Here is a 288358-nt window from a genome sequence, read left to right on the forward strand (position 1 = left end):
AATTCACTGACTCCATAAATTTCAAAGGAAAGATATAGCTATGACCGAGAAAGTACATCTCATGCACTTTATATCTTTTGAACTAATTGGGATGTGACTAATTTTTAAATAGTTTAAAAGTGAAATGCATATGAGCAACACAGCCATCTTTTTATTTAAGAGCCAGTGAAGTCTGGGGACAAGGCTTAACCACCTTTCGATGCATTTCTGTGAAACAACATGTGCAGCCTTGCTACATGAAGTCATTTGCAACCATCCAGCCTTGTGCTACACTTGGCTTTGTTCAGCAGGTGGAGCAAGCTTCATCTGGAAGTTGCTGCTTCAAGATCTGTTCACAGTAAACACTGGCAGAATACAGGAATGGAGCAACTAGCTGCTGCTGCCAGGAAATTCCAGGCCACAGTTTATTGTGCACAACTTAGGGAATCCTGGAGTTAAAATGTAACAACTGGTTACCTGAACAAAATCAGCATATTCAAGACAAAGGGATTTCTTGATTTATTCATGATTCACCCAGAGAGATGTGAATCTGTGGAATTCTCTGCCACAGAAGGCAGTGGAGGCCAATTCACTGGATATATTCAAGAGAGAGTTGGATTTAGCTCTTAGGGCTAACAGAATCAAGAGATATGGGTAGAAAGCAGGAATGGGGTACTGATTTTGGATGATCAGCCATGATCGTATTGTATGGTGGTGCTGGCTCGAAGGGCGAATGGCAAACCCCTGCACTTATTTCCTGTTTCTATGATTTGATTTCCATCTTTGCTAGATTCATCTATTTTTTTTAGTGACTTGAAGTATCTTATTCGATTTGTTCATCTTAAAAGTGTACATCGTAGTTTACAAGTATTGCTAGGTATAATTAAAACATGTTATAGTTTTAAATACATTTTATGGGGTGGGGGGGGGGGGGGGGAGCATGGGAATGTGTTCAATTGTGTCCTAGGGTGATACAAACTGGATGCAGGGAATGATTGGAATTGGTCCCTGAGTTTTGAGAGAGTAATTGGGTGAGCTATTGTTATCTGTGGTGCCTTCCCAGGAAGCTCTTGTCATTAGAGAATTCAATATGGAATCCCAACTTTGTTCACAAGAAGTCCTTACAGAAATGATGGGTAATGAAAATGGGTAATTGTAGAGATTTTAAATAGGCTTAGGATATTTTAACATTATTTTGAAGAGTATTATCTGTTAATTATTTACAACTGAGGAATTAGAGTAAGCAAAATTTGTAAGCAAAGATTTAAAAATATTTTTTCATATATTGGAAGGATTACGTAATGGGGAAGTGGAGGTTTCTGGTCCAATCCCAAATGTTCCTTGCACAAGATTCCCAAAGAGTTGTGATATAGCTTGACTGGTAGGAACACAATAAGAACAGAGAACAGACATTTCTTATAAGAGTGACAGGAAGTTTGTGGAAAACTCCAAATGTGGCAGAACAGACTACATGGTGTCTTCTTGGGCAAATAATGGTGGGGCAGTGAAAAACATTCTGTATCTCTTCGCTTCACATGAATGTTGGTTCATCTTTTACTGATGGAAATCAAGACAAGGTAACCTTGTGTTGTGCAAGTCTAGTTCTTGCAACATCAGGAAGGATTCCTGTAACAAGAGTGAGTTTACTGATCAGCATCTATAAAGACAAGAGGTGCAGTTTTAGGCAGCAAAACAGGACTGCTGAAATAATGTGACCCAATATCAGATCACATGACTTCCACACATCTTCGGGGGAAAGGACATGATCTCAAAATATGCATGTTTCTGGTCCCTTTTTCCATGCAAAAAACGTTTTTCAGTTTCTCAGCCAATGCATCAATTGAACAGGCAGGTGCTGACCTGGACAGCAGCGCATTATGTGTTATTTGCTCTGTACATGTTATTGCAAGTCACAGAATAGTGCTTACTGTTTTTAAAATTCATGCTCTCTGAAGTAACTTAAATGGGAGCCCTGAACCTTTGTGCGTTTGTGCTGGATCACATAAAACCTGATTTGTGGTAGAATAGAGATCAAATATAAACAAGGCTGAAGATTACTGCAGTGGAGTCACACTAAAAGTTTCACAGCCAACTGAGACTGGCAGGATGGCTGCAGTTTGAAACATTTCCTTAAATTGGCCATATGGTTCCTTTTTCTCTTTGTCAAATTTCCCTCTGGATTTTAAACATTTCTTTCATGGCACCCTGTGTGAAGAGCACTGGCATCTTATCATATTTCCAAGTGTCTATCAATGTATACTCCTGCAATAAATGCCAGAACACATTGTCTGTACCTCAAGAAACATCACAGCTAAGTTTAATCCCTTGGTCCATTAATACACACAAACTGATGGGATCAAAATACACTAAACTTCCCGTTCCTGCCCCATTCCCAACCTATGGATTTTAACTCTGGTTGCCGTACCAGTGCCATCCTGGTGGATTTACATAGCAAACAGGAATGAAAACTAGAAGTGTCTTGCTGATCCTGTACACCAGGGGATTCTAAGCTTTTCAGCATGGGGGCCACATTATATATTTGGCACATTTTTGCGGGCCGGAGGAAAAAATAAAGAAATGTCAGTTTTATAAATTTAATGAACTCAAAAAAGAACTTTAGTAAAACAGATGGTAGAAATTCAAAATAAAACTTGTAGCCATCAATCAAGGTTAACCAACAATATCATAAAGTTTTATGCAACCACATTAATGGGAAGGATGGAACTGCTTTTTTGATTTCAAAATGTCATTAAATTGAGGATCCAAATTTGAAGAGCCAATTATGAGGATGGACAAAAACAAACACTCAATTTAATAGCCCACGGCAAACTGACGTGAATTATTACTTTTCTTGCCTTCCTCGTGCCGAATAAAAGAGGGTATTAGTCACGTACAACTAACAGTAACTGGTCGGTACACAAAATTGCTGGAGGAACTCAGCGGGTGCAGCAGCATCTATGGAGCGAAGGAAATAGGCGACGTTTCGGGCCGAAACCCTTCTTCAGACTGATGGGGGGTGGGGAAAGAAAGAAGGAAAAAGGGAGGAGGAGGAGCCCGAGGGCGGGCGGATGGGAGGGTGGGAGGAGACAGCTAGAGGGTGAAGGAAGGGGAGGGGACAGCACAGGCTAGCCAAATTGGGGGAATTCAATGTTGATGCCATAAGGGCGCAAGGACCCCAGACGGAATATGAGGTGCTGTTCCTCCAATTTCCGCTGTTGCTCACTCTGGCAATGGAGGAGACCCAGGACAGAGAGGTCGGATTGGGAATGGGAGGGGGAGTTGAAGTGCTGAGCCACCGGGAGGTCATGTAGGTTAAGGCGGACTGAGCGGAGGTGTTCGGCGAAACGGTCGCCCAACCTACGCTTGGTCTCACCGATGTAAATTAGCTGACATCTAGAGCAGCGGATGCAGTAGATGAGGTTGGAGGAGATACAGGTGAACCTTTGTCGCACCTGGAACAACTGCTTGGGACCTTGAATGGAGTCGAGGGGGGAGGTGAAGGGACAGGTGTTGCATTTCTTGCGGTTGCAACGGAAAGTGCCCGGGGAGGGGGTGGTGCGGGAGGGAAGGGAAGAGTTGACGAGGGAGTTGCGGAGGGAGCGGTCTTTGCGGAAGGCAGACATGGGGGGAGATGGGAAGATGTGGCGAGTGGTGGGGTCACGTTGGAGGTGGCGGAAATGGCGGAGGATTATGTGTTGTGACTGGTCAGTAGCTGCACACAAACCCTCAACTTGACAGCCTCTGGCAAACTGACGTGTAAGTTCCTGCACTACCACAGAACCCACCACACAGAACGCGTTAAGAGCTTGCTGCGGGCCAGATAAAATATCGTGGCCCGTGGGCTATAGTTTGGAAACCCTTGCTGTACACCTTGGATTTTCAATGCACATAACCAGCACTCAGTTTTGGCACAATACATATGACAGACCACAAAGTTATTTTCAGCCAAACCCAGGAAGATAATCTATAACCTGAAAAAAGTTAAACTCGGTTGTTTTGCAATAACTGAACGAAACTGAAGGATTTGATTTGCGCTGCACAGTGATTTTGCATTTTTTTCCTCTTCTGCAATATTTGTCTGTGGAAAATGAATTTAAACAAATATAATAGAGGTCTTATCATTGAGTCATAGATATAACCCATCGACTCAACACCAACCATTCATTTACATTAATTGTTTTTTTTATTCTGCCCACATGCTCATCAACTTCCCCCAGATTTTATCACATCTACACACTAGGGGAAATTTACAGCAGCCAATTAACTTACCAACTTACATATCCTTGGGATGTGGGAGGAAACTGATGCACCAAGGGAATACCCACGTGGTCACAGTGAAAATGTGCAAACTACATACTGCTAGCAATCAAGATCAGAATCAAACCTGGGTCTCTAGCGCCGCAAGGCAGCAGCTCAACTAGCGGCACCACTGTATCTTAAATATAGCACATATTAGGCCGACTAAGTTATTTGCAATGGCTAGGGTAAACTGCATATCAAAATTCACAGACTCTCTTGGTTTATAAAATCAAATTCACCTGGAATTTAGGTTGATTCTATTTCTTGGTTCAAGAAAGTAAATTATCCAAGCTGTACTTAAAAATGAGCTCCATGAAATTGACACCAAATAATGGAGCAAAACAGCCTGAATTTTACCTGTGCTGACAGCAAAGCTGTTGCCAACAGTTCACTGCACCACCACAAATGTGTGACACTGATGTTGGGATTAAGCCCTTTCCTGCTTCCTTGTTAAAATAATGAACTGCCAGAAGTCTGTACTCATACTGTAGTCTATTTATAAACAGATAACAAGCCCACAAATAATATGGTTAAATATTTATTAGTGATCGAATGACCTGACATTGAATATTGTAAAGTAACCTTTGACAAATTACCAACAGCTATTGTTTTACTGAGGATAATTATTCTGTGGATATAATTGAGAATAGTGGACCAAAACAAGAATTTAAGGATGTAATTTGTGGGTTTTATTTAAAGGGAAGTTGAATTGAAGAAAGCAGTTATACTGGTACTTTTGAGGTTTCCAGTTTGCAGCAACACTTAAGTGATCATTTAACATTTATAAAATCCTGATCCAGGATGAATGGTTTGAGATCCCCGAGGGATGTCACCTTACATTACTTGACCTCAATACACATGAAACCTCACGTGTCTCAACTTTGCTGTTGAAATAAAGCCACATGGATTACTTTGGTATTGAAAATGGGGTTGGGGATGGGTGGTGGGGGGAGGGGGGGGGGGAGATAGGGGTTGGGGTTTGGGGGAATAGAAGAGGCTGGTTCAAGAACAAAACTCCTTCATGATCCAAACAACTGAAGTGCCAAAATGTAAAAGTGCCTTAAGGGTAGCCACAGTGGAAATCTATGGGTCTCAGAACAACTGCAGCAGTCGTATAAACATATTTATATAAAAAGAGCTCTATACAGCTCAATTTTCATTATGATCTGGGCAGCTTCCTACTTGAATGGATGGTCACTCAAACTTTAGCTATGTACTGCATATATTTTTGGAATCCAGCTCTTCAAATGAATCCTTGTAATAATGCATGTACTGTTGTGCCTTTGTATACCTGTGGATTTTCATATACCTCCTGGCGATAAACCCATTGCAAGTTATTTGTGCTCAATAGACTATCCTATAAAAAGATTTTTTTAAATATATAAAAATCTGTGAAGATGAAAAAAAGGTTAAGAAGCGATAAAAGAGTTTGTGATTTAAGATACTTATCAAATCTTTATATTCCTTGACCAGCTTTCCCTTCCACAGTACTTTTTTTCTGATGCTCGTGTGCCTGTATGTGTGCATGAGTGTGATTGAGCCATGTCTTCCAGCTGCCCCATGTGTTAGTTAAAAGGTGATGAAAGTGTATTCCCATTGCTCAGATGACTTCCAATTGAAGGATTCTAGCAACACAAGAGCCGTGACTGTGGTGTGCGCCTTAAAGTTGAAAAATTACAAGTGACGTCTTGTGGATCCTGCCTCAAATGATTCATTGGAGACCATATAAAAAGACACACTTAGATATATATACTGCATTCACAACCTCAGGACCGCAGTCAATAAAGTACTTTTGGAAAAGTAATGTAACTACATTAAAAGGTAAGAAAGCTTTCCAAAGGGAGCAGTGCATTTACAATAACATCTCTGAAAATATTTTCCCATCTTCCCCTTTCTGATAAACTTGCTTTACATCCACTGTTTCCAGCTGAGACCTCATTCTTCTCCCAACAAATCAACTTTGCTATCCGCACTTGTTGGGCGCATCAGTGGCACACTCAGTTTTCCTTATCTTCTCAGTGAGAAATGGGTTTGCTGCTAAAAGCCACAAGCCGCACGTGTGTGGCTAAGAATGTTAATTTTTGCACACATCTGTGGCTATGAATCCAGATTATAATTCATTAGAAAAGAAAAGAAAATTCAATTTATTGTCATTGCACTTTTCAGTGCAACGAAATGGTTTAGCCTGCAGTCATAACATAGAATAAATAACAAACACTCAACACAGTTTAAAGTCCCAAAGTCATTGTCCCTTCCCTCCTTGCTCTCCCTCTCCAATCCAATCTTGCAATCCAAGCCTCCAAAGTCGGGTCGGAAGTTGGGTCGCACCGCAACCACAGCCCCGAAGTCGGCCAGCCTCGCGTTGGTAAGTCCTGGCTCTGCCTCTGGAGCCTCGAGGTCGGTCGCAGTTGGAGGCCGCCAGCTCCGCGATAGGCCTCAGTGCAGACGGACATGGAGACGGGGGATATGGCAATAAAGGTCGCATCCCCCCCGAAGGAAGAGTAAAAAAACATGTTACACCCACCCCCTCACACACACAACTAAATAAACCGAAATAAACTGTAAAAACGGGACAAAAGAAAACAAAAAACAGAAAAGACAAACGGACTGCAGGCGAGCCGCAGCTGCAAGGCAGCGCCGCCACTTCCACATTAGCCAACATGTATATACTTACACACAATGATCCATGATAGAAATATTTCAGCAGATACTGTATTTGTTTCAATATTTAAACAGATCTTTCCTGCTGTAGAGACATTACCAGGTGATTAAAAAAAAAATTAAAAGCAACTTTTGCTGTAGAAATTCAACGACTTCTGGAATAAAGCAAAGCTACCTTTTAAAGATTTTCATATTAAGTTCTTGTTATATCAAAATCATTGAATTTCTGCCCACAATTGGTTGATAAATTCCATGGCTAGTTACCAATTTTAGATTTAATTCCCTGCATACAAGTAATGGTAGGTTAATCATCAGTACATTTCAAATGGCCATGAATATGCAAATCCAGTATGCAGAGGAGTTTTGTAACACATGCATACGTATATGGTCATAAAGCATTGGCAGAAGCCAGGGTCTTTGCATCACAGTGATATATCAAAGTATTTTGGTCAGTATCAATTACTTTTCAACCATTATAGCTAAGTGGTACAAGGCCACATAGACAGTAGTTTAGTTTGCTCTTGTTTTTTCCTTCATTTTGCACAAACCTGACTGACAACAGTTAAAGAATATATTGCCCATTAGATAGAGTATAGAATTAATCTAATATGCAATCCAATTCTGGTAACCTTCATCCAAAGACTTGAGACAAATTATGAAGAACAGTGGGAAGAGTTGCAGCACTGCTGGAGTGGAAGTTCATAACCATGAAGATATTAATTATATCATCAATATAACCAAAGTAAAACTATATGAGTTTAACGCACAATAAGCAAAAGGAGCAGTTTATTTCCTTGAATGAAACAGTCCATAATAAAATAAATTACTGCTGAAAGACGTTACAAATAAAGCATTAATGAAGAATGTAAGAAAGATAAAACCAATTCATTCTAGGTGTTGATTGCAGAGGGAACACTGGCCAGATTCACAATTTTAAAAGCATCTTAATGAACTACAGTGAGGCTATATTAGATGCTGGAACAACTGAAAGACCTGTTCATCAGATTCCCTGGAGGTGCCTAATCTGTGTCAAACACAGCCAAATTACGATTGCAAATATTAGCTTTAACATTGAATGAGATTGACCAGTTGATGTTTTTGATAGCAGCTAGTGAGAAGAATGTTGTGCAATGTATTAATGAGAATAAACTGCCCTTGTGAGAATAGTAGTTTATTATGTGTAGGTTAAGAGAGAGAAGAGGGAAATGGGCTAACATCATGTTTAAAATACAATAGTGATACTATTTTATATGGTCATCTTAGATTTAGTATGTATGTCATTGGAACTTGCTGACCTGCTTGCAGAGCTGTCTGGCTTGAAAGACAGGAGTGTTACCACTGAACCAATTAATATCACTACTGAAGACTAACACTACACCAAGCTCTGGTAGTCACTAATGTAGTCACCAATTATCCTACTAACCTGCACGTCTTTGGAGTGTGGGAGAAAACTGGAGCACCTGGAGAAATCCCACGCAGTCACAGGGAGAATGTATAAACTACATACAGGCAGCATCCATAGTCAGGATCGAACTCGGGTCTCTAGTCCTGTAAGGCAGCAACTCTACTGCTGCGACACTATGCCGCCCAACTTGTAGACCGGCGCCACAAATATTGTCCCAGATGTGACCCAGAACGTTGCTAATTATTGAAGATACAGAATGAAATTTCAACTGCGTTTACTATGTTAACTGACAATGAATACTCCAGTGGTGAGGTGAAAATCAAGTAGCAACAGTAACATGCACATGATTCAGATTAGCTTCTGTGTATAGGATGAAGTACGTTAGCAAACAATTTAAAATGATTGCTATTATTTAAGTTTCTGAATAAAAGGCAAAATGAACCGTGATATATGGATATCTGGAAATTTGTGCCGACTACAAACTGATAAACAGTATCTACCCATGGTAAGAGATGAACATGAATCAAGAGTCGAGTGCGTAATTATCCCATACAACAGGAACAAAACAATGACATTCGTACTTGCTGCAGCTTTACAGGTCCATCAACGCAATGACTAAATATATAACAAATAATAATACTGAATGAAAAGGATGCTAGCACAAGTATGATATAGTCATCGATTCATGTTAGACAAAAGCAGAGATGAAAGCTATTTTCTTCTAACATAATAAAAGCAATAAGCAAATTTTGCACATTATGCGAGTTTAATAATTTGCACCTGATTAGACAAGTACTGAAAAATTCTAGAAGAAAAGCAAAATAACTGATTTGGAGGCTTATCTTATATAATGTGATAACAATATTTAATTTTATGTGGCTATTGTTTCCTGATTTGCACAATTTAAACCAGTTATGCAAAACATTTAATTAAGGTTGCTAGATTTTGCTGCAATATTACTGTACAGTATTTAGATCAGTTTAGATACAGTATTTTCTGTGCTATGCACCAGTTATGGTGGCACATGATGCCATATAGGGTTAGGGATAGGGTTAGCTGCTGCTATACACTTTATTTTCTTTGAAAAAAGTTAGAAACCCATTTCCTATTAAATTATATAAACCAAATTATTTAGTTAAAACACAATGTACTAAATTTTAATGAGTCATGATTCAATTAAAGCACCTAGACAATATAGTATATTCTTGGCAAAGTCTCAATATCTATACATTTCAACAATCAAGGTTTCATGCCCAATTTAGAAATAATATTTTCCAGTTAAACTAACCATTGATGCTGAATAGTTTACTGTGTGAAGCTATTGAAGTATAAGATAACATACCTTCTATTTTAAATGAAATGTTCATTGTGTTGAAATTGTTCATGCTATTGCTATTCCTACAAACCTGGTCAGTTAAGAGAAAAACCCACGCTTTAAAACAAAAGATAATTATTTCTTGTAAATCTGAATTCACCTTCTCTAAATGTTAATTCTACGTCTTAATTTCATAAGAACACCACAAGTTAAATGTGCAGTTATCCATGGCAGAACTGCTTAATTTTCAATTGCATATGATCGTTCCAAACAGTAAAGAGAAGCTGCCTCAATCCGCTCAGTTACTCCAGCATGTTGTGTCTACCTTCGATTTAAACCAGCATCTGCAGTTCTTTCTTACACAATGAACAACAGATGTCTGAATTTGTAGAGGAGGTGCACATCATACTTATGGTATAATTTATGTTGCAGAAACTGCTGAGTTCCCATCTAGCATTGTGGAGCATATTCTTGAGTTTAGCAGATCCAGGATAAGCAAATGAAGGGTTTAAAAACATATAGAACATTATTAATTGAATGAAGATACTTCTCCAGAATTGGGCAATCACACATGTTCAGACAAAGACCAAGTAACATATTTTGGCTCCGTAGAGGTAGCTGGTCAAACAAAATCAGGGAACTCCTATGTCTTTTGATCATTTACAGGACTGACTTAAATTAAAATCTTCACCAATTGGAAATATTACATAGAATTAACAGCAAATAAGTTTAGCCCAATAGTTTTGCTTCAGTTCTCATTCCACTTCACTCATCACTGAGTACATAATCCTTTTCCCTTTTCTCCTCAAGTACATATCAAGCTTCAACTCAAATTCACACATATAATTTGCCTTAATCATGACTGTCATGTAGCCCTCAGCAGAATGTCTATCATGAACTAATGCAGTTCAGGTGAAGATTTATGATCAAAACAAGAACATGTAACGTCTAAGTTCACATCACTTCATGGGACAATTAAATAATATTCAGTTACAATACAGCATTGTTTCTGTGATCACTGGGTAAGGATAGTTATCCCAAGGTCATCAGGCGATTAACTTGCATGATGTCAGACTATCTGCAATAGCAGATTTTATCATTAATAGAGCTTGCATATTCGACACTTTATTCAGTTACATTACTGCAAAGCACTACCTTTGAAAGTTATTGCCCCATAAAATGAAAAAAACTGTGAAATAAGCCTTTCACATCCTGTCAAACAATATAATACGATTTGGATGGTCAGAATGTACACACATGAAATCACGTTGAAGGTAACATAACATGGAATCATAAGTTAGATTGAACCACAGGTTGCAGTTAGAGTAAGAATGGAATTTGTTGTATCTATAGTGAATGCTCATGTGAAAATTATGGTGTGAATTTTGTGTGTGCAGTGTTGTGTGTACCATATTTTGAAGTGCAGAGATTTTCCATGTAAAATGGTGGACGAATTCTAATGGAGCCAATGTTCTTTGTTGTACTGTTTTGTAAATAGATTCTGATTCATATGTGGGTATACGTGCACAGGAGTGTTGAACATAAGATGTTGTGTACTTTTGAAATATTTTCATGCAAATAAAATTGACTGCTTACAGAAACTAGTATTCCCATTATCACACCAATCTTGCAATCCCAGTTTAGCCCATTCTTTAACAATTGCAGATTGACTTTTTCTGTGTTAAGACATGAATTTTCAATAGATCGTTGTTACAATAAAGACTTAAAATCCCTTGATGTTTTCTCTAGCTTCTTTTAATGTAAACAATGTTGATCAATAACCTGAAATATATGTGTAGGAAGGAACTGCAGATGCTGGTTTAAACCGAAGATAGACACAAAAAGCTGGACAGGCAGCATCTCTGGAGAGAAGGAATGGATGACGTTTCGGGTCGAGACCCTTCCTCAGACTAATCTTGGAACAAACAAGGAAATGAAATATATGTAAATGTTTTATCATGTTTTAAAGAGAATTTTACTGTCCTTCTATTGGCCAGGTGAACGTTTGTGCTTAGATTTATTCAAAGCATGGTTTCATTTTAAGTAGAAACTTTTGTAGCAGGTCTTAACTGCCAGAAAAAAAAGACATTAACAGTACAATAATTACTGAAGCAGTTGGTTTTATATTCCAGAGTTCCTTATTTAATGAAATATAGACCTTCCTCTGGTATCCTACCCAATTGGTCACTCTACATAGAACCGAAACAATCAGGGCAATTTTTCAACTCTGCATGCCTGGAGCGTCATAGCAATGTAAATGGAATCTCCTGTCAAAACCTATATCTAGTAAAGCTGTCAGAAGTCTTCTCCCACTATACTCAAAAGGAAAAAAAAAGAACTTCATTTCACCTAGGTACATGTGACACTCATTGAATCCTAGTGCTCATTAAGCTTTAAGCACCAAAGTTTTGAGCCTCATAGCTCTTAAATTAATAGACAAAGACAATAAGAGTAGGCCATTCGGCTCTTCGAGCCAGCAGCGAAAGCTGATCATCCCTAATCAGTAACCTGCCTTCTCCCCATATCCCCTGACTCCGCTATCTTTAAGAGCCCTATCTAGCTCTCTCTTGAAAGTATCCAGAGAACTGACCTCCAACGCCCTCTGAGGCAGAGAATTCCACAGACTCACAACTCTCTGTGCGAAGTGTTTCCTCATCTCGAAATGGCTTACCCCTTATTCTTAAACTGTGTCCCCTGGTTCTGTGCGCCCCCAACATTGCGAACATGTTTCCTGTCTCTAGCATGTCCAAACCCTTAATAATCCTATGTTTCAATAAGATGTCCTCTCATCCTTCTAAATTCCAGAGTATACAAGCTCAGCCACTCCATTCTCTCAGCATATGACAGTCCCGCCATCCCGGGAATTATCCTTGTAAACCTACGCTGCACTCCCTCAATAGCAAGAATGTCCTTCCTCAAATTAGGTGACCAAACCTGCACACATTACTCCAGGTGTGGTCTCACTAGGGCCCTATACAACCGCAGAAAGACCTCTTTGCTCCTATACTCAACTCCTCGTATGAAGGCCAACATGCCATTTGCTTTTTTCACTGCCTGCTGTACCTGCATGCTTACTTTCATTGACTGATGAACAAGGATCCCAAGGTCCCGTAGTACTCGCCCTTTTCCCAACTTGACACAATTTAGATAATAAACTGCCTTCCTGCTTTTGCTACCAAAGTGGATAACCTCACATGTATCCACATTAAACTGTATCTGCCCACTCACCCAACATGATGTCCAAGTCACCCTGCATTCTCACAGCATCCTCCTCACAGTTCACACTGCCACCCAGCTTTATGTCATCTGCAAATTTGCTAATGTTATTTTGAATCCCTTCATCTAAATCATTGATGTATATTGTAAATAGCTGCGGTCCCAGCACCGAGCCTTGCGGTACCCCACTAGTCACTGCCTGCCATTCTGAAAGGGACCCGCTAATCCCTCCTCTTTGTTTCCTGTCTGCCAATTTTCTATCCATGTCAGCACTCTACCCCCAATGCCATGTGCCCTAATTTTTCCCTCTAATCTCCTACATGGGGCCTTATCAAATGCTCTCTGAAAGTCCAGGTACACTACATCCACTGGCTCTCCCTTGTCCATTTTCCTAGTTACATCGTCAAAAAATTCCAGAAGATTAGTCAAGCATTATTTCCCCTTCGTAAATACATGCTGACTCGGACTGACCCTGTTGCTGCTATCCAAATGTGCCACTATTTCATCTTTTATAATTGACTCCAGCATCTTCCCCACCACTGATGTCAGGCTAACTGGTCTATAATTCCCTGTTTTCTCTCTCCCGCCTTTCTTAAAAAGTAGGATAACATTAGCTACCCTCCAATCCACAGGAACTGATCCTGAATCTATAGAACATTGGAAAATTATCACCAATGCATCCACAATTTCTGGAGCCACTTCCTTAAGTACCCTGGGATGCAGACCATCAGGCCCTGGGGATTTATCAGCCTTCAGTCCCATCAGTCTACCCAACACCATTTCCTGCCTAATGTGAATTTCCTTCAGTTCCTCCGTCACCCAAGATCATCTGGCCACAAGTACATCAGGTAGATTGCTTGTGTCATCCTTAGCGAAGACGGATCCAAAGTACATGTTCAACTCATCTGCCATTTCCTTGTTCCCCATAATAAATTCACCTGATTCAATCTTCAAGAGTCCAACTTTGGTCTTAACTATTTTTTCCCTCTTCACATATCTAATTCTTCCATAGGGAAGAAGGTATAGGAGTCCAAAAAATGTAACACACACCTATTCAATATATATATATATACATATTCACCTTTTTGGACCCTTGAAGACTGAAAAAGGTGAATATGTATATATATATAACTATTTTTTTCCTCTTCACATACCTAAATAAGCTTTTTACTATCCTGCTTTATATTCTTGACTGGCTTACCTTCGTACCTCATCTTTTCTCCCCGTATTGTTGTCGGTTATCTTCTGTTGCTCTTTAAACATTACCCAATCCTCTTGCTTCCCGCTCATCTTTGCCACGTTGTACTTCTTCTCTTTTAATTTTATACTGTCCCTGACTTCTCTTGTCAGCCACCGTCGCCCCTTACTCCCCTTGGAATCTTTCTTCCTCTTTGTAATGAACTGATCCTGCACCTTCTGTATTATTCCCAGAAATACCTGCCATTGTTGTTCCACTGTCATCCCTGCTAGGGTATCTTTCCAGTCAACTTTGGCCACCTCCTCCCTCATGGCTCCATAGTCCCCTTTATTCAACTGTAAAACTGACACCTCCGATTTACCCTTCTCCCTCTCCAATTGTAGATTAAACCTGACCATATTATGGTCACTGCCTCCTAATGGCTCATTAACCTCAAGTTCCTTTATCAAATCCGGTTCATTACATAACACGAAATCCAGTATTGCCTTCTCCCTGGTAGGCTCCAATACAAGCTGCTCTAAGAATCCATCACAGAGACACTCCACAAACTCCCTTTCTTGGGGTCCAGTACCAACCTGATTTTTCCAGTCTACCTGCATGTTTAAATCTCCCAGAACAACCTTTACTACATGCCAATTTTAACTCTTGATTCAAATTGCACCTTATATCCAGGCTACTGTTTGGGGGGTTGTAGATAAGTCCCATTAGGGTATTTTTACCCTTACAATTCCTTAGTTCTATCCATACTGACTCCACATCTCCTGTCTCAATGTCACTCCTTGCAAGGGACTGAATTTCATTCCTCGCCAACAGAGCTACCCCACCCCCTTTGCCCACCTGTCTGTCTTTTCGATAGGAGGTATACCCTTGGATATTCATGCATTTAAAAAGGTCCTTGCACATATGTAAGATTCACAACGAAACAGTAATGTGGACTGAAGCAAATTTGAAAGATGCAATTAGAAGCACAGTAGACTATGCTGATATAGGGTCTGAAGGTGGGTTAGTGCCCGAACTGTCTGTTGCCTGTCCATTTGCTCCACAGATGTTGCCTGACCCACTGAGTTCTTCCAGCACTTTGTGTTTTGCTCAAGATTCGAGAATCTGCAGTTCCATGTCTCTATGCTTTATATATATATATATATATACGACCAAGTGCAGACCCGTTGGGTCTGTTTCCCCAACGCGCGTTTGTGTGGGGGGGAGGGGGGGGGGGCTGCGGCATCACACTTTACACTAACCACCCCCCAAACACACAGGCGGGGGGAGAGAGGAAGGGAGAGACGGGGTGGGGAGAGGGAAGGGTGAGAAGAGCGGAGGGAGGGGAGAGGGGGAGGAGGAAACGGGAGAGATTTGGGAGGGAGAGGAGAGCGGGGTATGGGGTGAGAGAGGGGGTTGGGGAAGGGGAGGAGAGTGGGGAGTGGGAGGAGTGGAGAGGGGAGTGGTGCAAGAGAGAGGGGAAGGGGAGAGAGGTGTGGGGGAGGGGGAAGTGTGGATGGAGGGAGAAGAGTGGGGAGGGGGAAGGGGGGTGGGGGGTGAGAGGAAAGGGGGTGGGGGAGGGGGAGGGAGGAGAGGGGTGAGGAGAGGGAGATGGAGAGGGGGAGGAGAGAGGGATGGGGAGGGGAGAGAGGTGTGGGGGAAGGGGGAGGAGGGAGATGGGGTAGGGGAGGGAGGGGGAAGAGTGTGGAGGGAGGGGGAGAGGGGTGGGGGGAGAGAGGGGAAATAGTGGGGGAGAGTGGAAGGTGGAGGAGTAGGGACAGTCCATCTGTTCCCCATTCCCTATCACCCCCAATCCTCTTTCTCTATTCCCACACACGTGATGACGCGCTTCGACACAGGCTGCGGGGGTGGGGGGGAGGGGCTGGGGCTGGGGCTGCTGCGAAGGCATATGTAAATGGATCCATTCCGATTGGACATCTGTGAGCATTGGGCATTGTGAAATCACACAATTGAACGTTCACCAACATTCTATGGGTGAGAGCTGTTTTTTTTTTTAACATTTTGAAATTTTGGTGGGGGGGGGGGGGGGGGGGGGGAGGGTTTTATTTAAAATGTGTACATAAACACGACAAAATTTAATCAGGAGTGGATACTTGGAATGAAAAGGGAAATCTCTACCGAAATGGAAAAAATCTCGGCGTTTCTCCGTGTGATGTTGGCGTAGCAACGAATCAAAGGCTGGCACCCACAAGTCAGGCAGAAACACACACACACAGTTTTTATATATTACTAGACCAAGTGCAGACCCGCTGGGTCTGTTTTCCCAACACGCGTTTGCGGGGGGGGGGGGGGGGGGGGGGCTGCGGCATCACACTCACACTAACCACCCCTCAAACACACAGATGGGAGGGGGGACGGGGTGGGGAGAGGGGAGGGTGAGAAGAGCGGAGGGAGGGGAAAGGGGGAGGAGGAAACGGGAGAGATTTGGGAGGGAGAGGAGAGTGGGGAGTGGGAGGAGAGCGGGGACGGCAGATAGAGGGGGAGAGAGGTAGCGGGGAGTGGTGCAAGAGAGAGGAGAAGGGGGTGGGGGGTGAGATGGGGGTGAAGAGGGTGGGGGAGGGGGTGGGAGGGGAGGAGGGAGAGGGGGAAGGGGAGGAGGGAGAGGGGGAAGGGGAGGAGAGTGGAGTGGGGAGAGGGAGAGGGGGAAGAGTGTGGAGGGAGGGGGAGAGTGGTAGGGCGCGGGGGAAGATTGGGATGGGGAGAGGGGGAATAGTGGTGAGGGAGGGGGGAGGATAAGAGTGCAAAAGAGGGGCAGAGGGGAGGGGAGTGGTGGAAGAGGCAGAGATGGGTAGGGGGGAGAGGTGGGGTATGGCTTGGGAGGGGAGGAGGGAGAGGGGGGAAAGGGAGGAGGAGAGAGGGGTGCGGAGGGGGTGAGAGAGGGTGGGGGGAAAGAGGGTGGGGAAGAGGAGAGAGGGAGGGAGAATGGGGAAGAGTGTGGAGGGAGGGGAGAGAGGGGAAGAGAGGGAAGGGAGGGGGGGAGAGAGAGGGGTGGGGGAGGGAGATGGGGAGGGGTGGGGGGAGATAAGTGGAAGAATGGGAAGGGAGGGGGAGAGGTGTAGGGGGGAGTGGTGGAAGTGGGAGAGAGGGAGGGGGAGAGAGGTAGGGGGTGGTGGAAGAGGGACAGAGGGGTAGGGGAAGGGGTGGGGGAGAGAGGGGAGCGAGGGGGAAGAGAGGGAGAGAGAGAGGAGAGGGAGAGGGGTGGGGTAAGGGGGAGAGAAGGGGAAGAGTGGGGAGGGAGGGGGAGAGGGGTTTGTGGAAGAGGGACAGGGATAGGGGGCGGGGGAGAGAGGGATGGGGTGGGAGCAGGAGGGGGAGGAGAGGCAGAGGGGTGAGGAGAGGGAGATGAAGAGGGAGGAGGAAAGAGGGGTGGGGGAGAGAGTTGTGGGGGACGGATGGGAGGAATGAGATGAGGTGGGGGAGAGAGGGGGACGAGTGTGAAGGGAGGAGGAAGAGTGGGGAGGGAGAAGGGGGTGGGGGAGAGAGGGATGGGGGTGAGAGGAGGAGGGGAGAGGGGTGAGGAGGGAGATGGGGAGGAGAGAGGGGTGGAGAGGTGTGGGGGAGGGGGGAGGGAGATGGGGTAGGGGAGAGTGTGGAGGGAGGGAGAAGGGGGTGAGGGAAAGAGGGATGGGGGTGGGAGCAGGAGGGGGAGGAGAGGGGGAGGAGAGAGGGGTGGGGGATGGTAGGAGAGAAGGATGGGGAGGGGGAGAGAGGTGCAGGGGAGGAGGGAGATGGGGTAGGGGAGGGAGGGGGAAGAGTATAGGGGAGAGGGGTGGGGGGGGGAGAGGGGAAAGAGTGGGGAGGGAGAGTGGGAGGGGGAGAGGAGTGGAAGTGGGGAGAGGGAGTGGTGGAAGAGGGTCAGAGGGGTAGGGGGAAGGGGTGGGGTAAGGGAGAGAGAAGTGGAAGAGTGGGGAGGGAGGGGTAGGGGGAGTGGTGGAAGAGGGACAGAGTGGTAGGGGTAACGGGGCGGGGGAAAGAGGGAAGGGGTGGGGTAGAGAGGGAAGGGGATGGGGGAGAGAGGGATGGGTGGGAGGAGGAGAGGGAGAGGGGTGAGGAGAGGGAAACATAGAAATTAGGTGCAGGAGTAGGCCATTCGGCCCTTCGAGCCTGCACCGCCATTCAATATGATCATGGCTGATCATCCAACTCAGTATCCTGTACCTGCCTTCTCTCCATACCCCCTGATCCCTTTAGCCACAAGGGCCACATCTAACTCCCTCTTAAATATAGCCAATGAACTGGCCTCAACTACCTTCTGTGGCAGAGAATTCCAGAGATTCACCACTCTCGGTGTGAAAAATGTTTTTCTCATCTCGGTCCTAAAAGATTTCCCCCTTATCCTTAAACTATGACCCCTTGTTCTGGACTTCCCCAACATCGGGAACAATCTTCCTGCATCTAGCCTGTCCAACCCCTTAAGAATTTTGTAAGTTTCTATAAGATCCCCCCTCAATCTTCTAAATTCTAGCGAGTACAAGCCGAGTCTATCCAGTCTTTTTTCATATGAAAGTCCTGACATCCCAGGAATCAGTCTGGTTAACCTTCTCTGTACTCCCTCTATGGCAAGAATGTCTTTGGCAAGGGAGATGGAGGGGGGAGGAGAGAGGGATGTGGGAGGGGGAGAGAGGTGTGGGGGAGGAGGGAGATGGGGGAGGGGGAGAAGAGTGTGGAGGGAGGGGGAAGAGTGGGGAGGGAGAAGGGGGGTGGGGGAGAGAGGTATGGGGGTGGGAGGAGGAAGGGAGGAGAGGGGTGAGGAGGGGGAGATGGAGAGGAGAGAGGGGTGGGGGAGGTGAGGAGGGATGGGGGAGAGTGGTGTGGGGGTTGGGAGGGGAGGAGGGAGATGGGGTAGGGGAAGGAGGGGGAAGATTGTGGAGGTAGGGGGAGAGAGGGGAAAGAGTGGGGAGGGAGAGAAGTGGAAGAGTGGGGAGGGGGAGAGGAGTAGGGGGGGTGGTGGAAGAGGGACAGAGTGGTAGGGGAAGGGGTGGGGGGAGGGAGAGAGGGGCGGGGGATGGAGAGGGAGAGTGGTGGGGTAAGGGGGAGAGTAGTGGAAGTGGGGAGGGAGGGGCAGGGGGAGTGGTGGAAGAGGGACAGAGGGTAGGGGGAAGGAGGCGGGGGGAGAGGGAAGGGGGTGGGGTAGAGAGGGAAGGGGTGTGGGGGAGGGAGGGATGGGAGTAGGAGGGGGAGGAGAGGGAGATGAGGAGAGAGGGGAGGGGGAGGGGGAGAGGGGTGTGGGGGAGAGGTGAGGGAGGCGAGGAGGGAGATGGGGTAGGGGGTAGAGGGGGAAGAGTGGGGAGGGGGAGGGTGACGGAAGGGGGGTGGGGGTGAGAGGGAAGGGGGTGGGAAGAGGAGGGGGAGGAGAGGGAGAGGGGTGAGGAGAGAGAGAGATGGAGAGGGGGAGGAGAGAGGGATGGGGGAGGGGGAGGAGAGAGGTGTGGGGGAGGCGAGGAGGGAGATGGGGTAGGTGGTAGAGGGGGAAGAGTGTGGATGGATGGGGAAGAGTGGGGAGGGGAGAATGGTGGGGGAGGGAAGGGGGGTGGGGAGAGAGGGAGGCGGAGAGAGGGATGGGAGGAGGTGAGGGGTGTGGAGAGGGAGATGGAGGGGTAGGAGAGAGGGATGAGGAGAGGGATGGGGGAGAGAGGTGGGGGGGGGGAGGAATGGGGTAAGAGTGTGGAGGGAGGGGAGAGGGGTGGGGGAGAGAGGGGAAATAGTGGGGAGGGAGAGTAGAAGGGGTTGGGACAGTCCATCTGTTCCCCATTCCCTTATCACCCCCTATCCTTTTTCTCTATTCCCACGCACATGATGCGCTTCGACACAGGCTGCGGCTGGGGCTGCTGCAAAGGCATATGTCCGACTGGACATCTGTGAGCATTGGGCATTGTGACATCACACAATGGAACGTTCACCAACATTCTATGGGCGAGAGCTGTTTTTTTTTTAATTGGGGGGGGGGGGGGGGGGTGAATGATTTTATTAAAAATGTGTACATAATCACGACGAAATTTAATCAGTAGTGGATACTTGGAATGAAAAGTGAAATCTCTACCGAAATGGAAAAAATCTCGGCGTTTCTGCGTCTGGTGTTGGCGTAGCAAAGAATCAAAGGCTGGCAACCACAAGTCAGGCAGAAACACACACACACACAGTTTTAATATATTACTAGACCAAGTGCAGACCCGTTGGGTCTGTTTCCCCAACGGCGTTTGCGGGGGGCGTGGGGGGTTGAGAAGAGGGGAGAGGAGGAGGAAACGGGATAGATTTGGGAGGGAAAGGAGAGCGGGGTAGGGGATGAGAGATGGGGAGAGAGATTTCGGGGAGGGGGATGGGGCAGATGGGGAGGAGGGAGAGGGGTGGGGGAGAGAGGGGAAAGAGTGGGGAGGGAGAGTGGAGGGGAAGGGGGAAGAGAAGTGGAAGAGTGGGGAGGGAGGGAGCGGCAGGGGGAGTGATGTACGTGCCTTCTCTCCATAACCCCTGATCCCTTTAGCCAACGCAGCCGTTCCCTACCCGTAGCCCCCACTGGGGGTGGGGGGGGGGGTTTGGGGGGGAATACCACACACTAACCACCCCCACACACAGAGTTGGAAAAGTGTATAAACACCGTTCCCTACCTGTAGCCCCCAGCGGAGACGTGGTCGTCGAAGTCGGGTTCCGGCCGTCTTAAAATAGCGTATCTTGAAGTCGTCGAAGTCGGGTCCGTCTCGGCAATGCGGGGGGGGGGGGGGGGGGGGGGGTGGCGGGGCGGCATCACACACACGAAGCATCCCCACACACAGAGCCTTAAAAGTGTAATGCCCCAACGCAGCCGTTGCCTACCCGCAGCCCCCACGGGAGACGTGGTCCTCGAAGTAGAGCCGTTCACGAAAGGCCGTTTTTAAATGGCGTCGCGTGAGGTTGTGCTGCGGGCGCCAGCAGCCGTTATGGTTGCTGGCCAGCAGGAGGCGACAAAATGAGTGAGGGGGGGGGGGGGAGGAGAAGGATTTAATGAAAAAAATGGACATAAACATAACGAAATGTAATGAGGAGTGGATAGCTGGAAGGGAAAGTGAAATGTCTACCGAAATGGCTGCTTGTATGGGTGAGAAGCCAGTTTTTTTTTTGAAAAACGGGGGGGGGGGGGGGAGGAGGCATTACACTTTTGCGTTGGGGCATTACACTTTTAAGTGGTGAAAGTTCTGACATAACAGGAATCAGTCTGGTGAACCTTCTCTGTAATCCCTCTCTATGGCAACGATGTCTTTGAGCATTGGGCATTGTGACATCACACGATGGAACGTTCACCAGGGGCTGGGGCTGGTGAAGCTTCTGTGGGTGTGAAGCCAGTTTAGTTTTGAAATATTGGGGGGGGGGTTAGGATTTGATTAAAAACGTGTACTTAAACACGTCAAAATGTAATGAGGAACGGATACTTAGAAAGAAAAGTGAAATCTCTACCAAAATGGAAAAGATGTCGGCGATTCAGCGTTCCCCCTTATCCTTAAACTTTGACCCCTTGTTCTGGTCTTCCCCAACATCCGGAACAATCTTCCTGCATCTAGCCTGTCCAACCCCTTAAGAATTTTAAACATTTCTATAAGATACCCCCTCAATCTTCTAAAATCTAGTGAGTACAAGGCGAGTCTATCCAGTCTTTCTTCATATGAAAGGTCTGACATTCCAGGAATCAGTCTGGTGAACCTTCTCTGTACTCCCTCTCTATGGCAACGATGTATTTGAGCATTGGGCATTGTGACATCACACGATGGAACGTTCACCATGGGCTGGGGCTCCTGCATAGGCATATGTAAATGAATCCATTCCGATTGGACATCTGTGAGCATTGGGCATTGTGGCATCACACGATGGAACGTTCAGCAGGGGCTGGTGCTGAAGCTGAATCTATGAGTGAGAAGCCAGTTAAGTTTTGAAATATTTGGGGGGGGGGGGGGGGGGAAGGATTTGATTAAAAACGTGTACTTAAACACGACGGAATGTAATGAGGAGCGGATACATTGAAAGAAAAGTGAAATCTCTACCGAAATGGAAAAGATGTAGGCGATTCTGCGTCCGGTTTCGGAGTTGCAGGGAATCAATGGAAGAAATGTGGCCGGAAGCCAGGCCGGAAGCCGTACATGTAAATGGATCCATTCCGATTGGAATTCTGCGAGCCTCGGGCATGGCGATTGGACGTCCGCGAGCATCGGGTATTGTGACATCGCACGGCGGGAACGAATCGAAAGGCAGGCAGGCAGCCGGACGGATGTCGGACGGATGGGGCGAGAGTTTTATAGAATAATAGATATATATTATATTATATACATATATATGTATATATATCTATATACATATATATATATATACACACACACATTATTCAATCGGCATCTGTGAAAAAATTCTGTATCATGGTGAATACACAAACTGAAGGTAAAATCCACACGTATTATCTAATGTGCAACTATCATTCATTTTCTGGGAAGGATATTCTGGACAGGTTCCTTTAATCATATAGAATCAAGCATTAAATGCATGTTACGGGATAAATGAAGCTAATAGTGTCAAAAGTAATGATATTGCCCTTGAACACAGATCTTCAGTTTGACAGGATGCCAGTGTTTCATTGGACTTGGAGGAATTGGCATGTCACTGAAAGTAGAAAAATCGTGCCAATGAACTTTAGTTAACACTACAAGGTAATATTATGAAAGGAATGAAAAAGACAATGCCGGAAACTCGAGTAGGACAGGCAGTTCGATGAAGTATCTTAGACAGGATGAGCTGTTTCACTTTCCTCAGGTGCTGCCCCATCTTGAAAGGTGGGGATGTTCCACATTCTATAAGCTTTTTTCCTAGTTCCTACTGTTTTGACTCCAGCACATAAGATGTCCCAAGCACCACTGCGACATCTGCAATGTCTACAATTGCCAATTCTTGGCAACTGTCTTCAAAGAAGTTATGCACTTAACATTGGGCAAACAAGATCTGTATGGATTTCTTGAGAGCTGAGCTTAATCACAAAGAAGTTGATCATAAATCAGTCTGAACAAGGGTTCTGAGCCGAAACACCATCTGTCCATTTCCCTCTACAGATGCTGCCTGTCGCACTGAGTTCTTCCAGCAGTTTGTTTTTTACTAAAGATTTCAGCATTTGCAGTCTTGTGTGTCTCCAAGCAAAGTAACAGGTTACCTGACTAGGGATGTTGCAACAAAACTTTGTTCTGACCTCACAGGACCTCCAGACATGCACTCTTCAGGCAGGACTGCAAGGGTGAGCCCCACCCCATCCTGAGGTTGGAATTAATGAATGTACGATTGTGCGCAAGTTCATTCTACTCAGGACAGACTGAGGCCTAAATATTTCTGTTTCATATGAATCAATTTCACATTGGAAAGCACTGGGCTGATAGTTAGAATTCGAAATAATTGAAGAACTTGCTGAGAAAACCACACATTTCCTGACCCCAGCTGGTAGTTTAAATCTCAGCGCCCCACCTTCTCTCTTGCCCCTCTTTCAAGATGTCAGGCTTTATTTCTTGGTGATTGGAAGACAATCTAGGCACCAAGAAATGCCCGTTTACGTATTGCAGTAACTTTGTCATCACTGCATCAAATGAAAGTCAAAACTTTATTTACTAAATGGGCAGTAAATTATCAAAATAAGCATAGGGAAAAAAACATTTAGAAAAATTAAAATGTTTAATTTAACTTCACGACCAAAGTAACATTTAAATATAAAAGGACATAACCACTCAGAATTAAAACCCGAGAATATCAGAGTATTAATTATACTCCAATTACTAAAGTACAGGTACATATTGACAAGAATCAAAACATAGCATTAGACAAGGTGAAATATCAATTGGAATGGATATATAAACTGTCCTTATCTTCATGGATCAGTAATCGATGAAAAATAAATAAATGGGCATATACTTTGGCTTAAGACACCAGAAACCATATTTCCCTTCTAGAAAATACACTCATGGATGAGAAGCAATAATTCCTACCTAAGTTTGTCTTTCCTATTTATGATGAACTTTCCATTAAAAAAAAATTAGAACTTGGATTGCACATCCATGTGGCCAGCACATAAATTTACTGAACCAGAATGTGATAGCAGAATGCAGCACTAATCTTAAAGGTGTAAGAATATCCTCAACACATATTTTAATAAATGACTTGCTTCATTACAACAGAACAAAATCTTACCAATGTGACGGATTCACTGGGTCATTTAAATGTAGCAGCCACAAAGACGATATTGGCCAATGGAATAATTTACAGAGTAAAACATCAGCCTGTATCATATTGCAACAAAGAGTTAAAATAAAAATCTGGGAGATTGCTGTATGAACAGTGCGCTAGACTTTCCAAATTAAAGTTGTTTTCAAGTGGGACATTTTCTGATCACCTGCAGATTTTATATAGGATTAACTTGGTATTTCTACAATAACACATATACAGATTAAAAAGATTGTTGTCTAGAAATGTCACCTCTGCTCTATTTTAATGAAACAGCATGTTCTCCTCTGCTTCCAAGTTACTGGATGATTTCCAGAAGCACAGTCGAAAATGCCACCATACATCATGAAACTGCCAATTGCCCAGATTATTTTTACAAGCTAAATTCTCCTAGTTTGAAAATCAGTTACCCAACAATAAAAATTCTACAATATAACAATCCTGCATGCCCAACAGATCAGTGCATCATAGACTGCGGCTTTCCTGAATGTGCAACTGTGAAATACTGGTGCAGAGAAGTACAATGGCTCAGAGAGAATAGTGAAACAAAAGTGAACATTTAAAAACAAAAGGCCACATCTTTAATGTCTGAAAAGAAATATTTAACACACTGTATCAGCAGCTGTATTTTCTGTCAATCTTTTAAATCCACATTTTAAAGGCGACTTTCATTCTACTCTTCAGCTTGCAGCAATCCATGTTACACGATGCTTTTAATCATTTCAGAACTCTTTAAAAAGTCAGATTAGTTGCGAGTGAAGTCCAAAATAAAAAAAAGGCATTGAACTTGACCAAAAAACATAAGTGGCAGTATGCTGGGTGGGAGGAAAGAGCAACATGGAATGTGATTTAAAAAAATTAAAATCTTACATTTGATATTTCCATCGCATAGCTCAGCCAAGTCAGATAAGGAGGATTTTCTTGGCGGTTAATGAAAGATGATGGTGTTGGGAAGGAAAATGATGTTGTTTTATAGTATAGTTAAATAAGACTATTTAAATTAGACTATGGACTTAATGTCTTGAAGGTGAAATTTTGTTCATTGAACTTTCAAGGCAGTTTACTGAATTCAGGGCTTACTGAAGAGATCTATAAAAAGTATAAATGAGATGAATACAGTTCACTAATCTAAATACTGTGCATTAATTTAAACCACTTTTAGTATATCCTAGCAATGGTGTGTTAGCATATCAATATTTTGAACTCGGATTGCCAGAATTACAATTACAATTTGCCAAGCGAGAATATTTGAGTCATATTATTCAAAAGCAGCAGTTCTCTGTGTCCCTCTGTGTCATCTTAGAAATTATTGACTGGTTGCAAAGCAGCATTGGCAGAGATCTGGGAACAACCTACTTTCCTGTAGCCTTGGGCAGATGTAAAAAGATAAAACAAAATATAAGAAATGCATTAAAATGTTATTTATATGCACCTAAAATGCAGCAGATCATGAATACATTTCCAATCAAGATTAGAAGGTGAAGAAATTAATTTATGAATATAAGGGAGACAGCATTTGGGGACAAAGCACTAGTATAGAGGCATCATGCCACCAGACACTCTCTGTGAAAATACTACATTTTAACAGCAATTTCCCTTCTGCTTACAATAATTTAAAAATAGATGTGAAGCTGTTTTATTTTGATGTATGTAATAAGGCCAAAGCAATCCAAGGCATTGCAGATCTGAATAGAATCAATTTACTAGGATAGGCAGTACCTTCAAAAATAAAGCAATTTAAAATATCATATACTTTCCACTGAGGAAAAAGCAGTTATGTATGACTGGTAGTTTAGATGATTATATATAGAAAGTGCCTGTCTCAATATCAGCTTCAGTGCACACAATAAAAGAGGACTAGATTGGGATTTTGCCACAACAGGGGAGGCAACCATTAACATTTTTACTGGCCAAAGGGAATTTAATATTTGATATAGATAGGCAATTTTTGTGCAAGAGATGTAGGAATTGATGTATATTTCAGACCACTCCATTTATACAACACAACTCCTGTGTGCAAATGTGTCATAAATGGACAAGGGAAGCAATGTTAAAACTGGGTCAAAGGTAGGAATGTGAAACAATTAAACAGTACCATGTGGTGACATTACAAAATCCACAAGTTCTGCATTGATTGTTCACAACAAAGCATATACGAAACGTGATGGAAAGTCTATTGTTTTCTGTGTTTGAGGTAGTTGTATAACAAGGTGCATCCAACTACATCAGCAAGATTCAGTTTTACAGATATGTGAATGCCCAATCTGCATGCAGCAGTAAGTAAATTAAATACACACAGCATAAAACAGAAAGCCAAGAGAAATTAAAAAGGTAATTATACCGCAGGTTGTATTATAATTATTATAAAACAAACATCACTTATACAAAACAACTTGAAAAACTACAAATTCTGAATTATTTTTTACAGGATTTCTTTTTTTGGGGGAGGGGATTGCAGGTGGAAAAAGGGAGATCAGGAACTGCTCAAAGCATTCTTTATAAAGGTTCACAGCTGAACAGCCAAATGTTACACATAGTGCATTATTTAACCTTGAAAAAGCAGTATGGAAATGACAGCAATGCTCAGTGTGAGCAAATTGACCATTGCCTGTTTTACAAATAGCCATGTTATAAAAATCATGAAATGTTGATCAAAATAGGAAAGGGAGTCCGTTTCCAGTAAATTCATTTAGAAGAAACTTCTTGCTAAATGTCATACTTATTCTATGAACAACCACACACTTAATGGGCTCTTTACCAGCATGCTTGACAAGTCACAAACTCCAACATCAGTCATACTTGAGGCTAATCATCTATGAGGAAAAAAGCAACGCAATCTGGGGGAAATTACACTTTTGTCCAAAATTAAAGGGACCTTTGTGGATGCATTCAGAGTGATATCAACTCCATGCCAACATCATAGCAATACAGCACAATCATTTAGTGAGGGTGCACCAAATTTTGCACCAAGCCCTGCAGACTCATCACTCACTTTATACTGCTAATTATAGTTAAGACCAGGAATAAATTTATTGCCATGCAAATATGTTTTATTTTACATGTATAATTGTAAAACCCAGGACTACTTACTGTACATAGACTAAAAGTTTAATTCAGTCTTCACAACAGCTATTTTTAGATAATCTGACCTGTTTCAAACAAGCCACCAACCATAGGACCAATTCTGAGACAAAACATAGCCATTTTCATCCAGATATTTTGATATTTTTTACCATATAACACAAATGCTGCCTTAATAAAGGGAAGGAGCTTAGCTTATTACAGAAGGCAAAAAAGCAAGGATCACTTGTTTCCAGTTCAATGTTTAAAAAAAAACTGCTGACAAAAATGATTGCATGACATTTCATGATTTTAACAACATCGATTTTGTAAAATAGTTCCTAGGAACTAAAACCTGTCAATCTTGTGAAATCAGAAATGCACCCTGTCTATTTTTGTTTAATACAATGCCAATGCTTCTCCCTACCACACAATATCTCATTAAGATTCAAGAAAATCGTCACATCAAAAGTGAAACTTTTTGACTACTAAATTTGAAAAATTGTTGGCAGAATTTGAGTTCTGGTGTTAAACATGTGCGAAACAGGGATCAGAGCATTAGTCACATGTACTCAATATCCAGATTCATTGAAGCTGACAGAACTAAATGCTGATGGGAAGTGTAAATGGTGACTGTTATGGCAATTTAGTGTCTGCAACCAAAGACAAGTTTCTACCCTATGTGTCTGATTCATTAGATTGAACTCCTGCAATACATTTAAATAAGACATTATTCTACACAACAAATTTTAGAAAAAACATACACAGCTGAACCTAGCAAACAGCATAGCTGTGCCGCATTCAGGTATTGTGTCCTGGTGGCACCCAGGAGCTGAGAGCTTTTGTCACGACTGCATCTGTTACTTGGAAAACTCAAAGTGGTGGCATATCAATACAAGAGTGGTAGCTTCATATTATGTTTACATTGCTGTTTCTACAGTGTGAATGATGTTTGAAAACATGAAACTCTCAGTTGCTTGTTACTGCAGGCTGGAACATAGAATTGAATTGTGCTTGGTATTCTTTGATCAACCTCCTGCTCACGTGTGTGTTAAGGCACCGCACACAGTGGGCTCGGACAATGCCAGATTGCCCAGCAGAGATCACCCATCCATGGGCATCCAGGTTGGGATTGAAACGGACCTGGTAGGGAAAAAAAATACTTGTCACAATTGTGTAAACTACTAAATATTAGGTTTAAATATGAAATCAAGTAAATTGGGAAGGCAAAGGACCTATTAAGAGAAAATATAACATAGCAAAACCAAATAAATGGCGAATAAATAAAATTGCTCCAGATAGTACAAATAAAAACACAGAGTTAAAATTGGCATGTAGTAAAAGTAATGCTGTGGTTGTTATGGGAGATTTCAACATGCAGGTAGACTGGGAAAATCAGGTTGGACCCCAAGAAAGGGACTTTGTAGAGTGCCTTTGTGATGGATTATTTGAACAGCTTGTATTGGAGCCTACCAGGGAGAAGCCAATTCTGGATTTAGTGTTATGTAATGAACCATGGCTGACAAGGGACGTCAGGGACAGTATAAAAATTAAAGCGAAGAAGTACAATGTATCAAAGATGAAAGGGAAGCAAGAGGATTGGGTAATGTTTAAAGAACAACAGAAGATAACCAAAAAGACAATACAGGGAGAAAAGATGAGGTACGAAAGTAAGCTAGCCAAGAATATAAAGCAGGATAGTAAAAGCTTCTTTAGGTATGTGAAGAGGAAAAAATTAGTTATGACCAAAGTTGGACCCTTGAAGACTGAAAAAGGCAAATTTATTATGGGGAACAAGGAAATGGCAGATGAGTTGAACAGGTACTTTGGATCTGTCTTCACTAAAGATGGCACAAACAATCTTCCTGATATAGTAGTGGCCAGAGGATCTGGGGTGACAGAGGAACTAAAGGAAATCCATATTAGGCAGGAAATGGTGTTGGATAGACTGATGGGACTGAAGGCTGATAAATCCCCAGGGCCTGATGGTCTGCATCCCAGGGTGCTTAAGGAAGTAGCTCTGGAAATTGTAGATACATTGGTGATAATTTTCCAATGTTCTATAGACTCAGGATCAGTTCCTGTGGATTGGAGGGTAGCTAATGTTATCCCACTTTTAAAGAAAGGCGGGAGAGAGAAAACAGGGAATTATAGACCTGACATCGGTGGTGGGGAAGTTGCTGGAGTCAATTATAAAAGATGAGATAGCTGAACATTTGGACAGTAGTAACAGGATCGGTCCGAATCAGCATGGATTTACGAAGGGGAAATAATGCTTGACTAATCTTCTGGATTTTTTGAAGATGTAACTAGGAAAATGGACAAGGGAGAGCCAGTGGATGTAGTGTACCTGGACTTTCAGAAAGCATTTGATAAGGTCCCACATAGGAGATTAGTGAGCAAAATTAGGGCACATGGTATTGGGGGTAGAGTGCTGACATGGATAGAGAAGTGGTTGGCAGACAGGAAACAAAGAGTAGGGATTAACGGGTCCCTTTCAGAATGGCAGGCAGTGACAAATGGGGTACCACAAGGCTCGGTGCTGGGACAGCAGCTATTTACAATATACATCAATGATTTGGATGAGGGGATTCAAAGTAACATTAGCAAATTTGCAGATGACACAATGCTGGGTGGCAGTGTGAACTTTGAGGAGGATGCTATGAGAATGCAGGGTGACTTGGACAGGTTGGGGGAGTGGGCAGATGCATGGCAGATGAAGTTTAATGCAGATAAATGTGAGGTTATCCACTTTGGTAGCAAAAACAGGAAGGCAGATTACTATCTAAATGGCGTCAAGTTGGGTAAAGGGGAAGTACAACGGGATCTGGGGGTCCTTGTACATCAGTCTATGAAAGTAAGCATGCAGGTACAGCAGGCAGTGAAAAAAGCGAATGGCATGTTGGCCTTTATAACAAGAGGAATCGAATATAGGAGCAAAGAGGTCCTTCTGCAGTTGTACAGAGCCCTAGTGAGAGCACACCTGGAGTATTGTGTGCAGTTTTGGTCCCCTAATTTGAGGAAGGACATTCTTGCTATTGAGGGAGTGCAGCGTAGGTTTACAAGGTTAATTCCCGGGATGGCGGGACTGTCATATGCTGAGAGAATGGAGCAGCTGGGCTTGTACACTCTGGGGTTTAGAAGGATGAGAGGGAATCTCATTGAAACATAAGATTGTTAAGTGCTTGGACACGCTAGAGGCAGGAAACATGTTCCCGATGTTGGGGGAGTCCAGAACCAGGGGCCACAGTCTAAGAATAAGGAGTAAGCCATTTAGGACGGAGACGAGGAAACGCTTTTTCTCACAGAGAGTGGTGAATCTGTGGAACTCACTGCCTCAGAGGGCGGTGGAGGCAGGTTCTCTGGATGCTTTCAAGAGAGAGCTAGATAGGGCTCTTAAAAATAGCAGAGTCAGGGGATATGGGGAGAAGGCAGGAACGGGGTACTGAATGGGGACGATCAGCCATGATCACATTGAATGGCGGTGCTGGCTCGAAGGGCCGAATGGCCTACTCCTGCATCAATTGTATATTGTCTCTTGTCTATTGAGTAAAACAAGTAAAAACAAAAAGGTTTATGTAAAATTCTAAGAGCTTACAAGCTACATGTTGGAAACCTGAAATAACAAAAAAAATGCTCAAAATACTTTGCATGTCAGGCAATATATGTGGAGAGAGAAACATAGATTTCAGGTCAATACTTAATCAGAAAAGCCCAGATAATACAAAAATGTAGGTGTGAACTTAAAAAGCAAAATAGAAATCTAAAATAGATGATAAACATGCATAACTAAAATCAAGAAATCATACGCAATTTTACAAGAAAAAGGTAAGTGGAGACCGTTTCTAACTAAATTGATTTAATCCACCCTGTTAAATATTTACTTGATCATTATTGATAGCTATTCTTTGTTGTATACGAGTAAAACGACATGGTTAACAACACTTAGAAGGTCCTTCTTTAAATCCAGGAATCTGATGGACATGTCTGAAGTGTAACGTTCGAAAATATAATTAGTCTTTGGATAATGTTTTGTAACTTCAACCGTGCAAAAGAGGGCTGCAAATAGCAAGTGTGTTCATTTAGTGTCAGATCATCAATACCCGGATGATAACATTCCAACGCTGCTATTACAGACTCAGACACTAGATTGTAAAAGTAAACTATTTTCTTTATACACCCCATTTGTTCTTGTCCATCTTAATGTAAAGTCAACAGTGATGACGAGGAAACACGGAGACGAGGAAACACTTTATCTCACAGAGAGTGGTGCGTCTGTGGAATTCTCTGCCTCAAAGGGCAGTGGAGGCAGGTTCTCTGGATGCTTTCAAGAGAGAGCTAGATAGGGCTCTTAAAAATAGCGGAGTCAGGGGGTATGGGGAGAAGGCAGGAACGGCGTACTGATTGGGGATGATCAGCCATGATCACATTGAATGGCGGTGCTGGCTCGAACGGCCGAATGGCCTACTCCTGCACCTATTGTCTATTGATTCAATATTGCACCAGCATACTAACTGTGAGCAGAATTGCCAATCCCTTTGAGTCCAGTTTCTGTGCTGTTCTATGTTCTATAATATGGAAAAAAGTGAGGAGCAATGCCTAGGCTTGTGAAATTTAGCTGAGCATCAACTTTAAAATACATTTTACAGTTTATATTAAAACATTTTGAATTTTTGTAGATTATTTTTGAAAAGCCATATGGAAACATTGAAATACTGATGTTCAACTTACCTTATGTACAGATTCCAGTGGCATTCTGTCAGGATATGTTTTTCCTTTGTCTATTGTCTGCATTCTCTTAAAAGGTCCTCTGGAAAATAAGTTCTTGAAACTTTTCTATAAAATATTTAAAAATATTTTGCAGGAGAGCAGATTTTTGCACTCAAAATACAGGATGAGTTTGGAACATACTTTGTTGCATTTACATTTGATACAGACACACTAGATAGTGAATTTGATAATTAAGTTTTCAATAATTGCATAAATAAAAGAAAACCAAAAGGGGTGGGAGAGGGGCTTTTGAATCACAGTTGCATTAAATTGATTTTTTTTAAATGCAAGAAGGTACATCTGGTTAAAGAAGCTACAACTTCTTCCCAGGAAATTGATTGACTAGGTAAAACAAGAGGTTGCCTGCTGCAAATGTAACTGTTCTTTAAAATTAATCTTGAATTAGTTTTCCAGATCAAGGGAAACTTGACAACTAAACGGAGGAAAGGATTGCTAAGTGCAATAGTGAAGAGCCTTCCTATTTAACCTTTATATTCAGTGTGCTTCCTTAATCGATGTACCCTCACACCCGTACACCTAGATGTGGGCCATCATAGACGTGACCTTCAATTCTTGTGATCTCCTTGACAAATCCTCAGATGTCACTAAATTGAGCTCATGCTCGGGCCTTTGATCTGGTTTCCAGCCACAGCTCTTGCCAATGTGGACCCCAATGACCCCCTGCAATGTGCACAAATTGGGCCGTCGTATTTCCTCTTGCCTCCAATATTACTCTCCCATACATTCTTCTTCATTCATTACCAATGTCATCCTACTTCCCTTCTATACACCCCATCACTGTGATCTTGGCTTATCATCCATAATCAGTACCCTGTTCCTGCCTTCTCCCCATATCCCTGGACTCCTCTATACTTAAGAGCTCTATCAACTCTCTCTTGAAAGCATTCAGAGAATCGGCCTCCAGTGCCTTCTGAGGCAGAGAATTCCACAGATTCACAACCCTCTGTGTGAAAAGGTTTTTTCTCATCTCCGTTCAAAATGGCTTACCCCTTATTCTTAAACTGTGGTCCCTGGTTCTGGACTCCCCCAACATCAGGAACATATTTATTGCCTTTAGCATGCCCAACCCCTTAATAATTTTATATGTTTCAATAAGATTCCCACTCATCCTTCTAAATTCCAGAATATACAAGCCCAGCCGCCCCATTCTATCAACATATGACAGTCCTGCCATCCTCGTGAACCTACGCAGCACTCCCTCAATAGCACGAATGTCCTTCCTCAAATTTGGAGACCAAAACTGCACACAATACTCCAGGTGTGGTCTCACTAGGGCCCTGTCCAACTGCAGAAGGACCTCTTTGCTCCTATACTCAACTCTTCTTGTTATGAAGGCCAACATGCCATTTGCTTTCTTCACTGCCTGCTTTACCTGCATGCTTACTTTCAGTGATGAACAAGGACTCCCAGATCGCGTTGTACTTCCCCTTTTCCCAACTTGACACGATTCAGATAATAATCTGCCTTCCTGTTTTGCCACCAGTGGATAACCTCACATTTATCTACATTAAACTGCATTTGCCATGCAACTGCCCACTTGCCCAACCTGTCCAAGTCACCCTGCATCCTCATAGCCTCCTCCTCACAGTTCACACTGCCACCCAGCTTTGTGTCATCTGCAAATTTGCTAGTTACTTTTAATCCCTTCATCTAAATCATTAATGTATATTGCAAATAGCTGCGGTTCCAGCACCGATCCTTGCGGTACCCCACTAGTTACTGCCTGCCATTCAGAAAGGGATCCGTTAATTCCTACTCTTTGTTTCCTGTCTGCCAACCAATTTTCTATCCATGTCAGTACCCTACCCCCAATACCATGTGCCCTAATTTTGCCCAGTAATCTCCTTTGTGGGACCTAATCAAATGCTTTTGAAAGTCCAGGTATACTACATCCACTGTCTTTCTCTTATTCATTTTCCTAGTCACATCCTCAAAAAATTCCAGAAGATTAGTCAAGCATGCTTTCCCCATCGTAAATCCATGCTGACTCGGACCAATCCTGTTGCAGCTATCCAAATGTGCTGCCATTTAATCATTTATGACTCAAGCATCTTCCCCACCACCGATATCAGGCTAACTGGTCTATAATTCCCTGTTTTCTCTCTCCCGCCTTTCTTAAAAAGTGGGATAACATAGCTACCTTCCAATCCACAGAAACTGATCCTGAATCTATAGAACATTGGAAAATTATCACCAATGCGTCCATGATTTCGAGACCACTTCCTTAAGTACCCTGGGATGCAGACCATCAGGCCCTGGGGATTTATCAGCTTTCAGTCCCATCAGTCTACCCAACACCATTTCCTGCCTAATGGGAATTTCCTTCAGTTCCTCTGTCACCCTAGATCCTCTGGCCACTAGTACCTCAGGGAGGTTGTTTGTGTCTTCCTTAGTGAAGATGGATCCAAAGTACATGTTCAACTCATCTGCCATTTCCTTGTTCCCCATAATAAATTCACCTGATTCAATCTTCAAGAGTCCAACTTTGGTCTTAACTATTTTTTCCCTCTTCACATATCTAATTCTTCCATAGGGAAGAAGGTATAGGAGTCCAAAAAATGTAACACACACCTATTCAATATATATATATATATACATATATATATATATATACATATATATATGTGCATGCATACATATATATACACATGTATATATAAATATGTATATAAATATTAATATATATATATATATATATATATATATGAAGCATAATTTTATTGGCCCATTGCATCAGTCTACTGTTACCCGAGTTTCTATAGTTCTTTTTCTCCTTCATACCCTTTGTATATCAGGTTGTGGAGTACACTGAATTTCTGTCAGCAATTCACTGGTAAAAAATGCATTTGCTGCACCCAACTGGCCTTTTGTGATCTATTTTGCTGGACCAATGTAGGTTCACAATGCTTATCTGTTCATTATCTGTTGAAATTCCACTTCGGATGGCTAGGTTGCAAACACTTACATTATATCACATCAAATCTGCATAACAGCTGCAAGGTTAATGATCCAAAACACAGTTCCCAAAATTCCTCGTTCATTTTTGGTCATTCAGCCAGTTATCAAAGGGTAGTTCAATAGCTCTGGGCATATTCTACATCAATGTTGCAAAATAGACAATCAGTGCAGTTTTCTTTTGGAAGGATGATCAACGACTGCGTAACCTAAAAATCTGTATGGTAGACAGCTATACGTTTAACCATATCTAACCATTAAACATGAAATGCCTGGCAACATTTAGCTGAATGAAAACCACAGTTTGTGTAAGTTTGCTTCTGAATTAAGTAAGCCTCAAAATGGTCCTTACATTTACTATTACAATTCATCATCTGTAAAAGAAACAGAATGTATTATTTTGGTCATCCTTGTGATACACTTCAGGTAACAGTAAGGACATTTCCAAGAATGTACAACGTCACTAAAAAGCCAGATATCAAAAGGCACTATCAATGGCTAATCTGACAGGCACTCTGTTGATTAAATGTCTCATACTTCATTAACTTAAAAATTAATCTCTCTCGCTCTGCCCAGGGCATGCCATCTGTTCTGTTCTATTCACTCCACAAACTTCCTGTTGACTGCAATACAGTGCAGAACAAATGTTTTTATTTTACAACTCAAAGCCTATATTATCCTCAGGCTACAAGCAATCCCATTCTGAATTTGTTTTCCTTTTACCTTTTGTTTTAAAGTAAAATATGCAATGTTTATTTTTTGCATACATATTTACAAATAGTACATTTGGGAAAGTTTAGCCTCTCAAAAATAATCTGTACCAACAATATTACACAAAATCATTTTTTTTGTTTGCAAGAAAAAGCAGCAGAACAGCCGCTAATTATAGCATCAATACACATCATGATAAAATATATCAGGATAGATTTCACATGTTTGGATAGTGTAGCCACCATCCTGTGCCCACCCTGAGCACTAATTCCCTGAGAATTAGTCTGCTTAATGATTGCTCACATTCCTGAATACAATCTTCACTGGTCATTGGGACTGACAATTGAAACTATGACACTGACAGAAAAGTGCATTACACACAAGCACTTCCTGCTATTTACCATTAGCCTCCCCAGGTTATGTCTTTTCACTCTACAACCAACCAAATTATTATTACAGGATCGAGGAACACCTTGATGCCTCCGTACTAATTTGATACCATCTGCTGAGTACTTCTCAGCTTTTATTGAAAGGGCATGTTAAATCAGCCTCCGTGGTTAATTTCTTTGAAATCAACAGATTAAAATCATATAATGTTCTTGTTTATTAATTCTGCTGCAATCTACATATCATTTAATTATGCTTTCTGTCCAGTCTCACCCCTGCATTCTGTAAGAGGTCCTATCATTAAATTATCACAATTTCTAACTGAATAAGGCATCACAAGAGACTTTCTTGTTTGCCTACAATCCCATCTACATGGAAAAATAAGAACCATTACAACATAGGAGCTGATACAGCCCATTGAGTTCATGTAGTTTCATGTGCAGTAATTTATACTGGCCCATGCCTCATACTTATCCCAAAGTCTTTCCTGACTTTGCCTCGAGAAAGAGAAAGAACCAGATCATTTCAACTCTCTACACATTTCATTTACATCCTCACTTTGCCTTTTACTCTTTGCTTGAAATGTGTGCTCTTTGGTCCTTGAACAATTTGCTAATTTTAATAGCTAATTATTAAATCTAAACCTGTTGTGATCTTATATAGCTCCCTTAAATCTCCTCTTTACAGTCAAAATCCCTCATCTCTGGAAATATTCTGGATACATTTCTTTTGCAACCTCTCTAGAAATTGACATACTACTTTGTGTTTCAAAAAGTCTCAACATATACTCCCTGCTTTAATATTCTGTGCCTTTAATGACTATAATTGTTTTCTAAGCATGTCCTACCAATTTCAAAGATATATCCATATACATCAAGGCCCCATTGGATTCTACATGAGCTACAGAACCATGCCATTTGGTTTTATTGTTCATACCAAAATATGTCACTTAACTTATTTACAGTAGACCACTTGGTCAATTTATGGCCTCTTTCAATCAATTTTTACCTTGTCATTGGTCACCATACCTCCACATTTTGTATTGCCTGCAAATTTTGAGAAAATACTCATTGCCCAAATCATTAACACGTCCTTCAGGAACAATTTTGTCTCTCATCTTTTCATATACAAAACAAAAATTTGCTATCCGATGTTCTGTTGTTTTCAAGCCAATCTCTTTATTAATCCATGCTGCCAATGGACTTCAATTTTAGGAACCAACCTTTAATGCAACACTTTATCAAATGACTTTTGAAAATTCACACATTAACTATAGCATTTTCTTCTGTAATTTTACTAAAATTAAAAAGATCCATTTAACCTTTAACAAATTATTGGTGGTTCACCTTCTGAAGTGCCTATTTATTTCCATGATTATCGCTTCTAAAAGCTTTTCCGTAACCAAGGTTTAACTCTTTAGGTTGTCAACAATTTTATTACACCTATTTTTGAATAAGGATGCCAAATTGACTATTTTCCAATCCTCTGGTACTTAAACTGTATTAAGGCAAGGCAAGGCAAGGCAACTTTATTTATATAGCACATTTCATACACGAGGCAGACTCAAAGTGCTTCACATAAAAACATGTCATACAATAAATGAAATAATAAAATGAAATAAAATAGAAGAACTAAAAGAAAAGAAAAACAAAATTAAAAATGCATTATAAAAAGTGCAAAAGTTAAAAGTGCAATGTAGTTAAGATTTAGCTGAAAGCTAAAGTAAACATAAAAGTTTTCAGTCTTATTTTAAAAGTGGTCAAAGTTGAGGCAAGTCTTAAATCTTCAGGAAGTTTATTCCAGCTATTTGTTGCATAGTAACTATAAGCAATTAATTAAGCAATTATTTATTAAGCAAAATAAAGGCAGGTTGTTCCGCAAATCTGTAATTACCAGCCACACTTCCCACAGCATCTTAAGATGCATCCCATCCTGACCAGGTGATCCATTTACTTTAGGTACAGACAACTCGACCAATACTATTGGAGAATATCGATCTCACCCTTTACTTCTTTAACTTCCACTTTTTCTGATAGATTGGGAGCATCCTCATAAGTTCATGTCATAAGTCAATCCCGTTCTCCTGCCTTCTCCCCATTACCCTTGACATGCTTACTAATCAATAATCTGTCAAACTCTGCCTTAAAAATACCAAATTACGTGCTCTCCACAACATCCGTGGCAATTAATTCCACAATTCATCATCCTTTGACTAAAGAAATTTCTCATCTTTCTAAAGGTACGCCTTTTATTAAGCTATAGAAGCATTCGTGGAAAGATCCTCTCCACATCCACTCTATCCAGGCCTTTCACTAATCGGTAAGTTTCAATGAAGTTCCCCCTCAATCTTCTAAACTCCAGCGAGAATAGGCCCAGTGCCGTAAAACACTCATCATACGTTAACCCAATCATTCCCGGGATCTTTCTTGTAAACCTCCTCTGAACCCTCTCCAACACCAGCACATCCTTCCTCAGATATGGGACCCAAAACTGGTCACAATACCCCAAATGCGGACTGATCAGTGCCTTATAAAACCTCAGGATTACATCCCTATTTTTATGTTCCAGTCTTCTCGAAATAAAGCATAACATTGCATTTGCCTTCTTTATTACCAATTCAACTTGCAAATTAACTTTTTGGAAATTCTGAAGTCCCTTTGCACATCTGATTTCTGAATCCTCTCCCCATTAACAAAGAATGCTTATTCCTACTATCAAAATGCATGACCCCACACTTTGGTATGCTGTAATCTATCTGCACTTCTTTGCCCACTCTCCTAACCTGTCCAAGTCCTTCTGCAGTCCCTGCTTTCTCTACACTACATGCCCCTCCACCTATCTTTGTATCATCCACAAACATTCACAAAGCCTTCAATTAGTTCATCCAAATCAATGTGAAGAGTAGCAGCCCCCGCACCAACCCCTGCAGAACATGGCTTGTCACTGGCAGCCAACAAGAAAAAAACACATTTGTTCCCACTCTTTGCCTTCTGCCATTCAACCAGCCTTCTACCCATGCTAGTATCTTCCCTCTAATAGCACAGGTTCTCATCTTATTTGCAGCCTCACCTGTGGCATCCTATCAAAGGCCTTCCGAAAATCCAAGTAAATAACACCCACTGACTCTCCTTTGTCTATCCTGCTATTTACTTCCTCAAATAATTATAACACATTCATCAGGAAGATCTCCCCTTCACACAATACTCTTCCATGACCAGGTATACTTTTTAGGTGTCTTTACGTTTTTTCCACTTACGTCCTCTACCTTTATGGACAGATTACCTGCTTGGTTTCTAATTGGTCATGCTTGTCCATTCCAATACTGATTGAAATATTCAATTATCATATTCTCTCATTTACTATTTCATACACTTCAGCTCATATTCATCATTCACTCTATTCTTTGCTTCTTCATATTTTCTCTTGCTTTTGATAATTGGGAAGGTGTTACTTTAGCTGCACTAACTCAAGGGCTAGAAATTGGGATGCACATAGAAACATGTAGCATTGTGCGGGGCCAGTTGATGAAGATATCAGGCTACCATATTCTGCCGCATGGTGAGAGGGTGTAAGCTGCCGCAGAGATCCTTCACCTATGCAAAATCAACTCTACAGCTGTGTTGAGAAACATATTTGGAATCGATGCAGTTGTGTGCGTGTGTGTGTGCAAGTGTGGGGGAAGGGGCGGGGTTGAGGGCAATAACCTATGGAGAAGGTTACAGTGGCAGGAAGGCAGTAGGTAGGTTATGAAATGGAAAGTATGAGAGATGATCATATGGTCCAAGGATATGTGGTTAGCGAGTGGTCAGAAACTCAACCACGCTCTATAGCTATTACATGTTTGACCTCTTCCAACTATCACATTGCATAATATTAAGTTGAACACAAATAGATAGTGCTCAAATTATTTTGCTCACCAGGTCGGTGTCATCAAACACCACGTAATATTTCTTCACTGTCTCACTATATGTCTTTGGTTCAGCAATAGGGCTGGAATTTAACTCTTCTTTCTCTTTTCCTGAAGATCTTTTTTGAATCTTGGCCTCCTTCTCTTTTTGATTTGAACAGGCAGCTGAATAGTTGCTTGTAGTACAGCGATCAACGAGGTCAGCTTTATAAATAGGCTGCACCAAAATAATGATTATTAAGCAAGAGTACAACAAAAAAAAGCTCAAGATTTCTTTGAAGTATGTCTTAACATTTCATTTCAAAGTCTATCATTGAGTGAAGGAATGAAGGATTTTTTTTCTATTGCTCGCTGCTTGAAATGATTTGAAGTCTTAATCTAGTTCCTAGTTGGTTTTCACTGAAAGCACTTCATCTATCAGCAAAGACTACACGTAGGAAAAATTTGGGTAATACAACATTAGTTTGGGTAATACAACATTTAAAAAAATTATTATCCTTACTTATTGGACAACACGTGTATCGGAAACCTACTTCTGCACTATATTGACAGACAAGGTCTAGACTCAAAATAAACATCAATTTCCCAGAGTAATAAAAAATGCATAATCCCAAAATATGATTGAATTAGAATTTAGAACTATAAAAAATGTTATTTAATTTTTTCTTACTTTTAGTACTTCTTGGTTGAGCTAACATGTGCAAAATGTAACTTTCACACTGGTCCTTGTAAAATACTCAGTCTACTTTGTTTTCATACATGTAGAATTCATTCATAGTTGGAAATGCATTGTCCCTCATGAAATTTAAAGTTCAGACATTTGAAATTAATTGTTACAGTGAGCACTATTAATTAAGACCAATTAACTTGCTTTTAATGTACCAGAAGAAATTGATAGATTGTTTTATTGGTGCTTGCTGATTCACTAGTCTGCACAGGGCTCCCAATCTGAAACATATTTGTTCATTTCCTTGCAGTTTCTGCCTGACCTATTGATTTCCTCCAGCAGTCTGTTTATAACTGGAACTTGTTTTGCTTTCCTAATGATTCTAACATTCTCCTGTTATGTTGACAAAGGTTCTTGTAATATAAAACCAAAGTTACCAAGCTTACCACACTAGCGCACCAAGGTGAAATATTGTTACAGTCTCTGATTAAATAAAATACTTGATAATTTGTAATTTACCATGCTGCCATTTTAATTAATATTACTTGTATAGAGCTTATAGCTCCAAATACTTGGCACCATTAAACCATATTAACTGAACTAGACTCTTCATGGTTGTTTTTCATGTCTCTTGAATACTCACAAATCGACGCTCATTAGGTCGCTTGATGTTCATGGTATTGTTCATACAGTCTGGAAGGATGACAGCGATTACTTCTCCTGTATTGTCTCCAGACACACAGGTATTTAGCCAATCTGAACCAGAAATACTCTACAGGCAGAATACAAGGAAATGTTTTTTAGAAAACAGACAAATGTAACGAAAGTGTGTGTGCGTGTGTGTGTGTGGTGTGGTGTCTGTTTGTCTGTCTGTCTGTGTGTGTGTGTGTGTCTGTCTGTCTGTCTCTGTGCGTGCATGCACACACGCACAAGATTAAGCCACTTGGCTTTCATGCCTGTCCCAGTTCCTTTGTGCCAGATCCCCATATTCCTCAATCTCCTCACCTTTAAATTAACTAGCCTCCACACCTCTTTGGGGGTAGAACATTCCAGGGATTTGTTGGCTTTTGTGAGGAGAATTTTTAAATGACAGGGCCCTTACCTTGAAACCATGTCCTCACATTCAAGAATCTCTGACAAGTGAAAACATCTTGACATCTACCTTGTCAAGCCCCTTACGATCTTGTATGTTTCAATAGGATCATTCCTCATTCTTTTAAATTCCAAAGAATTTGGATCCAACCTATTTAGCCTTTCTTGATCAGGCAGTATACTAATCCCAGAAATTAGACTATTGAGTCTCCTTTGGACTCCCTCCAAAGCTACTATATCCTCCCTTAGTTTAGGGGAGATGTGCGCCATAGTCCGGTTAAAGCCTCACCACACTTGTACAACTGTAACAAAACTTCCCCATTTTTAAACTCCAATCCCTTGCAACAAACGCAAGTAGCCACTTTGGTTCTCATTCAAACTCCCTGCTGACTTTTTGGATTCACACATTCGTAGTCTCTTTACATTTATATAATAATGTGCCTTTTGATTCCCTTTTCTAAAGTGCATGACCTCACACTTATCCCACATTAAACTCCATTTGCCAACATTTTGCCCACTTAATCTATCTATATTCCATTGTAGTGACAATATCACAACATGGCCCTTCCACCCATTTTCATGTCATCAGCACACTTGGCTACCTTACATTCTTGTCCCTTCTCCAGGTCATAAGTGATAGGAGCAGAATTAGGCCATTTGGCCCGTCAAGTCTACTCCACCATTCAATCATGGCTGATCTATCTCTCCCTCCGAACCCCATTCTCCTGCCTTCTTCCCATAACTCCAGACACCCATACTATTCAAGAATCTATCTATCTCTGCCATAAAAATATCCTTTGACTTGGCCTCCACAGCCTCCCGTGGCAAAAAATTCCAGATTCACCACCCTCTGTCTAAAGAAATTCCTTCTCATCTCCAACCCAAAGGAATGTCCTTTAATTTTGAGGCTATTACCTCTAGTCCTAGACTCACCCACTCGTCAATACATCCTCTCCACATCCACTCAATCCAAGCCTTTACTATTGGGTAATAACTAGTCATTACCTCCTCGGCAACTTGAGCCTCGGTGGCGGTGGGGCCTCGCGGCCGATGAGCGTGAGGGAGGAGGGTAAGACAATGGGGACCCGGCATGAGGGGATTGGCGTGAACAACAAAGGGGACCTCCGTGGGGAGTCCTCCGTGAAGAACAATGGGGACCCGGCGTGGGGGGACCGTTGTGAGGGACGGTTGGAGAACAAACGGGGGACCCAATGTGGGGGGGGCACTCTAGTTTAAAACCCCCTGTCCAGAGGATGTCTGTGTTTGTTTGTTTGTTCCAGTGAAGGTGCTGTGCACATGGCAGCCAGCCAACAGTCGCTTGTCTTTTTCTTTTTGTTTTCACTTTTAATTTCAAGTTTTTGTGTACCTTGTGTGTTGTGACTGCCGGCAGACCAATTTCCCTCCAGGGATGAATAAAGTTTTATTGTTTTGTATCGTATTATGTAACTAGTAAATACAGTGCCCTCCATAATGTTTGGAACAAAGACACATAATTTATTTATTTGCCGTTGTACTCCACAATTTGAGATTTGTAATAGAAAAAAATCACTTGTGGTTAAAGTGCACATTGTCAGGTTTTAATAAAGGCCATTTTTATACATTTAGGATTCACAATGTAGAAATTACAGCTGTGTTTATACAAAGTTCCCCCATTTCAGGGCACCATAATGTTTGGGACATGGCTTCACAGGTGTTTATAATTGTTCAGGTGTGTTTAAATGCCTCCTAAATGCAGGCATAAGAGAGCTGTCTGCACCTTAGTCTTTCCTCCAGTCTTTCCATCACCTTTGGAATCTTTTATTGTTGTTTATCAACGAGGATCAAAGTTGTGCCAATTAAAGTCAAAGAAGTCATTATGAGACTGAGAAACAAGAATAAAACTGTCAGAGACATCAGCCAAACCTTAGGCTTACCAACTATTTGGAACATCATTAAGATGAAAGAGAGCACTGGTGAGCTTACTAATCGCAAAGGGACTGGCAGGCCAAGGAAGACCTCCATAGCTGATGACAGAAGAATTCTCGCTATAATAAAGAAAAATCCCCAAACACCTGTCCGCACATCAGAAATACTCTTCAGGAGGCAGGTGTGGATTCGTCAATGACCACTGCCCGCAGAAGACTTCATGAACAGAAATACAGAGGCTACACTGCAAGATGCAAACCACTGATTCACTGCAAAAATAAGATGGACAGGTTACAGTTTTCCAAGAAGTACTTAAAAGAGCAACCACAGTTCTGGAAAAAGGTCTTGTGGACAGATGAGACAAAGATTAACTTATATCAGAGTGATGGCAAGAGCAAAGTATGGAAGAGAGAAGGAACTGACCAAGATCCAAAGCATACCACCTCATCTGTGAAACATGGTGGTGGGGGTGTTATGGCCTGGGCATGTATGGCATGTACTGCTGAAGGTACTGGCTCACTTATCTTCATTGATGATACAACTGCTGATGGTAGTAGCACAATGAATTCTGAAGTGTATACACACATCCTATCTGCTCAAATTCAAACAAATGCCTCAAAACACATTGGCCGGCGGTTCATTCTACAGCAAGACAATGATCCCAAACATACTGCTAAAGCAACAGAGAGTTTTTCAAATCTAAAAAATGGTCAATTCTTGAGTGGCCGTCAATCACCTGATCTGAACACAATTGGGCATGCCTTTTATATGCTGAAGAGAAAACTGAAGGGGACAAGCCCCCAAAACAAGCATAAGCTAAAGATGGCTGCAATGCAGGGCTGGCAGAGCTTCCCAGAGAAGACACCCAGCAACTGGTGAATCACAGACTTCAAGCGGTAATTGCATGCAACAGATATGTAACAAAATACTTTTTTTTTAAATTACTTTTTTTTAAATTAGAAGTACGGTAAATTACAATACTACACAACACATATATCTTAATACATTTTTTGTACCGCTTCATTTTTTGAGCTTTAAGAAAAAGATAGAAGTAAAGAAAGTAAAGAAAGTGCGCAAGAGTCGTGAAGGTGCAAGAGAGTGTTGAGAAAAGAAAGCCCCTTAGAAAAGAAGTTAGAGAAGGAAGTAAAGAAAGAAAGACCCTAGAAAAGAAGGAAAAATAAAGGAGAAACAATCGCTCTATTATAACATTAAACTCCGCAGAAAGGGGACTACCAACCAAGTCTGTTTTTGTTATTTTGTTGTTTTGTTTTGTTTTTTTACACCCCGTTACCAGATCCTGGTACCTTTTATTTATTTTTATTTTTTTATTAAAAAAAAAAATTACTATTGCACCTATGTAACAAAATACTAAACATGACTATTTTCATTTACATGACATTGCTGTGTCCCAAACATTATGGTGCCCTGAAATGGGGAGACTATGTATAAACACTACTGTAATTTCTACATGGTGAAACCAAAATGTATAAAAATAACCTTTATTAAAACCTGACAATGTGCACTTTAACCACCTGTGATTTTATCTATTACAAATCTCAAATTGTGGAGTCCAGAGACAAATAAGTAAATAAAGGGTCTTTATGGAGGGCACTGTTTTTGGGGACCACAAACAGACCCTACTGCTTGTATATTTATTGAAATAAAAGAAACACGTATGATTTATGAAAAACACTATGTGTAATAAAAGCTGCTCATGCCAACATTTGATAATCAAGGACATTCACTGTTGCCATAATATTAAAATAAAGATTTGTTCCGTTTGAAAAGTGCAAATTATATATCCAAATCTTCTGGGATGTATAAGGATCGGGATATGATATCTCCTGGAGCCCAAAAGGTCCTCTGGGTAAGTTATATCTGAACAACTCCTCTTGTCATCTCAGATGAAGGATAGTAGTAAAATACATAAAAGTAAAGGGATAAGATTTTAAAGTTGTGAGGGCATTTTTGATTGAAAAAGCCTACAAGCATCTCACAGCAATTGGACATAGAAACAGTAGATGGCCGAGTGAAATTGCCATGTTGCATCAGTGACTGTACTTCATAAATTAAGTCTTTCCTACAAAAGTTCTTCAAACTAAAATTACAGTGTAAACCGCTTAAACCACTACAAAAATACTTTCTTACATTGCTAGCCAAATAAATTCTCCCTCTTGGGAGAAGAAAATATATTTCTGTAGCAAAGCAATCAATGAACTTTTCTAAACATCAAAGGAGAAACAAACCTACCCACACAGTTCCTGTTCTTGGAGCAGCAAAATAAGGCTTATATCCAAGAAAACCAGCATCCAAAAAGTGAATTCCACTGAGGCCAAACCTGCAAGAAAACATATGCCATAAATCTAACGTCGACACTTCCTTAACTATATTAAATTATAAGTCACAGGAGCAGAATTAGGCTATTCGGCCCATCGAGTCTGCTCCGCCATTCAATCATGGTTAATCTATCTTTCCCTCTCAACTCCATTCTCCCTTGCGTTCTCCCCGTAATCGTTAACACCCTTAAGGGCCTGTCCCACTTGCGTGCGATTGCATGCATTTGGCGCGACCAAACGGAAGCGGAGTTCACGCGAAGTTCGCGCGTGATGTCATTTGCATCATACTACCAATCAGCTGGGCATGAGGCGGGCTGACAGAATTTGGGCGTCGCACGCCGTTGGGGGTGACATCATCAGTGCAAACATCCTCTTTGACAAACATTCTCTCTGCATCAGAGGTAGACAAAAATGCTGGAGAAACTCAGCGGGTGCGGCAGCATCTATGGAGCCAAGGAAATAGGCAACGTTTCGGGCCAAAACCCTTCTTCAGACTGATGCACGGGGGACGGGAAGAAGAAAGGAAGAGGAGGAGCCAGATGGCTGAGGGAGAGCTGAGAAGGGGAGGAGACAGCAAGGGCTACCGGAAATTGGAGAAGTCAATGTTCAGGCCACCGGGATGCAGACTGCCCAAGCGGAATATGAGGTGCTGCTCCTCCAGTTTCCGGTGGTGCTCACTCTGGCAATGGAGGAGGCCCAGGACAGAAAGGTCGGATTCGGAATGGGAGGGGGAATTGATGTGCTGAGCAACTGGGAGATCAGGTTGGTTAATGCGGACCGAGCGGAGGTGTTCGGCGAAACGATCGCCAAGCCTACGCTTGGTCTCACCGATGTAGATCAGCTGACATCTAGAGCAGTGGATGCAGTAGATGAGGTTGGAGGAGATGCAGGTAAACCTCTGTCGCACCTGGAACGACTGCTTGGGTCCTTGAATGGAGTCGCGGGGGGAGGTAAAGCGACACATGCAGCATCTCTTGCGGTTGCAAGGGAAAGTGCCCGGGGAGGGGGTGGTACGGGTGGGAAGGGAAGAATTGACCAGGGGGATATAATAAATTGGCCCACAATTATCAAGATTCGAGCATTCAGTTTAACTTCATCTATCTTCTACCTGGGTCTGACCAGAATTTCTATTTCCGTAACAAGATAATACAACACTAAGGAATCTCACTGCTTTCTTTTTGTTCACAAAGTAACTAAATAAGTAACTAATATAAATGACTACTTGATTTTATTGCTAGGTCTGAAACAGTACAACAGCAGTGAAAAGATCCAACAGCGTGACCATCATTAGATTAACAAAATCATTTATACTTACAAACAGGGCAGTTAATTTGGTGTGATAAATCTTCCAAATTTCTGCATTCACTAAATGCAGTATAATTTGTTGTATGGCTTTGAAAATGGAAATCAAGGCCAGAAATCAGATCATCTACTCATCACACCATTGTAGGTTCTGTAAATCTGCTCTACCGAATACTAGCTCACACATGCTACACGCCATTCGGATATATAATCCAGACCGGGTTTTACCATACAGTCACCATGTATTACTAATAATTCCAGACACTAGCGGTTAGTCGCGTTGTAGTCATAGTGGTGACAACTTGTAGTGTAGCTTTATTATATGCTAATGAACTTGTTGGATTGCCACTTGGAGTATTTGTTAATAGCTCTACACGGTGTCAGAGTTTTCGGACCCATTCTGTTCCTACTTTATTGTTTTTTTTTCATTTTCATTCCCCAGTATATTTTTTCCCCTTCCCACTTTATTATGGCTCAATGGTTTAAGAAGCTCAACCCCCTCGTTTTCGATGCCGACCTCAGTGAGCGGCGGTGGATTTTTGAAAAGGATTTCAATGTCTACATTCGAGCTGCCCAATGCGGAGCGCCTCCAGACCGGATAGCTGCGGTACTTCTCAACGTCGCGGGGTCTGAAGCTATTCAACGAGCTGAGCTGTTCCACTATGCACCGGCTGTGATGGGTGACAACAATGAGGAGATCACCCCTCAAGAGTCTATAAACGACCCAGTCTGTTTAATGAACAAGTTCAGACACCTGTGTGAACTTTGCACCAACATAGTTATGGAACACAACAAATTCTATCAAGGAAACCAGCTCCCTGGCAAGCCTGTCGAGGCTTACATCAGTACAATAAAACACATTGCAAACCGGTGTCGTTTTGGAGACCTGTGCGACAAGCTTGTCCGTGATAGACTGGTGAGTGGCATCTTGAATCATGAAGTGAAAAGTGAACTACTACGGGATGCTGATCTAACTCTCATCGGAGCAGAGAATGTCTGCCGCATTGCTGAAGCTACTGACTCTCATACCCGCCTCGCAGGGCCGGGTCTGCACTCATCGTACCATGTGAGTGTTGCCAACCCGTTCTACCATGCCCAACGCCTGCCACACGAGAGACAGCCCAGCGGGGTATTTGTTCAATCTAATAACTGTGGTGGTTCACACTCTGCTATCCACGAGCAATGCCCAGCCTACGGGAAATTTTGCCACTACTGTAAACGAAGAGACCACTTTATTCGGTGCTGTCATGCCCGCAGAAATCGTACAGAACCCCGACAGCAGGTAAATCTGCTCCAGCAAAATGGTTCCCACGGTTTGACCGATCCAACTCAAGCTATGCCGTCTCCTTGTGGGAATTTGACGGAACCTGACATGTCCAGCCTAAACATACATTCTCTAACCGAGATTTCATGTAAACTACGAAATCCCGGTCACATTTCGAATCAATAACACTACCGCTGTGGCAAAGTTCGATACTGGGGCTCACTGTAATGTTATGTCTCTGGTCGAGTTTTCCAGGGTCAGAAACGCAGAAACTGTTGTAAACACAAAAGCCTCGTTAATTCCCTTTGGAGGGGGAGAGGTTCACCCAGTTGGCAGGGCTGACGTGCAGTGCCACCTAGCGACACATGTGCACAAGCTGAACTTTTTCATTGTCCCAGGAAATGTAGCAACCCTACTCGGTATTGATGCCTGTCAGGATCTGGGATTGGTAAGCTTCGTAGAAGAAGTACACCAACTTTCTCCAGCCCAAGATACCACTGAACAGATTCTCTCTCAGTACAAAGAACTCTTCGATAACAATCTTGGCAAACTACCCTTCTTGGCAAAATCCCCTTAGACCACAAATCGTCTGAACTAACCACTTTTGGCACACCTTTTGGCCGCTACAGGTTTCTGCGGATGCCCTTTGGCATCAACTCCGCCAGTGAAGTCTTCCAGCGCACGATGGAACAGCTGTTTGCAGGACACCCCTGTGCCATTATTTTCGATGACATTCTCGTTGCTGGCCACGACATGTCAGCACACTATGCCAATTTAAAGAAAGTACTGGATCGTGCCAAGGTCAACAACCTCAAGCTCAACCCCCTAAAATGCAGATTTTGTGTCAGGAAAGTGAAGTATGTGGGACATGTTTTCACTAGTGATGGACTCAAACCAGATCCTTCCAAGACCATTGCCATCAACTAACTGCCGGTTCCCACAGACGTAACCAGCTTACAAAGGTTCCTAGGCATGATGAATTACCCTGATAAGTTCATTCCGAACTTCAGCGAGCTGTCAGCACTACTGCGGCAGCTAACGCACAAGGACGCATCCTGGTCCTGGTACACACAACACAAGAGAGCATTCGATACCCTATACAGCAGTTGTCCTGTGCCCCGACTTTGGTTTACTTTGATGTAAAATTGCCTGCAACGTTAACCTGTGATGCCTCCCAGTACGGATTGGGTGCTGCCTGTCTTCAGAGCACCAGTGTAGGTGACAACAGACCCGTGGCATATGCCTCGCGCACGATGTCTGAAACTGAGCAACGCTATGCTCAAACCGAAAAGGAACTACATTATTTTACCTGTGTCTTACCTTCCCACAGAATGCCTAGACGCCTTGGTTGCCCAGACAGCAGCCGACGACACCCTAGTCCCTGTCCTAGATCATCCGGCATGGCTGGCCGGATAAACAGCATGTGGTACCTGCTGTCGTTTGCCTGTACTTCCCGGTCCGTGATGAGCTTGTGCTCCAGGATGGTGTGATTATCAAGGGACACAAGGCGGTCATTCCAACTGCATTACAAGACAAATATTTAAACTCTGACCACAGGGGACATCCTGGCATCGAGGCAATCATCCTTCGAGCCAAGAGCATTTTTTTAATGGCCCGGAATGGCAGAGTTTATATGGGAACAGCCGCTTCTCCCTCACCCAGTCCTTGCCCTACCATGGTCCACGCTGGCAACAAACATTTTTGAATGGCGTGGTAAACAGTACCTGGTTCTGGTCGACTCGTACTCGGGGGCTGGTTTGAGATCGATCTGCTTCCCAGCCCCACTTCAGCAGTGGTGTTTCAAAAACGGGCGCGACACTTTTCAAGTTACGGGGCGCCCGCAAAACTCCTGTCTGACAACGGACGCCAGTTCACCAGCCAATGTTTCAAGAATTTTGCCCAACGATGGGACTTTCGTCACATTACCAGATGTCCCGAATTTCCTCAATCGAACGGGCTGGCCAAGCGGGCAGTCTGGAGTGCCAAACAGGTTATGGAAAGATCTCATTTGGCACAATCTGACGTTTACCCGGACTTACTCAACTTAAGACACATTGCCCGTGACCCACTGCTAGGGTCTCCTGCCCAACGCTTCATGTCAAGGCAGGCCCCTTACCACGCTGCCCGTACCCAATCAACTACTACAACCACAGGTTCTCAAGCCATCGGTAATTCGAGCACAACTCAGCATAAGCGCGAGATCCAGAAACACTCGAACGACAAAACAAGCAGGCCACTCGAGCTGCTGGCAAGTGGTCAAGTTGTACGACTTCAAACTGACAAGGGTCATGGACGCCTTGGTTTAATCCGCAGCGCTGCATCAGAACCATGTTCGTACAAGGTCGATTCAAATGGAGGGACTTACCGGAGAAACCGTCAACACCTTCTACCAGTGAAGGAACCGCAACCCATGATCCCCTTTCCAGATGTTCCCGGACCGTGTCACTGCACGACCAATATTCTCTCCTCCCCGGGCCAGCGGCCATTTGCGGAGTCTGCGCCCGGCATGTATCCTGCCTTCTCGTCACCACGGTCGGTGTCCAGTCTCACCTCACCTGTCTCTCGGATCTCCGGTGCTCCAACAGCCCCCGGTCTCACAGTTCTCGCCGGTAAAGGATGGAGATGTGAGCTTGTAACGTATGCGTGAGGGTAGCGATTCCAGACACCAGCGGTTAGTCGGGATGTTGTCACAGTGGTGACAACTTGTAGTGTAACTTTATTATATGCTAATAAACTTGCTGGAATGCTACTTGGAGTATTTGTTAATACCTCTACAGGTTCTGCAACTTTTCAGTGCATCTACTATGAGCATAACCTCCGATTAGTGAAATGATGATTAAGGACCTTGTACACTAGCACTTTTATACAGATTATAGAAGACCAGCAATTGTTCACAAATTCTTATATTCACACTGTTAAATCCAGATGTTCCATCTAAATGGCAGAATTACAGACTTTATTTTTATGTCAACATGAGTAAATTTGGATGAAAGCCATAATACTCTTACATCAATGCACATTATTTTAAACATGGCAATGCCAAAATGTGAAGACTATATTCCTTTTATTTATATATTAGAGCCTCAATTAGGAAGAATAGTATTGTGAAGGCATAAAAAGATATATTGGAATGCAGATCAATTTTAAGTCACAAAGAGACAATTACTACTGGTCCCCGTTACCCAGACGTTCTTGTGTGCAATTTTGGATTTGTTAAGATTAAAAAGTGGAATTGCATTAATATCAAATTATAATATTACATGATTACAAATTATGATCTGCATTTCTTCAGCAAGTCATGTGGTCATTCTGCACCAAAAATGGGTGTATTAAGATAGCGAAAAAACAAATAAAACTACAAATGCTGAAGGAACTTTGACCTGAAATATTAATTCTATTTTGCTTGCGACAGTTGCTACCTGACTGAGTATTTCTGTCATTTTATGAGTTTACACTGAGGAAGCCAACCTCACTCTAAAATTTAAAACTATAATTAACTAGCAATATATACGAGGACATTAATATACACTTTAATTACATGAAACAATTTGTCACCCAAGTTAAAACTTACGCTGCATAACAATTTTCTTGTGCCACCATAACTCCACACCAGGGCAACAACCAAGCTACTTCAGTGTTTAAGTTTCGCTTGATATCATTGACAGGTTGGTATGTTCTCCTGAGATCCCAAAACTTGATCTTCCTGTCAGGGCTAGCTGTCACTAGAAAATTGCTATTAGTAGACAATTTGAGAGAAAGCAAATGAAAATTAAACAGCATTAATAAAAACTTAAAATGCAATTTATGTTACACATTGGTGATAGTTAAATGGCACTTCTGATCACTCTTATTATAAAATAAAAAATACCAGACTGTTCAATTTGTCTTCCCCTTATTTTCATACAAGATTAACTTTCAAATATACTGGTAATTCACTATGAATTAACAAGATTATCACTTCTGTACTAACATATATACACGAGTATTCATCTTTTCACATATAATGCCAAATTTGCTGTCATAAATTGCTAGTTTATTTCTCTTATAACTGATTGCATTCAATTCTATTTTGATACAGAAGAAAAACATACCTTTAGATTCCACTTTATAATGTAATTTTTAAACATTCCTCTTAAATAACCCCTTTTCAGTTACGACAGAATAATTTATAAAGATTCAGTAATATCACATACATTCTTTTTGCTTAGATTGCTGTTTTTATCTACTATATTATAAAATACCACTGCAATGTAGTCTTGGAAAAAGTTCTTAAAAATTTTAATGATCTGCATTATAAAAACAGAAACGGCAGATTTTATTGATCACAATATAGAGTCTGAGCTCCACATTGACACATTTAGATCATTTAAGGCTCTTTATCACTATGTAATTCTGGTGACAAACACCATACTCAATTCTGCTGTAAATTTTGAAATTAAATTATTAAACCTTTGGTTTATCTGATTTTTTTTTTTTTTTAATGCATTTTTGGATAAATGCCAGTGCTGAGAAAATAGGAGAGGTACCAATTCCTTGGAGCACAAGCGTGGATATAAATACTCAACTGCTGTAAATGTAACCAGCAGCTCTATCACTTCCATGTCAAGTTTGATTGCCAGTTTTCCACCCCAGGCTTATTAATTAATGAAAAGTTTCTGCATATTCTCAGTGACATAATTTCCATTCTCTGGCTTGAACAGTGTTTCTTAATCATTGCTGCAGGCAAGGTGTGTTCCAAGTAGGAACTATTTGAAAGTAGTAATGAAAATACCTGGCCTTTTTTAGGGTTTAACTATCGACACGTAAAGTAATAATGTCTGCTGATTAACAAATTTGCACAAATACATACGGAAATGTATTGTTTATTTAACCTGACCGTTATAATTTAACATCATGTTGCATTTTTCTTGACTAAATTGGGTAATTCACAATTATTCTAATAGATAAGAAGAAAGATAAAATGCGATGGAACTTTATTTATCCCAGGAGGGAAATTGATCTGCCAACAGTGATAAAACACAAGATAGATGAAACATGAAATTAAAGTGGTGAATGGAAAGGATTGGGTATGTGTAAAATTTTTTGGGGGGGGGGGGGGGGGTGAGGGAAGTCTACTGCACAACAGAATGGGGAGGAGTTGTACAGTTTGATAGCCACAGGGAAAAAGGATCTCCTGTAGCATTCTGTACTGCATCTTGGTGGAATCAGTCTGTTGCTGAAGGAATTCCTCAGGTTGACCAGTGTGTCATGGAGAGGGTGAGCTGTATTGTCCAAGATGCTCCCGCAGTTTGAGGAGCATCCTCCCCTCCAAGATCACCATCCATGAATCAAACTCTGCCCCCAGGATGGAGCCAGCCTTCCTGATGAGCTTATTATTTTCGATTGATTATTTTTGAGAGAACACTGATTGACCATGGAAACCGTGAATGCTTCAATATTGAATGACATTCGGGGTTTGCTATGGAAACTGCAATTTATTGTGAGCACAAGGCAAATCGGGCAAAAGAGCATGTAATAATAAATACTCCATAAGTTGAAGGCTTCAATAAATTACATCTTTTGAAACTGATTATTTATAGCTAGTTGAGAATCAGCTGGCCCCACATATCTATGAGGAGAAAGCTGTTTCTGTTGTGAAAATAAAATATTCAAAACAGAGTTTTCTACTTCAAATACAGACTACTTAACTGTGTATTTAATATTAGCGAAGGTGGTTTTGCCTGAATTTTGAGCTGGAGTTTCCAGTTGCTAACCACTTCCCCTTCCCATACCAACCTGTCTGTCCCCAACCTACTCCACTGCTGGAATAAAGTCACACGGAAACTATAACCTGGAAGAACAGCACCTCATATTCTGCCTGGATAACCTACAACCTAATAGCATGAAAGTTAAACTCTCAAATTTAAGGTAAACCCCAGCCCCCCTTGTTTTTTCAGCTCTCCTCTTTTCCCCATGAGTACCCGTTTTTCCCACTCCTATGTCCATCAGCTGGTTCTTATCTCCTCCTCCATCTGCTCACCACCCACCCTTTCCTACTCCAGTCCCCCATTTTTTTTACGCACTCCTCCTCGCCCATTCCCTTCTATCTCTGATTCTATATTATAGCTCTGATCCCTCCCTCTGGTTTTACATTTCACTCCCCACCTTGCTATATTAGATTCCATTATTTGCACCCTCTGTTTTCACCTCCAGCCTTGGTTTCTATCTCCGCCCCCCCCTCTCAAATGTGACACATCCGCCTATCCATTTCTCCACCTGGATCCAACTATAACTTGCCAGCTCTTGCCCCACTCATTCTCCTCACCCCTCTTTACCAGCTATCTCCCATCTGCTCTACAAATCTGAAGAAGGGTCCCAACCCAAAACATAGTCTGTCCATTTCCCTCCACAGATGCTGCCTGATCTGCTGTTTTTTAAAAGTCTCTTTAATGTCTTTTACATAAACAAGTAGCATTTTTGGAGCACCATTAATTTGTCATTATGGTATAGCAGGTCAGCTGATAAAAGACTTGACATAGGCATAGTTTTTAAAGATATTTCAAAGAAGAAAATGAAACAATATCTAGGGAGGGAATGTTGATAGAATAACTCAGTGGGTCAGGCAGCATCCCTGGAGAAAATAGGTGATGTTTCGTGTCGAGACTCTTCTTCAGACGAATGTGTACTTCTAGAATCTAAATATGATCATGGTTGATCTATCTAGCCTCAACTCCTCTTCTGGAAGATGTTGGCATTATTGAGAGCACTGGGAAAAACGGCTATTCTAAAATAGATGTAGTTAAAATTTATGGTTTCAGCATGAGAGGAAAGATAGGGGTCTAAATGGTCCATGTTACACAGTTGGGAAAACAATTAATAACATTGGGACTGAAAAGGTTCGTGAGTATGCTGGTGTCACACATTACCCTGTTTAGTATGCGCAGTTCATCTGAGAGACAGATAGGTACATGTTCAAGAGAACAAAAAATGGATACTTTCATGATACTGAGCTGAAACAATCTTTGGCCCACTAATTATTTTATATTAAATCTGGCTTCGGTTACCATAACAACAAATTTAGAACTGAAGTTGGCAGGAGAAAGGTAGAACAGAGTTCTATCAATGCAACTGTGAAAGCTAAATCTAGCAGCATGGTACACAGCATCAAAGGAAAGCAGAAAATACTGAAGGGGAAGGAGAATAGTGTTCTTAATGATGGGAAATAAAGTATCTTGCTGCAGTCTCTAAAATTTAGAGTCTAAATCGTCTTACTCGTGGCTGGGCAATTATACAAGACACTGGTTGGTTTGTGTAGCTGTGGATGTATAGTTTATTGACATCAAGTAAATTAAACCAGTTCCATTTTTTTCTTCAAGTTTAGTATTAAATTGAGCCCCAATTCAGAGCCCCAAAGCAGATGGTTTTCAATCTGTAAAAGTAAGACAGTGTAAACTGCAGCTGTGTTGGTGAGAAATGTACATAATGAATGATGAGGAAAAAGGATTCAATCTGCTATTTGTTTTTGGTGAAGACTTTGCAGGATTTGGCTCGGTGTATGACAGATTCTACAAATGCTAATTATTCATGCCTCACAGCATAAGGCGAGAAAATGTGACAAAATTATTTAACTCTCTAAATATTGCTTCTTTTCACAGACCACCTGGAAATTGCATATTGCTATCAAAACATTGCCAATAATCGTGGTGAGTACTTCCAGCATTTTCTAGTTTTGTTTCAGGCATCCAGCATCTGCAATATTATATTTTGTCAATTAATTTGATTGATTGGCTTATGCAACTCATTTAAAAAACTTATACTTGAATAACACAAAAACTGAACTTTGTTTTCAGTTTTTATCATGTCTGCCAGTTGTGTGAAAAATTGAATTTCTACTAAGTTTCTGAATCTGCCACATGTTTTCCTCACATGTAGAGTTAAGCTCTTTCTCCTCTGGCCCTATAATATGTCTTCAATCCTCGTTATTCTCAAATGTATTTCAAGAGTAAAGATACTTTCCCACATTTTTCTCGGTTTAATTTCCTACCTGTTCGCTTTACTCCAAGCAATGGCTTTGACAGCATGGTCATGTGCCAGAAAGGAATGGAAAGGATAGATTTTCAAACTTCCATCGCCTTGCTGAACTCGCAACAGTAATGATTTTGTATTCAAATTCCAGAGAGCAACCGTACCTAATTTGAGAAAATGATTATTAAAAGAAAAAAAAAGTTTCTTTAAATTCACTACAGTTGAACTTCATTGCATAATCATCACTTTTGGTGCATTCTTCCTATAATCCACATAGCTACAATGTTGTCAAGCACCACTAAAGAATTGACTGGAATCACATTACCACATGAAGGGTTTGAGATGACAAAGACGTGATATCTTGGCTATGCAGCAACAAATTAAATTATTTCAGGCTCACTTCGCTGTGTAACAGTTGGTAAACCTGAACATAATTTTATGGTGGTTGTATACAAGTAGGAGTGGAATTTATGAAATTAGCATCCTTTCATGTATCAATAGAGGTTATGATAAGAAAGAAGAATCAAATATGGAAATTAAAAAAAATAAAAACTGCCCTCCTGTGACAAGCTGCTACAAGGTGCAGTGCTACTTAAGAATTTTATTTGAACATGAAGTTATTAATTACATTTTTCCTCTGGCTTAGCTTGCAATCAAGATCTCTGCAATTTTAAATTCTCCTTTTATATTAATATGCAATATACCTAACATTTAGTAAAATTGACTTCACCAAGGCGTTCGACCTCGTCAACAGAGATAGCCTATTTAAGGCTCTGCCAAAGATCGGCTGCCCACCAAAACTGCAGAGCATGATAAAATCCTTCCAAATCAACACGAAGGGGACAGTGCAGTTCAATGGCAGCTTCTCGGAGCCCTTCGACATCTGCAGTGGTGTCAAACAAGGCTGTGTCCTCGCTCCCACTTTTCTTCGCTCTGCTCCTGAAACATGCCTTCGGCACTGCAACAGAGGGGATCTACCTGCGTACTAGATCAGATGGCAGACTGTTCAAGCTCACCCACCTCAGAGCAAAGACAAAAGTACATGAAGCTCTCATCAGACATGTTGTTTGCCGATGAAGCAGCAGTTGTGTCCCACACCCAGCAAGAACTATAGTGATTGATGGACCGTTTCTATCGGGCTTGCAAGGATTTCGGGCTGACCATCAGCCTTCTTCTTCTTGCGTATGGCGTGCACAGCCTAAAGTTGTAGGACAGCTTGTTCTATTTGATCTTATTTGATTGTGCACGCCGGGTTGATTGCATTCGTCGAAACAGGGCGGACCACGTGAAGGTTGCAATCTTCCACCCCACCATCAGCCTGAAGAAGATGAACGTCCTGGGGCAGGGTACAGAGGCACTGCCTGTCATCACCATCGACGACTGATGCCGTCCATCAGTTCACGTACATCGGCTCCTCCATCAACGACAACCTCTCCTTGGACACAGAGATTGATAAGAGGATCGGGAAGGCAGCTACAACTCTTGCTCGCCTCACAACTCGAGCGTGGACCAACCTAAAGCTGACGGTGAAGACAAAGATAGCAGTCTGCAATGCCTGTGTCAACAGCCGCTGCTGTACGGCAGTGAGACATGGACTACATATGCCAGACAGGAGAGAAGTCTCAACACCTTCCACCTTCGAAGCATCTGCCATATTCTGGTCATATCCTGGCAAGACAGAGTGTCCAACGCCGAGATCCTGTCTCATGCTGGCCTTCCCAGTATGTACTCACTACTCAGGCAGTGCAGACTGCTAGCATTGCGTTTGCTTTCTTTATTAGCGATTCGACTTGCAGATTAACTTTTTGTGAATCTTGCACCAGCACTCCCAAGTCCCTTTGCACCTCTGATTTCAGGATTCTCTCCCCATTTAGAAAATAGCCTCCGCTTTTATTCCTACTACCAAAATTCATAACCCTACATGTTGCTACACTATATTCCATCTGCCACTCTCCCAACCTGTCCAAGTCCATCTGCAGAGTCCCAGCTTTCTCTACACTACCTATCCCTCCACCTATTTTCGTATCATCCGCAAACTTGGCCACAAAGTCTACAATCCCCTCATCCCAATCATTAATATACAACATGACCCCTACAGAATTCCGCTAGTCACTGTCAGCCAACATTTATTGCCACTCTTTGCCTTCTGCCATCCAATCAACCTGCTATCCATGCTAGTATCTGCCCTTTGATACCATGGGCTCTCATCTTCCTTAGCAGCCTCACATGTGGCACCTTATCAAAGGCTTTCTGGAAATCTAGGCAAACAACATCCACTGACTCTCCTTTGGCTGCCCTGCTATTTATTTCAAAGAATTCTAGCAGATTCGTCAGGCAAGATCTCCCCTTCACAAACCCGTGCTGACTTCGGCCTATTTTATCTTGTACTTCTAAGTACTTCTAAGTCTAAGATGATATCAAAATAATGCATTTTATAAATATTTTTGCACATAGCATTCATTATCTTATCATGAACTATCTCCCTTGAATAGGGAGCGAACAGATAATCATTGAAAAGTGCAAGCTTAAAACCAATAATAGGGTTTTTCCAAACCAGTTTTGAACCAACTGATTGAATCAAATTAAAGCAACTCTCAGGCACATTCCCTGAATCTTTCCTGCAGGTTTCTCACCCGTTTTTAAATAAATAGTTCTTTAAGGGTTATTATGATTTTTGCATCCACAAATTACAATTCCAGATCTCCAAAATCCCTCCTATAAAAAGAAAGACCTTCTAATTTCCCTTTATTCATTGGATGACAATAGGAAATTTAAGTTGATTTAGCAGAGGATGTGATTTAGCCAAGTACAAATGGATATAATATTTGACAGGAGGTCAGGTGAAATAGAGAAAACAATAGCAAAGTTGAATGTGCTTTTATTAGGTAGTTTTACTCTCCCCTGAAGGACGACTGACATATGGATCAAGATTCTGTAGACAATATCTGGACTTTTTATGCAGGCCCTCATGCACTGCATTCTTAACAATATGACTTCAGAAGGAAAGCAAGATAAATTAGTTTCAGAAATCGCAGACACTCCTGGGGTTTCCCTGATTACCTTCAGAATAAGACTGGGGAATTTATGATAAAGTCACACAATTTAGTCACTCAATAAGAGGCTGTCAGCCTCTCATTTTGGCCTGTGGATGGGATTGGAGAACAGTAGAGAGTAAGATAATGCTAACAAAAATAAGGAAAAGAAGCAACACTTATAAATGAATAATGTTATCTTTGTTATCAAAGAGGTATCTTTTCAGTACTCTGCCCACAAACACAGAATTAACAGAAATGTCCTGTCTCTAATTAATAATAAAGAAATTGAGGTATTTCTATAAAGTGATCTAACATGTCTTGTAGAACTTTCCACATCAATAATCAGCAAACTATCAACTTTCCTGTGCTCTAGCTTCATAATAAAAACAGGTTTAATAGCTTCTGTTAATAGGCATTCACAGTGCTGCTACTGCAGAATTGACCTCTTTGAACCTCAGGCCATTGTTGTCTGATGTGATAGAGTGGATATGAAGCAAGTAAATTAGTAAAAAGATTACGACTTTCCGAGGTTCAAAGTGGTCAATTCTGCGGACTTACGGCAACAAAAAACATTTAACAAAACTGTTAAACCTATCATTATTATGGTAGTGTAGACTATTGAGAAACTAGTTTATGTCAGCGAAGATATACACGACAATTGTTGATGATGGTCAACAGCTGCTTTGGGTCCAAGGCATTTACCGCTGCTGATGGGCCTCTACATTTGTTAGCATGGTGTGCAGTAGTGTAATTGTGGAGAATGTAAAATACATTATTATGCTTGGAAGCAAGACAGGGCAATGTGGGGGATCTGGCCTATGAGACTGTCAAAATTCCCAGGCTGCTTTCTAAATGACCACTGTATGGGGAACATTGTTATTCCTTGCACATCTGATGCAGAAATTGCATTCTAGCATGCAAAATCAGAGCTGGAAGTATCTGGGAAAATTCCAAATCGTACAATTTGATATGGATATTGATGCAATTGCATTCTGCTCAGGAAATAACTGATTTTTACCTGTGTTGTATCAAAAATATAAAGCAACGTCATGCAAACAAATTTCATGTTCATTGCTTATATATTTTTAAGAAATCAGGTAATTGGTTTTGCTGGCATCTAATAGTTGCTTGGATAATTTTTTAAAAATTGATTGTGTGTAATCACCTCCAACAGTTTACCAAATGTGTCAACAACCCTACGATAGAATTACAGCCGGTTGTTTAAAAAAAATATGGATATGAAGAGCTGGATAAAGCAAATTAAAAGCAGCTTTTATAGTAGTTGCGCATAAATGAAAACCAGGGGAGTGGGCACATCATGAATGCAAAAAGACTGAGAGGAGACCTGAAAAAACTGAGGGGAGACCTGAAAAAAAAATGGGTTGATGGTATAAAAATGTTCACCATAGTAGAATAATCTACAATAAAGGTATAGATTTAGGGAGAGAGACAACTGGTTTACAAGTGAAGAGGAAAAATAATTTCACCTAAAGTCTGGAACACACTGCCAGAAGCAGATCCTTTCACACCATTTAAGAAATATCAATAAGAACACGAATCACCAAGGCACAGAGGATATGGACCGTATTAGTAAATGGGATTAGTATAGATGGATCCTGGGTGGTCAACATGGCCATGGTGCTGTATGACTCCATCTGACTTAATTTTGCCATTTATTTAATGATCTACACGCAATTAGGGATTTTTATTTACAGCTTCAAATAAATCCCTTTTGGACTGACAGATCAATGATAATTCATTAAAAAAAAAACATATAACCTCTAAACGTCCATTGTTTCACACTTTAAATTTTGTTTCTACTTAGGTTAATGGTAATGAAAGCATTGTTTTTCTTGCAGCAGTCACCTTACATGAAGATATTTGTGTGAATTTAACAGCCGAATATGACATATAAATAGCTTCAGTTTAGTACTGATGGAGAACAACTTAGATTATTGCTGTTTATTTCAGATTTGAAACTTTTTCAAGTGTTAAGTGGGAAGTATCTAGAATGTAGAGTATGTTTAAGAAAGAACTGCAGATGCTGAAAAAAATCGAAGGTAGACAAAATTTCCTTCAAATCCAAGGCGCAGCTATGGGCACGCGCATGGGTCCCAGCTATGCCTGCCTCTTTGTAGGGTACGTCGAACAATCATTGTTCGAGGCGTACCGTGGCCCTATCCCCGAACTCTACCTCCGCTACATTGATGACTGCATTGGTGCCACCTCCTGCACCCATGCAGCACTCACTCACTTCATCCATTTCACCACTAACTTCCATCCGGCACTCAAATTCACCTGGACCATTTCCGACATCTCCCTACCGTTTCTATATCTCACCATCTCCATCGCAGGTAACAGACTACTGACCAACATCTGCTATAAACCCACTGATCCCATGGCTATCTGGACTACACTTCTTCCCACTCTGCTTCCTGTAAGGACTCTATCGCCTACTCCCAATTCCTCCGTCTATGTCGCATCTGCACCCAGGATGAGGTGTCCCAAACCAGGCCATCGGAGATGTCCTCATTCTTTAGGGAACGGGGGTTCCGCTCTTCAACTATAGATGAGGCTCTCACCAGGGTCTCCTCTATATCCCGTAACTCTGCTCTCACTCTTAACAAGAACAGAGTAGCCCTTATCCTCACCTTCCACCCTACCAGCCGTCACATGCAACAGATAATCCTCCGATATTTATGCCACCTCCAACGGGATCCCACCACTGGCCACATCTTCCCATCTCCTCTCCTTTCGGCTTTCCGCAGAGACAACTCCCTCCATAACTCCTTGGTCAATTCGTCCCTTCCCACCCAAGCCACCCCCTCCCCTGGTACTTTCCCTTGCAAACGCAGGAAATGTTACACTTGTTGCTTTACCTCCCCCCCCTCGACTCCATCCAAGGACCCAAGCGAGGCAGAGGTTCACCTGCACCTCCTCCATCCTCATCTATTGCATCCGCTGCTCTAGGTGTCAGCTGCTCTACAACGATGAGACTAAGCGCAGGCTTAGCGATCGTTTCGCCCAACACCTCTGCACAGTTCGCATTAACCAACCAGATCTCCCGGCGGCTCAGCACTTCAACTCCCCATCCCATTCCGAATCCGACCTTTCTGTCCTGGCCTCCTCCATGGCCAGAGTGAGTCCCACCGCAAATTGGAGGAGCAGCACCTCATATTTTGCTTGGGTAGTTTACACCCCAGTGGTATGAACATTGACCTCCAATTTCAGGTAGTCCTTGCTTTCTCCCACCTTCCCCTCCCCTTCCAAACACTCTCACAGCCTATTGTCTCTGCCCCTTCCTTTCTTCTTCCCACCCTAGCCCCCCACCCCCACATCAGTCTGAAGAAGGGTCTCGACCTGAAAGGTCACCTATTCCTTTGCTCCATAGATGCTGCCTCACCCCCCGAGTTTCTCCAGCATTTTTGTCTACCTAGGATGTATAGTATTTTTTTGTGTACAGTTCGGACTAACAAGGGCCAGAAAAGGAAACTGGCAAATGTTTTAAACAATGCATCTGCTTGACATAGAAAAACAGTGGAGCTGGTTGGCACTCCACGTCAGAACTAATTGCTAGGCAAGGGTTATCAAGATCCACAGTTAGACTGCGACATACCGTCATAAAAACCCGCTGCCAAACATTGATGTTCCTCAGAGGGCATCCAGTCAAGGCAGAAACACTGTCCACACTGTGAGGACCCACTATATTGAACAGATCCAATCTCTAGAATTACAGTGCATTGAACCTACAAAAAAAGTCATTTCATAAATTGTTCCATTTTAAAGTAAGGAATCATACAAAATTAGTGAAGAATTTGTTATTTAAAATTGTTGTAAATTCTGCTTTATGTAGATTTAAGTAAATAAACTTGCCTTGCAGATGATTGGTCCTTGCATAGATGAAGCTGTAACCATAAAAAAACAAGACGACAATAAAGAATGTTGGACAAACTAACAAATGACATAAATAACTTTCTGTGGATTTTTCATCCTGACAGATGTAAACATTTAAAACATCTGGTCATTCTTCATAAATTCAAACATAAAAATCAAATATTTAATTGGTATAATTTGCACGTCTGGGGCTGATTTAGTTTTAATAGTTCTAACATCGTCATAACTATTTTGGACATATATTTCACCAACTTTTCTCCATTTTTTCTTGTAAAATATTACATTTAAGCCAATAATTAAATATTTCTTGGTATCATGACATTTTAAAATGAATCTTTGAAATTATAGTTCAAGTTGGGTTTATATCTATAACACAAGGTTTAAAATTTCAACATTTGAAATGTCAAGCTGATTTTGTTTGGCTGGCAACAAAATCAATGACATTTCAAGCTGATTTTGTTGCCTAAATAAACAAACTTAAATTTACGTATTAACTATTAGTTGCTTCTAAAAATTAGGGGGTTGCAAGTGTTACCCAATTATTTAAAAAAAAAAGAGAGAACACAGAAATATAGTTTGGTTGGACCATCATCAGTAGTTGGGCAAATGTTACATAGGATGTCACAACAGAACATTCATAAAATATCAACGTGTTTAGCCAACAAACATTTTTGAAAGGGTAATGGCATTTGATAAACCTACTGAGTGTTTTTTTTTGAGGATATAGAATAGATGAGGGAGAAATAGTGGATGTAGATTTCAAAAGGCCTTTGATAAAATTTTACATTGATACTGATATGCAAAATTAAACAATGTGGGATCAGATTTTTATAATGGCATGGATTCAATGTTGGTTGCCAGAGAGAGAATAGAATAGGAATAACTGTAGAGATAGTTGCCAGTGGGTATCGGGATATCACAGGCCCCAGGTAACTTCAGGGCATTGATGCAGCACTGAAGCAGGCTTTAACGGATTTAAAATATATGTGACAAGCATTTGGGCACCTGACATCAAATGAAGCTCTGCACACCAATTGATATTATTCACACTATGAATGTCCAGCATTTTTGTTCAGGCAACAATTTCAATGATTGCCTTGAGCTTTATAATAGTCCTCCATGATTAAATGTTTAGGATGTAATGTTAAAATTGTACAAGGCATTGGTGAGACCAAATCTGGAGTATGGTGTACAATTTTGGTCGCCCAATTATAGGAAGGATGTCAACAAAATAGAGAGAGTACAGAGGAGATTTACTAGAATGTTGCTTGGGTTTCAACAACTAAGTTACAGAGAAAGGTTGAATAAGTTAGGTCTTTATTCTATGGAGCGCAGAAGGTTACGGGGGGACTTGATAGAGGTCTTTAAAATGATGAGAGGGATAGACAGAGTTGATGTGGACAAGCTTTTCTCTTTGAGAATAGGGAAGATTCAAACAAGAGGACATGACTTCAGAATTAAGGGACAGAGTTTAGGGGTAACATGAGGGGGAACTTCTTTACTCAGAGAGTGGTAGCGGTGTGGAATGAGCTTCCAGTGGAAGTGGTGGAGGCAGGTTCGTTGGTATCATTTAAAAATAAATTGAATAGGCATATGGATGAGAAGGGAATGGAGGGTTATGGTATGAGTGCAGGCAGGTGGGACTAAGGGAAAATAATTGTTCGGCACGGACTTGTAGGGCCGAGATGGCCTGTTTCCGTGCTGTAATTGTTATATGATTATATGGTTAAAATGAAGGAAATTGTAACAGAATATATACAGCTGAGTATAATTTTATGGATGATAAATTGTGTTCAATCAATTGACTGATGACTTATTTGACAAAGTAACTAGCATGTTAGATAACAAGGAAGCCAATGGATGTTGTTATACAAAATTTGGTCCGTGAAGTGCCCCATAAAAGATTACCGCATTAGGTAAGCACCTGTGGACTTAAAACGTACAAGATTAAGTCCAGGGGGTCAGATATGGGATTTATGTGTGGGCCCGATATATTGTCAGAGCAGAGGGGCTAGGAGCAAGGCCACGTGTGCCATCCAGAGTCAAGGTCTGGAATAGTACTAGGTGTGCAGTCAAAGCTGGGACAATGGGAGTGTTCAGCACTGGGATCCTAAGCAGGTAAGCAGCTATGATCAGGGTAGAATACGAGGCTAGGTGTAAGGTTGGACTCAGGGTCAGGAATGAGAAAAGGTATGCAACTGGAGTCAGGGTCAGGAGTAGTACCAGGTGTGCAGTGAGACCCAGGTTGGTCAACATGGGCCAAGTGCTTGTCTGATTTTCATACATGAATATACTAAGATACTTCATGTGCTGCACCTGTTGATCAGAGCCTGGCTCTACTGTGGAATGTAATTAGGAATGTAATTTAGCCTAACCTTATTCATAGCTAATCCAATTTAAAGCATAAATGTTGCATTCAAGTGTAAATTAAAAGACTCGCTACAGTATGCACCAGATTGCACAATTTCAAGCTGAAAAATGCAAAAGCTCCGTACCGTACCCCCCCACAACCAACCGTCCCCACCCCCCACGTCACTATGCTCCCTCGGACTTGGTCTCTTACACTTCCTCACTCCCAACTCTCACTCAGTGTTGGCAGCCCTGATTTAAGTTAGGATATTGAATGTTCAAGTCTTACACTTTCTATTTTAGTTTTAAAAAGTACTCTTACATAGAAACATAGAAAATAGGTGCAGGTTTAGGCCATTCGGCCCTTCGAGCCTGCACCGCCATTCAATATGATCATGGCTGATCATCCAACTCAGTATCCTGTACCAGCTTTCTCTCCATACCCCCTGATCTCTTTAGCCACAAGGGCTACATCTAACTCCCTCTTAAATATAGCCAATTAATTGGCCTCAACTACCTTCTGTGGCAGAGAATTCCAGAGATTGCACAGTGCACAGTAATACACTGCGGTCTAACATCCAAGCACACATCTTCACTGGGAACCTGATTAAATGAGGCAATCTTATTGCATATGTAACAATCGATTTATCTAGGCGCTGTACATCCAAGCAGCAAAAGTTAAACATTCCCCAGTGTCAGATTTATACTTAATCAGTTCTCTAAATAAAGCCACAAGCAAGCAAATAAATCTCTGGAGAATTTATGTTGCTCTCAATATCATTTAGAGGCTGGCTTAAATTTGTAATTACAGTTGCACTGCAAACCTAAAGATAAAAACTGTCTGTTAAATTGATGATAGAAGATTCTTAGCATTAATTAACCTTCCAAGACCCTCTTCAGGAGCTCTTATCTTCCAAGCCACAACTCACTCTACAAATAGCGCTGCCACAGACTTTGGTGGTAAATAATGGGGAAAATAAAAATCAACCAGAATGCACTGAAAAGGTAAACTAGGCTGCAGTTCTTCAGAAATGACAATAGTTCCACATGGAACTGCCAGCATTTGCACAGTTAAATATTAGGAAATTTGTGATTCATGCATATGCAGTCACCATTGTCATTCTGAATGTACAGACTTTGGACGACTCATAGACAATCTCTTGCAGTTACATTTAAATAGAGAATAGCAGATGTCATAGACAAGTTGCAGATAATTTACAATTTTAAATTGATTAATTTAAAAGCCTGGTTGTGTTCATGAGCATTTTAATTATTTTAATTAATTTGTTAAATTAATGATGCAGACATTTTTCTTAAATGTAGTGGGAAGGCAAAATGCAGCTTCCCGTTATCAAAATATTTTAGCACTGAGCAATATTTTTTAAAAGAGCAATTTCCTCCTGATGGTACCGGCACTTTAGTGGAATCTAGTCTTTTGTAATGGTCACTGAGTGGTATATTTTATAATAGTCAATATTCACTTGCAAGCTATGGCTGTATACACTAGCAGACTATTCAATAGTGGATCAATAACAGCTAAGCCAAAATTATCTTTGCTTGACATCTGCAGACACCACTTTCTGAACACAAATAGTGCAAACAATTCTCATTTCTAACAAAGGAGTACAGAACCCAGCACAAACTTCCTTCCTGCTTCTCCATTTTAATTCAGCTAATCTCCCACAGACAACGCTCTAATTTGAACATTGGACTATTTCATGCCTGCCTACTGATCATTTATATTTTTGTAATGCTATATAATTGTTGAAATAAATATGCACTAAATGCATTTCTCCTGCTATCGGCAATTAAAAAAGCATGTAATAATTTTCTGCATCATTAAAATGCCGAGGAATGGGCAACTACAAAACGTGGACAGTTCCTGGGCCATCAGATACTGAAATCACCACCACAGAAGGAATCTATAGGAGAAGCTGCCTCAAAAAGGCAGCCTGTATCATCAAAGGCCTCCACCACCCTGACTACATTGTCATTTCACTTGACAATGGAGTCAGGGTGGTGGTGGCCTTTTTCACTTCAAAAAATCAGGAGGAATTTTAGAGAGCCCAAAAGCTGTGGCCGCCAGGTTCAGGAACAACATCTTACGAACAACCATCAGGCTAATGAACACCACACAACACTAATTTATGAACTCTTGGGTTGCATTAAGCACTTCAGGGTTATTTTACACTAGTGTTGCAGTTATTTTAGATTTTTTTTTGTTTATTATATATCTATGTGTATTGTGTTGTAGGCTGCTAAGCTGCTGCAGGTAAGAATGTTATTGTTCTATTGGTGGTGCATATGGTAACTAAACATGTTCTACTCTATTAGAGTGGTACTGAGGTAAAGGTGCTGCCTGATATCATTGGTGATCCAGGTTCAATTCTGACTGGGTGCTAGTGGAGTTTGCAAGCTTTCTCTTTGTCCACATGAACTTTCTCTGGGTAGGCTGGTGTCCATTCACATCCCATGGGTTAGCAGATTAACTGGCCCCTCTAAATTTCCCCTGGACCATAGGAGTGTGGTAAATTTTGGAGGAGATTGATGGGACATAGGGAGACAAGGTTGAAGAGAAAGTTAATGGTGCAATGCATTGTACTGTGAGCAGTCATGTACTTGATGCGCTGAATGCCCTCCTTGTATGTTGTATATATCTTGTGAAATATGATACCCGTTGCCTTAAGACAAAACAGAACACAGAACAGTACAGGAATGGCCCCTCCGGCCCACAATGTTTATGCTGCACATGATGGCAAGTTAAACTGATGTCATCTGCGCATACATGATCCATATCCCTATATTCCCATCACTTTCAGTGCCCACCCAAAAACATCTTAAACGCCACTATAGTTTCTGCCCCCACCACCACCCCAGCAGTGCCTTCCAGGCCCCCACCATTCTCTGTATAAATAACATGCGCCACAAATCTCCATTAAACTTCCCCCTCCCTATGTAGAAATGCCCGTCAGTTTTGTTAGGTTCTGACTATCCTATCTATGCCTCTTATCATTTTATATACTTCTATCAAGTCACCCCTGAGGCTCCGATGTTCCAGAGAAAACAATCCAAACGGGGGGGGGGGGGGGGGGGGGGGGAAAGAGAGAGAGAGAGAGAGAGAGAGAGAGAGAGAGAGAGAGAGAGAGAGAGAGAGAGAGAGAGAGAGACACACACACACACCCTGGATTTGTGTCTGGAACACCAGGGATAATAATAATAATAATAATTTGTTTATAGGGACAGTGCATATTAATGAACATTTGCATGTAAATATGTGAGATTGTAGCCAATCAGTAGCTAATTTCCGTCTCTAGTCCCGATCAAGAACATAGGAATATTTGGGAGACTTGTACATTTCCACTTCCTTTAAATGCACTGGTTTGATGGAACGATTATTATACTGCTGCGAATCATGCAAAAATCTTAATAGCAGTAAGATCTAATAAAGCAAAAAAATAGCTGGTTCGGTATTGCCAATGCTCCAAAAGTGTTAAATTACCGGATGTTTGCTATACCTAGGAAGTAAAGACCACAGGTACTGCGCATGGCAATGAAAGTAAAAGGACAGAAGACCATAATAGAGAGAATAGAAGATTAAAAATACACAAAGTGCTGGAGTCAGGCAGCATCTCCAGAGAAGATGGATAGGGGACATTTTGGATTGGGACACCCCTTCAGACTGATTGTGGTTGGGGGCAAAAACTGAAAGAGACGTGGGGGCAGGATAAAGTCTGGCAAGTGACAGGTGGATACAGGCGAGGGATGAGAACACCACCTTGCCCCTGCACCCCCATTCTTCCCTGTGCCCCACAAGGATGTATGTCCATTTCCCCTCTTCCCCCAATCCCCCCCCGCCACCTATATTCCATCTTCTAGCTCCACAATTCATGCCTCTTTTCTGCTTATCTCCTTATTCACACTTTTTTTGTCTTTTCATCCTTGGCCTTTGTTCAACCATCTGCCAAACACAAAACCCTCACGTGTATCCACCTACAATTGTCAGACTTTGTCCTGCCTCCACCTCTCTTCCAGCTTTCTGCCCACCACAATCAGTTTGAAGAAGGGCCTGACCTGAATAGTCACCTATCCACATTCCCAGAAATGATGCCTGATCTGCTGAGTTACTCCAGCACTTTGTCTCTTTTTATAAACTGGCATCTGCAGTTACTTGTCTTCATTAAAAAAAAATCCTTGACATGAAGCCTGTGTGTTCTCAAGGTGAAACAGTTGACAACGTTACTGTTCAATCTAAGCAGAGAAGAACACCGATCTTATTTATCTAAATTTAACTTTTCTCATTTAGGTTTAGGTGGGAGGATGGTGTCTTGCAGCTCAGATGGGGTTATTCTTTTGTATTGGGGCCAAAATGATGAAACTTAGTATTGACAAATGGTGCATTTGCTAATTTTGAAAAACACCACATCCACCAAGCATTTGCTCTGAAATACATGCACAGCACAGGCACATTTACTGTGATCCATCAATCTGTATTTATCAAGATCCTTACATTTTTGCTCTTCAACAAAGTCATACTACATTTTATTATCAATTCATATCTCTTCATATACCCAAAGGTTGGTTCTATATGACGGTATGAATCACCAAGATTAAATCAACAGAAGCTTCTCCAGATAAACTGAGCTTTGATATACAGTATAATTAAACTGAAAATAAAAACACTGAAAATATTCCTAATTTTATTCTTGCATCTAAGAATCATAAAATGTTTTGTTCCCTTCTCAAATCAGTATGGTATCAGTTTTGCTTTGTTTTACAGAATTTGATTCCTTGGTGTATATTCCTTCATTGGAAAGACTCTATCCACTAAAAACAATTAGTCTTACTTTGGAATAAGAGAAAACTAAAGTCAAGTTTAATATAATAATAAGGGTGTCAAAGGTTAAAGGCAGAAGGCTGGAGAATGGGGTTGAGAGAGAAAGATAGATCAGCCATAATTGAATGACAGTGTAAATTTGATGGGCTGAATGGCCTAATTCTGCTCCTATAATATATGATTATTGGTTCAATATCAAGTACAAGAAAAATGGATTAGAAAAGGGTAGCTTATGAAATCTGTGGCCAGAAAAATCTGTGCTCTTACATACATTTTTCTGATTAATAATATCATGAAACCATCATCAAAGTCCATTTAATACACAGGATATACATTTTTAAAAGACAGCATTAATATTTTGAAAGGTTTGAACTGAAACTCATGAAGTAGCATCAGTCAAAATATTATTCTTTATTCTATTTCTTTCCATTTCAAAATAGGTGAAATGTCAGTCAGAATTATCTGAATTCACATTTCAACTGCCATTCCCTTATATTTCAACTCTGAAATTCAGACTTCAAGATGATGTAGTCTTGAAAAATATACTTGGGAAAAGACAAAAGGCAGAAAATAATCCAATTAAATCATTTAACAATAGTGTGAAAATAATAACAGAAACCAAAGAAGGTCCAGATAGAGATAGATCCAGCTGGCAATATATATATATATATATATATATATGGACCAATTTCTAATGCCAATTGAAATCTGAAATGAATTACCATTGCATTAACTACAACATTCATCATGCTGTCATTCATACCTTTGAAATAAAAGAACTGCAAAACAACTTCCATTTGAAATGATTACCTTGGCAATAAAAAGTCAATATTTCATTGTGCTATTTTATTTCAAGATTATTCTTAACATCACACTTAGAACAATCTCCGCTTGGGTCCTCGGTAAGGAAGAATAATCTCCCATTTCAATAGGATTTTCATAGCGATGAACTAGAAATCCATAAACCTTCAATTACATTTTTATCTTTAAATATTGGTATTTTATGACACATGCACAGCAGACTGGCTATCTTCAAAGTTCATAAATAGTGAAGAAAACTTTGCAATCTTCAAATTGAAACTAATTCCATTGAGTTACACAAAAGTAAATGTTAAAATAGATGCAAAATTACTTGGATACAAGGAACTGCACATGCTGGTTGCAGGTAAATTATTTTACCTAGCCTTTAAAAGGTAGAAATGCTAAAATTATCATTAAGTAAAATATCATACCTTTATTCATATTGTAATTTGAAAGCTTAACACTTGCTTAACAGTTTTTCAGAAGTTTCAAAATTTTAAGTAAGTGAATTACAGAAAGAAAAACAAGAGGTACCAATTTGTTACTTATCCGGCGAGGTGTGGGCCAGGAGGAGGGACCACTGACCGCAGCCCATGGGGGGAAGCCACCGAGCCGGCTCCTGCTCGTCCCCCGAGGATCGGAGAGGAGGATAGAGGAAGCCGATGACAGCGGACGCAAAAGCAAGGGCCAGTAAGAGAGTGAACTACGTATTACCTTCCATGCCCTCAAGATCAGCTGCGGGAGGCGCCCTGGGGGCACAAAAGTGGCCGGGCCAGGATAGGGACCATGGTTTGTTGGACGATCCCAACACAGGCAACGGCTGGAGGCCCTGCAGCAACCTGGGGCTCGCCTGGATTGGGCGCTGCTCCAGAACTTTGAGCACATGGACTGGACTTCAAAAATGGCGTGAAAACCTGGCGACTCTTGTATGCGGTCTCAGTGGACTATCTTATATGCACTTTGTATTAATCGGGGATTGTGCTTAGGGATGGCAATAATTTACTGAACTGTATTTCACTGTAACATCTGTACATGTGATAATAAAGAACCACTGATAAGGTCCTACCTTTTGAGAAAAGAACAGGTATCATAATTCTGTTTTAAGTCATAAGCAATAACCCACTAGGTCCCTTGCACCAGTTCCACCATTTATTGCAATCATTGTTGATTGCGTCCTTATCCTGATATACCAAAACCATTTTTTAAAATCCTCAATATCACAATGTGTTACCAGCATCAATCAAATATCCCGTTTGGGAAATTCTGAATAGCCCAACTTCAACAGCTTTGAGGGGAAATGGTGACTCAGAATTCGATGTCATTGAAACAGAATGTGGAACAATGCCAAATAAATAAATAAGGATCAAAATTAAGGGTGTCATATTGGCATGTGTGAGTGTGCGTGTGAGAGTGTGTGTGAGTGATTGTGTGTTCGAGTGCGTGTGTGTGTGTGTGCGCGGATGGGGGGGGGGGGTGAAGGGCATGAGGAGGGTATACTGCAGGAAAATGTTTAAAGGCTGTTCTAATATCGAGGAGACAGCATAAATTGATTACCGAATGACCTCCATCCACATCATCAGAATCAGAATCAGAATCACACTTTATTCGCCAAGTATGTTTTGCACCATACGAGGAATTTCATTGGCCAGGTCAGTCATACAATTATAAGCAACATCAGTCAAAAAACACATTTTAACATGAACATCCACCAGTGACTCCTACACATTCCTCACTGTGGTGGGAGGCGAAATTAGAACCATATACAGTATTTCTCAAGCAGTATCCATCTAAATAAGAACTGAAAGCTTTAGATTCAAAAATGAAGTATGAATTTGTGTCACTGACCACATGTGAATTTGAAACCACTTTGATACACATCACAATTCCACAAACTTGCTAAGAGTAATCAGATCACTGCTTTTTTCAAGTTTAAGTGAGTTTATTGTCATGTGTCCCTGATAGGACAATGAAATTCTTGCTTTGCTTCAGCACAACAGAACATAGTAGGCATTGACTACAAAACAGATCAGTGTGTCCATATACCATTATATAAATATATACACACATGAATAAATAAACTGATAAAGTGCAAATAACAGATAATGGGCTATTAATGTACAGAGTTTTGTCCGAGCCACAGCCTGATGGCTGTGGGGAAGCAGCTATTCCTGAACCTGGTCGTTGCAGTTTTCAGGCTCCTGTACCTTCTACTTGAAGGTAGCAGGGAGATGAGTGTGTGGCCTGGATGGTGTGGGTCCTTGATGATACTGCCAGTCTTTTTGAGGCAGCGACTGCGATAGATCCCCTCGATGGAAGGGAGGTCAGAGCCGATGATGGACTGGGCAGTGTTTACTACTTTTTATAGTCTTTTCCTCTCCAGGGCGCTCAAGTTGCCGAACCAAGCCACGATGCAACCGGTCAGCATGCTCTCCACTGTGCACCTGTAGAAGTTAGAGAGAGCCCTCCTTGACAAACCGAATCTCCGTAATCTTCTCAGAAAGTAGAGGCGCTGATGTGCTTTCTTAATAATTGCATCAGTGTTCTCGGACCAGGAAAGATCTTCAGAGATGTGCACGCCCAGGAATTTGAAGCTCTTGACCCTTTCAACCAATGGGTTATAAACGGGGCTGTGGGTCCCCATCTTACTCCGTCTAAAGTCCACAATCAGTTCCTTGGTTTTGCTGGTGTTGAGGGCCAGGTTATTGTGCTGGCACCATATGGACAGTTGCTCGATCTCTCTTCTATACTCCGACTCATCCCCATCAGTGATACGTCCCACAACAGTGGTGTCGTCAGCAAACTTGATGATGGAGTTCGCACTATGACCGGCTACGCAGTCATAAGTATAGAGTGAGTACAGCAGGGGGCTGAGCACGCAGCTTTGAGGTGCTCCCGTGCTGATTGTTATCGAGTCTGACACATTTCCACCAATACGAACAGACTGTGGTCTGAGAATGAGGAAGTCAAGGATCCAATTGCAGAGGGATGTGCAGAGATCCAGTTCTGCGAGTTTGATAACCAGCTTGAAGGGGATGATTGTATTAAATGCCGAGCTGTAATCAATGAATAACAGCCTGAGATATGAGTTTTTGTTGTCCAAGTGGTCCAGAGCGGAGTGGAGGGCCAGCGAGATCGCATCCACCGTTGATCTGTTGTGGCGGTAAGTGAACTGCAGTGGTTCCAGGTTTTTGTCGAGGTAGGAGTTGATTTGCGCCATGATCAACCTCTCAAAGCACTTCATCACCACAGGCGTTAGTGCTACAGGTCGATAGTCATTGAGGCACGTCACCTTACTCTTCTTGGGCACTGGTATAATTGATGCCCTTTTGAAGCAGGTGGAAACCTCAGACCTCAGAAGTGAGAGGTTGAAAATGTCCGTAAAAACTCCAGCCAGTTGGTCCGCACAGGTTTTTAGAACACGACCAGGTTGCATCACGGATCTCAAAACTAAGATTTGCCAATTAGAAGTCAGGTTTCGATATCTCTATTCTTTCAGCAGATATGTTTTTGTGGCAAACAGGACAAACTATTAGATAAGCATTAGAATTATCTGCAAGAACAATTTGGTTTCCAACTGTAAACAATTCAGTTCCGCCCAATTGCAATTTTTGCACAGAAAGGTCAAAGCTCAAAAAGTTAATCAAACTAACTATGAACTAGAAAAATGCAATTCAGTAAATCTGTTTACTTTTAAGTACCGAGCTTGTATTACAAGCAGGAGCAGGGAATGGGAAAGGGATTCATACTTCATTTTTAACCATTGGGATCTCCTCTAGAGCAGAGGTGATCTGTACAAGCGGAACACGTTGCACCTGAACTGTAGGGTGACCAATATTCTGGTGGGCAGGTTTACAAATGCTTCTCGGGAGAGTTTAAACTGACTGGCAGTAGGACGGGACTCAATACAGTAGTGAGGCGGGTGGGGGAGGCTGGAAGTCGGTACAGAAGTGAATACAGAAGACAATGAGAGCAAGATCAGGAGACAAGATAGGCAGGAGCATGGTTGGGATCGTGGCAATCATGGTTGGATTAATTTGATTTATTTCAATTCTGGAGGCCAAACAGGTTATGCAGATCAACAGGTACATGCACCTGGGAGATTATAGCCATTAATGGAAACTGGCTAAGGAAGGGACAGGACTGGTAGCTTAATGTGCCACGATACAGGTGTTACAGGTGAAATAGAGATGATATAAAAGAGGAGGAGTCGCTTTATTGCGGTAGTATTCCGAAACATTACTGAAGGACCATCCAGTGAGGCCATAGGAATGGAGCCGAGAAATAAAACAAGATGACTAGGTTGGTGGGATTGTTCTGTAGACGCCCAAATAGTCATTGGGAATTGGAGGAATAAAGATGCTGGGAGATTGCAGATAGCTTAAGACTAATGGGGTTGTCATAGTCGGGGATTTTAATTTTCCCAATATAGACTGGGGTTGCCATTGTGCCAACGGTTTAGATGGAGTGAAATTTGTCAAATGTCTTCAGGAAAGTTTTCTCAGGCAATATGTAGAGGGACTACAAGGGAGGGAGGAAACCTATATCTAATTTTAGGAAATTACACAGGACAAGCGACTGAAGTATCGGTGGTCAAGACTTTTGGGACCAGCGACTACAGTTGTAGCTTTAACATACTTATTGGCAAAGACTGAGCCAGGTCACAAGTTCTAAATTGAGTCAAGGCCTACTTTGATTGTATTAAGCAGGAACTTGCAAGACTTGATTTGAGGATGTCCCTCAAGAGGCAGAACTTTGCCCATTGATTTACAGGCAAAGAGATATCCCAAAGTAGGATGCATTTAAAAATGTGAGGGAGAGTTCAAGGTATGCATGAGTGAAGGGCAAGACAGGTGGGTCCAAGGAACCCTAAAGAAGAGAAATTGAGGCCCTGGAAAAAGAAGTAGGCGTGGTCAATAAAAGGCAGCTGAAATCAAGTGCACTCTTGGAGTAGCATAGGGGATTGAGTAGCATACTTAAGAAGAAATCAGGATGACAAACAGGGGGCATGAAATAGCTCTGGCAGATAAGACCAAGGAGAATCCAAACAGTTTTAAAAGTAAAATAAGAGAAAAAAGAACAACTAGAGACACAATAGGGCCCCTCAGAAACCCACGTGATCATTCCATGTGTGGAGCAGCAGGAGATGAACAAAGTCCTCAGGGAAGATTTCTTCTTGATTTCTTTCATGGAGAAACACATGAAAACTATGGAACTTTGGACAGTTAATGGTGATGTCTTGAGGACAATTGAGGAGATGTTGGACTTCCTAAGACGTTTGAAGATAGATAATGTCACATCTGATCAGAACCATCCAAGGACAATGCTGGAAGCTTGAGGAAAAAATTGCAGGAGCCCCACTGACATATATTGTGTCATTAAACATGAGAGAGGTGCCAAGAGATTGGAGGGTTGCTAATGTTGTGCATCTATGTAAGGAGAGCTGCAAAGAAAATACAGCAGAAAAGTTACCGGTGGGATAAAATAAACATGCATAGAGATAGACATGGGTTATTTGGAGATCATCAAATGGTTATGCATGTGGGGATGGAGCCGTACAAATGTAATTGTGTTTTTTGAAGAAGAAATTAAGGAAGTTGATGAGGGCAGGGCAAGGATGTAGATGCAGTTTTTATGATTTTCAGCAAGGCCTTTACTAAAGTTTTGCATGGTAGGTTGCTCTCAATCTATGGAGAGCTAACTAACTGAACTTGGAAATTACTTCATGGTAGGAAACAAGTTTGCAGAAGACATCAAAGCAGGTAAAGAAGTTGGTTATCAAAAATCTCTTATACCTGCATGAAGGAGGTAATTAAACACACCTGAGCAATTACAAACAGCTGTGAAGCCATGTGTCCCCAACATTATGGTGCCCTGAAATGGGGAACTACAGTGCCCTCCATAATATTTGGGACAAAGACCCATCATTTATATGTTTGCCTCTGGCACTCCACAATTGAGATTTGTAATAGAAAAAAATCACATGTGGTTAAAGTGCACATTGTCAGATTTTATTAAAGACCATTTTTTAACATTTTGGTTTCACCATGTAGAAATGACAGCTGTGTTTGATAAGGTCCCACATAGGAGATTAGTGGTCAAAATTAGGGCACATTGGGGGTAGAGCGCTGACATGGATAGAAAATTGGTTGGCAGACAGGAAACAGAGTAGGGATTAACAGGTCCCTTTCAGAATGGCAGGCAGTGACTAGTGGGGTTCCGCAAGGCTCGGTGCTGGGACCGCAGCTATTTACAATATACATCAATGATTTAGATAAAGGGATTCAAAGTAACAGTAGCAAATTTGCAGTTGACACAAAGCTGGGTGGCAGTGTGAACTGTGAGGAGGATGCTATGAGAATGCAGAGTGACATACAGGTTGGGTGAGTGGGCAGGTGCATGGCAGGTGCAGTTTAATGTGGATAAATGTGAGGTTATTCACTTTGGTAGCAAAAACAGGAAGGCAGATTATTATCTAAATGGTGCCAAGTTGGAAAAAGGGGAAGTACAATGGGATCTCAAGGTCCTTGTTCATCAGTCAATGAAAGTAGGCATGCAGGTATAGCAGGCAGTGAAGAAAGCGAATGGCATGTTGGCCTTCATAACAAGCGTGATTGAGTATAGCAGCAAAGAGGTCCTTCTGCAGATGTATAGGGCCCTAGTGAGACCACACCTGAAGTATTGTGTGCAGTTTTGTTCCCCTAATTTGAGGAAGGACATTCTTGCTATTAAGGGAGCGCAGCGTAGGTTTACAAGATTAATTCCCGGGATGGCAGGACTGTCATATGCTGAAAGAATGGAGTGGCTGGGCTTGTATATTCTGGAGTTTAGAAGGATAACAGGGGATCTTAATGAAACATAAGATTATTAAGGGTTTGTACACGCTAGAGGCAGAAAACATGTTCCCGATGTTGGGGGAGTCCAGAACCAGGGGGCAGTTTAAGAATAAGGGGTAAGCCATTTAGAACGGAGATGAGGATACACTTTTTCAACACAGAGTTGTGAGTGTGGAATTCTCTGCCTCAGAGGGTGGTGGAGGCCAGTTCTCTGGATACTTTCAAGAGAGCTAGATAGGGCTCTTAAAGAAAGCGGAGTCACGGACATGGGGAGGTGAGGAACGGGGTACTGATTGTGGGTGATCAGCCATGATCACATTGAATGGCGGTGCTGGCTCGAAGAGCCGAATGGCCTACTCCTGCACCTATTGTCTATTGTGTTTATGCATAGTCCACCCATTTCAGAACATCATAATGTTTGGGACACAAGGCTTCACAGGCGTTTGTAATTGCTCAGATGTGTTTAATTGCCTCCTTTATGCAGGTATAAGAGAGCTCACAGCACCTCGTCTTTCCTTCAGTCTTTCCATTCCTTTTGGAAACTTTTATTGCTGTTTATGAACATGAGAAAATAGACAATAGGTGCAGGGGTAGGCCATTCGGCCCTTCGAACCAGCACCACCATTCAATGTGATCATGGTTGATTATCCCCAATCAGTCATCCCCAATGAGGACCAAAGTTGTGCCACTGAAAGTCAAATTAACTGTTATGAGACTGAGAAACAAGAATAAAACTGTTAGAGACATCAGCCAAACCTTAGGCTTTCCAAAATCAACTGTTTGGAATATCATTCAGAAGAAAGAGAGCACTGGTGAGCTTACTAATCGCAAAAGGACTGGCAGACCAAGGAAGACCTCCACAGCTAATGACAGAAGAATTCTCTCTATTATAAAGCAAAATCCCCAAACACCTGTCCAACAGATCAGAAACACTCTTCTGGTGTCAGGTGTGGATTTGTCAATGACCATTGTCCACAGTAGACTTCATGAACAGAAATACTGCAAGATGCAAACCATTGGTTAGCCGCAAAAATAGGATGGCCAGGTTACAATTTGCCAAGAAGTACTTAAAAGAGCAACCACAGTTCTGGAAAAAAGGTCTTGTGGACAGATGAGACGAAGATTGACATAGAAACATAGAAAATAGGTGCAGGAATAGGCCATTCAGCCCTTCAAGCCTGCACGGCCATTCAATATGATCATGGCTGATCATCCAACTCAGTATCCTGTACCTGCCTTCTTTCCATACCCCCTGATCCCTTTAGCCACAAGGGCCACATCTAACTCCCTCTTAAATATAGCCAATGAACTGGCCTCAACTACCTTCTGTAGCAGAGAATTCCAGAGATTCACCACTCACTGTGTGAAAAATGTTTTTCTCATCTCGGTCCTAAAAGATTTCTTCCTTATCCTTAAACTGTGACCACTTGTTCTGGACTTCCCCAATATCGGGAACAATCTTCCTGCATCTAGCCTGTCCAACCGCTTAAGAATTATGTAAGTTTCTATAAGATCTCCCTTCAATCTTCTAAATTCTAGCGAGTACAAGCCGAGTCTATCCCGTCTTTCTTTTTAAAAAGGGAGGGAGAGAGTAAATGGGGAATTACAGACCAGTTAGTCTAACATCGGTAGTGGGGAAACTGCTAGAGTCAGTTATTAAAGATGGGATAGCAGCACATTTGGAAAGTGGTGAAATCAGTGGACAAAGTCAGCATGGATTTATGAAAGGTAAATCATGTCTGACGAATCTTATAGAATTTTTCGAGGATGTAACTAGTAGAGTGGATAAGGGAGAACCAGTGGATGTGTTATATCTGGACTTTCAGAAGGCTTTCGACAAGGGCCCACATAAGAGATTAGTATACAAACTTAAAGCACACGGTATTGGAGGTTCAGTATTGATGTGGATAGAGAACTGGCTGGCAGACAGGAAGCAAAGAGTAGGAGTAAACGGGTACTTTTCACAATGACAGGCAGTGACTAGTGGGGTGCCGCAAGGCTCAATGTTGGGACCCCAGCTATTTACAATATATATTAATGATTTGGACGAGGGAATTGAATGCAACATCTCCAAGTTTGCGGATGACACGAAGCTGGGGGGCAGTGTTAGCTGTGAGGAGAATAATATGAGGCTGCAAGGTGACTTGGATAGGCTGGGTGAGTGGGCAAATGCATGGCAGATGCAGTATAATGTGGAAAAATGTGAGGTTATCCACTTCGGTGGCAAAAACAGGAAGGTAGACTATTATCTGAATGGTGGCCGATTAGGAAAAGGAGAGATGCAACGAGACCTGGGTGTCATGGTACACCAGTCATTGAAAGTAGGCATGCAGGTGCAGCAGGCAGTGAAGAAAGCAAATGGTATGTAAGCATTCATAGCAAAAGGATTTGAGTATAGGAGCAGGGAGGTTCTACTGCAATTGTACAGGGTCTTGGTGAGACCACACCTGGAGTATTGCGTACAGTTTTGGTTTCCTAATCTGAGGAAAGACATTCTTGCCCTAGAGGGAGTACAGAGAAGGTTCACCAGACTGATTCCTGGTATGTCATACACTCATTTCACCATTGCCATCGGGAAGAAGGTACAGGAGCCTGAAAATTGTAACGTCCAGGTGCAGGAACAGCTTTTTCCCTACCGCCAAGCAAGCAAGAATTTAATTGTCCGATCTGGGACATATGACAATAAAACACTCTTGATCCTCCTCCTAGTTCCCCCCCAAACCCCGCCCCCTCCCCCCCAATGCGGGGACGGGGGGGGGTGTTGGGGGCTTTTCTCTGGGGTGAACGCAGATGCCATGCCCCCGGGGACAGGGCCCACTTTATCTCCCTAAATCTCTCCTTGGGCGAATGGTGTAATATTGCGTTGGGGGACCACGCCTCCTGTGTGATAGGGACCCGACGGTTCCCAGTTTGTCTAGTATATATATATGTTAAATTTGTGCGTAGTGTGTGTTAAAACAATACAAGGGAAACTGCACAAAGGAGGGGGCTGGGGAGGAAGGATGGGACGGAAATGGGCAGAAACAGATAGATTAAGCAGGGGGAAAACATTTTAAAAGAAAATTAACCAAAATATGTGAATTGAAAGATGAGCTATATCACACACATACTGTTCTCCTACAACACTGATTACACTGCGAGAGGCATAACGGAAGTCGCGTTTTGCTTTCTAAGATGGCGGCCGTTACGCACCGTTACGTACTACACCTCAGTGCATTGGATTACGCAGGATTGGAGTATCTTGCTCCGCTCTATGATCTTTGGTTTACACATCCCTTTACTCCACTCCACACCCTCTGCTAGAATTGCTGGATTTAAACCTATCCAATTTCGCAGGTGTTGGCCTCCCCATTTGCTGATTTAAGGCAAATTTATTTTTCACATTCTTAATCTCTTAACCCTTCCCCTACTACTTCACCCACCTCACCTATCATATCCCACCTCTTTTTCCTCCTAAGTCCAAACCAACAGACATTGAGGCGACAACTCTTGACAATTAATCCAGGTTTGTACCAAACTTCCATTTCATATTCTCTTCTGCATTTGTCCCAAGCATTTCATTCTCATAATGTCTCGAAATGCCAACAATAGCAATCCATTTCATTTCAGTTGTACCAATTTGTTTTGGAGTAAGTTACTTCGAATAATTATTTGCTGCCCTCAGGTGGCATTATTTTGCAATACCGATGAAGAAAGGGATATAAATACCATTTTCACCATGGGGGACTGCAATGTGGATTAATCTATATTTCTAATGCACACAGCACAGCTATTTTGAGCTTCATTGTCATTAATCTTTATCTGCAGCTCTACACCCTTGTCTGAAACACATTTATATGTTTATTAAAAAGCAGCCCTCTATAATCCCCTCCATTTCCCTAACAGTGAAAAAAAATATCATTGTTCTCCATAAGAATTTCAAATGTTAACCAGAATTAACTTTGCTGATCACATACCTTTTAAAAGTTTCATTTTATACATATGTAGGGATTCTGGGTGTGGCAAACTGTAGACAACAACCTTTCCAGAGGAAAATGCAGCTGCTATGATCCCAAGTCTCGACATCTGAGGTTGCTGTAAAAGGAAAAATGAAATGTTATTACCTGACTTTATTTCTTTTTAACCTGTGACTCTGAGCTACTGAGCACAAATTACATACTGTAGTTTCAAGCAATACTTCAGAGATACGAGTAATGCTAATGCTCTTGTGCACTACTGAGGCAGTGCCACATCATCAGGGTGTTGCTTTTTGGATAAATTATTAAAATATAGGGCATGTCCTCTGATTCAAATGGGTAAAAAAAGATTTAACAGAACTATTTCTAGAGCATATACATATGTGGTATAGTGATTATAGTGGCAAATCATAATTTTTTGTAGTCAACATCAGTAACATAAATTAACAAACAATGTATGAGTTGCTGTCCGTGAAAATTTGTTGACTATTGTCTTTCCCAACATTACAAAGTAATGAGTTAATTGACTCTGAATGGCTCCATGGAAGTTATTTCTTATTATCATGCTTATTGTGCAGCTAATACAAATCCAAATTCCAGTCTTTTGTGTTTACACCATTTTCTGGACAATCTCGAAACAGACAGAACTCTAATGGCCTCAAAGTAAATAAAGTCAGGGACAGGCCAGTGGTGGGTTTTCAAATTTCACCACTGTTTCACCAGTTTAGTTTGAAATGGGCATAAGTCAAATCAAGTTTTATTTGTCACTTGCACATAAAGTGCAAGTGAAATGAATTTGCCAGCAGCGGTACAATAAAAAAAGAACACACAATACACAATAAAAATTTACACAAACATCCACCACAGCATTCATCACTGTGGTGGAAGGCACAACATTTGACCAGTCCTCCTTCATTTTCCCCCGTGTTCGGGACCTCAACCCTCCACAGTCGCCGCTGCGGGCGTCCAGATGTTCAGACAAGGTAATTCCAGGTAAGTCCTGAATCGGTGCCTCCCCACCGGAGACCGCGGCTTCAAGTTGGTGTAGGCCGCAGGCCGGCGGTCGAAGATCTAAAGTCCCCGCCACGCCGCAGCAAGAAGCACCGCAAACTGCAGGGCTGGCGGTCTGAGCTCCTCTCCAGGGATCCCCGGCGAGGGACCCCGCTCTGGATGGTAAGTCCCCGCCGCGCCCGCGGTAGAAGTTGGCTGCGGGCCGGCGGTCGGAGCTCTTCCCCTCCCGTGTCCCCAACGAAGGATCCCAGGCTCCGGACGCCATGCCAACTGGAGCTCCGCAGACCGTGGCTTCAGGCTGCCACGGGCCAGCGAACGGAGCGCTCCCCCGGCGAGGGCTTGCCCACTCCGCGACGAAAGCATCCTCGCTGCGCCCGCTGCTGAAGCCCCGGGCACGTCTCTGGGAAAGGCTGCACCAATCCTCGATGTTAGGCAACGGGGGAGGCGACATGGAAAAAGTTGCCTCCCCATGGAGGAGGCAACCAAAACGGTTTCCCCCTTACCCCCCCCCCCCTCACACAAGACACACAGAGAGACATTAAAACACACACATTAAGACACACTAAAAAAAAACTAAAAAAGTAGAAAAACTAACACGCTGCTGGAAAGGCTGCCGGCTCGCAGCGCCCCCACCGACTATAACAAAGGAATGTGGTATAGTGATTATGAATAAGAGGCTCCTCAGGGAAGGTTCCTTACTCTATATAGTACAATTGAAAATATTTTCCCCACAGTCCTAAACTGGCAAGAACAGTTTATTCATGATTCCCAAAGGACATACACACATATCGGCGTGCATACATTCTTTCTCAGCACCACGTCTTCATCCTGTCGTGCAAATGCTAAACCACAAGCTTTAAAAACCTTCAAACTATTCAGCAATCAAATTTTGAATATGATACCCCTTGGAAGACATGAACGCAAATCTTTCTTATGGCAAGACAATGTTGGCAAGCACTTTACAAATCTGTCTGATAAAATGGTCCTCATATGGAGCATATTTATGCACTACCTCTGTCAATATGTCTTTGCCTCTGCCACTCACTCAGTCTGTGGCTTTATCAACACCACTTTGCCAGCTGAGTTAAATGGTTCCAGCTCACCTCAAGAGATTGCATGTTATAGCCCTCAAGTCATTCATTGGAGGCAGATGATGGTCTCCTCAATGTAGCATATTGTTGCAGATGTCTTCAAAGGGGCCATAGGATATGTTTTTAATACAATGCCATAAAAGGTAATATAGATACAAATTGAGCTGTAACAATGTTCTTTTTGTTTTGACACCATTAATATTCAAAATCAAATGAAGGCCAGAGCTGTGAAGCTGAATTGCAGCAAGATAATGAGACTGACTCAGAAGATGATGAGGTTGTATCAAAGGTGAGGTAAAATACTCTCACTTCGGTGGTATGGCTGGTGAGAACTGGTGGCAAGGATGCTTTTTTTCCATTTGCTTCCCAATAGACTGGTACTACGCATGCGCCGAACTGAGAGGCAGCAAGTCCTTGTAGCTCCGAGTTTTGTTTTAGTGTTTTAGCGTTTTAGTGTGTTTTGTTTAGTGTTTTATTTAGTTTTGTTTAGTTTTTGTGAAGGACAAGGACTTGGATACAAGGACTTGGATACAAGTCCTTGTAGCTCAGAGTTTTGTTTAGTGCTTTAGTGCTTTAGTGTGTTTTGTGCGTTGGCTGCTGCCGCTGCTGCTGTGCAGTAATTTTTACACAGCATGTGTAGAGTCGCGTATAGGAGGGATGAACTCCTTATGTGGCGACGGACAGCTTACGGAATAAAACACCATATTCCGTCTGAGCTGAAGAAGCCGTTCCGTGGTTGCCGTGCAGGTGCCAGGCTAAGGGCCAGGAGGTGGAGATACAAGCCGTTTCTGCCATCGATCCTTATGGGGAACGTCAACTCATTCCCTAACAAGTGTGAGGAGTTGGAGGCCCTTATGAAGAACCAACGGGTCTACCGTGAGTGCAGTCTCATGTGTTTTACCGAGACGTGACTGATGGACATCATCCCGGATTCCTGTGTGGATCTCCCCGGCTTCACTACGGTACGAGCAGATAGAGACCTGAAGGCGAGTGGGAAGATCAAAGGTGGGGGACTTGCTCTGCTTGTGAACAATAGATGGTGTAATCCAGGTCACATAACTGTGAAAGATAAGATCTGTTGTCGGGATATTGAGCTCCTGGCGGTTGGACTGAGACCTTATTATGTACCGAGGGAGTTCTCCCACATCGTCGCCATTATTGTTTACATTCCTCCTCGAGCGGAGCCTGTAGTCGCATGTGATGTTATCCAAGAGACTGTCGCGAGATTACAGACCCGACACCCGGACGTACTCATTGCCTTATCAGGGGACTTCAATCATGTGAACATCAGCCCCCACTTGTCAGGCTTCTCACAGTATGTTGACTGTCCCACAAGGCACAATAAGACACTGCACTTGTGCTATGTCAATGTCAAGGAGGCCTATAGTGTCTTAGCCTTTCCACCGCTTGGCAAATCAGATCACAACCTGGTTTATCTAAGGCCTTCTTACAAACCCTGTGTACTGAGACAGCCTACAACCACCCGGTCTTTCAGAAAGTGGACACCAGAGGCCAGTGAATCACTGAGGGACTGCTTTCAATGCACAGACTGGGACATACTGATGGAGCCACAGGAATTAAACAGCTGTATGGACATCGACAGGATGGCTGGATGCATAACGGACTACATCAACTTCTGTAGGGATGTTGTTGTGCCAGTAAGAACTGTTTGTTGTTTTCCCAATAACAAACCTTGGATTACAAGCAACATCAAGAGCCTCCTAAATGAGAAAAAGGAGGCTTTCAAGGTGGGTGATCGGGAAAAAATCAAGAGGGTACAGCACCACTTGAAAAGGAGTATGAAGCAGGCAAAAGGGGACTATAAAAGGAAGCTGGAGAAGAAACTGCAGTACAACAACATCAAAGAGGTGTGGAGAGGAATGAAGACCATCACTGGCTTCAAGGAGAAGAGAAGCCAGCCGTCAGGAGACATGGACAAGACCAATGAGTTTAACCTGTTCTATAACAGGTTTGATCTGGTATCCCCTCCCACCTCTACAGGTGCAGCCTCTCCCCCACCATCACCTCTATGAGGCAGCCCCCCCAACACCACAGCAGCAGCACCTCCTATGCCGGCATCTCAACTGTTCTTCACGGCGGACGAGGTGAGAGCTGAGCTGAGGAGGTTGCGCCCTGGTAAAGCAGCTGGCCCTGATGGTGTATGTCCCAGGCTACTAAAAGACTGTGCGGCTCAGCTGGCGGAGCCGCTCCAGACCATTTTCAACCTGAGCCTCCAGTCAGCGAGGGTACCAGGTCTGTGGAAAACGTCATGTCTCGTGCCGGTTCCCAAAGCAGGGCGGCCGACCGAGATCAACGACTACAGACCGGTGGCCCTTACATCCCATATCATGAAAACAATGGAGCGGCTACTCATTCGTCTCCTGAGACCACAAGTCCAGCACGCACTCGACCCACTACAGTTTGCATACCAGGAGAACATTGGGGTGGATGACGCAGTCCTCTACATGCTGCACCGGATCTACTCCTTTTTGGACAAACCCGGTGGCTATGTGAGGATTATGTTCTTCGACTTCTCAAGTGCGTTCAACACCATCCAACCCCTGATTCTGAATGACAAGCTTAAGAAGATGGGGGTGGATTCCACATTTATCTCCTGGATATACGACTACCTGACGGGTCGACCACAGTTTGTCAAGCTGGGGGACAGTGTCTCTGGCACAGTGGTGTGCAATGTTGGAGCCCCACAGGGAACGGTTCTGGCCCCGTTCCTCTTCACCCTGTATACAGCAGACTTTAACTATAAGTCTGACACATGCCACGTACAGAAATATTCAGATGATACAGCGATTGTGGCATGTGTAAGGAACGGGCAGGAGGAGGAATACAGGAACTTGACCAGTTCCTTTTGTGCCTGGAGTGAAGAGAACTGTCTCATCCTGAACACAACTAAGACTAAAGAGATGGTGGTTAACTTTGGCAGGTCCAAGCTCCCCCTTCAGCCGGTCAACGCTGCAGGGGCTGACATTGAGGTGGTGCAGACATATAAATACCTTGGAGTGCACCTCGATAACAAACTGGACTGGTCTGTCAACTCTGACTCCCTCTACAAAAAAGGCCAGAGCAGACTCTTTCTCCTCAGAAGGCTCAAATCCTTCAATGTGTGTAATGATATGCTGCACATGTTTTACAACACTGTGGTTCCAAGTGTTATTTTCTACGCTGTTGTCTGCTGGGGCAACAGCATTAGTGCAAAAAACAACAAGAAGCTGGTCAAACTGGTTAAGCGAGCTAGCTCAGTGCTGGAGGGGAGAGTAGACTCTGGGATGGATGTGCTTGAGAGGCGTATGAGGCACAAGGTGCAGGTCATCCTGAAAAACCCCGGGCATCCCCTCCATGTAATTCTGGAGAGTCAAAAGAACATTCGGAACAACAACCGGCTCCTCTCCCTGCCCTGTAGAACGGAGCGGTTCAGGAGATCCTTCAACCCTGCAGCCATTAGATTTTATAATTCGGACTGCATTTTGCAATTTTTAATTTTTAATTGTTAATTATTGGTCTTTTTAAGTATTTATTGCTCTCAGGTAGTGTCCACATTGTATTCTATGTATTTTCTGTCTGCGTTCATTTTGAATCTGTGGGTTTGTTGGTTGGGGGCTTCTGGACATCTGAATTTCCCTGAGGGGATCAATAAAGTATTTATTATTATTATTATTTTTCAATGTACCAAGGATATCCACATTCTTTAACAAATCTGAAAACAACCTGCAGAACTAGTTCTAAATGGTCCAGGCACTGAACATTTTGTTGGGGGCTAAATATGATGTGCAAAATGATATTTCAGGTAGCATCATAATTTTCATTATATGAATAATCCAAACAGCAGTTGCCACTAAATTTCAGATATTCAATGTAATGTAATGTAACCGAACAGTTGCAGGATGAATGAAATGTAATAGTCACAAGAGTAGGCACAGAGAAGCATGACGTATTGCTTATGATTGCAAGTAAGACGTATTCGGTGGCCGGCATTCCCAAGCATGCATCAGTTTTTTCCAATGTTACGTTTAAGCTTTGCTAAATTTGGATTATATTTGAAATATTTCAATGAGCAATGAGCATGTTAAAATTGTTGATCAAAACCATCTTCATAAAACGTTTATAGTAAGTTTACAAAAATTTTAATTGAGCATATTAATTACCTTTCTAGTGGTTTCTGGCAGTTCCCAAGCCCCACTGGGGCACCACTTCATATCCCAAATACATCCATGGTCTGTCGCAATACCATAAGCTAAAGCAGCATTCGTTTGTGGGCTATAAAATAAGTTACAAAATATATTTAATTTTTCTTCCAAATACACAATGTTCAATACCCTGTATTAAGCTCGGCATGAATGCCTAGAGCAAGTTTTATTCTGTTGATTCAATGGCCCTTACACAGTTAATTTGTCCCACAAAACCAGGTTCAAAATCTTTTCAACTCCAAAAGTTACAATGGTAGACAAATAATGCTGGAGAAACTCAGCGGGTGAGGCAGCATCTATGGAGCGAAGGAAATAGGCAACGTTTTGGGTCAAGACCCTTCTTAACAATGGTATTTTACTTTTTTCTTTTAAATCACAAAATATGCAGATCAAATAAAGTTTGCATTTCTAGCAGACACCTGCTTCTCCATTCAATAAATGAATCTAATTGATTGCCTGGAATGTGAGACAACAATGATGATGAAATAATGAGCTCTTGAGGTCATCAGAATAAATTGGATGCTGATTTCCACTTTCTCCAAACATTTAATACAAAGTTGAGCATTTTATGCCGAATTGTGCTGCCACTCCAGAAATTTTACGTTGCCAATTTTTCAAAGATTTTCCATTAAAGTCATAAAAGGTGTTAAGTTGTGGTACTCACCTGCAAAACACTCAATAAAATTACTGGTAATCTGGTACTAGTAACTACTGGTAAGTGGTAACATTGGACTATATCATAAAGGATTTCCAATAAACCATGTTAAAACCAATGTGGACGAATAAAAGGTACATACATGAAGTGCAAATCATTTACCACTGAGTGCAATGTCTAGGCCACTGTTGACTGCTAATGTTCCATAATATTTCACACAGATTATGATCAGTATTAATTACTGCTCATCCGCCCAGTTTAGTCTTGAGCAAAACTGCAAAGTGCAGATGGCACCACTCAACCTCGGATGGAGTGAAAGCCACTTAATGTCAATATAATGATCAGTATTTATTAACACGAAAGAATAGTGTTAATGGTGTTTCCTCAACCTCTCTTTCTATATCAACAAAACCAAGGAACTAAGCATTGACTCCAGCAATTGGAGGTCTGGAGACCATGTGCTAGTTTCCATTGGTGGGTCGGCAGTAGAGTGTTTGCATCTTCAAATTCCTGGAAGTTAACACCTCAGGTGACTTGTCCTGATGTAATCACCAACACTTCTACTTTCTGAAAAGTTTAAAGAGATCCTGCAGGTCACCAATTATCCTCACAAACATTTACAGATGCACTAACGAAAGTATCCTGATGTATTGCTTTTGTCCATGGCGACCTTTTTTTACACGCGGCCATTTTTCAACATGTTGAAAAATACGCCGTGACCTAGCTGAGGCCTCGAGTACGTGGGGACTACTCTCGAGCATGAAGGAAAGTTAACAAGACCTCCTAGGACCTCGTGTCGACCATGTTGCGAGTATGAGTCAAGGGCAAACTCATCTGAACTCACAGATTAGCTCGCCGGAGTGGGACAGCCCCTTAAACAAAACAAACCATTTTTCGCAATGTTGCTTCCAAACAGAAGAATCCAAAGTATAACATTACTCTATTGCTTCCTGCTCACCAATGTTCTTGCTGGAGATCACCCAATTGCCATATCTGAAGCAATGTTGGCTCTACATGCTGGCACATCAGTTTATGTCTATCATCCATTCCTTTGTTGCAATAAATAGCAGCATACTGACAGGCAGCTGAACCCTCTGGGGTTGGGCACCATTCTAGACACCATATTGGGCCACCAACAAAGAAGTTTACATCCCAACTTTCCTTGTGAGCTGGTAATGACTGAAATCTGCAAATGAAATATATTTCCATAGTAAGACAATCATAGAATTGCAATCAAATCCTGTTGCTATCTTCTATTAGAAGCATACAATAACAACAATTTTGTTCACTTTATCTTACTTCAGACTAATTCATCATGTTGAAAATACCGAGGAGCTTTCAATATTACAAATTAAACAAGAGGCGCAATCAGACATTCCCTTCTGTAACAGAAACTATGCAGGAAGTAAGTTGCATAATTTTCCTGAAAACTGCGACAATCCTTTACTGAATTTATGGTGACAGACTAGTGGGCCTCCATCGCTCCCCAAGTCAACTTAATTTGAGGGCTACTGCATAAAGGGCTACAAAATCGCTCAAATCACCAAACCAATTAAGTGAATAGTTGGGAAGTAGCTTGACATTCAAACTATCACCCATACATATGATTCATGATAATTTAAATAAAGTTGTCTTACGGAACATTAATTAGATTTTACGTTACCTTTAGTTAACCAGCAAATCAACATTGCTCACATCAGAAAAATTAAGTTACCTGCTTAGGTTCTGAATCGTGGAATCATCTCGATGTCCCTCCCTTTTAATTTTAAAATATGGTGACTTAGTTTCACTTGGCAAATATTTAAGCGATTCACTAATGGAAAAAAAAGCATGTCATAATTTGTGAGTAAACAGCCACTGAATACAACTTGTATGCCACCTAAAGGTAAAAATAGAAGTTGCAGAAATGACATTCCCATCGCCGAGATGTCCAAAACCAAGGATTACAATCTCAAAATAAACCGTGAACTGCCCAGGATTGCGATGAGAAAAAGTTTCTTCACCTTCCTTATAATGAAGCTACTCCTGAAGACTTAATCACTGAGATCAATATATTTTTGGATATTAAGGGAATCAAATGAAATGGGATTAGTGCAAGAAAGTGGCACTGAAGTAAAAGATCAACCATGTTCTATTAAATGTTTGTTCTTACGTACAACATTGTCCATGTAGGAAGTGGGGTGAGTGGTGGGGGGAGGGGGGGGGGGCATTGGTGTGTGGCATTGCCCACATGAATCATAAAGATGCAAGAATAACTCTCACCTAGATGAATATCCAAAAGGACCTGCAGCAACTCAGAAATGGACATTACCCTGTTTCACTTCAACAATAAATCGATGTTTCCGACTGTTGTACCTTCTGGATTCTGGCATCAACCTTATCATGTATTTTATTAGCACTTCTACTTTCTTTTTGTAACATTAAAATCAGAAATAAGGTCCTAAACAACAAAATGGCAAGTAACATTAACTGATAAATGGTATGCTTGAAGGAATGAATTGTATTTGACTAATCCCCCTTATTGCCTTCTTGTGGATAGCTGCAATGATTTCAATTTGATAAATTATAAGATTACAGACAATGACAATTTAGCATTTATGCTACAATGAGCATTTATCTCAGAGAGATTTATACTGAGAAATAGTGATGTTTGTTATAGAGTACCCATCTCATTTGGCGATTCTGCTTTCGACACTAAGCCTTATACATTTATACATTGGCTTATGGAGGAAATAGAGCATTTTCCAAATCGAATATTATAACCCACAAATGATTTTAATGTGTATACATATTCATACACAAATCATTATATTTTAATGAAACAACAATACTTCACACAACAAGTCCCACTATGATTTGATAGCTCCTGCATAGACAAAAATCTCCTAGTAAAAAGTAAATTTGCACTTACCTTTGGGAAATAAAACTCCAGGCTTGTGTTGAAGGAATCCAATCCGGAAATACCCATGGGGAGTGATGCTCCTCTCGACTGTGAACAAAATGAAATAATAGAAAATATTTTTTTTATTCAATTATGTTCTTTTATTATTTAACAACATATTATGAATTTAAGAATTAAAATTAGGTAGTGCGATTTAAACTTTTCCAACATTTAGTCTATCTGTTGGACTAGTCCAACTAACTCTTCTATGCATCTAAAATTAAAAAATAGTATAAAAGGTTCACAAAGCTTCTGTGGAGAGAAGCTAATGCTTCATATCAATGTGCTTCCATCACAACTAGATGAACGTTAGGAAAGTTCTTATGAAAGGGCATTGACCGTGAAAATGTAATACAATTATTCCCTCTGCTGAGTTTTTCCAGCATTTATTGTGATTAGTTAGGATTTCCAGCATCAACAGCTTTTTGCTCTTCTTTACCCAATCCTTTCCTGCTCCTCATCACATCATAGTTTTTTCCCTTTATTCTAACCAGCTTTCAGGAGTGCCCCCAGTCGTCCCCAGTTTTTAATCAATGGGCAAATTTGTGTGGTATACTCACACTCTTAACTCCTATATCAAAAATACCACCACCTGTCTCCCCCGCTCATCTCAGGTTCTAAATATAACATATATCAGACTGAAGAAGGGTCCCGACTATTTCTTCTCTCCATAGCTGCTGCCTCACCCGCTGAGTTTCTCCAGCACTTTTGTCTACCTGTGGCAGAAAGTGGCACTTTCATCCAGGCTTTTCCGGGTTCCTCCTACATCACTAAGTATTGTGGGCTTGTAGGTTAATTGGGCTCTGTAAATGGTCCGCAATGTGTAGAGAGTGGATGCGGAAGTGGGATAACATGGAATTAGTGTGAATGAGTAGGAATCTGAGGGGCAACTCATTCACACAGAGAGTGGTAGGTTATCTGTAATGAGCTGCCAGAGGACGTAGTTGAGGCAGATATGATAACAGCATTTAAAAGACATTTGGGCAGGTAAATGAACAGGAAAGATTTAGAGGTATACGGGCAAAAGCAAGCAGGTAGGGCTCATGTAAATGGAGCACCTTGGTCAGCACGAGTAAATTGGGCCGAATTACAAAGCTTTTACTATGATGTGCAAAACTACAATTGACAAAGATAATGTTTCAAAGGAACAGGTTCAAGGATCTGACTAGCAGAACAGAAAAAGGCTCACTCGGCTGTTTAGTTACAAATCAGTTTTATTAGCTATAGTAAAGTCCATGTGGTCGTGATGCCAATCCGCACATGCAACATCTTAATATTATGGCCAACAAGATTGTCCCAATGGTCAGTCCCCAGTGCACCACTGTTGTCCACTAGGCTCCAAACATCACGAAAGGCCACCATCGTCCCGAGGGATTGTAGTCGTGGTACTGTTTCCTGGATGTGGTCAGCAAGGTTGGTGATGTTCTCTTTTACCCCACTCAGGGTCAAACCAGTCACCGAGTCTGTATGACCACACATGGTACAAATTAACTTATTTTGTCAGAGGTCCCAAACCTTAATGTCGTCATCAATAGCACCAAAGATAATCTGTTTAAGAAAGAACTGCAGATGCTGGAAAAATCAGAGGTAGACAAAAATGCAGGAGAAACTCAGCGGGTGAGGCAGCATCTATGAAGCGAAGGAATAGGCGACATTTCGGGTCGAGTCCGAAGAAGGGTCTCGACCCGAAACGTCGCCTATTCCTTCGCTCGCCAGAGACAATCTGATCGGTTGTGTCATTAAACGTTGCTGCCACTACTTGGTATGTGTTTTGAAACGTATGGATTGCAGCCTTCTTCAGAATCTCCCATAACTTCACTGTCATCGCTTCCTGTACAGACCAACTGTGGTCCCCGTCGGACTGGGTAACATGAATTCACAAAGGATGTGTGACCTTTAAGTCTCTTGATTCTTTCACCCGTTTCATTGTCCCACACTACTAGTTTTGTCTGTTGATGCTGTAAAAAGCATGCTGCCATCTGTGTTACAATGCAATTGCATCACTGCTCCACTGTGACCTCCCAATGTAGCATAATTATCGCAGTCGCCATTTTCATTCCAAAACAATACGAGTCGATCAAATCCTGCAGATGCCAGTGTTGATCCATTCCAGTGAAGTTTACAACAATCAACTTCTCACTTGTGACCCATTAAAAGCATTAGAGGAACTTGAAGACTCGACGTTCTTGGTCCCGCCTGCCCCATGGCCTACTGCAGGCTCCCCTGCACTGAGGACAGCAGCACATTGCTAGGTGCTTGGCCTGCACCAGTACCATCTCGTTTGCTATTTCTTTTTACCAAACATTTTCTATTTTGTTCACATATCCTGCCTCTCTCTCTCTTTCCCCCTCTCCTCTCCTCCCCCTCCGTCCACGGAGCTGATCGCGACAGCTCATCAGTGAACCCCTCTTGTACATGAACTCACTCAGGGCTTACTGGCACCTGCCTTTATACAGGTAAGAAATCAGGCGTTCAAATAACTACCGGTAAGTCCTGGCCAATAACGCTGCTCTCAAATTCAAACTAGAACCAATGGCAGGGGACTGCAACCAAGCGAGGCCCCCCCCCCCTTCCCTTTGCTAACAAAGCGCTATCAGCCGCAGACTGGCGCATAAAGCAGACTTGGTGCATAAAGCAATACACACAGCGCTGCCTGTTTGGCGCGCAAAGGTTTAAACAGGGCACTATCAGCTGAGCGCATGGGAATTTAAAATAAAAGCTGTCGGCTGCAGCCCTCTGGGTTCTAAATATAATACTACCGGCCGCAGCGCTATGGGATTTAAACATAGCGTTATGGGCTTTAAACATAGCCAGGGCTTGAAATTAACAGTTGCACGGGTGCCAATGGCCACCTAATGTCCCGCCGGGCAACTTAAAAGCCCGGTCATTTTGCCTGGCTTGACACTGCAGATACTGGTTTATACCGAAGATAGACACAAAAAACTGGTGCAACTCAGCGGGTCAGGCAGCATCTCTGGAGAAAAGGAATAAGTGACGTTTCAGGTTAGCGGCAGCGACTGCTGTAGTGCGGGGTCACGGAGGGTCGGAGCGAATGACAGGCCCCGCACAACAGCAGCAGCAGCGGCGATGGCGGCTCCACCTCCCCCTGCACCCCACTCGCCCTCATAGCGGCTGCTGCGTGCTACTCCGCTAACAGTGATAACCGCTTTCAAAACAAACCCTCCCGCACGCCGAGGCTGGGAGGAGGGAGGAAGGGGGAGGTCCCCTTCCGCCGTCTGAAGCACCTGCAGCGCTCAGATTCACCCCCGCCCCCTGCAAGTCTGGCAGGGCATGACTAAGACCCCCGACCCTACTGGGCTGGAAATGTCTTCAGAGCGAACATTGACTATGTTTGATAACGAATACAATCAAATGTGTTTTAATTCCCAATGTTATTATTTGTTTTAATCCATAAAGATGGATTCATTAAATTGTGAACACGTGAAACATTAAAACCTCAGTGTTCGATTGTCACTGCTACCGTTGACACGTTATTACAGAAATCATTTTAATGGCAAATCATTGCTCTTAATATGGAGTATCAGTACCGTAGTTATTTAATAAGCAACATTCACAACTATTTGTTGGATTTATCCAGGTTTTACTTCTACAGTCGGTCATGTACATTACAAATTTGGTCAGGAGATATTTCAGTTGAAATGTTGGCAATATGTTTAAAGGTGTCAAAAGGCCACATCACCGGACATTCAGTTGAAATTTTAACGTTAATTCTGAAGTGGGAATGATGGAAACAGCGTTTATCAATAATTTTTTTTAAAAACTGGTGGGTACAAATTTGGCATCTTCATTGCTGGTCACATACATACATCTAATCTGAATGTCTGGTAATGCGGCCTTTTGACACCTTTAAACATATTGCCAAAAGAACATTTGTTGCAGTTATGTCCTTTGGCCATCTCTTGTCAGTTAATGTAATGTTTAATCTGTGAGATGGGTATAGTTGGTTTTAACATATTATTATCATAAAATGCCTTTAGAAATGTCCTTGCAACCTGTATATTTTGTTGTGGATAAATTATGTGGGAAGCGAGAGTGTTTCTGTACCAATAGCAAAAACGACCCATGCTATGGCCATGTCCTGATAATTTTCAGTCCTTCACAGAAAACATGCTTGCATCAATCTGTAGTGTGCATGGTTAAGCATATATGTTACCATGGTCCAGGATTTATTGACACAGGGTGATCATACGCTGAATAATCCAACCGGATTTTTGTTTGGAAGTGGAAAGAAATAATAGAAATTGCATTCATTGCAACGTGTAAAAAGAGTTGAGATACTGTATTATAATTTTGCTGCTTGTCATTGTGGTATATATCATGTCTTGATTGGTGAATATGTTTAGTTTGTGACTTTATTTGAAGTAGAAATAATATGTCAATGCTTCATTGAGCATAATTCCGACTGGTAACTACGTACTTCGGCCGAGGACATTATCGCACGCGTTATGCAAGCCGTCTTAAATGACCACCTAAACTGTCATTTGGCAACCTAAAAAGCTGCCTCGGTTGCCCGGCTGACAACAGAGAAAAAAAGTTGTGAGAGCCCTGATAGCCCTATGGCCACAGCGCTGTGGGTCACAGACTGTTCGGGCAAAATTCTCGTATAACAGATAAGAAATATTTTTTAGATAATCAGGTGTTCTGAATACCTCAAGCTATCACATGTTTATGAGGAATATAAAAAATGTAGTGCTACATCAGAATACATTCTGGCATGCAAAGTAACCTAACATCTGGGCATGTGGAGTTATGTGACGTCTTTTTTACACCAATTTAAATATAAAAAATTTACAGTGAAACCATTAATCTGAGCACATTTTGGACTTTGGTCGTGTCACACTGGCAGATTTTGTGATTCTTGGATTTTTTTTCAACATTCTTTTAAATTCCTTTTTCAAAATGTTGCATTGTCTCATATTATAATAGATTTTCCACTTTACCTAGTACATTTCACGGGAGCACAGGAAATGAGCATTGGAATATCTGAACAACCAGATAACAGTTTATTGGAACATCACAGAAATAGGCTATTTGGCCTAATCAGGCACGCAGTGTTTCTGCTCTACTCAAGCATCCTCCCGTCTTTCCTCAACTAAATCTAACAGTCATCCTTTACTCTCTTCTTCCTCACATGCTTGTCTACTACTCTTTGGCTAATGAATGTTCTCTGAAATTTCCTATTGGATTTCTTCCATTTTATCAAAATATGTTAAAGGGTTTAATTCCTTTCTGATGATTTTGTTTACCTTTTCCTCAAATATACATCCTCATATTTTTGGCATTCTCTCTGTTACCTTAAGGGCCTGTCCCACTTTCACAACCTAATTCATGACCTTTTTTACTCAGGCTAGAAAAACGCCCCGACCTACTTGATGCCATGAGTGCCTACGACTAACATCACGACCTACCTACGACCTCGTGACGACCATGCTGCGAGTATGAGTCGAGGGCAAACTCGGCTGAGGTCGTGAATTAGGTCGTGAAAGTGGGACAGGCCCTTTACTCTGCAGACTCTCCAGTTCTCTAACAAAGAAATCAGTAATATATGGAGTATTTCAAGTGTTTTAAATCTAACAGTTATCCTGTTAATTAATGTTATCCTGGCCTATTGGCACGGTGAATGCATTGATAAGCCAAATTTAATAATGGTCATTATTAAACTACCAATAGCTTTCTATCTTTAATTTTACCCTTTCAGAAATAAGCCATATCACTTGGCGTGCATTGTTTTTAGAATGGTGCATTTTTAGTGATAGGTGCATATAAAACTCAGGGAGCATTTGCTCCTCAACAGACACCTACAACTCCAAATAATAATGGACATTCACAATCTTCCGACCAGGGTGCAACAATTTGCACATACTACAAGTCTTATTAATCTCCTCCTTTAATTTGATGATGTCCTATTGCCACCCAATTTGATAACCTCTACATATTTTGAAATTATGCCTAATTGCCACAGATGCCTAGAATAATTCAGACCAATACCTGGATCCTAACGTCAGGAAAAGTTGACTTCTGCACAAATGAAGTAATTGTGAGGTTCAGCACATAGATTATTTTAAAGACTTTTATTTGGTCCTAACCATAACCACTCCATTGCAATTATCCATGAAGCCCCATATAACTTAATCCTGGCTCAAATATATGTCCATCAACCTTTAAGCTCCAAAATGTCACACACGTAGATGGGCCAATAGTAAATTCAAGCCACAGTCTTCTGCTCTGTTCATAAGCATATAAGTCGGGCACCTCTACGATATAAAATGTAAACTATTTTTGAAGTACAAAATGTAATCATAACATTGACTGCATTAAAACAATTTTGCTCCCAGTTTATTTTGCTAACTGGAAAAAAGTTCTGAAACTTACTGCTTTATTGTAATTGTTGTGGCTCCCCATACTGGCACCATTATATGATTAGGTAGGCCATTCGCAAAATTTCCATATAATCGCCGTTTTGCACTACGAGATTGTTCCTGAAAATGAAATACTTATCAGAGTTATTTTTTTTTATAACCATGCCATTCTATTAAATTTAGTGTTCAAAGCAAAGTGAAATAAGTTTAGATTTACGAGGATGTTGCCAGGACATTTTTTTTAAATAGTCAAAATATTATCCTAGCCTATTGACAAGATGAAGGCATTGATAATATTATATTGCATTGAGAATTTCGACCTAGGTCATTTTTAAAGGGATTTAGAAGTCAATGAAGGGCCAAAATGTTTGACATAATGCACTAGTAACCCAATATCTGATCAACATAAATTACTTAATTACATCACATTAGCATTGCATGCACACCATTTGGATCTGAACATCTTGCATTATAAAAATCTCAGACATATGTATTTGAGAGTATAATTCTCATGCCATTGGGCAAAGATGAATGTCACTATTTAATGAACTTGGTCATGATATACTTGATCTAGAAATAGTTGATATTGTCAATGGGCAACAAATCAAGACAAATGTTCTCCTTAAATTTCAAGGAGTCCAAACAATATTCTGAACATGGAGCTCTTGAGAAGAGGAGATTGCTGGGGTTTCGACAAAAAACGGTGTATCTTCTTTAACTACAGGTGAGGTTGCAGAGGACAGGAGAACAACAATTATTGTTTACGCAAGGAAGTGCAGATGCTGGTTTACAAAAAAAGTGCTGGAATAACTCAGTAGGTTAGGTAGTATCTCTGGGGAATTAGATGGGCGGTGTTTTGGGTGGGGATCCTATTTCAGTGCTGTTATATGCTGTCTTTAACACTTTGCCTAAAGCTGCAGCAGCTTCAGAAAAGATTAAAGGCAAAGACAATAATCAAACCTGGGGTCTACTTATAGGCATTAGCGTCATTTTGTTTTCCAATATTAAATGTTTTATTGCAGACTATTCTTCTAGATTAATAAAACAAAGAACAATCTCAAAACAAGAATAATCAATTATTTAATTATTGGGAACTGCAGCAACACAAACAAAGAATGCTTCAAATCAGCTAAAAGAGAGACTGGTGTATAGTTACAGCAATGTGCCAAGAGTGATAAATCATTTGTCTCTACTAAAATACCAAGAAACATTACCCGAAGGATAAACATCTATGAGACCGAAATTGTCAGTTCAAAAATTAATACTGTCCGATTAGCAATCCAGATTGCTTTAGCTGACTTCTTAAATAATTGCACAACTGAATTCCTTCCAGGTGCAAGTTTCTGGGTTGGCACTGACCATACTTACCATTAGATGCTAGACTATTAATAAAAATAAATAAATGCACACCAATTTCCCCCATGGAAGGAAACGTGGTGTCAATAGTTGGTTTTATTCAGCCATGTGAGTTACTCAGTTACTACATCACATTTAAAGCAGTCTTGTGCATAGAGTGATACAGTGTAGAAACAGGCCCTTTGGCCCAGCTTGCCTGCACCTGTCAACACGTCCCAGCTACACAAATCCCACCTGCCAGCATTTGGTCCATATCCCTCCAAACCTGTCCTATCCATGTACCTGTCTTTAGTTTAGTTTAATTTAGTTCAGAGATACAGCGCGGAAACAGGCCCTTCGGCCCACTGGGTCCACGCTGACCAGCGATCCCCACATATTAACACTATTCTACACCGACTAGGGACAAATTTCACATTTTCCAAGCCAATTAATCTTCAAACCTGTACGTCTTTGGAGCGTGGGAGGAAACCAAAAAGCTCGGAGAAAACCCACGCAGGTCCTGGCGAGAACGTACAAACTCCGTACAGACAGTAGTTGGGATCGAACATGGGTCTCCAGCACTGCATTCACTGTAAGGCAGCAACTTTACTGCTGCGCCACCGTGCTGCTTCTTAAATGTTGGGATAGTCCCTGCCTCAACGACCTCATCTACCTCAACTGGCAGCTTGTTCCATACATCCACCACCCTTTGTGTGAAAAAGTTACCCCTCAGATTTCTATTAAATCTTTTCCCCTTCACCTTAAACCTATGTTCTCTGGTCCTCGATTCACCTACTATGGGCAAGAGACCCTGTGCATAAGGTCATAAGGAATAGCAGTAGAATTATGACATTTACTCTGCCATTTAGTTTACTCTGCCATTCAATCATGGCTAATCTATCTCTCCCTCCTCACCCCATTCTCGTGCCTTCTCCCCATAACCTCTGACACTTGTACTAATCAATAATCTATCTATTTCTGCCTTCAAAATATCCACTGACTTGGCTTCTGTGGCAAAGATTCATCACCTTCTGACTAAAGAAATTTCTCCTCAACTCCATCCTAAAAGAACATCCTTTAATTCTGCGGCTATGATAGCTAGTCTTAAAGCCCTGTCCCACGGTACGAGTTAATTCCAAGAGCTCTCCCGAGTTTGCCCTGATTCGAACTCGGAGATTTACGGTAATGGCCACTCGTCGGTACTTGGGGCTCTCGTGGACATTTTTCAACGTGTTCTTCACGAGTCTTCCCGTGCTTACCTGCCGTTAGCGAGTCTTCCCGAGTACCTGCCGTTAGCGTTACGAGCCGCTAAGAGACGTCCCCGAGCTCCGACGTACCCGCTACGTTCATTCTCCGTGCTTACCACGAGTTTGATTTTTTTTAAACTCGGGAAAGCACTTGAATGAACTTGCACCGTGGGACAGGGCTATTAGACTCTCCCACTAGTGGAGACATCCTCTCCCCATTAACTCGATCCAAGCCTATGCTGTATGTTTCAATGAGGTCCCCCCTCATTCTTCTAAACTCCAGTGAGTACAGGCCCACTGCCGACAAATGCTCATCATAGGTTAACCTACTCATTCCTGGGATCATTCCTTCCTCAGAAACTTCACGAGTAAAAAAATACTTGTGATGAAAAACATTTTTACGTTTTACTCGTAAGAGCTCGTAGGAGCTCGTGAACATACTCGTGGAAGCTCGTAGTTCATAGAATACCACGAGTTTGATTTTTTTTTTAAAACTCAGGAGAGGTCTTGGGTAAACTCGCATAGTGGGACAGGGGCTTAAATCGTCTAAAGGAAGTTCAGAAGGTCAATGCAGCCATGACCTCCATCTTTTAATTCAAACTGGCTTTGTCTTTGCTGCCTATTGAAGTGGTGGAACAGAAAAGTTATTTTGCTTGCAGTAAAGTTGAAGCACTTCCAGATCAAATTTTCAAGGGTACAATATGTAAGGCAGATGTCTATCAATATATACTGAGTTTGGAAAGGAATATGGAAAACAGAAACATCTGAACAATCACGGGTTATTGATTGGGGACGATCAGCCATGATCGCAATGAATGGCTGTGCTGGCTCGTAGGGCCGAATGGCCTCCTCCTGCACCTATTTTCTATGTTACTCATTTTAAATTACTCCTAGGACATAAATTCCGAGAAAAAATAAAATGAGTCTCATTTGTTTTGGAGGCAATACCCGAATCATAACTCAGAAGGCAATGCAGGTGATTGGGACCAATTCCTCTTCTAACCCAAATAATTTAAGACTACTCAATTCCAGCACTCAGCTCTTATCAAAATTTGAATTATCCAGTGACCTACACAAGCCAATCCTAAACTTTCTTGCAAACTTTCTTGCAAGTACTGCTGCCCTTTCTTGTAGCACACAAACACTTGAGGAAAAAGACAACCGGAACTGAGCAAATTACCCACAAGGAACAAATTGTAGGATAAATCATTGTTCAGTTAATTTCTCTTGCTAGGAAATTCACACAATTGGCAGCATAACTTTTTTAAATCATAGAATCATACACCATGGAAAGATGTCCTTCAGCCCAACTCATTATGATCAGCCATGATCATATTGAATGGCGGTGCAGGCTCGAAAGGGCTGAATGGCCTACTCCTGCACCTATTTTCTTTGTTTCTATGTTTCTATCCACGCCGACCTGAGCTGAGTTAGTTTTAGTTGCCCATGTTTGGGCCATATCCCTATATTTACTATCCATGTACCTGACTAAATGTCTTAAACATTGTCATTGCACCTGCCTCTTAAAATGTCCTCTGACAGTTCATTCCACACACACACCACCCACAGCATGAGGACATTTCCTCATAGTTCTCTTTTAAATCCTTCGCCTCTTAGTCCAGAACAAGAGGTCACAGTTTAAGGATAAGGGGGAAGTCAGAGAGTGGTGAATCTCTGGAATTCTGTGCCACAGAAGGTAGTTGAGGCCACTTAATTGGCTTTATTTAAGAGGGAGTTAGATGTGGCCCTTGTAGCTAAGGGGATCAGGGGGTATGGATAGAAGGCAGGTAAGGGATACATAGAAACATAGAAAATAGGTGCAGGAGTAGGCCATTCGGCCCTTCGAGCCTGCACCACCATTCCATATGATCATGGCTGATCATCCAACTCAGTATCCCATACCTGCCTTCTCTCCATACTCCCTGATCCCTTTAGCCGCAAGGGCCACATCTAACTCCCTCTTAAATATAGCCAATGAACTGGCCTCAACTACCTTCTGTGGCAGAGAATTCCACAGATTCACCACTCTCTGTGTAAAAAATGATTTTCTCATCTCGGTCCTAAAAGACTTCCCTCTTATCCTTAAACTGTGACCCCTTGTTCTGGACTTCCCCAACATCGGGAATAATCTTCCTGCATCTAGCCTGTCCAACCCCTTAAGAATTTAGGAAGTTTCTATAAGATCCCCCCTCAATCTTCTAAATTCTAGCGTGTATAAGCCGAGCCTTTCCAGTCTTTCTTCATATGAAAGTCCTGCCATCCCAGGAATCAGTCTGGTGAACCTTCTCTGTACTCCCTCTATGGCAAGAATGTCTTTCCTCAGATTAGGAGACCAAAACTGTACGTAATACTCCAGGTGTGGTCTCACCAAGACCCTGTACAACTGCAGTAGATCCTCCCTGCTCTTATACTTAAATCCTTTTGCTATGAAGGCTAACATACCATTCGCTTTCTTCACTGCTTGCTGCACCTGCATGCCTACTTTCAATGACTGGTGTACCATGACACCCAGGTCTCGTTGCATCTCCCCTTTTCCTAATCGACCACCATTCAGATAATAGTCTACTTTCCTGTTTTTGCCACCAAAGTGGATAACCTCACATTTATCAACATTACACTGCATCTGCCATGCATTTGCCCACTCACCCAACCTATCCAAGTCACCTTGCAGCCTCCTAGCATCCTCCTCACAGCTAACACTGCCCCCCAGCTTCGTGTCATCCACAAACCTGGAGATGTTGCATTCAATTCCCTCATTCAGATCATTAATATATATTATAAATAGCTGGGGTTCCAGCACTGAGCCTTGCGGTACCCCACTAGTCACTGCCTGCCATTCTGAAAAGGACCCGTTTACTCCACTCTTTGCTTCCTGTCTGCCAGCCAGTTCTCTATCCACATCAATACTGAACCCCCAATACCGTGTGCTTTAAGTTTGCATACTAATCACTTATGTGGGACCTTGTCAAAAGCCTTCTGAAAGTCCAGATATATAACATCCACTGGTTCTCCCTTATCCACTCTAGTAGTTACATCCTCGAAAAATTCTATAAGATTCGTCAAACATGATTTATCTTTCATAAATCCATGCTGACTTTGTCCAATGAATTCACCACTTTCCAAATGTGCTGCTATCCCATCTTTAATAACTGACTCCAGCATTTTCCCCACTACCGATGTTAGACTAACTGATCTATAATTCCCCGTTTTCTCTCTCCCTCCCTTTTTAAAAAGTGGGGTTACATTAGCTAGTTAGATACTGAGTTGGATGATCAGCCATGATCATATTGAATGGCGGTGCAGGCTCGAAGGGCCGAATGGCCTACTCCTGCACCTATTTTCTATGTATCTATGTACCAACTAGCAACTGATCTTCTCCATAAAGACTTGGTCTATGGCTAGAAATTGTAATTTATTTACCTATCTGTTATGGATTGACAGCATATAATACAATAATATTAAAGTTCTGATCTTGAGAATATCACATTTTTGAATTTTCAAGGCAGTCTGGGTGTTCATTACTATTTCCGTCACAACGGTCACTTTTGTAACTACAATTAGGTAATTAACTAATTATATGCTTTAATTTCAGGTCATCCAAGTAAGATGTTTTATATTTGTTTCAGAATGCTTCAATCTATAATAACTGAAAATTTCATTCAGTTCTCTTGATTTTTAAGAAAGTTATGGGTTTTTCACTGTCCTCGATCACAGCTTTTGTGTTAAGTCAATGGAAAAGCAATAGGGAACAAGATGCTAATTTCCGAGTATGAAAACGGCCATAACTTTTTAAATACTGAAGATATGAAAGTGAATTAGGTGTCAAATTAAACTTCTGTTTATGCTTTATCTGATGGGATAAATTGCAGACTTGATTTTTGAAATCTCAAAATTTTGTAACATTGCTATTTCCAGTTTTAATAACATTCTTCCTTTAGCAGGGCATCCAGAACTACACATATGTGGTCTCATCAATGTCTTGTGCAGCTGTAGGATCGCCTGTACTCAATATAATTACCAATGAATGCAAGTGTGCCAAATGGTTTCTTCACCACCCTAATTACTTGCATCACCATTTACGGGGAACTATGTAGTTGTAGCCCCGAGGACTCTCTGCTCTAGAGCCCTGAGGATTAATTCACCTTATTATTCTTCAGGAATCTCATTTCAGGGATTAATTAAATCATTAGCTGCCAATCAGTATCATAGAGTTGGACCATGCCATTTTGAGTGAATATCTTTGTTATTGCCTCAGAAAAGTATATTAAATATGAAGATGTCAGAATGCAAGCAGAATATTAATCACAAAGTAGAAGGACAATTTAAAATGCATGCCTGCCAATTTTTTTTCAAACTGGTGGTAATTAAACATACAAATACAGTAAAATCTCAAGGGCAATTTTGTAAGATCCTTTACCAGTATGAAATGATAGTAATAGTCCAGAAATAGTTACATGCAGTTAACCATATAACCATATAACAATTACAGCACGGAAACAGGCCCTTCTAGTCCGTGACGAACACTTATTCTCCCCTAGTCCCATCTACCTGCACTCAGACTATAACCCTCCACTCCTTTCCCATTCATATACCTACAGTTGATGCAGAGTAGCACCAAGAGGAAAATAACTTACATTTATGGGACTCTTTCTTGGTTTTTGATATTCCTCATTGGAAGGAACATCTAGATCAGACTCTGTTATATCACCAGGGATGTCGACTTCACTAAGTTCTTCATCTTCTTCTTCCTCTTCATCTTCATCGAATACTCCATCAGAAACCACAAAGTCTTTGTCATCTGACAAGTCATCAAAAACATCATCATCACAAGATTTTTTCTTCCTCTTTCCTCTTCTTTGTGTAGGGGAGGGTTTAGTCTCAGACAACAACTTACAGTGAGATTGGTCTAGTTCACTCTTTGTACTGGCAGTCACTTCATCAATTTTATAAGAAGGTGATCTTATCTCCTCAACTATTTCACGCAGGTAAAGCAAGGCACTGAAAGAAAACACAATATATAACATAAGTATATGTTTATAATACTGGCAAAGTAGGCTACTTCAGACAATATAATGTAATCTATCTAAAATAACATCCAAATGGAACTGCAACCCAAAGAATTGCAACCCAAAGCAGGCAGTGAAGAAACCAAATGGCATGTTGGCATTCATAACAAGAGGAGTTGAGTATAGGAGCAAATAGGTCCTTCTGCAGTTGTACAGGGCCCTAGTGAGACCACACCTGGAGTATTGTGTGCAGTTTTGGTCTCCAAATTTGAGGAAGGACATTCTTGCTATTGAGGGAGTGTAGCGTAGGTTCACCAGGTTAATTCCCAGGATGGCGGGAATGTCATATGTTGATAGAATGGCGTGGCTGGGCTTGTATACTCTGGAATTTAGAAGGATGAGAGGGTATCTTATTGAAACAAATAAGATTATTCAGGGTTTGGACACGCTAGAGGCAGGAACCGTGTTCCCGATGTTGGGTGAGTCCAGAACCAGGGTAAGCCATTTAGAACAGAGATGAGGAAAAACTGTTTCACACAGAGAGTTGTGAGTCTGTGGAATTCTCTGCTTCAGAAGGCGGTGGAGGCCAGTTCTCTGGATGCTTTCAAGAGAGAGTTAGATAGAGCTGTTAAAGATAGCGGAGTTAGGGGATATAGGGAGAAGGCAGGAACGTGGTACTGATTGTGGATGATCAGCCATGATCACATTGAAAGAGGGTGCTGACTCGAAGGACCAAATGTCCTTCTCCTGCACCTATTGTCTATAATTATGTAGAATATAAACCACAGCATAAGCTCAAATAATGAAAGCTTAGAAATTTGGGCACTGTTGTTTTTTAGTTCACTCATGCCTGAAAATAGATTTAGAGAATGGAATATGTTGTGCCCAATTTCCAGATCAACACTGCAGTACTTAAGAAAGGATTTTATATTTTTTTGGGGGTCATGTCCAGTGAAGATAAATGTGTAGAATTTAGGAATAAGTAGGGTGTGATCACTTGATGGGATTGTACTATAGGTCCCACAAATGCCAGCAGGAATTAGAGGAGAAAATATATAAGGTGATTGCAGATATGTGTAGGAATAATGAGGCTGTGATAGTAGATGATTTTTACTTTCCTAATATTGACTAGGACTGCCACAGTGATAGGGGATTAGATCGGGCAGAATTAGTTAAGCATGGGGTGGGAGATTGCAACGTGGTCTGCCCTGTTTCGACAAATGCAATCAACCCGGCATGCACAATCAAATAAGATCAAATAGAACAACTTGTCCGAATATTTTAGGCTGTGCACGCCATACGTAAGAAGAAGAAGTTAAGCATGTCCATCAACGTTTCCTCAAACAATATGTAGATGGTCCTACTAGAGATGGAATAACAATGAAACTCCAATGGGGAAATGAGGTGGGACAATGGCTGATGTGCCAGTTGGGAACCACATTGGGACTAGTAACCATGATTCTATTCGATTTTAAATAGTTATGGATAAAAGTAGGACCGGTCCATATACTGGGGCAAGGATAAATTTGATGGCATTGGGAACTTGCAAATGTTGGTTGGTAGCTGGTAAAAGAACATCTGGCAAATGGGAGGCTTTTAAAAGTGAGATGGACAGAGTTCAGAGCCAACATGTGAAGGGCAAGTCTGAAAGAATTAGGTATGTCTGATTAGCAATATTGAGGCTCTGTTCAGGAAAAAGCAGCCACGTGTCAGGAATGGGTAGTTGGGATCAACCACATCCCCTGCGGAATATAAACAATGTAGAAGTATAGTTAAGAAGAAATTCATGAGGTAAAATAAGGGACACGAGATATCCTTGGCGGAGAAGGCACTGTATTTCGTACTGGTTGGCAAAATATGGGAAGGATGTGATTAAGCTAGAAAGATTCACATGGATATTGCTGGGACTGGAGGGCTTGAGTTAAACGGTTTAGACCGGATAGAATGGGACCCTTTTCCCAGAGTGAAAGAGGCTAAGGGGTAACCATGATTTTTTTTTAAAATATGAGAGGCACAAAAAAGGCCACAGTCTTTTTCCCAGTGCAGGGAGGTCTAGAACTAGAGAGTATTGGTTTAAGATGACAGTTGACAATTTAATGAGGACCTGAGGAGCAAGATTTTGACACTGAGATTGAGTTTATCTGGAATGAGCTGCCAGAGAAAGTGGTGGAGACAGAAACAATTACAATGTTTGGACAATATGTGGTAAGGTACATGGATAGGAAAGGTTTAGAGGGATATTGAGAAATGTGACTAGTTTAGTGGATGAGTTGCTGTACAATGCTAAGAGTCTATTACTCTAAAATCAACTCTTGCATAACTGATGACATTTTTAAGCCTAGACATTATTTCATAAATACATCCCTCATCGAAAGCACCTTATGGCAGTACTGGTGGAGAAATTGTCAACATTGCTGTGTACAAATGCTTAATTGAGCATGGGAAACCAATGCTTTAATAGGATACTCTCTAAATTAAATCACATTACTTAGCTCTCCTCTCTCAGGATTGTTACCAACTGCTGTTAACCCAAATATATCCACCCACTCCAACTCTACCAAGTCGCACCAAATCACCTAATGCTCTAATTATCATTCTGGCTAGACAGCAACGGCAGTGCTGCTGCCTTACAACGCCAGAGACCCGGATTTGACCGACTATGGGTGCTGACTGTACCGTGTTTGTACATTCTTCCCATGACTGCGTGGGTTTTCTCCGGTTTCCCCCCACACCCCAAAATAGTGCAGGTATGTAGTACGCAGCAATTGTAAAATTGTCCCTAGTGCGTGCACATTAGTGAACAGGGTGATTGCTGGTTGGCGCGGACTCGGTGGGCCGAAGGACCTGTTTCCGCACTGTATCTCTAAAGTCTGTATCGCTAAAGTCTAAAGACCCACACCATCCAAGCCACGACCCACACCATCCTAGCCACACACTCATTTCCCTGCTACCTTCAGGTAGAAGGTACAGGAGCCTGAAGACTGCAACGACCAGGTTCAGGAATAGCTACTTCCCCGCAGCCATTAGGCTATTAAACTTGGCTCGGACAAAACTCTGAACATTAATAGCCCATTATCTGTTATTTGCACTTTATCAGTCTATTTATTCATGTGTGTATATATATATATAATGGTATATGGACACACTGATCTGTTTTGTAGTCAATGCCTACTATGTTCTGTTGTGCTGAAGCAAAGCAAGAATTTCATTGTCCTATCAGGGACACATGACAATAAACTCACTTGAACTTGAACCGTGGGCTCGGAACCCAACCACTAATAGCTCTAGTCAAAGAACTTGCCAATTCTCACCAATCCTGTTTCCCCATTTCCATCCACCTCCCACATCTTCCACCCGGCATTGAAGTCTGGCTACTCTTACCTTGCTCCATCCAATGCCCTCCTCAGTTCCCAATCTCTAGGCCCCAATCGAATCCCTATTTCCAGCAGGTCTTGACCACATCATCAACCCAATTGGGATTCCAACCATCAGTCATCTCTTACCCTCATGTCATTGGCTGGTGGTGCTGCATTTCCATTTATGTGCCGTAGGATGTAACTTTATTTCACTAATATGCAATGCTTTGGAACATGGGCTCCACCGAACTTTGCAGTGGCAGACTAACCTTCAAAATAGTCACACAACCTCTACTGCACCTTTTAAGATGTACTGTTGTGGAAAACAGTCAAAACACAGAAGATAAAATAATAGCTAATATCCTCCATTATAAAGAACAGATACTGATTTTAAGGCTAAATGTATGATTCAGAATTATTTTTATTTTTGTTTCGTGTCATCACACAACTGTTTGCCAATAGCGAGCAAATTTTAGTGCCACGTCATTGGCCTCTGCAAGGTCCTTTACAATGCATGTGTCATGCAGCATGTAAACACTCAGGAGATGTTCCATAGGCTGGAGGCTCCCCACTTCAGCATGTTCGGTTTGCTTCTCCCCATGCCTGTCCGCAATCTGTTGGTCGGAACCTGGTGGGAGTTTCTCGGAGGGATCGATTGCCATGTGAGTGTCGTCTGGAGATTTCTCTGGTCTCTCTTCCCAGAGTTTGAGCCTTCTGGACGATGCACTGCAGCTCAGGGGATAGACAGAAGAGAGAAAACTTCTGCGTGATTTCAAATGCTGAGGTAGCAAAGGGTGGTCATGTAGGGGATGTCTTTCATCCTCTGATTGTCTGAGCATTCTTTTTGACTAGCACCAGCTCTTCTGATTCCAGGAGGTGCAATGTCAGAGAGTAGGTAGATGTTTTCAGTCTTGGTTGGTTTCATGCATCCACTGATGCAGCGACAGCTTGTGTTTAGCACAGGATCAATCTTCCTTGCATGAGCTGAGGCTCCCATACTGCGCAGGCATACTCGGCAGTGGAGAAGCAGAGAGCTAGAGCTGTTGATCGAATGGTTGTGGAATTTGCTCCCCATTTTGAGGTACGCAGGTTATTATGAAAAGCATTTCTGGAACTGACTTTTCCTTTAAGCTTGGTGATATGTGCTATCAGAAATAAAAATGGCAATAAAAGGTTAACCTGTTAAACGATGGAGTGGTATAATTGTGTGACAATAAAGCATCAATCAATATGAATGTGTATAAACCTTCTTAGTTAGTTACTGACCTCAGCGATGAAGTGTAGGAAATTAGAAAGTAGAAATTAAGTGAAGCAGTTTGAGTGCATCTTTAAACACATTTTCAAGAAACTAAGAATAGTTTTTGAAAGCATGTGATGTGGAGTGTTCAATAAATGCAACAAGAAAGCAAATATCTCAAAAAATTAAAATGATGTTGGAGGGACTGAGAGAACAAGCAACGTCTGGGAGTGAAAGGAAATGTTGAGTTGCGACTGCTTTCAAGATCACCCTGTTTTGAGAGGGCATACTGACTCAGTCGCGATTCAAATCATCAACCTTTCCTTTCCCTCCACAGATACTGCCCAAACTGCATTTCTTCAGCTGTCTGTTTTTTGCTCCAAATTCTAGCATGTGCAATCTCTTGTGTCTATACAATTGTGTGAGACCTGCTTCAATTCAAACTATGACCTAATGGCACAAAATGACCCTAAGATTACACCACTGGACAAATTCATGCAAAGAAGCAATAAATCATCCACTTTGACCTAACAACCACACATTAATTCTGTTAGCAGTGTTTGGACCAGGATAAGTAAGGCTATCTGGCCCATTAATTCAACAATCAAAATACAACTCGAACATTGAAGTTGGCATTAACCTCTGTTGCTCAAGTGTTACATTTTTGTGTATGTTCTGACTTTACCACTCACTCGTAACACCAGTTTGAGACTCAAAATAATGTAACAGATTTTTTTTCGTGCAGTTTACAATCCATATGGCCTTCTATATAGCTGCTTCCAGAACTCAGAGCTGTGACAAGGCACAATTCAGAGGCATTTCATAATATTCTTCATTTACCTAGAGAAAAGCAGCTCCTAAAACACAAAGCAGCTTGATGACATCTAAAACAAAGCAGCTCACTTGACAGGTACCATCCCAAATCCTTTCCCTTCTAGGTGCAGTGTATACAATTTGCAAAATGTAGATCAGCAGTTCATCAAGGCTTATTCAATGGTGCGCCCCACACTTTCACCCTGTACCACTTAGAAAGGCAAGATATCAGACGTATGGAAATACTAGCACTGTATTCCCTTCCAGGTATTACACCATCCTGACCTGGAAATAGATTATTGTTTCTTTTTTGTAGTTGCAAGGCTCTCACGTAACTTTTTTTCCCTGTTGCCAGCCGGGCAACCTCAGCAGCTTTTTAGGTTGCCAAATGACAGTTTAGAGGGTCATTTAAGATGGCTCACATGACGCGTGCGATAATGTGCTCGGACGAAGTGCGTAGTTACCAGTCGGAATTATGGTCAATGAAGCATTCACATATTATTTCTGCTTCAAATAAAGTCGCAAACTAAACATATTCACCAATCAAGACATGATATATACCACAATGACATGCAGCTAAATTACAATGCAGTATCTCATCTCTTTTTGCACGTTGCAATGAATGCAATTTCTATTATCTCTTTCCACTTCCAAACAAAAATCTGGTTGGATTATTCAGGGCATGATCAACCTCGGTGAGACCAAGCTCTGGCTTGGCGATCACTTCGCACAACACCTCCACTCAGTTTGCAATAACCAACCTGATCTCCCGGTGGCTCAGCACTTCAACTCCCCCTCCCATTCCGAATCCGACCTTTCTGTCCTGGGCCTCTGCCATTGCCAAAGTGAGGCCCAACGCAAATTGGAGGAACAGCACCTCATATTTTGCTTGGTTAGTTTACACCCCAGCGGTATGAACATTGACTTCTCCAATTTCAGGTAGTCCGTGCTTTCTCCCTCCTTCCCCTCCCATTCCCAGCTCCCCCACAGTCTAGTGTCTCCGCCTCTTCCTTTCTTTTTCCCGCCCCCACCCCTCCCGACATCAGTCTGAAAAATGGTCTCGACCCGAAACGTCGCCTATTCCTTCGCTCCATAGATGCTGCCTCACCCGTTGATTTTCTCCAGCTTTATCTCCCAATGGGATCCCACCACTGGCCACATCTTCCCATCTCCTCCCCTGTCGGCTTTCTGCAGTGACCTCTCCATCCATAACTCCCTGGTCAATTCATCCCTTCTCACCCAAACCACCCCCTCTCCTGGCACTTTCCCTTGCAACTGCAGAAAATGCTACGCTTGTCGCTTTACCTCTCCCCTTGACTCCATTCAAGGACCCAATCAGTCCTTCAAGGTGCGGCAGAGGTTCACCTGCACCTCCTCCAACCTCATCTATTGCATCCGCTGTTCTAGGTGTCAGCTGTCTTACATCGGTGAGACCAAGCGTAGGCTTGGCGATCGCTTCGCCCAACACCTCCGCTCGGTTCGCAATAACCAACCTGATCTCCCGGTGGCTCAGCACTTCAACTCCCCCTCCCATTCCGAATCCAACCTTTCTGTGCTGGGCCTCCTCCATGGCCAGAGTGAGACCACCGTAAATTGGAGGAGCAGCATCTCATATTTCGCTTGGGCAGTTTACACCCGGGCAACCGTTAATTTCGAGCCCTTAGTAGGGTCCAAATATAGAACACCCTACATAGTGGAAGTGTTCTTAACTTAAGATGGGATTAGTGGAGAAAACTGCTAGAACTTTTTTCCCTAGGGTGGAAATGTCAAAACTACAGCACAGGACTTTAAGATGAGAGGGGAGAAGTTTAAAGGAGATGTATGGGACAAGATTTTTTTATAAAGTAGAGTGGGGGGTGCCTGGAACATGCTCCAGGGGGTTGGGTGGAAGCAGATATGATAGTGGTGTCTAAGAGGTTTTTTGATAGACAGATGAATATGCAGGGAATGGACGGAAATTGCTTCACGCAGATGTTGGTGAATGTTTGAAATTCTCTAGTCCGGAGGACTGTGGACATTCACTTATCGAGTTAACATAGAAACATAGAAATTAGGTGCAGGAGTAGACCATTCGGCCCTTCGAGCCTGCACCGCCATTCAATATGATCATGGCTGATCATCCAACTCAGTATCCCGTACCTGCCTTCTCTCCATACCCTCTGATCCCCTTAGCCACAAGGGCCACATCTAACTCCCTCTTAAATATAGCCAATGAACTGGCCTCGACTACCCTCTGTAGCAGAGAGTTCCAGAGATTCACCACTCTCTGTGTGAAAAAAGTTCTTCTCATCTCGGTTTTAAAGGATTTCCCCCTTATCCTTAAGCTGTGACCCCTTGTCCTGGACTTCCCCAACATCGGGAGCAATCTTCCTGCATCTAGCCTGTCCAACCCCTTAAGAATTTTATAAGTTTCTATAAGATCCCCTCTCAATCTCCTAAATTCTAGAGAGTATAAACCAAGTCTATCCAGTCTTTCTTCATAAGGCAGTCCTGACATCCCAGGAATCAGTCTGGTGAACCTTCTCTGCACTCCCTCTATGGCAATAATGTCCTTCCTCAGATTTGGAGACCAAAACTGTACGCAATACTCCAGGTGTGGTCTCACCAAGGCCCTGTACAACTGCAGTAGAACCTCCCTGCTCCTATACTCAAATCCTTTTGCTATGAAAGTTAACATACCATTCGCTTTCTTCACTGCCTGCTGCACCTGCATGCCTACTTTCAATGACTGGTGTACCATGACACCCAGGTCTCGCTGCATCTCCCCTTTTCCTAGTCGGCCACCATTTAGATAATAGTCTGCTTTCCTGTTTTTGCCACCAAAATGGATAACCTCACATTTATCCACATTATACTGCATCTGCCAAACATTTGCCCACTCACCCAGCCTATCCAAGTCACCTTGCATCCTCCTAGCATCCTCCTCACAGCTAACACTGCCCCCCAGCTTAGTGTCATCCGCAAACCTGGAGATATTGCCTTCAATTCCCTCATCCAGATCATTAATATATATTGTAAATAGCTGGGGTCCCAGCACTGAGCCTTGCGGTACCCCACTAGTCACTGCCTGCCATTGTGAAAAGGACCCGTTTACTCCTACTCTTTGCTTCCTGTTTGCCAGCCAGTTCTCTATCCACATCAATACTGAACCCCCAATGCCGTGTGCTTTAAGTTTGTATACTAATCTTATATGTGGGACCTTGTTGAAAGCCTTCTGGAAGTCCAGATACACCACATCCACTGGTTCTCCCCTATCCACGCTACTAGTTACATCCTCGAAAAATTCTATAAGATTCGTCAGACATGATTTACCTTTTGTAAATCCATGCTGACTTTGTCCAATGATTTCACCACTTTCCAAATGTGCTGCTATCCCATCTTTAATAACTGACTCTAGTAGTTTCCCCACTACCGATGTTAGACTAACTGGTCTGTAATTCCCCGTTTTCTCTCTCCCTCCCTTCTTAAAAAGTGGGGTTACGTTTGCTACCCGCCAATCCTCAGGAACTACTCCAGAATCTAAAGAGTTTTGAAAGATTATTACTAATGCATCCACTATTTCTGGAGCTACTTCCTTAAGTACTCTGGGATGCAGCCTATCTGGCCCTGGGGATTTATCGGCCTTTAATCCATTCAATTTACCCAACACCACTTCCCGGCTAACCTGGATTTCACTCAATTCCTCCAACTCCTTTGACCCGCGGTCCCCCGCTATTTCCGGCAGATTATTTATGTCTTCCTTAGTGAAGACGGAACCAAAGTAGTTATTCAATTGGTCCGCCATATCCTTGTTCCCCATGATCAACTCACCTGTTTCTGACTGCAAGGGACCTACATTTGTTTTAACTAATCTCTTTCTTTTCACATATCTATAAAAACTTTTGCAGTCAGTTTTTATGTTCCCTGCCAGTTTTCTTTCATAATCATTTTTTCCTTTCCTAATTAAGCCCTTTGTCCTCCTCTGCTGGTCTCTGAATTTCTCCCAGTCCTCCGGTATGCTGCTTTTTCTGGCTAATTTGTACGCATCATCCTTCCCTTTGATACTATCCCTGATTTCCCTTGTTATCCACGGATGTACTACCTTCCCTGATTTATTCTTTTGCCAAACTGGGATGAACAATTTTTGTAGTTCATCCATGCAGTCTTTAAATGTCTTCCATTGCATATCCACCGTCAACCCTTTTAGAATTAATTGCCAGTCAATCTTGGCCAATTCACGTCTCATACCCTCAAAGTTACCTTTCTTTAAGTTCAGAACCATTGTTTCTGAATTAACAATGTCACTCTCCATCCTAATGAAGAACTCAACCATATTATGGTTACTCTTGCCCAAGGGGGCACGTACAACAAGACTGCTAACTGACCCTTCCTCATTACTCAATACCCAGTCTAAAATAGCCTGCTCTCTCGTTGGTTCCTCTACATGTTGATTTAGATAATAATGTGAAAATAATTGATTACTATATATTAGCAGAATAGATGGATATGGAAAGATGCTGTTGAGGTAGAATATCAAACATGATCTTCATAAAGGGCAGAGGAGGCTCAAAGGGCAAAAAGGTCTCCTCCTGCTCCTATTTCTTATTAAGCCCACAGGCCCAGTTCACGGTTACAGCTCTCTAAAACGTGTTCATTAACAATAACTGGACAGTAAATGCTGGCAAGATAACAGTAGTCACAACATGCAAATTAATATATTATAAATAATATGCTGAAATTTTATTTGAAAAAAATGTCAGTAACAATATTTAATAAGCAAATTTATATGTTAAATTTCTCCAGCATTTTAATACTGAAATTGAGTGGGATGTACTAAATATTCATCTTTCATCTGCCTAAATTTCTAGCTTTTGCATCAGAATACCAAAGCAAGTTTTAGACAAAACATGTGGTTGTTATACATCAAATTTTACTTTTAGAATTTGAAGCAGATCACAGGCACTGGAACAAATGATAAAGATAAAACAATTTACAAATGTAACTCGTTTCTGGCTACCCTAGGGAGAGGTAAGTGGGAGGATTCAGGGTTCAATACCTATTGTAGAGAACTCGTGACCTAACTCAGACTGTCACTCCAGGGCAGTGCTGTGGGAGTGCTGCATTATCAACGTTTCAATCCTTGGGATGTCTGAGTCTTGTCCATTAAACCACAGAACTAAGGAAAAAGGTCAACTCAATGGACGTTTCATTGCGATATATAAGGCAGCTGCTAACGTTTTCCTTATTCTATGACGATAGCAAATTTGTTGGCCATAAAGCATTTTGGAATATCCCAAGTTTATGATATACATCATGTTAATGATAACCTCTTAACCTCCCCCATATTTCATATTGATTGGCAGTTAGAAAACTGTATTGTTTTCTGAAGCACTGAGCATGCTTAGAAGTGGCAACTATTTACATTATTGTTCCATTGTTACGTCTTCAGCAGTTGCAGGTCAAAGCCATTTCTCGACAATGAGAGAAACTATACCTTCATTATCAATGGTGGTATTGGTGCAAATAAAATGCAGTTGTACATTTGAATGTAGAACATTTCAATACAAAATCTATGAGGGAGGGCAAGGATATTAAAATAAGCACCTAAATCATTTAAAAATTGCCACTATCTTTGCAAAATGATAAACAAAAATACAAAAATTAGTGTTCAAGATTATGATAGTTTCTCCTCACATTGATGTGAGGGCTCTGCAAAGCAGGACTGCAAGCTAACACTTCCATTCTAGTAGTTTCAAGTACTTTTATTTTGAACATTACCTTGAAGGAACTTACTTCCCTCAGTGACAGAAGGAAACCAACCAGGAGTACCGAGATACAGTGAAAAGCTTTTGTTGCGTGCTAACCAATCATTACCTATGCATATTATTCGCAAATGTTGCAGTCAATTTTACTATTTTATATTTCTCATTTCAACCAGAGGTGATGAGGGGCAAAATCAAAAAAACACTGCCTTCACTCTATTCATTAGACTTTTTTGGATAGTGGGTTAGTCAGATAAGGAAGGATCAAGCCCATGTTCTAAACAAAAATAGAAGAATGGAGGCAAGGAATATGGGTACAAAGCGCAGAGTACATCAGCAGAAACGTCAGTGTTCACAAATAAGAGAGAGTTGAGAGTCAATAGTGGTTTATTGTCATATGTCCCAAAATGGAACAATGAAATTAGAAAAATAAGGATAAAACAGTGCAGCAGTTAGCTAACACATAGCTCCAGGGATCTGAGTTTGATCTATTTGTCCTACAACAGCAAAGATGTGGCGCTAATTTAACTGGCTCCTGTAATTACCTTTTAGTATATATAAATGGCAAAAAGAACTAAAGGGAAGTTGATGGGCTCATGAGAGAATAAATTATGGGGCTACAGAGAAATAGATGGGGAATGGTACTGATGGGAGTACTTTGCTATGAACCTAATGGGCCAAACAACTCTACTTTTTTGTGAAACTAAGTGAGTGACTTAATTGAAATGCAATTGTCAATTAACATGCGTCATGGTCCAAAATTAAATACTAAGCCTCTCAGGGCATCAGAATTTGTTTCACGCAAAAGTAATGAACTTTTCAAATTTTGTACCAAGGATGGCTGAGGATGCTCGTTTCCGACCTTTCTGTCCTGGGCCTCTGCCATTGCCAAAGTGAGGCCCAACACAAATTGGAGGAAAAGCACCTCATATTTTGCTTGGGTAGTTTACACCTCAGCGGTATGAACATTGACCTCCAATTTCAAGTAGCCCTTGCTTTCTCCCTCCTTCCCCTCCCCTTCCCAGCTCTCCCCCTAGCCTATTGCCTCCGCCTCTTCCTGTCCTTCTCCCCCCCCCCCCCCCCCGACATCAGTCTGAAGAAGAGTCTCGACCCGATCGTCGCCTATTTCTTCTCTCCATAGATGCTGCCTCACCCACTGAGTTTTTTCAGCATTTTGTCTACCTTCGATTTTTTCCAGCATCTGCAGTTCTTTCTTAATCATATTCAAGAAATAGATCTTTTTAGATTTAGGGAATCAATAGACATGGGGTTTGGGCAGAAAAACGATTTTGAGGTATAAGATATGCCAAGATCTCACTGAATACGCATTGAGACATGAGGGTGAGGGGCCAAATGGCACGGAGATGCTTCTATATTCTCAGGGCAGTAAGGAATCAAGACATGCCTTAAGGTTATTTCAAACAATGTAAATAATTCAAGTGTTGAAAACACTAATTTGGTATGTAAATACATTGTTCATGGCAAGTTTGAAAGTCTAATTTTCAAACTCTGCACTCCTTCCAGGGCATCCTGCACACAAGGAATAAAAAATACCATACACAGAGCAAACAAAATTCTTACGCTCTGGCTGCCCTTCTCTTTGGTCGTCCACTTGCTTTTAGTTCTTCATCTGCATCCGTATGCTCCAATAATTTTTGTACAATTGGTCTCAATAGCCCATGAGTATCTGTGTTCTCTTCTCGGGCTACCATTTCACTTTTCGGCTTTCTTCCCCGTTTCTTCGGAATCTTCAGCGGTACTACCATTTGTCTCTCACTGGCTTCACCATTGTCATCATCAATGCACACCTCTATTGATGGAGGTTGTGGTACATCAGAAGGTACTGGTTTTATATTCTTAGGCTTTCTTCCTCGTTTCTTCGGGATTTTCATCATAGGCGATACTCCCATTTCATTGTCAATTCCATCCCCAGCATTATCATATCTTCCTGTTGATGATATTTGCAGCATTACTTTTTCAACAGGTACTGCTTTTGCATTTTTGGGTTTTCTTCCTCGTTTCTTTGGGATCCTCGTTAATTCAGGCATTCCCATCTCTTTATCACCACCATTCTCAAAACTAGAACAATTCTCCATTGATGGAGTTTGAGGCACTGCTTCTTCCACAGACACTGTTTTTGAATTCTTAGGCTTCCTTCCTTGTTTCTTTGTAATTTTCACTTGTTGAACACTTCCCATCTCATTCTCATCTCCATTTTCAATGTTACTGTGACTGAGAATTTCCTGCACTGCTACTACCATGGCACTTTTAGGTTTTCTTCCTTGTTTCGTGGGGAGTTTCACTGGTACAACTCCTGGAACTGACCGTACCTCGCCGGAACCACCATCAGTTGGAACATTACAAAGATCTACTGCTGGACCACACACCAAGGTACTTTGAATATTTTTGCATCTCCCCCTTTTTTTGCTAACATTTTGTTGTAAAGGTAATGTATCAGAAGTTAAATGAGGCTCAAGCCCAAATTCATTTGGAGTTACAGTGTTCTTGTCCACTGCAGAACATCTTGAATGATCAATGGGCTGGCCTTTATTTGAATGCCTTTCAATATGATAAATATTTTGACGTGTAACCACGGTTTTAGGGTGGAGATTGGTTTCATTTGAAGAGATTTCTGTTTGCATCACAGTATCCTTGACCATTGTGGAATGCGCATGTTCAAAAGAGTGGTGTACTGATTTGCGTCTTTCTCTTTTATTGCTTTGCTGTAAAATGGCTTCTGAGACGTTTTCTGGACTCTGCTTTGTGTCTCCTATGAGTGGCTGCACTGATGTCTTAAGAGCAAGTAATGATTTTGCAACATATTTGGTTATTTCAGGTTCAGGCAATGTATCCCCGTCTGTATTATCCTCTGTTTTTAAGCGCTTACAGCCTTTTTCTGTAATATCAGAAGTGCCCAAAGAGTTCTTGCCTAAATGCACACTGCACTCATCGGGGATCTCCAATTCAAAAGCACTGGATGAAGGTTCCAGTCCATTGTTATTCACGTGAGAAATGCTGTCTGCAGAACTTTGTGAAGTTTTTATGGATGCAACTTTTTTTTGTGCTTCTTCTGTATCAGCCTCACAGGTTTTCTGAAGATTTGGTTCCATAAATGTATTTTCTTCTTTGTACACTTTGGGCAATTGATCAGCTCAGGCTCAGCAATTTCATTAAAATCTAAAAAATAAATAGGGAAAATTAAAATTTAATACTGTAATTAAACATGGTGTAATCTCACAAAAACTTCAGCTTTAATTGATTTTTTACTGTTTACTGAGCTGATAGTAACAAATTGGATTAAATTCATAGTTTGAGTATTACAATTGTTATTTGTTGTTTTGACATTAACACTGATCTAAAACTTGTTTCAAAATCCAAGTTATTTAAGTGTTCAAGAGATGCTATTTAGCAGTTTGAATCTACTCCTACAGCACAAAAGGACACAAAACGATAATTGAGATTTCTCCCCAATCCCCAAAGTTATCAAAGCAATGCCATGATATACAAACTGCAAGTGTACTACATCCCATATATTTCACATATGATAGTTCCATTGGTCCAAAATCCAAGACCTATTACAACTTTACCTTCTTAAGGATTAAATTGGTGCTGCACCATGAGGCTACTGTGTTGTATTAGTTCCCAATTGAATGATCACATATGGAGTCACATATGTGTATATTGGCTTAAACCTCATTAACAAATGAGATGGCAAGGAAATTGCAAAGAATTGTGGTCGCATCCAGACCATCACACAAACCAACCTTCCTTCCATTGCCTCCATTTACACCTCACGCTGGCTAGGCAAAGCCACCAACATAATCAAGGACAAGTCACTCCCTCTTCTCCCCTTTCCCATCAGGCAAGGGGTACAGAAGTGTGAAAATGCATATCTCCAGATTCAAGACCAGTTTGTCCCCAGGTGTTATCAGGCAACTCAACTATCTTATCAACAACTATTGAGCCGTCCTGAGCTACTCTCCCTCATTGGACACCCTCAGATTATCTTTAATCGAACTTTACTGAACTTTATCTTGCACTAAACATTATTCCCTTGATCATATATCTGTACACTGTGGAAGGCTTGATTGTAATCATGTCTAGTCTTTCTCCTGACTGGTTAGCACACTACAAAAGCTTTTCACTGTACCTTGGTATGCACGACAGTAAACTAAACTAAACATTATGCCGAACGCTAGGCTTGTTCAGCATGGGCTGATTTGTGGCAAGTGATACATGCCACCCAAGTGTGATTTGCCCATCTGCAACAGGTATCTAATTACCTCCCAATGTGAAAATGTAAAGATTCAAGCCTATGCAATGTATCAAAAATAAACATACAAAATAACAACTACACGTTGCAGATCTACAACATAACAGTGTTGAAAGGAACTTTAAAAAATCTACCAAAGTTAAGACTTCTTAAATGGTACAATAGTTTGACTCACTACCATCTTATCCGATGGTGGGTTCAAACAAAGATCCTATAACGATCTTTGGGTTCAAATGTAGCTGTCATTACTCTTTCATTATTAATATATATATTTTCTCAAATAAATAATCTTAATTAATGACAGAGTAAGCTTGATCAAAGGGGCTCTTATTTCGCATTTACATGTTCTTGCTGGTAAAACATATTTAATAATAAATTAGGAATTATTGTTTTTTCCTTTCACTTGTACAGTGCAAAGCAAAACAAGTGAAATTGGCCGGGGTTGCTCTTTTGAGATAAATGCCCGAAGAGCTTCGATTCAAACCTGGCTGTGAAATACCAGTCACCTCTGAAACTACAGGGAAATAACATACGATTGACTGTAGAAGTCGCTCTCCATAAGTGAAAGTTTTCAGTAGTGTAATATAAAGGGGGAAATCGCATACCATCTAAATGGTGAATCGTGGTAGATTTTATGAGACCGCACTCATTTCTCTGTGCGTAATGTAGCCACACAGACATATTTTCTCATGAGCGTGACTCATTTTGAGAGTTTGTAGCTGCATCTCTGGATTTGGAAGCAGTGAAGAGGGCGATAACAAACCAGGTTAAGGGTTCAGCTCAGTAGCTCAGTTATTGGGCTGCTATTCAGCACTCTCGGCACACGGGTACGAAGTGCAGTTTTACTGCAGCTCTCTCAAGTGAACATGTAATCCAGGATTTGTTATATTTTTTTAATTAAAAGAGATTGGCAGGCAGGCAGGCAGGGTGGAGTGACACCGATGATGTAGTCGCCTCCACAGCAGGACTGATCATCAGCCCCGAACGGCAGGAACCGAGGCCACTTGCCTCTGCCGGCGCTCGGTGCCGGAGGGAGTGACAGGCCCAGCTTGGCCCACTCGAACCGCCACGACCATCCGCAGCTCAGCCCGGAGAAATGGAAAGCTTTAATACCTTGTCTCATCGCACCCCGCGTCCGCAGGCTCCTTCACTGAACGGACAAGGAATGAGGACGAAATAACAGCCGATGCGGCTCAGTCTCGGCTACACGTGGAGCTTTTAGCCGCCCGCCGTTATTTTGTGTGTGTTTCCCCCCAGCCTTTCTGACGGGCCATTCAACGCTGCGGGTTTCCCCAGCACTACAGAGGGTGACCAAGCGAGCCACCGTCCTGAGGCAAGGCCGGGCCGATTCGTGTGATTGACGCGGCGACGGCCATTTACATCCGGACTGGAGCCGTTGATGACGTGTGGCGACCGAATGCACGTGACCAAACGGCGCAGGGGGATCCTGCCTCGAGACGCGCGTGCGCGCTCGGGGATGCGTGACTGGCGCGCGTGCGCGCACGGTGGGGAGTGACCTGAGCCGCGCGTTCGGGGCCAAAGATCCTATAGCGGAGCAAGATCTTTGTTCGGGGCAGTCCTCGTGAGCTTCAGGGCAATCAAGGACATGGCAGAAGAACCAATTGTTTCTTATACTATTTTTTATACAAGAGTTTGCAATCTCTGTAAGTGTCCACATCAGTAATACAGAAGGGTGTTCGTGTCTTTAGACTTTAGAGATAACTAGACTAAGTGCCGTTGGGTCCCATTCTCACCTGGGAGTCCTGGTCCCCCAACGCAATATTCCACCACTCACGCATAGCCCCCAACTGCACTAGCGCGGCTGACGGGTTCCCGTTGTGACGCCCCTGATCCCCCCACCACCCCTCACCCCCCCAACTCCGCACTCATGGAGTCCCTTGCATCAACCCCCCGCACTCACTCCATCCCCCCTCAAACTCCCCCATCCACTCATAGCAGCCATTTAGCATGCATGACAAGTGGAAAAGGGATTTATTAAAGCTTAAAATGTGAGCGGGCGTGGGGGAGGATGGGTGTGGGGGTGAGCGGTGGGAGGGGATGGGTGTGGGGGTGAGGCATGTGGTGGGGGTGGGGGGGGGGGGGGGAGTAGTTATTTTTGTATTATCTTAATGTATTCTAGATTTAATTATTCGTGTATGCTTTATAATGTAATTTTATGATGAGAAATAAAAACATGAATGTTTCAGATCAATACATGGAAAAAATAATTTTGACAAAAGGATTTGATAGAAAACACATCCAGATTCTGATCCAAGGGACTCCAACTCACATTCATCTTTGAAACGTGTTGCAACTGCATACCGACCATGTCTGCTTCAAGGATAATCCAATTGGTCAAAATCACACTGGAGCTGAACAAGCCCTGACCATGTGAAATGGGGAGGCTGGAACTGGCCCCATCCATGAAACCAAAAGATGGTAAACCCTCACACTCAGCTTTGCCACCTGTAAAAATTCAAGGATTTGCAATATTTTGGAACCTCTCTCTTCACCTTGCTTCTTCTTGGCTGCAGGCATCTCTTTCAAATAGGGCTGTGGGCATTGCACCCTTAGCCTGCTGCAACATCTGAGCAAATTTTCCAATAAATGTTGGTGAATTACATCATTGGACACAACTGAGCTCTTTGGCGAGTCCAGACGGGGATTGCAGTCAGAAAATTAACAGAGGAGCTTGTTGGCTTTCATGTCAATATTTATTTTTATCACCTCGCATGATATCTGACTCACTAAGCATTTTCTGCTGTCACTTTAGATTGACAACATTCATAGAACATTACTTTTGTACATAAAACATGTTTCTCTTGAGAACAATTATCAGTGACATCAAATTGCAATCAGGAAGCAGCAAAGATTAAAGATCAAATGTTCTCAGCTCTAGGCAATTTCAACTTTGCCCTTTACTGAAAGGTGTAATCAAACATAAATGCAGCATTCTACCAAAAAAATATTTTGTCCTTGCCAATGTCCCATAAATCCTTACCCCACTATCTTGCCTCATACTCCCTGAACATGTTCATAAATCAGAGGAGTAGAATTAGGCATTTGGCCCATCGAGTCCACTCTGCCATTCAATCATGGCTGATCCCTCTTTCTCTCTCAATCCCATTCTCCTCACAACCCTTGACATCTTTACTAATCAAGAATCAATCAATCTCCACCTTAAAAATGGTCAGGTCGGCAGGATTTCCCCCCCACGGGTACCATGTAATCCTTTCGGTGACTAAACCGTCTCCCCCACCTGGTTTGCCAGGTGTGGAGGGGGCTGCGGACCCCCAAGCAGGACCAAAAACAAGACCTGTCAAAGGGCAGATGAGCTCCTAGTGAGCCAATGGCCATCCACACTTCAGTAGAAGTCACGATCACATGTCATTGTAAGGCACCGTGCCCGTTGATATTTTCAACGATGATAATGATGATGATGACCTTAAAAATACCATTTGTTCAAAAACAAAGTTCTCCATTACATTTATCTACCTACATTACAGCTGCAGGTGAAAAGCTTTACAAAGTACCTTTTTACAAATTTGCAGTTTGCAAACATTCCCCCAGGAGCTCTGGTTTCCTCAAGACATTCTGGAAGGTTAACAGGCTATTGAAAATAACTACATGTGTAGGTGGAGTACAGGAAAATCAGGTGTCAATGCAGACAATACCAGGACAAACGAGTCCCAATGTAATCACTCGGACACACGCAGAATGTGGCATGGTCTGAATACGATAACTGGCTGCAAAGTAAGATCAGGCAACATCAGTGGTGATAGTGAGGCCCTATCTGATGAACTGAATGCTTTTTATGCTTGCTTTGAGCAGAAGGCTCACACGGTGATGACACCCGCCCCTTCAGACTCAAGCGCACCTCTTCCCATGGTCACTGTTGCAGAGGTTAGATCAGCCTTCCTGAGAATGAACCCACAGAAAGCAACCAGCCCAGACGGAGTTCCTGGCTGCGTCTTTAGAAGCAGACTAGCTTGCGGGCGTATTCAGACATCTTTAATCTCTCCCCACTCCATTCTGAGGTACCCACCTGCTTCAAGAAGACTACCATCATCCTGTTGCTGAAGAAAAGCAAGATCTGATGCCTAGACGACTATCTTCCGTGGCCTTAGCATCCACCATTATGAAATGCTATGAGAGGCTAGTTATGGAACGCATTAAATCCAGTCTACCAAGCAGCCTTGACCCACTGCAGTTTGCCCACCACAACAGGTCCACAGACAATGCCATCTTCCTGGCCCTACACTCATCCCTGGATAGGAGAGACACCTACATCAGACTCCTATTCATAGAATGCAGCTCTGCCTTTAATACCCTTATACCATCCAAGTTCATTACCAAACTCGCGGGACTCTCGACTTCCTGACAAACTGACCCCAATCAGTGATGATAGGGGACAAATCAACCAGTACGATAATCCTCAACACTGGTGCTCTGCTAGGATGCGTTCTCAGCCCCCTTTACACATGTACACCCACGACTGTGCAGCCATGTACAAATCTAATTCAATTTATAAATTTGCAGAGGGCACCACAATTATGGGCCGGATATCAAATAATGATGAGAGTACAAGAAGACTGAGAACCCTGTGACCTGGTGTTGAGACAACAATCTTTCTATCAAAGGTAGACACAAAATGCATTTTGTATCTGCCTTCGATTTAAACCAGCATCTGGAGTTCTTTTTACACAACCTTTCTTTCAATGTCAGCAAGACAAAGCATAGTGACTAACTTCAGGAAGCGAAAAGCGATAAACATACCCCATTTTGCATTGACAGCGTCGATGTAGAGATGGTTGAAAGCTTCCAATTCCTCGGAGTAAATATCACCAACAACTTCTTCTGGACCACCTATGTTGAACCAATGACTCTATTTCCTTAGGTTTAATGATTTGTCCCCTAAGGAAGTTCGGCATGTCCCCGACAACTGTCACCGACTTCTACAGATGCGCCGTGGAAAGCTTGTTATCGGGATGCATTACAGCATGGATTGGGAACAGCTCCATCCAAGACAGCAAGAAATTGCAGAGAATTGTGCATGCAGCCCAGACCATCACACAAACCAATCTCCTTTCCATTGACTCCATCCATACCACACACCTTTTCGCCAAGGCTACCAGCATAATCAAGGACGAGTTGCACCCTGCCTACTCCCTCTTCTCCCCTGTCCCATCAGGCAAGAGATATAAAAGTGTGAAAATACACACCTCCAAATTCAGGGACAGTTCCTTCCCAGCTGTTATCAGGCAACTGAACCATCCAACCACAACGAGAGAGCAGTCCTGAACTGCTAACTACCTCATTGGAGACCCTCAGACTATCTTTGATCAGACTTTACTGGTTTTATCTTGCACTAAACGTTATTTATTTTATCATGCATCTGTACACTGTGAATGGCTCGATTGGAATCATGTATTGTCTTTCCGCTAACTGGTTAGCACGCAACTGGGGTGGTAATAGATTGTGGAAATAAGAAAATGAATCCTGGGTCTAGAAATTAATGTGTGAACATATTTGTAACTTCATGCGCATAGTTACACACAAGCTCAATGTCAATTTTGAGTCTTAGACACCTTGAATACCACATGCACCAAAATGTACATTTTCAGAATTATTGCTTAAATGCAACTGTCCCTGTCACCTACCAATGATGAAAAACAGATCACCAAAACAAGAAAGTAAAATTTCTACTTTTCAGTAGTGATTTTTAAAAATTAAAACATTAATACCTATATTTATATTAAAGTGATATTGTGTACATAATAAACTAAATGAACCAATTTTTTGGGTGGAAGTTACAATTTGTACCTTACAATCATTTAATATTGCAGTATAGTATTTTAAACAAAAGAACAAAATACATGAACTGAGATTGATTATAGCCAAAAATCCTATGGGCTGGTAGATCTTTTCACACAGCTTTATCAGGTAAAATAAAATCACCATTTCATAACTAATATGTATTCATTACCTCCACTAAAGTAAAAGACAGGCTTCAGGAACAAGGTAAAATATCACCTATTCCGAGATAACCTTCAGTTAAAGGCACTTTGAATAGTTCATTTCACCGAATTATGCAATGTTTACATTTTGTGACTACAAAGGATGTATCCCAAGTCATGAGTGATATAAGATATTACCATAAGCAAATAAGAAGTGTGATTGGGCAATTCAATAATTATCAGGGCCAATTTTCTACCCAAACAGGATTTTCCCATTCTTGCCTTAATTCACTTAGATTCCAAAAATTGAGTGAAACTTATAAAATACTGCCTTGAGTAGAGAATTTCAAAGATTCATAATGCTGAGTGAACTTGAATAAAAATAATTGAACTGCTATAATTATTACTTGTGCAGTCAACCACAGCTTTTTTGTTTTATTATTTTACATAATTTGAAGCATTAATAGTACCAAATCTTTGAACACACTATTTTCCCTCCCCCCCTCCTTCCCCAAAGGAGAGGGGGGGGGGGGGGGGGAGAGAGAGAATTACTGAATTACTTAAGCACTGCCATATACTGCAAAGCGTCTTGATTAAAAAAGGGCAACCAGAAAGAAACACTGCTCTCCCGATTTGTAAAGAGATGTGTGAGGTAAGCAGATATAATAATGGCATTTAAGAGACTTTTAAATATATACAGGTAGAAGGGATTAGTTTAATTTGGCACATAGTCGGCCAAATGGCCTGTTCTTGTGCTGGTAAATCTCAGTAGGTGAGGCAGCGTCTTGGAAATACATGGATAGGTGATGAACGTTACTTTACTTATCCATGCCTTAGAGATGTTGCCTGACCCACTGAGTTACTTCAGCACTTTGGGTTTTTTTTGTAAACCAGCATCCGCAGATCCTTGAATCTATTGTTTGATTTACATGATTAATATCCAATGATACGAATTGGAAAGTTAAAATGAATTAAGATGAAATTAATTAAATGATATGAAATGAATTAAAATGAGACTGGGTCCATCTTTCTCATATTCTTTCTGGGCCATTGGCTTAAGCTCAAAAAGTGAACTGAGAGAGATAATAGAATACACAAAACTAAGATGAACACAGGTAATGCTGGAAAAGCATCACAGATCTATTGAAGGATTATTGACCAAAAACACTTGAGTATTCCAGATGTGCATGGTTTTGTTTTTGTGCACAAATCTCACCTAATTTCCTATATCCCACTATTGGTAACTTTGCTTCATCAATTTGGGCCCCAAGTTGGAAGCCTTCCCTTCTCTCCAAAACTCTCCCACAATGTTTCTCTTCCCTTTCAAAGATGCTCCTCAAAACCTACCATATAGCTACTGATTGTCTGTCCAAATGCTGCCCCATAGCTCCAGTGAGTCGAGCACGATCCTGACCTTGCTTGCTAAACTGCATTGAGTTTGTACTTCCTGTGATTATGTGGGTTGTCCCCCCCCCCCCCCCACCACCGGGGGTATGTGCCGGTAGATAGGTTAATTGCTTAATGTAAAATAACCGTAGTATAGAAGGTTGACACCAAATCAGGGGAGGGGAAGTGCAAACTCTTGGTGGTCAGCTTGAACACAGTAGGCCAAAATGTTCTTTCTGTGCTGTGTGACTCCATGCTCTTGTGTAGCATGGTATCAAACATTGTTTGATAATGCTCCTATAGTGTCTGGTATGTTTTACTATGTTAGAAAGCTCTGTATAACAAATGTTATTGACTGAACATCTTCAAGGAGGAGGAAATTGTGATTGGAGGCCATATGCATGGGCATCAATAGGTGAATATCATACTTATGTTTATTATATCAATATTGTAAACTAAAATGCTGAATCATGATACAAAAACTAATTTTGTGCCAATAATCAAATATTGCCTTTAGTAGGTAGGTTTTGAAACAACCACAAGAAATCCAATATAATTCAGCACTTCAAAATCAAATTTTGCATTCAAAACAGGCTGCATCATCTCTGCAAACTTAAAAATTGGGTGTCAGGTCAGCACTTCTCTCAAACCTGTCTAAAATAAAAATGGATTGTTAGAAAGCTATTGAAAAATGGAGATAGAAAATAGGTTAATAAACTTTAATGAGGTCCCCTCCTGATGAAAAAGTATACAACCATTGAAGTAATTAAGGAAATATCAAGGCAATGAGCTATATTTATTTTGGCACTGGAAAAACATACGTTTAAGATCCATTTTCAAAGCAAGTTTAACAACATTATTTATTTTTTTCTAAAACTAACACTAAAAGTGAGAATCTAGTAAATTGGAGTTTTACTAAAAAAAAAACACCTGCTTTACCCTGTGAAGTGATATATTTCACATTAAAATTAATTAATGTCATCACTACTCAAAGATTTATTTGTGAACCAAATAACTATATTTCACAGAAGATTCCTCAGGACACCAACTCATCATTGTGTTCAATGTTAAACAAACTAAATTGGAATTTCTGCAGTTCTTTTTTTTAAAAAAGGATACATTTCAAATTTACATTCTAGTAACAGCAGAAAACAGTGAAATAACAAGTATTATTCCTCATTATTTAAGAGGTTTGAGGTATACATGTCAAATGGAATTAAATGGATATTGTACTATTGGTAATTACATACCTTTGTAAATAACAAATGAATAAAGAAGGCCAAATTAGTGTATTTAGTATAGTATGTGTTATAGCTTTCAAACTAAGTTGCAATATTTTCTTGCTTTTTGGAACGTTACCATTGACCCAACGAAACTACTTAAATCTATAATTTCCTCATAGAAAATGTCAAAAAAAAACTAATTTTCTTACGTTACTATTTCTTAAATCATGAGCCCTGAAGATTTAAGGCATTATAATGTGCACAATTTAGTAACTAGCCACTGCAAGACATTTCTAAAACATAAAAGTTATCACAAAAAAGAATTTTTATTAAACAGGGATGTTGGTGAGAAATCTGGCTTTGGTCAGTAGCGTTAAACGCATTTGAATGCATTGGTTGTACTCGCTTGACACATTCACCAAGTTTGGAGCCATATAGGGAGGTCGGATGCCCTTGCACATGCTTAGCGCTAACAAATAAACACAAATTTCTCCCATTGTTCTTGTATCAACCCATCCCTACTCCCCACTCCCAACCCTAACTGCTTAAATAAGTGGTGTTCAGACAAACTGGAAAATCTAGCCTGAAGTTTTTTCCGTGCACAAAGTAGCAGTCTAAAACATTTATAAAATAACCCCACCATTAATAATACACAGCACCAAGTGACTATTAGCTCCTTCTAAGCCAAGAGTGGACAAATGCAGTAACCAAAGTATTTTTTAACCAACAGATTTTGGTCATAATTATACAAGGTGAAGATGACCTAGCAATAATTTTCTTCCCTTTCAAAAAATATCACTATAATCCAATCACGTGGACATTAAACTACAACTATTAAGGACATCCGTGGAGGAAATCTACTTTGCACAAAGCCACATCAACATTGTTTACTATATCTAAGTTTACAACCTGGAAACATTTTCTTATCTTTTCCAATCCTGTACCTAAAAACTGGCCGGGTGCAATCTAATTGCTTATATCCAATTATACATCGTGATGAAGGCGTAATTTATAAATTAAAAAGATCTTGTAGACAAAATGAACCAAATTATATCTAAAGGACTGTTACAATGTTTTAATCAATACCCACAGTTGTTTATTTTTACAGAAAAAATGCTACATAAACTGTTCGGTATCTTAATTTCCAGCATTGTTTATTTCCTGGAAGGATCAGTCTTTAATTCAGCTTTTGCACTTGGTCTTTTAAGATGCCAGCTCCCCACATTTTCTTGTTCATCCTGATCTTCCTCACTATCAGTGAATCTGTACTGATCGCACTCTTTTGATGGTTCGTAGACCTTTTCAAGGAGGCATACTTCATTCACAGATTTTACTTGAGCGTTTTGTTTTTTACCAACTTTTGCAGATGATTTTTTCTTGTTTGATGTAGGTTTCTTTGTTACTTTCACCAAGGGTTTGAATTCTTTAGCTGCTTTGGAAGTAGGAAGAAACCAGTCCTGTAAAAATAAAACAGCAAAATATGACAAGTAAACATTAATTTACTAATTATCATAAATAATAAATTAAATTCACAAGATATTTACATCTTTAAGATACAATAAGATAAATGATTAATATCTTCCTGCAATTTAAGAGAACTCTGGAGATTCATATGAAAATGTCAAATTAAATCATAATTCACATTCTTTCTAATGTCTGTTGATATAATGTTCATGTTTTAACCATATAACAATTACAGCACGGAAACAGGCCATCTCGGCCCTACAAGTCCGTGCCGAACACTTTTTTCCCTTAGTCCCACCTGCCTGCACTCATACCATACCCCTCCATTCCCTTCTCATCCATATGCCTATCCAATTTATTTTTAAATGATACCAACGAACCTGCCGCCACCACTTCCACTGGAAGCTCATTCCACACCGCTACCACTCTCTGATTTAGATACTCATTTGAAGGAATTACTCAAACCATGAATTCATAGTACTCAGGCACCCAGGAATAAAAACGGTAAAGCTTCAAATACTCAGCAGTTCAGGAGCCAAATTTGATAAGCTAAATACATCCAAGGTGGGTGGGGGTGGTTGCGATTTGTCACTGACTCTCCCTCTATCACTGGAGCGTACTCTGTCTTCAGCAATCTTTTGGGCATAATTTTCCACTGAGAACCCATTACTCAGCTGATCAGAGAAGTTTAAGGCTGAGCAGTGCCTCGCTAGGCACAAATGTCAAATTCACCCAGAAGGCTTTGACAGCAGATGAGGCCTTGCATTCAGACGCAAGGTGGTCTAAGCTTGAATTTTAATTTAATTCAACCAGCATCTGCAGTTCCTTCTTACACATGACAGTTACACTGAAAAAATACTGAAAAGTTGGGACAGTATCGTACTCTTGACTGGAATGACCTCCCAGAGTAATCTCATGCCTGATTTGCTTTGGCCAGATGGGAAGGTAGAAAGTACCATTCATTCAATCCCAGTGCCTCTTCATATCCTAGCACCCAGCTGGGCCATGTTTACTGTTTCCAGCATTTATGTTCAGATTTCCACCTACTGCAGTATTTTACGTCAGAACATGAATTCAAACATGGTTGAACATTGAGTGTATATTCAACTCTATCACTTAGTCTCAAAGGGTAGGAAAAATAAAATTCCTCTTTGCATTCCATACAACAATTTTACAACTACTTTAACAACATTTAAACAAAATGAACTGTAGTGGACTGTGCACAAAGTTGTTTTGCTACAGGAAACAATTTTTACCAATGAAGTCCCTGGGCTCTTGAGAAATGGAAAAGTTGGATAAGAAAATTCTCGTTATCATGACAAATCAGACAATGATAAGTTCTTTATACCTCAAAGTGTACGTTGTTAATATGATACTTTACTCCACTCTCAGAGCTGAATTCTTTTTCACATATCAGGCACTTGTACTTTCCAGCCACATAGTCCCCCTAGGGTTATAAAAACAAAATCACATAGTAGTTAACAAGCTGGTTCTGAACCTGAAACTTCAATCGTCACTTCGCCTCTGCAGTTGTTGTTTGACCCACCAAATTCCTCCTGCAGCTTGCTTTTTCAAATTATTTTATCTGACCAAAGAAATTCCTCCACTTCTCCTTTCTAAAGGTACATCCTTTTATTCTGAGGCTATGGCCTCTGGTCCTATACTCTCCCATTAGTGGAAATATCTTCCCACATTATCAGGATTGTCTGGAATGGAATGTTTTCTATTTTAGCATAAATACATTTTCCTCTACTCTTCTCATTAAATAACTGAGCCCTAACTCCCAAAATGAGTAACTCCCAAATTACTTTTTTTCCAGGTATGCGCAGAATATAAATTAAACATTGTTGGCCTTGGGTGAAACATCAAACAAATACAAGGCCAGTATTTCCCACATTCTACCTTAATATAGAATAAGTTTTAATAGTGTGTAATATCTGTGAACAATCTTTGAGAAGTGTATTGACTGAATCATGACAGTATGATTTTCTCCACACCAGCCCGGGGGCGCTGCACGATGGCTGCCTCACCAGCGGTCTGTCTTTGTCTTTTTCATTCTTTGTGTTTTTAGTTTGTTGTAAAATGGATGTTTTGGCTTATCTTTAGTTTTTGTATTTGATGGGGATGGTGGGGGGGGGGGGGGGGGGGGTGGGGGAAAGTTTTTAAAATCTCTTTCCTCGATGCAGATGCGACTTTTTGCGTGTCGAATCTCCGTCTGCACTGCGGCCTAACATCGCGGAGTTGGCAGCCTCTTGTTTGGGACTTCTAGAGCTCCAAAACCGCGGAACTTAACATCTTGGAGCGGGTGATCTCTCTGCCAGGGGGTTCCCTTTGGCACTCCAGCCTGCGGGAGCTGCAGACTTTAACATCGTGAAGCTCGCAGTCCCTGGTTAGGAACCGATTTCGGGAACACCAAGTCACAGGAGTTTTGACCGTCCCGATGCGGTAGTTTGATCGCCGACTGCGGATGGTTCGACTACTCCGACCGTGGGAGGAAAGAAAATAAGACTTTATTGCCTTCCATCACAGTGGGGAATATGGAAGAGCCGCTGTGGTGGATGTTTATGTTAAAATTTTATGTAGTTGTGTGTCTTATTGCTTTTTTGGTATGACTATGGCAAACCAAATTCGTTGTACGTTGCAAAACATACTTGGCTAATAAATTACGATTATGATTATGATTTAACAAGTTTGCAGTCACATCAACTATCCAAACACCAGGTTCATGCTTCAAGGGCGTAACTATAGGTTGTAGGCCATTTTATTGGCCCCTGCACTCAACTCTTCCCTCATCAAAAAGTATAATTGCCATAACATCTCACATGCCTCTCAGTGTCTTAATTCTTTCTAAATCTTCAGTCCACATCTTAAGTCTGATTTTGGTATCCCTTCAAACATCTTGGAATAACAGGAGATCTTTATTATCCACACTGACAATTTGCTCAGCATTTTTTGCCTTTTCCCTTATTTTATTAAATGTAGTCATTTTGACAGTATCAATTCTCCTTAAGTACGAAATATGCCACCCACATGATCCATTATACATAAAAGGTGAGAAACATTGGTTCCCTTAAAATTCTTTTTTGCTGGGTTCGGAGTATTGTAAACAACATTGACAACACCTAGAATTTTTTACCTTTGTGGTACAATTCAGCTAGAATTAGTGATTCAGGGAAATTAAACAATAAAAGTATCAGGAAAATAAACGTAATAACATCTTGTGAGGTAAAAGCTGGAATTTGAAACAAAAATGACACTATTATTTATTCCCTATATCAGATTACAAATCATGTCACCTGGCAGAAATATCACCTATTTTCAAAATAGACATATTAGGGCTTTTATACAGTTAAAACATGAGCCATATCTCACTATAGAAAAAACATAACCTAATATCCTCTGGAAGGTTTTGATAAAGATGACTACGATCATTTCTTCCCTTGTCAAAGTTATGAAAACATTTGAGACGCAAGTTATGTGCTCTTGCACAGTACTAGCAGGTTAATTTTAAAAACATCAGGTGGTGAGAAGTAAGCGAGATTTGACTTCATTACTAAATCAGATTTTGGATGCTATATTGGAGACTTCATAAATAAATTGAGCAGGACATTCCCAGGCCAGAAAAACCCAGTCCCAGTTCCAAACAGATTGAGACACAGCAATTATCCTGCTGTTACTGAATCCCAGCAAACACTTGCCATCAATATCTGAAGACAAACTACAAAGTTGTAACTTGAGCAAAACACAATCTGTTGGAGGAATTCAGCAGGAGGAACTCAACTGGTCAGGCAGCATCCATGGAGGAACTGACAAATAACATTTTGGTCGGAACGCTTCTTCAGACTGATAGGAGTACAGGAAGAAAACTGGAAAAGCGATGTGGGGGCGCAACAAAGTCTAGCAAGTGATAGGTAGATGCAGGTGAGGGGGTGATTGGCAGAAGAGTGGAGTAAGTTGCTAGAAGTGAAAAAGACACAAAAGGGTATCAGATAAGTAAATAAGAGGTATGAAATGTAAAGGTGGATGGAGGGCATGGGCATATGGAGGAGGGGAAAGCAGGATAACCAGGGTCTTGGGAGATGGACGAAGAAGTGTGTACACTGGATTTGGGGATGGAGGAGGTTTAAAACTTTCTCAACTCATTGAGAGAAGGGTTTATACCTTCTCACCCAACTCAGCCCTTTCCCAGGTGCCTACCCCTGAAACTGCAAATGTAATATTATCCCTATATCTCCTCTCTCACTTTCATCCAAGGATCCCAGTTGCCTTTCCGGATGGGAAAAAGGTTCACGTGCACATCTTCCAATGTCGTCTTTTCATTTCAGTGCTCTTGATGTGACATCTTTTACATCAGCGAGGTCAAAAGTAGACTATCAATCGTTCCACCAAAGGCTTGCCAAGTCCTGCTGGTTCTCTGGTAGCTTAGTATTTTTACTCCCATTCCCATATCTTTCTTACTGTCCAGGGCTTTCTCCCTTATCAGATTGAGGCCACAGGCAAACTGGAAGAATATCAACTCATATTCTGCTTTGGTAGCTTCCAACTCAACAGTATGAGCATTAAATTCTCCAATTTCAATTAATACCCCACCTACCAACCATCACACCTCACATATTTCTCCCACGATCTACCACTACCATAGTCACTCTGCTTCTCTCCTCTCCTCCGCACACATCCCCAATTCCAATATTTCCCTTGAATCTCCCCCCATACTATTCTACCCATATCTTCCTCTGCCTTTAGATTCCACATTACTTTTTTTCCCCATAATCTGACACCCTTTTGTCACTTTTTCACATCTAGCCTTTGACATTCACTCCACCCATCTGCTGGTCGGCTCCCTTCACCTGTATCCACCTATCATTTGCAAGGCTTTGCCCCCCCTTCCCCTTCCATCATTCTGAAGAAGGGCATCAACCCAAAAACATCACCGGTTCATTCCCCCCACAGATGTTGCCTGACTCACTGAGTTCCTCCAGCACTTTCATTTTGAATTTTAGCATCTTCCCAGGCCCTGCAGGGTGGAGGGGAGCAAGGGGCTGAGGCATGAGGGGAGGCAAAATAAAATGATGGGCTCTAGTAATCACACACTCTTGGGAAGGAATGAAGGAAGTGTGAGACTGAACTAGATGGGATGTCGAAATAAAAAGGGGAATTGAAGGAACAGCGAGCTTAAATAGGGTAGGTATGGAATTGGACCTTTAACAGAGGATATAGAATAGACTGCTCTATCCCTAAAGGATGAGATATGGAGTGAGAGAGAGGTCTGGATGAAGGAGGTAAGAATGCTGCCTGACCTGCTGTTATTCCAACATTTTGTGTCTATCGTTGAGTTAAAGGGTGTATCCTATTCAATTGGGACAGTCCTAACCAAAGATCCAGTCCTGGTTCTGAGCTGACAACTCAGCAAAGAGCATGGGAGGAGTGCGGGTTGGTGTGGTTGAAGGCAGTATCAATAGGCCAGAGGTAGCATCAAGTGAGTAGAGACAATTACAGAAGGATGGAGGGGCTATGAGATTCAGTACCTAACAACCCTCAGTCTGAGCACACTTTTGCCATGTGTGTGTATGTCATGTTGAGTATCTGTCATGTTAAATGCTGCAAATCATTTGCTGTAACCTAAGCTGGCAGAATCCTTACTCCTGCTTTTTAAACGTGGAACCAGCTGAGTTCCTTTCCATGCAAATCCTGTAAAACTATCTTGAGGATGATACAAAACCAAGTTTCAGTCTTAAAGTTGGTTAGCCTGCATCCCTTTTAAAATAAATTATATATTATTTTTATTAAAGTGACACAGCATGGAAGCAGGCCCTTCGGCCCACCAACCAGCAATCTCACATACACCAGCTCTACCCTACACTCCAAGAACAATTTACAGAAGTCAATTAACCTGCAAACCTGCACACCTTTGGAATGTGGGAGGAAGCCAGAGCACCTGGAAAAAACCCACGGGGTCACAAGGCGAATGTACAAACTCCGTACAGACAGCACCCGTACTCAGGATCTTTCCCGGGTCTCTTGCGCTTTAAGACAGCAACTCGACTGTTCCACTTTATATTTTTGAGAAGTGGTCATCTATCCGAAAAGGTTAAATGCCCAAAACTGTGTTTTAAAAAAAAATTATACTTACCCTTGTACAAGAACCAAGATGAGCCTTCAGTCCTGATACGCTGGTATAATTAGAAGCACAATCCTAAAGAGAGATTAGCTGTTAAATACAATTACAAGTGATGTTGCTGGTTTGATCATTTCAGTTCCACAGAATATAAATGTTGAGATTAAAATAGGCAATATAGAGTGTGCCCAAAAAAGACAAACATTAAATACAAATTTCAGACTGCATTAAATGTTTAACCTACACACAAAGTTCAATCCAGAAATTTAGCATCTGTAATGCTATTTTTCACAGCTTTGTTTTTTTGCTCACTGTATTAGTTGACCATGTAAAGGGATAATTTAATCACAAAATCTCTTTCCATGTTCCATGTCACTAGATGGTGATAAAACAATTCTAAAGTTCAACCACATTTCTCCTCAGTCCCTCCCTCAGATTCAGATTTCAGATTCAAACTTTATTGTCATTGTGCAGTGTACAATACAGAGACAACGAAATGCAGTTAGCATCTCCCCAGAAGAGCGAACATAGAATATGAGCAATAAATATATATACGTACATACAGTCGTCGTAGTGCAAATTTTTTTTTTCTGGGGGGAGGAGTGTCCAGGGTTTGGGGTCCAGGACAGCTAGTACCAAACACGAATTAATTACTAAAAATTAAATTATAATGCTATGTTATGTCCAAGAGGTTTTTTTAATTTCTTATCAGAAAAGGTAGGGGTGAAAGATTTTCATATAACATTTCTCTCAAATTAGAATAAATGTTAAAATTCTCAATGGCAGACCAGATCTACAAAATAGACATAAAGATGATGCCACATAATTGGAGCTGGTTACTCAGAGGTGTTGGCACTTATTCACACTCAATATTGCCAAGATCATTCATTATCAAGTAGGAGCTGTGGATAAGCATTGCCTTATGCCATAATAAATACTGCAAAAGGGCACAAAACTAATAGGAACATTAAATTCCATTCAATACAAGTTTATTTCATTATTAAATCAGAGCATAAAACAAACAAACTTACCAAGGCAGCTCTTTGCAGCAGAATCCATTTTGACCTAATATTGCATTATTTGTTTGTCATGAAATATTACAATTAACATTATTTTTACTTGTAGTTAGAAAGCATGTAAATATATAACTTAATTGCAAAAAAGAAATGACTAATGCTCAATTATAAATAAAACAACTACCAGGAAAAATAAGTAATTATTTTGAAGAACAGCTCGATGAAGCAGCCCTTGTGTAGGCATGACTCATAATAATTCAAAATATATTTAAACTTTTAGTTGTATGCACTCATTTTGAATAGCAACTCATTCTGATTTAAAACATTAAATCAGAATGTGTTGTTCAACAAAGGCAAGATGACTGCGTAAAATTTATGAAATAAATAATTGTTGAGTGTGTCTTGGTAACATTATGTCACCAAAATAATGTTTTATCTTTAATAAACATATTAAGATGAATTAAAATGAGAGGCAGAGCTTTTTGTCTGCTGGAAATGATGTGAGGGAGCGAAAGAGATGACATTCCTCCAGAGTGATGAAACCAGAGAGGGATTTCTTCAAAATTTCACAACACTAAAATGTACAAGTAGCTACTGTATTACCTTGTTCGGACATTGCACTCTTTTATATGTTTTCATTTCATTCTTCCACTTGCAAAGCACTTCATGACTGAACGTAGGCAAACCAGGCCTCGTGTACTTTAACTAAAGAAAAACAAAGGTTTACAAAGTAGGTGTAAAAATCTTTCTTTAGTCACACGTTTTAAATATGAAACATCTGATGCATGCTTTGTTTTGATGATTAAATTATTTTCCTGTTTGCAATGGAGCAAAACTGCAATAAATATATGATATTATAACACATCTCAAATGCAAAGAGCCTGACCATGAACATCTCTCTCATATTTTCATCAGAATTTTGTTCTAACAAAAATAACTGGGGGGAAAAAAAAAAAATTGTGAATAGACCAACTTCAGGAGACAGCATGTATAATTTTGTGCTCATAAATTTCACCGATTATGAAAGCATGACAGTTAAAACTCGAGTACATTGAATGCATCGATGTTAATTGAAATTTTAGAACATACGTAAAAACAGGGAACATTTGCAGACCAAACTTTCTACCCCCATAAAATCTTGCCCTTTCATTTCAAAACATAATTGAATTGGTCATGATCTGATGGGTTATAAATGCGAAATATTATTTATTTATCAGACTGCAGCTCAGAGTTCATAGTGGTTGTCCAAGTCCATTATTTTACCAGTAGCTTGTCAACACATGCATTCCAGAGTTACAGAACAGTCACGTGGCACAAAGAGCAAATATTCTGGGGATCTGTGAATATAATTCCCAAGAGGGATGACATATTTTGGTAAAATGACATGTTCTAAATTTTTAGATTGCATGACAGAGTAGTTGCAAGGATGGCCATATGCCTTGTCGTTTCACCTTGTCATCATCCGGTACCAGGTCACGTTGGATTTTCCTCCGAGGTGATTCCCGAGCAAGTTCATCGGCTACTATTTCATGTAGATGGTAGGCAGCCAACTTTGCAGAGCTCCTTCGCACTCTTCCACTGGATGTTCTTTCCACTTCTGGTTCACTTTCTTTATCAGCAGCCTCATCTTCTGAAGTTTCTGGAGACTGGTCAACAAGATGCAAATCATGCAAAGGTTGACCAAAGATTCTGGATTCTAACAGTTGCAATAATCACAATGTTGCAAAGAAACCAAAGCTGCCAGCAGTTGGACAATATCAACAATATGAAGCAAATTAGTCTCTGTTCTGTTATCTTTGCTCATTGCTAAACTAAGTAGGCAACAATGATGGGCGGTATGAAAGGAGTGTCGCTCCTTAGCATTTCCAACATCAAACAGTCCAGGTGAAGCTGGAAACATGTTATAGCACAGCATTAATTATGCACTTAAGATATCTCATGCTACCAATCCACTAAAACCAACACCCAGGAAGAAAACAAGAGAAAAACTAAAATAAACTTTACTAATCACTATCAATCAAAACAATCATTGAGATAATGGTTAGGTATATATGAAACATATTTAGTATCAAAAATATATTTGCAAGAGAGGCATTAACAATGCAAGACTAAAGTCCAAAACTGGCAAATATACATAACCGAGAAGAAATTTTGTGGAAACTTAGTTACCGGTGCATGTTCTGATTTCAAATGATAATCCAGGCCTGCCTTTGACTTGTACATCTTTCCACAGTGTTGGCATTTAAATAATTGTTTCAATAATTCAGATTCTTCCTTTCCACACTTTTTCAAATGATAGAGGTAGCCCATTATACTAGTAAAGCTAGCAGAACAGTCCTGAAAAGAGAGAGGGGAGGGGGGGGATGGGGGTAGAAAAAGGGTTTAAAACAAATATTTCCAGTGTAAATGAGCGAGGTCCTGAACAAATATTTACAGTCTGTATTCTGTATTTACAGTGAAGAAATTTGAGGAAGGACATTCTTGCTATTAAGGGAGTGCAGCGTAGGTTCACGAGGTTAATTCCAGGGATGGCGGGACTGTCATATGTTGAAAGAATGGAGCGACTGGGCTTGGATACACTGGAGTTTAGAAGGATACGAGGGGATCTTATTGAAACATATAAAATGATTAAGGGATTGGACACACTAGAGCAAGGGTTCCCTGGGATAAATTTGTTGATTCTGGATTTGTACATATTTTTTCTCATTGACTGACTGTGTTTGGTTCTGGTATAACCATATAACAATTACAGCACGGAAACAGGCCAACTCGGCCTTTCTAGTCCGTGCCGAACACTTAGTCTCCCCTAGTCCCATCTACCTGCACTCATACCATAACCCTCCATTCCTTTCCCGTCCATATACCTATCCAATTTATTTTTAAATGATAAAATCGAACCTGCCTCCACCACTTCCACTGGAAGCTCATTCCACACAGCTACCACTCTCTGAGTAAAGAAGTTCCCCCTCAAGTTACCCCTAAACTTCTGTCCCTTAATTCTCAAGTCATGTCCTCTTGTTTGAATCTTTCCTACTCTCAATGGGAAAAGCTTATCCATGTCAACTCTGTCTATCCCTCTCATCATTTTAAAGACCTCTATCAAGTCCCCCCTTAACCTTCTGCGCTCCAAAGAATAAAGACCTAACTTGTTCAACCTTTCTCTGTAACTTAGTTGCTGAAACCCAGGCAACATTCTAGTAAATCTCCTCTGTACTCTCTCTATTTTGTTGACATCCTTCCTATAATTAAGCAACCAAAATTGTACACCATACTCCAGAATTCGCCTCACCAATGCCGTGTACAATTTTAACATTACATCCCAACTTCTATACTCAATGCTCTGATTTATAAAGGCCAGCACACCAAAAGCTTTCTTTACCACCCTATCTACATGAGATTCCACCTTTAGGGAATATCTGTTCATCATTAGTAGTTCATAAATAAGTGAAATAACATTGCTATTAAAGTTGCCAGGGGTAAACAGGATGATAAAGGTTGGGGACCCCTGCGCTAGAGGCAGGAAACATGTGGGGTAGTCCAGAACCAGGAGCCACAGTTTAAGAATAAGGGGTAGGCCATTTAGAACAGAGATGAGGAAAAAAGATTTTCGCCCAGAGAGTTGTGAATTTGTGCGTCAGGAGGCAGTGGAGGCCAATTCTATGGATGCTTTCAAGAGAGAGTTAGATAGAGCACTTAAAGATAGCGGAGTCAAGGAATAAGGGGAGAAGGCAGGAACGGGGGAGGATGATCAGCCATGATCACCATGAATGGCGGTGCTGGCTCGAAGGGCCAAATGGCCTACTCCTGCATCTATTGTCTATTGGAGTAGTCACAGGGAGAACGTGCAAACTCCGCACTGACACCACCAATAGTCAGGATCAAATCTGGGTTTCTGGTGCCGAGAAGCAACAATTCTACCGCTGCGTCACTGTGCTGCCCTTAAATTTGGTTAAACTTAAATTACCCATGTGATAGGATTTCTACTAGATAGCATACTAATCCAGTAACACACACACACCAGAGGAAAGGCCTGACGCAGGCCTGTAGGCATGGGAAGGATGGGGAAATTAAATAAATGACAAAGATGAGCCATCCTGCCTGAAGATTTTGACAGAGCTGAAGTGGCCAAGAAACAGCCTATACAAACCATGGAACAGAATGCATGCACAATGCATTCCCTAACTAATAACACAACCTTTGAGCTGAGGTTCAAGAACAGATAATGTATTTCATTAGCTTGCCTCAGGAATTGCAAGTGCTTTAAATTAAAGATTAGGCAAAGCCAGTCACTCCACTCATTTAAAAAAAATCATACCATGACCATTTATGGAGAGGAGAAAGAAGGTATATTAATTGCAGAGAAACTGAGATTAAGTATTTTAGCTGAAATGTAGGTAGAAACAAAGAACTATGGATGATGGCTTATACCAAAGATAGATGCAAAGTGCTGGAGTAACTAAGTAGGTCAGGCAGCATCGCTAGAGAAAAAGCATCGGTGACATTTTATGCCGGGACACTTCTTCAGTTTGAAGAAGGATCCCAACTGAAATGTCACCTATCCTTAAGTATTTTAACATTGGAAAATACCATTGGTAAAGTTGAACCACTGTATCTCAATATTGCTTTCATAAAATTCATATTATTTGATACAAATGTAATTCCTCGAGTAAACCTTTCAATGTACTTACATTTACTTCTTAGACTTTTAACACGTCAATAGCAATAAATGCATTCAACATTTTCTAACCTTACCTCACCGAGACACTTCAATCTTCCCATTCTCCTCAGAACTTTACGAAGTCTTTCTCTATCAGTCTGCTCATCAACTATATCACCATCTTTCAAAATTGGCTAAAAAATAAATGAAATATCATTTAATTTTTATATTTATATTTGCGAACTTTGTTGATACTGATCGATTATCCAGGAAGGTAGACAAAAATGCTGGAGAAACTCAGCAGGTGAGGCAGCATCTATGGAGCGAAGGAATAGGTGATGTTTCAGTCAAGACCCTTCTTCAAACTGATGTGGGGGGGGGGGGGGGGTGCGTGAAGAAGAAAAGAAGAGGTGGAGACAGTGGGCTGTGGGTGAGCTGGGAGGGGAAGGGGAGAGGAAGGAGGGAGAAAGCAAGGACTACCTGAAATTGGAGAAGTCAATGTTCATGCCGCTGGGGTGTAAGCTACCCAAGCGAAATATGAGGTGCTGCTTTTTTGCAGCAGTGAGTCCCACTCCTCCAACACAATATTGCACCATTGACCCATTCCCCCAACGCAATATTCCACCACTCACCCATAGCCCCCAACTGCGCAGGCGTGGCTGACAGGTTCCCGTTGTGACGCGAGTCACGGTAACCCTCCCCAACTGCGTCTCGCAGTTTAGCCAAAAATTACATATTTGGCAAAATTGCACACATTTTCAAAGGTCAAGGCTGTTGTTTCTTTGCATTAAAGGTTTTAAATGAATCACCTGCCACCAGATCAACATCCAAAATATGAACTAACAGAAACAGGTAGTTTGACGATTTGCCCTTCTGAACGTCCAGCAACATAACATAACACAAATACAATATGATTTGAGAGAAAAATTAATAGGAAAGACTTCTAGTTCTGAGCGATGTTGTCAAAACAAAGAGAGTTCATCTTAGATTGTAACTCTTACCATGTTATTATGGTCTGCCATTAAATGATATTTGAGCCCAGCTAAAGACTTTAACTGTTTTCCACAGTGTTGGCATACAAAGGGTTCCTGAAAGAAAAGGAGTCTATCTTAGAATGGATCCTCAGATTTGTTACATTAGTTAATTGAAAATTATGCAAATAGTTTTCCTTTGTGCAAATAACTTTTAAAATCTCCATTTTTAAAAAGAGAGAACTTCTCAATACTTTAAGCAATAGCATTTGTCAAATGCTAAGCAGACAAATAGATTTTAACCATAATAGGCAATTAATTACAAATTATTTGACTTTCTCATTGTCTGAAGTATACGCTATTGTTATTAATCATCACAATTAGTACCGCCTGTTTTGTTGTTTTTCTAACACGAGTCAGCACAAAAGACAATTTGTTGATTAGTTTTTATATTTTTAGTGGGATCTATCTCTCTCTGTTCTACACTATTACAGAGATTACATTAGCCTACCTGAGAATCACATTTGCATGCATTTGCAAGGCCTTCCACGCCTTTCCTATCCATGTACCTGTCTGAATGTCTTTTAAATGTTTTAATTGTATCCACTTCTATCACTTCCTCTTGGCAGCTCGCTCCACTTACCAACCACACTGTGTGGAAAGTAGTTGCCCCTCAGTTTAGCACCATGCACTCCAGAAGGAAACCGATATAGTTTTATAGATAGTTTGCCACAACACTCGAGTTTCCAATAGACACCAGAACGAGAGGGAAATGGGATAGTTTCAATAAAAGTAGAGAATGGAGATGTTTGAAAATGGAGAAATGGCGATTTCACAACATGGTCTTTCCCCTTGTTCGCCTCATGCAGTGTAAATGGCAGCAATACCACTATCACCCTGAAAGTTTATGCAGCTGATGATACCATTGTCATATAATTTTTATATTAAATACTGGTTCCAATATCGTTATGACAGATTATGGAAGAATTAGGGGAAGAGTAGTATTAAAGAGAAAAAATAGAACGTCAATGGTTGAACTGTGCAAAAGACAAATGTTATAATTTCCTTTTGCTATCTTATGAAAATTTCAACTAAATTTCAATCTTTGTAAACACTATTAGCTCCAAATGGTAGCTACTACATTTACCAAACCAGACAAAATGCCTGCAATTGTATTTTATTATTTATTATTTAGGATCCATCAATTAAAGGTTGAATTATTTGAGTAGTCTGTTGCAAAATAAATGTAACTCTCTCTCTCCCAGCCCCACCCCCAAGGATTCATGTGACATAGTAAAACTAATAGGCACCTCTTTGCAGTTTGCCATATGTTTTTTCAGCCCTTCCACAGTCTTCCTCATAACAGCCTTACATGTTGGGCACGTAATCTTTCCCCTTTCCAGAATTTCCAGATACCAGTGTTCCTCCTGACTGCCTGCCAATTAAATTCAATCATATAAAATTTGTTAATTGAGGGTAAGATAAAACTAACATGGAAATTTCATATTTAAAATTAAAATCAACTTCAGGTACAGTATAATATATTTTAAGTTGCCTTCCTTCCTAATCATATTTACACTATTATAAAATCTAAATTCTTAGGATAGAGGTAAGAGCGCTCATATCCAAATAGTTTTAAAAACCACAAAAGTATTAGTTGATAATATGAGCTCTGGGAATTTTAAACTATACAAGCTTATTTTATAATTTCATTTTCACAAGAATATTCTGATATCTCCCAAGTAAATTGATAGGCTCACTCGCTCAAAAGACAATGCAGCTTTATAAATTTCTACAGCTGAGTGTTACTCTGGGGATCAAGCAAGATAATAACAATCCTTGCCATGTAATGTTTTGAGTGTAGCGTGCAGTGGTGAAAGGAAACTCTCTCTCTGCACTGAGTACATAGAGGCAGTCAGAGGGTGAGAATGTTTGCCCCTATCCTCCAGCATATCTTAGATAGGAGGTCCTCCTGGGTTGCTATATTGAAAAAGTTAAATCTAAAGTTTTTTTATTTGGCAGGATTCTGCGGATCAAATAATACTAGTGACAAGAATATATATTACTAATTGGAAAATAGGTCATTCCCACTGAAAAACATTTTGCATTTGTTTATCCAATACAAAATGATCAAATCTGTCGACTTACCAGCAGCCTTGTCATATTAGAGTACTTTCCAGCCCATCTTCTAAAACGTTTTAATATAAGGTCCAAAAGCCAATCTTTGGCCACTTCACAACACCCTGTATTGCTGCTTCTACGTCATCCATGCACACAGTTACACGGCTGAACGCAGGACATATGTTCCTGATGTTGGGGGAGTCCAGAACCAGGGGCCACAGTTTAAGAATAAGGAGTAAGCCATTTTGAATGGAGACGAGGAAACGCTTTTTCTCACAGAGAGTGGTGAGTCTGTGGAATTCTCTGCCTCAGAGGTGGAGGCAGGTTCTCTGGATGCTTTCAAGAGAGGACTTGATAGGGATCTTAAAAATAGCGGAGTCAGGGGATATGGGGAGAAGGCAGGAACGGGGTACTGATTGGGGATGATCAGCCATGATCACATTGAATGGCGGTGCTTGCTCGAAGGGCTGAATGGCCTACTCCAACACCTATAGTCTAGGACTATCTACCCCCTGGGTCACCACACCCTGAAGACGAATGGCTTCCCGAAATACCCACTAGAATTCGCCAGCTGACAAAATACCACACTCAGTTTTGTCAGGGCAAATGTTTTTTTGATTTATATTGATTTTAATATTTAGATTTATGACATCTATTGAAATTGAAGTAAATAATTAATGCCATTAGGCTTTTAAAAATGGTATTTTTTGTGAAAAATATGAACTAAAGCAAAAAGAGGCATTTTCCATTTGTCTCCAAAATCCCCAATCCTAACACCAACATTGAAATCAATGGAGATTCAGCTCCTATAACATAGGAATAAAAAGGAGATTCGCTCACTGCTAGAGAACAAATGGAATCCCATGGCAGAGCAAACCAAACATTTCAGCATTTCCAATCTATCATTAAATCAAAGCATAACTGTAATGTAACGGCTCTGCTATAAATCTGTGTTCAGCTCATTCAGTATTAACTCACCAGTATGGAATAGAAACCCACAATATTTGCCAGGATTAAAATATTTTTCTAAATTTTATCTGACTGAGGGTCAGTAAGATGGGATCGTCAATTAAAACGATTACAAAGAATGCAGAAAAAATATTGAAATAAATTTATTTCCACTGATCATTATTGAGAGCATGGCTTGATTTTTTACCGAGTGGTTGAAGACAGACAGATAGCATCAAATTACATCCTTATCTTTATAACCATAAAACTCAGATCTTGGATGTGTGTGTGTGGTCACATCTTCTCGAAAAAATGACGTGCTAACGGTGAAATGTTTACATATTCCGATCGAGATTTATGCCCCCTCCTCTTTCCCCCCCCTCACCTCTTCCTCCCACCTCCTCCTCTTCCCCCCACTCCTCCTCTCCCCCCCTCCTCCTCTCCCCCCCTCTTTCCCCCGCCTCCTCTTTCCCCCGCCTCCTCCTCTTCCCCCCCCTCCTCCCTCTTTCCTCCCCCCCTTCACCCCCTCCCTCCCTTCTGCAAACCCTTCTGCAAAGCTAAATTTCCATAATGGATTAATCAGAATCATCTGGTTAAATAGGGTTTTCAAATACCGGTACATCCCTTATCATTGAGATTACTAAAAAAAATGAACTGGATTGAATAAGCCTTTTTATACAAAGTGAAACAAATGTTGTAAGAAATCTCCATCATCAACCATGTTACCTCATAATACACATACCACTTTAGCTACAAAATTTCAACTAATTCCTTTATCTATAAACATTCCTATGAGAAATATATACCTTGGTAAGAATATCTAAAAGTACAAGAGAAAGTCCTGCAACTATGTTAATTTCAACACAGCAGCATTTACCTCATACCTGCTGGATACGAAGGAGGTTCCTTTCTCACGTGCCGAGAACGATTACCAGATTTTGGACGCTGCACTTTGGCATTGATTTTGAAGGACCTTTGTTTTTTAGAATACGTGCTTGTTACTGTAAATAGAAAGAGTATCAATTGAAAAACGACCTACATCAGGCTTAATATTCTAATACCACCACAAATAGTTGATTTAGGTTTATTATTGTCACGTGTACAGTGAAAAGTTTTATTTTTCATGCTATCCAAACAGAACAGATATACTAGCAATGTTACAAAATTTTGAGATTTTAAAAATCAAGTCTGTAATTTATCCCATCAGATAAAGCATAAAAATAAGTTTAATTTGACACCTAATTCACTTTCATATCTCAAGTATTTAAAAAGTTATGGCCATTTTCATACTGGGAAATTAGCATCTTGTTCCCTATTGATTTTCTATGGACATAACAAAAAAGCTGTGATCGTGAACAGTCAAAAGCCCATAACTTTCTTAAAAATTAAGAGAACTGAATGAAATTTTCAGTTATCATAGATTGAAGCATTCTGAAACAAATATAAAATAATCTTACTTGGATGACCTGAAATTAAAGCATATAATTAGTTAGTTACCTAATTGTAGCTAATTTCAGACTTCAATTACTAGATCTAAACATCTATCCATTTCTTAATAAATGATTAACATTTTTAAATAGCCTAAATGTCCAAATAATATTCACAAATAATTCACAATAAAACATGATTTTTAAATCTCATTTACATTAATTTATAGGCCAAATGGAAGGAATTCAGTGTTCAATTGCTGTAAATAAATGCCCATTTAAATCAGCTTTCCAGTGGGTCCCTGTGGAACGCGCTGGTTTAGAACGTTCACATTGCGGTAGATTTGTGCCCCAAATGCCCAGAAAAATACTGCGGGATATAATTATCCCAAAATGAGCTACTCGCAATATTAAACTTAGTATAAAGGGATCTTTAGAAGGCCTTTTTAATGTAAAAATATACAACCTACCTTCAGCTGTCTGCTTTATAAGACCCTGCGGTTGCTGGCGGTCGCGGGTTTAGAGATTGATTTTTAAACTACTATAACTATTATTCAAGGCCTTTAAACCTAATAATAGCTTTTGCGACGGGGTCTTCCAGCGATTTTTCGTTAATAATTAACTAGGCTGAACATCTTCGATTTGAACAGCCTAGAGAAAATCGCGTTTTAAACCCGCCCCCTCTAAACGGCGCCAAAATCGCGCACACTTGCAGCGGCAGATTTTCAAAGACGCTTCAGGTAGGCTTTGCAACATACCTAATATACTGTGCATAAATACAATCAAGTAAATAAATAAATACAATCAAGTCAAACTCAAGTACAATAGGTACAGCAGAGATAGTCCATATATAGGGTGATTTCACGAAAGGTCACTGGAGCGTAGATCCGCACCCACGTGACCGCAAAATTTAACTGGGGGACAAGCGTCACTTCCGGTACATGTTAGTGAATGGGTAAACACGCACTTTCACACCCGTTAAAAACATCGAAAACGGCCAGTTTTTGAGCTGCAATTAACTGTGCCAGTCGGGGTGATCGTGAGGAACAGCTACCTAAATTTACAGTCCAAAAAAAAGATAGAAACTAAGGTAAATTCAAGAGGGAGCTGAAGGGGCAAATACAGCGGAAGTTGATAGCGGACATTTGCCGTGGAGATTTAAAGATCGAAAAAGCGTTTGCTAGCTGATTTCATCAAAAGTAAGGCATTATTTACCATTACCAGCTCCATTTACCATTTAAATAATCGTAAACTATCAATGCGTTTGGAAATAAATTTTACTCAGATGCAAGCTGGGGGGGGGGGGGGGGGGGGGGGGGGGGGGGGAGAGAGGAGGAGGGAGAGAGGAGGGGGGGAGAGAGGAGGGGGGGAGAGAGAGGAGGGTGGGAGAGGAAGGGGGAAGAGGAGGGGGGAAGAGGCAGGGGGGGGAGAGCAGGGGGGGAGAGAAGAGGGGGGGAAGAGGAGGGGGGGAAGAGGAGGGGGAAGAGGAGGGGGAGGGAAGAGGAGGGCGGGAAGACGGAGCCGTGGGAAATCGAGGAACGGGCGGAAGAGGATGGGCGGGACGACGGAGGGGGGGACGAGGGGGGGGGGACGAGGAGGAGGGGGAGAGGAGGGGAGGGAGAGGAGGGGGGGAGAGGAGGGGGCGCGAGAGGAGAGGGGAGGGATGGAGGGGGGGCGGAGGAGGGGGGCAGAAGAGGGAGGGGGGGAAGAGGAGAGAGGGGGGGGGAAGAGAGGAGAGGGGGGAAAGAGGAGGGGGGACGGGAAAGAGGAGGGGGGCGAGAGAGGAGGGGGAGAGAGGAGAGGGGAGAGGAGGAGGGGGGGGGAAGAGAGGAGAGGGGGAGAGGAGGAAAGACGGAGGGGGGACGAGAGAGGAGGGGGGGCAGAGAGGAGGGGGAGAAGAGGGAGGCAGGGCGAGAGAGAGGAGGGCGGGAGAGAGGGGGGAGCGAGGAGAGAGGAGAGGGAGAAGAGAGAGGCGGGGGAGAGACGGGGAGGGGGGGAAGCGGGAGAAGGGGAGTCGGACGAGGGGGGGGCGGAGAGAGGGGGGGGGGCCAAGAGATGGGGGGGGAGAGAGGGCGGGGGGAGAGAGGTGGGGACGCGAGAGAGGGGGGGAGGGCAGAGAGGGGAGGAGGAGAGACAAGAGAGGGGGGGAGGAGAGAGGGGCGAGAGAATGAAGGCAGGGGGAGAGAGAGGGGGGGAGGACGAGAGGGGGGGAGGAGGAGAGGAGGAGGGGAGGAAGGAGCGAGGAAGGGGGGGAGGAGGGGAGAAGAGGAGGAGGAGGGGGGAGAGGAGGAGGAGGGAAAGAGGAGGGGGGAAGAGGACGGGGGGGAGAGAGAGGGGGGGAGGAGGAGGGGGGGGACGAGAGGAGGGGGGGAGAGAGGAGGGGGGGGAGAGAGGAGGGGGGGAGAGGGAAGTGAGAGGAGGGGGGGGAGAGAGGAGGGGGGAGAGAGGAGGAGGGGACGAGAGGAGAGGGGGAGAGGAGGAGGGGGGGGGAGGGGGGGGGACGGAGGGGCGGGAGAAGAAGAAAGAGAGGAGGGGGGAAACGAGAGGAGGGCGGCGAGAGAGAGAGGGAGGGGGGCGAGGAAGGTGAGAGAGGGCGGGAGGAGAGAGAGGGGGGAGAGAGAGGGGGGACGAGAGAGGAAGGGGGAGAGAGGACGAGGGGCGAGGAGAGGCAGGGGGGGGAGAGAGGAGGGGGGAGAGAGAGGAGGGGGGGGAGAGAGAGAGGGGGAGAGGAGACGGGGAAGCAGAGACGGGGGCGAGAGGAGGGGGGGAGAGACGGGAGGGGGAGAGAGGAGGGGGGGAAGAGGAGGGAGGGCGAAGAGGAGGGGGGGGAGAGAGGAGGGGGGGGAGAGAGGAGGGGGCGGAGGGAGGGGTGGGAGAGAGGAGGGGGGGGGAGAGAGGCAGGAGGGGGGGAGAGAGGAGGGGGGGGAGAGAGGAGGGGGGGGAAGAGAGGGAAGGGGGGGGAGAGAGGAGGGGGGGAGGAGAGAGGAGGCGGAGCGGGGAGAGAGAGAGGGGGGGCGGAGAGAGGAGGGCGGGGGGGAGAAGAGGACGGGGGGAGAGAGAGGAGGGGAGAGAGAGAGGAGGGGGGGAGAGAGAAGAGGAGGGAGAAGAGAGGGAGGGGGGGAGAGAGAGAGGGGAGGGCGGGGGAGGATGAGAGGGAGGGGGGAGAAGAGAGGAGGGGCGGAGAGAGGGAGGGGAGGGAGAGGAGGGGGGAGGAGAGAGGAGGGGGGGAGAGAGGCAGAGGGGGAGGAGACGAGAGGGAGGGGGGAGAAGAGAGGGAGGGAGAGGAGGGGGAGGGGGGAGAGAGGGAGAGCGAGGGAGAGGGAGGAGGGGAGAAGAGGGAGCGGGGGAGAAGAGGAGGGCGGGGGAGGGAGAGAGGAGGGGGGGAAGAGGAGGAGGGGGGATGAGAGAAGGAGGGGGAGGGGGGACGAGGGAGGGAGCGGGACGAGAGAGGGGGAGAGAGGAGGGGGGGAGGAGGAGGGACGGGGGGAGAGAGAGGGGAGAGGAGGGGGGAGAGAGAGGGGGGGAGAGAGGAGGGGGGAGGGAGAGCGGAGGGGGGAGAGAGGAAGGGGGGGGAGAGAGGAGGGGGGGGAGAGAGGAGGGGTAGAGAGGAGGGGGAGAAAGGAGGGAGAGAGGAGGGGGAGAGGAGGGGGGGAGAGAGGAGGGGGGAGAGAGGAGGGGGAGAAGTGGGGGGGGAGAGAGGAGGGGGAGAGAGGAGGGGGGAGAGAGGAGGGGGAGAGAGGAGGGGGAGAGAGGTGGGGGAGAGAGGCGGGGGTCGAGGGGAGGGGGAGAGAGTAGGGGAGAGAGCCGGGGGGAGAGAGGAGGGGGGAGAGAGGAGGGGGAGAGAGGAGGGGAGAGAGGAGGGGGGAGAGAGGAGGGGGAGAGAGGAGGGGGGAGAGAGGAGGTGGGGGGAAGAGAGGAGAGGGGGGAGAGAGGAGGGGGGAGAGAGGAGGGGAAAGAGAGGAGGGGGGAGAGAGGAGGAGGGGAAAGAAAGGAGGGGGGTGAGAGGAAGGGGGAGAGAGAGGGGGAGAGAGAGAGGGAGGGGGGGAGGGGGGGGGGGGGGGGGGAGGGGGAGGGGAGGGGGGGGGGGGGGGGGGGGAGAGAGGAGGGGGAAGAGAGGGGGGGTGATATGAACCATTTTAGAACCAATAAACATTTTTTTTGCAAGCTTTAGAACCAACACATTTTTTGCAAACTTTAGAACCAACACATTTTTTGCAAGCTTTAGAACCAATTGACATTTTTTTTGCAAGCTTTAGAACCAATACATTTTTTGCAAGCTTTAGAACCAATAGACATTTTTTTGAAAGCTTTAGAACCAATAGACACTTTTTGCAAGCTTTAGAACCAACACATTTTTTGCAAACTTTAGAACCAACACATTTTTTGCAAGCTTTAGAACCAATTGACATTTTTTTGCAAGCTTTAGAACCAATACATTTTTTTTGCAAGCTTTAGAACCAAGACATTTTTTTGCAAGCTTTAGAACCAATAGACATATTTTTGCCAGCTTTAGAACCAATAGACATATTTTTGCCAGCTTTAGAACCTATAGACATATTTTTGCAAGCTTTAGAACCAATAGACATATTTTTGCAAGCTTTAGAACCAATAGACATATTTTTGCAAGCTTTAGAACCAATAGACATATTTTTGCAAGCTCAGAACCAATAGAGACATATTTTCTCGGAAATCACAGCACAGATGGCCAAAAGCGGTCAAGAACAGACAGACAGACAGACAGACAGACAGACAGACAGACAGACAGACAATCAGACAGGAACTTGCAGAGCTTACACATGCACAATTTTAACATACAAATCAACAAATTCCTGCCCAAGTTAACATGCTCTTCTGCGAATGGTCTATAATTGAAAATTTCCTGTTGATTCACTATTGAAATTAAAGCAAAATAGACAATAGACAATAGGTGCAGGAGTAGGCCATTCAATATGATCATGGCTGATCATCCACAATCAGTACCCCATTCCTGCCTTCTCCCCATATTTAAGAGCCCTATATAGCTCTCTTGAAAGCATCCAGAGAACCTGCCTCCACCGCCCTCTGAGGCAGAGAATTCCACAGACTCACCACTCTCTGTGAGAAAAAATGTTTCCTCGTCTCCGTTCTAAATGGCTTACTCCTTATTCTTAAACTGTGGCCCCTGGTTCTGGGCTCCCCCAACATCGGGAACATGTTTCCTGCCTCTAGCGTGTCCAAACCCTTAACAATCTTATATGTTTCAATGAGATTGCCTCTCATCCTTCTAAACTCCAGAGTGTACAAGCCCAGCTGCTCCATTCTCTCAGCATATGACAGTCCTGCCATCCCGGGAATTAACCTTGTAAACCTACGCTGCACTCCCTCAATAGCAATAATGTCCTTCCTCAAATTAGGGGACCAAAACTGCACACAATACTCCAGATGTGGTCTCACTAGGGCTCTGTACAACTGCAGAAGGACCTTTATTCAATTCCTCTTGTCTTAAAGGCCAACATGTCATCCGCTTTCTTCACTGCCTGCTGTACCTGCATGCTTACTTTCATAGACTGATGAACAAGGACCCCCCATATCCCGTTGTACTTCCCCTTTTCCCAACTTGACGCCATTTAGATAGTAATCTGCCTTCCTGTTTTTGCTACCAAAGTGGATAACCTCACATTAATCCGCATTAAACTTAATCTGCCATGCATCTGCTGTCTTCCACAACCTGTCCAAGTCACCCTGCATTCTCATAGCATCCTCCTCACAGTTCACACCGCCACCCAGCTTTGTGTCATCTGCAAATTTGCTAATGATACTTTGAATTCCTTCATCCAAATAATTGATGTATATTGTAAATAGCTGCGGTCCCAGCACCGAGCCTTGTAGTACCCCACTAGTCACTGCCTGCCATTCTGAAAGGGACCCGTTAATCCCTACTCTTTGTTTCCCGTCTGCCAACCACTTCTCTATCCATGTCAGCACTCTACCTCCAATACTATGTGCCCTAATTTTGCCCACGAATCTCCTATGTGGAACATTTAAAAAAATGTGATTTGCCTGTTTTCCCAAATGGGTATAAAAGAGCTCACATCACTACCCTTTGTAGGAACAGGGGATGTTACCAGTGTATACTATTTAACTTTCAATCAGACCATTAACACAAATCTTCATTTCATTGCTGTTTGTGATTTTACCATGCACAGACTGGCTGTTGAATATCCATTATTACAACAATAACTTTCCTTCCAGTGGATTTTAATAACACTCTGGGTGTCCTATGGTTGCTGAGAATTCTCACATTTATTCCTGCCTTATTGTAGGGTAACAAAACAATGAGAATGTTTTTTTGACATTTGAGAGTCGATGCTACTTCATAAAGTATGTTAGAGTCAGTCTTACAGCGTGGAAATATGCCCTTCTACTCAACTGGGCCACACCGGCCAACATAAAACATCTACACTAGTCCCACCTGACTGCTTTTGGCCCATATCCCTCTAAACCTGTTGTAGTATAATAAATGCCCATCCCAGTGACTATTATTGGTTACCATTTGGAAATAAAATAGCAAGTAATAAACAGTCAATTGGAATATTTTCCAGAAGCCAAGCTAGAAAGTGTTATAGCAGCCTTTGCAGTAATATTCATGGCAATTGTGGGTCACCACAATGTTAGGTTAAACAAGACAATGCAAATGTAGATATATAGGGTAGACTTAGCCAACCCACTGGCTTCAGATAGCTAGGGTTGGGATAGCTACAGGACCGAGAAAAGATAAAGAGGCCACAGGCTTACTCATCACATTTTACATCAACGGGAATTAGGGGAAGATGATAGGTTAGCCAATACAAATAATCAGCAGAGCAAATATGACTACAAATGACAGGGCTGATGAGTACAAATGGCCTCCTGAGGGATGTGACATCAATGGAATCAAAAGGGAGGCTTTTTTACGATGAGATACTGACCAAGGCCACATGTCTCATCTTCGATTTGTCAGGTGTAATAAATAAATGTTTGTACATTTGCAAGAAAAATGGGCAACCATACTATTAGATTACACTGGACATATGTAGCCATGTTTACAGTTGGAGTTCTTATTTTTGACTTATATAGTTCTCTACGTAGCTTCCTTCCATATATTTAATAAACCAGTGAGTTAAGAGGTACAGAAAGTGACTAACTCCCACAATACTTACAAATTAAATACTCCAAAAAGAGCTGGAGGTTGGTGCATTTCGGCAGGTGTTTTGATATGTCTATTTACGAAATAGGTAAAACCAGCACCTATTAGATGGAGAAAGATGGCTCCACACACACTCGTGTTTGGATCAAAAGCAGGAATTATTTATTTAGAAGTCAAAGGTCACTGACTGATTTACTGAGCATGTGCGAGAATGAGTACAGCTCATACGCATAAATTACATGGATATTGTCATATCCTTTCCTTTTTGACATTTTGGGATTACATTTCCAACGATCCAAAACAAGCAAACCAAAACACTTTTCATAATATTATACCGTATTACTATGGTTTAACTTAACAGAATAAAACAACAGTTTTGTCTTATTTCACAATTTCAACCATTGCCACACTTGTGACATTTCAATAACACAAAATAAAGTTCACATGCTTTCTTCTCGTAAGCATGTAGGTACATCACAACAAAACACATTACTTCTTGACATACTCGCCGTACCTTTCCGGCGGTCTGACAACTCTTCCTGCCTTTGTCTTTATGATGGTGTTTCTTTCAGAAGTGTCTTTCTTTTCAGTGTGTACATTCTGTGCATCACTTCTAGTTTCTTCTCTTGTGTCACTGTTTTTGTTTAGTTTTCTCTTTTCACGAGTTGCATCTTTTTCTGGTGATACATGTTGTGTTGGTTTTTCCTGTGTCAGCTTAGGTTGCAAAGCTGTCTCAGTCTTCTCCATGTCTGGTGGTTTCTCTGGAGTTATGTGTGGGGGTAGTTCTCCTGTCTTCTTCAGATCCACTCAATTACGTCGGATTAGAAGTCCTAACTCGGTATGATCTCTCATCCAGTCGGTTCTGAATTGTTGCTCTCTGCCATCTGGTATCTCCTAGTTTATAAGGTTTGAGTCTTACGACATCACCTTCTTCCAGGATTGGCAGAACCTTGGCATGTTGGTTGTAGATCTTTGACTGCTTTCCTTGCTAATCCTTCATCTTTTTCCTCTCTTCCGTGATTATCTCAGCACCATATGGTTTGAGGAGGTTTGATGTAGATGGAAGCGTCGTTCTTGTTCTCCTTCCATGTAGTCTTTGTGCAGGATTACTGTTCACTCCTTGCGCAGGGGTGTAGCGCAATTCCAGTATTGCCAAGTAGGCATCTGTCTTGGAATGAGTGGTTTTCTTCAGTACTCGCTTAGCTGCCTTGACTGCCGATTCCACCTTACCGTTAGCTTGGATATGTCTTGGATAAATTGTGTAGTGATCAAATTCCCATTTCCTGGTAAATTTGGCAAACTCCTCTGATGAGAACTGTATCCCGTTGTCGCTTACCAGTGCTGGGAATTCCGTATCTTGAGAAGTGGCTCTTGAGTTTCACAATGACTGTCCTGCTGCTCAGGTCGTACAGTCTGTCTATCTCCCAGAAATTAGATAGATAGTAAACTGTGATTAAAAAATGCTTTCCCTCAAGTTCGATCATATCCCACTTTCTCTGGTGAATCTCTGGAAGTCTGCCACAGAAGGTAGTTGAGGCCAGTTCATTGGCTATATTTAAGAGGGAGTTAGATGTGGCCCTTGTGGCTAAAGGGATCAGGGGGTATGGAGAGAAGGCAGGTACAGGATACTGAGTTGGATGATCAGCCATGATCATATTGAATGGCGGCGCAGGCTCGAAGGGCTGAGTGGCCTACTCCTGCACCTATTTTCTAAGTTTCTCCCATGGGCGATCTGGGAGGTCATGGGGCATCAGAGTTTCTTTCTGATTCTGTTGTACGTATGTCCTGCAGGCTTCACAGTTTGATATGAATCAGAGTTCATTCCGGGCCAGAAAATGCATTCTCTAGCACGTCTGAGGGTTCCTTCCACTCCTAGGTGAGAGGTGTGGAGTGTCTCCTTCATATCTTTGCGTAGAGTGACAGGTATAACAACTCTCTCTCCTCTGAATACTAGGCCGTCTTGCACACTCAACTCGTGTCTGTCGTTGAAGTACGGTTGTGCTGCCTCTGGGACTTCTGCTTTGTAATCTGGACATCCATTTTGGATTACTTTCTCAACTGTTTGTAGTGTTTTGTCTTCCCTGGTATGGGCTTATATGCGTTTGACCTTGTCCTCTCCCATTATCAAGGACTCAACTACCTTGACATCAGTGAATCTGGTCAATCCTGTGGTGTCCGGGAGGTATGCTCGGGAGAGCATATCTGCTAGATGCATGTCTTTTCCCTTTACCCATTTGACCTCCATGTCATAGTGTAGCATCCTCATCATCATGCCTGAAGACGTCTTGGCGCTCTAAACAGAGGCTTTTTGACAATGACTTCCAATGGCTTGTGGTCACTCTCAACGATCACTCTCTGTCCGTAGGTGTACTGATGAAAGCGCTCGAGGGCAAACACTATTGCTAGTGCCTCCTTCTCAATCTGAGCATATCTCTGCTCGGTTGGCGTCAATGCTCGACTCACATACGACAGTGGTTGTCCTTTCTGCATAAGTGTTGCACCTAGACCTACCTTGCTTGCATCACATTGTATGGTCATCTGGTGTGTAGTACGCCAGGTTAGGTCCCGTTGTCAATAGCTCCTTGACCTTTGACATTGCCATGTCATGTTCTGATGACCATTCCCACTCTGCTTCCTTGTGAGTCAATCTACTCAAAGGCTCGAATGTGACCGACAACATTGGCAGGAATCTTGCTAAGTAGTTTACACTGCCTTGCAATCTTTAGATTTCTGTTGGATTGGTCGGGTTGGGCATCTTGAGGATAGCTTGGAACTTCTTCAGATCCGGTTTCAGGCCACGATCTTTAACTATATATCCTAGAAATGTGATACAAGCAGTTTTCACTACCGATTTCTTCCAGTTCAGCTCGATGCCTTTGACTCTGCATCGCTGAAGAAGATCTTGCAGTCTTGCATCATGATTCCTTTCTGCATCTTCTCTGGTGTCCCCTACTCCGAATAGGATGATGTCATCTGGAACGCATTCCACTCCCTTTAATCCTTCTAGAGCTTGTTGCAGCTTCTTCTGGAATATCTCTGTATTTACTTTCAGTCTAAATGGCAACCTCTTCCAGCGATATCTCCCAAAGGCAGTGTTCATGGTTGTTAGGAAACTGCTCTCCTCATCTAGTTCGCAGTGGAGGTATCCTGACTTCAGATCGAATTTGGAGAAAATCTTCGCCTTGAACAGCTCAGGGAGTACGTCCTCTATGACTGATACTCTGTGGATCTCTCTTTTGAAGACTTTGTTGAGGGGTCTAGGGTCTATGCAGGACCTCAACTCTGTGCTGTCCTTTTTCTCCGTAATGACCAGCCTGCTACACCACTCAGTTGGTTGTTCGACTTTAGTCAAGATGTTCTGCTTAACCAGCTTCATGAGACTATTCTTGACCTTCCCTTTCATGGCTACAGGTACCGGCTTTGCAGGACACTGTGATGGGGTCTCACCCTCTGTCTGCGTTACCAACTTGACCTTGCCTGGTAGTCTCCTTCTACCACTATGAAGTGAACACGGTACTTCTTGTTGTTCATCTTGTTCCGGATTATGACTTTCGTCCTACCAGCAGGTTGGATCCGTTGTACATCTTTAAGATGATTTTCTCCCGTCTAATGTCCACTTTGTTGGGTACAAGATTGGGAATCACATTAACACTACACAAGAGTCAATCTGAAACTTGATGGCTTTGTGCCGACCTGCATCTCTACGAACAAGCACAAAGAGGAATTGTTTCCAGCTGTATTGACCTCAACGCAACTCTCAGACTCGGTGTCGGAAATGGACAGTGTGTCAGATGACTACGACAATGTGCAGACCCCGTTTCTGAGTGCTCTCCTTCCTCTGCTTGCAGCAGCAGGCGAAGTGGTTTTGTCGTCCGCTCTGTTGCTGTCCTTCCCATACACTGGGCATTCCTCCTTCCTGCCCTTGTGCATCCTTGCACAGAATTTGCACTTGACTCGTCCCTGATTCTCCTTCTTCGAAGAAAAACCAACCATCTTTTCCATCGGTTTGAATCGTTCCACCTTGTGTATTGTCGGCTCTTTGCCGATGACCTGCATTCTCGTCACTCCGAGGATCTACATATGTCCAGTCTCCTGCAGTGTAAGATTCCTCTTCTGAAGGAGTGTCTTCCTAGTTGACTGGTCTGCAATACCAATGATGATGCGATCTCGAATGAGGCTTTCATTCAGGCAATCGCAGAAGTTGCATGTCTTAGCAAGCTCCTTCAGCTCTGCAACATACGATTCAATGCTTTCCCCTGATTTCTGGTCTTGTTTATTGTAAATGAATCTTTCATACGTTTCATTCGTCTCTCCTATGGTGATGGTAGAGATCTTGTCGATGATGACTTTGACATGTCTCATCTGCTACCGTTTTGAACATCAGGGTATTGAAGTTTTGCAGTCCTTCTGGTCCAAGTTTGTAGGAATACTGCTTTTTGATACTGTTTCTCCTCCTTATCCAGTTCTGTTAACACTGCATAATTTTCATACATTTGTTTAAACATTTTCCACTCTTCCACCTGGTTCTCTTTGAGTTTTAGATTAGGTGGTGGAGCCACGTGGAAAAATGGACTGGCCTGCGCCATTTTGAAATAACAGCGAATCCCCTCGCTCTTAATTGCTTATGTTATCTTTAAGCAGTCTCCCACCGCACGTCGTTTCAAGCCTCGACTCCCACAGCACTGATTGACACACAGCGTCTTACCTTTGTGTGCTCACTGACCTGCATACCATTCCACTCATGCATGCAGGTCGCTGAGCGTTGAAACAGATTCCTGAAAGCTTTTCAAAACATTTTTGCTAATCATCATAGCTTCTATTTGATCCACAAATCTTCACTTTCACTGCTGCCACCATGTTTTGATTTGTGTCTATTTACGAAATAGGCAAAACTAGCACCTATTAGACGGAGAAAGATGGCTCCACACACACTCGTGTTGGGATCAAAAGCAGGAATTATTTATTTTCAAGTCAAAGGTCACTGACTGAATTACTGAGCATGTGCGAGAATGAGTACAGCTCATACGCCTAAATTACATGCATATTGTCACAGCAGGCAAACGTATAATGGCGTATTTAATTGAACTGAATACCTTTTTGGAATTGAAAATATAATTTTTCAAGGTGGAGTCTAATTTCTCCAGAACTTCAATCCGTGTAAGAGATTTAAATATATTTTTTACTTATTATTTTTCTGTCAACTCGTTTTATTCCTCAAATCATTTCCACTTTCTAAACGATATTCTTTTACCATTTCCTAGCTTATACTTCATAATTTAATAAAGTTCTTCAACTTGAAGTGTTAAATGGCTTTGCTTTTGCTTGAACCAATCATATGTTACATACATCCTCTAGAGGGTCATAATCTAGATCAGATGCCAGTGATAGTGAATCTAAACTTCAAAATTAATGTATAAATCTAAACAACAATCCTTTGCAAATGTACACATGTCAAGGCTTAATTAAGCATGAACAAAGCACCAGAAATAACTGTTATGGGAACATTTCAAAATATTTCTGATGCACATTTTTCATACCTGCAAGCTTTCTTCCTTTACGAGAAGATTCATAATTTTCTTCATCAGTATCAACACTATTCATCTTTCTTTTCTTCTGCGTAGCTTTACGTTCTATTATAAAAATAACTAGTTTAAAATTTGAAGGTTATCTTTATTTTAGAAATATATAAATCTATTGAGTTGCTAAAAGAAAACTACAAAATACAAAAATATACATGCAACTCTATTTTCTGTTCGTGTACAATGTATAGTCAGAACCAACAGGTACTGGGGATATAATATAATATCTGCTTTGTTATTACTCATGTTTAGTATAAAAGGAATTGTCTGCAGAGTAACAAATCACCAAACAATTACATAAGAAAACATTAGACAAGTATTAAATGAAGCAACAATTATCTGTTATGAAAACTAACCTCCAACTGTATCAAAATCATCGTTTGATAATTAAGAATGCTGATGATAAAATTGAATATGTTTTTCTGTGATTAAGATTGTGCAGTTTAGCATAAAGTAGGTTTGATGTCATGGCTACTCATTGCATGCACCATAACCTTCACAATTCCAATCCTTCATATTAACTTACCGTATTTCCAGGCAATGAAGACGCTATTTTTTTACCCATAAATAAGGCACAAAAATATACCTGTGTCTTGGAGGCCGAAGGTTAGGTTGTTAGCCAAGAAAGATAGACTGGGCTATCCCTATCAAGAACGATGTTGCTGTACTGAGGGATAGCCAAGTCTATCCCTCACTGCTGGCAGCTGATGGGAAGCGGCTGAAAAAAGACAGCGCCGCTTGGGGGGGGGGGGGGGGGGGGGGGGGGGGAAAGAGTTCCTTTCACAGTGTGTGGGGAGTCTGGCCCGGGGAGGGAAGTACCTCGGGTGGTTGTGAGCGACCGCCGGGACCGGACTGTGGAACCGGCTGCGACCCCTGAGCCTTCTGCCGGCCCGCCGCCAGCCAGCCACGGTGTCCTTCGGCCAGGGACACGAGGGATCTGGGAACTGAAGTCAGTCCCGGGGACACGAGGGATCTGGAAACTGCAGCCAGTATTAGGGCACGCACGCGATGTTGCCGACCCCTGGACAAAACCAAACCCTTGATCCTGTCCCGCCATCCTTTTTTCAAAATTTAGCAACTTAAATTGGGGATGCGTCTTTGACGCAGGTGCGTCTTCATTGCCAGGAAATAAGGTACCTATTTTTGGAGTATGCGATCAGTTATAAGCTATCTACAAACTACACAATTTACCTTTCCCTTTATGCTTGCAACTTTCCACATCAGCCTCCATTCCCTTCATCTCTAACCAGTATCTTGGCTTTCGAATTGACAACTGCCCATCATCCTCGCCATTGACCTTGTCTTCTGATGTTGAAGATGAAACATCACTGAAAGATTCCTCATTGCTGTCCTTGGAAACAAAGTTGCTTTTGTATTGTTTGTCCCTGGTAAAAAAAGTGTGAATAAACTATGTGATTTGTTTATGATTCAACCATCATTAAAATGCTGCACACAAGTACGAAAGAGATGACTAATAGTTATGGAGTGGAGGGGGGTTGGGGGGGGAGGGCGAACCTCAATGAAACATCACTGGATCCTCACAATATATATTTAAATGAGATTAACTTTTGCTGGGCAAAATCAAAAATAGGGTGAATAATAAAACTTGTTAAATCAAATAGGGAATTAATGAGAAATGTTTTGACTGGATGATGGTTAGAAAGGCAATTCAATAATCAGTGAGTAAAAAAATATTGTTGCAATTTAGGGGGGGTGGGTGCAGCCGATGACGTGAGAAAATGGCATCTATGGACATGCTGATGGGGTCAGAAGTAAACAACGACAAAAGTCCATACGGAGTTCAGTTCTATTTCTATGTCCCATCTACTTGCTGTTTTTTCTTCTTAAAATGGGACCATAAAAGTGCAAGATATTTAATTATTACAGACCAACTGCGGACCCGTTGGGTCCCGTTTCCCCAACGCAATATTCCACCACTTACCCATAGCCCCCATCTGCGCAGGCACAGCAGACGTTTTTAGTTTAAAATGGCAATGGCAATAACTTGTAACATATAAGATCAATGTGAACGCATCTCATTCTTCCTCTTCAGCCCCTATTCCATTACCCTCCCTCTCCCTCTCCCACCCTCCACCAACCCTCCTCTGCTTCCTCCCCTCACCTCTCCTCCATTACCTCGCCATCCCTCTTCCTACTCCTATCCTCCTCCATTCCCCCTCATCCCCCAGCACTCCCTCCTCCTCTTCTTCACCCTCTTCTTTCCTGTCTCCTCTCATCCCCCTCACACTTCTGCCTGCTGATGATTCAGTAAAGCTTGAGTTGATTTACCTAACCAATAGGTTGGGTTAGTGGGCAGATGCAGTTTAATGTGGATAAATGTGAGGTTATGCACTTTGGTAGCAAAAACAGGAAGGCAGATTATTATCTAAATGGTGTCAAATTGGGAAAAGGAGAAGTACAACGGGATCTGGGGGTCCTTGTTCATCAATCAATGAAAATAAGCATGCAGGTACAGCAGGCAGTGAAGAAAGCAAATGGCATGTTGGCCTTCATAACAAGATGAGTTGTGTATAGGAGCAAAGAGGTCCTTCTGCAGTTGTATAGGGCCCTAGTGAGACCATACCTGGAGTATTGTGTGCAGTTTTGGTCCCCTAATTTGAGGAAGGACATTCTTGCTATTGAGGGAGTGCAGCGTAGGTTTACAAGTTTAATTCCCGGGATGGCGGGACTGCCATATGCTAAGAGAATGAAGCAGCTGGGCTTGCACACTCTGGAGTTTAGAAGGATGAGAGGGTATCTTATTGAAACATATAAGATTGTTAACGGTTTGGCTAGAGGCAGGAAACATGTTCCCGATGTTGGGGGAGTCCAGATCCAGGAGCCACAGTTTTAGAATAAGGGGTAAGCCATTTAGAATGGAGACGAGGAAACACTTTTTCTCACAGAGAGTTGTGAGTCTGTGGAATTCTCTGCCTCAGAGGGCGGTGGAGGCCGGTTCTCTGGATACTTTCAAGAGAGAGCTAGATAAGGCTCTTAAAGATAGCGGAGTCATGGGATATGGGGAGAAGGCAGGAATGGGGTACTGATTGGGGATGATCAGCCATGATCACATTGAATGGCGGTGCTGGCTCGAAGGGCCGAATTCCCTACTCCTGCACCTATTGTTTATAACCCATTGTGTGTTGTCTGTTTTTAAGTAGGGAACGTTATCACCTTATCTTGCCTGCACCAGCTGTTTAGTTGAGTTTTCTAAACAATCTTTGGTACTATTTTCAATCCTACCAGTTCAAATGTTTCCACCATTGTTTCAGGAAATGCAGTCCTGATAAAAACAACACACTTATTTATAAAACATTTAAGTCATTTCTGATTCTGTTGCCAAAATTCACTGCAAAAGCAAATAATCGGCAAGACAGCTAATTAACAAAATAAGAACAAATATTATCAAAAGACAAATATAAAACTTCCTACTTCAGTATTTAACCAAAAACAGATTATTCAATTTAAGTTGTACACACTTCTCATCGCCCAAAGTGATCTTTATCTTTTGAATTCTTGGTTCCAAGTCTTTTTCAGGAGGTTCAGTACTCTGAAAAGAAAAGCTTCAAAGTGTTATTATTGCACAGTTATAATACTCTGTAGAAATTAGAATAAAATATTTGAACTTCACCAGCTTTGTGAGGTTCATGAATGTAAATTAGTTTAAGAATCTAGTAGACAGAAATGCTGGAGAAACTCAGCGGGTGAGGCAGCATCTATGGAGAGAAGGAGTAGGCGATGTTTTGGGTTGAGACCCTTCTTCAGACTGAAGAATTTAGTACATCAGGTCAGTCATGTTCATCACAAAAAATACAATCGTTGCGAACTGGGGGCATAGGTTTAAGGAGAGGGGGGAAAGACATATTTGGAACCTAAGGGGAACATTATTTACACAAAGGGTGGTGGGTGTATGGAACATGCTGCCCACGTTTAAGAAACATTTGAACAGGTACATGGATAGGACATGTATAGAGGGATATGGGCCTCGTTTCACTACCCATAACATATACTGTGCTTAATGAAGTTCCAAGATCCGTATTCTGACATATCATTATTGAAAACTGAAATATTGAAAAAGGGCAGATTTCCCAACATACTGTACGCTACGCAGTCAGAGGTGAGAAGGTTCTCCCACTGATGAAGTATCTCGTGCCTAATTTTTTTTTAGATGAAAAATGGGTCAAATTTTATATCGGGCAGGAAACTAATTCAACAGCACATCTCCCAGTTGGGGAAGTAAAAAGTGATCTTCTATGAATTATTAATAAATCACTTTTTAATTCAGCAACTGGAAAACATGTCTTAAAACAAATGACTTCTTCACACAATCCTGTTCCTTTTTGCCTCATTGCACAAATTGATGTTTTCACAATTTAACAATCATACAGCGTGGAAATAGGCCCTTCAGCAAAACTTGCCCACGCCAACCAACATGCCCCATCTATACTAGTCCCACCTGCCTGCTTTTGGCCCATATCCCTCTATACATGTCCTATCCATGTACCTGTTCAAATGTTTCTTAAACGTGGGCAGCATGTTCCATACACCCACCACCCTTTGTGTAAAAAATGTTCCCCTTAGGTTCCAAATATGTCTTTCCCCCTTCTCCTTAAACCTATGCCCCCAGTTCCCAATTCCCCTACTCTGCGCAAAAGACTCTGCATTTACCCAATCAATTCCTCTCATGATTCTGTACATCTCTTTAAGAGGCTTCTTAACTCTTTATAACAAAATAACATTTGCGTGGTTTGTTGCTGTCGCAAAGCCACAAATACTGCAACAATTGCATATTTAAAAAGGGGATCAGTAGAGGGATGAAGAACAACTGGTGAAGATTGAGAATATTCAGCATGTCCACAAGGATACTCTTGAACTTCTATAGATACGCCATAGAAAGTATTTGACAGGATGCATCTCAGTCTGGTATGGCAACTGCTCTGCTCTTGTCTGCCTAAACCTGCAGAGTGGTGAACACAATCCAGTCAACACTTCCTTACATCCAGTCCAACTCCATGGTGCATTGCATTAGGAAAGCTGGAGGTATTATCAGGTTTTTCTACCATCCTGGACATTCCCTTTTCTGTCCTCTAATTTCCGAGAGAAGACACAATATATTGAAAGCCTGGAGAAGTAGACTTAAGAACAGCTTCTACCCCACTGCTATTGGACTCCTGAACCAATCACCTCTTTCGCAACCCCTTACTGGAGTTGCCGCAATGTATTTCTACTCTCAATTCTACACATTTGGTAATTCCATTGTTTGCACTATTTCAGATTGCATTACAATATTTGCACCACCCTGTTGTTTTGCATTCACTGCTTACCTGCTAAAAAATGCAATTCAGCATGATTGATAATCATATTCAAGCTGACTTCAGGCTTATAATTAGCTAAGGAAACGAGTTTGGTGAAAATATAAACTGCGCAAAATGTTGCAAATAAAATGGATACAAATTTTAAAAGCCAGGGTAATAAAACTTACTACATTTATGACAAACATTTCTAGAGTATTATTATTAGAGATTTCTCCATTACAGAAATAAGATCTTAAGTCAGAGGAAACACTTAACAATTGCCCCACTGTTACTGCAATCTGGGTGGCATGGGCAAGGAATATTGACTTATGTGACTGATAATGGAGAGAAAATGGATTCTTACCTGAAATTCCAAATTATTAATATTTTTTGCTGTCACTTTCTCTTCACTCCGAGTCTTCTTTTTACTTCCTTACAATAAACAAGTAAAATATATGTTTTGGGAATCTACATATCATGCACAATAGATTATGAATTCACCTACAATTGGTGGTATTAAAAATAAGAAAGGACATAAGTAACAAGAAATGCAAATCTGAGAAATTATTAGCAAAGGAAAAATATGAACATACTGCATTGTTCTTCAACAAACTATACCCAGTACACTAGCACATAAGCACTCTTTGGGTTACAATCAATTACAATTTAAGGATCTGTAGCAACCAGAGTTGAAGGTTAAAGAATGCCAACTTCCACCATAAGTTTACAGTACAAAGATGATACCTGACCTCCAAGTCACTGCTTAGGCTTTCACAGAGGATGGGTCTTACACCAAGCATCTGGAAGTCTGGGATATTTTATCTAGCCTTCCTCCATTGCATAACACTGCCCCCCAGCAATCAGAATTTACAAGATAATGGAAAACATTAATCACTCTTCATATCTATGTCAACATAGGCAAACATTAACGACAAAATTCATCATCACTCGCAACAGGCTGGCTGAATAAAGATCAATTAAAGACCAAGACCTCAAATTCAATATTAAACTCATGGCATACTGAGTAGCTGTGATTCCTGCTCTCCCCAATACTTCAAAAACATGGAAAATCTTTTGTAGCAACTAAGTAGATCTAGAGAGGCAGCTCAGGAAATTCCTTAAAGACTCATTGGTGGAGAAGATGTACCAACATCAGTACCATCTCCCAGGCCAACATCTCCAGCAATGAAGCTCTGTGCAGGTTCATCTTTGATTGGTAGGGCATACCGAATATCTGATTCCCACAACAAGATCTTCACATTGAGCTTAGTCTCAAGAAGAGATTTCCAGAAGGAAGTGTTTTTGAACTGAAATGTAACATCCTCATGTTGATGTTGAAATTCCTGGTACCAGACTATTGATAATGGAGAAAGAGCACCAGGAAAGCATAGAGCACCACGCTCTTCAACAGGAAGACAGAAAAAACGCGCAATAAGCAAGGGGAGCATTACACATCCACCAATCAAATACCTAATGTTCCTTGGGTGGCTGTGTCTGTGTATACCATCTGGGGCTGTTCAGGAACCTCAGAGCTCACAGATCTAACATTATACTTATTATTTCAATAACAGCAACTCACAATATGAAACAAAAGTATTCATACACATTGAAAACACATCTAAATGTCAACCATTCCCTTTCTACAGTCCAGCAGTGCATTTTGAGAATGCGCTCGTTTCTGAAAAGCAAGCATAAATGAGATTTGGTGAATGTGAAATAAAAAAAGTGATTGAAACATTCAGTTCAAAATTCAAACTGAAACGGGAAATACATTAAAAAAATATTTGTGGAAAAAGAAATGATGCCTTATATTGCATTACATTCTCACAAAAACTTGCAGGACAAATACTTAGATGGTCCTGACAGCAACAATTAATGGTGTGTGCATGAATCAAAATGGCGATTGTTGTATTTACCATTATTGTATGTACACCAGTCTGCGAGCTTCATGTGAACAAGGTATTTCATTGCACCCTGGTGCACATGATAAAAACTTTTCAGAATCTGAAAGATTACTACTCTGCAGCATTCCCACACTTTGTTATTCACCAAATTGATTTTAATGAGTGTTTGCACTTAACATTCAAATTTAGGTCTAAGTTAAATGATATCAGTGCTTTTGAAAAAAAAGTAAATTTTTGGATTTGTTGAATGGTGTTGATAGATGCAAGTAGGAAATTCGGAATGAACACAAGTGGAGTTCATGGGCAACCTTCACAGTGACATTACCACTTTAAGAAATTCTTGGAATACAACGATGGCTGAGAAACATTAAATGTTCAGGACTATATTTTTCTCATTTTAGCTTGGTCATCCACAGTTGACAGGAATCCATGCTTCCTCAGTTCAGTTTAGTTTGGCACCAGGGTTCGAAATTAACGGTTGCCCGGCTACCAATAGCCACCTAAAGTCCCGCCGGGCAACCTAAAAGCCGTGTCACTTTGCCCGGCTTGGCAAGCACCCGCGACATCTTCTGTTGAACTCTGAGGGGGCCCCCTTCTCTATCTGTCACTCTCCGTCTCTGCCCGCCATCCGTGTCTGGGCCGCCGGGTCTCCGCCCGCTCCTCAGCCGCCTTGCACATGCCGCTGCCACTGCCAGCACATCCTCAGCTGCCCTGCACATGCGCGCTGCCACGGCCTGAAAATCCTCCCCCTGCACATGCGCACTGCCACCACATCCTCCTCCTGCATATGCGCACAACCAAGACCAGCACATCATCGGCCGCCCTGCACTTGCGCACTGCCACGGCAACTGGTCGGCGCCAGGCATTTTCTCCCTCCTATTGCATGTGGGAGAATTGGCTGCTATTGCTGTCCAGTCACCGCCTCACCGTGACCGCTGAAACCCAGCACAGAATCACTCCCTGGAGCTGGAGTAACTCCCTGGAGTAACTCTTGCTTCTTGGCTTCCTGGCCCTCCAAAAATATTCCAAATGGAAGTTAAACTGGAGGTGGTGGAGGGGGGACTTAAGCAAACAAGGGTCCTGGGGAAAAAGAGCTACCTTACATTTAGTTGAGTCTGGTTGGGTAACTATGGTAGGGCGAAGACTATTCCATGCTTTAATTGTGCGGGGGAATTCCATGGACAGCCAGCATCTCTGGATAGAAGAAATTGGGTGACGGTTCGGGGAGAAACCCTTCTTTAGACTCCCTCTGGTTTTAGTGTTTTTAGTTTAATTTAAAGATACAGCGCAGAAACAGGCCCTTCGGATGAGTCCACGCCGATCACCGATCACCCGTACACTAGTTCTATCCCACACATTAGCAAAGTCAAGAGTCAAGAGTGTTTTATTCTCTCATGCTCCAGATAGAACGATGAAATCCTTACTTGCAGCAGTGCAACAGAATAGGTAAACATAGTACTCTGTAAACAAAGTTATGAACGAGAAAAAAAAAGTGTGCGTGCGCATGTGCGTGTATATAATATATATACCCACACACAATTTCCCTCCTGGAATTAATAAATTTCTATCATATAGTATCGTGTGTGTAGGAAGTAACTGCAGATGCTGGTTTAAAAAGAAGCGGAGACAGTAGGCTGTGGGAGAGCTGGGAATGGGAGGGGAAGGAGGGAGAAAGTAAAGACTACCTGAAATTGGAGAAGCCAATGTTCATACTGCTGGGGTGTAAACTACCCAAGCGAAATATGAGGTGCTTTTCCTCCAATTTGCGGGTGGCCTCACTCTGGCCATGGAGGCCCAGGACAGAAAGGTCGGATTCAGAATGGGAGGGGGAGTTGAAGTGCTGAGCCACCAGGAGATCAGGTTGGTTATTGCGAACTGAGTGGAGGTGTTGTGCGAAGCGATCGCCAAGCCTGCGCTTGGTCTCACCGAGGTTGATCATACGCTGAATAATCCAACCACATTTTTGTTTGGAAGTGGAAAGAAATAATAGAAATTGCATTAATTGCAACGTGTAAAAAGAGTTGAGATACTGTATTATAATTTAGCTGCGTGTCATTGTGGTATATATCATGTCTTGATTGGTGAGTATGTTTAGTTTGTGACTTTATTTGAAGCAGAAATAATATGCGAATGCTTCATTGAGCATAATCCCGACTAGTAACTACGCACTTCGTCCAAGCACATTATCGCATGCGTCATGCAAGCCGTCTTAAATGACCACCTAAACTGTCATTTCGCAACCTAAAAATCTGCCTACGTTGGCCGGCTGGCAACAGAGAAAAAAAGTTAAGTGAGAGCCCTAGTCACGCGTACTGAGATAGTGAAAAGCTTTTGTTGTTTGCTAACCAATCAGTGGAAAGATAATACATGATTATAATCGATTCATTCACACCGTACAGATATCTGATAAGGGAATAACGTTTAGTGCAAGATAAAGCGAGTAAAGTCTGATCAAAGATAGTCTAAGGATCACCAATGAGATAGACAGTAGTTTAGGACTGCTCTCCATTTGTGGTTCAATTCTATAATCATTTGTCATCAATTATGCCACTTGTGATTCAATTGGTGGCCGATTAGGAAAAGGGGAGATGCAACGAGACCTGGGTGTCATGGTACACCAGTCATTGAAAGTAGGCATGCAGGTGCAGCAGGCAGTGAAGAAAGCGAATGGTAAGTTAGCATTCATAGCAAAAGAATTTGAGTATAAGAGCAGGGAGGTTCTACTGCAGTTGTACAGGGTCTTGGTGACCACAACTGTATTGCATACAGTTTTGGTCTCCTAATCTGAGGAAAGACATTCTTGCCATAGAGGGAATACAGAGAAGGTTCACCAGACTGATTCCTGGGATGGCAGGACTTTCATATGAAGAAAGACTAGATAGACTCGGCTTGTACTCGCTAGAATTTAGAAGATTGAGGGGGGAATCTTATAGAAACTTAAAAAATGCTTAAGGGGTTGGACAGGCTAGATGCTGGAAGATTATTCCCGATGTTGGGGAAGTCTAGAACAAGGGGTCACAGTTTAAGGATAAGAGGGAAGTCTTTTAGGACCGAGATGAGAAAATCATTTTTTACACAGAGAGTGGTGAATCTGTGGAATTCTCTGCCACAGAAGGTAGTGGAGGCCAGTTCATTGGCTATATTTAAGAGGGAGTTAGATGTGGCCCTTGTGGCTAAAGGGATCAGGGGGTATGGAGAGAAGGCAGGTATGGGATACTGAGTTGGATGATCAGCCATGATCATATTGAATGGTGGTACAGGCTCGGGGCCGAATAGCCTACTCCTGCACCTATTTTCTATGTTTCTATAACAGCTGGGAAGAAACTGTCCCCGAATCTAGAGGTGTGCGTTTTCACATTTCTATACCTTTTGCACGATGGGTGAGAGGAGAAGAGGGAGTGGCCAGGGTGCAACTCATCCTTGACTATGCCACTGGCCTTGCCCTGCTATTGTTTTGCATTATAACTTGCATACACCACAAAGCTAGAAGAATAGAATTCTTGAAATCTGTCAAGCACAGGCACAATTGGATAGCATGCTGTGCTATCGCATCTCAAAATAGCTTTGAGTCCATCAACAATATGTAATTTTCAAAGCATTGTATAATGTGCAGAGACTTCTCTATTGTATGTCTGGCATAAAGACAAGCTTCCATCTCACAAGTGGAAACACTACTACACCCGACTAAGGTTTACTACAAAAAGCATTAAAAACTAAAGACAGATAAAGTAAAACAATTGTTTTTATCTTTCATATGGTTCTAAGGTGGATATGCTGACATTGTTTTAAATGTATCCGTTTCTCAGTCGGAAAAGCAGCGTAATTTGTTCAAATCATTACAATGTTTCAAACTTTACTGTTGGGTCTTTATGTCATATAATCCTAATAAAGCTAATATCTCTAAGAGGATGACAAATTAAAAAAAATCAATTTTAGGTCTAGTATTTATGAGCAGAGGATTTGACTAAGTGCTAATGTCAACTATGCAACAGAATAGCATTCACATGTTGCACCAAACTTCATGTCCAAAATTTAGCTTCAATGCTGGGTTCAAAGGTATATTCAACGTTTCTTTTCTTGAAAATGTTTAAAACTCAGTCGTTAATGAAACAACATGCATAATTATCACATTCTCAGTTTACCTTGCGCCTTTGTCTTGTGTTTAGATTTTTGGAATTTCTTGCTTGAAACCTCCACAGCAGAGCTTAGCTTGTTCTTTTGAGCCATCACAAGAAACTAAAAAAGTATTGTAAATAATAAGAATATAATTCTAAAGGGCCTTAAAGTAAAATGGCCACATTTTTAGGCTCAATGAATATAAACGAAAGGTGAGGGGAGAGGAGGAAGTCAAGTGTTCATAGCTATGCAAAGATTTTTTACTAAAGTATAAAGTGATACATTGTGATCTGAAACTCCTTCGTAATGGACCAGTTCTAGAAACACAAATAGAATGCGAAAGATTTTTGCTCCTTAAAATTATTAGCGTGTGAAATAATCGTTGGAAGTTTAAAATGAAGCCAAAACAGTCCGATTATCATGAAAAAAAAAGATATTTGGCCTAATTCTGCTCCTATGTCTAACGATCTTATGATACAATAATTCTATTGAACAACATGAATAGTTTTACTTTTTACCTCTAACAGAAAACAGAAATTCAACTAATGTGATATTCCAGGAGAATCAAAAAAGAAACAGAACTGAACAGGCTATATCGTTCCCTCAGATCAAAGACCATAACTGCTAGAATTCCTAAAACTATAATGCCACTCAAACTTCAACATACTACTTTGACCAAGCTTTTCGTTATCAGCTTCACTCTTCAAGTGGTCGTTTTTTGATTTTGTTAGATAATGTTCCTGTTAAATACATTGGGATTGTGTTCAACATACCATTTAAAGACAATTTCTTCCTTCTGTAGCTTTACTAACCAATACATTTATTGTTTTTGTTTGGGTAAACTGTCCTCTAAACACAACCATTTTTGTATTCAATTAATTTTCAATGGGTTACATTTCTCTTCCTATTTGTTTGTTATGCATAGTTTCAAATGTCTTCTCTCCCAAAAATTCTTAAGTTTCATCTTGCTCACACTTCTTTTCTGGGAGCCCTCCAATTGTTTTCCTGAGACCAGAGTGGTCACTTCTTTGCCAACAATAGAGTATTTCTTTCCTGCAATGGATTCAAAATGCAAATTGTACTGTACTAAAGAATTTGCAGTTCAGGGAACCTGAACTCTCATTGTATTGTAACACCATTCCTGCTAATATTACTGTATAAGCAATACATATTCCAATCTTATTTTTACATTACACCACTGCAATCCTGGGCTCACATGTTTCTTCCATCTATAATGTCTTCCATCCACAATTGGCACTCCTTAAGACTTAATTCATGACCAACCTTTTGACCACCTGCAAAACTCCATATAGTCAGCACCCAAGGGCAGAACTCAGCTCGGGTATCTAGCACTGCAAGACAACAGCTCTACTAGTTATGCCACTCAATCTGGATGGAGACTATCAGTTATAACAAAAGTCTCAGGCAAGATGCCTTATAGCTTTCAGAGCAAGAGAATGGTACTTGTATTGTGTGAGCTCAAACAAATGCAGAGATGGTGAAAGAGAAATAATCAACTAATGGGTTTGACAAAATCACAAGTGACATTTCCTGAAAGAAAACGCCTTGATACAAAATAGTTCGTTGTAACGTTACTGCAGAGGAATCAGCTTGTTCTTCTCAACCTAATGTAGAAACCCATATTTAGTAACACTAAATGAGTCCATCGTCCTCGGATAATATGCAACCACTTTAAAAGCTGATCCCCACATCTGGCTACAGAAATGGGTACTGGCAAGCTATTCATGCAATGTTAACGTTAAAGCACAAAACTTTTAAATATTTTCATTTTGGGGAACACTTAGCCATAACGTTAAGTAACAATTGGATAAGAGTCCTTTGGAAATTCTACTTGATTGGCCCAAGGTCGTGGACATATTGCTTGTTTTTTTTTAAATACCACCCTCCAAAAACAAAGCTGCAGACAAATAGGAGCTAAAGTGATTAACGATAAACACGTCTGCCCAGCTCCTGCACAGCACCCCCGACAACACAGGAACAATGCAGATTATGGGGGGAAAGCAGCTGGTGACTAAAAAGACAAACTTTCAATCAAAAGGAACCAGAGCTGCGCAGTCCTAAGAGGCAATTAAAAAACAAAAACAAATTTTCGAGGCTGAAAAGCGGTTTGTTTTTTTTTAAATCGCGTTTCTCTTCCACACCCAGTCCTTATCTCACACAGATCCCACACGATGGAAATGATATTTCAAAGGAGCACATATTTATTTTTTTAAAGTCCCTTCAATAAAAAAAAAAAATGGCGTGAACAAGGAACCCGCCTCCTCCACAATGTACAGAACTAAACGCTTCCCTGCGACCGGGGAGAACGGGGCCAGGGAGGGGGGGTAGGCCTTTAGTTTCCATTGCAGGTTTGAAAGCGTAGTTACAATTAAATAATGGGTTGAATGCCGCAGCCACAGTACCTTTCAAATCGCAAAACACTCGCTCGGCAGTGACGTCGCTGCACCAGGGGTAAGGAGTGGCTCGGCTCGGCTCGGCACTTCCGTCCGACCGGCCGTCTCTCGCTCACTCACAGCGGCAGCGGCAGCGGCAGCGGCAGCGAGCAAAGTGCGCCAGCAACACCATGCAGTATCGCACGCCACACAGAGAGGGCGCACAACTCAACAATCACAACACAGGAGGATGAATTAAGAAGAAGAGTTCATGTTTTAGAAAGAGTGTGAGAGGGGAAAGAAAAAAGATGGTAGATGAGATATGATATGTGGAAAATTAGACCATGTACTGAATAGTTTATATACATATACAGGATATTTGTTGTATATTGTGAAGCGTAGTCATCCGAAACGTCCATCACCCATTCCTTCTCTCCAGAGATGCTGCCTGTCCCGCTGAGCATTTTGTGTGTATCTTCGATTTAAACCAGCATCTGCAGTCCCTTCCTACACTGTTATATGTCGATGTGGGAGAAAAAAGAGGTGTTTGCATACTAGAAGCCACGAAGGTGTAGTGGCGCTTGCTGGCGCACGCAGGTATCGAACCCGGCGTTCGGAAGCTGCGGGCACGTGACTTGTGAGGGATTATGTTTTTTTCGCGCGGTTTCGCTTTCACGCGGCAGTTGATCGACTGACCACCTTGGTGGCCAATCGCATGTGTATATAGCTGTTGAGCATAAAACGATTTTGTAATAGAATCTGTTTGTCGTCTCTGCACCGCTAAATTGGTGACCCCGACTTGTCCAGACATGTTAGACAGGGGTCATGCAGGAAGACTGCGTTCCCGCAGAATCGGCCGGCACGAGGCAGAGCTCGCCGGGTTTCGAACTACCGATGTTCTGGCCGGATCAACCGCAAGTTTGGCTTGACCACATAGAGGCACAGTTTCATCTGCATGGCATCGCAGCAGATGAGACGATGCATTTCAACGTGGTGGGGGCTCTACCACAGGACTGTGCTCGAGGCTGCTGCCTTACATTAGAGACCCACCGGCGACAGCCAAATACGAGGGATTGAGGGCAGTCCTGTTACACACCTTCGGGCTCAGCCGCCGAGACAGGGCGGCGAAGATCCTTCACATGGATGGAATCAGCGATCCCCAGCACTTCGCGGAGAGAGCCGATGAGCTATGGAACACCAGAAGATGAGACGTTTGCACCTTCATCCGCCAGGGTGCAGCCTAGGAGAAATCGAGAAGGAGGACCGAACTCGCCCAGCCCAAAGATGTCGCATCCCCTGTTCGTTTCAGGGAAATGCCTTGGCCGATTGGCCACAAAGGCAAACGCGATCGGCCTGAATGAACGCCTCTACGTCCGTGATCGCCACTCCGGCCACCATTTCCCGGTCGCCGCCGGTGCCATAACCAGCATCCTTCCCCCGACCGCTCGAGATATCCGCGTCGGTAAGGTAGGACCAGCCCTCTCGGCCGTTAACGGGAGCAACATTCAAACTTGCGGTACGCGGACCCGGGACTTAGATTTCGACTCCCACCCATATAGGTGGAAGTTCACCGTTGCTGACGTCGCACAGCCGATATTGGGGACCGACTTCTTGTGCGCGTTCTCCCTGTTAATATATGTGCGGGGCGGGCAAATGGTTCCATGGTCAGACTTGTGCCCTGCCGAGCCGCGTAATCCGTTAACACCCCAACAGCAACTTGACGTGGTAGCTGAGATCCAGCAACCTTTCGCAGCCCTTCTCACCGAATTCCCAGGGTTGCTCACCCCCCCGGTTCGACGGGGCCGCACCCTGTCATGGCGTGGTCCATCACATTCCCACCGAGGGCACACCGGTTCACGCCTGCACGCCCTCCCGCCTGATAAACTGCGCAACGCACGAGACGAGTTCCAGCTTATAGAAGACATGGGGATTGTCCGGCGGTCGGATAGCCCTTGGGCTTCCCATCTGCATAGGGCGCCCAAAGCGTCCGGTGGATGGAGACCTTGCGGTGATTACAGGCGTCTAAACGCGGTAACCACAGCAGATCGGTACACAGTCCCGAACATCAAGATTTCTCGGCTCATTTGGAGGGCACTACCTTCTTTTCGAAGGTCGACCTGGTCCGTGGGTATAATCAGATCCTGGTCCATCCCGACAACGTCCCTAAGATGGCCACCATCACCCCTTTTGGCCTTTTCGAATGGGTAAGAATTCCTTTTGGCCTGAAGAACGCAGCTCAAGCATTCCAAAGGTTAATGGATCAGGTCGGGCGGGGTTTGCCGTTCATATTCATCTATCTCGATGATATTCTGGTGGCCAGCAGCCCGCAGGCTGAACACGTTAAGCACCTCCGCCTGCTCTTCGAATCACTGCGTAAGCACGGGTTGGTGATCAACCTCGCAAAGTGCCAGTTGGTGATCAACCTCGCAAAGTGCCAGTTCGGATTGCACCCGATCTTCTTTTTAGGTCACAGGGTAACCTACCAAGGCGCATAACCACTGCCTGAGAAGGTCGACGCAATCCGTCATTTCCTGAGGCCATTATCCGTCAAGGGCCTGCAGGAATTCATCAGAATGGTAAATTTCTACCACTGATTCGTCCCGTCAGCGGCCATCATGCGGCCATTGTTCCAATGTCTGGCGGGCAAGCCCAAGGACCTGGTTTGGTCCAGAGAAGCCGGTATAGCTTTCGAGTGGGCTAAAACCGCGCTGGCCAACGCCACCATGCTGGTACACCTCACAGCTCTCACCATGGACGCGTCGGACGTCTACCACCGTGGGTGCTGTCCTCGAGCAGCGGGTGGGTAACCGCTGGCTGCCGCTAGCATTTTTCAGCAGGCAGCTGCGGGCCCCGGAGATCAAGTACAGCGCTTTCGATCGGGAGCTCCTCGCGCTTTACCTAGCGATCCGACATTTCCGTTATTTCCTAGAGGGCTGCGGGTTTACCGCATTCACGGACCACAAGCCGCTCACGATCGCTTTGAATAAGGTGTCCGACCCCTGGTCTGCCAGGCAACAGCGGCACCTCGCCTACATATCCGAATTCACATTTGATATTCGGCATGTGGCAGGGAAGCTGAACGTTGTGGCCGACGCGCTCTCCGTCCGGCGGTCCCTGAGGTTACCGTCTTAAACCTAGGTGTGGATTATGCGGAGCTGGCAGCAGCTCAAAGGGCTGATGCCGGCATGGAGGATTACCGCAATGCTGAATCGGGTCTCAAGCTGACTGAGGTGCCTTGCGGAGCTACAGGCGTGCGAGTCATTTGCGATGTCTCAACGGGTAAAGCCCGCCCGATCGTCCGATTGCCTGGAGGCGTCGGATTTTCAACACCATCCACAGCCTAGCTCACCCATCCATCTGCGCCACCTCTGCCCTGGTTGCTTCCAAGTTCGTCTGGCATGGGTTACGAAAGCAGGTCGCAGCATGGGGCCGCGCTTGTATCCCGTCAGACTTCCAAGGTGCCGAGGCATGTGGTCCCGCCCGTGCAGGATTTTGCTGTTCCAGATGGCAGGTTCCTGCACATCCATGTTGACCTGATGGGTCCCTTGCCCTGTTCGCACGGGGCCATGCACTTACTCACTATCGTGGATAGGTTCACCAGGCGGGCGGAGGCAATACCTTTAACCGATACCTCCACCTAGGCTTGTGACCGCTCTATTGTCTCCAATTGGATTGCTCGTTTCGGGGTCCCTTCAAATATCACTACCGATCGTGGGGCCCAGTTCACTTCCTTCCTGTGGTGTGGTATGGTACAGCTGTACGGCGCGATGATGCACCAGACCATCGCGTATCATCCGGAGTCGAACGGTTTAGTCGAGCAGTTTCACAGACTCCTTAAGTCGGCGTTGAAGGCCCGGCTCACCGGCCCCGATTGTGTTGACCAGTTGCCCTGGGTTCTCCTAGGCATCAGAACTACGCGTAAGGAAGACCTCGACGCCTCCTCGGCCGAGCTGGTTTATGGCTCGGTTTTGCAGGTACCTGGGGATTTTCTGCCCGCCACCCGCGATCAGGAGGTTCCGGCTTCGGTGGTGCTAACTGACCTTCGCGAGCGGGCGCGCGCATTGGTCCCGGTCCCCACCTCCAGACATGGGTCGTCTGCGGTGCATGTGCCTACTATGTTACTGGATTGTGCTTATGTTTTCCTTCGTAGGGATGCTTACCGTTCGCTGTTACAGCGGGTGTACGAAGGACCGTAAAAGGTGCTAGAAACTGGTACATCGACGTTCACGTTGGACATGGGTGGCAGGTTGGAGTTCGTCTCCATCAGCCGCTTTAAGCCAGCCTACGCTGACGAGGATAGCCCGGTGGCTGTGGCCACTCCGCGGCATAGAGGGCTTCCGCCGGCCATTTTGCTGCCCTCTGCACCTGTTACCCCCGGTTATGTTTCATTGGTCCCCTCTGTTATGCCCATCCCTCGTTTGCATTTGTCGCGCCCCTCCGTTCTGTTCTGCCGGCCCCGAATGTTACACTCGCCCCGCGACCTCGGACTACGCGTTCCGGTCGAACCATTCGGTTACCCGTGTGTTTCCGTACCGCGGATTCTGGGGGGGGGGTATGTAGCAGCGCCTGCTGTGCAGGCAGGTATCGAACTCGGCGTTCGGAAGCTGCAGTCACGTGACGGAAGGGGCCATGTTTTTTTTTGCGCGGTTTCGCTTTCGCGCGACAGTTGATGGACTGACCACCGTGGCGGCCAGTCGCATGTGTCTAGAGCTGTTGACCATAAAACGATTTCGTAATAAAATCTGTTTAAATCAACTGGTCGTCGTCTCTGCACCGCTAAAAAGGCATAGTTAGTATTTACAAGGACCAGATAAACGTTGGCCATTATTCCAAGAGAAATGGAGTATTGGAGGACTACATCTGTACAAAGCTTTGGTGTGAGCACATTTTGGATGAATGTACCTACTTGCTTCAGAGCCAATATAGGGAAGGTTCAGCTGCTTGATTCTAGGATGAGGTTCAGCAGCTTGATTCTAAGGATGATTCCAGGGAAGATTGAGTCCGTATCCTTTGGAGTGTAGAAGAATGAGGTGTTACTGAAAGGGGTTGAAGTGTACGTATTAGAGGTGCATCAAGCAGGATGGATGTTGAAGTAGGAAGCAGCCTCTCGGGATAAATGGGCAGTCTGTAAAAACCTCAGATAATTCTCTGTGACAGATATAGATCTTTGGAATTATCCATTCGTTATTAGATGCAATTATTAAGCATCTCCTGGCTGAGAGATTTTTGGATTGTAGAATTATCCATAGAGTTGTGCAATACAGAAACATTCCCTTTTGCCATCCATGTTCCTGCTGACCATGAAGTACCCATCTACACTATACCTATTTACTATAACTTGGTCTGTTGCCTTCTATGTTGATAATTTGTGCAGTCTCTGTACTTTTTTACATTTTATTAATGCACCTGCCCTCACCATGTTCTGCCCTCAACTCTCTGGGTGCAAAAAGTCTTCCTCAGTCTCCCCAAAACCTCCTCCTTGAATCCCCTGTCATAAACTAGGCCCACCAGTATAAAACACCATTGCTATGTGGAAATGTTTCTAACTATCCTATCTCTAACAGGTAGTTTCTAACTATCCTATCTCTAACTTGTTTATCTCTAACAGGTTGGCTCCCGGCCAATTATGCTGCAAGCAGAACATTTCCAGACTATCCACTCTCTTCTCATTTCTGAAACACTGCAATTTAGACAATGTCCTGCTGAACCTCCTGTGCACCCTTCCGAGTTCAATCACATCCTTTCTGTAGAGTGGCAAACCCTAATGCACAATATTCCAGCCAATGTTTATATAAAGCTGTACCACAGTGTGTTATATTCTAAGTCCCTATCTAAAGACGTCATGCATGCCTTTGCCGCATTAATTATTTGTGTTGGCATTTTCTGGAATCCTCTATTTTTTACACCTAGGGTCCTATCATTCATTGTGTACAGTGCATTCAGAAAGTATTCGGACCGATTCACTTTTTCCACATTTTGTTACGTTACAGCCTTATTCTAAAATGGATTAAATTCATTTTTTAAATCATCAATCTACCCATAATAAAAAAGCAAAAACAGGTGTTTAGAAATGTTTGCAGTAATTATAAATAAATAACTGAAATATCACATTTGCATAAGTATTCAGACCCTTTACTCAGTACTTTGTTGAGGTACCTTTGGCAGAGAATACAACCTCAAGTCTTCTTGGGTATGACACTACAAGCTTGGCACACCTGTCTTTGGGTAATTTCTCCCATTCTTCTTTGCAGATCCTCTCAAGCTCTGTCACATTGGATGGGGAGCATCGATGCACAGCTATTTTCAGGTCTCTCTGATGTTCGATTGGGTTCAAGTACGGGCTCTAGCTGGCCCACTATAGGACATTCACAAACTTATCACGGAGCCACTCCTGCATTGTCTTGGCTGTGTGCTTATGGTCATTGTCCTGTTGGAAGGTGAACCTCCCCCCAGTCTGAGGTCCAGAACGCTCTGCAGTACGTTTTCATCAAGGATCTCTCTGTATTTTGTTCTGTTCATCTTTCCCTCGATCCTGACTAGTCTCCCAGTTCTTGCAGCTGAAAAACATCCCCACAGCATGATGCTGCCACCACCATGCTTCACCGTAGGTATGGTATTGGCCAGGTGATGAAAGGTTCCTGGTTTCCTCCAGACGTAACACTTGGCATTCAGGCCAAAGAGTTCAATCTTGGTTTCATCAGACCAGAGAATCTTCTTTCTCATGGTCTGAGAGTCCTTAAGGTGCCTTTTGGCAAACTCCAAGCAGGCTGTCATGTGCCTTTTACTAAGGAGTGGCTTCCGTCTGGCCACTGTACCATAAAGCCCTGTTTGGTGGAGTGCTGCAGATATAGTTGTCCTTCCGGAAGGTTCTCCCATCTCCACAGAGGAACTCTGGGGCTCTGTCAGAGTGACCATCGGGTTCTTGGTCACCTCCCTGACCTGGGCCTTTTCCCCCCCCGATTGCTCAATTTGGCCGGGCTGCCAGCTCTATGACGAGTCCTGGTGGTTCAAAAATTCTTCCATTTAAGAATGATGGAGGCCACTGTGCTCTTCGGGACCTACAATACTGCAGAATTGTTCGATACCCTTCCCCAGATCTGTGTCTCGACACAATCCTGTCTCGGAGGTCTACGGACAATTTTGAGTGTCATAGCAAAGGGTCTGAATACTTATGTAAACGTGTTATTTCTTTTTAATTACTTTGCAAAAATTTCTAAACACCAGTTTTCACTTCTTCATTCTGGGGTATTGTGTGTAGATTGATGATTAAAAAAAAAAGAATTTAATCCATTTTAAAATAAGGCTGTAATGTAATAACAAAATGTGGAAAAAGTGAAGGGGTCTGAATACTTTCTGAATGCACTGTACGTCCTACCCAAGTGCATCACCGTGCACTTATCAGGAACTTATCAGGTAAATCCATCTTCCTCACCATCATGAGAATGGGTCAATGCAGAAAGATGAAATAGAGAGAAAGGGATAACAAACAGAGAAATAAAAAATAGAACGTGCAGCAGAATTAAGAAGAGGATTAAGAAAGTTTTTAGCAGACTTTCAGATGAATATGCAACAAACATTTAGTGCACAATATTAATGAAACCAATATGGAATCAAAACATAAATAGCATTTATTCAATAAAGCTATCGTTTGCATCTAATTAATCTCTGCTACTTCTGTGCCCTTTATGGCAGGAAATGATAGTTTCAGAGAATGGTACATTCAGAGAATGACGCTGCGGACAACAATGTACTCCTGGGATGGCTGTTGTTGAGCTTTATAAATCCTCAATTGAGGAATCTCAACCAACCCTCAAAGGATATTTGCGCACACAATAGGGTTCCCTCACTTTCCTCTCTCGTTACTCACTCTCTGGACTATGCCTTCAAGAACTGAGATTAATATTGTCAGTGAGTCGAGGTACTCTGCCTAATTTTCTTACTGTTAGAAAATTAATCAGTTTTGGAAAATGAAAATGCATTCATGGCAGAAGTTGTAAATTGAAGCAGTTGCGCTGTCAAACCTTGTGACATGTAAAATTCTGAGTAAATATGACAGTATGCATAGACAATTATTGGACTTGAATTTATCATTCTACGAGCAAGTATTTTAATAAAATACATCCTCATTAGGATTTAAACCATTTAAAATTTATGATATTACATAACATGAATAATAATTAATAGACAAATATCATGAACAATACAGCATTTATTGTAAACTAGACTAAGTGCAGACCCGTTGGGTCTGCTCCCCCAACACAGCCGTCCCCTACCTGTAGCCCCCACGGGAGGCGTGGGGTGCAGAGATGGAGTGGGAGGGGGGCAGAGAGGGAGCGGGGGGGGGGGCAGAGAGGGCGGGGGGGGGGGTAGAGTTTAAGGGGTTGGGGGGGGGGGCGCGTCGACATGGGAGGGCAGGTTCCCGAACGCAATACTCCCTCGCTCCCGGCTGCAGGCCACTACCCGTAGTCCCCACGGGAGGCCAGCTCCAGGCAGGGCCTGAGTGCAAGGGGTGGTGAGGGCGTTGACGTCACTTGCAGCGCGAGCAAGAAGACCGGGTTTTTTTTCAGTCTTTTCAGATTCTTGAACATTTTCAATAATAACTGGAGAAATAAAGCATGAAATTTTCAGATAAGGCGATTTCAGACTCCAGGGGGGAAATCTCTAGCAGGATATGTAAAAATGTTTACCGTTAGCACATAGTTTTTTCGAGATGTGATTATACACAAACAAACACACAGACACATGAACAAAGAAACAAGCACACACGCACACACACGCACACACAAGAACACACACACACACACACACACACACACACACACACACACACACACACAAACACACACACACACACTCACATCCAAGATCAGAGTTTTAATGGGTACTAGACCAAGTGTTTCCCCAATGCGCGTTTGCGGGGTGGGGGGGGGGGGGGCATGCGGCATCACACTCACACTAACCACCTCCCAAACACACAGGTGGGGGGAGGGGGAGATGGGGTGGGGAGAGGGGAGGGGGAGAAGAGGGGAGGGAGGGGAGAGGGGGGTTGGGGGAGATAAGTGGAAGAATGGGGAGGGAGGGGGAGAGGTGTAGGGGGGAGTGGTGGAAGTGGGACAGAGGGAGAGGGGTAGGGGGAGTGGTGGAACAGGGACAGAGGGGTAGGGGAAGGGGTGGGGGAGAGAGGGGAGTGAGGGGGAAGGGAGGGGGAGAGAGGGATGGGGGAGGGAGAGGGGTGGGGTAAGGGGGAGAGAAGGGGAAGAGTGGTGGGGAGGGGGAGAGGGGTAGGGGGGTGGTAGAAGAGGGACAGGGGTAGGGGGGGAGTTGGGTGGACGGGGCGGGAGGAGCATGGAGGGGGGGGGGGGGATCGAGAGGGAAGGAGGTGGGGGAGAAGGAGGGGTGAGGAGGAAGAGGGGGTGATGGAGAGCGAGATGAAGAGGAGGAGGAGAGAGGGTGGGGCAGGGGAGGGGGAGAGAGTTGTGGGGGAGGGAGGAGGGGAAGGAATGAGATGGGGGAGGAGTGGAGAGGAGAGAGAGGGGAAGAGTGGGGATGGAGAAGGGGGGTTGGAGAGAGAGAGGGATGGGGGGTGAGAGGAGGAGGGGAGGTAGAGTTGAGAGGGGGTGCAAGGAGAGGGAGATGGAGAGGCGGGAGAGAGAGGGAGTGGGTGGAGATTGGAGATGGGTGGGGGAGGGAGATGGGGTAGGGAAGCGAGGGGGAAGAGTTTGGAGGGAGGGAGAAGGGGGTGAGGGAGAGAGGGATGGGGGTGGGAGGAGGAGGGGTGTGCAGGGAGAGGGGTGAGGAGAGGGAGGGAGAGGGGGAGGAGAGAGGGGTGGGGGACGGGAGGAGAGAAGGATGGGGATGGGGGAGAGAGGAGTGAGATGGGGTAGGGGAGGGAGGGGAGGGGAGGAGGGAGATGGGGTAGGGGAGGGAGGGGGAAGAGTGTGGAGGGAGGGGGAGAGGGGTGGGGGAGAGAGGGGAAAGAGTGGGGATGAAGAGTGGGAGGGGGACGGGGGAAAGGAGTGGAAGTGGGGAGGGAGGGGGAGAGGTGTAGGGGGAGTGGTGGAAGAGGGTCAGAGGGGTAGGGGGAAGGGGTGGGGGGAGAGAGGGGAGGGAGGGGGAAGGGAGGGGGAAATGGAGGGGGGGATGGAGAGGGGTGGGGTAAGGGGGAGAGAAGTGGAAGAGTGGGGAGGAAGGGGGTGGGGTAGAGAGGGCAGGGGTGGGGTAGAGAGGGAAGGGGGGTGGGGGAGGGAGGGATGGGGGTGGGAGGAAGAGGGGGAGGAGAGAGGTGAGGAGAGGGAGATGGAGAGGGGGAGGAGAGAGGGGAGGGTGAGAGAGGTGTGGGGAGGGGGAGATGGGGTAGGGGAGGGAGGGGGAAGAGTGGAGGGAGGGGGAGGGGTGGGGAGAGAGAGGGGAAATAGTGGGGGAGAGTGGAAGGGGGAGGGGTAGGGACAGTCCATCTGTTCCCCATTCCCTATCACCCCAATCCTCTTTCTCTATTCCCACACACGTGATGACGCGCTTCGACACAGGCTGCGGGGGTGGGGGGGAGATTGGACATCTGTGAGCATTGGGCATTGTGACATCACACGATGGAACGTTGCATTGTGACATCACACGATTGAACGTTCACCAGCATGTTATGGATGAGAGCTGATTTTTTTTTTGGGGGGGTGGGGGGAGAAGGATTTTATTAAAAATGTGTACATAAACACGACAAAATTTAATCAGGAGTGGATACTTGGAATGAAAAGTGAAATCTCTACCGAAATGGAAAAAATCTGGGCGTTTCTGCGTCTGACGTCAAAGGCTGGCAGCCACAAGTCAGAAACACACCCGGCCACACAGCCAGCCGGACACAGACTTTTATATTATAACTAGACCAAGAGCGTTTGCGGGGGCGGCTGCAGCATCACACTCACACTAACCACCCCCCAAACACACAGGTGGGGGAGGGGGAGACGGGGTGGGGAGAGGGGAGGGTGAGAAGAGGGGAGGGAGTGGAGAGGAGGAGGAGGAAACGGGAGAGATTTGGGAGGGAGGGGAGAGCGGGGTAGGGGGAGAGAGAGGGGGATGGGAAGGGGGAGCAGAGTGGGGAGTGGGAGGAGAGCGGGGAGGGCAGGAAGGGGGGCAGGGGTAGGGGGTGAGGGGGGAGATGGGGGTGAAGAGGGGTGGGGAGGGGGTGGGAGGGGAGGAGGAGAGTGGGGTGGGGGAGGGGATGAGTGAGGGGTGGGGGAGGGGGGAGAGGGGGCGGGGATGGGGAGAGAGGAGGGGGAGGAGGGAGGAGGGGGAGGAGGGAGGGGAAGGAGGAGGGAGAGGGGGAAGAGTGTGGAGGGAGGGGAGAGTGGTAGGGGGCTGGGAAGAGTGGGATAGGAGGGGGAGAGGGGTAGGGGGGAGAGAGGGGGAATAGTGGTGAGGGACGGGGGTGGATAAAAGTGCGGAAGAGGGGCAGAGGGGTAGGGGGAGTGGTGGAAGAGGCAGTGATGGGTAGGGGGAAGAGGTGGGGGGAGAGAGGGTTGGGGGTTGGCGTGGGGGTTGGGGTGGGAGGTGAGGAGGGAGAGGGAGAGGGGAGAGAGGGGGGAAAGGGAGGAGGAGAGAGGGGTGCGGGAGAGGGTGAGAGAGGGTGAGGGGAGGGGGGAAAGAGGGTGGGAGAGGGGGAGAGAGGAGAGGGAGGGGAGGATGGAGGGGAGGGAGGAGGGAGAGGGGTAGGGGGAGAGAAGGGAAAGAGTGTGGAGGGAGGGGGAGAGTGGAGAGAGGGGGAAGAGTGGGGAGGGAGAGCGGTGGGAGGTGGGGGGAGAATGGGGAGGGAGGGGGAGATGGGTAGGGGAGTGGTGGAAGAGGAACTGAGGGGTAGGGGAAGTGGTGGGGGTAGAGGGGAGCGAGGGGGGGAGAGAGTGGTGGGAGAGGGAGAGGGGTGGGGTAAGGGGGAGAGAAGGGGATGAGTGGGGAGGGAAGGGGAGAGAGGTAGGGGGGGTGGTGGAAGAGGGACAGGGGTAGGGGGCGGGGGGAGAGATGGAGGGGGGTGGGAGAGAGAGGGAAAGGGGGTGGGAGAGAGAGGGGGAGGAGGGGGAGAGGGGTGAGGAGAGGGAGAGGGAGATGAAGAGGGAGGAGAGAGGGGTGGGGAGGGGAGGGGGTAGAGAGAGCGAGGGCAGAGGCACGCAGAGGGCAGGGGAAGAAGCAGAGAGTAAGGGCAGGGGCCAGAGGGCAGGGGCCAGAGGGCAGAGGTAGCGGGTAGAGAGAGTGAAGGCAGAGGGCGGGGGCTGGGGGCTGGGTGACGTCACTTGCAGCATGTGGAAGAAGGCATGCAGCCCCATTGTGACGCCATCAGCGAAAGACAGTCATTTTTAAATTCAATGTTTTGTCAAATTGTTGAACATTTTCATTAATAACTTACACACACACACACGCACACACACGCACACACACACACACACATGCACACATGGACACACATGCACACACACATCCAAGATCAGAGTTTTATAAGTATAGAGATATGGACATGAAGGTTGTGCTTCTACAAGAAAAATAGAATCACGAAACAATTTGATGTTTTTTTGCTGTTTAATAACGGGAAAGTTGAATTCGTTAATTGAAGGTTCTTTAATCCACAGATGCTGTCTGACCAGTTGAGTATTTTCAGTATTTTCTATTTCTATTTGTCCTGTTTGTTTTGTAAAAATAGTATAATGCCCCACTTTAAAGTTAAATTCCATCTTATGATTATACATGTTGGGTGAAAATGTCCCCATTTTTATACCTGGTTTAGATATAATTTTATGACCCCAATAGAAAGGATCTTGTTTCAGGTATAATTCTCTTTGTATCCACTTATTAGATGACAAGCTGCTACTGAATAGCTTTTTCACAGTCGAGATGGATTAATTTTATATCAATATTTAGTCGTATTTTTGGAGAAATTGGAACCATTGTAGTGATATTCTGAAATATGTATTAGTTCATGGGTTGCAATGGATAGCTTTTGAAATCAATGATCATGCATAAAATAGTCCTATTGTGAAAGTTGATTTTAATAATGGAGGAGCCCAGCATTTCACTAGATGGCAATGTAAGGCAACAATCAAAGCTACAGAACTACATTTTCTGTGCACGTTCCTGAGCAAAAGTAACTTGCACATTAACATGATGGAACTTGCTGGGAAATGCTGGAGCACGGAAGATTCTGATGAAGAGTCTACAGATCCCAAATGTTAACTCTGTTTCTCTTTCTACAGGTGCTGCCTAAATGGCTGAATATTTCCAACATTTTCTGTTTTTATTGACCGAGGTGAGTAAAAAATGATTGAATTTCTAAAACATTTTTCTAGCTATTTTGGAGTGAATGTGAGTTGCAAAATGGACTTGCCCGCACTATTTAAAAGGGCCAATCTACCACTGGATTGTTAGTCGTTGGCATAGTTCTACTGGCTGTTAGTTGTACTGATATTAGAAGTGATTGTTCCCAAACCAAACACGGTCAGTCAATGAGAAAAAATATGTACAAATCCAGAATCAACAAATTTACCCCCTGGGTAGGCGAAATTTACCCTCTGGGTTTACCCCAGGTTGGGAACCCTTCTAGACTCTCTCTAGCTTCAGCACATCCTACCTCCGATACTACCTCCGATATTCTTAGCTGGCGAGTCACTTCCAGCTGCTCTCAACACCTCCAAGCATTGAATTGCAGATAACCAGCTCAAAAGAGTTGGTGACAAAGTGTGAGCACCTTCAGGATAGGAGCTACTCCTTTTTGCAATCTGACAGAACCAAAGGGAGGCAGTGTTCAACTGTTAGTGTTCTGCAAACTGTTGTGCTTTTTGAGGGGCTTATGCAGATGCCTAGGTCTAAGTAGTGGTATGGACCCAAAGTGTTGAGGCCATATTAGAAATGGGTGCATGGCCTTTTTATCCCAGAGCTTCTATCATCATCTGGTGAAGGCTCAACTGGTTGATTTTTCTCTCCAGAAGAGGTTTTTTCTCATTGTTTGGAATCTCTGAAATATAATTTATGGATGTTTAAAAATCTAAATAGGATGAATCAGTAATGTGAAAATACATAGTTGCATAATTTTGAGAAAATTTAAGAATGGGATAAACAATTGCTTTAGATTTGTGTTAGATGCTGGAAAGTAGTAATCACATCAAACATTTTTGGAAGAGATTATATCACTAAGGTAGACAGTGTAAACCAGCATCTGCAGTCCCTTCCTTTACCACCAAGGTTATGCATAGTAGCAAATAGTAACACAGAGATGTCATCATGGAGTTAAATAACCAAACCAGTCAATTAAATTTATTTTCTTTGGTTTCCCTAGCAGATCTTTCAAGGATTAGATGGAAATATTGAAAGTATTAGCTGTCTACAACCAAATGTTGCAATCCGTTTTATATTATGTAGGTATTGTACATAGTGATGGGGTCAAAGAGAAGTTCTACGAGGACCTTGACTGTATGATGAAGTAAACCCCTGCCAGCGACAAGCTCATCCTGCTAGGGGACTTCAATGCCAGAGTCGGCAGTGACAGCCAGTGCTGGGAACAGGTGATGGGACCTCACGGCGTTGGAAAGGTGAATGGAAACGGTCTACTCCTCCTGAGTATGTGTGCAGAAAATGAACTCACCTTCACCAACACCCTCTTCAGAATGGCCAACAAGCACAAGACCACGTGGATGCATCCCAGGTCCAAGCAATGGCATCTCATCGACTATGTCATGGTCCGCAGGCGGAACATCCGTGACGTTAAGATAACCAAGGTCATGCGGGGAGCTGAGTGTTGGACGGATCACAGATTGGTCAATTTTCAACCTGCACATCCCTCTGCCACAGCGTAAGACATCTAAGCATCTCCGTGCATCATTCAACACCGAGATGCTCAAACGACCAGATGTCACTGAGAAGTACCAGCCCCAGCTAGACAACAAGCTGACTGCTTATGGACCACTGACAGGCGACTCAAAGTGGAACCAGTTCAAAGAACTGATGACAGTCAGCTATGGAAGTCCTTGGACGCAAGGAGCGAGTGCACCAGGACTGGTTTGATGTAAACAATGATGAAATAACCAAACTCCTGGAGGAGAAACACAAGGCATTCATCGAGTGGCAGAACGACATATCCTCCACTCTAAAAAGAATTGCATGAAACACCTGCAGAGCAAGGCACAAATGGAGCTACGAGTGATGCAAGAGCTGGTGGGCGAGGCACTCACATAAAGCTGACAAAGTTCAACATTACGCAGACAGGAACAACTCTAAGCAGTTTTTCAGCTTGATCAAGGCTGTGTATGGTCCACCCAAGCTGATCTCCTCCCCCCCCCCCCCTCCTTGCAGCTGACGGCAAAACGCTGCTCAAGGATAAAAGCAGCATCTCAGACAGATGGAGAGAACACTTCGCCAACCTACTCAATAGACCCTCTGCCGTTGACCCAGTCGCTCTCGACCAGATTCCACAAAAGCCAACACTTGACAACCTTGACCTCCACAGAACTTTGGAAGAGATCAAGAAGGCCATCAGTCAAACCAGCACAGGCAGGGCATCAGGCATGGACAGGATCCATAATGAACTCTACAAGGCAGCAGGTCCTGAGACACTAGACACCTTCCACAACATCTTGTCCAGCATCTAGGAGACAGAAAGTATGCCTGATGAATTCAGGGACGTCACTGTTGTCTCCTTGTTCAAATACAAAGGTAGCAAAGCTGATTGTGGCAACTACCAAGGCATCTCCCTGTTGTCCGTCGCTGGAAAGATACTAACCCGTGTCATCCTCAGCTGCCTAATCAATAAGGTCGTGGAAGCAAGCTTGCCGGAGTCTCAGTGTGGTTTCAGACCTGGTCGCAGCACTGCTGATATGATCTTCACGGTGAGACAGATACAGGAAAAATGCATCGAGCAGAAGATGGACCTCATCGACTTGACAAATGCCTTTGACACAGTCAACCGGGAGGCTCTGTGTTTTATACTTCACAAGCTCGGCTGCCCAAGAAAGTGCATCCAGATCATCCGCCTCTTCAATGATGGCATGACAGGAACAGTTCTGGTCAACGGGGTGAAACTTCTGCACCTTTCGACATCTCCAATGGAGTGAAGCAAGGTTGCATTCTGGTCCCTGTACTCTTCAAACTCTTCTTCGGCTGCGTCCTGAGTCACGCACTCCAGGACCTCGACTGTGGAGCGTACCTGAAGTACCGTCTGGACGGATCTCTCTTTGACCTTTGATGACTGAATGCCAAAACCAAGACACACGAACGGCTCATTCTCGAATTCCCTTTTTGCGGAGGACTACACCCTCATGGCTCACGAGGAGTCTGACCTCCAGTTCATTGTGACCAAATTTTCGGAAGCAGCACAGGCTTTTGGTCTCACAATCAGCCTCAGCAAAATGGAAGTCATCCACCAGCCGGCTCCAGACTGCAGCACCGCCCCCAAGTGAGCACATTGACAGCACATGGCTGAAAGCCATTGACTCCTTCAAATACTTGAGAAGTGTAATATCATCTGATGGCTCCCTGGTCAAGGAAATCCCAATGAGAATCAGCAAAGGCAGGCAAGCACTTGGATGACTGCATACACGAGTGTTGAACCACCACAACATCAAGCTGTCAACTAAACTCAAAGTCTACAAAGCAGTTGCACTTTCCAGCCTGTTCTATGGCTGTGATACGTGGACCTTGTATAGGAATCACATCCGTCAACTTGAGAAGTTCCATATGCGCTCGTTACGGTCCATCATGGGCATTCGCAGGCAGGACAAAGTGCCCAACTTAGAAGTATTGGACAGATCCAGCTTCACAAGCTCCGATGGACTGGGCACGTCATCAGGATGGATGAAACGCGTATTGCCTCAACAGGTCTTCTACAGCGTGCTCTCCCAGGGACAAAGGAACCGTGGGTGTCCCAGGAAGCGGTACAAAGATTGTGTCAAGGACCATCTCCACTATTGTAGGGGTCTTGCGCCCAAGCAACTGGAAGCCTGCGTCAGGGACAGAACACGCTGGCGCGCAGCAGTGCGAACGCAGCCAGCAGCTTCGAGGAGTGCCACCTACAGCGACTTGCCAAAGCCAGGGAGAGGAGGAAGGCTGCCAGCAATGACCTTCATCTGCCCCCATTGCCCTCGAGTGTGCTGTTCACGAATTGGACTTGTGAGCCATGTCAGAACTCACCAGAATTGAGACTGCACAACCCGCCATCTTCGTTACCGACGGGCCACCACCATTGTACACAAGAAGCTTTGTTGCACTTCTGTACCTGTTGAAACGTTTTCAAAACAACTACTGATTAGTGGATTAATAACTCCTTTTTCCCAAATTGCTAAAATCTTTGAAACATGAAGGGTGCTTCTGCAATTGACCTTTGCCTGCAGCAATAGGGCATACATGGAGTGCAGCTTGTGGAATTCTGAAACATTGCCAGGGATTTTCCATTCATTAATTTTAATGGTAATGTCCCAGAGGGTTCAAATGATGGAAACAATCCACACAGTCTCTGCTCTTGACAGATCTTGCAATCAGTCATTTTGCAAGATTAGTCGATTCCTCAATGAATAGTCAGTTCCTTATCACTTACATAAAAGCACGACAATAAGTAGCTGACGTAGCTGGCCTCTGCTGTTTATGTTACAGCTGCCATGATTAGATTTTATGATGCTTAATAACTGCACCTATCAATTGTGTCTGTAACTTGTTTTCCCAATTACACGTGTCTGATAATAATTATCAACGTTAGCTTGGTGGCTTTCCTCTCATCCACTTCACAGAGGAACCACAAGAATGAAAACCATTTTGCAGCAATGGTTGAAGTCAATTTGAGGATTTGGAAGAACTTGAGACCAATATTGGGTCCTTCCTGACAAAGTTAGTGGAACAGGAAAGAATGAGTTTCACTCCACACTTCTCTGTAATATCTGGTATCAGTGTGGCTTATTTAATTTAAATAATATTGGTGGTACTATGGACACAGGTGTGGGAGGGGTGAGCTGGGTATATTAGAGAAACAAATCTACTGTTTTAGGATGTGGTGCATTAGAACCATTCCTATATTTAATCATGCCACATCAGTCTCCTACATGCAAGAGTGCCAATCCCTCAGCTCTTCTTCCACCAAAGTCACAAGGTTACAATTGGGGTACCTGACAGCTCACCCCCCACCAATCCCCATAGAAAACCCACAGCTTGGGCTGGAACACAATGGATTCAGCAGCTGCTAAATTTCCCTCGGGCTATACTGTGGAACAACTTATACTAGGTCTTGCTTGATAGCTGTCCAGACCAAGAGATGTACTTCAGAGTTAGTTCAAAAACTATTGGCAAGCATTTTACTTTCAACACTTTCCAGCAAGGGAGAAAGCTTGTGTGAATTATGGCATCATCTCAATCCTGAAATTGAATTACTGCCGACAATTCATGAAGGAACCTATTATCCTCTCGTTACATTATCTCAAGGCTTAAAAAGTACTGTTGTAGGCCTTTTGTTTTACACTCCAAATGAAGTAGGAAGATTTACAGAATAAAGCAATTTGTAGTCCAAACCTATTTAATTTAAAAGTGCCGAACAGTATTGACTGAAGATTTATGCTGTATTTCCATTAGGCTGCCAATAGCCTTTAGGTCTCAACACAAGGTTTTCTGAAGTAGAAGTCAAATTATTCATTCTGAGTTCTAAATTATAAACACAGAGTTATTACCATTAATGAAGGAAGAGAAATGAAAAGTACCTGCCCAATCTGCCTACTAAATTACTAAGTAGACAAATAATTAATAGAAGTAAAATGTCTGGATCTAAAGCAATGTGACTTAGAGGTTTTGGAGAGAGGCTTACAGCAGTCATCGAGAATCATTACTGCAACCCATTATGGCTAGGACTTCAAAACCCTCTGAGCTTTCCAATTTTTAAAACTTGCTGACAGGCTGTTGAAATTGACATCTATATGAAGGAGTATCTTTTTTTCTTATTTGCTTTGTATTGCTACACTAAACATATTAAACATTGAATAAAAAAAGTCAAGTATGTATTCTGACATTTTCGTTGTGCAAAGTGTGTTTGGAAAACACGTTGCTATGATGGTGATACTTTATTGTCACTTGTACCTAGCTAGGTGTAGTTAAATTATTTATTTTTGCATACAAAGTACACAAAAGAGTGAGAGAGATACAGTGTGGAAACAGGCCTTTCGGCCCAACTCGCCCACACCGGCCAACAATGCCTCAGCTACACTAGTCCCACTTGCCTGCGCTTGGTCCATATCCCTCCAAACCTGTCCTATCCATGTACCTGTCTAACTGTTCCTTAAAACCCAGCCTCAACTACCTCCTCTGGTAACTTGTTCCATATACTCACCACCCTTTTGGGTGAAGATGTTACTCCTCAAATTTCTATTAAATCCCCTTCACCTTAAACCTATGTCCTCTGGTCCTCGATTCACCTACAATGGGTAAGAGTCTCTGTGCATCTACCCGATATATACCTCTCATGATTTTGTACAACTCTATAAGATCTCCCCTCATCTTCCTGTGCTCCATGGAATAGAGACCCAGCCTACTCAACCTCTCCCTAGAGCTCACACCCTCTAGTCCTGGCAACATCCTCATAATTCTTTCCTGAACCCTTTCAAGCTTAACAATATATTTTCTATAACATGGTGCCCAGAACTGAACACAATATTCTAAATGCGGTCTCACCAACGTCTTATACAACTGCAACATGACCTTCCAACTTCTATACTCAATACTCTGACTGATGACCAATGTGCCAAAAGCCTTTTGACCACCTTATCTACCTGCAACTCGACCTTCAAGGAACCATGCACCTGCACGCCTAGATCTCTCTCTGCTCTACAACACTACCCAGAGGCCTACCATTTACTGTGTAGGTCCTGCCCTTTTTCGACGTCCCAAAATGCCACACCTCACACTTCTCTGCATTAAATTCCATGAATCATTCCTCCGCCTACCTGGCCAATTGATCCAGATCCTGCTACAATCGTTCACAACCAGCTTCACTAACTTTTGTATCATCAGCAAACTTGCTAATCTTGCCCTGTATCTTCTCATCCAAATCATTGATGTAGATGACAAACAGTAACAGGTCCAGCACCAAACCCTGAGGCACACCACTAGTCACAGGCCTCCAGTCTGAGAAGCAACCTTCCACCATTACCCTCTGCTTCCTTCCATGGAGCAAATTTGCTATCCATTCAGCTATCTCTCATAGGATCCCATGCGATCTGTCCTTCCAGAGCAGCCTACCATGCGAAACCTTGTTGAATGCCTAACTGAAGTCCATGTACACAACATCTACAGCTCTGCCCTCATCAACCATTTTGGTCACATCTTGTGAGACACGACCTCCCTTGTACAAAATCATGCTGACCATCCCTAATCAGCCCTTGCCCATCCAAATGCCTGTATATCTATCCCTCAGAATACTCTCCAGTAACTAACCATCTACAGATGTTAAGCTCACCGGCCTATAGTTCCCAGCATTTTCCCTGCAGTCCTTCTTGAAAAGAGGTACAACATTTGCCACCCTCCAGTCTTTCAGCACCTCTCCTGTATTTGAGGACGACTCGTAAATTTCAACCAGGGCTCCCATAATTTCCTCTCTAGTTTCCCACAATGTCCTTGGATATATCGGATCAGGCCCTGGACATTTGTCTACCTTCAAACACAACAGTATCTTTAGTACTTCTTCGACGGTAACCCTGACTGCTCTCGAGACACTTCCAGTGACTGCTCCAATTTCCTTCGTCCTACTGTCTTTCTCCTCGGTAAATACAGAGGAGAAACACTCATTGAGGTCATTGCATATCTCCTGTGGCTCCACACAGAGGTGACCACTTTGATTCCTGAGAGGTCCCACTCTCTCTCTAGTTACCCTTTCCTCCCTTATGTATTTATAACATATTTTGGGATTGTCCTTAATGCTACCCGCCAGAGCTATCTCCTGGCCCCTTCTTGCCCTTCTGATTTCCTTTTTTAGTTTATTCCTTGGTTCCCGAACCTCCTTCAGGGACGCACTTGATCCCAGCTGCCTATCCCTGTCCTATGCATCGTTTTTGTTTTTGACTAACATCTCAATTTCCCTCAGCAGCCAAGCTTCCTTACGTTTGCCTGCTTTGCCCTTCACTCTAACGGGGACGTACACATCCCTAGCTTTCTTCAGTACACTTTTAAAAACATCCCACTTGGCTGATGTTCCTTTCCCCTCTAATAACCTGCTCCAGTCAACTTGGAGCGAGACCTTCTCTCATACCCTCAAAGTTGCCCTTACCCCAGTTGAGCATTTTAACATGTTGACCCTCTCTGTCCCTATCCATAACTATCTTAAACCTAATTGAACTGTGGTCACTGGTCCCAAAAGGTTCCTCCATACACACTTCATTAACTTGCCCATCCCAATTTCCCAATACTAGATCCAGCGTTGCCCTCTCATGTGTGGGGGCCTCCACATACTGTTTAAGAAAATTCTCTTGAACACATTTGTGGAATTGGACCCCATCTGAACTCTTCACGCTATGATTTTCCCAGTCTATGTTGGGAAAGTTAAAATCCCCTCTGCAACAACCTTATTTGACCTGCAGCTGTCTGCAATCTTCTGGCACATTTGTTCTTCTAATTCTCGTTGACTATTCGGGTGTCTGACACCGCCAACAAGGTGATCATCCCTTTCTTGTTCCTCAGCTCCACCCATATAGCCTCACTAGACGAACCATCTGTAATGTCACCTCTGAACACAGCCATGACATCCTCCTTAACCAACAATACAACCCACCCCCCCCTCTTCTTTTTCCCTCACCCCTGTCTCTCCTGAAGCTCCTGTACCCCCGGAACATTGAGCTGCCAGTCCTGCCCCTCCCTTAACCAGGTTTCAGTCATGGCTACAACGTTCCAGTCGCTGGTACCTATCCATGCCCTAAGCTCATCTGCTTTACCTGTCAGGCCCCTTGCATTAAAATCCATGTAGTTTAAACCAACCCACCTTCCTTACTCTCCGCCTTTCACCTGCCTATACTGTCTACTAACCTTTCCCACACCACCTTCCATACCAACTTCTAGCCTCTCATGTGTCTCTGTCCTGAACGAGATCCCACCCCCCTGCCAATCTAGTTTAAACCCTCCCGTGTAGCATTAGCAAACCTTCCTGCTAGGATGTTGGTCCCCCTCCAGTTTAGGTGTAACCCGTCCCTTTTATACAGGTCACACCTGCCCCGAAAGAGATTCCAATTATCCAGAAATCTGAATCCATGCCCCCTGCACCAACTCCTCAGTCACACATTGATTTCCCCAATCTTCCTATTCTTACCTTTACTAGCACGTGGTACTGAATGCAACCCTGAGATCACTAGCCCTGCAGGTCCTGCTTTTCAGTCTTCTACCCAATTCCAGTAAATTCTTCGTTGCAGAACCTTCTTCCTCTTCCTACCTATATCATTTGTGCCAACATGCACAACAACCTCCGGCTCACTCCTCTTGAGGATGCCGTGCAGCTGCTCTGAGACGTCCTGGACCCTGGCACCAGGGAGGCAACACACCATCCTGGAGTCTCGCCTGCTGCCACAGAATCTCCTGTCCTGCACCTCTGACGATGAAGTCTCCCACCACTGTGGACTCTGCCTGACGTCACTCTTCCCCATTGAGCCTCGGCACCAGGGTTGGAATCACAGCTCTGGCTACCACTTAATCTTGTCGTGTCGTCCGCTCCCAAGAGGTGTACCTGTTTTCAGTAGGTTCAGCCAGCGGGGTCTCCTGCACTCCACGTTTACTCCTCTTTCTCGCAGTTACCCACCTTCGCTCTTCCAGTATCGTCAGAAGAGTCGTCAGAAAGATCCAACAAAGTTACATAAAGTAACATCCCTTCTACGCCCCCCTCCACCGGGTCCCCCTTAGTTCTCAACGGCCCCGACATGGATGTAGATCAAGCTACTTTTGCTCTGTTCTCAACTCTGCAAACGTATTCTTTCAAAACTCTGCAACTTATATTTTGTCTCTTCACATGTATCCCGCTCATCATCCAATACCGTAAATTAAAAATGGTAATCATCATGGCATTATTGTCCTCTAACTATAATCTCTTCCAGTCCTACAACACTCTCTGTAGCTGCTGATGTGTCCTGCCTTCATTTACTCTAATTACAGCCAAATCTCTGCTGAAAATCTCTCTCAACATGAACCACTGTCCAATTGCTCTCATTTAATACACTACTTTAACCAAGCTTTTGGTCATGTCAGATATGCCATACATTTTCCTCACTATATATTTTTGATTACACCTCTGAAGCACCCTGAAAATGTTTCCATGATGGTGCTACATAAATATAAATGATGTTGATGCTTTTTTTCTGATTTTAAGCCCCTTGAATAAATTTTACTCTAAATAACTGTAAACAACAAATAGATAATCCCGCCAGTTTGCTGTTAATGTGGTTAATTCTAAAGATATTAGTTCAAGATCGAAAGCAGGTAAAGCTTATTGTACACAGTTATGGAAGATGACCTTCATGTTTTGCCTCCAGTGCACAATAGTATTAGATTTATTGCCAGAAAGGGGGATGGTGGGAAAGGAACTGTCTAATTGACACTTGAGGTCTATTAGCTGAGACAGGCAGAGGCTAGCAGTACATATGACTTGTATTATTTGTTTCTATAATTTCCCATCTTTGAGCCTTTTCAATTGGTAGGTCGATATCAATTTTTATAAGCTTTCAAAACTTATTACTTCCAAAACTAAACTGAAAATTGAAACAAAAACTGGGCTTGATATAAGAAAAGGACAATTCATTGAACAAAATAGCACCATTTCTTGTGGCATATTTTGTGCTGTTAAGGAAATGAAATTTCAATTTGCCAATCTCATGGAGAGAACTGCTTTTACACAATAAACAGGAGTCTGGTTATTATAATTCCCCCTTGTCTTAATCTTCACACATGGATGAATCTTTATCTGCCCCACATGTCCCAGTACGGTTTGCCTAAGGCTGACTCAAAGGCTGTATTTCCTGATTCAACTCATTCGTGTGATATAGGGACGTGAAACTATCAGCTCACATTCCATACTTGCTCAATAAGGTATGCAGCAGTTTGAAAGGGCAACCAATTATTTTTTAATGGTACAACATCTGAAGCTGAAGAGAATACCTGAGAGCAATACATCCAGCTGTGGTGGCCTAAGGGCATGAGCTTTGCAAATGAGGCTGATGAGGCCTTATTGAGGCAAGTGCAGAAAAGAAAATTTCATTTTTTTAAGCTATAATCTGATCCAAGAGTGGGTCAGAGAATTTTGAAGGATGTTAATAATCAGCAACACTAAGCACTCGGCTCCACTGATGACATGGATGTGTTTTATCTTGTGCAAGGTCACAAATTAATCCCATTGGACAGAAGAGACATAAAGAGTGAATGCAGAGTCGTAAAGAAACAGAAGAGCGCCTGCTTTATAAAAATGAACAATGCCATAGACATTTAATCTGTTGAAAAAGAAAAGCTCAAAATTTGCCATAATTAGGTGTTGTAAATAAACAGTACCTTTCAAATATACATACTATACTATCTGTGTTTTAGTACTTGCGTTAATACATTTCAGATTGATGATAAGAATGTCAGCTTTTTCAGGAATTTTGAAAGACATTGACTCTCACATGGTAATTTAAGGATTTGATGAGTTTGTCACATCAAACTGATTTTTGAGGTAATCTTCCAGCAACCAATTACTGGAACCTTGTTGGTTTAAGGTCTCCATGTGTGCCAAAGACTTATGGGCCTGTCCCACTTAGGCGACTTTTTAGGCGACTGCAGGAGACTATGCAGTCGCCACATGGTCGCCACATGTTCGCGGGTGGTTGCCGGGGAGTCGCCCTCATGGTCATGAGGAGTTCCCGCATTCTGGGAACTAGTTGCGGCCTCAATATGGTCGCCGCGAATTTTTCAACATGTTGAAAAATTAGTGGCGACCAGAATGAAGCCGCCATGGATAGTAGCGAGAATTCTCGTGCCGACGGTGGGTCGCCAGGTGGTCCTAGTGGGTTGCCAGGAGGTCGAAGGTTCTCGAAGGCTGGTAATGTTAAATGTTCGCTGAGCTTCACAGCCGTGTACCTCTGGCTTCTTAAATGTTGTCTCCACTCCTTCTCCCTCCTCCCCCTTTCTCCCCCCCTCTTGTAAAGGACTTACCGTACACTGTGCTTTCACTGTCTTAATTACAGCACCAACCTTCCTGTTCACCGGTATCACCTTGGCTTTGCACCGTGTGAATTTCACTCAGACAGCACTCCCCCACTTGCCCTGTCCCCCGCCTGCATAATGGGCTGTTGAAGAAAGCGATATGTGTGTGTGTGTGTGTGTGTGTGTGTGTGTGTGTGTGTGTGTGTGTGTGTGTGTGTGTGTGTGTGTGTGTGTGTGTGTGTGTGTGTGTGTGTGTGTGTGTGTGTGTTCCACTCTGACAGTCGCCGTTCCAGTCGCCGATGTTTCAGGCAACTTGACAGTTGCCGGCAGTCGCCTGAAAAATCGCCTAAGTGAGACAGGCCCATAAGTGATATTAGCAGAGGACAGTAACATTGACATCACTAGACTGTTGCAAATACCATGCTTGACTATTGGATAGGATTTGTCAATGTGGTTGTTTGACAGGCTGTATCAAGAACATATGACCGAGTTTGAGAATCATTCAGCTCGTATATTAAATAAATGAACATGGTCGTTAAAGTAAACAGTATCTTGGAGGTTGAAGGAGAAGGTGATATTGTGAGAACACAGAATGACGATATACAGACATAAAGAAACAATACCGATGATGCATAATGGGCCAGAAACAGATAATACACTGTTAAGTCTTCGCAAAGGATGTTATATAAATGTATTGTGCAGAAACTAAAAGATTACCTTAATGCAAAGATGTGTGATATAATGAGTGGGTATAAATTTTCATTAATGAACTTATTCCTGCATTGCAGTTTTGGTATATTTTTAGATTGTACCATTCAATTTTCTAGAATCTGGGTAAGTTCAGCATTTATTGTCCATCCCTAACTGTTCTTGATGAGGATGGAGCATGTTACCTTCTTTAACTATTGCAATCCTTCTGATGGGTGTAGTTTAACAATGCTGTTGGGAAGGAGTTGTGGATCTAAATGCTAGATAGAGTCATAGAGTGATACAGCATGGAAACAGGACCTTTGGCTCAACTTGCCTACACCGGCCAACAAGTCCCAGCTACACCAGTACCACCTGATCGCGTTTGGTCCATATCCCTCCAAACCTGTCCTATCCATGTACCTGTCTAACAGTTTCTTAAACGTTGGGATAGTCCCAGCCTCAACTACCTCCTCTGGCAGCTTGTTCCATACACCCCTCATATTCCTATTAAATCTTTTCCCCTTCACCTTAAAACTGTCCTCTGGATAATAGATATATTTCCAAATTAATTTCCCATCCTTCAGGATGTATTTTCACATCAGCCCATGAGTTATTGTTGTTTTGGCCTGGTTGCAGGTAAGTGTAAGCTGCTTCATTTGCTGAGGAATTGTGAATGGAATCTAAAGTTTTGCAATCATAAGTAAATATCTTGTTAGTCCACACAACCGTGTTTTTATCTTGTCCTTGTCTTTTTTTTTATCACATGGAGTGCAGCAAATTGGCCGGATAGTTGTTTCTGTGATGTTAGGGATCTCAGGAGGAAGCCAAGATGGACCACTTGGCTAAACACACACGAATGCTTCAGCCTTGTCTTCACACTCAACTGCTGGACCTTGCTCTTGCAGAGTACAGGTTTTTTCTTGACCATCTAGATTTTTAAAGATGTTTTTATTTTTTAAATTATTTTTATTAAAGCGTAAACACATAATAGCAACACGGTTTGTTTATCAATTACATTCATACAAAGCTTCTGTTCTTTTTATAGACTTTTCTAAAAGATAGAACTGAAAAGAAAGATCTATAAACTAATAGAAAGGAAGGGATAAAGAGAAAAAAAAAGGAGCGAAAGAAAAAACCAAAAAAAAAACAAAGAAAGAAAATTACCAATAACAGTTTTGGAGATAGGTCCGTAGATTATAAGGCGTAGTTATTCATCCAATCCTGAGCTCGGGTTTCAGTCCAGCTTCTGTGTTAACAACTTCAGAAATAATTTTTAAAATATCCATCCAAAATGTTTTAATTTTTATGCAATTTACCAAGGTATGAGTTAAGTTGGCTTCTAGATACTGACATTTATCACAGATAGGTGAGATATTTGGAAAAATTCTGTTTAATTTTGTTTTGGAGTAATATAATCTATGTAGTACTTTAAATTGTGTTAAAAGGTGTCTGGCGTTTAACGAACAGTAATGTATATGTTGTAAGCTTTCAGCCCATATATCCTTCGTTATGGATTGAGCCAATTCATTTCCCCATGCTTGTCTGTGTGGTTCCGTCGACGGGGCCTCAGTATTTAACAGGATATTATAAATGTAGGATATTAATTTATCTGTGTTAGGATGTTTATTCAAACACTCATCGAGAATTTCTGGGTCCTTAGTTATGTACACTTGTGTGTGTGATTTTATATAATCTCTAATTTGCAAGTATCTAAAAAAATTAAATATTTTGGATGAGCTCTGATACTTTCTGCAAGTGGTTCAATAGCTAAGGCAAATAGTAATGGAGATAATGGGCATCCTTGTCTACAACCTCTAGATAGATTGAATTTGGGTGATAACATTTGATTTGTCAATATACTAGCTGATGGATTAGTATTTAGGAGTTTAACCCATGTACAAAACTTCTCAGCCAATTGAAAATTTTCCATCACAGAAAAGAGATAGGGCCATTCTACCTGATCAAATGCTTTTTCAGCATCTGACGAGATGACTGCTAAATCTATATTAGCTATTCTATTTGAGTATATTATATTAAACAATCGTCTCAAATTATAAAATGAATAGCGTTTTGGGATAAAACCTGTTTGATCAGGGTGTATTAATTTATGAATTACTAAACTTAATCTGTGGGCTAAGATTTTTGTTAATATCTTCTGATCGGTATTTAAAAGAGCTATTGCTCTATATGAGCCAGGGTCTTCAAGATATTTATCAATTTTTCGTATGTGTTATTGTTGATTCATTTAAAGTTTCTGGCAATACCTGCTGTGTGAAAGCATAATTATATAATGTCTGTAGGCGTGGGGAAATCAAATCATTAAATTTTTTATAAACTTCAGAATTTGGACCACGGCCTTTCCATTTTTCAAGGATCTAATGGACCGATATCTTTCATTGAAATTTTGGCACCTAATAATTCTCTCTCTCTCAGATCTAATCCTGAAAGATTACATTTCTTTAAGAATGTTTCCATTCTCATAGTACAGTCTGTTTTTTTTGGCTGAGTAAAGTGTCTGATAATATTTCAAAAATCTGTCATTGATGTCCTTAGGCAATGATAGTGTTTCTCCCATATCTGATATAATTTTATGAATTGTTTTTTCCTGATCTAACTTGCGAAGTTGACGAGCTAGCAATTTTTGTGGTTTATCACCAAATTCAAAATGTAATTGTTTAGTATGTTGATAAAGTTTTATAATTTGGTCTGAATATATGTGATTTAATTTATATTTAAGTGCAGCAATTTATTATGTTTTATCATAGGGATCTGTCGCATTTTCAATATCTAATTGCCTTATTTCCATTTCTAGTTCATATTGTTTAGCTCGGCTCTTTTTATAATGAAAGGCTTGGGAGGAGATAAGCGCTCCTCGTACAAATGCTTTAAATGTTTCCCACAGAAGGGAGACAGGCGTTTCTGGGAGATCGTTCATCTGAAAGAACGTATTATTGTATTGTATTGTATTGTATTCAAATTTATTGTCATTGGCTCAATTAGAGACAACAAAATGAATTTCCCTTTACAGTCAGTATCATAAAAATAAATAAATAATAAATAATAAAACATTAAAAATAAAATAGAATTTAAAAAAAAAAGCACAAACACAGAAAGTCCATGACACAACATAACACAATGGCACCAAGGTGAGGAAGGCACCATAGTCCAGCCAGCCTCCCCTCCGATCTTCCCAGGTGTTCACCCGTGGTCGGGGCCTTCCAAGCACCCGCAGTCGCCACCCCGGGCGGCCCGATGCTCAGACCCTCTCGCCGGGCTGATGGAACGCCGACGCCGAACCCCGATGGTGAAAATCCTCCTCAGCGGCCTGGACCTCCCGATCAGCCGCCTCCCACCGGAGTCCAGCAGCTCCCGAGTCCGCAGGCCGAGCCGGGCAGAGTCGCAGGACCCCACGATGTTTGTCAGCGCCGCCCGCGTTGGGAGCTCCGCGAACCACAGCTCCAGGATGTCGGTGCCGCAGGCCCAGCACTCCGGGCTCCAGACGGCGATCCCCGGTAAGGCATCGCCAGCCCCGCGATGTATCAGCGCTGTCCCGCCGCTGCTGGAGCTCTGGTCGGTCCAGACAGGAAAGGCCGCGCCAATCCAGTAGGTAGGCCGCTGGGCGGGGGGGGGGGGGGGTAGCGAGGACGCGACTCGAATAATAGTCGCGTCCTCTCCAGGAAGCGACTGAAGGATGGTATCCCCCTTACCGTACCCTCTTCCCCCACATTAAAACATTAAAAAAAACATAAAAAACACACTTCAACATAACAAAAAAAAACGAAAAAACAAAAAGATACCGGGGCTGAAGGTGGAGGCAGCTGGCACCAGCGCCACCGGAAGTACAACAGTATTAATCTGTGTTGTGAGGTATTCGCAGCATGCTTTATCATTTAGAATTTGAGGATTGAGTCTCTAGTGTACCTGTTTCTTATCTATACCTTTTAATTTAACCATGAATGTTAAAGGTGCATGATCCGAAATTATAATATTATGATATTTTGAATTGTATGTATATGGGATAAGTTTGGTGTCCACTAAAAAATAGTCGATTCTTGAATAAGTTTTATGTACTGGTGAGTAAAATGAATATTCTCGTCCAGTGGGGTTTCTATTCTGCAGACATCTTTAATATTGGTAGTATTAATATATGAATTTAATAATTCACTTGCCTTCGATTTTATTTTCCTTTGCCTTGAATCTGGTATTCCACCCGAACACAGGATCGATGAATTTTAAATTTGATAGATCTTCATCTCGAACTGGATGCTCTCCTCCGCCAGGATCAGATTCACTGCTTTCCATTTGACGACATTGCCGCGCCGGGCTGGGCGCTTCCGGTTGGAGACCTCCGCCGCCCTTCCTCAGCTCCAGTAAAGACCCGATGGCGCAGGAAGGTGCGAATCGTCCCGGGGAGTGACAGGAGAAGAGACTAATCTGCGCAGCGCCCCACAGGAGAGGAGATTGATCTGCGCACGCGCGGTTTTTACGACTTTTAAACCTCGCTAACTTTTACAATATACCACCAATCAGAACAAAACTTGTTGCACGCGCAGCACCAGAGAACGGTGAGTGAGCTGGCAAAATATTGTAACGCTATCGCGTACTGTTTTTGCGCAAATAGAAAAACCGCGCAAACTGGAAGAGCACAAGATCACAGCTTTAGTTAGATAGATGCAGATGTTGTGCAGTAATGAGCGTCAAATATTTTATGGGAATAATTTCTAAGTGTAAAAGTATTTCAACTGAATACTTTAAACTTAAAAAATATAATAATTCCAGGATGAAACCAATTTGTCCACTGTTCAAAAAAAATCTGGGATCTAGACACAGCTGGCAAGGCCAACATTTATGACTGATACCTAACTGGCTTTGAGAAGATGGCACAAGTTGCCTGCTTGAACCATTACACTGTATGAAGATACTACTACAGTTCTGTGGGGGAGGAAGTTCCATGAAGAACCTCCAGGTTGTGGTGTTCTGAAGATAGACACAAAATGCTGGAGTAACTCAGCGGGACAGGCAGCATCTTTAGAGAGAAGGAATGGGTGACGTTTCATGTCGAGACCCTTCTTCCATTCCATCTGCTGCTCATCCTTCTTGATGGAAAGGGAAAGGTGGTCAAGCTGTGTCTAGCAAATGAAGTTAAAAATTGTATGAGGTCAAAGGAAGAGGCTCATAATGTTGCCAACTGAGCAATCAACCTGAGAATTGGGAAACTTTCAGAATTTGGCAAAGGAGGGCCAGGGCATTGATAAGGAAAAGGGTAGGAAACTGAAAGTAAGCCAGGGAAATACGTGAACAGATTTTAATAGTTTATGTAGTTTTTTAAGAAGGAAAAGATGAGCAGATGTTTATGTGTGTCCCTGCTGACTGAGAAAGGGGAAAGTGTATTCAGAAATAAGGAGTAGCCAGTGCAATTAAATAAATGTTTTGTGTCTGCCTTCATGGAAGAAGACATTGGAAAATGTACCAATTTTCAAAAAAATGTGGGCTTAGAATGAACGAGGAGATGAAATAAATTAGCATTTCACTCCTTATGACGTTAATTGAGATGCTATAGAAAGCAACCTGCGACAACAATCATAAAGACATCTTTCCAGAGAAGGAAACCTTTTGACCTCCAAAAGAATAACTTGCATGACTGTATTCAGATCAACCAGAGAAGTATTTATTTATCTTAAATAGAGAAGGTAGCGTTCTGTTCACCTCAAGGGCATGATCTACACATTCTTTTTTGATTTTACAAAACATGACATTTTTATGCACATTTTAAAGATGAGGGTCGACATTATGCAGGGGTTCAGTTACCATCTCCTAACCTATGTGAAGGAGGAAGATGCATAATCTGCCACATTGACATCCCTCTCCTTAAATCCTCTGAGAGATCCGTCTTTGTCTTTGATCCTTGTCTTTGATCAACATCAAGTGGCATTGTAACAAACATCCTTTTGATTCAATCAGTTAAAGCCTTCTGTTACTAAACACGTGTACTCACCAAGCCCTGTTATTACTAGTCATTCCATCTTGTGACTACCTGCGATCAACTGCCCCACCTCCTGTTCCTGTAAGGATTAATTGTCTTGGGAATTAGCCTGTCACTCCATCTCACAGAGGCCATTCATCTCTGCACCTGATCCATTTTCATTTTTAGTCATCTTTATTCTGGAAACAGGCCAATCATACCAAAGCCTATGTGTTCTGAGAAAACCTGGCATATGCTGTGGACTCTAAATATGTCAATTACTTTACTCTGACAAATTTACCTGTGCTGACCCAGGCCCCTATTTGCCAAGATGTTATTAGAATGACTATATACACTTGCAACTCGAGTGAAGATGGGATTGTCTTCAAGAGAATATTCCATTGGGTTATTTTTTACCTAATTGGTTCAGTTACACAACTAGGTATGATTTCAGTGGAGTAGAAATACACTTTAGCCTACTATTTTTTTTCACATTATATACAGTGGCCTTCATAATGTTTGGGACAAAGACCCATCAATTATTTATTTGCCTCTGTGCTCCACAATTTGAGATTTGTAATAGAAAAAATCATATGTGGTTAAAGTGCACATTGTCAGATTTTAATAAAGGCCATTTTTATATATTTTGGTTTCACCATGTAGAAATTACTGCAGTGTTTATACATAGTCTCTCCCCATTTCAGGGCACCATAAGGTTTGGGACACAGCAATGTCATGTTAATGAAAGTAGTCGTGTTTCGTATTTTGTTGTATATCCTTTACATGCAATGATTACTTGAAGTCTGCGATTCATGGACATCACGAGTTGCTGGGTGTCTTCTCTGGTGATGCTCTGCCAGGCCTGTATTGCAGCCATCTTTAGCTTATGCTTGTATTGGGGACTAGTCCCCTTCAGTTTTCTCTTCAGCATATAAAAGTCATGCTCAGTTGGGTTCAGGTCAGGTAATTGACTTTGCCACTCATGAATTGGCCATTTTTTAGCTTTGAAATACTCCTTTGTTGCTTTAGCAGTATGTTTGGGATCATTGTCTTGCTGTAGAATGAACCGCCAGCCAATGCGTTTTGAGGCATTTGTTTGAACTTGAGCAGATAGGATGTGTCTATACCAGAATTCATTATGCTACCACCATCAGCAGTTGTATCATCAATAAAGATAAGTGAGCCAGTACCTTCACCAGCCTTACATGCCCAGGCCATAACACCCCCGCCACCATGTTTCACAGATGAAGTTGTATGCTTTGGATCTTGGGCAGTTCCTTCTCTCCTCCATACTTTGCTCTTGCCATCACTCTGATATAAGTTAATCTTTGTCTCATCTATCCACAAGGCCTTTTTTCAGAACTGTGGTTGCTTTTTTAAGTACTTCTTGGCAAACTAAAACCTGGCCATTCTATTTTTGCGATTCGCTTCAAACATATAACAACACAATAAAGTTAGTAATAAAGCAATAATGTCTTTATTTCTCTAAGGCGGGTGTGGGAAGCAACTCTAAGTATGTAAACACAGACTAGAGTTCCTCGTGTTCCACACAAAGATGTAAAGTTCAATCAGATATATTTATACCCCAATAGTCAGCAATTCCTTATCTTACAGAGCATTGTACAGCCTATTGTCTTGTCCATATATGTTAATATTAAAGATCGGTAGTTTCTTCCAATAGAGGAAAGGTTATGTCCATATATGGTTTTGCTCGAAGGAGCTATTCCTTATCTTTGCAGATTCAAATGCTCTTGTTTTTTGACCTTGTTTACTCATCGTCTGTACATTACAATCTGGTTGAATATTCAGAATAAAGAGTAAGGACCCAGGTAAGGTTCTGTACATCTTGCTGAATGTTTAGATCATATGGCAAAGCACCCAGTGTCTGTGCTCTTTAATCTTGCTGAGTATGGAGAGGAAAGGGCAAAGCACCCATTTTGTATACTTCTAAATCTACAGCAGAATTCATTTTGTAACCTACTTCCTTTAACTCTTTCATAGCCTCTGTATTTCTGTTCTGCGGACAGTGGTCATTGACAAATCCACACCTGACTCCTCAAGAGTGTTTCTGATCTGTCGGGCAGGTGTTTGGGGATTTTTCTTTATTATGGAGAGAATTTGTCTGACATCAGCTATGGAGGTCTTTCTAGGCTTGCCAGTCTCTTTGCAATTAGTAAGCTCACCAGTGCTCTTTCTTCTTAATGATGTTCCAAACAGTTGATTTAGGTAAGCCAAAAGTTTGGCTGATGTCTCTAACAGTTTTATACTTGTTTCTCAGTCTCATAATGGATTATTTGACTTTCATTGGCACAACTTTGGTCCTCATGTTGATAAACAGCAGTAAAGTTTCCACAGGTGACGGAAAGACTGGAGGAAATACTAGGTGCTGAGAGCTCTCTTATACCTGCATTAAGGAGGCAATTAAACGCACCTGAGCAAATTATAAACGCCTGTGAAGCCATGTGTCCCAAACATTATGGAGTCCTGAAATGGGGGGGGGGGGGGGGGGGGGGGGGGGGGGGGGGGGACTATGTATAAACACAGCTGTAGTTTCTACATGGTGAAACCAAAATGTATAAAAATGGCCTTTAATAAAATCTGACAATGTGCACTTTAACCACATGTGGATTTTTCTATTACAAATCTCAAATTGTGGAGTAAAGAGGCAAATAAATAAATGATAGGTCTTTATCCCAAACATTATGGAGGGCACTGTTTTTAATCTAACCCTATGTGAACACCCTTTGTGTCCAAATGTTCCACTTCACAAACCATAGAAAATATATTTTGACAACACATTGAACACATAGTACATCATGCAAATAAACAATTTTCTGTAGTAAATAGTCTGAAGCAGGATGTTGGTATGGAACAGAGCTATAGCTTTGATACAAAAATGCAAAGAAAACCACAATCCTGTTAAATTTTTTTATATTGTTGGGTATTATCCAAAGTTAATTTTGTTTTTATATCTTGGAAACATTTCGCCAAGGTGCCAGCATCTGGCCGGCACAATTTTTAATATAGAGTTGGATGTTGTTCATTCCTTCAGCTTCTGAAATATAGAGAGCAGCATCCTGTAGTGATAACCTCCCAGCAATTTTACAAAATTTGCCTAGAGTATTGGTTCAAGGTAGTGGGTGGTTGGTAATTGGCTGAACAAAGTACTGTATTTACTTGCTGCCTCAACACAACCTCAAATATTTTACATCTAATTTCAGCCAATTACTCACAGCAAGGAAGATCCCAATCTGAAACATTGTCCATTTTCCTCCATAGATGCTACCTGACTTGCTGAGTTCCTGTAACATTTTGTTTTTTTGCTTAAGGTATCCTAAATTAGGAAGTAAATGACTGACTAGGTAATCTACTTGTGATGACGGTGGTTGAGTGGTATGTTAGATCAGGAAACGTGGAAACCTCCTGTTTGTCTTCAACTAACTTAAATATCATGAAACAAATATATTACTAACAGTGACCTAGCAAAAGTGTAATGCATAAAACTAGGAACTAATTTCTACTCTCCTCCTGAGCTGTAAATGGTGACTTTTACAAGATTGTTGGTATTTAATTAAGAGGGTGAAATGATGGTTTTATATTTCATTAACCCGTGCCCAAATAGTCATAACAACTTCAGGACATTAGCAAGACAAGATTCTTCATAGAGTCTGCCACCTCTTCAAAAAAACTCAAATCAAATTTGTGACAGAGCATTGCCGACTATTCCTAATTTGCTTTTTCCTTTCCAAATGCATGTAGATCCTATATGTCAGAATACCTTTCAATAACTTACCCAACACTGTTACGTTCACCGGTCTGTAGTTCCCAAGCTTGTGCTTAAATAAAGGCACAGCATTAGCCACCCTCCAGCTTTCCTGTACCTTACCCATGATATTTGATGATACAAATATATCTGCCAGCAGCCTTGCAATTTCTTTGCTAGATCTTATGAAAGATTTTAGGAAGGGCTTTTGTTCATTTAATCGTTGGTTTTAATGTCCACGTTAAAAGCTTTGCAATGCAAAGATATCCAACAGGTCAAAAGGGAGGTGATAAGACTCTCTCTTGAAGGGATTTATCATAGGCACTCACATCATAGGAAGAATGCTATTTTATATTTATTCTCTTGGGATTAAGGAACACTTCCTTCCAATTGTTTTGCAGTGGTTTCTGAGGCTAGTGTAAAACCTCCCACTGGTACAACCGAAGACACTTGACAGGGCAAGCAGGTGAATAGTTTAAAATGGGTGCTTCTTCCACTCTTTACCCTAAGCTCCTGTGTGCTCGCAACAAATGCTCCAGAAATTCTCAATGCCACACCAAATATTCCTTCACCATTTTAAGAAGTGATGGGCAGGGGATGACCTTTTTTCTCAAAAGGGTATTGAGAACATCCTTGAACCTTTTCCTCTACCTACCTGTGGGGCAGTCAGCTAAATCAGCAGCATCTGTGGAGAACAACAGCTCACATTCAATGAGCTGACTTTTTAATGGAACCATCAAAAACCTTTGACCTGAAATCTCCAACATGTTTCTTTCTCACGACAGATACATTTTGACGAGAGGAATACCTTTGCTACCCTTTCTTTTTATGTTCAATTTTCATCATCAATGATGTTTTGATTTTGGATTGTCATGAAAATTTCCAATAATGAAAAGGAAATCTTCACTGGATTTTTTTTGTTGAATAAACAATACGCTCCAAAATATTGATTAACTTTATTTAAAGGATGTATTTTTCTCTAAAGGTCTAACAAAAATCAAACAGGTTACTGGAGGTAAGAAGTTGAAGCTTGAAAATAGATCCTAACCCTGCCTTAACTAACTGGTCCTAAGTTATCTCTTCTGGCCTCCTCTGGAGCTGTGATTTACTACTGCTCCACTATCCAGTACATGCAGAAGAGGGGCTGGGCAAACAGTTCTTGACTCTTCCTGCTGATCTTTAATATTATGGGGATTGACAGGAAATGCTCCAATTTAAATGAGGGGCAGACACAAGGAGCTGTAGATGCTGGTTTCCAAAAACGGAGGGACCGTTGGCCAACAGATGTCAGGTCGCCAAGTGGGAGGCTTGGCTGAGGCTCTCAGTGACATTACAGTCATAAGCTCAGTAAAACATGCTCTGGCCCCTTTCTGCATCCCTTAGTGGCCACTCACAAGATCCCTGCTGTCAGAAATCCAACTAATGGACTGGAGGATTATAAGTCTGGTCCCAAACTTACAGAGACAGGATCAGGAAAGTGCAGCCCTTTAAACTCTGCAAAATACTAGTTTGCAACACCACCCCCCTAGCCGAGGAATTCTCCCATCATTTGGTCTCTTGCTTACAGGACAACTAGGAACTTCTAGAATCAAATCAAATCTCCCCATGTAATACTTGGCTGAACTCTTTTCAAATTTTCTTGCATTCAAAAAATAAAATTATCTGAAAGAATCATCCAATATATTTTGAGAACATGGAGTGCTTTTAAGAGTGCTTCCAAAGAATAGTGGAAGAATCCAATGTTCTTACTTCCCTGACCCCTGTAGATTGTTCAAGGAACAGCTGACACATGGAACAGATTTCAATATATGATCTTGATGAGAGCAGCCTAGCAGAAATGCAGATAAACTTGCTAAATCTTCAGCATTGTCATGACATTTGGAAATCTTATTAATATGATATAGATTCATTCATCATTATAACATTCATGTCTGTGTGTTTTTCTCAGTCTAGGATGCACCTTCAGGTGGCTTCACATTCCTTATTATATCAAAATCCTCTGAGTAGGAATCAATACAATTTATTTCCATTCTTGGGATGCTGACATTGTTGGTGATTATTAGACCTTCCTTAGTTGATCCTAAATTGAGGAGACGTAATTTCAGCCAAACCGAGTGATGACTTTGGTAAATGTGGGTGTATTCAAGTGATATGAGTGGACTCCATCTGGACTTTAGCTTTTTTTAGTTTAGTTTAGTTTAGAAATACATTGTCGAAACGGGCCCTTTGGTTCACCTAGTCTGCACTGACCAACAGCAACAAGGTATTAGGAGGCCACAGGATGCTACAGATTTCTAGATAATATCTGCATCTTGTAAGATCTTCTTATCGAATCCACACACAAGATTAGAAGTTGTTCAGCCAGAGCTGAACACACTTCTCGGCAAATGCATACAATGGTGGCTGTCTTGTCGCTTCTTGTGCGTGGTGGTGGAAAGATTGGTGGAAACAGGGTCGCGACGTGAACGCTCTTTCCTTGACCCCATCTTGTAAGATGATGTCACAATTCCTGTACTTAACAACCTGATAGATGAAGCAAGTGTGCCAAATGTCTTCCTCATCAACCTGTCTACCAGGGTCATCACTTTCATGGAACTATGCATATACACCCTTAAGATTCTCTGTTTTACACCTCCGAGGACCCATAAATTTATTATGCAAGTTCTGACCTGATTTGTCCTTCCAAAATGCAACACCTCATATTTATCTGAATTAAACTCCATCTGCTTTTCCTCAGCCCGTAGGCTCAGTTCATCAAGAACCCATTGTAAGTTTAGATAACTGTCTCCACTTTCACTATATCACCAATTACATTATCATCTGTACACTTACTAATCACTTTATCTACATTCACATCCAAACTCATAATATCTCTGTACATAAAACTCTGATCTTGGATGTGTGTGTATTCGTGTGTGTGTGTGTGTGTGTGATGTTCGGGTGCATTTCACATCTCCTCGAAAACACGACGCGCTAATGGTGAAATGTTTACATATTCCGATATCGAACTTAGAACTCAGAAAATCGCCTTATCTGAAAATTTCATGCATTATTTCTCGAGTTATTTATGAAAATGTTCACAAATCTCAAATAGAAAATAAACAAGAAGGTCCCCTGATGATATCACAATGGATTTGACTGCCTGCCGCTGCGAGTGACGTCACCCCTGTTCTGTCTTCTGTACTTCTTGGCTTCTTAACTTTCACTTCTTTAAATTTGTCACTTAGCGTTTTTAAACTGCTGCTCAGGTCGCGCTTCATGCTCCGCTGGGCTCCTTGAAGTTCTAGAACATGGCGGCGGCGGTCGTTATCACCGCGGGGGTGCAGGCAGCACGATGGGAAGGTGGCCCTGGCGGCCATTATTATAGAGACCTGCGATTCCTCCGTCGATCGCAGGAACACGGGGAATCGTGACACCTTTTCCTCGCTGGTGATCCCGATCCCACCTGGCGATCTCTGGCCATCATGGGGGACGACCGCCTCTCCGTCTCCCCCGCCCGATAGTCTGTCACGCGGGTGGGCGGGCTTCCCATCACAGAAGACATGATCAGCCGGTCCTCCGCTGCTTTTGACCGTCCTCAGATCGCGCCCGCCCGGAGCCTCCCTCGGATCTCCGCCGTCCGCTCGCCGTGGGCCCCGCAGCCCGCTCACCCACAGCCCGCTAGCCGTGGGCCCCGCATCCCCTCTCCCACATCGCCTTTCTCGACCTCATGCCCTGCTCCACTCCACCTGCTCCCCCCCTCCACCCCCCCCCCTCCCCACCTCTCCCCCCTCCTCGCTCTCCCCCCTCCTCCCTCCTCCCCCCCTCCTCCTCATTCCCCCCCCCTCCTCCCTCCTTCCCCCTCCCCCCTCCTCCGCTTCACAACCCTCTCGCCCTCCCTCTCCCTCCCCCTCGTCCCCTCCACCCCTCCTTCTCGTAGTCCCCCTCCTCTCCCACTCCGCCCTCCCCCACCCGTCTCCTCTCTCCTCGCTCGTCTCCCCCCCATCCTCTCCTCCCACCCTCTCACCCACCTCTCCCCCCCTCCAGTTCTCCTCCCTCCTCCTACCCCCTGCCACCCTCCCCCCTCTCCACTCCCCCCTCCCTTTACCCCCCTCCCTTTACCCCCCTCCCTTTACCCCCCTCCCTTTACCCCCCTCCCTTTAACCAACATCTACTGCACTGCTATCATGCGCCCACTAATGTCTCGATACCAACAGAATGGTATCGAGACATGCATGGGTTTTTTTCAGGTGCTCCGGTTTCTTCCCACATTCCAAAGACATGCAAATTTGTAGGTTAATTGGCATTTGTAAATTGTCCATAGTGTGCAGGATAGACTGTTGGGCATAAATTTAAACCAACTCTGGGAACCAACACCAAGAATAGGTGCTGTTTTAGGTGCTGTATTTACCAGTCAGCTTTTGCTTTTTATTTTTTTTTCATAAACCTTCTATCTAAGGTTATATGCTGTCATTGTATTATAATTTTTAATTTGAGTCATAAAGAATATTAACATTGCCGGGTATTAGACTTCAGATGATATTTTAGATTTCTCCTGATGTACGACATTTTTGGATTATGCAGCATTTCTAACGGAAGTGTTATAAAGTCATGAAATTGTTTACAAGCTATTTATCTTTTCCCCATTATTTTTAGGCTCAAGCCTGAGCATCCACAGCATATCTCTTCTGTTCCGTGTAACTTCTTTCGGATCTAGTTTTTCTGATTATTTGATTGTTTTTCCTTTATTTTACTCTCTCACTTTCTGACTAGTGTGTCTGATAAACCAATCGTGCATTTCTTGAAATGCTTTTAACTTGATTGATGATCTGACACTGAACAAACCAACATAAATAAGCTCTACGTGGAGCGGAAGAATTTAAATTTCCTACTATAATGGAAAATGTCAATCTGGATGTTTCTCTGTAAAGAACATTATGCAATAAAACAATCTCATTTGTTTCAACAGTGCTGGTCCCTGACTGATCGTAAACTTAGGTCTCTGCAGAAATTAAAACCCACTAGCTAGACATTGCCATAGCTACCTGGATAAGAGACGAACAAACAATAGACAATAGGTGCAGGAGGAGGCCATTTGGCCCTTCGAGCCAGCACCGCCATTCAATGTGATCATGGCTGATCATCCCCAATCAGTACCCCGTTCCTGCCTTCTCCCCATATCCTCTGACTCCACTATTTTTAAGAGCCCTATCTACCTCTCTCTTGAAGCATCCAGAGAACCTGCCTCCACCACCTGGAGCCTTTAATCAAATCTCCAGTAACAAATTCCCTCAGTTGATAGTCGTTTATATTCCTGTGAGACCTCTGTATTTTTAATACCTCCAACCAAAAACCAGCACCTGATTTTTCTTGAAAAATTATTTATGAAATTGCTGGGCAATGAACACCTTCAACAAGAAAGAGTCAAATCATTTAACATTCAATAACATTATCATTGACAAATGTGCCCACAATCAACATTCAAATGATCACCATTGACCAGAAACTTACTCTGTTAAAGAAACAGGACAACCACAAGAGCAGGTCATAACTGGGCTTTCTGCGATGAGTAGCTCTCTGCACCTTTGCTATCAACAAAGCACAAAGCACAAAAGCCGTGAAATATTCCATTTGCTTTGGTGAGCAGTTCAAAACAATATACAAAAATCCATTGTCATGCAAAGCAGAACAATTTGCTTGATATATTCCATGCCCACCACAACAAACATTCACCCCTCCAGCATCAGTACAAAACAGCTGCATAACCATCTACAAGATGTATGACAGCAACTCTCTTATCGCCAAGCCCACCCCCAAACCTGTGACTTCTATCACATGGAAGAGCAGTTGGCAAATAGTATTCCCACCACACACAATTCTTCTTCCAAACAATGCACCATGATTTAGAGATAAATCTTCTTTCTATCATCATTGCTATTCTAAAATTTGGAATCGCTGACTTAAGAACACCAAGAGTCCCTTGTAGACAAAAGTGCTGGAGAAACTCAGTGGGTGCAGCAGCATCTATGGAGCGAAGGAAATAGGCAACGTTTCGGCCTAAACCCCTTCTTCAGACTGATGTAGGGTGGGGGGTGGGGGGTGGGGGGGGGGGGGGGGGTGGGGGGGGGGGGGGTGGGGACAAGAAAGGAGAAAGGAAGAGGAGGAGCCCGAGGGCTGAGGGAGAGCACCACCGGAAATTGGAGCAGAACCTCATATCAAGAGAACCTCTTGGGCAGTTTGCACCAAAGACATAGTACGGTCATGGGCAGATTCATGGGTAATTTTCGGCCCCATTTCCGTAACCGGCTTCCGTCTCCGCACCAAAGATCCCATAGAATAATAGTGCGGAGACGGAAGCCGGTTACGGAAACATCCTCGTAAAAATAAAGATTATTTGGTAAAAATCTTCTCCTCATTTTCAGAATTTAAATTTATTAATACAAACTGTTCCCCGCAACGTTGATTAAACTGCGAGTCGGGTTGGGCCGGGTTACGGAAAAACAAGGCCCATGTACCGCTCCGTTGCATACTACACGTCCAGGGCCGGCCTTAAGCCGATTGGACCGATTGTTCCAAATTGGGCCACGCGCTAGAGAAATCCAAAGTACACAAAAATGCTGGAGAAACTCAGCGGGTGCAGCAGCATCTATGGAGCGAAGGAAATAGGCAATGTTTTGGGCCGAAACCCTTCTTCAGTCTGTACCTTCAATTTTCCAGCATCTGCAGTTCCTTCTTAAACAGAGAAATCCAAAACTCCGCTCTAGGATCTTTGGAGTAATCTACTCTCGGCTCGGGTAGATTACCCCGGGTGGAGGTGGGGGGGGGGGGGGGAGAGGGGTGGAGACAGGGTGGAGGGGGAAGAAAGGGGTAGACGGGGAAGAAAGGGGTAGACGGGGAGGGGGAATGGAGAAGGGGGAGGGGGAGATCCCTCACGGTCCCAGGGCAGCACTCCCGCCCCTCCAGTCGCCGTGCTTCACGCACACAGCCCTGGCTTCACCTCTCTCTCTCTCCCCGGGGAGTCACGGTGAACAATACACGGAGTGCCGGGCCGGGGGTTGGAGCAACGTTTACAAACCTTCGCCTCAGCACACACGCGTTCGACCGGACCCCGGCATTCGCTCCCGCCGGCCCTCTCCCTCCCTTCCCTTCTTCCCTCCCTCCCTTCTCTCCTTCCCTCCCTCCCTCTCTTTTCCCTTCTCTTTCCCTCCATCACTCCCTTCTCTCCTTCCCTCCCACACACACACACATACAGGGCTCTGGGTCCGGCGGCCGCTCTGTCCACACCGCATGGAGTTTTAACCCCGGCCTGGAGCCTGGAGCGAACCGGGTGAGTGGGGGCATCGGTGCCGCCTCCGGAGCCGTGGGGATGAATCTCGGGCTATAGCTCCGCTCCGATGCCTGACCCCCGGGTCACTGACCCTCACCTCCCCCGGACCCCAGCTGGACACAGAGCATCTGGGGTGGCCCGCATTCCCGGGGAGGGGGGAGGGAAACGCTCCCCGGGCATCGCCAAGTCTCCGTTCACTCCGGGTGTTGTCGCCGCTTCACTGACACACACTCTCACACACAACCTAACACACACACGGACACATAACCTAACACACACACAGACACACACAAGGTTTAAAGGGATATGGACCAAATGCGGATAAATGGGACTAGTTTAGATGGGACATCTTGATCTGCATGGACAAGTTGGGACGAAGGGCCTGTTTCCATTGCTGTAAGACTATGACACACTGTAGAAAGGGTGCAATTGCTCTGGAGAGGACCCAGGGGCGATTTATGAACATATTGGCGGGGCTGGAATTTTTTTTTCACTTTGAAGAAAGATTTGATAACTGGGATTGTATTCTCTGCAGCAACAGAGGTGAGGAAAAGACTTAGTTGAGGTGAATAATATTATGAGAATAGGACCTGTTTCGCATAATAAAGAGTGTAAGATGGAACTGCAGATGGTGGTTTAAACTGAAGATAGACACTAAAAGCTGGAATAACTCAGCAGGACATGCGGCATCTCTGGAGAGAAAGAATAGGTAATGTTTCGGGTCGAGACCTTCAGACTGAAGAGTTTGAAAACCAGCCATAAAACACAATGACTGGAGATGTGTGTTATCCAACTAAGGGCAGGAATTAGAATCATGTGTTCATCTTGACGTGACACCATAATAAATATATTACAGAAAAAATAATTTTAATGGGGTGGCACGGTGGCGCAGCGGTAGAGTTGCTGTCTTGCAGCACCACAGACCCAGATTTGAGCCGGACTATGGGTGCTGTCTGTACAGTATTTGTACATTCTCCTTATGACCACATGGTTTTCTCTGGATATTCTGGTTTCTCCCACATCCGAAAGAAGTGTGGGTTTGTAGGTTAATTGGCTTCTGTAAATTGTCCCTGGCGTGTAGGATACAACTGGTGTATGGTAGATTGCTGGTCGGTGGGCCGAATTTCTCACTCTCAACCAGCACAGACCACACACACACACACGCACACACGCACACACGCTAGGATGGGGTAGAAGCCCAACGGGTAAGATGGGGCTGAAGCCCGAAATTTTATGCCTGGACTGGTTTTTCGCCTATTGTTATTGGTTTGCCAGGATCTAGTTAATTAAATCACTTTTTTTTCATTTCACAGTCACTAAAACAAGTGGTATTGTAACTATGTACTTTTCAGAGGTCATTTACACATTTTGTTTGTTACTTGTAGGCTTACATGTATGCAAATTTATATTAAAACTAGACTAAGTGGGACCCGTTGGGTCCCATGTTCACACGGGAGGGCTGGTCCCCCGATGCAGTATGGGTACTGTGGGCTGAAGGGACTGGTTAGTATTGACATTGTGGGCCAAATGGATTCTTGAGGTGGCAGCTCAGTCACTCAAGCCTGATGTGCTGGCAGCTCACTAACGGCTGGTGGACTAACAGTTGACTCACGGCCATTCTTTGAAATTCCACTTCAAGCAGGGTGTAAGGCAACCAAATTCAAATGCAGTTTCCTACCATTTCAAGCAGGGTGCAAAGCCACCAAATTCAAGTGCAGTTTCCAACCACTTCAAGCAGGGTGCAAGGCCAAATTCAGGTGCAGTTTCCTACCATTTCAAGCAGGGTGCAAGGCCACCAAATTCAGGTGCAGTTTCCAACCACTTCAAGCAGGGTGCAAGGCCACCGAATGCAAGTGCAGTTTCCTACCACTTCAAGCAGGGTGCAGGGCCACCAAACTCAAGTGCTGTTTCCTGGCATTTCAAGCAGGGTGCAAGAAACCACATTCAAATGCAGTTTCATACCATTTCAATCAGGGTGAAACCACCATAAAACCACTATAAAACCACACAAAACACCACACTCACAGTTCAGTAGACATTCAGTGTGTTCAGTTGATTCACAGCTCAGATAGTCGTGACCTCTCTTCCCCATCTTGCAGAGACTGAGCCACACCCACACTTATGGGTTTTATAATCTCTCCCCCTCCAACTGGAAGGGGCGTGGCCTTCATGGCATGATTGACAGTAGAGAGATTCTCAAAAAAAAAATTTAACCAACACCAATTTTATTTTTAATTGATGGGAAGAATCCTCTGCACATGATGAGTGGTGAGGAACTGAGTAAGATGGTCAAAAATTACAGCTGTAAGTGGTAGCGTTTTATCTAAAATCAATATTCGTGCAAACAGGAAGTTGTCAAGTTTCCACCAACAACAGCCATTTTTTTTTTTTGCGGTGCAGCCTTTCAAAGCAGCTACCACCACCAACAACAGCCATTTTTTTTGCAGTGCAGACTTTCAAAGAACTTACAACCACCAACAGCCATTTGTTTTGCAGTGCAGCCTTTCAAAGCAGTTACCACCATTAATAGCCATTTTGTTTGCAGTGCAGCCTTTTAAAGCAGTTACCACCACCAACAACAGCCATTTTTTTTTACAGTGCAGCCTTTGAAAGCAGTTACCACCACCAACAACAGACATTTTTTTTGCAATGCAGCCTTTCAAAGCAGTTACCACCACCAACAACAGACATTTTTTTACAGTGCAGCCTTTGAAAGCAGTTACCACCACCAACAACAGACATTTTTTTTTGTAATGCAGCCTTTCAAAGCAGATACCACCACCAACAACAGCCATTTATTTTCCAGTGCAGCCATTTAAAAGGTTACCACCACCAACAACAGCCGTTTTTTTTTTTTGCAGTGCAGCCTTTCAAAGCAGTTACCACCACAACAACAGCCAATAGGCACTTTTTGCAAGCATTTTAGAACCAATAGACACTTTTTGCAAGCTTTAGAACCAATAGAGACACTTTCTGCAAGCATTTTAGAACCAAAAGACAATTTCTGCAAGCATTTTAGAACCAATAGAGACACTTTATGGAACCATTTTAGAACCAATAGACACTTTTTGCAAGCATTTTAGAACCAATAGACACTTTTTGCAAGCATTTTAGAGCCAATAGAGACACTTTTTGCAAGCATGTTAGAACCAATAGACACTTTTAAAGCAGTTACCACCACCACCAACAACAGCCAGGTTTTTTTTGCAGTGCAGCCATTTAAAAGCAGTTACCACCAAAGATCTTATGCTCCGCTATAAGATCTTTGGTTACCACCACCAACAACAGCCATTTTTTTTTGCAATGCAGCCTTTCAAAGCAGCTACCTCCAATTTCCTTGGATAAAAGTTATTTTTGATGCATCTGATGTGGAATGTTTATAAAATGAATGAATGGATAACCAGCCTGAAAATTCTGCCTGGATACCTCCACTATCTGATTTACTACCCTCAGCTTAGCAACTTACAAAAAAGAAACATCTGTCTAATGAAATGTGAGACCAAGAGGACAAGACATTTTTATATACAAATTCAGATGAAAATGCATCGACTTGGAACAGTTCTTAAACCACTTTCTTTGACCAACCCGATGGTCATTTTATCTTTACTCTATATGAGGCTGGATGTTTGACATGCTCCTGGGAAAGACCTAGACACTTCTTTTTATATTAAAGGTGCTATATAAGCACTAATTATTGTTATTGTTTCTATAGGTTGCCTGCATTAATTGGTAACCAATTGGAATTTTATGATATACATGTCCTTTTTAAGTGACTGCTAATTTTACACCAACCAAAATGAACTTTGTATCACCAATTTCACACTTGGATAGGGTCAAAGCAACCAGGATTAGATTGCCATTCACTGTAGTCTTGTTATTTCAAATAACTGTCAAAAACTCAAACACAATTGCAGCAATAAAATTGAAGTGTGAGAAGAAAATGAAATTTCAAATGAATCTTTGCTCTAGACAGCCCGTCTATAGGTGCCAATCAATTACAGATTGTGCCACAGCTGTGATAGACAATATATTGTGTTTTTAACATCTATTGCCTTTTGCAGCAACGTGCAAATCTAAACATGCATTATTATTATTATTATTATTATTAAATTTTATTTTCGGACTCAAGGTCCAGACAAGGGATGACTATTTAAAATACATTGCATATAAAAAAAACACCATAAAATACATATAAAATCTTAGTATACTTATAAAAGCATCATAAATTATATACAAAAAACACAATACGTGATTTAAAATTCAGAATAAAAAAGATGTATTGCTGAACCTTATGTTTGACAAGGCCACAATAATTACATTTTAGAGTAATTTATCCTGCAAATGAATTTATACATATGATTTCTTTGGATAGCTTCTAAAGTACTGACTCATGCAGCCACAAACATGTTACTAGCATGACATCATCTAGGTTTCCTTAGCAGTCTTCTCATGGCATCATTATAGGCCACCTGTAGTCTCTGCAAACTTGTATTTCCGTAGTTTGACCACAGGTGCGCAGTATAGAGTGGTGTGCAATATGCTCTAAACAGAGACATCTTCACCACATCTGTACATGTACCAAACTTGTCCAAGACAATATTCGCCTGTACATACAGTATGTCGTTGCCTATAAATATCCTCATCATGTGTCATTTGTTCTGTAATAAAATGCCCACGATATTTTACCTTATTACAGACACTAAGATTGTCAGACAATTTAAAATCAGGAAATTTTAGACATTTATCCTCTTTGGTTCTACAGATCATAACAGCATTCTTACAAGCATTATATTTAATATCATGCTCCACACCATACACAGAACATATAGTAAGGAGCTGCTGGAGACCAGCGCTAGATGGACTAAAGACCACAAGATCATCTGGAAACATAATATGGTTCACTAAAATATTACCAATCATGCATCCAGTATTACAGGCTTTCAATTGCTTGGACAGATCATCAATATAAAGATTTTTTTTAAAGGACTGGGGACAAAATTCCCCCTTGTCTAACATCATTAACCCCAAATGGGGCTTAGACCCTATTGCCCCATTTTACTTGCACAGTCTGGTGGGCATACCAGTAAGCCAGAATTCTCACAACCTCTCTGACTCATTTTAACAAACAGCTTTCTATGATTAACAAATCAAAGGCTTTGGAAGCATCAATAAAGCACATAAGAATTGAGAAGTTTTTACCTCTATATTTGTTTAGAATCTTCTTTAGGGCATATATGCACGTCAGTGCCATGTTTAGCTTTAAAACCAAACGGGTTATCTGTGGAGTTAACAAACTCATATACTCTATCCAGCAGAATTCTTTATAGGACTTTTGACAATATGCTGGCTAAAGCTATGGGCCTGTAATTATTTAGGCTGCCTACTTTACCAGCTTTGTCCTTAATGAGCGGCACTAGCAGAACAGACAACATTGAGTCTGGTAACAAGCCATGAATCATAAAGCCAGTAAAACAAATAGCAAGGAGAGGAGCTATCCTCATACTCGCATACTTAAGATGTTCATTAGACTGTATTCTGCCTTAGACTTAAGATGTTCATTAGACTTTATTCTGCTTTCAGACCTGTGGGCTATGTTTTACTAAAGGTGCCAAAGAAAGATATTTCTTTCCCTATATCTATATACCTGTAAAAGTCTCATCTTGTATGTATATATACATGTGTGTGTGTGTGTGTGTGTGTGCGTGTGTGCGTGTATGCGTGTGTGTGTATGTGTTTTTTACCTTTGTCAAAACGCTACGCGCTAGAGTTGAACTTTTTACAGATTATTACTCACATTAACCCAGTCGACGCAATAAACAGATTCCCTTCACATTTCATGCTATATTTCAAAAGTTATTCATCATAAAAGGTTTTTAAAAAGTCTGGCCCAGTCGCACTGAAGATGCGGCCTCGCTCGGGTCGGCCTGCGGCCTCGCTCGGGTCAGCGCCAGCCCACCGTCTCACTCGGGTCCATGCCCGCCCACGGCCTACCTCAGGTCCAAGCCCGCCCGCAGCCTCTGCCTCCCTCCCTCCCTCCCTCCCACAGCGCAGTGCTCCCTCCTCACTGCCCCTCCCTCCCTCTCTCCCACACACTTCCCATCGCAGACCAAATATGCTTTGAAAGTAATACGGCCAACTCTCAACACCGTGGTAAAGGAATTCAATCCCACTTACAGACCAGCTGCTGATAAAGTTATTCAAGGTCATTCTCCAACTTCACATTCCTGACACCAGCTCAGAAACCATAGAGACTTCAATGCACATAGTTCTGAAATTTGCTCTGAGCAATATTAGGACCAAAATTGCAAAGCCACAAAGTTATCCCTTCCACCCCACCCCCCCGCCATCCCTTCCACCCCACTCCCCCCCCCCCCCCCACCACACCCCCTTCCCGCCCACATACTTGCCAGAATAATATAGCTGATATTTACTGTATAAAATTTGTGCCTGGAAGGTCATGTTTAACTAATCTTCTTGAATTTTTTGAAGATGTTACTCGGGAAATTGATGAGGGTAAAGCAGTGGATGTTGTGTATATGGACTTCAGTAAGGCCTTTGACAAGGTTCCTCATGGAAGGTTGGTTAAGAAGGTTCAATGGTTGGGTATTAATGGTGGAGTAGCAAGATGGATTCAACAGTGGCTGAATGGGAGATGCCAGAGAGTAATGGTGGATGGTTGTTTGTCAGGTTGGAGGCCAGTGACGAGTGGGGTGCCACAGGGATCTGTGTTGGGTCCACTGTTGTTTGTCATGTACATCAATGATCTGGACGATGGTGTGGTAAATTGGATTAGTAAGTATGCAGATGATACTAAGATAGGTGGGGTTGCGGGTAATGAAGTAGAGTTTCAAAGTCTACAGAGAGATTTATGCCAGTTGGAAGAGTGGGCTGAAAGATGGCAGATGGAGTTTAATGCTGATAAGTGTCTTTATAAATCAGAGCATTGAGTATAGAAGTTGGGATGTAATGTTAAAATTGTACAAGGCCAATTCTGGAGTATGGTGTGCAATTTTGGTCGCCTAATTATAGGAAGGATGTCAACAAAATAGAGAGAGTACAGAGGAGATTTACTAGAATGTTGCCTGGGTTTCAGCAACTAGGTTACAGAGAAAGGTTGAACAAGTTAGGGCTTTATTCTTTGGAGCGCAGAAGGTTAAGGGGGGACTTGATAGAGGTTTTTAAAATGATGAGAGGGATAGACAGAGTTGACGTGGTAAAGCTTTTCCCACTGAGAGTAGGGAAGATTCAAACAAGGGGACATGACTTGAGAATTAAGGGACTGAAGTTTAGGGGTAACATGAGGGGGAACTTCTTTACTCAGAGAGTGGTAGCTGTGTGGAATGAGCTTCCAGTGAAGGTGGTGGAGGCAGGTTCGTTTTTATCATTTAAAAATAAATTGGATAGTTATATGGATGGGAAAGGAATGGAGGGTTATGGTCTGAGCGCAGGTATATGGGACTAGGGGAGATTATGTGTTCGGCACGGACTAGAAGGGTCGAGATGGCCTGTTTCCGTGCTGTAATTGTTATATGGTATTATATGGTAAAATGTATTTACTGCCTTATTTCCTCTTGTCATATTCATTGTGACCTTACCTTTGGTAGTCCAGATGTCAGAAACACTATTACTTAAAGCAAATCAGACTACTTTAGGACCTTATTGAAATTGTGGTAAAGCTGTCTATGGTTACTCTGCCAGTTTAATTTTGTTTAAAAATATAACATGGAAATAGCCCCTTTGGCCTATCGAGTCCATGTTCATCATCGATCATCCTTTCACACTAGTTCTATCTTATCCCACTTTTCACATCCATTCCATACACATTAGAAGCAATTGGCCAATTGATCTACATACCTGGACGTATTTGGGATGTGGGAGGAAATGCAAGCACCCAAGGAAACCCACGCTATCACAGGGAGAATTTGCAAACTCCACACTGACAGCACTCGAGATCAGGATCGAATCTGGGTCTCTGGTGCTGTAAGGCAGAAGCTCTACCAGCTGCACCACTGGGGCCCCCTTCGTTTTGGTGGGTGGTAGGAGGTATTTGCCCCACAAGGTAAAACCCGGCACTGGGCCTGTACTCGCTGGAGTTTAGAAGAATGAGGAGGGACCTCATTGAAACGTGCAGAATAGTAAAAGGCTTGGATAGAGAGGATGTGGAGAGGATGTTTCCACTTGTGAGAGAGTCTAGAACTAGAGGTCATAGCCTCAGAATTAAATGACTTCTTTTTGGAAAAAGATGAGGAGGAATTTCTTTAGTCAGAGGGTGGTGAATCTGTGGAAGGCTGTGGAGGCCAAGTCAGTGGATATATTTAAGGCAGTGATAGATAGATTCTTGATTAGTACGCGTGTCAGAGGTTATGGGGAGTAGACAGGAGAATGGGGTTCGGAGGGAGAGATATATCTGCCATGATTGAATGAATGAATGAATGAATGAATGAATGAATGAATGAATGAATGAATGAATGAATGAATGAATGACTACGTTTATTGGCCAAGTATGTACACATAAAAGGAATTTGCCTTGGTGCTCCGCTCGCAAGTAACAACACGACATACAGTAAACCATTAAGAATAAAACATAAAACATTAAAACATCAAGAATAAAACATAAAATTGAATGGCGGAGTAGACTTGATGGGCCGAATGGCCTAATTCTTCTCCTATCGCTTATGATCTTATTAAAAGTAAAATGATTCTTGGCAGAAGAGCAGCAAGGGAGCATGACTTCTCCTTGAGAGACCCATCTGCTGTTTATTTCCATAAGTGGATGGCTCCTCGAAAAGATCTTGCCAATAATATCAATAATGACAACAGCCACGGCCCATTTCCAAACCCCTTTTCAACAAATATTGCCAAAACATTTGTTAATATAAGATAAGATTTTATTATACTGACCATGCTCATATTCAAGGTTTTCTACTGGTCTGGGGGGGGGGGGGGGGGGGGGGGTGGTGGTCCCTCGTTGTCAAACAGGGGTAACCTGTACAGAAGCTGCTTTTTGAAGAAGAAGTTCCATTGTTGCATCATTAAATACTGTGTGATTCTTGTGGGGTTTTTCCTTTTTTGGAATCATTTTCTGCCCCTAATTTTCTTGTTGCAAGATGTTAAAAAACCCTCCTTTAAAAAGCATTTCCATGTGCTTTTGGTTTCTACTCATGATAACCACTGGGCACAAGGCCCAATCCGAAGGGAAAACCTCAAACTACATTGTTAGTTAGACCTATCGCAGAGTAATGGGTAGGGAAGTCCATCGTTTCACAGTGCTGACCGTGCATCGTCTGATCAGCCTTTGCAACTAGGCCAATAAATATATTCACCACTTTAAAAAAAATAGATTGTTTCTAATTCACAAAGTTCTGCATTAACAGTGTGGAATAGCCTTATACCGTTTAGGGGATAAAAGGCTCCAAATCAGTTTATTTTCAAATTGCCAAGATGTTCTTGATATTATGAGAGTTTCTTTTTGAGACACAGTGACCTCTGTTCTTGGGTTTGACTTGTCATATAATATTAGTGGGAATTTTGCAATGGGTAAAGCCAACATCAACAGGAAAGTTTAATTGGATGTAGGGCTACTGACCTTTCCTTCATTTCCTGTACTAAATAACTTTTTTTTTAAACTTGTGTTCATAATAAGCTATCAGAATTATATATTGAATGTGAGAATTCAACAATAATTGAGTAATGGTGAAAGGAAGCCAATTAAAATGGTAGCCAATAGGTCAAATTAAATTACAATATTATCACACATAACTCATATCAAATTCCTATCCATGATAAATTCCAGAATGTTGATGGTGGGAGACATTGTGATACTAATCATATTTAATGGCAAGCATAGATTGTTTCCTGTTGGAAGTGGTAATTGCCTGGAATTGTGTGGGGCAGACATGCACTACCTCAATGGCTGAGGAGTTGCCAATGGAATTGAACACTGCGAAAATCATATTAAGTGAATTGTTGAATTTTTTAATTTATTTTTTATTTTTTAGATGTTTTTATTAAGGACAGTGCATATTTATAAACATTTGCATGCAATACGCAAGATTATAGCTATAGGCTAATTTCCATCTGTAGTCCCTCTGGTAAACCAGGTTAACACATCACAACACATTCAATCCATAAGAAAAGAATCAAAACAAAACAAAAGACAAACAAAAAACATAACAAAACAGACAATAAAGTTAAAAAGTAACAATAAATTCATTGTAAACATGCTCACTTTAAAGCTAAGTTTTGAAGAAAGGTCTTTGATGAAGCATCTGAAGATGCTTTGACTACCTCCCCCCTCCATGCTTCCTTTACAGATACTGTCGCTTTCTGTCAATTTCTCCAACTTTGCCACACCTGATCTCAAAATTATCTTTATAGATGTTCTCCATTTCTGGAAGCATGGCAGCTTCCCTCTGCATGTTGAGTGTCCTTGCATGTCTTTCCCTGAATTATGTCGAAGGAGTAGGTTTAAGGACAGAGATTACATCTCCTGCAGTTCAGAGGAAAATATTTGGGCAGGAGGTGGTTTGGGTGGTAGTGATGAGTGAACCAGGGAGTTGCAGAGGGAGTGGTTTCTGTGGAAGGTGGAAAAAGGTGGAGATGGGAAGATGTAATTAGTGGTGGGATCACATTGGAGCTGACGGCAATTTCGGAGGATGATGTATTTGGATGCGGAAGCTGGTGGGGTGAAAGATGAGTTCCAGGAGAACTCTGTCCTTGTTGCGTCTGGGGAGGAGGAAGCGAGAGCAGAACTCCAGGACACAGAAGAGACACGGGTGAGGGATCAATCTATGACATCCACAGGAAATACATTCACTAAAGAATGAGGACATTTCGAATGTCCTTGTATTGAAAACCTCATCTTGGGAGCAGCTGTGGTGAAGATGGAGGAATTGAGAATAGGGAATGGGGTCTTTGCAAGAGGCAGGGTGGAAAGAAGTGTAGTCATGATAACTGTAGAAATCTGAAGAAGGGTCTCGACCCAAAACATCATCCATTCCTTCTATGCAGAGATGCTGCCTGTCCCGCTGAGTTACTCCAGCATTTTGTGTCTACGGTTTAAACCAGCATTTGCAGTTCCTTCCTACACGACTTGAATTTTCTTTTCTTTTCAGTGAACTGCAGATTCTGTTTAGAAAACTACTTTACCTCCAATTCAATCACAAAATACATGAAAAAACATGTACAACTTGATTGAATTGCTAAGGCCATTTTTACTGACCTCCCTGCAAACATCATTAGTCAAAGTTTCTTCATGTTGAAGCTCCAATCATTTCCTTTTCTCTCACTCTTGTTCTCAAAACAAGACTAATGATGATTTCCTGCTTTACAAAGTCTTGGCTGCAACGTGCCACAAAGAAAACAGAAAGTTGTTTAATTTCAAAGATCAAACTTCCCTGCTGGCAGTTAGAATCTTTTATTCTGAAGTAATTATGAAGCATGAACATGACTGTTGTTTTCTGCAGCTGTTCCTTATTTAAGTACAATCTTTTAAAATTGACTATTACTTTTAAATATTTTGTAGTAATCTTGTATATATTAGTTTGTATAATCACCTGCTCTGTTAACTAAGTATCATTAATTGACAATAACAATGCCCTGGACCCTGCCCATTCCCAGCATTGCTGGTAACAGTTCACACCCACATCTGTTTACAACTGATGTGGTGGGCTGGATGATCTGACACCTTTTACTCAATAGCATCCCCTGAGGTGGAGTGAGCTCCTAACATCAGATAAGCCACAGGCAGAATATCGTGAGGCTATCCTACTAAATCCTAAGAAACTTAATTTATGAGTAATCAAAATGAAAGCACAGAGTAAAACAAGAAACATGGCTGACATTACACTGAAGCAATAACTCCTCAGCCAATAGCAAATATCTGCACAATTAAATGGCATTCCCTTCCATTAGTCTTAATTACAATGCACCTGGGATGATTGCCTAGAACCACTGCCCATGATCTCTCCATGCTGTGCACTTAACATGTCCAGGTGTAGAAGTCCCAGCTTACTGGCTCTCACCATCTTGAAACCCAGGTGCTAGATCTCAGGAGCAACAGGACCTCACACAGTGCTGGGAGGTAGTTTTGGCTCCAAATGACCCAAGCAGCCTTTGACACCTGGTCAAGCAGATGATAGTGGGGACTGAGGCTATACAGCTGTCAATGTAAGTCATTTTAACAGCTTAGACATTCTTAAAGCATTTTTTACAAATTTGTTTAAGTTGAAGTTAGTAATGAAAAAAGCTCTTAGTTGCACCTTGTTTAAAATGTTTAAAGCACATCAGTAATTTAAAATATTGGTGTAGGTATTGGTTTATTATTACCATGTGTATTGTGATACAGTGAAAAGTCTTTACATGCTATTCAGTGAGATCATATTGTTCATGAGTATAATTATAGCCATTCACAATTACAATAGTGCAACAGCATTATAGTGTTTTACGGAGGGAAAAAAATCCAAGGTCCTTAATGAGGTTGGTTGGGAGATCAGAGATCGAGACTTCTTCCTAGCTTATGAGAGGACTGTTCAGTGGGAAATAAGCTGTTCCTGAATCTGGTGGTACATGTTTTCAAGTTTATGTATCTTCTGCCTGATGGGAGAAGGGAGCTGAGTTAATGACCAGTATGAAGCAGGTCCTTGAATATGTTGGCTGCTTTCTCGAGGCAGTGTGAATTGTAGATGGAGTCGATGATGTGTAGGCTGGTTGGTGTGATAGACTGGGCTACATCCAACAACTCTACAATTTCTTGTAGACTTGGGCAGAGCAGTTGCCAAACCAAGCTCTAATGCATCTCAATAGTATCCTTTCTGTGGTGCATCTGCAGAAGTTGGTAAGAGTCGTTGGAGTCCCAGTGAACATCCTGAATCTTCTGAGGAAATACTGGTGTTGGCATATTTTTTCTACTTTAAAAAAAAATGTTTTAATAAAAACTGGTGGGTGTATCGAACATGCTGCTAGTGGAGGCAGGGACTATTCCAACATTTAAGAAGTTAGACAGGTACATGGATAGGATAGATTTGGAGGGATATGGACCAATTGCTGGCAGATGGGAGTAGTGTAGCTGGGGCATGTTGGTCGGTGTGGGCAAGTTGGACCGAAGGGCTTTTTCCCACAGTTTATCACTCTATGACGAAAATAATTAGTCTTTGCTTCCTAAAAAAATTGCCCTGTAGTTACAACTGAAATCAAAGATTCCTTTGAATCTGTGCAAGTCTGACAAACCCAAAGCAGGACCTGAAAACCATTCTTATCAGCACTCTGGATCTATGTAGGTCTTGGACTCCCACATCTAACAATACATGCACATATGTCTGGGACTGACTGCAGCTTCAAGTGCTGAGCTCCAGTTTCATTGATTTAAATTATTGATGGAAGTCAGCAAGAACTGGCTCATAAGTTTTTTCTGATCTCTTGTCCTGAGCATAGACCTAAATGATTAATTACAATTTACTTCTCATTTTTGTTTTATAATTTTCTTGAACTTCAATGAAAATTAAATAAATTGTTTCCTTGTTTATGGAATCTTTTCAGAGATAGGTGAAATATGAGGGGGGGGGGGGGTTGGGGAAATTCTTTAAAATCTCTTACCTCGACGGAGATGCAACTTTTTCCGTATCATATCTCCGTCCGCACTGCAGTCTAACATCGTGCAGCTGGTGGCCTCTGCTGGGGACCGACTTCAGGGAGCTCCATCCACAGGATCCTGCGGACTTAACATCACGGAGCTGGCGATCCCTGTCGGGGTTCGACTTGAGAAGCTCCAACTGCAGGAGCCTGCGGACTTAACATCACAGAGCTCACGGTCCCTGGTTAGAGACCGACTTCGGGAGCTCCAAACCGGCAGGAGCATCGACCTCCCCGACGCGGGAGCTTCGATCGCCTCGACTGCGGATGGTTCGACGCCCCCGACCACGGGGGAATAAAGAGGGAAGAAGATTAGACTTTATAGCCTTCCATCACAGTGAGGAATATGGGGAATCCGTTGTAGTGGATGTTTATGTTAACTTTTATGTAATTGTGTGTCTTGTTGCTTTTTTTAGTATGGCTGAATAGTGCTTGAGTTTCACTGTACCTTAATTGGTACATGTGTCAATAAACTGGCCTTGAAACCTTGAAACATTGAATAACCTTTCATTTCTAATCATACCGAAACCGTGATATCTTTTACAAATACAGATATATTGGTTGATTTTCCGCATTAGGAAAATGTGTTTCAGGCACTAAAGTAGTGTTGCCCATTCTACTGCAAATAGGAACTGAGTTGACTGGTGTAAGCCTCTTGTAGCTCTCAGAAACTGTAGTAATTGATCCATGCAGAAAATAAACTAATCTCTTCAAATGTGAAATCTCTGTCACAGATAAATCAAGAGAGAAATAAGTGAAGGGAATTGAGTTTAAGATATCAAAAAAAATACAGCTAAGTGATGGCACATTAGCACTTTTAACCTTTTAGATTAATTATGATTCAGTTTGTATTAGAAATCAAGTGACTGATTTGTTCCCTAATGCTATGACTGCTTGTATTTTTAAAATAATATCACTAGTTATTTGGAAAAGAGCACAGTTGATATAAAGCATTCTGGTTAGATAATGCTGGAAGTTTCAAGTACATAATAATTGGATAATACATGGTCCTAAGCTGTAATTATATTTTCCCAAAATAACTTTCTATGAACTTTAAAGCACCTCAATACACTTGAGGGCTTCATTCTTGGTGCTCACCTATTCGTCAGGCAAATTATGGAATGCCACATGGCAAGGTGAATCTCTCACGGAACAGAATCATGGAACCATTATGACAAAGCGAGGGGCCATTTGGTCATATGTGGTCATAAGGAATAGGAATAGAATTAGGCCATTTGGCCCATCATGTCTACTCTGCCATTCAACCATGGCTCATCTATCTCTCCCTCCTAACTCCATTCTCCTGCCTTCTCCCCATAACCTCTGACACTGTACTAACATTTGTGCTACAGGTATGTGGAGCCATCCAGTCAGTTCGGATTCCCCACCCTATTCCAGCCCCAACATGCTTTCTCCTTTTCCCTTTGAAAGCGACAGTGAACTCAGTTTTCTCCATTCTCCCAGGCAGTACGTTCCGTATTGTCACCAACCTCTGCACATCAACAAAACTCTTCCTCTTATTCCCTCTGGTCTTTTGTCAAGTTGCTGTAATGATTTATTCCACGTGATTATAAACATGGACAGACATAAAGTAGCAGTAACTATTTACAGTTTTTGGAAGCAAGCCCTTTGGTCAACGATACAATAGAACTTTATTTATCCTGCATCTTGGTGGAACCAGTCAGTTGCTGAAGGCACTCCTCAGGTTGACCACTGTGTCATGGATGGGGTGAGCTGTGTTGTCCAGGATGTTCTGCAGTTTGAGAAGCATCCTCTCCTCCAAGACCACCTCCCATGAATCCAACTCTGCCCCCAGGACAGAGCCTGCCTTCCTGATGAGTTTGTTAATTCTATTGGTATCCATGGTCTTCGCCCACAGCTCACGGCAGTGAAGAAGATGGCACTGGCTACCACCGATTGGTAGAACATCTGCAGCATCTCGCTGCAGACATTGAAGGAGTGGAGCCTTCTAAAAAAATACAGCCGGCTCTGTCCCTTTTTATACAGGGCCTCAGTGTTCCTAGACCAGTCCAGTTTACTGTCCAGGTACACTCCAAGGTATTTGTACTCCCTGGTAAAATGCACATCCACACCATTGATGGAGACAGGGGACAGGGGTGTTCCTCTCCTCCTAAAGTCCACCACCAACTCCTTTGTCTTGTTGGTGTTGAGCTGCAGGTGATTCAGCCCTCACCATTCAACAAAGTCGTTGACTACACCTCTGTATTCAGCTTCCCTCCCCTCACTGATGCATGGACTCCCCAATCAAGTGCATGCTGACCATCGAACATCCATTCATACTAACTAGTTCAATGTTATCCCACTTTTGCATCCTTTGCCTACAACTAAGGAAAATTTTACAGATGCCAATTAACCTATAACCTCCCATGCCTTTGTGGGAGGAAACCAGAGCACACGGTGGAAACCTGTACAGTCACAATGAGAACACACAAACTCCACATAGACAGCATCTGAGATCAGGATGGAACTCGGGTATCTGGTGCTGAGGCATCAGCTCTACCAGCAATGCCACTGTAAATAGTTATTAATAAAATATTAGCTCCATTTTAGTCTTCCTTTTACACAGTTGCTGGCTTCTCCCAGTAACTAAGAATGCTAATAGAGTCATTATAGCATTTTATATAGGGAAGATGTGTTATAACAGCAATGCTGCACGGGAAGTTGGGGAAGCTCCAGCAAGGAATCGCTCAAGGCTCAATTTGGACACGCTGCTGATGTTAGACGGATTGGGTTGTGCAATGCTGAGATAGAGAGTTCATGGCTGCATATGGTGAGTATCGTCCAATGTGGGGGACAGGCGTCAATGGCTCTGTGCGTTGACAGACCATCCAACCCCAGCCCCCACCATCCCAAGCCTGGTGCCATTCAGGGTTACATTTCTGCTCAGTTTCTGCGCCAAATTTCCTGGCACAGCAATGCACAGTGAAGGGGAGGGAAGGGGCGGTTTTTCTGGCATTACAGTATAAATACTTCTTGTCGAGTCCACATACAAGATTAGAAGTTGTTCAGTCAGAGCTGAGCACACTTCTCGGCATCTGCATGCAATGGTGTCTGTCTTGTCACTTCTTGTGCGCGGTGGTGGAAAGATTGGTGGAAATAGGGCCACGCGTGAACGCTCTTTCCTTGACCCCAGTGTGAATACTGAGCAAAAGTCTTTCCTAATGCACAGCAGGATAAGTATCTCTGAGTGTTTGCGTTGGAGGACCAAAAGCACTCTTCGGGGTAGCACTGTGAGGTACCAGTGTGGATTGTTAGTTTAGAATTAGGCTTATTATTTTCATCACGTGTACTGAAGTACACTGAAAAGCTTTGTTTTGTATGCTATCCAATCAGATTAGATAAAACTGTACATAAGTACAATCAAGTGAATCTCAATGGCTTTTGATCGAGTAATGGGTAGATACAGTCAGAATATAGTTCTCAGCATTGTAGCGCATCAGTTCCATAAATGTTCAATGTCTGCAAAGGGGTAGGGGTGAATCAAAGGTTCATCGTAGGACCATTCAGAAGCTTTATAACAGAGGAGTAGAACTGTTCCCGAGTCCAGTGCTTTCATGCTTCTGCCTGACTAAGTGGGGGAAAGGAGGAATGACTGGGGATGGACAAGTCTTTGATTCTGTTGGCTGCTTTTCCAAGGCATCATGATGTGTAGATGGAATCAATGTTGGAGAGTCTAATCTGTGTGATGGACTGGGCTACATCCACAATTGCAATTACAATCTCTGCAATTGCTTGTGGTCTTGGGTCGAGCTGTTCCAAACCAAGTTGTGATGCAACCTGACAGAATGCATTCTTTAACTCTGCAATCATGGAATGTAGAAGTACTGATTATCACATAATCAGATAAAATAAGTGAACAGGAAAATGGATTCTGAAATTTGTTCAACCTGATTTCTGAGCTAAGAACTGGAACACTTTGTTCTAAATACAACACAATACAATACAATACCGTTTATTGTCATTTGAACCTCAGTTCAAATGAAATTTCGTTTCTGCGGTCATACGAACAAGAAAAAAACCAAGACGCACAATTAACACAATTTTCACAGACATCCATCACAGTAAATCTCCAAACACCACCTCCCTGTGATGGACGGCAAAGTCTTGACTCTCCCCTGTAATTTATTCTTCTCCCGATGTTAAAGCCCCCGGTGGGCGATGGTAAGTCCTGCGGTCGTTAAGGCCTAGCCGGGCGATGTAAGGCCCTGCTCCGGGTCTTGATGTTGGAGCCCACGGCGGGCGATGGTAAGTCCCGCGGCCGTTAAACCCGCGCTTGGCGATGTAAATGTTTGTTGAATGGTATATGGCAAGAAGTATTATGCGAAATGTGGCTGCAGATGTTGGAACAAAAAAAACAGGATGTGGGAAGAACTCAGCAGGTCAGGCAGCACCAGTAAAGGCAAAAGTTTTACGTTTGTTTTCCAGGTCGAGCCCCTGCATCGGGTCTCAGAGGAAAGATGGTCTTCTGGCATCTGACCCCTGTGCAAATGATGATTCTCTCCATTTGAGTTAGTCTATAATTTTAAAATGGGATTACTGCTAAACCTGGCATGAGTTACTGCAGTGTGTTCTTATTTCTGCTTGAGATATAGAAACCACAAATAATAATGTTCTGGCATAATATTTGCATAGTGGTTGGATCCCACACAAATCCTGTAATTGGAGACATACTTCCTTTAATTCTCTGCCTAGAGACTTACTATGACCTTGAATTTGTATTATGTTCTTTCCATGGCTTTTCCTATTCATATCTCCATTACTGATTCTCAAATCATAAACTTTTGGGAATTGTACATTCTAATAACATTCTAATAACTTTGGCCATCTGTACTCCAACCTACAAATGGTGGCTGTGCCTTCAGCTATATAATGACCAAGTTCAACAAATGTCTCTGAATCATTTGACTTTCCATTTTCTCTATGTATTAAAAACATTCTTTAAAACCAATTTTCCATGATCAATGTATTCCAATGGCTCCTTTCTTTATTTGAAGACAATTTTACCGTCTTATTAAATAATTCTTGTGAAATAGCTGGGGGTGAACTAACCAAGGAATTATGGAGAAAAACATCTCTGAGGTTGGCAAAAAGGGGTTGGGGTTGGAAAATGTGACTAGGGGTCGGAGAATGATGTGTTGTGTGAACGATGAGGGCTAGAGGAATTATATCTGTTGTATTGGCAGTGGGTGCAAGAGCAGACCTCCCTCTTTTAAAGGACTTACCATACACTGTGCATTAGCCGTCTTTTTTACTTCCTGTTCATCGCGGTGTGTGTGTGTCTGTTTCACCTTGGCTTTGCACCATGTGAATTTTTTTAGACAGCGCTCCCCCCACTTGTCTGTCCCCCACCTGCGTAACGGGCTGGTGAATGTGTGTGTGTGTGTGGGGTTTTTTGGGGCAACTGCCAGCAAATTGACAGTTGCCGGCACTCCGCTGAAAAATCGCCTAAGTGGGACAGGCCCATTACCAAGTCAAACTGGATTTTGTTTTATTATATTGTATACTGCAATTTATTCACCTACAGGCACAGAGCTAACAAATACTTATTTATACCTGCAATTATTCAGTGGCTACAATACAATACAATACCTTTTATTGTCATTTGAGCCTCAGTGAGGCTCAAACGAAATTCTGTTTCCACAGCCATACAAACAAAGACAATTCCTAGACATACACACAATTTAATTCACACAAACATCCATCACAGTGGACCCACTGTGATGGAAGGCAAAGTCTTCTCTCCCCTGTTCTCCATGTCTCTCCCGATGTCCAAGCCCCAGGCGGGCGATGATAAGTCCCACGGCCATTTTAGGCCGTGCCGGGCGATTTACGGCCCCGCTCCCGGTCTAAAAGTCTCGAAGTTGGAGCCTCTGGCGGGTGCTGTAATGTCCCACGGCCATGAAGCCGTGCCGGGCGATGTATGACCCCGCTCCAGGTCGTTCCAACCCCGCGACACGGGCTGGAGAAGTCGCGTTGCGGGAGCTCCGGGAAGCGGTCTCTCCCCCCGGACCCGCGAGCTCCCGATGTCCCAGTCCACCGGACCTGCGGCTGCGTTGCTGGAGCCTCCGAGCCCCAGGAGTCGAGTCGCAGCAGTGAGTCACCACCGCTCCCCACGTTCCGAGGCCGGCCAGCCCCACGATGGTGAGTAGTCAGCAGCTCCGCAGTCTCCCGAGCCCCCGGGTCGTTCAGGTTGGAGGCCGCTCCACGGTGCTAGGCCCCAACGACAACGGAGACCCGACAGGGAAAAGGTTGCGTCTCCCGGACAGGGAAGAGATTTTAAACAGTCCCCCCCCCCCCCCCCCCCCCCCCCCCGCCCCCCCCACATATACACATTTAAAACCAGTATTAAAAAACACCAACACTACATTTAACTAGACAAAAAATAAAAAAAAGACAGACAGGCTGTAGGGGCCGCTGCAACGGGTGAGTCGCGCCACCTAAAGACATAGAGATTGCATAAATGTACCACAGGGACATCCGGCCTTCAGTCAGTAATATTTTTATTCACTCCACACAGCATCAGTACATTAATGCAGTTTTTATATATTCCTGTGGCATATGCCTTCTAATTCATATCATAACTCTGAATAAACATCTGTTAAGTTACAAATCAAATTATGTACAATGCATTTAACACCGTACAACATAGCAGCTGGTATCATATCAAATGATTATGTTTGGGTAGGAACGCTTCTTATTTGTGCTTTGGTTCCATTGTCAGAGGGCCGCAGTTTAAGAATAAGGAGTAAGCCATTTAAAACTGAGACGAGGAAAAAAATCAAGAATTGAAGTTGTCCTTGTTTTAATAACCAAGTTGTACTGTGAAATGTTATAAATGAGCATGCACACACTACAAATAAAATACTGCAAGTTTTTGCAGTAAATAAAACGTTTTTAGAAAATGTTTTGTGTTGATTTGATTGCCTGTTACTGTTCGACTGTTAGTGTGTGCACATTATGATGCAAAATGAAAAGAAATAGAAAGCAGTTCCAATTGTTTGATATTATTCATATGGAGGAGAAAATATAATTGCTCTAAAACCTACCTTGAATTTGCAATCTCACTAAAGATAATCCCCCTTTCCTACTCCCCCCTCCCTCTTCCTCCACCTCTCTCTCCCTCCCCATCTCTCTCTCCCCCCCTCCCCCCTTCCCCTCCCCCCTTCCCCTCCCCCCTTCCCCTCCCCCCTTCCCCTCTCTCACCCCCTCTCTCTCTCCCTCTCTCTCCCCCCCTCTGTCTCAACCCCCCACCTCCCCCTCTCTCGCCCTCCCACTCTCTCTCCCTCCCACTCTCTCTCCCTCCCACGCAGCGAGGCTCCGACTCCGCGTCGCAGACACTGCAGCTCCCCCCAGGCCCGGAGAAACGGGCACTGCCGCAACGCAATATTCCACTACTTACTTGGAGTAGACACGAGGCATCGAGGTGATTGTGTGGAGTGCAAATGGAGATCTGAACCCGCCCGGACCCACTGTGCACACACGGAGAGACAGCATCATTTTGCATCGCTACTGCGTCACCGGCTTCCCCCAACTGCACAGGCGCGAATGGTCACAAAATTTTTTCCCCAAAACCTCCAGCGGCCGGAACCAGAATTTCGGGTAATTTCCGTCAAAGTGGCAACGCTGGTAGCGTTTTTTTTCTTGGGATTTTTTTTACTCTGGGGGGAAAACACACATTGGCCGGAGGCCCCCTAGATTTTGAGGCCCTAGGCTTCAACCTATGAGGCCTGTAGGTAAATCCGGCCCTGCTGAGCCCCCCCTAGATCTCGAGGCCCTAAGATTAAGCTTGTGAAGCTTATACGTAAATCTGGCCATGAAGGCCCTTGGGGAATGTAAAGTCATCTGCAAATAACTTAAACAAGGGATTAGAAGGGCTAAAGAAGGCTATGAAATACCCTTGGCAAGTCGATTTAAGGAAAAACCCCAAGGCATATTATATCACTCCAAACCTGTCTTATCCATGTATCAGTCTAACAGTTTCTTAAATGTTGGGATAGTCCTTGCCTCATCTACCTCCTCTGGCAGCTTGTTCCATACACCCACCACCCTTTGTGTGGAAAAAGTTACCCCTTAAAAAGTTACCTTAAAAATACTTCAAACAAAAAACATTGAAATCATACTTCTACAATGCACTAAAACATGATTTTAATACAGCAAAATTCAAAAAGTGCCCCATAAAAGATTACCGCTTTAGATAAGCACCTGTGGACTTGAACGTAATAGGTTAAGTTCAGGGGGTCAGATATGGGGCTTTATGTGTGGGCCAGATATATTGTCAATGCAGAGGGGCTTGGAGCAAGGCCAAGTGTGCATCCAGAGTCAAGGTCTGGAATAGTACTAGGTGTGCAGTTAAAGCTGGGACAATGGGAGTGTTCAGCACTGGGAGCCTAAGCAGGTAAGTAAGTAAGTTTATTGGCCAAGTATTCACATACAAGGAATTTTCCTTGGTGCTCCGCCCACAAGTAACAACATGACATACAGTGACAGTTACGAATGACTCAGAAAACACTAAACATTAATAATAATAAAACATTAATGATAAAGCACCATTGATCAAGCATGTGAACCAACAAAATACCAAATCAAAGGGAGGCTACAGATTTGTGGCTATTGAGTAGAGCAACTACTCGTGGATAAAAACTGCTTTTATGTCTGGCTGTGGAAGCTTTGACAGTCCGGAGTCCCCTTCCAGAGGGAAGTGATTCAAAGAGTTTGTGGCCAGCGTGAGAGGGGTCAGAGATAATCTTGCCTGCTCGCTTCCTGGCCCTTGCATCAGGTTCATCAATGGAGGGAAGGTTGCAGCCAATAACCTTCTCTGCTGATCGGACGATTCGCTGCAGCCTCCAGGTGTTGTGCTTGGTGGCTGAGCCAAACCAGACCACGATGGAGAAGGTGAGAACAGACTCTACGATGGCCGTGTAGAATTGGACCATCATTGCCTGTGGCAGATTGTGCCTCCTCAGCTGCCGTAGGAAATACATCCTGTGTTGTGCCTTTTTGACTGTGAAGTTGATGGTAGCCCCCCACTTAAGGTCCTTGGAGATGATGGTTTCCAGGAACTTAAAAGACTCCACAGATGTGACTGTGGTGTTGTTGATGGTGAGTGAGGGGAGATGGAGCTCTCCTAAAGTCTACAATCAATTCCACTGTCTTAAGAGCATTGAGCTCCAGGTTGTTGCGATGGCACCAAGACGCCAGCTGTGATACTTCCTGTCTGTAGGCAGATTCCTCCCCATCCTGGATCAGTCCAATCAGGGTTGTGTCGTCCGCAAACTTGAGAAGCTTGACAGAGGTGTCTGTGGAGGTGCAGTCTTTGGTGTAGAGAGAGTAGAGGAGAGGAGGGAGTATGCAGCCTTGCGGTGCTCCTATGCTGATTGTTTGTGCGTCCGAGATGTGCATTCCCAGCCTCACATGCTGCTTCCTGTCTGTCAGGAAGCTGGTGGTCCACCGACAGAGCGGTTCAGGCACAGTCAACTCGGAAAGTTTGGAGTGTAGTAGCTCTGGCACAATAGTGTTGAATCCAGAGCTAAAATTAACAAACAGGATCCTCGCATAGGTCCCCTGGCTGTCTAGGTGCTGTAGGATGAAGTGCAGGCCCAGGTTGACTGCATCATCCACAGATCTATTGGCCCGATATGCAAGCTGCATAGGATCCAGCAGGGGGGGATCACAGCTATGATCAGGGTAGAATAGGGGGCCAGGTGTAAGGCTGGACTGAGGGTCAGGAATGAGAGAAGGTATGCAACTGGAGTCAGGGTCAGGAGTAGTACCAGGTGTGCAGTAAGACCCAGGTTGGTCAACATGGGCCAAGTGTTTGATTATAATCTGATTTCCATACATGAATATACTAAGATCATTCATGTGCTGCACCTGTTGATCAGAGCCTGGCTCTACTGTGGAATGTAATTAGGAATGTAATTTAGCCTAACCTTATAGCTAATCCAATTTAAAGCATAAATATTGCATTCAAGTGTAAGTTAAAAGACTTGCTATAGTATCCACCAGATTGCACAATTACAAGCTGAAAAATGCCAAAGCTCCATACCAATAGGAGTGGGGGGGGACCCCCTTCCCACACACTCCTCCCCCCCCAACCTCGGTCGCTACGCTCTCTCGGGCTTGATCTCTCGCAATTTCTCACTCCCAACTCACACCAAATGTTGGTAGCCCTGCTGTTCAAGACCTCTGTGCCCTTTCACAGAAGGAGTGCAGCATTGGCACCGGCAGTCTGTTGGAAGCTGCACAACCACAAAAATGTTGTGCAACTGCAGGGTACTGAGGCTGTGACTGTGAGATTTGGCTGGGATTAGTGCAATCTGGTCCAATTTCTCTAGTGCTCACCACCTGCTGTGCTCCCTTGGCCAATGTGGAGTGAGGTTTCAAACTTGGCACTAACTTCTGCCTCTGCTTTCGGTCTTGCCAAGATCCTTGTAAATCTCTTGAGGGCAATTACATTCCTCCTGCAGAATTATGTCCAGAACTGTGCATAGTTCTCCAACTGAGGCCTAATTAGTGGTTTATATACTTCCAGCATCACCTCTCTGCTCATATATTCTATATTTTGTCTAATAAAGGCAGGTCTCCCATTTGTCTTCTTCAGCACATTAGCTACTCTACGGCTGACTTCAGAAGTCTGTGAAAGTATACCCTAGATACTCCTTGTACAGTTCGTAGTATTCCTACCACCTATGATTTTTTTTGCCTTGCTGGCCCTCCCGAAATGGACAACGACACACTTGTGCAGACTTTTTTGACAACCTGACCTTTGACTAAAACTACAGTACGTTTTTTCCCCCATGGACCTGACTGTCTTTTACTGCAAGTTTCCTCTGCAAGCTACTTAACACAATATAAACATTGAACAAACCATTCTTTGTTGTTAGGTAAAAGTGACAATGGGAAGGATGACTTTTAATGATCCTTCCCAGTTGCTCCTAAACTGAACAGCTTGCTAAGAGTCATAATTGGCAGGCATAATTACAGGTAATAGGGATTATTTCTTTTATAATATTTACTGTCGATGTAACAAGCACCTCCTTCTAAGACTATTATAAAATGTGGTCTTTGAAAACAAATAAAACATCAGATCCACGAAACTGAAACAAAAACAGAAATGGTGAGAGATTTCATCCAGTCAAGTAGCATTTGTGAAAAGAGTAGCCAGTCAACGATTCTTCTCCCATGGGCCGTCCTCATGGACATATGTCAATGAAGTAGGTCAAGTAACCCATGCTGCCTTTCTGATTATGCTTCAGTTCCTTTGAATATTGAGGTTTGAACTATGTTGTTAAGATCTGTGCATTAACTTCCTTCCTCATAATCATGGTAGCAACCTCTGGTAATATGCAAAACTTAAATGACTTCTTGAGGTATTATGGAAATTAAGAAAGCAATGTGCAATAAAACAAATGCTTCCAAGGCCCCATTATAATTAGCTCTATCTACCCCATATATGCCAGAGGAATTGGATGAGGTTAGCTTACTGTGCAAAGCTGTAGAAGGTTTATCAAACAATGAACCACATGGTATTCAAATTCAACAAGTAGCTTTATAACATAATAGGTCCACATTTGCAGCAACACAGGAAACTCTTGAGGCATTTACAGAGAAGCAGGAAGAAGCTCTTCAGGCTTGTTTCTATTAGATCATCACAGATCTAACTCAACTGCCAGCTATTCGTTATAGAAACATAGAAAGTAGGTGCAGGAGTAGGCCATTCGGCCCTTCGAGCCAGCACTGCCATTCAATATGATCATGGCTGATCATCCAGAATCAGTACCCCGTTCCTGCTTTCTCCCCATATCCCTCGATTCCATTAGCCCTAAGAGCTATATCCAACTCTCTCTTGAATACATCCAGTGCATTGGCCTCCAATGCCTTCTGTGGAAGAGAATTCCACAGATTCACAACTCTCTGGGTGAAAAAGCTTTTCCTCATCTCAATCCTAAATGGCCTACCCCTTATTCTTAAACTTTCTGATATTATACTCTTAATTATACTAAATTATACCCTCCGATACCTCGACCATTAAAATTCTGTTGAGTAGCATGATACTGAACTTAGCCTGAGTCCAGCATGGACTTAATTTGTTCAGACTGAATGGCTTTTCTATAAAGTGGAGTCTGAGATATCAGGTGGCCTCAAGAGGCAGCACTGGACATTTTGTCCTGGATCACTCTGCCAGCCTTTGATAGAGACATTTGAGTTAGATCTGTGATGATCTAGTAGGATTTAAGTAATTGAAAAACAACAGAAACAATATGAATGTAATTATGAACATCATGAAATACTAATAAAAGAGTAAAAATATGAAAATAAAATAACTACTTAACAGTGGAAAGAGGTTTTTCAGACTGCCAAAAGGTATATATGGACACAAAATGCTTGAGTAACTCAGCGGGTCAGGCAGCATCTCTGGAGAAAAGGAATAGGTGATGTTTCGGGTCAAGACCCTTCGTCAGACCTTCATCAGAGTCTGATGAAGGGTCTCGACTGGGAATGTTACCTATCCCTTTTCTCCAGAGATGCTGCCTGACCTGCTGACTTACTCCAGCATTTTGTCCATCTTCAAATAAAACCAGCATCTGCAGTTACTTCTTACACAAAAGGTAAAGGTAGATTGGTGAGCTGGGCAGAAAAATAGCCAATGGAACTTAAACCAGGGGAGCATGGAGTAACACATTTCAGAAGTGTACCTAAGCAAGAAAATGTAGAAAGACAATTTCATGTGGAATAGAAGAACCTTGAACTGCATGACCATGGATCCTCAGAGATAAGACAGATCAATGGGTTGTTTGAACAAGCCATAAAATGTTACAGTCAGGGCTTGGAATATTCGGGCTGAGTGGTTATGTTAGAACTGTATACACCAGCTGGTCCACAGCTTTGGTATTGCTTCTCCGGAGAGATTTAGAGGAAGCATGTAAACCTGTGGCCGGGACAAGAAAATTCAGCTGTGAGGAAAGTAAGTTAAAGTTATTTTGGAGACACATAAATCTGCAGAAACAAAAATCTGCAGAAACAAACAATCTGGTGGAGAAACTCTGCGGATTGAGCAGCATCTGGTACCACTCCCTAATTCTTTCCCGGCAACATTGACCACTGTATTGGTGTTGACTCCTGCACCCGTGCAGAACTTGTCAACTTGGCCACTGACTTCCACCATGCCCTCAAATTCACTTGGGCTATTTTTGACATTACTCTCTCCTCTCTTGACCTCCATGTCTCCATTTTAGGAGACAAACCTATCCTCTAACATTTACTACAAACCCACTTGTGCTCCCATGTGCTCACAAGGGGCCCCAAAAGATCTCCTTGTATATTAGAAATCTTTTATGATACTATGATTCTTTTAACATCTACATGATTTCACTTAAGTGCTGAGAACACTACAGCCACTCTAAGATAAGGCTTTACCTTCTGCACATTATGCACAGCAACACAGTAAGTCACCTGCAGACTGATGTAGGGGGGGGGGGGGGAGGGGGGGGGAGGAGAGGAGAGGAGAGGAGAGGAGAGGAGGAGCCAGAGGGCTGAGGGAGAGCTGAAAAGGGGAGGAGACAGTGAGGGCTACCTGAAATTGGAGAAGCCAATGTTCATGCCACTGGGGTATAAACTGCCCAAGCGAAATATGAGGTGTTGCTCCTCCAATTTCCGGTGGTCCTCACTCTGGCCATGGAGGAGGCCCAGGACAGAAAGTCGGATTCGGAATGGGAGGGGGAGTTGAGCCACCGGGAGATCAGGTTGGTTATTGCTGACCGTGCGGAGGTGTTCGGTGAAGCGATCGCCGAGCCTATGCTTGGTCTAACCGATGTAGGTCAGCTGACATTAAGAGCAGCGGATGCAATAGATGTGGTAGTCTGGCGCGTTGATCTCTACAAGGCTGAGGCCACGCGCCAACTCTCAGACACCTCCTCCTACGTATCCTTGGAACATGACCCCACAGACGAGCACCAGGCCACTATCTAGCACCATCACTGACTTCATCAACTCCGGCTCCCTGATCCCCCAAGCCTCCAACCTCATCGTTCCCCAGCCCTGCACGGCCTGATTTTACATTCTCCCCAAAATCCACAAACCTGGCTGTCCTGGTAGACCCATTGTCTCTGCCTGTTCATGCTCTACCGAACTTATTTCCATATACCTCGACTCCATCCTATCTCCCCTGGTTAAATCCCTCCCTACCTATGTTCAAGACACCTCAGACACTCTCCGTCATCTCCAGGAATTCCGTTCTCTAGGCCCACATCCCCTCATCTTCACCATGGACGTCCAGCCACTCTACACCTCCATCCGCCACCAGGAGGGTCTGAAAGCCATCTGTTTCTTCCTCGACCGGAGAACCAACCAATCCCCATTAACAGATACTATCCTCCGCTGGTCCTTACCCTTAATAACTTTTTGTTTGACTCCTCCCATTTCCTCCAAAGACAAGGTGTAGCTATGGGCAGGCGCATGGGCCCTAGCTATGCCTGTCTCTTTGTAGGGTACGTCGAACAATCCTTGTTCGAGACGTACTAGGGGCCCATCCCCGACCTCTACCTCCGCTACATCGATGATTGCATTGGTGCTACCTCCTGCACCCACACACAACTCACTGACTTCATCCAATTCACCACTAACTTCCATCCGGCACTCAAATTTCCGACACTTCCCTACCATCTCTTGACCTCACTATCTCCATCGCAGGTGATAGACTTCTGACTGACATCCACTATAAACCCACTGACTCCCATGGCTATCTAGACTACACTTCTTCCCACCCTGCTTCCTGTAAGGACTCCATCCTCTACTCCCAATTCCTCCGTCTACGCTGCATCTGCTCCTAGGATGAGGTGTTCCACACCAGGGCATTGGAGATGTCCTCATTCTTCAGGGAACGGGGATTCCCCTCCCCTACTATAGATGAGGCTCGCACCAGGGTCTCTTCCATACCCCGTAACACTGCTCTCCCTCCCCATCCCCCCACTCGTAACAAGGGCAGAGTCCCCCAGTCCTCACCTTCCACCTAGCCGTCACAAACAACAAATAATCCTCCGTCATTTTCGCCACCTCCAACGTGACCCCACCATTCACAACATCTTCCCATCTCCTCCCCTGTCTGCTTTCAGCAAAGACCGCTCCCTCCATATTAATGATTTGGAAGAGGGAATTAGGAGCAACACTAGCAAGTTTGTGGATGACTGGGTGGCAGTGTGAACTGTGAAGAGGATGTTAGGAGGTTGCAGGGTGACCTGGACAGGTTGAGTGAGTGGCAGATGCGTGGCAGATGCAGTATAATATAGATAAATGTGAGGTTATCCACTTTGACGGCAAATACAAGGGGGCAGATTATTATCTCAATGGGGTTAGGTTAGATAAGGGGGAGGTACAGCGAGACCTGGGTGGCCTTGTACACCGGTCACTGAAAGTTGGCGTGCAGGTACAGCAGGCAGTGAAGAAAGGCCTTCATAACAAGAGGATTTCAGTATAGGAGTAAAGAGGTTCTTCTGCAGTTGTATAGGGCTCTGGCGAGACCACATCTGGAGTATTGTGTACAGTTTTGGTCTCCTAATTTGAGGAAAGACATCCTTGTGATTGAGGCAGTGCAGCGTAGATTCACGAGATTGATCCCTGGGATGGTGGGACTGTCATATGAGGAAAGATTGAAAAGACTAGGCTTGTATTCACTGGGGTTTAGAAGGATCAGGAGGATCTTATAGAAACATATAAAATTTTATAAGGACTGGACAAGCTAGATGCAGGAAAAATGTTCCCAATGTTGGGCGAGTTCAGAACCAGGGGCCACAGTCTTAGAATAAAGGGGAGGTCATTTAAGACTGAGGTGAGAAAAAACTTTTTCACCCATAGAGTTGTGAATTTATGGAATTCCCTGCCACAGAGGGCAGTGGAGGCCAAATCACTGGATGGATTTAAGAGAGAGTTAGATAGAGCACTAGGGGTTAGTGGAGTCAAGGGATATGGGGAGAAGGCAGGCACGGGTTATTGATAAGGGAGGATCAGCCATGATCATAATGAATGGCGGTGCTGGCTCGAAGGGCCAAATGGCCTCCTCCTGCACCTATTTTCTATGTCTATGTAACTCCCTGGTCAATTCATCCCTTCCCACCAGTACCACCCCCTCCCCGGGCACTTTCCCTTGCAACCGCAAGAAATGCTACACTTGTCGCTTTAACTTGACTCCATGCTACACTTGACTCCAATCAAGGACCCAAGCAGTCGTTCCAGGTGCGACAGAGGTTCACCTGCACCTCCTCCAACCTCATCTATTGCATCCGCTGCTCTAGATGTGAGCTGATGTACATCGGTGAGACCAAGCGTAGGCTTGGCGATCTCTTCGCTGAACACCTCCGCTCGGTCCGCATTAACCAACCTGATCTCCCACCGGCTCAGCACTTCAACTCCCCCTCCCATTCCAAATCTGACCTTTATGTCCTGGGCCTCCTCCATGGCCAGAGTGAGGACCACTGGAAATTGGAGGAGCAGCACCTCATATTTTGCTTGGGCAGTCTATACCCCAGCGGCATGAACATTGACTTCTCCAATTTCAGATAGCCCTCACTGTCTCCTCCCCTTCTCAGCTCTTCCTCAGCCCTCTGGCTCCTCCTCTTCCTTTCTTCTTCCCGCCCCACCCTAGATCAGCCTGAAGAAGGGGTTGGGCTCGAAACGTTGCCTATTTCCTTCGCTCCATAAATGCTGTCGAACCCGCTGAGTTTCTCCAGCACTTTTGTCTACCTTCGATTTTCCAGCATCTGCAGTTCATTCTTAAACAGTAAGTCATCTGAAAGGTTACCAAGAGTGGGCTCAGTGCATGTGTCTGTAGACTAGCCTCTGGTCTATAGCAATAGTGATCTTGCTGGGGGTTGTCCCTGCAACTTTAGAACTGATTTTGGATTTAGAAATTACCAGCCCAATGGATTAACTGTTTGTGTAGGAAGGGCCGTTAGCTTCCTTATGCCCCTGTCCCACTTAGGAACCTGAACGGAAACCTCTGGAGACTTTGCACCCTACCCAAGGTTTCCGTGTGGTTCCCGGAGGTTTTTGTCAGTCTCCCTACCTGCTTCTACTACCTGCAACCTGCGGGAACCGCACGGAAACCTTAGGTGGGGCGCAAAGTCTCCAGAGGTTTTCGTTCAGGTTTCCTAAGTGGGACAGGCATAACTCTCTCTCCTGAAGGCATCAAACTTACTCCCGCATCGTGTGCTTCGGTATTTCACCAAAATGTTCTTTTTTTTTTTTTTTTTTGCCTGGACAGGTAATTGAACAAATCTCTTGCACATCAATCAGACCTTTCAATCTCCATTATATGTCACAGTCAGAGGCTTTCCATGGGCAGCATGTACGGAGATCATTCTTTGATCCCTGCAGCACACAAGCACTTATTCTCCAAGTTTATCCAGTCTCTCTCTACCAGTCTTTGTTTCGCTGTTCCCTGACAGATTGAGCCGCATTGAGCCTTCTGCTGAAAATCTGCTCCGTACATCTGCATTCAAACATGTGTATGTGTGCATGTGTGTGTCTGTGCATGCGTGTGTGAGCATATGCATGTATGTGTGTGTATGCATGCTTGTGTATCTGTATTTTGCATATGCACGTGTGCATTTGTTGCGTGCAAGCGTGCATGCTCTCAGTATGTGTGTATGTGCGTACCATCGCTAATGTGTACATGCATATATGAACATGCCTGTGTGTGAGCATGCCTGCGTGCATGCGTGTGACTGCATGTGCATTATCTGTGCTTGTGTGAGTAAATCCTTGTGAGAGAAATTTTGCTTATCATGAGATTTGTTCTTGAATTAAGTTTCTTTGTAATGCAAGGCTGGATGTGAACAACATTTTTATATTAACATACTGTAACAACAACATTTCATTCTGAAGAAGGTTTCCGACCCAAAATGTTGCCTATCCATATCCTCCAGAGATCCTGCCTGACCTGCTGAGTTATTCAAGTATTTTGTGTGTTTTATTGTGTACCAGCATCTGCAGTTCCTGGTATTACCAAAAATATTTCATCACCAGCAATAAACAGCTCTTAGCCATAGCTACCAAATTCTGTCTATAGTTCTAAGGCAAAATGCTATAGACTAGTTTGCTAATTAGATCGTAATAAGACTTTGGGAATGTTTTTAAATTAAGGCAATTAAAACATATACTGAAGCAACCGCACCAGACTGAGGATAAGGTAAAGCTAGAAATGTCTGCATCTCTTTGGTGCCATTTGTGGCTTGTTAATTTCAGACAGTACTTGAATGTTCTGGTCCAGCATTGACCGTTCAAATTAAAAAGCCTTGCAGCTGCTGGTTCTGTCCCTTCTGCTTATGTCAGCTACATTGCCTGTAACAATCATTTGGATGCTGTGCACATCTTTACATATTTTTGTAGACTCTGTATTGAAGACCATTAAGTCAATTAAGCTGCTCTCTCTCCAGCTGGGAGTGGAGTCCCAGTCACTTTCTCACATGTATAACAAGTGAACTGGGCTCTAATTAAATGCTGGAAGTGTGGTAAATTAAATGAAGGCCATAACCTGTGAGTACATTCATTCAAGCTAACCACTTTGTGAACAGTGCTGACCAAAAACGTAGTTTGTCCATTTCCCTGCACAGACGCTGCTTGACCTGCTGAGTTTCTCCAGCAGTTTGATTTTGCTCGGGATTCCAGCACCTGCAGAGTCTTGTGTCTAAATTTGTTCCCTCTCCTGTCCATCTTCATCAGCTCAAATGTACCAAGTTGTCTGGTAATATTTTTCACTAATAGTTATTTCTGTTTGTTTTTCATTCTCACCAGAACCTCAATTCTCTCACGTGTGTGGCATGAACTAGTTTCTATTTCTTGAAGAAACTTAGAAAATTCCTTTAGTCTTCAAGAGAGACTCCAAAAAGTCCTATATTATTAATCATGGGTCTGTTCTCTTCCCGGCATGATATACTAATAACACTAGAGAATTCTGATCTATAATTCTATGTCAGCATTCTTAATGAATCTAAATCCATTCCTACACACAAGACAATTTGGAGGTGGATTTTCTGTTCATCGTCACACAACGATGTTAGGAAATGAAGCCTTTCTCTTTGGTGCAGCTGATTTGCAGACATCATCTAGTTGTGCAATTCTTGCTAATAACTCTCCTTTGTTTAAAATGAATGAACACCTCTACTTCCTGAGAAGATTACGGAGAGTCGGTACGTCAGAGAGAACTCTCTCGAACTTCTTCAGGTGCACAGTAGAGAGCATGCTGACTGGTTGCATCGTGGCTTGATTCGGGCATCCAGGAGCAGAAAATAATACAGAAAGATGTGACCACTGCCCAGTCCATCATCGTCTCTGACCTCCCCACCATCGAAGGGATCTATTGCAGTCGCTGCCTCAAAAAGGCTGCCAACATCATCAAGGACCCATACCACCCTGGCCACACACTCGTCTCTCCGCTGCCATCAGGTAGAAGGTACAGGAGCCTAAAATCTGGTACATCCAGGTTCAGGAACAGCTGCTTCCCCACAGCCATCAGGCTATTAAACTCGCCATCAAACAAACTCTGAACTCTAACAGCCCAATGCACTTTATCTGTTTATTTATGTGTATATATCTGGTCTATGCAATATAGACACACTGGACTGTTCTGTATTTATGCTTACAATACTCTGTTGTGCTGCAGCAAGCAAGAATTTCATGTCCTGTCTGGAACACATGACAATAAACTCTCTTGACTTGACTTGACTTGAATAGGAACTGACGGTGTAAAATTTTAAAAACTAGGGAACCTTTTTCAGGATAGCATTAATAAGATCTTTAATAGACACTTAATCGGGCAGACTACAGCTCCGCAATTAATGGGACAACCAATTAATGTAAAATTAGTGGGGTTTGTTGTTGTGGGTCCAGAGTCATCAGGAGGCTGGCTGATACTGTTCCAACCTATTTCGCATGTGGGATTCTTCAAACCTAGAAAGGAGACTTCTGACCATCAGGAAGGATGTGCTGGGTCTGGAGAGGGTCCAGAGGAGGTTTACAAGAATGATCACAGGAATGAATTGGTTAACATATGATGGGGGCGCTGCACTGGCAGCAGCCTGTCGGCAGAGCGTCCGTCTTTTTTCAACTTTTTAAATTTTTTTAGTATGTTTAAAAGTCTGTTTTTAATGTTTCTTTGTGTGTTATGTGTGGGGGGGGTGTGGGGGGGTAAGGGGGAAACCGTTTCGGCCGCCTCTTCCATGGAGAGGCGACCTTTTCAGGTCGCCTCCCCCGTGGCCTAACAGCATGGATCGGCGCCGACTTTCCCGGAGACGCGCCCGGAGCTTCAGCGGCGGGCACAGCGTGGACTCTCGGCGCGGAGCGGGTGAGACCTCGCTGGAGGGGAGCGCTCCGTTATGCTGGCCCGCGGCAGCCGGCAGCCTGAAGCAGCGGTCTGCAGAACTCCAGCTGGTGCGGCGTCTACAGCCCGGGATCTCACGTTGGGGACCCGGGGGAAGAAGCTTCCACCGCCGGCCCGCGGCCATCTTCTACCGCGGGCGTGGTATGGACTTATCATCTCCCCTGGAGGGGAGCTTCGATCGCCGGCCCTGCAGACTGCGGTGCTTCCGGCTGCGGCACGGCAGGTACTTTAAAACTTTGACCGCCGGCCTGCGGCCTACACCAGCCTGAAGCCGCGGTCTCTGGTTGGGAAGAGCCGATCCTGGACTCACCTTGAATTTGACTTTGTCCCTTACCATCTGGACGCCCGCAGCAACGGCTGTGGAGGGTGGTGGTCCCGACCACGGGGGAAAATGGAGGAGGACTGGCCAAGCTCTGTGCCTTCCACCACAGTGATGAATGCTGTGGTGGATGTTTGTGTAAAATTTTTATTGTGGTTGTGTTCTTTATTATTGTACCGCTGCTGGCAACCCAAATACCACCGACCTTGGTTGTGTGGCAATTAAATTATTTCATTTCATTCATATGATGAGCGTTTGATGACACTGGGCCTGTACTCACTGCAGTTTAGAAGAATGAGGAGAGACCTCATTGAAACGTAGCGAATAATGAAAGGCTTCGATAGTGTGGATGTGGACATTCCTTTAGGAAGGAGATGAGGAATTTCTTTAATCAGTGTGGTGAATATGTGGAATTCTTTGCCACAGAAAGCTGTGGAGGCCGTCAATGGATATGTTTAAGGTAGAGATAGATAGATTTGTAATGAGACCAGGCAGATTGAACAAAATGTTTTTTTTATTGACAAAAACAAACAAACTCGTAAAACTGCGTACCTAGTCTAGCTAACGGACACAGCTCCTGTCGATGCGCTAATAAACTGACTAAAAGCCTGCGCACGAACCCCCGCGGTCATGTGACAGTGCGGAGCAATGTCGAGGGTTCTGACTTCCCAGCCCCACCACTAGGTGCCGCTACATGACCCCCCCCCCAGAACGGGAGGAAAGAAAACGAGCAGGAGTCCGAATCAGGTGGCCAGACCGTGTGGAGACAGGAGGGACAGGCACAACAGGTGCAGCCGGCGAAAGCGGGATGGCCAGCGGATGACCTCTACGACGGGGTTGAGCCACCAACATCGGGCTATCGACATCCAGGTGGGTGGGCTTGAGGCGGGCCACCGAAACGACCTCCTGCCGGCCCCCGGCATCCAAAACAAAAGTCGTGACGCTGGGTTGCAACACCGGGTAGGGACCCTCATAAGGGCGCTGCAGCAGAATCCGGTGCAAGTCCCTGCGGAGGAAAACAAAGTGGCAGTCCTTGAGTGCAGGCGGAACATAGGATGGAGCAACACCGTGGCGAAAGGTCAGAACAGGGGCTAGCCCACCCACTTTCTCACGGATGTGTGCCAGCACGGACGAAGGGGGTTCCTGCTGCCCCCAAGCCACGGGAAGAAAATCGCCGGGTACCTTCAGAGGGGAGGCATAAACCAATTCAGCAGATGACGAGGCCAAATCCGTCTTGGGGGCCGTGCGGATCCCCAGCAACACCCATGGCATTGCATCCACCCAATCGGGGCCCGTGCACCGTGCTTTCAACAAAGACTTCAGGTTCCGGTGAAAGCATTTGACAAAGCCATTGGCCTGAGGATGGTACGCAGTAATATGATGCAGCTGAGCGCCGTACAGCTGGGCCATGGCCGACCACAGGGCAGAGGTGAACTGGGCACCACGGTCCGAAGAGATGTCGTCGGGAACTCTGAAACGTGCCACCCAGTGGGCCGCGAGAGCCCGAGCACAAGTCGTGGCGGAGGTGTCAGGGAGCGGGACGGCCTCGGGCCACCACGTGAAATGGTCCACAATAGTGAGCAGGTGGGTGACACCTTGGGACGGTGGCAGGAGACCCACCAGGTCGACGTGAATGTGTTCGAACCGGTCTTGAGGGACGGAGAAATCTTGGAGAGGCGCACGTACATGACACTGGACCTTGGATGTCTGGCAGAGAATGTAGGCTCGAGCCCAGGCCACAACCTGCTTGGGGAGGCCCTGCCAGACTAACTTGGCCGCCACCAATGCAGTAGTCACCCGGATGGAAGGGTGGGCTAGACCATGGATGGAGTCGAAAATACGCCGTCGCCAAACCGCAGGGACGATGGGCCGCGGCTGCCCGGTGGAGACATCGCAAAGGACCGTCACGCCCGAGGGCGCAAGCGGGACGTCCTCCAACACCAACCACAAAACAGCAGTGCGACAGGGAAGCATCTCGTCCCCATCCCGTTGCGCAGCAGACAGTCCAGAATTGTATTGTATTGTATTGTATTCAAATTTATTGTCATTGTCTCAATTAGAGACAACGAAATGAATTTTCCTTACAGGCAGTATCATAAAAATAAATAAATAATAAATAATAAAACATATTAAAAATAAAATTGAATTAAAAAAAGAAAAGCACAAACACAGAAAGTCCACGACACAACATAACACAGTGGCACCAAGGTGAGGAAGGCACCATAGTCCAGCCAGCCTCCCCTCCGATCTTCCCAGATGTTCACCCGTGGTCGGGGCCTTCCGAGCACCCGCAGTCGCCGCACCGGGCGGCCCGATGTTCAGGCCCTCACGCCGGGCTGGTGGAACGCCGACGCCGATCCCCGACGGTGAACATCCTCCTCCTTAGCGGCCCGGACCTCCTGATCAGCCGCCTCCCGCAGCCGGAGTCCGCAGCTCCCGAGTCCGCAGGCCGAGCCGGGCGGAGTCGCAGGACCCCGCGTTGTTGATCAGCACCGCCCGCGTTGGGAGCTCTGCAAACCGCAGCTCCATGATGTCGGTGCAGCAGGTCCAGCACTCCGGGCTCCAGACGGCGATCCCCGGTAAGGCATCGCCAGCCCCGCGATGTTACAGCGCTGTCCCGCCGCTGCTGGAGCTCTGGTCGATCCCGGCAGGAAAGGCCGCGCCAATCCAGTACGTAGGCCGCTGGGGGGGTGAGGACGCAATTTGAATAATAGTCGCGTCCTCTCCAGGAAGCGACTGAAGGACGGTATCCCCCTTACCGTGCCCGCTTCCCCCACATAAAGACATTTAAAAAAACATAAAAAACACACTTTAACATAACTAAAAAAACAAAAAAACAAAAGATACCGGGCTGAAGGTGGAGGCTGCTGGCACCAGCGCCACCGGAAGTACAATAATCAATGCCCGGAGCTACGGACAGTGTTGTGGTTTTCAATACTCAAATTAATTCAGATCACGCAGAGAATTCTTCAAGTTTAAACATTTTTGAAGTTTAAACTATTTGCAAACAAAAGTTGGTTTGCCCACATCATCAAATCACGTGGAGCTCTCTCCCGCTCTCTCCCCAAAAACGAAGGATCATTGCTTTTTATACCATTTTCAAATCAGCATGCCCCACCCCTGTTACATTTCCATATCCAATAATTTGCTAACATTCCCTTATTACCAGTAAATCACTTGCTCCCACTTATCCCCTCCTTCCCAGTACATTTCCACATTTGCAACTGATGGAGGTGTCACATGACTCCTTATGGCCCCTTCCCTTGCCATGTGCGTTTAATTTCTTTGTTCAGGTTTCATTCCAACAAAGTGAAATCCCCGAAAAGTAGACAATTCCCAGAACCCACTTCTCAAAATATAATAGATACAGTGATCACTCAATTTATATTAACAAGACATTGTTCCCATTAAACCTATACATCTTGGGAAATAATGTTACTTCTTAAACTACAGATCTAAACACAGGGATCTAATGTATTTAATCCTAATTAAAACACAATATATATTTCCCAGATGATCTCTTAATAAATCATATTTAAACTAACATTATCTTACATTACACACTTTAAAATAGAAATTGACTCTGTCTTTATAAACTCACATCTATCGTCCCAGCACCAAGGGTCATATAAATGTCCCACTTAATTAATGATAATGGTCCTGTGGCCATCTCACACTCCCTCCCCATTTCTTGTTATCTCTAGGGGATGGCATTCCAACCTCATCATTGGGCCTCTTTACGACTTTGTTTTTACACTGACAACATTTCTCAAAGGATTGTTACATCTCCAGACCCACATCTCTTTCTCAAAGCCTAGTCACCTATTTTTATAAACATAAGAAATCCAACATACAAAGGTCACATACTCCTCACCCAACCACCTTCTAGCCTTCACATATGTCCCTCTTATCCCAACATGAGTATAATTAAACGTATCAAACTTAATACAGAATCCATTATTATTCCAGCCCAATTGTCTTGGATGTGTAAACAGTCCATAAATCTTGAGTCATGTCATTACAACACTTCACAAGAATGTAACATCGAGAAAGAGCAATTGACCTTTGACCAAATGGTCTGAGAGGCCCCCCACTGGCTAATCAGACTTTTAAATACAGATTTTATAAGATACATTTAATATCGAAGATAATATTTACTATAACAGCAGGGCGTGAATAGCAGGGTGAGATAAGGCATCGGTGACCTGGTTAAGCTTACCCGCCACGTGCTCGACACTGGTGGTAAATCGGAGATGAAAGCCAGGTGCCATAGTTGGCGAGAGGACCAGGGGTCGGAGACCTTCGCGAACGCAAAAATGAGGGGTTTGTGGCCTTTGAAAGCCGTGAAGGGCCTGCCCTCCAGGAAATCCCGGAAGTGTCGAACCGTCAAATAGAGGGCCAGGAGCTCACAGTCAAAAGCACTGTAGGTCCGCTCGGGGAGGGGGAGGGGGGGGGGGGGGGGGGCACAGTTGCTGGCTGAAAAAGGCGTGTGGCTGGCAGCGACCGTCAATAAACTGTTCAAGGACCCCCCCCCCCCGATGGCAGTATCAGAAGCGTCAACAGTGAGGGTGGTTGGGGCAGCAGCCCGCAGGTGCACGAGCATGGTGGCGTTAGCGAGCGCCTCCTTGGCCCCGTTAAAAGCGGCCGTGGTCTCCACATCCCACACCAGGTCCCGTTGCTTGCCTGCCAGACACTGGAACAAAGACCACATGACCCGGGCCACCACTGGCACAAAACAGTGATAGTAGTTGATCAATCCCACAAACTCCTGGAGCCCTATAACGGTGTGCGGCTGGGGAAACTGCTGAATCGCCTCCACTTTGGCGGGAAGTATAGTAGCGCCTTGTGGGGTAATATGGTGGCCGAGGAAGGAAATGGAGTCAAAACCGAACTGGCATTTGGAGGAGTTAATGATGAGGCCGTGGTCCCTGAGGCACTGGCACAGCACCCAGAGGTGCGCTCGGTGCTCCTGGCGGGGAGCGGCTGGCAACCAGAATGTCATCCAGGCATATGAATACGAAATCCAACCATGTCCATAAGCCACTGAAAGGCATGCACGGCATTCTTGAGGCCGAATGGCATCCGCAACCACTCAAACAGGCCGAACGGGGTAATGATGGCGGTCTTGGGCATATCATCGGGGTGGACGGGGATCTGGTGGTACCCGTGCACCAGATCAACTTTTGAAAATATTTTTGCTCTGTCTAAATGGGCCGTGAAATCCTGGATGTGCGGGACTGGGTAGCGGTCAGCGGTCGTGGCGTTGTTAAGGCGGCGGTAGTCCCCACACGGTCTCTACCCGCCGGATGACTTGGGAATCATATGGTGTGGGGAAGCCCATGGGCTGTCGGAGCACCGCACAATACCCATCTCCTCCATGCGCTGGAACTCCTCCTTAGCCAATCGCAGCTAGTTGGGCGGGAGCCTGCTCGCCCGCGCGCGGAGCGGACGCCCGGTGGTGAGGATGTGATGGATGACACTGTGCCTATGAGAGACCGATTTAAACTGGAGGGTCAGGATTTCCGGGAACTCGGCCTGAATCGGGGCATACGCACCTTCCGCTGCAGACACTGATCCGAGGTGCGGGCTGGAGGAAACCGCGGGCAACGGTGATGCGTGCTGGAGGGACTCGGGATGAACGAGGTGCTGGCCCTGGACGGCAACCAGTAGGGAATAGGCCTGTAAGAAATCGCCGCCTAGCAATGGCTGGGGGACATCCGCGATAGTAAACGGCCATGAGTAATGGTGGGAGCCAAAAACTAGGGGAACAGTTCGCTGTGCCATTCGTGCGGATGGGGCTGCCGTTGACGGCAGTCAGACTGGGGCCTCGCCTACCAGAACGGGTATCAACTCCGGACAGAGGTAAGATGCTGAACTCGGCCCTGGTGTCCACTAGGAATCTGAGCCCGGAATGGTGGTCCCAGAGGTAGAGGCGATGTTTCTGGCCTCTACTGGCGATTGGCCAAAGCATTTCCCAGATGCGAACAGGGAGCGCGGCATCGGCGGGCCTCCGCACCACAGCATTGGTGGTAGTAACACCACTGGCACTTACTGTGATCTGCGGCGGTTGGTTGCGGCATGGGGCTGTCGGTCGATGGTGGAATGGACCGTCAAGGCCATTGCAGAGCCGCAGACACCCGGCTGATGGAAGCGCCATCCTACTGCTTAGCGAGCCACTGTTTGTCCGCCTGCTCGGCGAGTTGCAGGGGGTCGGTGAAGTCGCACCCAGCAAGCAGCAGGCGGATGTCATCGGGCATCTGCTCCAGGAAAGCCTGCTCCAACAGGACACAAGGCTAGTGACCATCCATGAGCGACAGCATCTCGCTCATCAGCACCGACCGCTTACGGTCACCGAGGCAGTCCATGTGCAAGAGCCGGGCCGCGCGATTGCAGCGGCTGAGCCTGAAGGTACGCAGCAGCAGTGCCTTGAGGCCCTCATATTTGTTGTCAGCGGGCGGATTCTGGAGGTAAGGGAGCAAATGGGTGGCAGTTTCCTCATTGAGCGCGCCAACCGCGTAGATATACCGAGTGGAATCCGCGACGATCTGGCGGATTTGGAATTGGGCCTCGACGTGCTGAAACCACACATGAGGCTGGAGCCCCCAGAAAACGGGCAGTTTATGGGAAACCGCGTACTGCTGGGCAGGGTTCACGTTGAGTTTTTCAGCGGTGTTCATTTTCAGACCCGAAAAAGGTTCGGATCATCGGAGTCACCATTGTAGTGAGACCAGGCAGGTTGAGCGAAATTTTTTTTTGACAAATCAAACAAACTCATAAAACCGCACACCTAGTCTAGCTAATGGACACAGCTCCTGTCAATGGAGTGGAGCGCTAATAACTAACTAAAAGCCTGGGAACGAGCCCCCGCGGTCACGTGACAGTGCCGATCAATGACGAGGGTTCTGACTTCCCAGCCCCACCACTAGGTGCCGCTACCGATTCTTAATTAGTACGGGTGCCGGGGTTATGGGGAGAAGGCAGGAGAATGGGTTGGGAGAGATATATATCAGCCATGAATGAATAGTGGAGTAAACTATGGGCTGAATGGCCTAATTCTGCTCCCATCACTTATTACCTTATGAACATAGCCCAGACAAATATTCAAGTTAGGGGTCAACAGTGTCCTGTGTTCACGGGTAATGTGTTTTGTCAAAATGCAGCTGATTATTAAAAGAACAAGCAATAGAATATTTTATATCCATTAAGGATTGATTAATTCATGGGCTTCTATCATTGCTAACCAACCCCTTCTTCATTCTGCTGTAGCTGTCTGAAGTCAAAGAAATACAGAATGCTTGATTTTCAGAACAATGTTATTCTAACACTGCACTTAGCTGTTGCCAATGAGAAAATATGGTCTCCATTTTTATCAGCATGTTCATTACTCTATTATTCATTCTTGTCTTTGTACTCTATAATTGTTTTTCACTCTCTGTATAATATTTACAGCTCTTTATAAATGACTAATGTAATTGAAATCCTTATTCAATTGCAGGTATCATTACAAAAAGGGCATATCATTTTAATAGCAATTTTCTCCTTTTATTACAAAGTTGTCCACCTGGCGGCTCAACTAAGAAACAAAATAGGTCACTGGAGTCTTGTATCATACCCAGGAGCTGACGGGCAGGATATGGTGGGTGTGACACTGGAGGTAGATCACATTGCCCCTCATTGGAACAGCCGGCAGCTAATGGATTCAAGAAGGAGCTTAATCTCCCCAACTCCTATGTCTGACGCAAACGTGGATTTACATAGTGGACAGTATTTGGGCAGGTGTCAATCAATCATGTAAATGTCAAGAGCTCTCAAATGAAATGAGAAGAGGCTTATTCAGGCTTCTACTGGTGACATGCAGTGGGCTTGCGAGCTGATTGTATTTCCAGTGAGCACTTACTGACACATGCTGCTGTTAATTTTTGCTCAGTATATTGAGCAACACAGTGGTGCAGCTGGTTGAACTGCTACCTCACAGCCACAGAGACCCAGGTTTGATCCTGACCTCAGATGCTGTCTGTGTGGAGTTTTCACGTTCTCCCTGTGACCGCGTGGGTTTCCTCGGGATTCTCCGGTTTCCTCCCATATCCCAAAGACAAAAAAGTTTATTGGTTAATTGACCTCTATAAAATTGCCCTTAATGTGTCAGGATGGATGAGAATGTGGGTTAACAGAACTAGTGTGAACTGGTGATCAATGGTCAGTGGGGACTCAGTGAGCCAAAGGTGTATCTTTAAAACTAACTGAACTTTAAAAGAATAATAATAGATCCCCAACAGTTGTCAATTGCTTCTGTAAAAAAAAACTTGAATGAAGTTAGACACAGGTGAGTTGCCGGATGTTTGGAGGGTGGCTAATGTTGTGCCTCTGTTTAATAAGGGCTGCAAAGAAAAGCCTGGGAACTATAGATCAGTAAGCCTAACATCTCTGATAGGTAAGTTACTGGAGAGGATCCTGAGGGATATATGCATTTGGATAGACAGTGGATGATTAGCTGTGCCGTCATGGTTTTGTATGTGGGAGATTGTTACGAATTTGAGTTTTTTGATGAAGTAACCATGATGATTGGCGAGGGCATGGCTGTGGAGGATGTCTCTATAGACTTCAGCAAGGTCTTTAATAACATTCCACATGGTAGGTTGCTCTGTAAGGTTAGATCACATGGATTCTGGGGAGAGCTAGCGAACTGGATGCTGAAATGGTTTCATGGAAGGAAGATGGAGATGGAAGGATGGTTTTCATATCTGATGCCTGTGACTAGTGGTGTGCCTCAAGGATCGGCGCTGGGCCCACTGCTGTTTATGGTTTATATCAACAATTTCAATGAGAATGTATGCATCAAGAGAGTTTAGTTGTCATTTGTATCGAAACTGAATAAAGAAATTCTTGCTTGCAGTAGCACAACAGGTTTGTAACACAGTACCCGATATGTTTAATGTTTCCGCTTCAGTTCAATTTATTGTCACAACTACTGACGTACAGTGAAAAGCTTTTTGATACGTGCTAACCAGTCAGCAGAAACAAGAGCGGAACTCGCTATCAAAACATGGAGGGGACGGGGGACACCATTTTTTGGCGGCCACGCGCGCATGCGCACACGCACACACACGCGCGAGGCTTCGGAGGCTCAATCCAGCGCTAAAAACGGAGATTTTAAAATCGTGATCACAAAAACTTGGGGGGGGATGTCCCCCACCTCTCAAAACACGGGGGGGACGTGTCCTCTCTGGCCCCCCCGGGTTTTCCGCCCCTGAGCAGAATGACAATACATGATTACAATCGATACATTTATAGTGTATAAGATGTACATGATACGATGTAAGGACAGATCTGAAAGGAGTTTAAGAAGATCATAGTTAAAATAAGAAATGTTGCTGTAGGAATAGAGATGTAAGAGTGTGGAGTGATTGTAATATGTTTGTATATCTGCTTCTGTGGCTAACACACAAATAGTCGCCTGTGTTGCAGATAAGTGTGAGGTGTTGCATTTTCGGAAGTCAAACCAGAGCAGGTTCTTCACAGCCCTGGGAATTGTTGCAGAGCAGAGGGATCTAGGAATACAGGTATATAGTTTCCTGAAGTGGCATCACAAGAATTGGCTTTCATCGATCAGGGTATTGTGTATAGAAGTCGGGACATTATGTTACAGTTGTGCAAGACATTGATGAGGCCACATTTGGCTTATTATGTTCAATTTTGATCCTAATAAAGGAAGCATGTCAATAAGTTGGAAAGAATGCAGAGAAGATTTACGAGGATGTTGGCAGGACTTGAGGGCCTGAGCTAGAGACTGATTAGGCTAGGTCTTTATTCCTTCATGCACAGGAGGCTGAGGGATGATCTCATAGGTATGTATAAAATCATGAGGAGAATAGATAGGGTTATGCACAGTCTTTTACCTAGGGGAGTGGAAGGAAGAACCAGAGAACATAGCTGCAAGGTAAGGAAAAGTTAATAGGAACCTGAGGGGCACCATTTTTACTCAGAAGTTGGTGGTTATGTGGAACGAGCTGTTAGAGGCAGTTGAGGCAAGTACTATGACAACATTTAAAGCACACATAGACGGGTCATGGTTAGGAAAGGTTTAGAAGGATATGGGCCAATTGCAGGCAAATCAGTCTAGCTTAGGTGGGGCATTTGGGTCAGCATGGACAATTTGGACCAAAGGACCTCTTTCGGTGCTGCATGACTCTCACTCTAAGTAATTAAAATCTTGATTTGTGATTGAAGTGGCCTGAAAGCATATTGATAGCCTGTAACATAATAGAGATGCTGCCTGATCCGCTGAGTTACTCCAGCATTTTGTGTCGACTTTCGATTTAAAGCAGCATCTGCAATTCTTTCCTATACAATATCCTTTTAAGAACTGATTTCATCCTTTGATAATAAGCACACATTCTGTACAAGATATATACAAAACTTTATACATTTATATTCCTCAAAGGCATCAAAAAATGACTGTTAGATTAATAATACTGTGAATGCCATAAATTTGTTTTCTCATCCCCTAAAGAGAATCAAATTGAAAATAAAATGTATGAAATTGTGTTTGAGTAATACTAAAAAGAAAGACTGATAATATGAATTCATTGTGTTAATGCTACAATATTTGAAATTATGAACACAGAAGAATGTAGTTTACAATATTTATCCGATCCCAATCCAAATATCTTATTTGCTGTGAAAGCTTTGATGGATTTGATATCTTAGCCAAAGTTATTTTGACAACTGAATGATTTTCTTTCACCAGTTTATGTCTAATCAGTATATTGTGTTTGCTTTTGCTGACTGTTTAGAAACAGGATAACCTAAATGTAATAGTCATTATTCAATATACTGTAGTCAAATATTGCACTTCAACATTATTTGATAAATTTCCCGATTTCACTCCCAAGTTTCAGCAATTTAGCTGAGAAATTGTTCGTTATCACAAAAGCTTTCCACTTCTCCATTGTCCTGTTATTGCTGTTGTTGATTCCCCTTTATATTCTTCAATGCAGTTGAAAGATTAAATGACAAACCTTTGCTTTCAACTTCTCCTTCCCATAAACAATAATATTCCCCACCGCCAACAACCACCTTCATCCCTCCCTCCCCCTCACCTCTCCACACAAATCATTTCAGAATGAAAGAAGGGCTTGTATTTACATAATCAGTCTCGTAAACCTTTTTCAGGACAGTAAAAAATACTTTACTATCAATAAATACTTTTGAAGTGTAATCACTGTCGTAATGCAGGATATACAGCAACTAATTAGTGCACAGCAAGCTCCCACAATGCAATCTCTTGACAATTGAACAATAGAAACATACAAAGTAGGAGCAGGAGAAGGCCACACAGCCACTCATTATGTTAGACTCACTGATCTATAGTTCCCAGGCTTTTCCTTGCAACCTTATTAAACAGAGACACAACATTAGCCACCCTCCAAACATCCGGCAACTCACCTGTGTCTAACTTCATTAAAGTTTTTTTATTTTACAGAAGCAATTGACAACTGTTGGGGATCTATTATTATTATTTTAAAGTTTAGTTACTTTAAAGGTACACCTTCGGCTCACTGAGTCCCCGCTGACCATTGATCACCAGTTCACACTAGTTCTGTTAACACCTGTTCTGTAATTCAATTAAATCCCCTTTTACTCTTCTAAATTCTAATGGATACATACCTAACTTTCATCCATACCACGTCCTACCTTTCTGGTACTAAACTCTGAGAATCCTAGAACCAATCTCACCATCTGGTTTACCGTGTTCCCTGTGCTCCTTTAAATTCACTGTGGCCCCATTTTCAATTCACTGTTTGAACTCATCACATCCCCATACACATGCAGCTTTTAAATTCACCAGAAACCTATTTGCACACTCTCCTTAAACTCACTGGAGTCCTATACGTCATGCTGCCTTTATACTCACTGCCATCTCATTCCAATCTTCTTTTAAACTCATAGTTGCTTAGTTCATTTACTGCTTTTAAATTCATCAGGGCCCATTCCTACTTTTATTAAAATTACCTTTCCCTCGTTTCCTGCATTCCCTTTAAACATACCTGGAAAATTTATAATACTACATCTTAAAAAGGTCAATTAAAAATCTATTAATTGCAATAGCTTCAATTAGTCTGGAAAATTTGCCGGTGCAGAACCCAAGGGTGTCAGATATTAGTAGTTTTACGCTATTATTCAAATTGTCATCTCTAAACTACATCCAATACATTAACATCATTTCTTAACAACACCGTACACAGTGCTCAAGATGCAGCCTCACCAATCTATATATAAATGATGTATAATCTTCCTACATTTGGATTCCTTTCCCTTAGCAATTGGATCCTGTTAGCTTTCCTAATGATTTGCTCCATCTGCTTACTAACCTTTGAGACTAGGACTGCCAGATGCCTCGGCATCTCCGTGCTCTTTATTTTCTTACTCTTTATTACATTCCAAAATTGGGTGGGTTCACATTTTTCCACATTGTATTCTAAATGCCAGATTTTATCCAGAGTTTAACCTGAGCAAATGTGAAGTGTTGCACTTTCAGAGGTTGAATGCAGGGGGAAAATGTACAATTAGTGGCAAGAGCCTTAACAGCACTGATGTACGGAGGGATCTTGGGGTCGAAGTCCATGACTTCCTGACAATAGCAACACAAGTCGATAAAATCATAAAGAATGCATGTGGTATGCTTGTCTTCATTGGTCAGGGCATTGAGAGTCAGAAAGTCATACACAGCTTTGTAGGACTTTGCTGAGGCTGAATTTAGAGTATTGCAAGTAGTTCTGGTTGCCCCATTACAGGAAACTGTGGAGACTTTGGAAATGGTGCAGAGGAGATTCACCAGAATAATATCTGGATTATAGGGTATTACCTAACGGAAGAGATTGGACAGACTTGGATTGTTTTCTCTGGAAAGCCAGAAGTTTAGGAGACCCAACAGAAGTATAGAAAATGATGAGAGGCATGGATAGGGAGATGGTCAGAACCTTTTTTTCCAAGATGGAAATATCATATACCAGAGGGATTTAAAGTGAAAGGAGCATAGTTGAAAGGAGATGTTAGGGGCAAGTTGTTTTACATAGCGGATGACCAGTTACTGGAACATGCTGCCAGGGGGGAGGTGGAGCAGATATTATAGTGGTATTTAAGTGACTTTTGGATGGACCAACAGATATGCAGGGAATGGAGACATATGGATTATGTGCAGTTGACATAATCTGCATGTGAAGATTATGTGAGTCTTAACATTCAAATCTTAGTCAACAATTTATACTATTGATTACCATCAATCACTATAAACTGCAAACAATTCCAAATACTGTGATTCAAATGCTGGAACACCAGGTCCCACTCACACATCACTCCTTTGATCACTGATGGATCAATTCTTGGTCTCCTAATACCTTTAATTTAAAACTATCATACTGTCTTTAAATCCAATCTTGTATCCTCCAAACTAAAGCCAACCTGCCGAATTTCCTAAATTTGATTTTGTTGTTTCCCTTTCTTCTCTCTCTCCCGCATCTCAGCTGTCACAGCCTTGCGTTAGAATTTAAGATTAGGTATAATAGGCAAAATAATTCGATGCAATCTGCAGCAACATACAATCTGCTGAAGGAACTCAGTGGGTTGAGCACTATCCATGGGCCGAAATTAATGGTTGACATTCGGTTCAGACTGAGAGTGGAGAGGGAAGATATAGAGGAGAGGGAGGGGTGACACAGATGCAAGAGATATTTGATGGGCCAATGAGGGGTGAAGGATGACAGCAGATGGGGCGAGGTAGGGGAGGAGGAGTGAGTGGTGTGGTAACATAGAAGCATAGAAAATAGGTGCAGGAGTAGGCCATTTGGCCGTTCGAGCCTGCACTGCCATTCAATATGATCATGACTGATCATCCAACTCAGTATCCCGTACCTGCCTTCTCTCCAAACCCCCTGATCCCTTTAGCCACAAGGGCCACATCTAACTCCCTCTTAAATATAGCCAATCAACTGGCCTCAACTACCTTCTGTGGCAGAGAGTTCCAGAGATTCACCACTCTCTGTGTGAAAAATGTTTTTCTCATCTCGGTCCTAAAGGATTTCCCCTCTATCCTTATGCTGTGACCCCTTGTCCTGGACTTCCCCAACATCGGGAACAGTCTTCCTGCATCTAGCCTGTCCAACCCCTTAAGAATTTGGTAAGTTTCTATAAGATCCCCCCTCAATCTCCTAAATTCTAGCGAGTACAAGCCGAGTCTATCCAGTCTTTCTTCGTATGAAAGTCCTGACATCCCAGGAATCAGTCTGGTGAACCTTCTCTGCACTCCCTCTATGGCAATAATGTCCTTCCTCAGATTTGGAGACCAAAACTGTACGCAATACTCGAGGTCTCACCAACACCCTGTACAACTGCAGTAGAACCTCCCTGCTCCTATATTCAAATCCTTTTGCTATGAATGCTAACATACCATTCGCTTTCTTCACTGCCTGCTGCACCTGCATGCCTACTTTCAATGACTGGTATACCATGACACCCAGGTCTCGTTGCATCTCCCCTTTTCCTAATCGGCCACCATTTAGATAATAGTCTGCTTTCCTGTTTTTGCCACCAAAGTGGATAACTTCACATTAGGTATGATGTGGCACATTAGGTATGATGAGGCCGAGGCAGATGCATGGAGGCAAAAAGCAGAGGAAATTAAAGGAATAATTTAAAAAAAAAGGTAGATAGAGCCAGGAGAGGGGTGGAGGAGAGTGTGAATGTGGATCAGTTGCTGAAATTGATAATCAGGAACATAAAGCAGCTGCCAGTACTGGAATCTGATAAGCCTACAATGGCCATCCCGTGCTCCTGGTGGCATTCCCATTCAATTCCCCTTCCCCTTCCCACTCGCCTGTCTATCCTTGTCCTTCTTCACTGCCAGGATGAGGCCCAGTGAAATCCAGAGGAACAACTTTGTATTCTGTCTGTACAGTGTTCAGCCAATGGCATGAACGCTGAATTTTCCAGTTATAGGTTATCATCCCTTCTGCTGTGTTCCTCCTGTTCCTCTCCTTCCAATCCTGTCCTGGTTCTCCTCTTTCCCACACTCCCCTCCTGCCACCCCTCTCCCATTTTCACCACCCCTCCTCTTACCCCCCATTTCCATCCACCAACTTCACATATTTCACCCACATCCGTAACCCCCCCCGCCCCCACCTGGTTCTGTTTCCATCTATCCTCCACCTCTTCCCTCGTAGATCCCGCCATCACCTTCCTTGCTTACAGATTCCAGCACTGGCTGCTTGGTGTTCCTGCTTATCGCCATCCAGCAGCTGCCTCCACCTTCACCATCCCCTCATCTGGCTCCATCTGCCTCTTTTTTTTCTGTTTGCCTCCATCCCCACTCCATCCCTCTCCTACCTGGCCCCAAATGCCTGTCATCTTCCACCCTTCTCCTGTCTGCCAATCACTTCATGCTTCCGTCACACCCTTCCCTTTCTGCTCTTTATTCGGGCAATCTTCCCCCTCTCTGTCCTGATGCAGGGTTTTATCCCAAACATCAAACACTCCATACCATCCATAGAAGCCATTTGACCTGCCTGGCTCCTCCACCAAAGCGTCACTGGCAAAATCATTTAATGGAAGAAACACATTTATATTAGATTTTGTGTTGTATTAAGTTTTGTGGTGGTCTTGAAATTAAAAACTTGCACAAATAGCTGGCAGGTAATATCTTTATGGTTGTAGCTGTCACACAATGATATGGAAAACATAATTGGTTTCTGCATTGTTCATTTATATCTGTTTTATTCCTGACTGTCATTATTGTATTCATGCGATATTTATCTTGATTTGTGTCAGGTACAAATAGAGAAATAATATTTTATCTCAATACAACTTTAACATCATACCTAATATGGACATACAAATTAATGTATAAAAATAAATTATATGAAGAACACACCTTACTTCCACTTTAAATTAAAATGTTAGTAACGTACACCTCACTGGTGCACATGCACATATCAATTGAACACTAGTACTGGAATATAAATTCATTTTAGGCAGAAGTGTGAAATGAGCCAGGCAAATGGTATTTGCCCCAAATTTATACAATATTGGCTTTAGTTTGCTGATGTTTTAAAACTTGAACTAATCCAAGTGCTGGAGGAACTCAGTGGGTCAGGCCACACCTGTAGAGTGAATGGATAGATAACATTTCTCATTGGGACCTTTCTTCAGACCAGTACAGTCCCAACGGGAAACATTATCTATCCTTTCCCTGCACAGATTCTGCCTGACCTGCTGAGTTTCTTCATTGCTTTGTATTTTGCTCTGTTCCAGTATCTGCAATTTCCTGCGTCTCCAGCTTGATCTACAGGTGATTTAAAAGGAAAATCTGTCTATGATTATGCTTTACGTGTTAGGGGTTTGGGAGAGTATGTGCCATGAAGAAATTTCCATTCAAAGTTAATAGAAGGCAGAACACTGTACTTCATTTGCTCAAAGGGCCAGCATGAGAAGTTCGTAGATGTTTTTTTGTCATTCAAATTGAGCCAATTCTTAAGTAGTCTACACCGAGCAAAATTGCTAGATTGAGATTTCAAATTCAGTCCCAATACAAAGAACAGTTTGTCCACACCAACAGAAGACTTTATGACCAACATCCTTTTTTTTTTCTTTTTTTGTTTAATGCCAGCTTTCAGCAGTTTAGCAGAAAAAGAACAGTTCAGAATTCACAGTGAATGAAATTGATGAAAAATCAAGAGAGAAAGCATCATCGATGCAGTACGTTGTCAGAAATCAGTTAATGGATTAAGAAAGAAAGTGGTGGTGCTTGTGCTCAGCTTCCCCCCACCCCCCCCCCCCCCCCCCCCCCCCCCCCCCCCCCCCCGTAGCTTCATGGACACGATGGAGGTTACAGGTTATGTTTACTCGATCGAACGATTACAATGAAAAGAGCTGAAATGAAAATAAAAAGAAATTTGGCAGCATTACATTTTATTTCTAAATCTGTTTTAATTTTTTTTAAATTGTTTCTCATTTTAATTCCCATGTTTTCCTCTGCTATGATTTCTGTGTTCAAATATCTACTTCCATTTACAAAAACCAGTTTCTGTGTAAATACTCAGCAACAAAGTGCACGTCAACTAACCATTTACAGTGCCCTCCATAATGTTTGCGACAAAGACCCATCATTTATTTATTTGCCTCTGTACTCCACAATTTGAGATTTGTAATAGAAAAAAAAATCACATGTGGTTAAATTGCACATTGTCAGATTTTAATAAAGGCAATTTTTATGCATTTTGGTTTCACCATGTAGAAATTACAGGAGTGTTTATACATAGTCCCCCCAATTTCAGGGCACCATAATGTTTGGGACACAGCAATGTTATGTAAATGAAAGTAGTCATGTTTAGTATATTGTTGCATATCCTTTGCATGCAATAACTGCATTTCATGAGCATCACCAGTTGCTGGCTGTCTTCTCTGGTGATGCTTCAGCATATAAAAGGCATGCTCAATTGGGTTCAGATCAGGTGATTGACTTGGCCACTGAAGAAATGACCATTTTTTAGCTTTGAAAAACTATTTTATTGCTTCAGAAGTATGTTTGGGATCATTGTCTTGCTGTAGAATGAACTGCCTGCCAATGAGTTTTGAGGCATTTGTTTGAACTTGAGCAGATAGGATGTGTCTATACACTTCAGAATTCATTATGTTACTGCCATCAGCAGTTGTATCATCAATGAAGATAAGTGAGCCAGTACCTTCACCAACCATACATGCCCAGGCCATAACACCCCCACCACCGTGTTTCACAGATGAGGTGGTATGCTTTGGATCTTGGGCAATTTCTTCTCTCCCCCATACTTTGCTCTTGCCATCACTCTGATATAAGTTAATCTTCGTATCATCTGGCCACAAGACCTTTTCCGGAACTGTGGTTGCTCTTTTAAGTACTTCTTGGCAAACTGTAACCTGGCCATCCTATTTTTGTGGCTAACCAGTGTTTTGCATCTTGCAATGTAGCCTCTGTATTTATGTTCCTGAAGTCTTCTGCGGGCAGTGGTCATTGACAAATCCACACCTGACTCCTGAAGAGTGTTTCTGATCTGTCTGACAGGTATTTGGGGATTTTTCTTTATTATGGAGAGAATTCTACTGTGGAATCAGCTGTGGAGGTCTTCCTTGGCCTGCCAGTCCTTTTGGGATTAGTAAACTCACCAGTGCTCTCTTTCATCTTAATGATGGTCCAAACAGTTGATTTTGGTAAGCCTAAGGTTTGGTTGATGTCTCTAACAATTTTATTCTTGTTTCAGTCTCATAATGGCTTCTTTGACTTTCATTGGCACAACTTTGGTCCTCATGTTGAAAAACAGCAATAAAAGTTTCCAAAGGTGATGGAAAGACTGGAGGAAAGACTAGGTGCTGCGGGCTCTCTTATACCTGCATTAGGGAGGCAATTAAACACACCTGAGCAATTACAAACACCTGTAAATCCATGTGTCCCAAACATTCTGGTGCCCTGAAATGGGGGAGGACAATGTATAAACACAGCTGTAATTTCTACATGGTGAAACCCAAATGTATAAAAATACCCTTTAATAAAATCTGACAATGTGCATTTTAACCACAAGATTTTTTTTTCTATTCCAAATCTCAAATTGTGGAGTACAGAGGCGTATAAATAAATGCTAGGTCTTTGTCCCAAACATTATAGAGGGCATTGTAAGTTATCCTGAGGTGTCTGCCAGCTGAACGCTGCAACAGTGGAACACAAATCTGCAGATGCCCCTTTAAATTACATACCATTTCATCATTGTGCTGTTGGTTCAAGTTCAGTTCAATATTAAATGAACATTTCCCTGCACTTTCTAACTGAATAAATTCTTGACTCAATAGCATATTGTCTTTACTTATCAATCAGAATATGTGAAGAGAAAAACAGAGCCACTACTGGTGCTCCTTCATCTTGATTATCTCCCCTTTTCAGCAACACTCTGGGAGCACCTTCAAAACCATGACTGACAATAGGTGCAGGAGTAGGCCATTTGGCATTTCGAGCCAGCACCGCCATTCAATGTGATCATGGCTGATCATCCCCAATCAGTACCCCGTACCTGCCTTCTCCCCATATCCCCTGACTCCACTATTTTTAAGAGCCCTATCTAGCTCTCTCTTGAAAGCATCCAGAGAACCTGCCTCCACCGCCCTCCAAGGCAGAGAATTCCACAGACTCACCACTCTCTATGAGAAAAAGTGTTTCCTCGTCTCCATTCTAAATGGCTGCACCTGACTACAGTCAGGAACTAACCTCACCAAATGCAAGTCTTGGGAAAGAATTCAGCAACTCAACAAACATCCTGCTCAAACTAAAAGTACACAGCCAAACTGTTGTAAAAGCAATCGACAGTTTATTCCATAAGCACCCAAGATGATGAACCAGAGACTTAACAAAGAAAACAAGTTTAGGAAATGATGGTTTGTGTAAGAAACTACAGTTGCTGGTTTAAACCGAAGATAGACACAAAAAAAGATAGATAGAGAGGGAATGCCGGGGCTACCTGAAGTGAGCAAAATCAATATTCATACCATGGGCTGCAAGCTGCCCAAGCGAAATATGAGATGCTGTTCCTCCAATTTGCGTTTAACCTCACTCTGACAAGGTGGAGGCCGAGGACAGAAAGATCTGTGTAGGAATGGGAAATCAGGTTGGTTCACGCGGGCTGAGTGAAGGTGTTCTGCGAAACGATCGCCCAGTCTGCGTATGGTATCGCCGATGTATAATAGACCACATCTTGAACAACGGATACAGTAGATGAGGTTGGAGGAGGTGCAAGTGAACCTCTGCCTAACCTGAAAGGATTGTCGGGGTCCCTGGACAGAGTTGAGGGAGGAGGTATAGCGACAGGTGTTGCATCTTCTGCAGTTGCAGGGGAAGGTACCTGGGGAGGGGCTGCTTTGGGTCGGAGGGGATATTAACCAGGGAGATGCAGAGGGAACGGTCTCTGCGGAAGGAGGAAAGGGGTGGAAATTGTAAAATGCCGTTAGTGGTGGGATCCCGTTGGAGGTGACGGAAATTACGGAGGATGATGTGTTGTATGCGATGGCTGATGGGGTGGAAGGTAAGGAGTAGGGGGTGGGGGAGTTGAGATGATGTTTCAGGCATGCATAGACTCCTATTTCCGGAAAGGGTCCTGATTCATGGTTGTAGCCCTGAGCCCTAAATATTAAAATCACTATGTTCTTGATTTCTGTAATTATTTCAGATGGCAACATGGACATCTAACCAGTAACGTGAAAGAAAATATTGCAGATGAGGACCAAGTAACTGGGAAATCCTCTTAGTTTAGGCAGTATCGACAACCGTCAGTGAACAGAGTCAACATAAACCGAATGACACTATTTCTCTTCACGGATTCTGATTGGTTCAAAATCAGCTATTGGTTCAAATACTTGTTCAGTTTAACATAAATGTAAAGTGCAAGGTAAACTTCTATTTGTGTTAAACCGAACAATTTCTTGAACCAATAGCACATTTGTGTTTACTTGCCAAAGCCTTGGCCCTCAAAATCCCCCTTTTGGCCCCTGTTTTATTCCCTATGAATGGGTGAAAAATATTATGATTTCTCCACCTTCAACCATTTTGCATGCCATTAGTCGGTCAGTTTGGATGCTTCACTTGGTTTATCAGTTCTGTGCGTTGTCTTTATTGTTTATTTTTTATTCAATACCAATTGAATGGAAGGGGGGGGGGGGGGTTGTATTGTTGGTTAAGGAGGATGTCATGGCTGTGTTCAGAGGTAACATTACGGATGGTTCGTCTAGTGAGGCTATATGGGTGGGGCTGAGGAACAAGAAAGGGATGATCACCTTGTTGGGGGTGTACTACAGACCCCCGAATAGTCAACGGGAATTAGAAGAACAAATATGCTAAGAGATTGCAGACAGCTGCAGGTCAAATAAGGTTGTTGTAGTAGTATATTAACTTTCCCAATATTGACTGAAAAATCATGGTGTGAAGGGTTTAGATGGGGTGCAATTTCTTAAAGGTGTTCAGGAAAGTTTTCTCCAGCAGCATGTAGAGGTCCCCACGTGTGAGAGGGCAACACTTGATCTAGTATTGGGAAATTGGGAAAGGCAAGTGAATTAAGTGTGTGTGGAGGACCCTTTTGGGACCAACGACCACTGTTTGATTAGGTTTAAGATAGTTATGGATAGGAACAGAGAGGGCCCACATGTTAAAATGCTCAATTGGGGTAAGGCCAACTTTGAGGGTACGAGAGAAGGTCTCGCTCAAGTTGACTGGAGCTGGTTATATGAGGGAAAGGGAACATCAGCCAAGTGGGATGTTTTTAAAAGTGTACTGACGAAAGCTCAGGATATGTATGTCCCCATTAGAGGGAAGGGCAAAGCAGGCAAACATAAGGAAGCTTGGCTGACGAGGGAAAGTGAGGCATTAGTCAAGAATACAAAGGATGCTTCGGACAGGTATAGGCAGCTAGGATCAAGTGCATCCCTGGAGGAGTTTCGAGAACTGAGGAACAAACTAAAAAAGGGAGTCAGAAAGGCAAAAAGAGTCCAGATAGCTCTGGCGGGTACCATCAAGGATAATCCCAAAAGATGTTATAAATACATAAGAGGGAAAAGAGTAACTAGAGAGAGTGGGACCTTTCAGGAATCAAAACGGTCACCTCTGTGTTGAGCCACAGGAGATGGGCAAGGTCCTCTGAGTATTTCTCCTCTATATTCACCAAGGAGAAAGACAGGAAGACAGGGGAACTTGGGCCAGTCAATGGAAGTGTCCTGAGAGCAGTCAGTGTTACGGTTGGAGAGGTGCTGTAGGTACTATCGTGTATGAAGGTAGCAAATCTCCAGGGCCTTTTCAGATATCTGAGGGCATTATGGGAAACTAGAGAGGAAATTGCCGGAGCCTTGATTGAAATTTACGAGTCGTCCTTAAATACAGGAGAGGTGCCGGAAGATTGGAGGGTGGCAAATGTTGTGCCTCTATTTGAGAAGGGCTGCAGATAAACGCTGTGAACTATAGGCCAGGGCGTTTAACATCTATAATTGGAAAGTTACTATAGAGTATTCTGAGGGATAGGATACACACACATTTAGATGGACAAGGGCTGATTAGGGATAGTCAGCATGGTTTTGTATGTGGGAGGTCGTGTCTCACAAATCTGATTTTTTTTTAAGACATGACCAAAAAGGCCGATGTGGGCAGAGCTGCAGATATTGGACTTCAGTAAGGTGTTCAACAAGGTTCCACATGGTAGGCTGCTCTGGAAGGTTAGATCGCATGGGATCCATGGAGAAATAGCTGAATGGATAGCAAATTGGCTTCATGGAAGGAAGCAGAGGGTGATGGTGGAAGTTGCTTCTCGGACTGGAGGCCTGTGGTGAGCCTCACGGTTCGGTGTTGGGCCCGTTACTGTTTGTCATCTATATCATTGATTTGGATGAGAACATACAAGGCAAGATTAGGAAGTTTGCTGATGATACAAAAGTAGGTGGTTTTGCAGATAGTGAAGATGGCTGTGAAAAATTGCAGCAGGATCTTGGTCGATTGGCCAGGTGGGCAGAGGAATGTTTGATGGAATTTATTAGAGAAATGTGAGGTGTTGCATTTTGGGAAATCTAATATGGGCAGGACCTACACAATGAATGCTAGGCCTCTGGGTAGTGTTGTAGAGCAGAGGGATCTAGGAGTGCAGGTGCACGGTTCCTTGAAGGTCGAGTCGCAGGTAGATAAGGTGGTCAAAATGCCTTTTGGCACTTTGGCTATCATCAGTCAGAACATTGTATAGAAGTTGGGAGGTCATGTTGCAGTTGTATATGACAATGGTGAGTGCATTTAGAATATTGTGTTCAGTTCTGGGCACCAAGTAGGCTGGGACTCTATTCCATGGAGCGCAGGAGGATGAGGGATGATGTTATTATGGTGCATAAAATCATGAGAGGAATAGATCAAGTAGATGCACAGAGTCTCTTGCCCATTGTAGGAGAAACGAGGACCAGAGGGCATAGGTTTAAGGTGAAGGGGATTTAATAGGAATTTGAGGGGTAACATTTTCACCCAAAAGGGTGATGAGTGTATGGAACAAGCTGCCAGAGAAGGTCGCTGTGGCAGGGACTATCCCAACGTTTAAGAAGCGGTTACAGGTACATGGATAGGACAGGTTTGGAGGGATATGGACCACGTGCAGGCAGGTGGGACTAGTGTAGCTGGGACATGTTGGCCGGTGTGGGCAAGTTGGACCAAAGGCCTGTTTCTACACTTTTTCACTATGATTCTATGACTTGCATTTTGACCTCATAGCTAGGGAACTCTGAGTCAAATGGAAATAGATGCACCTGACATTTTATCTTTGTGAATTTCAGGATATTTTTGCAAAATCTTCCCTCGGATAAACAGTTGTTTTGCATGGGTTCTATGGTAGCGAGGAATATATGCGATTTATGTTTAGAATGGGCTTGCCTGGGCAGAACCGCTTTTTCCATTTTCTTGCTTTGTTTCTTTCATGTCCATGTATGAGAACATGTGAGCACATATTCCAGCTTGTTGTATCAGTCAGCTGCTCTGCACTGTGGGGATCTTTTTCCCATTGGCCGCCTTCTCAGCTGGAGATCAATGGAGATAATCACTGGGATAAAATAATAATATAACTTTTATGTACCAGTGTATTTCCATTCCTTTCCCCTTCTAGGAGAGGTTTCCTGTTCTCACAATTTACTAAATACAGATGCCAGGAAGCCACAATTTCACTGTGTGTGGCTGCACAAAAAAACAAATGTTTTAGCATGAAGAAAAATGTTAATAATATGGTACCTATCATTTTATTTGCTTACATTGGCAAGCCAGTTGTGCTAAAATGAATCCCATTTCTAAGGATGAGACAGCCTTGATTTGACTCGTTTTATGTTTTTATTGGCTTTGGTGTGTTATAGATGATTCCCATGTCTTATAATTGACTGTGCTAACCTCTCAGTATCTTTTAATCATTTTCGATCATCGAGGCAGTATGTTTTTAGAAATCAGTTAATGTAGTTACGTTTTATTAGCAAGCGATTAAGCAAACGATGTTGAAATGATTAAGCATCTCTATTTTGAAAAAAAAATCTGAATGATTCCAAAAATTAAATCAGATTTATGCAATAGTCCATTTATCACACTTTAGGATAAAATAATGAAGTGTTTGGAAAGATAACCAATGGAGAAAAGAGTCTCAGCTCATTATTATCTACTAGTTGATGTCAACAACTTATACAATCAGAAAGAGGACAAAGTGCAAAGCTGGGAAGAATATATTTTTAACATTTTTCTTTGCTTGTAGTTTCTTCATTATTTATGTGCTCCATTATTGCATTTTCTCCTTTCACCCTCATCCAAACAGCAAGCCATTTACAGAGATTGTGCATTAGTTTAGTGTGCTGCCTTCACTGAACACAGGCCGCTCAACTATTCAGTCAGGTTAAACACTCCTTCCATCTCCCTCCAAAGGAACTGGCAGTTGTGTATTTTGAGAGTTTAATGGAATAAAGTGTGAAACTCCAAAGCAGAGAATAAACATACACTTAATAATGAGTACATGAACATTGAAATAATATAATTTGCTAGCACAATCACACTAGCAAACTAATATGGCTGCTAACATGTTAACATCTCTAATAAGCTAACATTGCTGCAACAATAACTGAGAATGCTTCATCACATAAATATACTGAAACTAAGACACATATTGAGATGAATAATACAACTTACAGACAATGCTGTGTTAGGGATTGACAGAGATGAGGATGGCACTGGATTTTGTCTACCAAACCGACAGAAGTAGAAGAAAATAACTTAAAAAGATGGCCACCCCAAAACGTTTCACAAAGGTAATCACTAGATGGCCAACTAAAACTTTACACAGAATGACCACTAGATGGCCAACTAAAGTCCAGGAGGTCCGTAACATTTAGTTTAGTTTTGAGAGACACAGAATGGAAACAGACCCTTCAGCCCACCGAGTCCAGACCAACCATCGATCATCTGTTCACACTAGTTCTGTTAACCCACTTTAAATTTAGAAATTTATTTGCAGGATTGTGAGGATAATGCAGCACCCTGGCCTTCAGTTTACTCTTCACCAGAACAGCCTGCACCCAAATCCCTCCTTTGAGTAACCTGAAACCTTGAGTGGATGTGGAAAGGATGATTCCACTGGTGGGAGAGTCTAGGACCCGAGGTCATAGCTTCAGAATTAAAGGGCGCTCTTTTGGAAATGAGGTGAGAAGGAGCTTCTGTAGTCATAGTTAATCTGTGAACTCATTGCCACAGAGGGCTGTGGAGGCCGTTAGTGGATATTTTTAAGGCAGAGATAGACAAATTCTTGATTAGAACGGGTGATAGGGTTACGGGGAGATGGCAGGAAAATGGGATTAGGCAGAGATCAACCATGATTGAATGGCGGAATGGACTTAATGGGCAGAATAGCCTAATTCTACTCCTATAACCTGTGAACTTGTGATTGAGAACTTACTCCACAGAAAGCCTTGTCCAATCATTCATGGAGGGGACATCTTTTTTCTACAAAGTTTGTATTTTGCACATGGAAACTCAAACAATAGAAACATAGAAACATAGAAATTAGGTGCAGGAGTAGGCCATTCGACCCTTCGAGCCTGCACCGCCATTCAATACGATCATGGCTGATCATCCAACTCAGTATCCCGTACCTGCCTTCTCTCCATACCCTCTGATCCCCTTAGCCACAAGGGCCACATCTAACTCCCTCTTAAATATAGCCAATGAACTGGCCTCGATTACCCTCTGTGGCAGGGAGTTCCAGAGATTCACCACTCTTTGTGTGAAAAAAGTTCTTCTCATCTCGGTTTTAAAGGATTTCCCCCTTATAATAAGTGTTTTTTGAGTAGTACATTTCACCTGTTCGTAGTCAATGGGTGAATAGCCATCCTCTGTGGACGAGAAAGTATTATTAATGATCAAGTGGCCACGCTGAGTCCAGATTACCTTGTTTGGCTGTAAAGGGCCTGTCCCACGAGCATGCGACTGCATGCGGCAAGCGCGACCAAACTGGAAGCGGGGGCCGTGCGGAGGTCGATTGATCCCCGTACAAGTTGACGTGAAGTTCGAGAGAAGTCCGCGGGAAGTTCGCACTAGGCGTACGCCGTCAAGATGGTGCATACGGCGTCGAGACGGTGCGTACGCCCGTCGAGGCGGTGCGTACGGCCTCAATGTGGCTGTGGGCCGGCAGGCCGTTGCCGCGCGGAATCTTTGGACAGTGTCAGTTTTTCGGAGCCCCGCGCGATGTCGGGACCAGTTCCGCACAACTCCATACGGCTCCAGCGATCGAAGTGGGACCGGCCCAGCGAGGCCGTACGGCTCAAGCGACTACGTTAGGTCGCGCTTGCCGCATGCAGTCGCATGCTGGTGGGACAGGCCCTTTACTCCTCTATTAAATAGCAGAGTGAAATATATTTGATAGATCAATTAAGCTTACATTTTTCTTATTTTAATCATTTCAATTTTTTACATCCTCAACTATTTCCACTTGGACTATTAGGGAATGCAGGCAACTTTTATTTTTGATTGATGAACAGATTATTTTTGACTGATGAGCAGGACTAAGTGATTTGGACTAGGCAAATCCATTCTCCTCGTATGTCGCATATGACCCAACACAGTGTCTACCTTTGACCCAACACAGCAGAGTCCATGCTGCATAATTTTCCAAGGAATAGTTCAGTATTAATGTTTTAATCCACAAATATTAAGCAGGTTAATCAAATGGATATTATATCCATCTGATTATTTATCTAACGGCAAGGAATTACATTGTCTTCACATTTAATCAGTTGATATTCTACCTCTCTATCTTTGCATTATTGTGCATTGATGAGAAAAGCAGTGCTAATATATATAAGTACAGTATATACCAGTACGTCAACACCTGTGGATGGAATCAGAACAAACTCAAGTGGGTCCCTCATTCATCGCAGTTTCCAGTACGATTGAACTTTGAGGCTAAACGCTTATTGAGAGCATTTCCCCCAAGAGAGGGAGGGGTAAAGGAACATATTGAAAATAATTGCTTCATGTATTCCACAGTTGCTGACCGAGAAGAGACCTTGGAACAGTTTTGTCATCCTTCACAATGTTCTTCTTGGATGTTACTGTGCTGAGCACAACACATGCTGGCACTTATTCTCCTGCACTCCTTGATACATTAACTCATTTTTATATTAACTCGTTCTTACACAAGGGTCACAATGGAAGTGCATAAATTAATCATGCATGTAGTCATAAGGTCATAAAGAATAGGAGTAGAATTAGGCCATTTTGGCCCATCAAGTCTACTCCGCCATTCAATCATTGCTGATCTATCTCTCTCTCCTAACCCCATTCTCCTGCCTCCTCCATATAATATCTGACACCTGTACTAATCATGAATCTAGCTATCTCTGCCTTAAAAATATCCACTGACTTGGTCACTACAGCCTTCCGTGACAAAGAATTCCACAGATTCACCACCCTCTGACGAAAGAAAATTCTCCTCATCTCCTTCCTGAAAGTACCTCCACTAATTTTGAACTGCATATGCTGTAATGATGCACTCAAACATTTGAATTAAATTGCTCATGAGGATCGGTCATGTTGAAGGAAATGCTCTCTGTCAACATCTTTGCTTGTTTCATGACTGCAGAGAATGAGAATTCAGTAGAGCAAGAGGCTGTGTGATTTACTACACTCAATAGCATGCATGCTGTGGACAGCAAATTGACAAAAAAGCAGAAAGGTTAGAAAAGGGGTTAGGGTGGTGATTTAGAATGGTGTAAGCTTTCCTGCACCCACTGTTACTGATATTTTTTTCAGTTTAGTTTAGAGGAACAGGCCCTTCAGTCCACCGAGTCTGCACCGACCCCCACATTAACGCTATCCTAAACACACCAGGGACAATTTTACACATACACCAAGCTGATTAACCTACAAATCTGTACGTCTTTGGAGTGTGGGAGGAAACCCAAGATCTCGGAGAAAACCCACGAGGTCATGGGGAGAACGTACAAACTCCATACAGACAGCACCCGTAGTCGGGATCAAACCCGGGTCTCCCGTGCTGCAAGCACTGTAAGGCATCAACTCTACCGCTGCGCCACTGTGGCCATGCCTCTTACACTGATGATTTACAATTAGGAACGTGGGACTTTGTTTTGTAGATGACACCACACTGAGATGGTGGGTGGCAGGGCAAGGGCTTAGTGTTTATGTAACAGCAAAGAAGACAGTAATGCAGCACAAGAGTAGAAAACATGCAGATGGCACAGTTAAGTGGCAGATGTGAGTGCGAGTTGAAATTAGAAATTAAAATTATTCTTGTTCTATGTGACGCAGCCAATGCCAACATTTACCGACCATCGTTGGCTTTGCTGGAAAGTTGATGATGGCCTTCATGGCATTTTGTTGGACCTGATTAGTTGATTACAATTTCATAATAATGATATTAATAATAATAATGATAATAATAACACATGTATGTGTCAATTTTATTTTATTTTATCACAATTTTATTTCCAGGTTGAGATGGAAATTGATCTACCAATCACTGTAATTTATGTTATGTTATTTTATGAGGTCAGAATCTACTACATCGTGGCCAGGCAAGACCGGGATCCTGGTTTCTTTCTCGAGATGAGCAGGAATTCAAATGTAGGGGTGTTTGTATGTACATTCACTAGAACGAGTGATGGCATGTGCTAACATACACATACATTAGGCCAACATCCAGTGATGTATTGCTTGCTCAGTAAAAGTACAAATCCATTAAAAGTACAAATCCATGGGATCTCTTCTGGGGTAGGGGTAACCTGTACAAAAGGGACGGGTTACACCTTAACTGGAGTGGACCGACATTCTGGCAGGTAGTGTTTGCTAGGGCTGCACGTGTGGGTTTAAACTAAATTGTGGGGGGAGGAATTGACAAATTGGGAGTATAAAGATGGAGTTGAAGGGGAAGTGGCTACAGGAAAAATTACAAAAGATTCTCGAATTAATGGGAAGGAAAGCTTGAGAATAGACAACAGAGTAAGGTCAAGGCCAATTGCGAGCAGTGCGAGGGGGAAGTGAATACGGAGGTCAAAGTGCTGTGTATGAATGCGCGAAGTGTAAGGAATAAAGTGGACGAGCTTGAGGCTCAGTTAGAAACTGGCAAGTATGATGTTGTGGGAATTACTGAGACATGGCTGCAAGAGGGCCAGGGCTGGCAACTGAATATTCAAGGGTATACCTCCTATCGAAAAGACAGACAGGTGGGATTGCCCTTTTGGTGAGGAATGAAATTCAGTCCCTTGCAAGGGGTGACATTGAAACAGGAGATGTGGAGTCAGTATGGATAGAACTAAGGAATTGAATAAGACCCTAATGAGACTAATCTACAGGCCCCCAAACAGTAGCCTGGACATGGGACGCGAGTTAAAATTGGCATGCAGTAAAAGTAATGCTGTGGTTGTTATGGGAGATTTCAACATGCAGGTAGACTGGGAAAATCAGGTTGGTACTGGACCCCAAGAAAGGGACTTTGTAGCGTGCCTTTGTGATGGATTCTTAGAACAGCTTGTATTGGAACCTACCAGGGAGAAGGCAATTCTGGATTTAGTGTTATGTAATGAACCGGATTTGATAAAGGGTCTCGAGGTTAATGAGCCATTAGGAGGCAGTGACCATAACATGGTCAGGTTTAATCTACAATTGGAGAGGGAGAAGAGTAGATCGGAGGTGACAGTGTTGTAGTTGAATAAAGGGGACTATGGGGCCATGAGGGAGGAGCTGGCCAAAGTTGACTGGAAAGATACACTAGCAGGGATGACAGTGGAACAAAAATGGCAGGTGTTTCTAGGAATAATACAGAAGGTGCAGGATCAGTTCATTCCTAGGAGGAAGAAAGATTCCAAGGGGAGAAAGGGACGACCATGGCTGACAAGGGACGTCAGGGACAGTATAAAAATTAAAGCGAAGAAGTACAACGTGGCAAAGATGAGCGGGAAGCACGAGGATTGGGTAATGTTTAAAGAGCAACAGAAGATAACCAAAAAGACAATACGGGGAGAAAAGATGAGGTACGAAGATAAGCTAGCCAAGAATATAAAGCAGGATAGTAAAAGCTTCTTTAGGTATGTGAAGAGGAAAAAATTAGTTAAGACCAAAGTTGGACCCTTGAAGACCGAAAAGGCCGACAAGGAAATGGCGGATGAGTTGAATAGGTACTTTGGATCTGTCTTCACTAAGGAGGACACAAACAATCTTCCTGATATAGTAGTGGCCAGAGGATCTGGGATGACAGAGGAACTGAAGGAAATCCACATTAGGCAGGAAATGGTGTTGGATAGACAGATGGGACTGAAGGCTGATAAATCCCAAGGGCTTGATTTGGATGAAGGGATTCAAAGTAACATTAGCATATTTGCAGATGACACAAAGCTGGGTGGCAGTGTGAACTGTGAGGAGGATGCTATGAGAATGCAGGGTGACTTGGACAGGTTGGGGGAGTGGGCAGATGCATGGCAGATGAAGTTTAATGCGGATAAATGTGAGGTTATCCACTTTGGTAGCAAAAACAGGAAGGCAGATTACTATCTAAATGGCGTCAATTTGGGAAAAGGGGAAGTACAACGGGATCTGGGGGTCCTTGTACATCAGTCTATGAAAGTAAGCATGCAGGTACAGCAGGCAGTGAAGTCACTTTGAATGGCGGTGCTGGCTTGAAGGGCCAAATGGCCTACTCCTGCACCTATTGTCTATTGTCTATTAAGGCAGGAAGATAAGAGAAAGTACCAATTTTCTTCATATGTTGGTCATTGATAGATGCTGGTTCATTGCTCCTTGAGGACCTCGCTGCATGGAAGTTGCCAACTACAATTCTTAAGTTAGTTTAGTAGCACTTGAATGGCAGCAACAATGATTTGAGATGTTCTGAAGTCTTGAAAATGCACATTCTTTTTTCCTTATATTTCAAGTCACATGTTTTTTCTTATTTTTCCAACTCTTCATGTGAGTCACCTTAAGTTTTCTGGCTTTGGCCCATTGAGATTATGGTCCCAGTTATGCATAAAATACACAAGTCTCACTCTGTGACGGATGGTGCACTGTGAGCGCAGTGAGATGCAACCTATTTAAAATGCAGTGCCAAATTCACACACTTGGTAACTCGGCAACTCTTTTTTCTTGTGTTTTTTGGGGAAACCACTAAGGGGCGCCGCTCGATTGGCAGCCCTGCCAACAGTCTGTTTTTTCGTCTATTTTTTGATTTTTAGTGTGTGTTAAAAGTTTGTGTAAATGTTCTCCGTTTTTTTTTATGTGGGGGGAGGGGAAAACTTTTTTTCAGCTTCTTACCTTGCCGGAGATGCGATTACTTTTCGGATCATGTCTCTGGTCGCTCTGTGACCTACCATCGATGGAGCTAGAGACCTCCTCGGACTGACATTGAGCCCCACCGCGGGGCGTGGACTTGACATTGGAGTCGATCCCTTGCCTGGGATCGCTCCAACCGCGGCCTGCAGACTTTACATCGGGAGCTCGCAGTCTCGGGAGAGGCAGAGTCAGGAAGCTCCAACGACGCAGAGGCTCGACCAGCCCCGACCCGGGGTCCGATTGCCGACGTGGGGGAGCTGACATCCCGATGCAGTAGCTGATGTGGAGGGCCAAAACACCGCTGGCTACGGGAGTCAAGCTCGTCCCGTCAACGGAAGGCTTGAGGCCCCCCACCGCGGGAGAGCAAAGAAGGGAAAAGATTGAACTTTTTTTCGCCTTCCATCAGAATGAGGAATGTGGAGGAGTCACTGTGGTGGATGTTTATGTTAAATTGTATTAAGTGTGTTCCGTTGCTTTTTATTGTATTACTGACTTGGCAAATGAAATTCCTCGTATGCTGCGAAACATACTTGGCTAATAATGTATTATTGTGATTGTATTAAACCTGCAAGATAGAATTTGTATTATACATGGTTATTACAGGATACCCTATCCTCCACTGGGTCATATTTTACTGCAAGAGCTCCTGTATCAGTATCTGATACTCAAATGTTATTAATGCAGATATTTTAAAGCCATTGATCTCAGAGATTAGAGGGAGTCCGTCAGTGGTATTCCTTGCAAGTTATGAGCACATTTGCATGTTATGAACTAAGCTTTGCAAAACTGATGATAAGTTTTCCATTGCTCTTTCTCACTCTGGCCCCCGACACAGCCCCACACCAGTGAACATTCACCACTCAATACTATGGGCTTGGTATTACAGCTCGAGGTTCAGTGTATTTGCCTCTTGGAGCAGTTTTGGAACTGCAAGAAATTATTCAATTATCCCAAAACGGAAATTTGAAACCGTTTGAGTAGGGTCAATGTATATAACTCCATAAACATCCAAATCTATCACAGTAAATGATGTATGGTGCTAAGAACATTCAAAATACTTTAACATGCTGAAGTTGCAGCAACACTAAGTGGAGTAAATAATGTGACTGAAGATTTATGGGTTATATGTTCAATCAATTACCAATGATACCACTAAGGATTTTTATGTTCATGCAAAATTCAAATACAGGCTTTTTTAAAGAGTGAATAAGTGCAACATGAGTAATATTTTCCAAATCTTTCAATTATTGGCAAAGATAAAATTGCAAATAAATACAAAGCATGAATGTCAATAGTTGCACTGTACAATGGACTTCTAGATAACCTTGTTTTCCTGCTCACAGTGGCTGCACTTCCCCATGGAAAAAGGAGCAGCAGCTGGAATATTGAGCATGAGCGAAGAACAGCAAGGGTTAGCATGCATTCTTCCACTCTTCTGATGCTGGCCTTGTGCTTGTGGGGCCTAAAAGTGGACAAAATTCAGGACTCTCCTGTAGCTATTCTCCCTGAAAGCACATATCCTTTGGGATACTGTCTAGGGGTGACCATGTAGGCGAAAGAGGCAGGTCTATGGCACCAGGCTTAGCTGGAGGCACAGCAGGGTAGGGTGAAGTCAGGCAGGGATATGTTGATAGGAGACTATAGATAGGGGAACAGACAGGACATTCTGTGGCTGCAGACTGTACTCCAGGATGGTGCGTTGCCTCCCTGGTGTTAGGGTCCAGGATGTCTCCGACCACTGCAAAACATTCTCAAGGGGGAGGGTGAGTAGTCAGAGTCATTGTGCACATTGGTACCAACAACAAAGGTAGGAAAAGGGATAACGTTTTGTGGGGTGAATATAGTGAGTTAGAAAAGTGGTTAAAAAGCAGGACCTTGAAGGTGATAATATTTAGATTATTCCCAGTGCCACATGCTAAGGGGGCAGGAACAGAAGGACAAGCCAGAACAATGTATGGTTGAGAAGTTGGTGCAGCAGATTTATATATTTTTGGATCATTGGGAGATTTTTCTGCGGCAGAGGTGACTTGTACAAGAGGGGCAGGTTGCACCTGAACTGGAGGGGGACTAATACCTTGGGAGGGAGATTTGCTAATACTACTCGAGAGGGTTTAAACTAGATTGGTAGGTGGGGATAGGAGGGTAATACCAGAGCAGAAAGGAGGCAGATTAGAAGTTGGGGCAAATACTGTAGTCAGAGACAGCAAGATTAGCAGACAAGACAGGCATGGCATGGGGAATCGTGTTTCACAAATCTAATAGTTTTTGAAGAGGTCACCAAAAGGATTGATGAGGGCAGGGGAGTGGACATTGTCTATATGTATTTTAGCGAGGCCTTTGACAAAGTCCCACGTAAACTATTTCGGAAGATTAGAGTGCATTGAATACAAGGTGAGCTAGCCAATTAGATCAAAATTGGCTTGGCAGAAGGAGTGAAAGGATAGTTGTGGAAGGTTTATTTTTGATTCAGATGCCTATGAATTACCACAGGTGTGGATGATGGGTCCATTATTGTTTATTATCTACATTAACAATGTAGATGAAAATGTTGTTAACACTGTTGGTAAATTTGCAGATTACATAAAAATTGCTGGTGTAGGGAACAAAAAAGAAGAATATCTAAGTTTACAACAGGATTTATGACAGTTTGGGAAGGTGGACCAAGAAATGGCAAATTGAATTTAACTCTGACAGAGTGAGGTGATGCACTTTGGACAAGATTTGTATAGTGAATGGCATAACCCTGGACAGTGCTGCAGAACAAAGATATTTGAGAGTACAGGTGTATGGTTACCTGAAAGCAGTGAGTCAGGTGAACAGTATGCGCCTTGAGTATTAGAAAGGCGCTATATAAATCCCATCCATTATTATTATTATTATTATGGCAAAGAACACCTTTGGCATGCTTATGTTCACTGGGAAAGGTATTGAGTACAAGCCCGGGACATCATGATGCATCTATAGCAGTCATTGGTGAAACTACACTTGGGGTACTGTGTGCACCTCTGGTCGCCCAGCTGTAGGAAGAATGTTTGGTTGGAAAGGGTCTAGATGAGATTCATCAGGATGTTACTTGGACTTATAGGCTTGAGTTATAGGAAGAGTTTGGATAGGTTGGGACATTTTTCTTCGGAAAGTAGGAGACGGAGGGTTGACCTTATTGAAGTGTACAAGATCATGAGGGGTACAGATAGAGTGAACACTCATAGAAAATAGGTGCAGGAGGAGGCCATTTGGCACCTCGAGCCAGCACTGCCATTCATTGTAATCCTCGCTGTCCTTTTCCTCAGCAGGGGATTCTAAAACTAGAGGGCAGAGGCTTCATAGTTCTAAAGCTTCAACAAAAGATAGAAACATAAGAAAACATTACAATTGGGTGCATGAAGTGTGGAGGAATACTTGCAGGGAAACAGGTTGAATGTATTTTGTAAGAACATAACCTGGAGTTGAACTGATTCCAGGGGCCTTGTAGGCAGTGGAATGTGGACTCTTTTTGTTCTTCTTTTGATCACAAATCTCCAGTCTTCAATATCTTTTGATTCAGCTGAACAGTCATTGAATTGAATTGAATCCTTTATTTGTCATTCAGACCTTTCGGTCTGAACGAAATGCTGTTGCCTGCAGCCATAAATGTAATAATAACAAAACACAATAAACACAAATTAACATCCACCACAGTGAGTTCACCAAACACCTCCTCACTGTGATGGAGGCAAAAGTCTTAGAGTTACTGTCTCTTCCCTCCTCTTCGCCGAGGCGATACCCCACCGGGCGATGGTAAGTCAGTCCCGCGGTTCAAGCTCCGCGGCCCGGGGGGTGGTCGAAGCTGCCCGCAGCTGTTGCAACGGGTGCTCCGGAAAACAGGCACCAGCCTGTGACCTGCGAGCTCCCGACATTGTCCTCCATTGGCCCGCGGCCGAGCCCCGGATCCAGGTTGCCGCCGCCTCAGCCGCCGTAGCACCGTCTCCGCTCCGCACCGGGCCGCCCACAAGGCAGCGTCTCAGCCCCGCACCGGGCTGCTCACACGGGAGCGCCTTCCAGCCGGTAGCCGTGCCGGCCGCACAGGAGTGTCTCAGCTCCGCACCAGGCCGCTCGCTCGGGAGCGCCTTCCAGCCAGTAGCCGTGCCGGCCGCACAGGAGTGTCTCAGCCCCGCACCGTTCGCCCTCACCGGAGCGCCGAGTCGTGCCGCTACCCGGACGTCGCCACAGCTCGAAGACGGCCAGCCTCGCGTTGGTGAGTCCTGGCTGGCTCTACCTCCGGACCCTCGAGGTCGGTCGCAGGTTGGAGGCCGCCAGCTCCGCCATTAGGCCTCAGCGCAGACGGGGGAAGGGAAGGGGGATACGACAAAAAGTCGCATTCCCCCGAAGGGAGAGA

At 43.0% G+C, this 288358-nt stretch overlaps 2 protein-coding genes and 1 pseudogene across 3 annotated transcripts; all 3 read right to left on the reverse strand.

The window, feature by feature from the left end:
- Positions 1-23720: 23720 nt before the first annotated feature.
- On the reverse strand, positions 23721-123117 carry gtf3c2 (general transcription factor IIIC subunit 2). Its single transcript, XM_033021404.1, has 18 exons — positions 122770-123117; positions 118965-120560; positions 105865-106228; positions 98662-98768; positions 92239-92316; positions 91042-91140; positions 90286-90513; positions 88631-88742; positions 82369-82486; positions 63575-63606; positions 63318-63447; positions 56686-56830; positions 52234-52395; positions 46011-46098; positions 41407-41535; positions 40107-40313; positions 32077-32181; positions 23721-28488 (listed from the first exon to the last, which is right to left on the reverse strand). Exons 2-18 carry the CDS (start codon positions 120491-120493, stop codon positions 28315-28317), a joined length of 3807 nt encoding a protein of 1268 aa, XP_032877295.1. The 5' UTR covers positions 120494-120560; positions 122770-123117; the 3' UTR covers positions 23721-28314.
- On the reverse strand, positions 93490-94503 carry LOC116972793 (annotated as a pseudogene).
- Positions 123118-129704: 6587 nt separating the features above from the next.
- Positions 129705-175536, reverse strand: LOC116973397 (zinc finger protein 512-like). 2 transcript variants are annotated; one of them, XM_033021405.1, is made up of 17 exons: positions 175423-175535; positions 173026-173119; positions 167344-167411; positions 165165-165235; positions 162877-163070; positions 161932-161952; positions 161644-161736; positions 148399-148515; positions 145756-145880; positions 144476-144562; positions 143570-143668; positions 140987-141154; positions 140269-140463; positions 139421-139522; positions 137817-137879; positions 133035-133133; positions 129705-131679 (listed from the first exon to the last, which is right to left on the reverse strand). In XM_033021405.1, exons 2-17 carry the CDS (start codon positions 173108-173110, stop codon positions 131377-131379), a joined length of 1890 nt encoding a protein of 629 aa, XP_032877296.1. In that variant the 5' UTR covers positions 173111-173119; positions 175423-175535; the 3' UTR covers positions 129705-131376. The 2 variants fall into 2 exon arrangements, with proteins under 2 accessions (XP_032877296.1, XP_032877297.1); XM_033021406.1 differs by lacking the exon at positions 161932-161952 and having other exon boundaries at positions 175423-175536.
- Between the last annotated feature and the right edge of the window lie 112822 nt (positions 175537-288358).

This window comes from Amblyraja radiata, chromosome 5 (assembly GCF_010909765.2).
Source record: "Amblyraja radiata isolate CabotCenter1 chromosome 5, sAmbRad1.1.pri, whole genome shotgun sequence".
In the NCBI taxonomy this organism is placed as follows: Eukaryota; Metazoa; Chordata; class Chondrichthyes; order Rajiformes; family Rajidae; genus Amblyraja; species Amblyraja radiata.

Bases quoted from the DNA above. Each gene is read 5' to 3' on its own strand.
- LOC116973397 (XM_033021405.1), bottom strand. From the start codon at position 173,110: ATGGCTCAAAAGAACAAGCTAAGCTCTGCTGTGGAGGTTTCAAGCAAG. The intron at 165,236-167,343 runs GTAAGAATCCAT...TTTTCTTTTCAG, and splicing joins TTAATAATTTGGAATTTCAG to AGTACTGAACCTCCTGAAAA. The intron at 137,880-139,420 runs GTAATACAGTAG...ATCTCTCTTTAG, and splicing joins GAGTGCAATGTCCGAACAAG to GATTGTGCTTCTAATTATAC.
- gtf3c2 (XM_033021404.1), bottom strand. From the start codon at position 120,493: ATGGAACCAAATCTTCAGAAAACCTGTGAGGCTGATACAGAAGAAGCA. The intron at 56,831-63,317 runs GTATGTCGCAGT...TTCTCAAATTAG, and splicing joins GGCAGCGGGTTTTTATGACG to GTACGGTTGCTCTCTGGAAT. The intron at 52,396-56,685 runs GTAGGAAATTAA...GTCTACTAATAG, and splicing joins GCTTGGAGTAAAGCGAACAG to CAATTTTCTAGTGACAGCTA.